General features: G+C 41.3%; 3 protein-coding genes and 1 long non-coding RNA gene across 8 annotated transcripts; 2 read left to right on the plus strand and 2 right to left on the minus strand.

Annotated features, from left to right (window-relative positions):
- Positions 1-2,589: 2,589 nt before the first annotated feature.
- LOC129784304 (gamma-aminobutyric acid receptor subunit gamma-3-like) lies at positions 2,590-21,572 on the minus strand. The gene is made up of 4 exons (XM_055802000.1): positions 20,909-21,572; positions 17,357-17,505; positions 2,776-2,843; positions 2,590-2,607 (listed from the first exon to the last, which is right to left on the minus strand). Exons 1-4 carry the CDS (start codon positions 20,959-20,961, stop codon positions 2,590-2,592), a joined length of 288 nt encoding a protein of 95 aa, XP_055657975.1. The 5' UTR covers positions 20,962-21,572.
- An 8,282-nt stretch (positions 21,573-29,854) lies between these two features.
- On the minus strand, positions 29,855-89,874 carry GABRA5 (gamma-aminobutyric acid type A receptor subunit alpha5). Of its 3 annotated transcripts, XM_055802680.1 has the most exons (12): positions 89,160-89,874; positions 88,478-88,532; positions 87,722-87,874; positions 79,627-79,748; positions 77,701-77,768; positions 77,367-77,587; positions 59,425-59,507; positions 39,721-39,864; positions 33,930-34,082; positions 32,312-32,523; positions 31,202-31,382; positions 29,855-30,131 (listed from the first exon to the last, which is right to left on the minus strand). In XM_055802680.1, the coding sequence occupies exons 3-12, from the start codon at positions 87,805-87,807 to the stop codon at positions 30,055-30,057; spliced, it is 1,347 nt and encodes a 448-aa protein (XP_055658655.1). In that variant the 5' UTR covers positions 87,808-87,874; positions 88,478-88,532; positions 89,160-89,874; the 3' UTR covers positions 29,855-30,054. The 3 variants fall into 3 exon arrangements, with proteins under 3 accessions (XP_055658655.1, XP_055658654.1, XP_055658653.1); XM_055802679.1 differs by having other exon boundaries at positions 29,855-31,382; positions 88,474-88,532; positions 89,160-89,872; XM_055802678.1 differs by having other exon boundaries at positions 29,855-31,382; positions 89,160-89,871.
- Positions 37,757-237,665, plus strand: GABRB3 (gamma-aminobutyric acid type A receptor subunit beta3). 3 transcript variants are annotated; one of them, XM_055802675.1, is made up of 10 exons: positions 37,757-38,324; positions 114,644-114,691; positions 122,204-122,295; positions 122,449-122,516; positions 202,941-203,161; positions 208,568-208,650; positions 209,748-209,885; positions 217,335-217,487; positions 221,847-222,091; positions 233,668-237,665. In XM_055802675.1, exons 1-10 carry the CDS (start codon positions 38,224-38,226, stop codon positions 234,016-234,018), a joined length of 1,500 nt encoding a protein of 499 aa, XP_055658650.1. In that variant the 5' UTR covers positions 37,757-38,223; the 3' UTR covers positions 234,019-237,665. The 3 variants fall into 3 exon arrangements, with proteins under 3 accessions (XP_055658650.1, XP_055658652.1, XP_055658651.1); XM_055802677.1 differs by lacking the exons at positions 37,757-38,324; positions 114,644-114,691 and adding an exon at positions 121,578-121,773; XM_055802676.1 differs by lacking the exons at positions 37,757-38,324; positions 114,644-114,691 and adding an exon at positions 121,844-122,037.
- A 30,487-nt stretch (positions 237,666-268,152) lies between these two features.
- On the plus strand, positions 268,153-283,650 carry LOC114012517 (uncharacterized). The gene is made up of 3 exons (XR_003555030.2): positions 268,153-268,292; positions 280,968-281,173; positions 282,107-283,650. It is a non-coding gene; the product is annotated as an uncharacterized LOC114012517 (long non-coding RNA).
- Positions 283,651-288,358: the final 4,708 nt, after the last annotated feature.

Raw genomic sequence — 288,358 nt, forward strand, 5'->3', positions numbered from 1 at the left:
CCTCAGAAGGGCTGCAGATTAAGAAAAAAGAGATAGTGCTAAGGGCTAAGTTTGGAAGTACACAGCAGGGAAGTCCTCCTGGTACATGTTGATGATCTCGCTCAAAATACAAGAGATGGAAATCAATGTAATCACCTTTCTTTTCACTCAATCAACTGCCATCTTGCAGAGCTGTCCTGACAGAATAGCTCAACTTTTAATTATAATTTAAGGAGAAAAGCTAAAAGTTCCTGTCCTGCTGAGAAATACAGCATATGTAGATTCTTGCAAGAATACTCCTTTTTTCTCCCAGAATACTATTCTAAATTCTGTACAGGATTTTTGCACACATTCCTCTCCCTTCGAGAGTTCAGTTGTATGACAGGAATCAGACTGAAGACAGTCCCTTCCTTCCTCTTCCACTGCCACAGGTAATTTCCAGCTACTGTTTCTGTTCAGCTGCTTGTGTACCCATGCTCCAGCAGTTCATAGGCTACATGAAAAACTGCTTACTTAAAAAATATATAAATTACTTTATACTTATTTTTAATTCCAAAAACTGTTTAATTTTTTCCCCAGTAGAGTATCACAGAGCTACTGCATACTATATCCAAACATCTGAAATATCACAGATTGGGGGGAAAGTAGCTCCTCAATCACTTCTGGCACTGGAGAGACAAGTTATCACACAGCACCATAGCTTATAGGTTTGTGAGGAGGGCTTTCCATTCTCACTGTAAATGTGAGACTGCAAGCTCATTTCTGCTCTCTCATGCAAGTTTGAACAAACTGTAAAGTAACAAAGCAAAAATGGAGCTTTTGGACAAAAGTTTGCTACATTTGAGTCCATAATGTTAATCTCCTATATTGATAATTAGGTTTGAGAACAGAAGTCAAATTCAAAAGTGTTCAGATTAAGTTTCAGTGGAATATACTGTCCACAAGCATATTTGAAACAAGGTCTGGTTTTATTCAAAATTGTAAATATAGCTTTAACCAGACTTGAGTTCTTACAACTTCAGGTACCTACATTTTATGTAGTTACGGTGTTAGATATGATTCTGCCCTTACAGATTATACATAGGGGGTTTTTTTAGCTGTAACCAAGAAATACCTCTATGCCATACAATCTTGAACTATCCTAATAAGACTGTCTACTATCAAAAAGATACAGCATGCATTTTTTAAATTGATATCTTGGTGCATCTTTCCACCTTGGTGCCATAAGTTATCCTGAACTCAAAGTTAAGCCATAAGTAAATCAGTCATGTTTTGACTGTGCCATAATAATCTTCCAAGAACCACTGGCTCCTTCTACTATTATTTTTTCCTTCCTGTTATATGAAGCAGTTCTGATAAAATGTTTTCTAATTATTATTCCACATACCTTTCCATCACCTCAAAATGCTATTTACAAGCTAATTCAGAGGGGCAAAGAGCAAAAAGACTTTGAAAAGCAAGCATCCTTACCATTGTCCCCATTGCTTTTGAACAGAGTACCCATTCCTAGAGTGTATATAAATGCAAGCCAGAGGACTAAGTAGAACAGATCCTCCAATAAATCATTCCCTGGACAAGTCATTTTGGTACGCAGTCAGGGAAGGGCAAGACAATTAACTATTTACTAGTTCAAGAATGGAGCAGGTACCCTCATTGCTTGACATTTCAGTGCTTCACACAACATATGACCAATACATTTCACACTCTGAATGTGCGGACAAGTTGTTCCCAGCACATAGTTTGTTCTATCTTTATTTGTCAGATTTCCCGTTGCCAGGGGGCATAGGAGTCTCTGACCACCCAGTATTTGACACGTTGCAATAATTCACATTCTCCCATGTACATAGGCAAAACCAATCAGGCTGAATGACCACCTTTCAAATTCAGGAGCTTTTGTTCCCCAAATACTAAACATACATGCAGTGTATTTATTAGATACTTGCATAATCATTGTACACAGCAGCCTTGGAATATCACTGTGAACAAGAGAAAGTTATTGCTTTGAAGAGGTTCGTATAAGAGCTTTAAGTAAATGAAGATATTACTAGGTCCTCCTTTTCCAAGTTGTATTAAAAAGAAATTCAGCCTAGTTTACAAAGAGGAATACCATGCTGAATTCAAATGTGAAGTTGCACAAGCAGCCACCCATACCTCCATAGCTGCATAAACATTCAGCTTGCTTTCTAATCTGAATGTGTTGCTGCAGAACCGAGAAATGTCCTGAAGATCACAACAACTGACCAACTGTTACGTTATGCTAGGTTCACTATTTTCACACTACCACCCAGACATTTAGTTTCTCCTGCCTTTGCACATGCAATACACTTCTGTGTAACTTCTTCAAAATTATACTTTAAGGCTAAAGATTGTTAATAACTCAGTGAAAGAAAAGTAACCACTGAAGAGATGATGAATTTCATATAAATACACTAATAGTATGGGATGAATCTCTGTATAAGATGAAGCTACATATATTCGACTCTCAAAACATTAATTCACAAATTTTCTTCACAATAGCTTTGCTTCATACTTATTTTTTCCCTGCGATGTCTATTTACCATTCAAGATCTACCAGCATTTTGTGGTAGACAACACAGAGCATAATATTGCTCATAGGTTTGTTCTTCTCTGAAAGAGACACAAAAGAGTCATATGAAAAACAGATCTATACCTGAAAGCAGAACCAAATTAGCAATCAAAGCAACTTATCCCAGTGGCATTTTTGCCTTTTTCTAAAGCCAGTACTGATGCCAAGACCAGCAGTCCAGATAAAAATCTTTGTTACAAGTCACTTACCATATTTATTGATGATACAGGACCAATGCTGTTGACATAAATGTCAACATCAATAACTGTTGGTTTTACTGTGGAGGAAAAAAAAATATGTTTAATATTATTTTGCAGAAACGATGAGTACTCACTTTAAATATTTTCTTCCCCAGTAACTGTAAGGTCTATTCTTCAGGTAGAACTACCAGGAACTATGAATTACATATTTTTCAGGAGGGCAAGGTTCTTTTCCTCCTACCCAAGAAAAATTGCTGTAAATTACAGCCTATACCACTTTATCATCATGATCGCCATTTATCTCAGTATTAAGAACAGTGGCTTACAGTCAAAACCTAAGATGACTGACAAGAAACTACAAATAATGCAGCATATCACTTTTTCCCATTGCCTCAACATGTAAGTCCTTCAGCATGTTTGTTTCACATCAAAAAATCTTTCCAGATTTTCTCATCTCATCATTCCTGAAACCATCCTAGCTTTGAGTAAAATCCCTATGAAATCCATTTAGTTAAACCTAAGCAACTCTTCTCCTTTCAGTTTAGACTCATTCTGTTCGGCCCATGTTGCCTTTGCACTGATTCATCCAAAGGTTTTTGAATTTGATTTGGTTTAGTCAATGCAACAATGCAAGTTTCTCATAAGATCTTCCATATTTTCAGACTTCCAGGACTGAATAGGCTGAATAGGCCAGGACAAGCTCTTACTAGTTTCTTTAGCTGAGGCCACTAGGATTTATCTTTCTTTTAGCGTCTTTGGTGTCAGTGTACTTGGTGAACATTATTCAGATAGCTCTTACTGGTGACGTAGCTTAGCTCTAAAATAATGCCACTCTTCCACTGAAAGGCATGTTGGTTACTTCAGTTATACTGCCCTCCTTTCAAACCCATAGCATATACATAAACCTCTAAACTGAGATCTAAACTGGTGTTTTACTTTCTCCGGTGTTAGCTGACCCAAAACTAGGTAAGTATAAATCCTGTTCTATCCTGCAGTCAAAACTGATGCAAATTTGGCCCTAGTAAGCCAACAGCTTCTGTTAAATATCTCCCTTTCTCATAGAGGCACCTTCCCCTCTCCACAATCTTCAAAGATCTCCAGAAAGCAATTCCAATCACTGAAGTCTGGGAACTATGCTGAACTTCGGATTTTTTTTTTTCACTAGTCCCCAAGTCCGCTAGAACAAATGGTAATAGGTATATCATCCACTCAAAGCTCTGAGAGCTTTTTTCGGGGAAGCTACTGAGCAGAGAAGCGATGAACAGTTAAATTCCATGGTTCTGTGGGAAGCTTATCTCAAGTGGATAACAGTTAATTTGTCTAAAGCTTAAGAAGCCATCCAGCACAAAGCTGTAGACAGAAATCTTCACATGTAAAGATGAATAATTTTTGCCCACATCCCCAAAATTTCAGACTAACAATGAGATGCCACTGAGTTTTAAAGTACCTGTAAATTTAGATGGTTCTGAAAAAAAAGGCAGGCTGCCTTGTCATGTAAGACTTTGGTATGCCATATCATTAGGAAGACTAGATCTAGTGTTGCAAAAGCAGACATTAAATTGGACACAAATAGTTGTTGAACATGAGAACCATTGTCTCTAATTCATTAAGTACCATACACTTCTTTGACTGCATATGATCAGAACATCCAGGATTATTTAAGGTCATGGTTTCAAATTGTCTGAAGTACTGGCTTATAAACTCAGATCTTCCCTTCAGCTAAAGAAAATCTGAACTCAGCTGAACAAGCACAACTGATGAATGCAACCCTAATTGTACCCAGCTAATAACTAAATAGGAGTCTAGCAGCTTCTGGTAATGAGACTTGCCTCAAAATGCAGTAATAAATGTCATTACATAGGAATTGGTAATAGCGGAGAACTACAGCTAGCTCTTTTACCGAGACAGTATACATGGAATAAAGGGCTCTGATCTTTTTAGGGCTAATGCACATATCTAGTTGGAGGTTCAACACTAAGGAGTTCTGGCGAACATTAATGGGACTAGAGTTAGTGATGCACATTGGCATACAATTGAATCTTGGTGGGATCAGGGACAAAGTTCAGGACCTGAACACAGTGCTTGGAATCCATTTTTGTTCAAACATTGCAGCTAAGTATATAAATAGATTATGAGATGATAATTTCTCCTTAATGTTCTGGGCCAAATTCTCTTCTGGTGCAAAAAAAATGAAGCATTTCTTGTTAATGCTAAAGAGAATTTGGTCTTACAATAAAGGTCTAATCTTGAAACAGAAGGAAACTTAGCAGCAGCCACTTCTTAAGTCAAATTAAATCAGAATCTAGCCTCAGATATTCCCAGTGAAATTAAAATTAAGAATAAATCAAGTAAAAAAATACAGGTAAACTATTATAGCACTGCAACAACAACAAAGACTTAAAGTTCCTTTGAAAGATATTTTATTTTCCTAGGCAGAAAATACAATTGTAATATGATTGTATGGCAAACGTGTTCAGGTTTTGAAAGAAAAGACAGAAGAATACAGTTCTTTTTACATGCGGATTCTCATGGATATAAACAGATACAAACTGGGAGAACCATCAGATATAAATTTTAAATTTTTCATCACAGAATTTTAATTCAAAATACCAACTAAAATGAGGCAAAGATTTTAAGATTACTTCATGCAGAATGCATTATGAAAGAGAAAATAACTGAGTCTTAAAGTTATTATGCCTTACTAGAAAAAACTCACCCTCTACCAGTCTTCAAAATAAACTGATTTTCATGGAAAGACATAAATTGTTACACCACCAATTCTTTCAAAGCCTGCTCAGTTTTTCTGTGTACTACATGCATTTGTGAGCACTCAGTTCATGGACTGATTTAAGCCATGCATGGAGTTGCTGGGCTGCGGATGGAGTCTTTTTTTCTTGCACTAAGTAAAAGCTCACAGTCTTGCGGATTGAACAACAAACGTGTTAATGCCTCACTAAAAGATGCCAATAAGATTACAAATAGATACTAAGTTCCAGTAGCTTTATTTATTTTGAATTTTAATTTCACTGGGAATGTCTGAGGCTAGATTCTGCTTCGACTTAAGAAGTGGCTATTTCTTCTGTTTCAAGATTTGACCTCTACTGTAAAACCAAATTCTCTTTAGTACCAGTATCGGCATCAGCCCAAAATCATTCCTAAAGAGCTGTCAGAAACTTAGAAAAATTACTGGCAGAACCATGCATATGGCACATGCACAAGAGCAACTAAAGGTTGTCAATAAATATATCAACCTTCTCAAAGTTATTTGAAATATGATTTATTACACGATAGTTAACTTTGCCTAAAAGACAATGTAAGCACATCCAAGTAACTGTGTGTTATGCTGCTACACAGTACTATCTAAGGTTAGCCAACTGCTTATCACAATCACTTCATTTTCAAACTTATTGGTTCTAATTGAGGCAGGGATTTATAAAGCCAATCAAAATATCTGCAAATAAAACTAAGGTCGCACCAATGTCTAGCTAATAGTTCCCATCTGATCCAAACTCCATGGCTTTTGAGACCGAGTGTTTATATTCCAGTCAGCCTTGTGACCATCAGATTGCAAAGACACATCCAAGTAAAATTTGTCTACAAACTTTAGACAATCCAAAAGATGCCTAGTCATCGGAGTCATGAGTTTAACGCTGCCTGCAGAGCTCACTTAAGAAGTCAGATGAACACTTAAGACATTGTAAAGTTAGGTCAGGTATGTCTGGACAGAAACAAAAGACAGAAACAGCTAGAATAATGTCCTGATTACAAATATCCATGCAGGCCAACTATAGGATTTGTGTAGTCCTGCTTTATAGATTTTCACTGTGGAAATAAATAGTACCTGAGCTTGAACGACTTTAAAATCTGTGAAGACTCTACTCTGGGACATATGCAAACTGATCACGTGTATAAACAACTCAACACATAAATCAGGAGAATTTTAAAAGACTTCTTTGGAAATGAACAAAGGCATTGTTATACAATTTCACAAGTCATGTAGGGAAAAAAATCTGCAATAAGTTCCTGACATTCTATTATGTTTCTTTACTATTTTAAATTATCCTGTCCTTTTAAAATGTCTCTTAATTTTTTATAGAACCCCACTATTCAGAATTGATGCCTATTTCATGAATGAAACTACTTTGTTTGCTTCCTACAGAAAGCTTCCTCCACATCTGAAGTCTGTCCAAATCACATTTATGTTCTTGCACAAATAATAAATATTTAGAATTATTTTTTAAAGCTTAATATTTAGAAATATTTTTATTGGAAGCTCATTTAAACTCATGAGTAGAACTAGCTGCTGAGCTCTCAGAAATTTTAAAATAGAAATAAAATTATTTTTTGTTGACAGTTAGCCTTTCTTACATTTTTCAAGCACAACTCCCAGGTCTAAATTATTCTGGTTTTACTCGAAACTGAGGTGGTAAAAATGTTATGGATCAATATACACGTTTATATAAGCAAAGCGATTAGCACTAGATTTTTAGAAAGCACGCAACCACATAACAAACACAATATGAAATCTGTTCCAGAAATACACAGTCACTTCCAACCCTGCCTAAGTTTCCACAAGACTTCCGAATGCAAAAGACTAACAAGATTGGTTCTACAGTAATGAGATATTTTTTGAAATTACTCTATAATGATATTTTACATTATCTCATTAGCACATAAATTGCTATTTTTAAATTGGGATAAATCTGTAATAAATCATTACACAGTTATCCGTAACCATAGTATTAGTGATCATACTGTTAATGTTTACTTTGTGTTAGTGATGATGAATATTAATATTTTCCTACATGACCCTATAGGCAACATCTAATTACTTGTTTGTTCCTGTAAAATAAACTGCTATGCTAACGATTCACTTCTCAGACATCATAGTGGTCAGCTAAAACTTTTAAATTTTACAACAAATTGGCACGTTTGAAGAAAGATATAGTAACAGGAAGTGGCTGAGTCACCATCCCTGGAGGTATTTTAAAGATGTGTAGATGTAGCACTTAGGGACATGGTTTAGTGGTGGACTTAGCAGTGTTAGGTTTACAGTTGGACTCAATTTTAAGTCTTTTCCAACCTAAATGATTCTATGATTCTATTCTATGATTCTGTGAAGGTATCAGTGAGGAAAATACAAAAAGACTCATTTCTCCTGCATAGAAGAGAATGGGCTTGAACAACAGATAAAAGGGCAAAGACATCCACTTGCTACAGGCAAAAAAACCCTGACAGAACTGCCATGCATATGTTTTAGGATCAAACTAGCCAAACAGGAATGAAAATGAAAATCAAAAGTATAATCAAAAATTGGGCACAAAATTGAAAGAAAGTTTGGATGACTGTAAAACCAGGATGTGAACACGGTCTTCTGAACAGGGTGTTTTACTCACATGCTAGGTTTTGTTGCTATTCTGTCCAGGAGTGTGAATGATAAAGTGTGCATAAACAGACTTCCTCAATTAACTACAAATCACTGTTATTCTTCATATCCCGCCATCATCATCAATCAACTTTTAGCACTTTTATCTTTGATTTACCTTTCCCTAATGCACAAGCTGTAATCTTTCCAGTATTACATTGTTTTGGAATGAAAACTGTAGATCTTAATGGCTAGGCTGGTCTTACAATCAATCCCTAAAGTTTCCATTTTTGTTTTAGTCATTCATAGGAGGGGGGAGTTCCTATGTGATATCATAAGACCGAACAATAATAGAATTTGTTCCTGTGAAGTCTAGCAAGCTAGCAACTAAGGTCTGGATAAATAATAGCAGTCACAAGAAAACCACACAATTGCAAAAAAGAGCAATGGTATTTTAAAATAATATGTGCCGAAGGTTTTCCTTGTTTAAGATGACAAAGTAATTTACTAGTTTGTGCCACAACCTCAAAATGGCAACTGCAGCACTTTACAAACACTCCCTTCAGAACCCTCTTTAATTTAAAAAAAAGGCTTCTAAATATAATTTTATACTTGGAGGACCCAGCATAGTCTAGGTAATTGCAGAAGGAAGGATAGAGAAGAAAAGGATTTTCTTGTGTAATTAATACCTCAGACTTTTCCTGACTCTCACCTAACTTTCAGTCAGTGGCCTCCTGAAAGTCTGTATGCTGTACTCCCAGTCTCCTCTCAGCTTTCTTGGATGAAGTTACAGAAAAGAGAAAATAAGAACTAGCAGCTGCTACATATAGTTTTGGGTCTGACAGTTTAGATGAAGAGTTTGGCAAACATTTACTGTCAACCTAACTTTCCTACCTACAATGCCATTCAAGAAAAATACTCAGTCTGAGTTTGTATCAAGCCATTTCAGCAAGTAATCACTGTCAGGAAATAAAACTCTGAAAGAAGAGTTGTCTCTGTAAATGAATTATTTATATTGAGAAAGAGAAGGTTGTAATGTAAGGGGCCTTGCTGTTACACTCAAGTAAAATGCCTCTCCAACACAAAACCATTACATCTTTGTCAGCTCAACAGACAACGTGCAAGACATAAGTATTGCAAAGATACAAGCAGCTCATTACAAATGACACAAAAGAGCAGTTTCATCTGCAAAGAACTGTAATACTTGGGTTAAATTATGAGATTAGTTTCAGAAAAACAAAGTGTTTGAGTACTGGAATATCTCTATATATTAAGGTACTATAAGCTTCGAATTAAAGCATTGCTTTCCAGAATTTGATTTAAATTAGTTGTTCTAAGAAAATTGAAACAAAAAAGAAAAAAGAAACCTTTTAAATAATCGAAAAAAATGGAACCACATTCTTTTTTTTTTTTTTATACAGAAAATATAAATTTGAGGGCTTCAGTGTTACTGTATTGGAATATTTTTTCTACATATTCTTTTAGTATGACACATTAAGAGTTTTACCTGAGAGAAGGATGAATAAAACTTAGGAGTTTCCCCTGATAGTTCAGAATCTGTGAACCGAACCAGGTCAGAAACCAAAGTCAGATATTCTCTTTTACTCAGCTCCATGGTTAAGCAATTAGAAAAGCAGAACATAGGCATGAAAAAACTCACTGCCAATAGCCTATCCTAATGAGAAATGTTCCCACGCTCGATTTTGAAAGAGCTTATGTTTGATTCACTACACCAGCACCAGATAAGGATTAGGTGCAACCAATTTATTTATGTCATGTTCTAAATCTCAGACATGGATCGCAGTTTTCAAAATCTAAAATGGGGACTTTGGAGTGGTGATAGAGTAGTTTACTCCTCACTTATGAGCCTTGCTATTAACATTCTAGAAATGTTCATGGCAAAGTCTGCAGAAGAAAGCATTGATGACTGAAGGTGCTAGAGAATTAGAACTCCTGCAGACAATCAAGAAATCCCTTCTGCCCTCCCACCTAGAACACAGATTGTTCTTATTTGCATTGAATAGCAACCCTTTCCTCAGGAATATTCCCTCCTCGCATAGGTATGTTAATACATAATGCATGGGAGATGACTGGCACTAAATTAGTCTTCATCTTTACTGTCTTACTCATGGAAATAGAGAGTGAGTGGATTTCCAGTCTGCTGGCTGAATCAGAACAAAAGTTTTCTGAAATAAAGACAATCTACTTTCCCCCAAAAAAAGAGAAAGGCAAGTATCAGTAAGAAATTAAAACATTTCCAATTTTTTTTCTTGGGAGCTTTTTCAGCTCATGAACTCTCACCATATCCAGCCCTGTTTCCTAGCTGAGTCTCAGCCACAGCACTCCACATCCTCACCAATGGGTTACTGAAGTTTCTTCTTTCATATTATTACCCCTAAATTAGACTAATCTCCACAATCTTCTGCAGCACCCAATACTACAGAAGGTGGATCCAGAGCTATGGCTTTCCTCTCCTGAGTGCTGCCATAATACGAACAGAATTTACTCCCTCTCCCCTTCCCGTTGTGTACTAACTTTACACACTGGTTAGCTCACCAGGTACAACTGTCCCTAATCAACCCCTAAGTGACAACCGCCTCTCTCACTACTTCCTGTTTAAGGTGCCTGACCCTGTCTCTTGTAGGCTAGCACAAAGAAAAGGCTTACAGCAGTAAGTAGTAATTTGACCTTGCATGACAGTTTACATCTTTCTCTGCACTATGATCTGGGAAATATTTTGATCTGTGAAGCAATAAGTAAATCTCTGTCACATATATGGGGAAACCTTGCTGGAGTAATTTAAAGAGTATCAGGTGTGGCAATCAGCAGCTAGCAAAAACAACCTGATGGTCACAGTGGTGATAGCCTGTGGTGCGTTTCAGGGTTAGTTTCTGTGTGGTGTGCTAGGAGGGCAGGTCAGACAGAAGAAAGGTTGTGATATGGCTTCAGAACACAAGGTTTTCATTAGGATTGTGCTTGAAAATGCACATCTTTAAAAAGCAACTGAAGAAAAGTTGTGCCCACTCACCCAACAGACCTGCTCCTTGCATACACTGAGAAACCATGTAAATGAGTTACGGAGAGAACTTTAAGCTGCTTAAAAAGAGAAATGCTGTTAAACGCTACCAAGCCAGCACAGTAAAGCATGTCAGATAGAACTTAGTCTTCTGTTTGCCAGCAGAAACAAGCCCACTTATTTCTACCAGCTATGCTTGCACAAACCTACTCAAGGTACTGAGAGCTACACAGCTGTTAGTGAGACTGCTCTCATATTCAGACATTTAGGTAATGGTTATAAAGGTACTTGGGGAGCAAGGAAAACCACCTTGACTCTTAAGACAGCTAGAACTGGTGGAGTCAGAAGATATACAGGCAGGCATCAAATGAGGGGGTGTATGTCTGTCTGTCTGTGCACATATATACACATATAAGCATATATACTTAAATATTTCAAAGAGAATTTATTTGGGCTTATAAAAACACAATAAATACAAGGGGCAACTAGAGACTGTAAGAATCAAATAAATTTAGAGGATCCAAGAGGAATCCAAGAGTTACTGCAGGATAATCAAACAAGGAGGGAAAAAGAAGGCATTAGTGGTAAAAGTGCAATTCAGAGCCTTCCTAATATAATGACACATTTGAGAAACAGAACATGCAAACTTGCAATACATATTATCTTACTACTCTTTTCTGTCCTTTCAGTGAATATCAGTAAAAACAGTATTATTCATGCTTGTTCAGTCTCTCCCATAATGCTCTTTCCTCAAGTCTGATTTGATGTCAGCTTGACTTTTTTTTAAATTAAGAATTAATTAATTAATTAAGATTTAATTAAGAAGGTAGGCAGCTTAGAAACTAGGTGCTAGAAAGTATAGGAAAAATAGATGACCACAATAAACTACCACATTAGTACAAAAATTCTATTATATTAAATATGGAATTTGGCCTTTTCCGTTCTGGCTGACAACTACAAGAACTGTCAGCTAAAAAACTTGCTGTCAGCTAAGTAAGTCTGAGCACAGCAAGTTGTACCTTGTAACTTTCTATTCCTTGATTTGGGTTTTTATCTTATTTTAGCTTTATTTCTAATATTTATGATCATACTCCACATTCAATTTCCCTAGGTAGTTTGAGTACACTAGTGTAGTTCCTTCTAGTTGGCTTTTAGCTCCAGCCTCTGAAATAGAAATTAACTGAAAGTATTAAACTGTCTGACAGATTATAAATAACTGCAAAGATCATTGGTACAGTCTGAAATGCAAGGAAAAAACTTTGGGGGTTTTTTTCTATGATTTTTAAGGCATTTTTTAAAATTGCTAAAACAGAAATTGATCGCTTTCCTAGCACCACTTTTTCACATTGGGAACACGATGGGGAAAGGTAGTGGACAGCAGTTGCCTGTTTGTACCCAGTAAGTGTGTGTAACTCCTTGTTCTAATCCTGCTGTGTTCTGGGAAAAGTATTTTAGCTGGAGAAAAGAGCATGTACTCACAAGAAGACTGGACAGCACCTGGTCAGACTGCAGGATGTGTATTTCAGAATGTCCTTTACAGTGAAATTAGAATGTTGAGATAACGGACTGATTGTTAGAGATGCTCAAGGAAGAGTTTTGTCCTCTAAAAATTACTGGTGAAATAAAATGTTTTCTTTCTCATTAGCAGGTTGAGATAAAGAGGAAAGCTTGGAGTCCAGCTTAGCTCATGAACTAATCTTGACATTACTATTGCCTTGTTGGCACTGAAATTTTGGCCCACATTAGTTATTGGTTCTTAATGTACAAGAGGAAAAAAAGATCTTTCTTTTGAGGTAAGCAAACCAGCTACATACCGAAAGGCAGCTCTTAAGATTTACTGCTTTTCATGCTCCAAATGAGTACTGCAGCTAAGCCTGGTCTAGGATGAGATTTTTTCCCTCCCACTACTAATGGCACGTTTCAGAAACCTCTCACATACTGACCTTTTTGATGGGTAAGGTGACTTTTACAATGAAAGAAAAAAGATTGCTTATTATCTTCCACATGTAAAGCTCACTCAGGGAATGTGTTTGGCAAAACTTTCACTTTGAAAGAAGACACTTACAAACTTTCATTTAAGGCAACCTACATTCCATATGAAAATAAGCACAAAACAATGTGGGGTTATAAAGGTAGGATTTATTTTCCAGGACTTCATTGTGGACTAAGCTGTCCATCAAGGAAGGTGAGAGGGAGGGTTTCATCAAAGTAAACTGCCTTTGAAGGAAATATGTTTTGTCATGTGTTGTAGTGGTTTGCTTCATTAATTTTATAGGTTTTGTTTAAAATTGGAACTTAAATTTTAAATCAATTAATCAAAAGCAAAGCAATGGCAAAAAAATGGGTTATTAACATAACCTAAATAAGACTGAGATTTTTCTAGCTGTAATTATCATCATTCTACACTGTTGATTTACCTATTATTTCTGTTCGCATTTTATTAATAAAGAGGAAGTAAAATTTCAGGGCCAGAACTTAGTCTTATGAAACATCAGGACTGAAACCAGTGTGACAAGGAGAGAAAAAAAAAAAAAAAAAAATCACTCTTGCAGGGTAGTAAATTTCACTGCACATAGAAAATGTTGCATATCCGTTGAACAGGTCTTTGCTTCAAAGGACTTTGAAACAAACTCCTGAGTACCTGTCTATGGAAGAGATTTTAAGACCTTCATAGTTCAGAAGAGGTTTACTAGTTCTCTGGGACTAGTTATTTATACCATGCAAAAAACCTAATTCTCAGCCCTATTATTGTAGCTGGCAAAAAATAGTTGGAAAAGATGCTTTCTCTCTGTAAAACACTTATTTTTGATCTAAATCAGTATACCCATATAAGCTGTTCAGTGTGAGGTGCTTTCTGTTCTTTCTTTCTTTCCTTTTTTTTGTCTCCCCCCGCCCCTCCCAATTCCACAAAGCATGTATGTTCTGTGGTATAATGGAAAACTGCCAGATGCCACTGTTAAAATGAAAACCCTCACAAGCTGTGATATTTATGGAGACAAGAACTCTGCCAACTGTGTGGCCACAGGGAATGCAGTCAGACATTCCCCTGCTGGTAGAACACTGCTTTCTTTCCAAAGACCAAAGGCCCCTTTTAGCTAGACAGGTCCTGTTAAGGTGTCACATTGCTGATAGCCTTCACAGAGTAACTATTTTGCCTAATACTTAGGTGGTTTGATCCACTCTTTGATAATCCTGGATTGGAACCTTGCAGGTGGTGCCTATACTGCTGAGTGTAGACTAAGCATGTGATTTAACAGACAGCCATTTACATGAAAGCCTAAGCAAAGTATAGGCCAGCATAAGGAAAAAAGAAAGGAAAGAGCAAATCCTGACCTTACATCTTAGCACTGACCTACATGCTTTTTGCAGTGGTTTAGGGTGAGATGGGCAGGGGAGGAGGGACTGTAGCTGAGTGTCTGTTCACAGGAGTTCATTCACTGATGGCTATACTTCTCACCCAGAGGCGATGTGATTACTGAAGAACTCAGTGCCCGTAGTATGGCAAGTGGACACTCAGAATATGCCTGTACAGTGCCAGGTAGTACCTGGACATACCCGAGCTAGGCAAAACGTCAACTGCCTGGGGAGGGATGAAAGACCACAGAAAAATCACAGCTGGAGCTAGCATGCACTTCCACACCTTCTATCTGCCACAGTCTTCTCCTCTACCCCATGGCCTCTGGCTTGCAAAAGTCTGTTCCCAAGTAATCTAAAAACTGCAATCCTAACCTTTGAGACTGCAAAGTAGTCAGTATTTTCCTAGGCTTTTCTGACTGCATGCAGAAAGACCATTTCTTCAGGAGCATTGCTTAAGTTATCCACTGTTAGAAATAGTGGCCTTGTAATAAAGCATTGGAAAACTGAGTGAAAAGTAATGTGGCATGAAACAGTGAGTATCCCCTGTCCTGTGGGACAGCCAATTTGCTTACAGGCAGCACTGCACAAATGTAAAGGACCTAATGAACATCTGACTGCATGTTAGTCCTGGATTAACCCTCATCATCTTTTATTGGCTGCACTTCTGCTTGATTCTGAGAGTTACTTCTCTCTTCCTCCACTGGTTCATTCCATGCGTTCTGTAAATTCCAAAACGTGCATTCTTTTACTGTATGCTCTATGTTACCTCATCCACTACTTTTTTCCCCTAGTCCTTTAACTGATATATATTACGCTTTAATTGATTTGTATTAATACTGAGACCTTCAGGGCAAAAACACAGTTCAGTTGCCAGGACAAGTCAGCCATCTAGTTTGGAGGATAACCTTCTCCCAGATGGAAAGGGAGATGTGCTTCTGTGCAACACAACAGCCAGCAGTTCAGAAAAATTAGATATAATGCCTGATTCTCTAACATTCCCTTCATGTTCTCCTTGACAAATGCAGCAGCTCCTCAGCTTCAAAAGGGCAATGTTATTTATCTGCATCAAAGGTAGGAGAGGAGGGAAGAGGGACCAGGGAAGGAAGCAGAGGTGAACTAACTTCTCTGGTGTCTGAACAACACTCAGCTCAAGTTCTGAAATAGCCAGATTCCTATCAAGGAGAAAAATGGCTTAGGACTGAGATGCTTGATAGAAATAGATAGACATAGTTGAGAACTGTAAAATCTCTGTTTGGTATGATATATGGAGGTGCTGTGTAATTTAACTCCTTTCTCTAAAACAGGATTTAGAAAAGTCTGTGGAGACACAAAAGGAATTATTTTGGTAACAATGATTTTCCACTGCTGTAATATATGTCTGACCTCTACTGAATTTATGGCAACTGACATGGGGGCTTTGAATGATTATTTTGCCCCTCATAGGCATAACATAATTTACTCTGCCTTAAGTCAGTGACCTGAGGACACAGTGTACAAAGTAAAATAAAAAATTTGTTTGAGAATGTTGATATGGGTGGAGAAGTGCTTTAATGCACTTCTCCACCAGATATTAAAGATCAGCTAAATATGATGTGACAAACTAAGAGACAGATAAATGTCACTCTGTGTTAAAAACAGACACATCTATCAAATACAATCTTTGTAAATACTATGGAAAATCAAAGTAATAGCTATGAAAAACATGAACATCCAAAACTTTCTTTCATACCACAGCATGGGTGCTGGTTTTTTTTCCTGGAACTGTTGTATTAATGTATAGCTGTGAGACACACTAATAATTGTAATGGTAAATGCATACAGATGGCTCTTACTTCCCTCTAAAATGACCCAAAGGGATCACGTAGGAAGTATATCAATACATGTGCCATCAGTAAACGCTAGTTTCACTTATAATCAGTAGTAGGAATTCTCCCTTTAATATCTGCAAAAATTTAGGAAAAGTAAATTATATTAGGTGGATGTTTTGAGCATTCCCCATTCCCAGTTCATTCTGAAGTATATGCAAGGTGCAGCAAATAAATGACAAATTGTGATTTCTGTCTTACAAAGGTGCTGTGAACAAACTGAACAGCTGTTGTGCTATAGCCACTCTGATCTAAGAATGCAAACAAGGTAAACAGGGCACAACCAGAGACAGTAAACACAACCTCATTACACAAATTCAAAAAAAAAGAAAGGAAAATAGCTCAAAATGGTTATATGCAGGTATCTACTGGGTCTTACCTAAATGTCATACCTATATGTAGTAGTATTTCCCACAAGACACTTCCATTCTATCAGATTTCTTTTGGACATAAGATGTCTGCTGGTTTGGGGAAGAAAATCTCTTAGAGTTGCCCTATACACAGGCAAATCCTACACAAGCAAACCCTAGTGCCTTCTTCTCAGCACCAAGGAACATAACTTTTGTGATCATATTTTGAAGGGAGTAGATGCACATTCTTCTCTTGCTGTGTCCTACTTTTGTTTTTAGTACGTTGGGTTTTTTTAATCGCTTCTCATAGTATGAGTTTTTCATATGCGTGGATTGGATGACAAAAGAGGTAAGTATGTTACTAACTATACCAAAAGCCTGGTGAATACTTCAGAGCTAGTCCTGCCATATGTCTACACAAACTCTGTACAAGCTAACCAATGTTTAGCACCTTAAATTACCACCTCATCTCCCCACAAGAATTAGCATTTTGTAAATATTGACTTGGAAATGAACTTGAGCCAAAAAAACTTAAGCTCCACTTTCCCAGACATTTGTGCACACTAACCAAAATATAACATGATGTCTTTCCTACCCATAGATGTTTCTCCTCACTTGTGCAGAAAGGAGTACTTACTTCCAATATCTGGCCGTAGCTTTTTGTCATATTCTCTCAACAGCTTGTTTAGTATGAGAGTCACATCTGTGTCTTGTGTTCTTGGAGCTAAAACCCATTTTTGGTTAGCTGTTCCATCTTCATATTCATCCTCTTCAACCTTTCTAGAACTGCAATAACAAATCAAACAAATAGATGTTACATTACATAACTAAAATCTGAATTTACATTCAGGGTAAATCTCAACACTCATCTGAAGAAGTTTTAGATATCTTTCTTGGCTTTGCATCTACCTAGCCTTAGGCTGTTTTTGCAACAGGATGTTCCCATTAACAGTTTTTGAGTATCTGTGGATGGGTCATGATTCAGAATTGTTTAGAAATTGTCTTCTACCAGTCTCTCAAAAAATTACACTCTGAGAGTTAATACAACCATCAGAGTAGTATTTTATAGCCCATATTTTAACCAACCTATCCTGACTAGTTAGTTTACAATATAGTTTTACAAAGAACGAACATCTGCAGTATTAATACACCAGACAACTGATTCGTCTCTTGCACAAAGGCTAATAAGAGTATTAAAAATTCAGACCTTTTAATACTTCCTGATCATTTTATCCTATTAATAAATTATTATATTCTCAGTGCCTGAATTTCTGAGTTTAATGTATTACAAGGCTTAGAATTAAGAACTTGCTCCTTGAATTTAAGATGGATTATCACAAGCACACAAATACACTGTGTGTGTAATCTGAATTTCCCTGCAGTTCTAATGGCGTTTTTGAAAAAAGCAGTACTACACCGAGTTGCAACTTCTTTCCTTCTTAGGTGGATTATTTTTATTTTTAAGAGCATGCTAATACAAATGTGGTGAAACTAAAGTTTGGCCAGAAATCACAGCTAGAGCTATTTTCACTCAAGCCTAATTTCATTTGTGCAGGTTTTTGTGCACAAACAGTAAAATGTTGATTTGAAGATATGTCTTTTGGTATCTTAGAAACCAAATCTGTTTGACGTCTCTCACTGGAGAAACTCTATGACAGTTAAACTGAGATGAAGTTATCAGGAGAAAAGATAACCTCAGTGGTAGACCCTACAGCAGCAACCATGTGTTGCTTCGACCTGCAGTTGCCCTTCTGCTACGATATAATTTTGCAACCTTTTTACACAAATGGTCAAGGTGCAAAGCAATGGAGAATCAGAGGCATGAGCCTTGCTTATTCATGGGAGTGCTACACACATCAGAGCAACCTCCTTTCTCTCTCTCCCTCTCCTTGTCTCCGTAATGACACTAGTGTCTTTTAAAATGTCTCAGATGTCCAGAAGACTTGATAGACACTCTATAGTAACAGGGGAAAAAAAATGAATACAAGCATAAAAATTTAATCACAGAGCATCATCAACCCTCATCATTGTTTATAGACCACCATTCAAGCATTTAATGAAACTTTTAATTGAAACTGCTGTACAGCCAATATGCCCCTAAGGATTAGCCGTGTATCACTTGACGTGACCTCATAAACTGTGCATGTTCTAGGTACATTTTCTATATAAAAATTATTTTGAAACCTAGCCCATGAGGATTTTCTACAGAGAGAGCTCATATAACCAAGTTACAAATGTAGAGAAAACATCAGGGGAAATTTTGAATAGACGACTATTCCTTCTCTGATAGTGAGTTGTATTTTTTAAAAACTTGAGCGTTAAAAAAATCCTAAGAGAACTTGGCAGGGGGGTGCAGGGTGTGGGTGGGGTAGTGTTCTCCCTCAGATTCATACAAGCCCTATGTTTCAATACAGCAATTACTAAACCATTCTCAAAGGAGGCACCCTCTCCAAACACACATGGTTGAGATTTCAGAGCTGAAATGCTGCAGCGGTGCCGAGCTGTCGACAGGAAAGGAGCACAAATCATACGTCTTTTTCTGCTGCACACACCATAACTTTACTGGAGGCATTTAGACTGCATGTGGAAATAAGAACTGCGTTCAGGTAGGATCATGATTCCCATTTCAGGGAGCTGCTTTTTTAAAACAGTCACTAACAAGACTCTAAGCACTGGCAGACCTTTTAAACCCCCTTACTCTAGCAGCTTGGTTCCTAGAAAGTACCTCCAAACCATGTAAATTCCTACCTCCCTTCCAGATCAAGGCTGGGGCTGGGAGAGGTTTCACAGTGGATCAGACTAATACCCTAGGCATTTTTCAAGGTGTTTTGTTTTCTTAAGGGTTTGTTATTTCATTTCCCTTGCTTGCCTCTGCACCATAAAACTCCTTGAAGGCACTTGAGGTTATGTTTTCACCTGTAGCCTTACTGGTGACTGCCAATGCCCAGCATATTCCTGCTATCCACAGAAACGTGCTCAGGGTGATGGCAGGCCGTTCTCAAATTGGGGAGGAAGAAAGGCTGCACACCTTCCCCAGATTCCTCAGGGGTCACTAGTTTTGATCCTGTGAGGCAGTGCACAAACTGCAAAGGAGGAAGGCTGGAAAACCCTGAGAGGATGTGGGGAAAGGGTTTATTTCATGCAACACGCGTCCGGGACTTGCCCTGAGGGCTGGCATGAAGCAGCCTCTAGTTCCCGCGGGGATCTGGGAAAGGGAGATGCCACTCGGGTGTGGGGCAGGCTGTCGAGAAGGAGAACATGGTCAATAAATTGGGAAGGGAAGGGCAGGGAAGGGAAGGGCCGGGCCTCTGAGCACTCCTGCACCCCAGTTTGTGGCAGATCCTACGGGGTGGGCTGAGGTGACCCCTTTGCCTGGGTTATGTATTGGGGGCCCTTCCTAGCACCCTGGACAAGGCGCGGAGCCGAAGGCGAGCCTAACACAAACGGTCACGGCTGCCGCTGCCCGCTGTCCCGCTCCGGCCCCTCACCGCCCGCCGTTGTCGGAGCCCCGCCGGGAGGACCCCTCCCGCCCCCGCGGCGGCGGCCGGCGGCCCACCGGCCCGGTCCGCCACACGCGGCCCTCCCGGCCCCCTCCGCGGCGCTTAACGTCTGCCGGGCCGAGGGCCAGGCGGTCAACGGTAGCCGCCACCGGCCCCCCGCCTCGGGCAGCGGGGCACCCCCGGCACCCCCCGCCGGTCCCGGCGGCTGCCCTCTCCCTACTTAGGCCGACCCCATCGGCGCAGCCCCCGGCGGTGGGGCGCGGAGGGAAGCCGGGGCTGCCGGCCGCTCCGCGCCACGTGTGAGGGGAGCCCGGGCAGCGCCAGCCGCCGTCCCGCCGGGTGCCGGGCTCTGGCGGCCGCGGAGCGGGAAAACTTTCTGCCAGGCCGGCTCGGGGCAGAGCCCTGGCGGGCCACCTCCGGCTTCACACGGGGCCGGCAGGGACAAGCAGCGGGGCCGCCGAGCCGGCAGCGGGGCTTCAGCTGTCCGAGGAGCCCGGCGGGTCCTGGCGACAGAGTCGGGGAAGCCGCGTTTGGGAATAAAGCCCCAGCACGGCGCAGGGGAGGCGGGGAAGAGCCCGCTGTTCTTCCCGGGCGCCGAGTGTCTCGCAAACTCCGGCGAGCGGGACTCCAGCCCGCAAGCCCTGGTGCGAGGAGAGAGGGTGGGGGGAGGCGAAGGGGTGCAGACTTACCAGGCGTGAAACACTGAGAGGAGGAAGAAAACCGGCAGGAGCTTAGCGGACATGATCTGGGCAGCGCTGGCCAGGTGAGAGGTGCGGCAGGATGAAGGAAATGTTGCAGGATGTTCACATGAAAGGGAGAATGAGGCAATGAGGTGAAGCTCTTAGCCTCTCTTCCTCTGTATTCTCAGCTTTATACCCTGAAGAAAATACCCCCTTTCACACCGCTCCAGGAAGGGAGGGGGCAGGAGAGAGGAGGGGAAAGAAAAAAAAAAAAAAGAAGTGGGACGCGGGGGAAATCCCCAGCAGAGAGGCTGCCAGGGCCAGGTATCAATCAGGCTCCACGGGCTGACAGGTGTTCGGCGGGCACCGAGCTGCGGCGCTTCCCCTGCCTGGCAATCAGTCGCCGGGAGCAGCGGCGCGGCCTCTCCCGCTCCCCCGGCTGGCGCTGGCCGTGCCCCCCGGGCTGTGCACAGCGCGGCGGAGCCTGGGCCCCGCCGGGCCGCGGGAGCCGCGGGGCGGGGTGGGCCGGGCCGGGCGGAGGGCGGGCTGGGGCGGGGGAGAAGGGGCGCACCTCGCCCCCGCCCGCGGAGCGCCTGGCCGGCGGCCAGCCCCGCAGCGCGGCTCCGGAGCGCTGCCGGGGGCCGCCCCGCACCGGGGAGCGGCTCGTCCCCGCTGCCTGCCCAACAGGTACCCGCCCCGCCGGCACGGGGGGAGCCGGGAAGCGAACCCTCCCCCCGCCCCGGCGGCCGCACACACACACACACACGCACACGCACGCACACGGGAGAGGGGGAGCCGCAAACTCGCCAGCCGCAGCCAGCCGGCAGCGGGGATTTCTCCCCGCCATCACTAGCCCGATGCCCCCGAGGAGGCGGCTCCGAGGGGCCTGCGGCGCCTGGCGGCAGCATCCCCCCGCTGTTTTTGCGTGGCCCCCACCCCCGAACCCCACACTCACTTGCCGAGCGGGCCCCCCAGGGCGCCGGAGGTGCTCCCTTCAGGCGGAGGGAGAGGGGTCGGCGCTGCTTTTGGTCTCGGAGTGGCGGGAACCACGAGCATCCCGATGTACATATAGACGCAGATCCATGCAATCGGTGCGGCTACAGAGAGGGACCTACAGAACTGTCTTCCACAGACAGACAAACATACACAACGCAGCGTGTTTGTATATGCCTCTTTATCTAGCTGGATCTATGTAGAAGCTTGCATGCGCTGTGCGAGAGCATGGATACACATAGATACGCTTAAGATACGTCTGTAAAATGTATATACACCGAGAAGAGAGATGCGGTAGACCGATGTACACGGATTTATGTGTATATTGGAAATTTTACAATAAACGAGGAATTTATGCCGTGAGAACTCAGAAATGTGACAGCAGCCAAGTGTATTCAGGGCAAAAGTAGTCTGGGTTTCGGTATCATGTGTCTTGCTACTCCACTGAGAACAGCATAGGTGTGATATTTACCGACTTCAATTCTTTCCAGGTGTGTGGAGCTTTGCATCAGGGTAATAAGAACGTTCTTCTTTGCTTTCGGAATGGGAAATGACAGAATTTCACTTACATGATGGTAATCTGGAAACGAAAAGCTCTGCTCGAGGTGCAACGAGTGATCAGAAATCTCGGAAGCATAAATCTTTGCTTCCTCCTGCCTTACACATAATTTCCAAGTTCTGGGGGAGTTGTTTTTAATTATGAGATTACATTGAAAAAGAATAAAGAAAAAAATGCTGCTGGAAGATGCAATCTTGCTTTCAGAATAATTCCTACATGATGCCTAGAAGAGCTAGCTGAAGAGAGTTCTGTTACAGAAGTTATTTATTGAAGGAAGGAGACAGCTTAGGGAAAATCCGTCGTGAGCCAGGCAATTAATTCCCAGTCATGCACTTTAGAATTTTTCTTTTTTTCAACCTAAACGTCTCTACTAGCTTCAACAGCAGTTCTTTCGTGTTGACTTTGGCTAATTGCAGTTACTGTGAATTGCTAATAATCACTTGCTACAAGACCGGTGCGTCTTTCCGTCGCCAGCAGAGAAGGGCAGGTGGACCCCAGACCGACCGCTGCTGCTTTGAGAAAACGGCAAAGGCGACGGAAGGGACGGCAGGAGCTCGGGGGCTGCCCGGTTAGGCAGCACGCCGAGCCGCTGATAACTTTGCGGAAACACGGCGCTGCGGGGCGGCCGCCGCCCCGCAGCAACGGGGGTTGGGCTCCCGCCGGTGCCGGTGGGTCCCGGCGGCGCTGGGCTCGGCGCTGCCGCCGGCACCGCTGCACGGCAGCTCGCTGCGGCCACCAGCGCTGTCAGGCACCCGAAGGTGTTCTGAAGGCTGGTGCTTATGGAAACATCACCCAGGGCTCCGCGGTCGCGGTACCCACGCCTCGGCTGGCAGTGCCTGCGCGTTTGGAACAGAGGGGGTTTCGCCGTCGCCGGCCACCCCCGCGCTGGCCACATAGAGACAAATGCATGTGTTCACACACACTCCATTGGAATAAATAAAAGCCTAGCCCGGCAGAGCAAACCGTTGGGGAGTGCTGCGGAGGTGGCTGCCGCCCCGGCCGGCTCGGCTCGGCTCTGCTCTGCCGGCAGCGGCTTGGGGCGGGGGGCGACCGGGGGACGGCAGGGGCTGCCTTCCCCTCTGCCACCGCCTGGGTACCGCGGCAGAAGTACCCGGAGGAGAGACGCACCAGCAGCGAGTTGCAAAGAGAGAGAGCGAGCCCGCGTCCTGCGCCGCCTGCCCGGCCGGGGAGCCGAGCTCTGGGCGACGCTGCGCCGCAGGGACCCCCAGCCCCCGCCTCTTGATCGGGGGCGGCTTCCCCGCAGGCGGCGGCTCCGCCTCTTTCCCCCGCCGCCGGCACCGCCTGCCGCGGCGGCGGGATCCTCTGGCGGCGGCTGCGGGAAGCGCGGCTGGCCGGGACCGGGACCGGGACCGGGACGGCTGCCCCCCAGCCCGCCTGCAGCCGGCGGCAGCGCGCTGGGTTAACCCCTGTTCGGTGACCGTGTGCTGTTACCGGCGCTGTGTGTGGTCACCGAGCTGCCCAGCCCTCCGGGAGAGCCCTCGGTATGAGACTGGCTCCCCTCTTCCCTTTGGTGTGACAGCAAGCCCAAGGCTCGAGTGGAGTTTCATGGGTCAGTAATTACTGCCTCCTCCTCAAGCTGTAAGGAAAAAGAAAAGGTGATGTTTAAGACTTTCTGTTGTCCTCGGTGGGCTATATGTTAATGCCAAAGGAATACTTTAGCACCGCTCTTTATTACACCTCATCCCTCGGTCATTTCTCCATCCCTGCTTTCTTCATATACCTATATGCTTTTCTCTTTTAATCACACTTTCCGACTTTGCGGAGCCTTTTCAAATTGTGTATTCAGGTAAGGGTTGTGATATACGATATATATATATGTATGATATATATCTTATATGTAATCTTTATCATACCCTGTATATATGATTTAATGACAGTAAAATGTTTATATTCTCTAGCACAATAAAATGGATCCATATTTTAACTTACTTCTCGCATTTTCGCGGAGGGTGACTATCTTTTCAACCTGAGGGATGCCGAAGTGAGACCTTTGTAGTATTTCTTGCACAAGGGGGGAAGTAAGAGCCTCCAAAAGCAGCTGTGCAGGGAGCTGGTTAGTCTAAGTAAGGGGGGAATACAGAAGGAGGGAATGGGGCTCACATATCAAGTGTCTCACTTGCTAGACCTGGGTGCCCCCTTTCTAGCACTGAACAGGTTCCTGAAATCAGGCACGTGAACTTTGCTGTGATTAAATGTTGAAGGAGAGCCCTCACTGGTGGCTTTCCTGGCATCCCAGTGGCTGAGGCTGCCACCTGCACCACGAGCAGCACAGGAGGGCACCGGGGCTGTTCTGAGACAAACAGGGAAGGGGCTGAAACCTGTCTCCTACAGCTCCTGGAGTCCTCCAGCTGGACGCTTGTTAGATATTTATCTGAGACTACAGACAGTTTATTCTGGCTGAAGGTCTCTGTCGCTGGAAGCATTTTGCTTTGTACAAATAATTAAATCTGCCTTTAGGTAGGAAGTTGAATTTCAGAGGTCCAGACACTTTCTGTGTGCCCTCAGCTCTGTCCTTCTGCACGGGGCTCACCACCCTCTTTGGCCCACGGGCAACATATGGAGAAGAGAATGCCTCCTGATATTGCTGTGCTGCAGCTCTTCAGAAGCTTTGCATGCACTTGCTGGCAGAAGCACGCCCATCAAGGGTGGGCAGGCCTGGACTCTGGGTCCAGATGACCCCTGAGGAGTTGTTTTGAGGATGTCAGTAACACCAGTCTGCAGTGAATGAAGAACTGAGCCCAGATCCACTGAGGCCAAGACTGCTGTGAGTGGCTGGTTCCAGTGGTTTTTTATCATATATGTGACAAGTTATGTGGTATTTTTTTGTTCTATGTGTAGCAGATCAAATTTTCCCACCTACAAATGCAACCTACCATTGTCGGTCCAGTGCACTGCAATCTATTGATATTTCTCAAAAACTCTCCAAATTCATCTGACTGAAATGAGTTGGTAACTTCAATCAACATTTCTGATTTCCATTTCACTTTGGTTTTAGCCAGGGCCAATATAAAGAGCAATTTTAAGACATGATGACTGTGAGGAGTGATAATTGCTTTTGAGGATGGCAATGAAAGGCAAATAATGCAGTACAGAATGGGACACTTACACTTGGATCTATATTAGTGGTAAACTTAGGAAGATCCTTCAGAAGTCCTTTGGGCTTCATAAAATCTAACTTCCATTCTTTCTGCCTTTCTCAAAATTGAACAAATGCCCATAACAAAATAATGGAAGATGTAAAAACTGGTAAGGTGAAGATGTCATCTGAGATTGTTACCATGTGATAGCCATATTTAAATGTTTGTAGTGACATAAAAACATACAGAAAGCCAGAAAGAATTTGAGCAGTTTGATCAATCACTCCTTTAGAACACTTCAGGTTCCTCTGAACATTTCAGTGTCAATTCCAATCTGAGGAGCAAGGGTGTTGGGGAAAATACATCCTTATTACAAAGAACATTATCTCCAGACTTAAAAAAAACATAGCCTTGCAAGTGCTACATTCATCTTATCTGCATAAACTGAATAGCAAAGCAGTTTAACTCAGTTCTCTTCAAAGTTTAATTTATACGTTGAGCAAGAATTTTTGAAAGACAAGATTATTTCATAAAATAATTTTTTCTCAGTTTTGTAGAAATATGTTTAGTTATTCCACAGAGGGCATATTCCATTTAGAAAAAAGCAGAACACAATTCAAGATAACAGAGGAGGGCTAAGTTTTAGAAAATACATTGTTGCCTAAATTCACCCTTGCAGTAAGCTGGCACAGCTCAAATATCAGAAATAAAAAACCTTTTCCATTGTATTTGACTTGTTCTTTCATTCTTAATGGGCGCAAGTGAGGAAATTTGGCAGTAGAACTGCAAACACTTACTCTCCGGTGCTGAATTGTAACTCACTTTTCAACCTTTTTTTGGTGAAAGCATACAGGAAAAACACAATGACAAGCAATTCCTATTTATTACTCTCTTTGGCCGTGACTAAGCTGTGAAGTAGATGAGTCCTGCAGGGTCCAAGCTCACCCACACCGGGGACAGTGACACAGTTCACCCCGCTCCTGAAGGCCCAAGCTTCTTCCAGGGCAGATCAGAGGAGGTTGATGTACATCCAGGTACAGCCCCAGCCTGCAGCAGGACAAGGCCAGGGTGTTTACTTTGAGCCAGAATCTGAGAAATACATCTCCCACAGTTCAGATGCCATCAGTAAGTAATGGTCTCCCCTCCAAAGAGTTATGCTGATGGCAGAGAGATTGAAATTGTTAGGTGTGGTGTAGTGCGAGGCAGTGGCATTTAAGTATTCCAGTCTGGAATCCATCAGTTTATTGAAGCATCTCCCAGATTATGAACCTACTGTTCAGGCAGGAGCACATGCTGCAAGGTGGCGGCTTCTCCTCTCATTTCCGTTCTCAGCAAGGATTAGGAATGCGTGGGATTCTCCAAGAAATGTAAGATAGATGGTTTCTTCAGGAAATTTCAATCTGGTTTAGCAAATCCACAGTAACAGAATGAGCTCTAATCATTGTTTTCTGCCTTTACCTTCAAACGCAGAAAGTGACAGTCAATATACCTTGAAGTGATTTATGTATAGAATGTCTGTGGTGCATATGCCTTTGGCAGGTAATTATCAGGTCCTCTACACGTCACATAAATTGTTTACCAAAATAAAGCAAAGAGCCTGATCCTGCGACCATGCAGCTCCGCTCTTTGCAGGTAGTTTGTATTCAGTGAAGACAAGGAAACTTTCCATGTAAGTAAAACAAGTCAGATTTAGAGGTCCTGGCACCGAGTCCTGCAGTGGTGACCAAAAAATGATGCTGAGCCATTCAGGGTGAGAGGCAAACTTGGGTGTAAGCAAATAATAAAAAGCACAGAGAACCCTTTGGGGCAGATAATGGCTCTGGAGAAGATGCTGTGAAGGTGGCTCCGAGTTTCCCATTCATGTAGCAAAAAAGCTCACCTTGGAGGCTTTTTGTGGGAGTCTGAGGAAAGTAAAAAGCAAATCCCTGTGATTCTGTTTTGGGGGATTCATGTGTATTCAGACATCTTTTTACAATGCTTGGTGTCTTCTGGAGGTTCACAGATAGTTCATAGGTTTTAACAGTGTAGTAGTAAATACAGCCTCCATATTACCCCAGAAGCACCCTGGTGCCACTTTCACAAATACTCTGTGGTCTGACTAGGCATTCCTGCGCTCCAGCCTTCTCTTGCAGAACATTTGCTGAGTAGCTGTATGGGGTCAGGACAAAGGTCTGGATAGTACAGTAACCTTCCTCTGAAAATGGCCAGAAGCAGAGTTCTTTTGGGAAGAATGAGAGGAACAGTGCACATATATATGATATTCCTCCCAAGTACTCCTTCAGCTTCTAGCAATCAGCGTGTCTCAGGATCCTGATATAGTTTCAATCTATTTAGAGAACTGTGCAAAAGTCCCATGCTCCAGATTGAACCTGAACCCACAGAACCTGGTTTCGGTCAAGGACTGTCCAATTAGTTCCTTAATTTTTGGAACATCATTGTTCAATAACTGGTTTTAGTTTAAAACCCTACAACTACCTAAACTTCCTGTGGGGGGGAAAAAAACCCCAACAAACCAAACCCACCATGTTTTTCATGTACCTTGAATGTTTGATATCTGAGAGGAAGAAGTGTTAATAATACAACTTTATCATTTACGTTGTCATAAATAATAATGTGTGATAAAAAAGCCTGAGCCTATGCCACCTGTAGGCTGCAAGAATGGTTGGGAAGAGAATTGAGCTTACAGTTATGTATCAGTATACATACCTGCCAACCACATGACAGCATGTCTACATATGGCATTAAAAAAAGAGGGCAAATCAAGTGGACTGTTTTCTGGTGGGTCCTCACCAGCCCACCCATCATCCTCAGACACCTGTTTGAGTAAGATCAATTTGGTGCATTATGCTATGTCACTGATGTTGCTAGAGTTACGTCTCATCTGTTATTCTGGAGAGACTAGAAATAGCAAGCTGTTGGTAAACTGGTTTCTATCGAGCAAGACGCCTTGTCCAGATGTGTTACCTGGCACATACCAACCTGTGATGAATGTCAATGGCAGGCCCTATCATCAACCCCAGGAAAAGACTCGAGGGCAGTGAGCAAACACTCATCCATAGGGCTGCAGGCAGTCTTCGTCAGTGATTAACAAGACCCTACCATGCCACTCATTTCATGGTCACTTTGCCTTGCCACAGGAGGAATGCACACCCATATGAAACATTTAGAACAGTTCCCCTGGTGTGCACATCCTGACTAAGAGGAATTGTTGTTTGCTAGCCCTGACAGCACGTTGGGCTCATCTCTCCCTGACTGGATATTCAGCCTCCAGGAGCTGGCATTTATTGTACATCTCCATGGCCACAGGAAGAGGCAGAAGATGCTTCAGCTGAGAGGGTCTGTCTTGTACATGCAGAAATATCTGCTCCCCTCTGCCAGTCACCGGGTGGTTTTAGCTGTTTCAGAGGTGCTCAGTGAGTGAATCACTGGGGACACCCAGTACATTGTGTCTGCAGTTCCCTTCACTGCATCCCTGTCGGGCTTGGCAAAGCTATGTGCTCTTCACCGAGAAAACAGGAGGTCTCGTTGGCTCCAATCTTTTTGTGGAAATAACCTGCATACAAGAAAAGAAATAGCCATGGGACTTCATACAGTTTCGCCTCCCAATGGGCTTTGCAATTTTTCACTATTTTCAATCCCCAAAGGGCCAGATTTATTGCATTCAGATACCATTATCTCACTTTTAAAACAAAAAAAATGATGAACATAGAGGTGTGTGGCTGTTCAAAGCCATATGGGAAGCCTACATGAAAACAGCTCCAAATCCTCATCTTGGCTCAGGATAGCACCGTAACTAATAGATGGGTATGCCCCTCCCTTGCTCCTCTTTAACAGCTTCCAGTCACCCACTCAGTCCCGTGGCTTCTCCGTGGGCACTGAGAATTTGCAAATTTCTAATTCCTCAGCATCAAACAAAAACCTGCAAAAAGGAATAGGAGTGTGAGTTTTTTTCTTGGCAATGTTTAGGAGTGAAGGGGGATGAAGAGAACACACACAAGAAGTCCAGACAGCTCCCCAGTCCCGGACTAGACCCTCACCTTAAAGTGAAGCACGAGCTCTGCTCTCTGTACCAAAGAGCACATGGGGTTGATGCTTCATAGCAAGATAGCACCTAATTCTGAAACATCTCGATTCACTGTCTTCCCTCAGTATATACCTTTCTGGGCAACAGTGAGGATGTGTCATGCTCACACATGTGACCGAGCGCATGATGTGTGCTTTTCATTTACTCCTTCCGGCTCTTGTGGTGATTTTTTGGTCTCTCTAAAAGGATAACCAGTATAAGAATGACATTTTGCAATCAAATGTTGAATGCATTTTTTATTTAAACATTAAGATTAAATTACAAAAGCTTCTGGAACAAGGAAAAGATGCCAAGGAGGAAAGAGCTGAAAACTCAGATTGCATTTTCTCATTCATTGTGAAAGCAAAACACATTGGCAGCAGCAAGGCGTTTTATAGAAAAGTTTCAGATGGACAGTACAAAGACCTTTCTGTCAACATTGTCACTGAAACACCTTGCTGTCATGAAGCACATCTTTTTCTCTGATCACACTTCTTAGTGTCAGCTGATTGGTTTTCACTGTGGGAAACAAGCAATAATTATTGCAGAATTACTATAATTCTTTACTGTTAATCTCTGATAATATAACACAATCTTCTTCCTGGGAAAATGTCCAAACACCATTTACTTTACCCTAATAAAAATGTCTACTGCTGTTGTTAAAAGTTTTATTTGCACAGGTATGTTCCTAATCTATGTTAATTTCATGCAGTATATCTCTAATTTTTGGAATAAATACTGAGAATCATTCAAGAAAATTCCTTGGAATGCAAAATCCAAACAAACTTACTGTCTTTTAAGGGCAAGATTCCAGCACCTTTATTTACACAAGTAGCATCCTGCTCCCTATGTTACTTCACTGCACGCTAGAAGCTCAAGCAGTGAAAATTAACATAGCCCCATTAGGATTCAGTGCATTGTATTATTTTCCAATGAAAATTGGGCTGAGCAGTTTTACTGTGGAGTAATGCACTACCTATAACCAGTAAAGGTGCTCAAACATAGACCTATACTTAATAATTTGGCACATTTACAACTGGCGTTACTCAGTAACTTATCAGATGACAATAGTGGAGCTCTTCTGTAAAATATAGGTTAAGCCTATATTTGTATGACTGTACATCTGAAGTATAAAAACCACGATATGTAGTACACTTGAACAGTTAAAAAATATAACTTATTTCATTTGTAAACTACCAATGCAAGATACTCAGCAGCAAAGAAGCCATGTTCAATGCCTTCTGATCTTTTATAAAGATCTGTTGCTGTAAGTAATATAATTGTCTCCGAAACATCTGAGGTTACATGTAGAAACAATCAAGGCAATATTATTTGTACATATTATTAAACATGCAAAAAACTTCCTGAAGAATATTGCCCAAATGTAGAAAGTTGTCTGGATCTCAAATTTTCCTTGGTAGCGCCTGCTTTGTAAGTATGGCTCATGTGGCTTTAGAGTCCTTCAGTTTATTTTGGAGAACTGGCACCTTTGATAACAGGCTCCCTATTCAAATATGTGGCCCAGTAAACTAAGTTAAAAGTTCCAAACAGCACTGGAAAAATTATCCGGGACATTTTGTCAATCTTACTGATGCTGTTGTAAGTCTTTTTGCTTTCAGCAGGCTTTTCTTCTGCAGGCTTCGCTGGAGCAGATGCAGTGTTTGAGATGACAGATGGGCCTGAGTCCTTTGGCATGTTTGGCGCGGGGGTCATCTTCCCAGTGCTGTAAGTATGAGTTGATTTATTTCCCAGCAATTGACGCTCTTTTTTCTGCAGTGTACAGAACAAAACATTAGACTGTGGGAACAGAAAGTGGAAACACATTCTCAAGACACTAACCCAAAAATCTAAGTACCATAATCAATCATGCCAACAGATGCCTGTTGCCTATGCGACTTTGACTACCAAACAGCTGTTCCTGTCTTGACTTTATATCCCTTACTCATGTTAAACTTTCCCCAATGCCAGAGAAAACTAAGTGACTGTCCTGACCTGGATCCTACCTGGTGTGTGCATTAGCAGCCTCTTTTGTCAAGGCGATGTGGTCCTGCACCTGCAGAGGTTGCTGCCCCACGGACAGCTGCCAAGATGTGAACCTCACTCTCCTGGCTGCAGCAACGAGTGTGGTTGGGCTCATTGCCCCTGCCAGCTTGCCCTCTCTGTATTGTTCCTTTGGGGTGCCTGCAGGTCTGAGCTCTCTCTAGGCCATCATTTGCTAAGAATCAGACTTATTCCAAAACTTTCATTTCAGCATGAAACTCAAAACTTCGTGTTTTCACAGAACCGCTCTTTTGTGTCTTTTTTTCTTGGGGATACTGTGATGGGACCCTGACTCATGGAGTTCAGTGTGAGCTTTGTCATTTATCTGAAAGAGTGCATAGGGAGTATTCTGCAGAGATATGTTTCATAGTTTATGTCTGCTGTTATCAGAAGTTTGGTCACTGAAATGCTGTGTGTACTCAATTCCCTCCATCCTTCTGGAAATAGCCCTCTTCATATAGATGGTGGAGACTGATACTCTATCTCTGTGAAGATAAGAAGGCATATCTCCTTGCAAATTTTCCTCTACAGGAAGGTGAAAGTATGTCATGAGGTAATTAAATACCTTTTCCCCAAAGAAGCTGAAAATTGTCCGTTCAGTTATTTGAACTATGTTGAGTCCCTGCTTTTTATGTGTTTAAAAAATGTGAGGTAAGCACCTTGATTTTAGCAGCTTCCAGGGCTTTTTTGCCATCCCATGCCCAACTCCTCTTGGTGAAATAGTTGACTGTTGCAAATTCAATCAATGCAGAAAATACAAAGGCATAGCAGACAGCTATAAACCAGTCCATGGCAGTAGCGTAGGCCACTTTTGGCAAAGAGTTACGGGCACTAATACTTAAGGTGGTCATGGTGAGGACTGTTGTCACTCCTATAAAGAAGGGGGGAAAAAGAGGAAGAGGTGAGTCTGGTAGCCCTTACAAGATCCCTAAGAAGCCATGAGCAGGCTGCAATTCAGCAGGATGCCTAAGGTGGCCACATGAAGTCAGTCTGTTTCCATATTACGGTCCAGGAGAGTAAGATACATTACTCTCCAAGAAAAAATGAAAGCCTCCACCCTCAGATGTTTAATTTTGTGGTGTTCTGGTTATGTTAAGTTATAGTGTATTTAAATAAGTGTTTTTAGGGTAACACAAACCCAGCTGTTACATAAACCAAGGCCTTACTGGCATTTTATCCCTGTATACTGATGCATAGTATGTATAGAGTGTCCCTTGTTAAATAGTACATTATAAAATCGGTGAGCAACCCATTTAGCAGTAACTGTCAGAATCAAGTGGGATTACTGGTTTTATTTTCTCACATGAAGACTGTATGTATGAAATTGTTGGCTGTTACTGACTGCCTTGCCTGTAGCTCCTCCTTTCCCATAGGCCAGTAAGTGACTGAGCTGCCACTACTTCCACCTGTGGAAGGATTCTTCCAATAGGACAAAACCCAACTCCCAGTTACAGCTTTGTAAACCTAGAATGGGTACCACCAATCAGCAAAGCGATGCTGGTACCTGTATTCTCCCCATACAGCTTGATGAACTGATTTTTGATCAAAGCTGCTGACTGACTTCAGAAGAATGACTCTTTTAACAACAGCTGAACAAAGTTTTACATAATAAACTGCTCCCACTCACCTCATTTTTCATCTACTGAAAATTCTGTATTTCATCAACCTTTACTTAAGGCTATGTTTATTTTCTGCAATCTTCTAGTGATAAATTGAGTAATTTAAGACACCCCAAAGGATTTTTCCATGACAACTTCTGTAGTAAATATGCTTTTTCTAAATGCAAAATCATATTGATTTGTTTGATGGTAATAGAGATAATTGTCACTAATTAACCTCTACATGGTTTTCCAAGATAAACATCTTAAAACAGAGATAAACAAAATGTCTCAAAGTGAAATCTGTTTCAAATGCTTAGCTTGAGTATACACTAAATACAATATTATGGATGTTTTCTTGTTGTAAGCCATCCAGTATTTCACCCAAGTGAAAAAAAACCAACCCAACCCAAACCACAAATCACACCAATCCAGTTCTTTTGTCTTCTGTCCTTAATATTAGTATAATTGATTCTTGACCAATTTCTATAATAACTACCAAAAAAGCCCAGACAGTGTCTTTAAATGAAGTTTGACTTTAAACTGGAAGAGAACAAGCGAACATCTAGAATACCTCAAGCAGAAAAAAGCATTAGTGCACTGTGGTTTTGTTACAGCAAATCACTTCCACAAGCCAGACCGATCCTTCCTGCATGCTGGGAGAAAGTGTGATACTCACCAAAGACAGTCCTAGCAGGGACAGATTCTCTGTTTAGCCAAAACGACACTTGCGATAAGATCACAGTCATAATGCAAGGAAGGTATGTCTGGATGACAAAATAACCAATTTTTCTTTTCAGATGAAAATGGGCTGTCATAATAGTATATTCACCTAGGAGGAGAAAAATGTGCATGTGGGTAAAATAAGGGAGGCTTACTGATTTAGGGACTTAAGCAGGCCAGCTCCACACACACAGAGACACACACACACACACACCCCCCCCCCAATTTGAAGATATCATTCAGCCGTTCTTAATTTCATTCATTAAAAATGTCTGGATTTCTCCGTTGTGGAAAACCAGAGCTTGAGAGAGAGGTGCTGCTAGATCCTGTTAGACTTCACATTCATTCCCCAAAAGCAAAAGGCAATGCAATGACTGACTACTCCTACTGCACTGAAAACCTTCACTCCTTTTATGCCACCTGGGTTGTCTTGACATTCACAGGCTTAAAAAACCTGGGTTGCCGTCACTGCCTCAGTCCTGCCCATTTTTTACTCAGTCCTACAAACAGTTAAGGCCACCTACTCTTAGAAACCTGATTTAGCAGCAGGACTTAACCTCATTAGGGCAACTGTTACTGTCAAGCCATCATTCTTCAACAATGAGAAGGGATCGAGACACTTCTGTACTGCACTTGAGGGACTGCCTGTCCCAGTGTCAGTGCTGCAAAACCTGCAACTTTGCACATGGATCCTGGGATGTCTTACTGATCTGAGCACCCAAACCCATCAGATTGCTCCTCCAGAAAAAAAAAAATAAAAATCCCTCTAGTACATGCAGTTTACCTAGAATTTGGTACACTTTAATCTGTTTCTGGATAGACATTGTGCCATGCCTTGTTCACTTGAGCAATGAATATCTGAATATCATACTGCCTGCATGGAGAATTCACTGAAAGCTGCCACAGCAGTGCTAAATTTCATGTCTTTTTTATATGCCAAATTCACAGCATTGCCTTAATCTGTCTTTTGTCAGGTTCTCCGAATTTCAATAAAAGCCTAAAAAAATGCACTCCAAAATCGACAGACCAGCTGTCACGTTCCCTAATGTTTCATAAAAAAATCAAAACTTAACTGGTTCTCTCAGGCTGTTCCTGGAAAACCATATAGTTGTTACTGAAGACTATTCATTGATGGTAACTGCTCCTCAAAGCCAAAATCTTGCTAGCTAAAACCAGGCTACTATTTGCCTAGGAAAAATAAGAGTAAAAACAAAATGTAAGAATAAAAAAACCCCAAACCCTTCAAGCCCTAACAGATCTCCACTCACATTGATACCAAATTAATTTAAATGCATCATTCGGCTGGGTACTGATGAATCAGAGTAATGCCTGTTCTGAAATATATATCGTCCTCCAAGAACAAAACAAATATAGCTATAATCTCTGTTGCAAGACTTGACTGTTAGTTTCTATAGACCAGCGACAAAAGGAAAATATATCACAGGCTGGTTCTGCCTTGAGTGAGTAGCCCGCGTTGAGCTGTGGCCAGCATTGCTAAGCTGTTAGATCTGGCAGATTATTTCTAAGTGACAATATGGCTAATTAGCGGAGAACAGGTCTAGAGTGAAAGGGCTTTTGCAGGTACAGCTGCACTGATATGCTATGCTAAAGAAGCTCTGTTATTCTGAATTAAGTTTTGCAGAGCTCGTTGTGCTGAGGATTTTAGTCAGAGACTGGAACAGCACAGAAATACCTTACCTGACAGCCTGCCTCAATCTTTATGACTTTCTCCTGGAGTCTGATTTTCTGGTGAAACAGTCCCCTGAGGAGGGATGTGGAGATGGACAGGGAATGCTGTGAAACTGGGGACAAAATCCCTGTGAAGCAACATCTAATTCCTTTCCATTTAGTGTAACTTTGAAGCAGGGATACTGAACATGCTGTGGTCTTGGAAGGAACCCCACTTGCTCTTTATTCAGGAGCATTTAGTTTGTGGATTGCTCATCAAATATGCCAGGAGCAGCAGGGTCTATGTGCCTGTAATCTGTTTCTGAGTTGCTACTGCACCGGGATGTGTTTGAGTCACAGTTTCCCTGCTTGCTAAGGAGTGACGGTATGCATTATTGATTTTGACATATGCTGTTGGAGCTGGAATAAAAAAAAAGTAAACAGCTTCAGCAGAGCAACAGGACCCCCTTATTTCCTTTTTAAAATGCAGAAAATGAATGCCTACATTTTGATGGCTCTCCACAGCTGACTTTTGCCTTATGAATTTCTTTAACCTATCAAAGCTCTCATCTGCACTGAAATAATGATATCACCTTGATTTTGTACTTGCTCTTCTTCCAACTGATACCTTCTCTGATTTCCCATGCTGTCCCTTTCAAAAATGCCTACACTAGGAATGCTTCCTCCAGCAGACCTAGGGCTTATGAAACCCCCACAGCTTTTTTAATGACCTAGGAGCACTGCTTAAAGTAAAGCAAACATCTGCCTGAGTTGGCCTTTTGTTTATACAGGCTCTACTGCAGCAGCAAACCTCCCTTTTACTTCTGTAAGGCCACTGTTTACCCTTAGACCACAAGCTTTCTTGAACAAGAGAATTTTTATCGTTGGTTTATGTAACAATTAAAAAAGAATCCTGTTCCTGATGGGGTCCACTCATCACTGCACGAAACAATTTTGATAACAAATTTAGCACTAATGAAAAGCCCCAGAGGAGGAATGGCTGCATTTCTTCATAGAGCTACGCTACCGTGCTGCTGCTGGTCTTAAGGTATTTTTATGCTTTAAAAGCTGCTACAGTATTTTTTTGGTATCTAGATGATGGAGTTCTGGAGATCATGCTTACAAATTTTCCAGGCTTTTACATGCATTCTTCCATTGCCATTATGCTGGGAGTCAATAGAGTATTTTAATGAGGCTGCACCAGTTCCCAAGCTTGTTTGTTTACTGGATATACCTGGACTCAGGTCTGTCAACCGCTGTTCTGGAGAGATCCTGACAGGTCTGTAATGCCACATCCCTGACCATGGCATCCAGAATATTTTGGCCCACAAGAAATGCCTGTATGAATTTTATAGTGATGCAGGGGAAAAATTAATCTCAAGGAAAAATCAGAATTATTTGGTGCAAAATGAAGGGTTGAATGCTTCTTTTATTATGTAGGCTTTGGATATTTCAAAGCTCAGGCTCCAGCTGGCAGAAAATAAAAGAGTGGGTTTTTGTTTGGTTTTGTGGCACTGTAGATCCTAAGTTAGCAGTGAGAGATTCTGGGTATGGGAAACAGAACTGGGCAATCATTTGCAGAAAGCAGCAAGATCCACTTGGACCCAAATCCCATATGTGATTGTTTTCACTTGCACCACCAGGGCATAACAGATGTTAGGCCTGTTGGAAGCAATGTGAGTAGTCAAACATCTTCTCTTTTGGGGGAGTGACATTAGGGGATGTTAGGACAAAAAAAACCACCAGCAAAACCCCAGGGGTCATATGTCAGAGCTATTTTATGTGGCATGGCTAAAATGTTCCCGATTTCAAGACTGGCTGGTGAATTGGGAGTGCCAGGATGGCTTTTTTCTGAGAAGACAGCCAATCTTAGTGACTTGCCTACAAAATCAGGAGAATCCCAAGGGATCCAGCAGGTCCAGCATTTCCATATTGAAAAAAAATGTCTGCTAGAAAGAAGAGCATAAATGTTGTATGGCATATGCAAACATTTTGCCCATGCAGCTGCAAGGGCTGTGTAGTTTGACTTGTGTGTCAAAAAAACCACAAAAGATCCAAGCATTTGGATATGTGCAACAGCTATTTGGTTTTTCTTTTTCATGTTCAACAATTCAATAGGAGGAAGAAATGCCTTAGCCGTTCATGAGTAACCCTGATTACTGGCCTCCTACGAGCTTGATGAAGTCCAGAAAATCCATTGCTGACTGATGCTTTCCCTGTGCAAAATCGGATTTTTGTATTTTGCTAATCCCTGGTTACAATCTGTGTCCTGCTCTTTGTGATCCAGCCTGCAATCAGAATCCAGCCAGCCCAGATGTAACCCGGGACATTAATATAAAATCTTGACATTGGAAAACAAGCATTTATTAGCCTAAATCTTAAGATACAGGAGGGAGGAGGTTACTGGGCAGAAACTTTGGGATTTGTCTGAAGAGTCCCCTGTTTCCTTGGGCTGAGGAGCACAAGGAGCTTTCACAGGCAAAGCTGCAAACTGGAAGTGGCCTGGAGTGGACACGCTGGAGCACTCACTGCCTGGGCTGGATGGTTTTCATGCTCTAAGGAGCAGGACGAGCTTGTAGGAGATGCTCCAGTACATCCTCTGGATCTTTTTCTTGGCAACACTGAAGGCAAGAGGCGAGCTGCCGTTCATTGCAGAAAACAACGCCGCTATGATGGTAAACTGGTAAGGAAAAAAGCGCCTTTGCTCTTTAATAGGAGGAGATAGCATACTCGTCCTTTTTCTTTGCAGTGGTGGCTGCTCTGTCTATACATTTCTCTAGACTTTAGGTATCTTTGCTTTAGCAACAGCTTTGTGTCTCCTGAAATGGGCAAGGGAGGGGGTGAAGCTCTGTAGGATGGAGGTGGTGGTCATGTTTAGTGGCTCTCCTGTTCCGCTCGAGGCAAGGCTTCCCTCACTTTGTGTCCTGTTTGGAGAGTATGTGGCAAGCTCAGCTGCCCCCTCTTTATTCGCCATGTTTGGACAGTTTAAGCAGAAAGCTTTATGCGCCTTCATGTTTTGGTCCGGCTAACTTTGTGTGCAAGTGTACGTATACCTGTTTTCACATCTCCTACATTTCCTGCGGACAGTAACAGGTTCCCAACTGAATCTATACCTTGTCCTCTACAGTCCTGCCTTCAGCTTGGAGCCCATCTTTTTTCACCAGGGACACAGCACATCACCAGAAGCCTCTGTCATGCTTTGCCAGCAGGAATCGCTCCCAGTTGTGCTGCCGCTGGCTGCCCCCTTTCCCCACCCCAAGCCCTGTACAACCAGTGCGGTGGAAATCCCCCTTCCCTTCACAGCAGGCTGGATGCCACTAATGCTCCCCAGACAAGTGCATTGTGTAACCTGGTTAAGCCCCCATCCTGCTGAGCCCACGTGATCCCTGTCCCAGCCTCGACCCCCCCAGGAGTCCCCCCGCCAATGCACGCCCAGGGCTGCCCTTGCGTGGGAGCCTTAAGAAGCAGGACGGCATGGCTCACGTGGGTGCCTGGCCTGGGATTAAAGCTTCTTTGCCTCCCTAATGCTGCCACATCTGGCGCCTATGCTTGCAGCCCGGGAGGAAATGGGAATCCTCGGGGTTTGCACCTCCTCTCCAGCCACGTGGTCCCCTGGACACGCTGCAAAGCCATGCCACAACCCCCACTTGCCCTCTGCTCCCTCCCCCGCTTGGTTTCATCAAGCAAATCACTTTAAAGCGATGATTGAAACGGATCAAATGTGTGGGTGGTGTTTGCCTCCCGGGATGGTTCCTCCCATAGGGAAATAAGCCAGCAACAGCTCTGGCAGCTTCAGCAAAGGTGGTCACCAAGAAGTTGTGTGCAGCTTCTCCAGTGCTCCCGTTAAATAGCAGGAGCTTGGATGCACCTTCACCCGTTGCAACGTGTGTAAGAACCAGCATATAAGCCTCTCAGTGTTTCAGCATGTCTGCTAAGTGGTCAGGAACCTGCACAGGATCTCTCAAGCACCCTGCATCCCACAGATGTTTCCCTAACCTCCTTACAAAATAACCGGAGCTTGTGGATCAACCCTCCTGCTCCAGCTATCGGCAACCACGGGATGGAAATATTATCCCTACCTGTACTGGTACTGATGTTTTCAGTTCCTACAGTTTGTCCCATCAGGTGGTACTGGTTAAGTCGTGAGCCATCTTCGGCCACCACCACAGAGGTTGTGGTGCTATTAGTCCACACATAGATGACTTCAGAATTAGGGTAAGCATCTGTCAACAAGGGGGGAAAAAAGACGGTGATGAGTAAAAAACACAGTGTAATATTTTAGTGGATCTTTAAATGATAAACAGTGGGGAGAGGGAAGAATGGAGGAGTGAGAGTGAATGGAGAAAAACAAATAAAGATGATATAATCATGTTCCCATATGCCCAGCTCAAAAAATATTAGGTTGAAGCTTTCTAATGTAACAGATGTGTGGGAAGGTTTGTCAAAGGCTGGAACAGTGGAGGTATAAATATAATCCATCACAACCACTCGATTTGAGAAAGAGCAGCTCAGACCTATATTCACCTTGCTGGCAGCTCCTAAACCCCAGCAAGCTGCAAAATGCGTTTTGCTGAAATCCCCCCTCAAAAGGACTTGGGCACCTTAAGTGCCCGGACAACGGAGACCCTCTATGTCTCATCCCATCTCCAGAATAAAATAGTAAGTGATGCCATGTGCAAGTGTGGGGTACGGTGCGCACGCGCTGACCTTGTGTTATGAACGTGCGGATGAAGGGATAGGTCTTGCATGCGGGCAGTGGCTGTAGGTAAAGGAAGCTGGGATGTGTCTGCCTGTGCCTGTGATGCTGAGGAGCAGAGGCAGGATTCAGGGGTGAGTGAGACTGCATGCAGGAGAGCAGGAGGGTGGGGGGCTCTGCATAGCAGAGCAAATCAGTGGTGGTGCAGAAACACCTCCACACCTGGAAATGCAAATGTTTTAAGATTTCTCTACGTTCATTTGGAAGTCCTAGGAAATAAAGGTGGTGACAGTACTGCCAACTCATTCCTTCCTCTATAACATCGCTGTTATTTTTAATGCCCTAACACCTGGAGTAATTATGCTGTTATAAGGGAATCTTAGTTTTCTTTTACTGAGATAGTCAATGCTGGTTTTATTTTTTGAGCTTACTTCGCAGATAGTCTCAGAAAATCCAGGAGCTTACTATAAATTTAAATATATTTTATTTAACTTAAGTAGCTCTTATGCTTTTTAGAACACCTCGATCACTGAAAGCTTTCAGGTGACATGACTGCAGGCATCTTACAGTAGGCTGGGGTCCATTGGACTGAAATCTCGGGAAAGCAGGCAAGGCTTACTCTCCAAATAGGAGGTGAAAAGCAGGTGGAGTTGGAAGCAAGAAATATGTTATGGTGGTCCCTGGACCCATACAACTAGGAATGTCAAGCAGAAAATGGAAAGTGGTCCCAGTTCAGGTTAAGAGCATATGTGTGTAGCACAATGAGCTGCAGAACACTTGGATGCTGGAGCAGGTAGCAGGGAAGAAAGCAGCACCTTGTTTTCCTGTTATTAACCTTCCTGTGGCATCTATGGGAAGTGCTGACAGAGGCAGGACACTAGGCTAGATACACCTTTTGTCTGACCATTTATGGCTGTTTGTACATTGTTGTCCACACCTCAGAAAAGCTATAGAAATAATGAAGAGAGAGAGGGGAGAGGGTTCAAAAGAGGAGCACAAGTATCTCCAAGGACTGGAAATCAAGCCATGATTTGAAGCTTAAGGAGCTCACAGACAAGAAGCTGAGACATGACTCAAGTGCTGAGTACAGATACTTGCATACAGAAATTACAACCACGGTGAATTTCTTGTACTACTGACTAAAGTAAAAGCAAAATTCAGTGCCTGAAAGATGGTTTCAGGCAGATTCAGATAAAGAACAGGACACAATTTCCCAACTGGGAGGCAGTAATCAAACAGTGGATAACCTTCTGAGAAAAAAAAATACGGACGACTATCACTAAAAAGATAATGATGGGAAGATATCTTTTTTGTCACATATCTGAGAGTTGCTGCTGTATTCAGGGCTGGAGTTGATCCAGGGTTTGGAAGTTGAGGATGTACAAATTCTCCATCCCTTGTTAACCATGCAGGACTGCCCACACGCCTTCCATGTGCTTATATTGGTAGCTATGCAGTAAAATTACTGTAATTACATCTCACGATCCACTTTGAAAGGCTAAGAAGGAATGTTTTCTGTATTTCAAAATATTTGCATAGCAAAAAAGTGAAAGATTTTCACCTTTCCTTTAGAGCTGAGGTACTTTCTCATCTCAGAGATGATTACAAGTTTACCAATAATTCCAAAGCCAGATCTGGAGAGGACAAGTAGGAGGAGATGGGTCCATTTAAAAAGGTGCTGCAGAAAGCCCTCCTTTTTCAATGCTTATCTGGTATATGTTGTTCATGTGTCAATACCCCCAGTGAATGTTGGATTTGTGTAGGCAGATTTGGGATTGTCAGAGAATCTGGGTTTTACCTATGTTACTTCCTACACCGGGGGGGGGGAAGAAAAAGCTTTGGACTTCTTGTTAGGATGATCCAAATGTATCCGACCTCAGCAGTTCCCTGTTACTGCAAGGATCCCAGGCAATGGGATAATTGGGTTTGTCCTGTTTCCTGCCAATGACACAATAAGCCAACCCGACTAGACTCCTGGTGAGAGCACTGTAATCAAATTCCACTGAAATTGCAACCACATGGGAACATAGACCTGTAAGGCTTAACAAGTATTTAGATTATTTGGTTCTCTGCTCTGCCTAGCCTCTGGCAGAGGTTCTAAAATAAATCCGTGCCTCGGCTTTGGATTGCCGCCTTTACTGGGTACTTAAACACATGCACCAGTACAGGGTCGGAGGCTCCTACTCTGGAGATGCCCAGCCCCTGCCCCTGTGAAAAAAATATCTGTAATTCAGGCAGAGGCCAGAAGGTGCCAAAAATCCACCCAGATCTTACAAGTATGCCCAAGCAATACTTTCTGAGGATGCTTTCTTTTGAAACCATGGCAGGGAAGGTCCCCCATCCCAGGTGAGAAGAGAGAGCCCTCAGGCAGGCAAGAGCAGAGCTTGAGGCCAGTCCCTGCCTGGAAGGAGGACTCCAGCCTGCAGGTCCTCTCTCACAGGAGAATGTCTGTTGCAAGGCTACAAGACAGAGAGGCATGCCACTGCTTGATCAGGAGCAGAGATTCTATAGGAGAAGGGAGAATAGCCTAGCTAGAAGAGGTTCTTGTGCAGGAGAAGGATGGTTTTAGCCAGGGCTTTAAGACACAGGAGGGTAAACAGATGTGTCCCTGCAGAGCCCAACTCTAACAGATGCAACCTGCAGTGATTTTTCCTCCCCTCAGAAGTCAGTCACATTAGGAATAGGATGAATTTACCCTGTTCTAGAGATATTCTATTGCGATAGATCATATATATGGTATGTTCCTCACCTATCTTCCATGTAAATGTAAGAAAACATGGTCTGTGTTTTAAAAAGCTTTTTAAAACATTTTTGGCTTAGTGCCTCATTTCCTCACTCTAGGCCAGGCTCTGTGTGTTTAAGCCTCCTTGGGAGAAAGAGGAGAATGGAGAAAATGTCAAAACATGAATGCAAATGTAAAAAGATACAGCCACCCCTCAGTCCATATGCACCCTTGAGAGAAACTTACAGCTCTGAGAGGAAGAAGCCACCTCATGCACCTTGGTGTGGCAGCTGAACCACTGGCCACCTCCTTTCTGGTCACCTAGATAAACCTCCAGGTAGATAAACCTGTGTATTTGCAGCAGGTCCTCCTGCTGCAAACTTTTTGCCACATCTTCCCAGGAGCCTCAAACTCCAGTTATCCCAAACTTGACTACCAAAAGCTCCAGCTCTGCTGCAGTATAATTAGGCACAGCCATACTGAAAGCTGAAAGTGTGAGAGTAGTCTAGAATAATGTCATTTTGCTATTGGGGTAGAGCAGGTGCTAATGAAGAGATGGTATTATGCACTGTCATACCAATTGTGTAAAAAACCCCTCTTCCACGTAAGCAAAGCTTCCAAGAGGTTGCCTACCAGCCGTGCTTGCTGAAGGACTGAGGAGCTTCAGCACCTGCTTTCTAAAGTTATGAGAAAGGTTTACTGCAGATAAGGGATGGTGGCCCTTATCTCCTCTACATGGCACACAGGGTGGGAACAAGGAGTCTCCCAAAGGGTGACAGAAAATTGTAGTAGAGGTTTTGGGTTAGCAAGCTGGGAGAATGCCTCTGGTGCTGCTGTAAAAGCGAACTTGGATTCAAAGCCACTGAAAATCCAAGTGAGACTGCTTAGTGTTTATTCTACTTTAAGCAAGTGGGCTTATTCTGTTTTTATGGATACAAATAATTTCTTTATATTCATTTTGCTGGCTTGCCAAAGAAAGGGGAAAGCCTCTTTAAATTATTCTCTCTCTCCTAAGCTCATTCTTTCAAAAAGAAAAAAAAACAATCAACCAAAAAAACACGGTAGCAGTTGAGATGAGCACCTAAAATTACAGAGAGGTATAATGTTATTAAAAGTGAAAAAATGACAACAGACATTTATTTCCAGTGGATGTTTGATAAATGGCTGCAGGCTTATCACCTACCAGAAGGATGAAATAAGTAATTTCTTCTCATATCTGTTTATTGATGAGCAGATCCATTTTCCTACATTCTAATATTCAACACACACACACAATATAAAAATGGCAAAGATCTCCCCTGCTCTTCTCCCACACCCTTCCTGCATTTGTATGTCTGGCAAGGAAAGCACGACATGGTTTTTCTTACGCTGGTGAACAGAGAGCAGGGGACGACCACAGCCAAAGGAAGGCAATACATTAAAACAAAGCCTGACAAAGCAGAGCAGCCAGTTAGTAAGACCTGGAGGATCTCTGCCATTTGCCTTGGCACTGAGGGGTGCCCTGGTTTTGTTTGCGAATGAAAAAGTGTGAGCAGTGCAGCATCCTCCCATACACTTGAAAAGCAGCCCACAAGCAGGGAGCCTTCTCCTGCCACTGCTCCCACCCACAGGGACCTGTGGCTACTGACAGACACTCTCCCTTCTCGGCTTTCTTTCGCCTCCATATTGGAATAAACTCTGGGGAAAAGAAAAAAGAAAAAAAAGGAGGAAAAAAGAAGTGTTTCTTGGCTCCTTAAGTAAAATAAACATAAATGTGGATGGCTCAGTCCCAATTTTGAGTCCACGGGACCCAGATGTATTTCTAGGACTGTTTTTTTGAAGCTACAACCCATGAAGAAAAATCACCACTGGTGCCAGTAAATTTTCATATTTGCATGACAGGGCATAAAACAATTTAGGAAAAAAAAACTCCCTTTCCAAAACATGCCCCCAAACCCTTTGACAGACCTGACGGGAGGCCATAGAAGCCCGAGTAATCAGGTGAAGGGAACCGTGAAATAGGGGATCTGTGAGTATGGGTGCCCACCCTGCGTGCTTGAGTTGCATTCCACAATTAAACTGTTGATCCACAAACCATGGCTAGAACTTTTCTTTCAGCATGATGCCAGTCGGAGGCTGAATTGAAGAGATACTTTAGAAAGATGACTTTTGGCTTATTTTCTATTTTATTCATGATAATTGTGCAGCTACATTCTTGGCCTTTATCGTCATGATATTTAGTACACGCCACAGGATCATCAGACTGCCTAAGCTTGGGAGTATTGTTAATCCCCATCAAAGCCTGTTGATTGTGAAAGATGTACATAAACTGTCAGTTCTTTTAGAAGCTCTAATCACAATCTGAATACACATACAAATATCTTTCTATCTTATCTATTCATTAATGTATTTGACTCACTTAGAGGCTGTTAGACAACTCAATAGAGAACCCCATCTACAACCTCTCAAAGACTTCTGCAGACAGTAAAACAGTGCTGCTACTAAGCCATCATGTACCACCTTGAATTCTAAGAGTCACGTTGGGTGTCTTGTGATTTTTCTGTGAATACTTTTTAACCCATTACAAAGCATCTGTCAGTGGTTGTGCCTATGCAGCTGAGGGCAGATTTGAGCTCTGTAATTGGAATTTCCCATTAAATTGAGTTGGTAAGAATGAATCCATGTACAAATGAAATCAGTCTGTAGGAAGACCTAGTGGAAAAAAGATCTAGTAAAAATGTATTTTAATATATAAAAATAACAAGACATGGTACTAAATATGCATGGACTGGGTCTAGGGGGAAGTAGTTTTTTATAACAGTAAGTCATTAAAGTAAACCAGCAATTTAAATATTAAGAGAAATATATTCACATATTCAATGATTAAGAGCCTAAAATGAAGACTTTGTCATATTGTGAGGAATTCTGCTGGTTTTGGGAGAATTTGAGGATCATGGAAATTACTTTAGAGACCTGAAATCATCAGAATCAAGACTGATCATTTTAACTGGCATGAGCTTACAGCATATGGATAAACAGGATGCATGATTTTAAATACATGCCATAGACAAGAAGTGTAACGTGTATAACTATATGGTGTTATGAATTCACATCACACAGAACGGCTGGGGCTGGAGGGCACCTCTGGAGATCGTCCAGTCCCACCCCCTGCTCAGGCAGGGACGCTGAAAGCAGGTTTTCCAGGATCGTGCCCAGCAGTTTTTGAATATTTCCACAGATGGAGACTTCACAGCCTCTCTAGCCAACCTGTTCAGTGCTTGGTCACCCTCACAGTAAAAACATGTTTTCTTGTGTTCAGATGAAATTTAATATTTGCTAACCTATGCCCACTGCCTCTTGTTCTGTCAGCGGGCACCACTGAGCAGAGCCTGGTTCACCCTTCTTCATTCCCTCCCATCAGTTATTTATACAGGTGGATTAGGTCTCTCTGAGCCTTCTCTTCTCCAGGCTGAACAGCCCCAGCTCTCCGTCTCTCCTCATAGCAGAGATGCTCCAGTCCTTAAATGATCTTTATGGCCCTGCAGTGGTCTTGCTCCACAAAATCCATGTATTTCTTGTACTGAGTTGCTCAGAATGGGCCACAGTGCTCCAGATGTGAGTAGAAAGGAAATGCTCAGAATGAAACTTTTTTGGAATGGCACAGTATCATCTAGATATGGCAATGGAGGACGTCCAGGGAGGGAATTATTCATGGACTTGGAACAATTCTTGTGTGAAAACCAATGACAAAATATAATAGGACACGACTGGCTGTGAAATGTGCAGTGGTAAGTTCAGTCTTACTGAAATGATTGTTTCTGTCCTTCCTCAATTTATAATGAAAATATAATTCAATAATGTAGACAGTATTTTATATGTTTTCCTGATACACAGTTTCATTCGATCTTATTGTCACATTCCACAGGGAATAGAATAGGATGTTCTGAAAATGTGCCAGAGAGGTCTCAAGTGACTTCATTACTAAGCAACACTAATATGCTATACTGATCATTACTAAAAAATATAAAGTCCTAAATTAGAACCAAATTACTCTGTTTCAGAATGTAATTTATGAGTCACCTCAGGAAAAGGTGGGAATAGAAATGTGATAGAAGTGTCTATGGCTTGGAAATGAAATGGAAGCACAGACTGTACCCACAAGGTGGTGAGACATAGAATTATAGAATCATTTAGGCTGGAAAGGACCTTTAAGATCATCAAGTCCAACCATAAACCTAGCACTGCTAAGGCCACCACTAAACCATGTCCCTAAGAGCCACATCTACACATCTTATCAAATACCTCCAGAGATGGTGACTCAACCATCTCTCTGGGCAGCCTTTTCCAATGCTTGACAAGCCTTTTAGTGAAGAAATTTGTATTAATATCCAATTTAAACCTCCCCTGGTACAACTGGAGGCCATTTCCTTCTGTCCTATTGCTTGTTTCCTAGAAGATGAGACTGACACCCACCTGCCTACAACCTCCTTTCAGGTAGTTGTGGAGTTTGACAAAGTCTCCTCTGAGCCTCCTTTTCTCCAGGCTAAACAACCCCAGTTCCCTCAGCTGCTCCTCATAAGATTTGTGCTCCAGACCCTTCACCAGCTTCATTGCCCTTCGTTGGACACGCTCCAGCCTGTAAAATTCATTTTGAGACACATAATCTTGTAAAAGCCATTTTCTTCAGCTTTCCAAAGCAAGAAACAGGTGGAAGGCCCTGCTTAATTTTAGAAGTTCCAATTCATAGGGGAAAACTCTAAACGTGACCCACCTTAGAGCTCGAAAATATAAAGCAAAGGGAAAAAAAACCCCACCCTTATGATTTTGCCTGAAAGCAACTTTGTGATTTTGGATGTGTGATTCATGATTAGCCTAGGCAAGGCTGCTGACTGCTTTAATACAATAAATTGACTATTTGCAAGCTGGTACACTAAATCACGGTCATATCAATGACGAATGTAACTTGAATACTAATGAACAGTTGTCCTGATAATTCAGTCACTCACAGGATGCTATTGCACCACTTATGAGCCCTGAGCTAGGAGCTGTGCAGAGTAATACAGAATGTCTCTCAAGGATGATTGTGGAGACAGCACAGCAATTTGAGCAATGACCCTTAAAGAGGTGTGCGTGTTTGCCACCATGTAAGCAGTACCACTGGTGACAGCATCAGCTCTTCCCTGCTCCATCCTGCTCGTCCATGTGGCCACAGGGGAGCAATCAGAGTAGCGCAGCTATTCCCCAAGCACTGGGGCTGCAACTAGGACTGAGTCCTTGCTATGAAATCTGACAATACAGGAGCCTAGATTAAAAACCAGGCATGGCACACCAAACTGAGCTGTGTGTTCTGGGGTGGCAGGTCCTCAGGCTCCACTCAGAAAAGGAGGAAAAAAAAACAGCAAAGAAAAAGTTTTCATTTTGGGGCAGCACCTCAAGTGGCAACAGACACACAGGTGTAGACAGCTAAACTGTGCCACCCGTCGTTGTGGGATGCCTGCCACGGGTTGACTGAAAGGGGTGACTAAACAGGGTCCTCTGCGGGTCTGTCACACATTCAGGTGCTCCAAGGTATGAGGGAGCACCAGGTCATCTTCCCAAAGTCCCTGCTTTCATCTGGGAGCTAACGTTAGGGAGCAGGTGATGCCTGCCTTCTTTTGCTTCTTCCCATTTCTTCCTCTTGTTGCAGTCAATATTTATAACACAACTTCTTGCTTTATTTTCAGATTTAGTGCTCACTGTCTTGATCTAGAACTAATCTGAAAATTGATATTACACCACATTTTAATGGTCGCTACACAATTGCTTTTCATATGGAACTGGTCAAAATCTGGTATTCCAGCCTCTGATGCTTTCTTTTTTCCTGTTACAGCCAATATAAATATCTGCTGCAAGAAGACTTAGAGCAACGGGGCAGTAGGATGTGCTGGGATGACATAAAAATTTGAAATATCGTGGGACCTTCCTGACCCTATGCTGGTCTTTGTAGGCCAGGTATATGGTAACTCCAAATCAGTGGACCAGTTTGAGCTATGTACTAGTATTTAATGAACTTTGAATTTGCAATCACAATATTAGGCAGCTATATTAACTGCTTCATTAGAAAAAACAGCATGGTCATGAGAAAGATGTTAGAGATTTAATTTACTTTTTGCAAGGCAAACAAAAGTATCCTCCAAAGTGTGACTGACACCATTACTCACTTTGCATAGTACCTTACTCTCTAAGCAATCTTGATTGCAGTGGTGCACTCATTTTGCAAGCTGCTGCATAATATCAGCAAAGCTAATGCGATCAGCTCTCCAGGAGTATCACTTTGAGGAGTTTCTTTTGAGAAATGCAGAGTGAATTTTAGAAAATACTCCATGTGATCTTGTTGTGGCGGATGCCTTCACAAATGTGGTATTTTTGGCCACATCTAACACCACAGAATGAAACCGTGACCTCCCGGTAATCAACAGATGTTCTTCCCACCAACTTGCGTGGCACCAGGAACCCACCCATCATAGTTAGCCTATCTGCTGAGCTTACCATTCAAAGCATCTTCACTGACCTGAAACCAGCCAAGAGTGATTGAGACTACTTGAAGAACTAAATACACACCTCTGTTTCTGAAACCAGTCCCTTAATGAAGACATTTACAAATTTCAGTAGTAATGCTGCATTAATAATACTGTGCGAACATGTAATCAATAGGTATGTAGAGACAGCAGGCTGAAATATTATTCCGACACTTTAATACTGCTCTGAGATTTCAATCACTAGAATTTATTCCCTACACCTGAGGTGCAGTCATCTAGAACTCAGAAGCTGAGTTATAAACTCCTACCAGGGAGTACCGCCCGGTGTTTAAGAACCTCCCGAGGCTGTTGGTTCAGCCTGCCCAGCCTCAGTGATGGGCACGAGGACCCTCTCTGAGGTGAGCAGCTGCTCACCAGGGCACTGCCATTTCGCCTCCTGTCTGCCACAGTATGTGGGCGTTTGTTCCCTCTTTGAGAACCGGCCCCTTCCAGTCACAGAGACCCAGGCCCAAAGGTGCTCACGGTCTTATTTTCCTTGTCCACCAGTAAAACATCTTATCTACAACCACCAGCTGACCTATTTTAGTCATCTGCTTTAGGAGGAGATTAACCTGAGTCTAAAAATATCTACTTTTCTCCCCTGACTATATAAGAGTGTGAGAGCGATCAGCTCAGCTGTATATATTTACTCTGCAGAAAGATAAATTTAGAAGGGAGGAATCCCAGCTTTGCTGACAGATTTATTGCTGGGATGCTTTCAGCGAAACAGCTAGCTGCTAGCACAGGCTGGCCATGAGGAGACTTTCAGTGGATATGATGGGGAATGGGGGAAAAAACAGAAGGCCTTCCAGGCTTTCCTTCTTCCCACTCCTCCTTCCCCCTCATTTCTTCATGGGGGACAACACGAAAAAAGTTTCCTTTGAAGAAGCTTGCTAAGCTGGGACTGCAGCAGCGCTAGATCACAGCCCGGGCTAACTTGGCTCTCTGTGTAGGGGAGGAGGCTGATGTGGGACCCAGCGGTGCTGGGGGAGGGCTCCCTGGCCCCACCACAGGCTGAGGTGTCATGAAGGAGCTGCCAGCCTGGAAACTGAAATCCAAATTGCAGCAGTGCCTTGCAGATTTGCCTCCCACCCAAATAAAAACCTGAGGCAAGTCGTTCTGTCATTAATGTACTGCAGCGGCAATGGGAGGCTCTAATTGAACCTGGAGACCCATAACGACAGAGGCAATAAAAGCAGGTAATGAACCGCTCTGTCTTTTCTCAGAAGAGACTTTAATTGCTCTTTGCCTCCTTTATCCCCACCTGCAACATGCTGGAGGAAGAGACCTACCAACCTCATATCAGCATCACGGGAATGATTTCAGAAACGTTTATGAAATGCTTACAAGCCATGAAAACAGCCACCTTAGGAAATAGCCATTAAAAACCTGGCTTGTAAAGCAGTGTAGTGGTATTTACCCCTTTGTCCCATTTACGAATAATATCCCATTTACCAGTGGCACAAACCCGTGATCCACGGCTGGCAACTGTAAACCCTCGCTGTGCCTTTTGGGGCATCACGGGCCCAGCAATGCCTTTTGCAGGTTTGCACCCAAGGGTCATTTGAAAGCTTAAGCACAGAGTCTCTGCATGTTGTCATCTACTGCTGACAACTCAAACTGAATCACTGTTTTCCTGCAGTCAGGCAGTTGCACAGCCTTTAAATTTAGGCTGAAATCTCCAGAGTGGGAAATGCATGCTGATGTTTGTACCATCAGCAAAGCACCTGGATCTCCACGCTGCTCCACCACAACTGTGCTTAGATCTCTTTCCGGTGAGAAAAAAACCACTTGCTGAGTATCTCCACACCAATTCCTTCCCCTGCTTGAACTTTTGGTTCCTTGAGCTTGAAAACACCACCGGTCGAGCTTTCCCCCCAACCCCAATGTACATGGGCCACCTCCCGACAAGGAGGCTGCTCCCCGGGCTGGCTGTATGCAACCTTCCAGCAGCGGCCACTCAAGGGGCTCTCTGCAGCACTTACGAAAGCTGCTACTGGTGGCCCTGGGAGGCGCCCCTTACCGGTACAAAAAAAGGGTTTCACTAAAGGTGATCCAGCCTGTGCAGTGGCTGCTCCAGGCTGGTAGGGAGCCAAGCCCTTGGCTGCTGCACGCCAGCAGAGTTTGCAGCCTTGGGTCAGCGCTGGTTGCGAGGCAGGTGGGAAAGACAACAGCTTTTTTGGATGACGTGTCAAATGCCCTGTGCGAGCTAGTGTTCTTTCTGATCTTCCTTTTTCACTCTGTTATGAACCTCAGGGGGAAAAACTCACTGGCTTCTGAACAGGGGGTGACCAGAAGTAGGCAATGACTGACTACAGGGATGGGCACTGTTTCACATGAAAGCAATCACACCCCCAGAGGGCTAGAAGGTAGCAAACACCGTGTTTTTAATGTATTTTAAAAATTACCTCTGTGCAACGAGTAACCATGTATATGTGACAAAGCCTTTGAAAAATTAATTAATGGCAGTGACTGCAAATGCTTGAAGAGGACACTATCAGTTTCTCCAGCCTTTTCTGGAAAGTTCTGAATGTGCATCATTGTAACGGGTGAAGAAAAAACTGACCAACCTGATAATTCTGGGGAGCTTTCAGAAAAGGACCCTTTTGCCTTTTGTCACACTAAAAGGTATCACTTCTATGAGAAACCTGCCAGACAAGTGAGAAGTTAGTCATATTAATTTGCAAGTTCTGATGCAGACTGGGGTCCCATAACAATAGCTGCTGCAGAAACCCACACCACACAGTCCAGGCCCAGAACCCTATGTTTTAATTTCTAAGTAGATTTGTGTTAAGAAAACTTCTTAGATCTCTGAAATAATTGAATATTACAGCATTTTCTTTTACACACCGTGCTTGCTGAATGTCCTGCCCTTTGGGAGCTCTAGGCTGCATTGCCCCACCCTGACTGTGGGACTCAATGCAAGGATGAAGCTGCCGGCAGCACTGGCTGCCCAAAATGCTGGATTAAAGAGGTGTCTATATTGCTATACATGCATATCTGAAATGAGCACAGGCTATGTTGCACCACCTGTGAGAAGGCTTAAGCACCTATTGGTATAACCCACTCCACTCAATGCAGGAAGAACAGCACAGCTCATACAAGCTGCTTGCAGAAATGGTGGAGTTGTCTCTGTACTGAAGAGCCCTAATGACCATTTTACTAAAGATCGTTTGAAAAGGATCCTTTGGGGCCAGGCTCTTTTCAGTGGTGCCCAGCAACAGGACAAGGGCAATGGGCACAAACTGAAACATAAGAAGTTCCTGCTGAATATGAGCAAGAACTTCTTTACCTTGAGGGTGAGACAGCACTGGAACAGGCTGCCTGGAGAGTTCGTGGAGCCTCCTCTGGAGACATTCAAAATACGCCTGATGCGATTCTGTGCAACCTGCTCTAGGAGAACCCTGCTTTAGCAGGGGGTTGGATAAGATGTTTTCCAGAGGTCCCTTCCAACCCTGACCATTCTGTGATTATGTGTAAAACAGGACTTCTAGCAGGAACTGCTAAAATAGCACCTAGGAGAGATACAAAAGCTCACCACCACCATATGTAACACCTAACTAATCTACAGCAGTGACTGTTTCTCTTGATCAATGTACAACAGACTTTTTTATTCCTGAGCTAGTGATGTAGAGAACAAGAGAACAAGGGACTTCTAAGTTACTCTGACCAAGTTACAATACACTTATGTACATCTGACAAGTATTGCAGAAAAGTAGGAACATCTAAAATATGATTCACCTTGTCCTTAGGCAGGTATCAAAAATAGTTCAAATGTACCTTACTACATAAGTACTTATTTCCTTTCAGTGGCCATAAAGAGAGTCTAGACAACTAACTGTGACATAGTTGTCTATCTAAAACTGTCGCAGATCCATCGTGTCCATTTTCCAAGGCTTTGCTGTCAGTGCAAGGCTTTTGATATGGGCCAAATCACCATGCTCATGCTGCAGCCGAGCATTTCCATGTCCCAGAACAGGCAAAAGCCCAGCAGATCTGGAGGAGTTTAGTGGAGCTTTGTGGCTCTAGTGAATCCCTATGATTTTGTGAGTGTTTCAGTCAGGAGTCTGTGTACTAGGGGCTTCTGAACTAAAAGATTCAATTTTTTAAACAATGAAGACCCATGAGTAGTCATGTGTCCACGATTTCTAGGAAGCTAGTGGCAAATACCAGCAATACCATTAGGTGGTCTCTACCTCCTCCACTCGGAGCGTTGGATGGAAAATTAGTTCAGGCTAGATGCCTATGCTTTACTAGCTAAACTTAATAAAATTACACCCCTGGTTCAAGCTAGTTGTCTAGACTGCCTGTCTGATGCTGCCACAGGCATCTTGCTCAGTGCGTCTGAGACCTGGCTTCCAAACAGCTGAAAATTAGGGGAGAAGAATTCCAACCAAAGTGGTGCGTTGATAACTGGTGATAACATGGGGCAGGAGGAGGGAGCAGAGAAATATATCAAATATTATATTAAATGCCTTAGCAATATTGAATTTTAGTATTCACCTAGCTTCATCTTATTTTAGTCATTCAATGTCCTTTGCGATGGAAGTGTCTAAGGAAGCAGTGATAAACCTTAGAAAAATGTATAAGGCGGCGTTACTTGAGGCAGCATGCCTCCCTTGACTTCAAGTAAAGCTTCTACATGCTGCATAAAGGCCAAACCTATCATTTCTGTATTAGCTGGCTTTTGCCTTAAATTGCAAAATCACAACTTAGTCTTGAACTCGGCCGCTCGGCATTTCACAGAGGACCTCCCTGGCCCCCTTCATGTGCCCTTCTGTAAAGAAGGCACTAACACGTCCTGGCAGAGTCAACAAGCTGTACTGCCTGTCTCAGCTCTCAGGAACCGACTCAGAAGCCCCTTATGGCCAGCTGTTAGGGAAGAGAAACAGAAAAGCTCTGCCTCTACACAGGGGACTACAGTTCCAGCTCTCCTTGGGAGCAACCCACGAAAACCTACCAAAGAACCATCTCCCTTTTCTGAAGTCTCCTAAAATTAACATTTGTCTTTATTTATCATCCATTTAATTATATTCTTATACAAGGCTTCTACCCACAGGTTTTGGGAGGCTGAATGCATTGTTTATCACCTTTTACTAAACCAGAATTAGAGTCTGTTTAGAACGACTCTGTTTTGAAATTCTTCCTGCACACCTGCAGTCCTTCTGCAGCTTCACAGGTGCTAATGAGGGGAAGCACAAAATCGAGAAACCTCCTGTAGGTGCCTTCACCTCAGTGCCTTCTCAGCATTACCAGGAAATACCACCCTTAGGGGAATTTTCTTAAAATACTTTTTTGGAGAAATTTCTCAGTGGCTGCAGGTCCAAAGATAGTTTGAAAACAGTGAGTGCCTTATTGTTAAGTGTTGCAATAATATCCTGGGATACTGGTGAAGTTACTGTCTCCTCATTACTCTGACCTTACCAGCCGCCTTGGAGGAAAAGAATTTGAGTGTGCCTCCTGCTACAGAAATAGCCTGTGCACTTTCCTGTATCAGAGACCACAGCAGACACCATGACTCAGTTTAAGCTGTTAAAAGGGAAGACGTACATACACTGTGTTAACTACTTTCTTTAGATGCTACAAATTGTACTGTTTTCTCACAGTCATCGAACTCCCTTTTTGACTGATGGGTTGATGCCTTTACCATCTTCATGACCAACTTAAATTCATCAGGAGTAAATACCAAGCCTGTTTTTCCTCTGCTTGTGAGCTAGGGGATCTCATTATTTTCAGAATATTCATTAGACTCTACTTACTCTAAAAATAGTACGGGTTTTTTTTTGCCAGCGAGTGACTAGTGGGCAGCAGCTTCATGCATTTATCCGTTCCACAATACAAGCTCTGATAACTGTATGTACTCACACATTGTGCCTTCAAGAAACAGTTGCCATAAATAGATTCCATTTTACAGTATTTGACATTGTCAAAGCAGTGGTAAACATTCAGTAATAGCAATTAACTAATTCATCTTCAGGGAAACCCTGTGAGCTAGGTAACACTGATATAATTAACGCATGAGTAAAATGAGATTTAGGAGTTAAGTCAGTTGCCTGGGCAGAGGCCTTCATGGTCTAGTGGATTAGACATCTGTCTCTCCACCAAAGAAGTTGAGTCTAATCCTTTTTCTGACATTGATTTGCCATGTGACCTTATGGAAAGTCAATTAACTTCTCTGCCTCAGCCACCCTAGAGATAACAATGCTTACTTACCCGGTGACACATGGGTGTTTGGAAACTGTACTAAATGATACTTCTGATGTACTCTTAAGGCCTATCAGTGGAAGAGGTGAAAAACTAAAGCTTCCTAGCTCTAATGTCCTTGCTACCTTACCTAATTCCTCCTCCTCATGCCAGAAATAGACTGGGGGTAAGGAGGAGTTTCTCAGACTATGATGCTGCTAGTGAAACTGCGGATGACATCAGGAAATTTCACCAGATCCTGTCTGACCAGCAAATTTATTTAGAGTGCAGGTCAGCGTTATAGTTGCAATGGAAAGTTTATTTTAAACTTGGCCATGGAAGAAGCCAGCATCCTTCCCATGCTGCCCTGAGCTAATGAACAGACTGCTCTGGCCATCCCCGCTGAGCACCCAGGCTTCAAAGGGAGCGGGGCCTCTTTGCAGGGACCCAAGAGCCTGTGCTTATGCACCATCCCCAGTTCTCTTGCACCTCTAATGAGATTTCTGCAGAATAATTTCTACAGGTGGCCTTATCACCAGCAGGGATGCAAGCCTGGAGGGAGAGTCCCCATGTATACACACCCCCTAGAGCAGACCCATCTTGCCCTCTCTGAGCACTGGGGACTTAAGAGGACTTACTTAAGAGGACAGCTAAAACCTGCTCTGTTCAGTTCATTAGAAGCCATCCTTGAACTTCTGTCCTCTCACCAGCACAGCTTTTCATGACGTGCCACAGAGCATTAAGAAATAATGCTTCTGTAGCTGGCGTTTGAACTGCCCAGCAAGTATTTAGGCTAGTGGTGTGCTCAGGTAACTTTATGTCTCTTTTCCCACATTCAACCTTGACTTTAATTATTTCTACAAAATATTTTGTTGCTACATATAATGCTGCCTAGGCCCACAAAATCTCCCACAATTCTAATATAGCAAGAAACCAGTCAAACGGGACATAAGAATTCAACATTTACCTTTATTTCTGTCAGCAAGATTAACATTCCTTCTTTAAAATTAAAGGAAATGTCAGGGCTTTTCCCCTTTTGCTTGCTGAATTGTAGCAAGTATGGTGAACGCTTATGCAGCCCGAAAAATAATAACCTACTTCTGCCTCTGATGTGGCACCAATTACTTCTTGGCATCTTTTCTGCTGCCGATCCACCCGTGCACTGGCTGCTTTGTTTCAGTGTCCTGATCTCTCCACCCTCTGAGCAGTTAGCATTCGTCTCTTCCACACCCTCCCAGCTCCATCAATAATGTCTTTAACACTTACTTTGATGCTATTCCTTGAGGTTTTTCAAAATCCATCTTGGAAAGAAGACCATTAAATAGAAACCCTTTGGGGAAAGACAGGGAGGAAAGCTAAAGCAGAGAGGGCATGTGTTTGTGTGTAATATACCCCTGTAGGCTTTCCTCCTCCAGGCTGCAAGCCTGGAGACGACTTAACGCAAACGCCTACTGCTGTAAATAGGGAACAAATATTGTATCCTCCTAAAATAGATCAGGTTAATTCAAACCCTGACTTATTGGCTGCTACTTGCGCAAACATCTGCATATTATATCCAAGTAAATTACTAATGGGCTGCCAGACCAGTAATACAGATATTCCCAAGGCTGAAAGACTGTCTATGGCTTGTCCCTATGCATTTACTTACTGCAGAGAGTACCGGTGTGGACTAGGAAAGGGCAAATGGCTCCGTGTCTACACACTGTGGAAGAACTTAAAGGTGACTTGCAGTAGATTACAAAATACACTCTAGGATTGTATACTGAGCATGGCAAGGAGCATGAACTAAAACCATATTCAGCCCTCAGATGCCTAAAATATGACTTTTCAGTACTGTTTATTTCCCAGGTTAAAATTACCTGTGTGCTAATAGGTGATTAATATGTAACCCATTTGCCACAAGCAGAATATATAATTGCACTCAGACAGACTGTTGAGGTTTTTTTCAAATGCTTTTGTTCAAGATTGCACTCCTTCTAAGTGTTTGTAGCTTATCTAGTAATGTTATCTCCTGCACTTCCATATTTAGGTTTTTTTCCTTTTGTCTTACTATATGGAGAGTTAGAACTTGTACCTCACTGAACCTAATCTACTAATACATTGAAGCATTCATTTAACTTTAAGGTTGAACTTCAGATCCCTGCTGCATCAGATTCTTTGTTTAAATATGTACATTTTAGTTTTATATTGCATATTTTGCAAGATTTCATAAAACTGTCCAACATCCCAGTTCTATAGTCTGCACTAGAGACTAACAGGTGTGACTTCAGCTTTATCTATGAATACAGTAAAGACTATGTAACACCAGGAAGGATAATTTATTTTTCTTTTTAATCTTAATTCCTTCCAGTAACTTTTGTTTAACTCTATATACAAACAATGACAGTTTCCTGTGAAATGTTTTCCAATTTTTAAGTTTGGAATGAAATGGATAGTTTGCATATATTTTTTAAAGTTGAATGTATGGGTGTATGGACCTTCAGAATTATATCAGTTTTGCTGTAAATTAATGTGGCTAAAGTAAATGGACACACCTGAACCTGCAGTGACCTTGTAAAATACTGGTGGCTATTAGATGAAACTGGATCTATCTGGATTGGAAGAGGGAAGGGAAATCAGTTCATCTTAAGTTTGGTAGTTTGGTAATCACTACTGTAAACAGTGTTTTTACTTCTTAGTATGATCACCAGAAGACAATGCATAGCCAGTATTAAACCAGGGCAGATAACAGACGATAAAGGCAAAGCTTAATCTTGCTAGGATTAGTGACTCTAAATTGATATGACTGAAAAAACAGTGAAAAATGCTGAAGTTAACCGGCTTCAGGGACTAGCAAAATGCCTTGCCTGGTAATTTTCAAAAGTCTTTAGAGACACTGATTGCACCTGGAACCTCTGATTTGATTAACAAAATAAAAAATGTCTACTGTAGTAGCCTCATCTGTGCTTTAATTAAGAGCTTTGTATTTAAATAGAACCATCTGATGCCCTGAGGTTATTTTTAAAGTAAGCTTCTGGCAAGGCAGGAGTGTGGTGGATTACAGGCTTGGAACTGAGGAAAAAACATCGTTCAGCATACAGTTTAGAATAATGTGTGCATATATACAAATACATCTGTATACATGTAACAAGATACAGGACTGGATTTATTAAAGCCAAATGGAAAGGTATTTCCTCTTTTAGTATTCTAGATCTCTTTTAATACATGCAATGTAGATATTGCACTGCTGTCTGATTCGTGTAAATACCACAATAGCACATCAATCTGACCTGTCCAATAAAAGCTCCGTTTCTCTACAAATGTAAAACCAAGTTATCAACTTAGTTGTCTGCATCTACTACTCCATTTAACAGTGGCTGTTATGCTTGATGTGGATATATAAGACATATCACCTTATCAGCTCACCATTTATCATGGAGCACGCGTGAGCTGAAAAGCAGCAGTGCCAGACAAAGCACACTGATGGAAAACGAGCGGCAGGGTAGCAGCAGGGGTGGCAGACTGGGGGTGCTAATAAGCACTGTTAAAAGGGGATGGGGCAGGGGGGGCAGGGGAGAAGAGTGAACAATTTAGACAAGACATAGCTGAACTTGAAAAGCCAGATAACAATGGATTTTTCTAGTTCTTATTTCAGAAGGGAACTTACAGCTTCCAAATTTTAATGGGCAAGCATGTGCATCCATGGGGAAATCTTCAAGCTGCATGGGACATTCAGCAGAGATGGTCAATCTGTGGGAGAGTAAAAAGAAAACACATCACTTTTTTTCAGCATTTTCCCTTTAGGGCTCTTACTGCGATCCAGGAGCGCTGGCACAAGCAAGCTTTCCTGAAGGCTCCTCACTCCTCCTGGAATCACAGCAACCCCCTGTTAAAATGAATGTGAGATAAACCAGGTGGGCCACTGTGCATGCATGATGTAAGCCTTATCTAGTAACTCTAGGACAAGTGAAATGATTTTATTTATGTAAGCTGTTCCAATAAGATCATTCTTTCTTATTACTGTGTGAAGGAACTCCTGTGCTGGAGCTTCTGCCACGCGCTTTATACTTATCTGCTCTCTGTAGATAGCTGCGACTGGACTAGGAATTTGGCTCCTGAGTGTAGCACTGTTATAGACATAAAGAAGCACTGACTTTATATATAGATGTAACTATTTAAATACATAAAGATAAATACTTGTGTTATATACTTAATACTTAAGTATATAATATATTGATAACTATATATAAAGTTACATATAAAGTCAATGACATATATATATGAATTTATGTAGCACTACAGTTAGCTTCTGTGGAAATCACATAGTATTGGGGCAGCCCATTTCATTTCAACATACTGTGAATTACCTGGGCACTTTGTCCGGAAAAAACAACAGGGTCATTTTCCCCAGCCTATTGCCTGGGGAAGCAATTCTATCCTGGACTGCCCTGCCACTATGTGGAAATTCAGGAGCTACAGTGAACGTAGGGGTTAGGGAAGGAAAAACACTTAGGAAAAAACAAACGTATCCCATGGATGTTCTGTATGATTGACAGATTAAGCTGAACGCAAAGAAAAGTCCAAGGTAAATTTCTGAGCAGTGCAATATCAGTTATATTGATATAAAATACATCAAATGTATCAAAAGAGCCAAAGCTTACTTTTCTAGGTGCATGCAACACATAGCACAGTGGGAATCTGTTTTGATTATGCCATTTTGATATTTGCATAATACATATGGTTTTCTCAGGACAGTGAGGTTGCAAATCTCATTTTATATTATGAATACCCTTATGGCTTTCTTGTTTTATGCTGCCGTTCTGCCTCAGAGGTAACAGACCAGAGACACCCAAAGCCTCACAGGCTTCCCGGTGCTGGGGTGATGCAGGGCTTTGCTGGAGGGCAGCCTGGTTCCTTACCAGACTGCTGCGTGGAGGGCAAAAATCTGCAGAGAAATCCACAACACCCTACTACCCGAATGCAGAAAGTACCCATTGCTATCACAACAGCTGCATGTATACATACTCCTCAGCTATATACACTCACTGCTTCATATTAGCACACCAAAGTGAGTATTCTTGCTACAAGAACTTCTATCCAAAGGGATCATAAAGGGTAACAATCTGTCCATGTACAGATGGCACAGCATTCAGTCAGTCCAATTCAATACAACACAATGATGCCTTGCCGGGGCACTCCAGCTACATGGACAATAAACTGGGGGAAAGAGCTCCACTCTCTGCCAAGGCACAGAAACCTGGAGCTTTACCAATAGCTGGAAATGGCAAAATAAGCACAGAGAAATGCAATAGTATCTATCATTGGCTAGAGATTATATCATGACGATAAGCTGGGAAACAGGGAGGGAAAAAGGCAAACTGCAAACAGTAATGGAAAATGTAAAGATAATACACCATATAAAGCAAAAGGAAAAAAATCCAGTTCAGAACAGAGATAATGTATTGCTTGGTAAGAACAGACAGGAAGTCTACAACATAGAAAAGAAATTACCGAAGCCTGAGATACCTGCCCTTAGGCAAAACTGTTCTTGGACTTCATTTTTGTAAAAGAAATTTCAAAATCACTAAAATAGAGAGTTGTGTGCAGTGGAGACTGCCCTTGGGCAACAAAGCCAGCAAAGCCACAGTCACTGAGAGTGCTATGTGGATGCATTATGAACAAGCTGGTTCTAGTAGCATCATGCCCAGAATTATTGAATCATAGAATCATAGAATGGTTTGGGTTGAAAGGGACCTTAAAGATGACCTAGTTGAAGCCCCCCTGCCATGGGCAGGGACACCTTCCACCAGACCAGGTTGCCCAGAGCCCCATCCAGCCTGGCCTTGAACACTGCCAGGGATGGGGCATCTACAACTTCTCTGGGCAGCCTGTTCCAGTGCCTCAGCACCTTCATAGTGATGAATTTCTTCCTAATATCTAATCTCAATCTACCCTCTTTCAGTTTAAAGCCATTACCCCTTGTCCTATCACTACATTCCTCCTTGTGCTATCACTACATGCCCTTGTAAAAAGTCACTCCTCAGAGCCTTTGCTTCTCCACGCTGAGCAACCCCAACTCTCTCAGCCTGTCTTCATAGTAGAGGTGCTCCAGGCCACTGACCATGTTTGTGGTCCTCCTCTGGACTCAGTCCAACAGGTCTATGTCCTTCTTGTGTTGGAGGCCCCAGAGCCAAATGCAATACTCCAGGTGGAGTCTCACAAAAGCAGAGTAGAGGGGGAGAATCACCTCCCTCTGTGTTGCTCACATTTCTTTTGATACAGCCAAGGATACGGTTGGCTTTCTGGGCTGCAAGCACACATTGCCAGGTCATCTTGAGCTTCTTGTTTACCAACATCCCTAACTCTTTCTCAGGGCTCTTCTCAATTCATTCTCTGCTCAGCCTGTGTTTGTGCTTGTGATTGCCCTGACCCACATGCAGGACCTTGCACTTGGCTTTGTTGAACTTCATGAGGCTCAGACAGGCCCACCTCTCAGCCTGTCAAGGTCCCTCTTGGATGGTGTCCCTTCCCTCCAGCGTGTTGACCACACCACACAGCTTGGTGTCATCATCAAACTTGCTGAGGGTGCATTCAACCCCTCTGTCCATGTCGCCAACAAAGATGTTAAACAGTGTTGGTCCCAGTGCCAGCCCCTGAGGAATGCCAGTCATCACTGGTCTCTACCTGGGACATCAAGCCATTGACTGCAACAATTCAAGTGTGACTATCCAGCCAATTCCTTATTTACTGAGTGGTCCATCCATCAGATCCATGCCTCTTCGGTTTAGAGACAAGGATGTTGTGCAGGACAGTGTCTAATGCTTTGCAGAAGCATTTAGCACAAGCACAACTTGCATCCTTTTCATAAAAGTCACTCCAGTGGGTACTTGAAAGCAAGGCTACTATCCCTCCAATATATCATTATATTTTCTGTATCAAGTATTGCAAATTTAGTTTTTTTATACATTTGGAAACCTTGCTCCCAGTGCCATAAGAACGCTGGCATGCTTTACTGCAGTCCATCTCCTGTCTCTTTGTCTACCACCAGTTCAAGTATGTTGTTTCAAAGGCTGCAGCTTGACAACATTTTAATAGACACACTTGTCATCTGCAAACAGTGAAGAAGTGGTTCCCTATATTCATCTTACCCAGACAGCAGCTGTGGAATCAGGAAGTGAAGGAAAGTTCGATGCAGAATTATGAATAAGACCTTTTGTTTCATCTGATCGTCTTATGAATTGTATCCTGCTGCCTGCATCTCTGGAAATAATCTTTGTGTGTAATGAGGAAAACCTTAGACATTTCTCAACTGTAAGTGTGGAAGTGAAGATGAGGTGCATGAAGACTGTGGCCTAGTGGAATTTAATTAAGTCCCTCCAGAAATTACTTTTGCCTGTCTTAAATGAAAGGGTAACACGTAAGGCTGGAGGGCACCTGGCTGCCACTTTCTCTCTCAGAATCTGCAAAGACCCTGGTGGCGCCAGGGCCATTCCTGTACCCCCTCTGAATTCCTCATCCAGCAAAAGGTGGCGTAACCCTTCAAATGATGGTGCATGGTTCAGTCTTCTGGGTTTAGCTCACGGGTAGGGAGAACAGAGTCTGGCAGCTGCAAATATGCTTCAGTACAGCCCTTCCTTTCATTAACATGAATTCTTTGGATGAAGAAGTTCCTTTTGTTTGTTATCAGCAATATCTGCATGCTCCTTTCCTTTTTCCATGCTTCCATTCTAGGGCCACTCCTAGTCTGGCCATCTTAAACAAATGAACTAGCGATAGTTCTTCTTACCAGTTATTCTTACAAGAGTATGGAGTTGAGCCTCCTAGGTAATTTTTAAAAGGCTCAGTGAACACTCCTAGCTACCTCTTAAAAAGTTTGCATTACTCAAGGTTTGTGAAGCATCTTGTAATAAGCAACACAATAGAAAACTGGACTGTAGGTTCCGACACACCACATAAACGTCACCACTTTGAACCTCTGCAGAGCACTCTGTGCTCAACAGGAGCTGTTCTTCATTACTGTGTGAGGACCTTAAAAACAATCACTGAACTGACTCCTGGTTCAAAGAGACTGGATGTTCTACTACAAATAGAAAAAATAAAGCAGCACAGCAGCCGTTTCTGACACTCTGGGGGCTGGAAGCATGGGTCACTGCATACAGATTTACTTCTAGGTGCAGGGTACAAACTCTATATTCAGATCATAGCTCCAGGAGTCACAAAGAAATTGGTACCTGGGCCTGCTCCTTCAAATACCACCTGTGGTGATATTTGCACACTTTGGCTTTTAACATTGTGTTAAAGCTTAGGTACCCTTTGCATATCCTAGTTTACACAGCTGATTATAACAAAATTACTCCCAGTTTGTATTTATTGAGAGAAGAGAAAGGAGGCCTTGGCATGCATACATGAAACAGCATTTGCTTAATTCTTTCAATATGGTCACTCCAGAACAATCTTGCTGTGCTCACTGCAGCACAGTTACCTAAGCTAGAGACAGTCTCCAAACCAGGACTTTTCTGTCACAGCACAAGCACTGCTCAAACTGCAGTTCTTCCCAACAGAAGCATTTAAAAGTTTCCCTCCTCCATCATCATTCTGTCTTAATAAAAGCCCCATGGGACTAGTTTCACTCAATCAGAGTTTTTGACAAGATTACAAGTGGCTGTTAAAGGTCATTTACAATGGGAGGATGAAACTCTGGTTTTATTGAAGTTAATGGTAAAATTCTCCCTGACTTCAGAGGGGCTGGTATTCACCCAAAATGTGTAACAAACTGTGGTTACAGCTGCTGATTTATTATTAACAACAAAACTTCACTTTCATAATGCTCCAAATACTTATACCACTATCCAAATATTAATCAACCAATAAAACACTACAGCATACCTTCACTATTTGAAAAAAAGAGTTAGGTCTACATATTATCTCATGTATCATCCACAGTTGCACATGAAAGATTCAAGAAACTTCATTACATATAGGCTTTAAGAACATAAAGTGATGTGATTACTTAAGTTCTATTTCAACAAAATATAGACCTGTAAGTGAATACCCACTGAAGAAAAGCATAACAATTCAAACAGCAAGATTTTTTGACTCATGAAAAGTCACCTTCAACCATTTCTACTGGAGAACTAAGCATGATGGCGCTTTCAAAATCCCATTGCTTTTTAATGAGAAGGCAGAGAAGGAGGTGTTAAAAGTCAAGAATGTGGCAAGGAAATAAATGCAGATGTTTGGGAGCCAGACATCCGCTGTGAGTGTGCTTCAAGGAGAGGTGGGAGTCCTTCGGCAGAAGTCCCGGAGGCACAAGGCACCCTGTCCCACAAAAGCCCATTTTAGGGTGCTGCAGAGGCCTCCCTGCTGTTCCTGTGATTTCCCCCAATGCAAGGAACATCTGCTCCTACTCATGGGAAAAGAGCTGAGAGACTGAGCAAAGCTGTCATCTCTCTGCTACCCTGGAAGTGCAGAAAACACTTTCTGGAGTATTATCTCCAGCTGCCAGGCAGGAGGTGAGGGCAGTCACCTGCCCGGGGAACCAACAGAGAGCGGCAGAAATTTGTTTTTTCTTATCAGTTACTAGCTTTAGTAGGCAAACAAATTAAAACATAGAGCTTTAGAAGGAGAGGGGAGCAGAAAGGCAGAGGCCCCTGGAGAAGTTCACTCAAGATACTTGTTGAATAACAACAGTAACTGGTGAAAGGGACACAACGAAAGCTTTATTGGCTCTGAGGTATGGAGCTGGAGAGATACAAAGCTCTTCTGCCTGTTTGCCCTAATCCCCAAAACCAGTTCCACCTTCTTAGTTGTTTATTTCTGTGTGCTGCCCTTGTCCCAGTGCTGGCAACCAGTTACCCACCGTGGGGCTCAGGCCAGAGTGGGAGCAAAAGAGCCAAAGTGCCCTTCCCAACACAAGCCCAGCCATCACCATTTTCCTTAAAAAAAAGACAAAACGTTTGCTTGAAACTCATCTTGAATCTATCTCAACATCTCCCCAACATGCCAAAAGATTGAGGTGGATCCAGCCTTACCCAAGCCATACGCTGCCCCAAGGGGCGGGCTGGCTCCCTGCAAAGGGAGACCTCAAGGTTGGGTCAGACCCTTCTCAGAAGCCAACTCCAGGAGAATCATCCCTGGGTACCTACTCCAACAGGTCATCAGTAGAACAATTTGAGCCTTTACGGCATCTCCACTATGCACTTTCACACCCTCACGTGGACAAGAGAATAATGGAGAGTTGCTGGTTTGGGTTATACTTTTTCAAACTGTGAACACATTGTTTTCAGTTAGCCTGGACTCAGGATGTAACTATTCACCCCTTCTCCCACTGTGATGTCTTGGGAAAACTTCTATAACCAAACGGTTACTCCTTTCAAAGTGTTTTACAGCAAGACTTGTTTCAGGTCCCAGCACCATACGTGTGTAATCCAGGGAACTGATGTCTCCCTGTGTACCTTAAGTGAATGTAACATGTTCTTATATGTTCTTATATGAGCGCGCGCATGCACACACACACACAGACAGACACAGACCCTTCTTGGTTCTGACACACAGTCGTAATGAACCCTGTTGATGGTGGTGATAGTGAGCTACCTAGCATAGCACAGAAGTGTTAGGATGTGGATACACGTTCAGTCACGCTACTGACAGCTGTGAAAGTCACCCTGAAGCCTGCCCCTGCCTGAGTGACTGTCCGCAACCTGGCTCAGGGGGAGAGAAGTGATTATTCTCAATAAATCAAACACTGCCTTGCTCATGAATCTCCACCACTGTGTTAGATAAGAGGCTAAAATATGGACTCAGGGCCTTGTTCTGCACCTCTACGTGGAATGTGGAGGCAGTTCACCACTGCTTCTTATTTATAACACCGGCTGTACTCTCATTTCCTTGGAATCCACGATACCAAGTGAACACAGGACAGAAATTAACGCTAGAATCTGGAGTGAAGTGGTCTGCACAAATTTCTGTGTTAGCCCATTTTTCCTTCATAACCACTCTACCAAGAATACTACCCTTTCACAACTTTCCTATGATGCTAAGATGTGTTATATTTATGTGACACCAAAATGTGCTTTGAAAATGCCACAGTGAAGGGACTATAGAACACTAAGAGCTCCAGTTACTGATGTTTTTGTGAGCAAATTCAGAGGCATGGTGTACTGGACAGCAAAACTCTCATTTTAAGCAAACCAAATCCTTAGCATAGCTTATGCTGAAGTGAGAAAACACGACTTTAATTGCCTAGATTAACTGTGCTGAAGACTAGATTATCCTGAGATGATCTGTGGTGGGCAGGATTGATCTCAAAAGCTGTGCCACTGTAGGAATGACCTCCCTGCATGTGGAGTACCCTGGCATACCCAGAGCACACTCTTAGGTGGGGGCAGGGGGGATGTTCAGCCTCTAGGCACAGAAAGAATGGAGAAAGGCAATGAAATAACCAATAGGACATTTAAATTATCTGATCTTTGATAGGAATTTGGGGGCTTATAGAAAGAATCACATTTCCAGCTCCTGGTAAAAGCTTATAACTGATAATGCCTTTCATTCTACAGTATTTCTTTAATACGCATAAAACCAGTGGACGGAGCATTGAGCTTACGCTTATCTATCTAATGCAAGGTGTCTAATGAAGTCCATAAGCAAGGCAAAACTTGCTGGAAGAAGCTCTGTTTTTTATCAGACTAACTGGTGCAGTCAAAACCCCAACCATTTTGCCAGTCAACTCCTTTATATTCTCAGCTTACAGACCTTACTTTCCTAAAGAAACTTTCGACCAATATGGCTATGCAGCTACAAATGCTACAGCACAGTATCACACCCATCTACTTAACAGTTTCACTTAAAAACCTCACCGAGCTTTCTCTCCTTGCTGGTCCCTAATCCATGATGAACTCTCCTTGACACCCCATGAGGAAGGCCTTCAGATCTCTCCTCTGCAGTAGCTTCTATTTTTACTGAATTCTTGAATCAAACCCCCAAACTCTAACTAGTACTAACAACACTGAGAAGCTGATGCAGTGGTTGATGCAGGTAAAATGGGAAACATCTCATCCAGCCCACCCTTCACTATGCTACGCCACATATTTCCACAAGCCTGCACATGCTACACGTTTTGACTACGATCTCCTCAGCGTGACCCTTTTGGTGGCACGTTCAGCTATGTGCTGACTGCAGTAAATACATTTATTCTTGAGGTGCTATGTAAGACTGAACTGTGAACTCCTCTCTGGCTCTCAAAAGAGGCCAGTCCCAGATGCTGGCAGAACCAGCCAGCGATGGCAATGCCTGGTGCCACCCGACTCACAGGGGGTCACCCAACCCCTGCTTTCAGTGGGAGAAAACCCAAGTACATGAGGAAGAAGCTCTCGCAGGCACCCTAGGCAATGCAGGCTGAGGAGTGATGGACATGCCACAGTGCATCTGTCCTCCAAACACCACCTGTTAGACGACTTGGTAATTGGTGCAGGTTTTCTGACAGGTCAAAGGGGCTTTTGTTCCTCCATTTCTGCCTGTCAGCACAGCACACGCTCCCCCCTGGGTGAGGGTTACTTGGCTGCACAGCCATCCTATTCCTTCCTCCCAGTTCACACAACCTTTATATTTGTATGGATAGGCACAATCTGCATGTAGTATTTTCTACAGAGAAAAATAAGCTGGATTTAGGAAGTATTAAGGGGTGGGGGCACACACCAGATGGGCAGTACCAGTCCATTTGGGCTCTCTTACATCTAGACTGGGGTGCACAGACACAGGAGGATAGGTAGAAGGGATTACTACCTGGCGACCCTAAATACAGAGCTGAAATCTTTGGTTATTTTCCACAGTTCAGACAAACAAACTAGAGCTCCAAAACATCTCACCACAGTTTCCTTTCAGCCACTGACATTTAATCCCAGCCTCTTCTTATTCACCTCACATTTCTATGTCCACCTCTCAGGTCACCCCTCATCAAGATCTGCCCTTTGTGTAACTTCAATGCTTCTCCACACCTCTGTGTGAAAGGGCCATGCATCACGCAATTTGATATGTTCTTCTGCAGGGAAACATGTGCATATGGCATATGCCTATTCGTATGTAGCCCTGCCCGTACACAGAGGACATTGTTTAACCATCCAAGCAGGACACTATTAGCTGGATTTTTTTGCCTTACTGCTGAAATGCTACACACTCCTCATCAACACAGCCATGAAGTGTCAGGTAAAGGGGCAGGCTGTGGGTGCTCGCTGCTCCAGGGAAAGAGCCTTCTGACCCCTCTGCTGTTTCACACCTTAAATAGTCATTGAACAGGCCTCAGCTTACCATCTCTTTGCTATTTATACCACCACCAGCACCAGCATCTGCTACACTGTAAGCACCCATTTGCTGCAGTGCCATCTGAGGGAAGGAAGGGCTGAATCTCCCAGCAACATTTGACTGTCCACATGCTAAACCATGTTCAACAATGTACTTGGCTCCTTCTTTCCATCCAGATTTCCCCAGGAAGAAGATGCGGTTATGCAGCTGGATGGGGGCTCCCTGTTTCTATCAAGATCAGTGGGGTACTATCTCCCTCAGGGCATGCACCCCTGTGCCTCTGCATGCAAACAGGGACCGTGGACAGGTCAGCTCGGTGACACCTTCAGAAGAGACAGAAAAGCAAAAGCATATAGCATGGGTGAGATACATATTCTACCACTGGACTGAGCAAACCTAGAGATAGTGGCTTGAGTGTAAATTACGTTGAAATCAATTTGTGTAACTGATGCTTTTAAGATGCACATTTAATGGCAAGAACATACTAGGTATTTATTATTTTGACTAAGGAGGTTTTGCTAATTTTCCTTTTCTTTTAGCTCAATCTCCAAGTCAAAACAATATTTTATATACATGGACAGGACACATGCATGCATTAGCCACTGAAGAGATGACTGTGGAGCAATGAGACAACCTTATGAAGTCTGACCGAGCCATGAAAATAATTCAGGGTTGGTCATCCCTTCTGGTCCCGAAGTTTCCTGGCCCAAATTCCTGAGAGGAGTATGCAAAGGGAAGGCCAGCCTCTCTTGCAGAAATTCTTCCCAAATTTTTTATACTGGCTATAGTGCATATAACGGACACAACCTCAGGATTTTAGCTAAAGCCTGGTAAAAAAGACTTGCTTCATCATTTAGAGCAATCAAATAGAAAAAACAGTTTGGAATTTTTTGAGTGATATAACCATGACTGTAAGGTACAAGTTTATGTATGTGGTTTCAGGAAATTTTAATTTAACAGTAGAAAATGGAATAAGTCAGGCTGAACATCAATATAAGATAAGCTAACATAGTAAGATCTTTTAGAAAGTAACTGAGGTCTCCAAAGGCAATGTCTTAAGACTTTTACAGAACAGAGTAGACAGAAGACTAGAAACAGGCACTGCCAGTGGACTGCTCATTAAATGACAAGCCACGCGCATTTTTTCATCTGCGCCATCACACCAAGACACTTTCCTGCAGAAAGGTTGAAGAAGCTAATGGGACAATGAAGACTACTTCTACCCATGCCCATTGCACAACTTTACTCAGCTATATATATTGGTATTTTGATTTGATGAAGTCTTCCAAGAAGGTTAAATTACCAAGAATTTCCTACAGGGTAACTCTGGTGTAACATGATCCAGAATTAATTTCTCACTCCACCCTAATATGTTCATCTGATCAGATGTTTCTGAAGCATCGTAGAGCAAGCCCTTCCTGTCTTCTTTTCTGAAGTAGCTTGGAGCCATTCTCCAGCCTCCCTAAGCCCTTTATTCCTTACACATACGCTTTTACTTTCTGACTACTTCAGATATCTATAACCTAATCTGCACTACTTTCTCGTTATTCCTGAGTGACCATTATCAGTACCAAGTATCCTGCTCCCCCAAACCTTTCTACCCTAATTTCTTGCAACACCTTATCTCACCTAAGCCCTCAAATGCATCTTCCTGATCCTGCACTCTCAACCTAGCCACAGGTACCCAGCACCCACCAGCAGTTCACTGACCTCCGGCATCCCTCACCAGATACCTCTTTCTTCACCAGCATTCTATGGATTCTTCCCTTCATCTAAACAAGCAAAGGCAGAATCGAAAGTTATTGGGGTTTCTTGAGCTTCTAGGTGCACTATATTCCCCCCCTACACCCACCTAGACAAAGGTGGAGGACTGAACCCAATTTGAGTGCGCTCATGTGTGCTATGCTTGCACAGCCTTGGGCTTTATGTTGCATGGAGAGGAAACTCTGCAGCTCCTCTACAACACAGCTACAGGACCAGCTGCTGACTAGAACATCCCATAGTTTTAGGTGGCTGGCACACCACCTGTCTCCAAACTACATGAGTATGGGGATGGGAAACACCAGTGGAAATAAGTAGGATGGGACTCATGTCACCAAACACAGACATGGATAGTAACAGCAGGTACTATGCTCATTTTTTCTGCCACTGTGAAAAAAACAGGAACCTTCCTAGTGGAGTGAGTGGAGAGAAGTAAGCATCTTTCATACTAAAGCAGACATCTGAAATAATGCAGACACCTAACTCCTTAAGAAAGTCTCTCCCCTGCACTGGGAGCAATTCTGAGCCAAGAGGCTCAGCTGCAGCCGTCAACATTACAGATAAGTAAAATAGCTGAGGTGAATCCCACCCATCCTGCCTGGTGCACTCCATCACAGCGTATTTTAGACTACTCACTGGCAGTCTGATGTTTCAGCACAAACATAAATGTACTTCAGGGAATGGTATTTCCGATTAGGCAGATGAAGATTCCAGTTTCAGTCTAAGTGAAACGACTAGGGAGTTCATTGTAATGTCATCCTCCCCTGGTAATAAAAAAAGATAGCATAGCTGTAACAATTCTTCAGCATCTACCAGGTACTTTCAAAGCCCCCAGCTGCAGAAGGTAGGACCTGTTTGCAGATTTGGGAAAAATCAAGTCACCGACGCAGCTGTGCTTTCCTGGGTGTGCCTGGGGGGTACTGTCAGGGCACTGCTTCCCTCCGGTTTCTGCTCAGTCACCCCATCCTCGCCATGCACAGGTCAGGTTGGCCCTCCTGGTTTGTCCTTATAAAGTGGGGGGAACACAAGGCAACCTGGCAGAAATTGTACCAGATAACCCCAAGGGAAAGTTGGGTCTGCCTCTGTGCTAAGCGCAGACCTGGAACTAAAGTTGGACCTTTTGTAACTCCTCAAAGTTCAGGCAAACATCCCTCATCCAAGGATGGGCTGGATCTGGTTTGGGTTTTGTCTTTTAATCAATTCTGCCCTTGCTGTGCAAGTTCCCATCTCTGTGATGGAGATCTCTGCAGGGCTCTGCCCACTTTTATTGCCAGCAGAATAGGCTTTTGTCACGCACTCTACATAGGGACTATATTTGGGCAGGTTGTAATTGCCCATTTTGAATGTATTATACCACAGTCTCCTCTGATGTTTTCCTCTCACTGGGTAAATCCAGCCCTGGATTTTTCAAAACAACAAATCTTCGTTCCTTGAAGGACAGCTTTTGAGAAATGGGGCAATGTGCAATCAAAGCGGAGAGATGGGAACCAACAGGCTTGGTGTTGAAACACGAATCCTGCTGCTGTCCTCAGGGAAGGGCCCTTCACTTCATATATGCCTATTTTCTCTTGCTCTGTCAAAATCTGAATTGATGAAAAGCAGCTGAAAGTCCTTGCCACTGCAGTGGTTTTTCAACACTTGCGAGATTCAGCCCAATGTGAAGAAATTATTTTTTTTTTTCCAGCTTCAGGCAGTTTGAAGCTTGAATATGAAAGAAAAGGCAGCAAGTGTAACGCTGGGGGAGGAAATGCGTATTTATATGGCTTGATAGCTCCTAATTAGTTTTGTAATATTTATACAATGCCCAAAAGCATTGACAGATCCCTTTCTGTAAATATAAATGGATGCATAAATGAAATCTTCCCTTTGAAATAAGAACAACGTATTCAAATTGAACATAAATGTTCCCGTCCAGACGGCTGGCTGACTGAAAACCAAGGGTTCATTTTAAAGCACAGTTTTGCTGGTCACTCCTTGCTCAGGGCCATGCAAGTAGACCCGCATCTGGGAAGGGCTCCCTTCTGGCAAAGTCGGCGCTTGAGAACCTACACATTTTTCATAGAAAAAATTCCCCTTAAAAACCCCAAGCGAACAAAACCTGGCTTTCCTGGTGGGAGCTTGAAAGCAGCACCCTTATCTTCCAGCCAACTGGTTTTATAATCCACAGCTCTACGGCCTTGAGTGGTTAGCTTGCTAATCCAGTGCTTCATAGAAGAGCAGACATCGTGCTCACACGCATCCAGGACGTGCGTGCACTTGCACACACCGCTGTAACCCTCGGTGCTAATGTAAGGAACAGTTATTTTCAGCCCAGAGCAGCCCGTGTACCACCAAGCAGCGTGGTCGTGCTGCCATCAAGTGGGTGCATTCCTGAATTGTGACTATCTTCCAGGAGCGGTAAAAAGAACGATTGCAGGGCTGTACTAAAAATTTTCTAGTTTCTTAACACCGTACTGACAAATATCTGCAATCTCCAGCTGATAAATTACGCATATGCAGATTAATGGGACAGATGTAACTGTAACCACTCTCAGGATCTCTGGCAACCTTCAGTTGCCATAATAATATGGGGAAAATCTGTTTATACAGTATCTCTTCAGATAAGTGACCATGTCACATGTGAAGTCTCACATTCTATCAGGTGCCTGGCAGTCCTAGTGGCAGCAAAAGGGTTTTGGGGTTCTTTCAAAATTACAGCGAGAATGGGGGCTCTAAGGAGCCTACCCCTTGTGATGACACAGAAAGATTCTTCAATATCTACAAGCTAATAGAAAATCATTAAGAAAAAGCCTATGAGCTGCTGGTGAAAATTTAATTTATAGTCCAAAAACTTAGCTCGAGTGAGCATTTTCTGCTTCATACAACTTCTGGCTTCTTTGCAGCTTTTTTTCTAGCATCCTACAGCAAAGTTTATCAAAGCTTCTGTCTTTACTGCCAGTTCCCACTGAGTGAAAAAAAAATGCAGCTCACTGAGACATGTTGGTTCTCTTCTTAGCCTGAAAATGTTGCTTAAATTACTGTCCCCATTTTTCAGAATAGTTTCATGGAATAAATGAATTTTATGCTTTTTACAACACCTATTTCTCAGATATGATAAACTAAATATCTATTAAGTTTTTAAAGAGAAAGAATCAAATGTTTGCCTCCATTCACCAAGCTATTTTCTATACAGATTAGTGAAATATGAAGCATATTTGCTAGTGCTTTTTTACCACAGCGCTCTTACTAAAAAAGAAATATTTAAAAGCGGGGATACGGACAATACTCCCCTCTAGGGGCAGAAACAGAATTTGCAACATTCAGTTCAGCAGCATACCATTTGTAATCCACATTAGCAAAATAAAATAAATAGGGCCTACGAAATCAAAGACAACCAGAATTATTAAGTTATTCCCTGCAGAGAATACTTCTGCCTATGACATCTGTCCAAAGAGCACGTTGTGTTCCTATATCCATGCAGAAGGGTTTTAATACTGCATGTATATAGAAGCCCATTTATCAGATTTCCCTAGCAACATATACCCCATTAACTTCTGACCCAGACAACGTATCATCAAATGCAAAATGCAAAGAATACATTTTTCTTCATAAGTAAACACATGCATCATGAAAACATATATACTGACAAGTGCTAAAGCTGGAAGTTTGCTCAGCTGATCGTACTGGGTGTATTTAGAAGTCAAGGAAGACGGAAGGTCAGCATCAGCTCGGCTGCTTTCCTCCTCTTCATTCAGGCAGCCAGATGCAAGGTTGAAAAAGCAATTCAGGCATCTCAGTCAATGACAGAGGGTCCAATCCTCCCCGCACAGAGTACTCCTACGTACAGTCTGGGAAGTTCGCAATTCCTCCTTGGAAACGAGGGGAATGCAGAGCTAACAGAGGGTTGTCTCCACATCCCCAGATCCTGAGAACCAAGTAAGCCTGATGGGAGCCACAGGAGATGGGGCTCAAGCCCTGGCTAAGTCCCAGTACCTTCAACCAGCGCATCACAGCTGAGACAAGCAGCTCTCCCGTCAAAGAGCCCAATGCAGCCTACCTTCTTACAGAAAGCCATCCTAGGTAGCACTGCTGAGCTGTTACCTTCACTGGGACATGCAAAGGCAGCTGGAAGGGCTGGCTGCATGACATAGCCATGGGATGGGATCCTCAAGCCACCTCATGGCAGAGTATCACTCACACTGCTGAAACGCCCATCACAAGAAACTGCTATCCCTAAAGTAGCACAGCTCCATGCATGCTACAAAAGTGGTCTCCTGACTTGTGTTTAAACTGAATAGCATAGACAGTCTTTTATTTTTAAAGTTATTACTTGCAATAGTGGAAGGCAAGCTATTTAAAAAGCTTTGCACTCCATTTCTTATCACATACACCATGGTTAGTGGGAATTTATTTCCACATACATGCACACCCACACACAATACTCTACCAAAAAAAAAAAATTATGTTGCATGTTTTTTAGGTTACACAAGCATTCTGTGTCTTTCTGTAGCCTACAAAAACCATCAATCCCAAAAAGCTTTCCCCCTGTCAAAACCAGGGGAAAAGAGACTGAGTGGGATGATGAGGAAGTCTGTGTCAAACCCAAATTTTTCTTCAGCTGTATATGCTGAGCAGAGCACTGTCTTTTCCTCAACACACCTATAGCCTGTGGCACCTAATGAGACAATACTCTGCCATGGTCACAGGGTAGGCACCTCCACAGTGCAAACTCAGATTCAGCAGTGAGCTCACCTTGGTCTTGCTCACCCAGGTCTCACTCTGCTACCTCAGATGGCTCAGCTCATTGCCTCATGAGTCAGTCCTTCGCTGCATTTATTTAACACTGCAAAACCCAATGCCTGCACAGAAATAGCATGCCAGCTGCGAATCTACCACATAACATAATGTTTTGCTTCAGGCTGTGAGCCTGATCTGGACTTACACAAGTAATTTATACAGATAATCAAGAATCGCTCCTGCAGCAGTCTTTGGAGTGGTACTAGTGTAGTCCTAGCAGCAGTGAGACTGGTTTCGAGGCTGGCATTGCAAATATTTTTGTGAAAATAAGTTTCTTTGACAGTTATTCTGACTTCTATTCATTTAAGTATGTATGTGTAACCTCACATTTTTTCAGTTTATTACTGCAGCGATCACTAACTTGGGGCTAGTATGAACAGCAATACAAATAGTAGAAGAGAAAATGAAGGGGGACGGGGTGTCCGTCTTTTAAACATGTTTTCTATAGCATCTAAGACTTTTTAGCATCTAGTGCAGTTACAACTGTGATGGTCTAAAGCTGTAAGTCCTTACATAAGGATATCTTACTTCTCCTCAATCTTTTTCCCTTTCAGAAGAAGGGATTTAAGGCTAGGGCCAAAAGAAATAAATAAGCAAACGAACAAACAAACAAACCCAGGTCAAAACCACCTGAAATAAAATTTGAGAGGGTCCAGGTGCTTGTGTATAAGCCCCAACAAGTCGTGATGACTGGGCCTTCAGAAGTGAACTTGGGGTTCATCCTCCTCAACGCACAGCTGCAGGTGGCGGTGGGCTCTGCCCCGCAGGGCCAGCCCTGCAGCAGGATAGGTGCTGGTGGGAGCGCAGCTCCCCCCTCCCTTAGTTGGGGGCTGCCTGCTGAAAACATGGGCAATCTCAGCTTCACCTGACTTCAGGCTCCCAAGCACTTTGCTGGGTCTTGGGCACCACTCTGGGCTCATACATGAAAAGCTCAGAATAACACTTTGTTGCTTGGTAGGTTTTTCCTTTCATGTCTTTTTCAAGTGTTGTCCATATGACTACACTTTTGGAGAAAACCCTGTTGCAGATAGATGACAGTCTCAATTACTACAGGCTAATTACCTTTCATGAGAAAATTGCCATAAACCGATGTGGGATTTGGCCTGAGAAGATTTTCAGACAATCTTCTAACATCACTGATATATCTTATAACTAAGTTATGCAATGATGAAGCTTGACAGTATCCTCTAATCAGATGAGAAGCATGACCCTGAAGATCTGAGACACCAATTTGCTTCTCTGCCAATATAATGTGCCAGCTTTGTTTTCAGAGAAGTACTTGCTAAAGCAGCTTCACAGTGCTCCTAGATTATTTTACTTATCCCTATGATTTGCCTTTTAGCACTATTACTGAAATTGAAAAAAAAAAAAAATAACAACAGCTCCAACGGTTCAAGATGTACTGCCCCAGAACAAGATCTCAGTTTCTGGTCTTGGAGACAGTTCTCCTGCAATCAGCACTGCAGCTGCAAATACAAACAGTAAGAGAGAACAGATCTTCATATAAAAAAGCTGGACTGAATCATCAAATCTGTTGAGAATATGCCTTCCATTTAATCAAAGGAAATATTTAGGCACTAGCAGTATTCAGAAGCTACAGATTAATTGGTACTTGTAGTCAGCGATTATGTTTTCCATTTTTCTTGATATTCAAATCAATATGTGTGAAAGATTGTTTGCCCAGCTCTACTAGGAGTGGGGGAAGTGATGCTCCCCACAAGTGTTTGCAGAGCTAGTTGGGAATCAGCATCAAAAGAAATCGATTCCAGTTATTACCTCATGGTGTACAGCAGAGTGCCATCGTCCTCCAGGCGCAGAAGTTTGTTTGGGGTTGTCATGTTGTGAGCGATAGACTTCTTGCCATTGTGGAAAAAAGTGTCCGGGGTCCAAATCTTGCTGGCGAGCAGGTTGTTAAGAGGGAGGCGTTGCATAGGTCCTTTGAAGCGCAGCCTTTCATCTTTCCAGCTTTGTCGGAAAAAAACATCAATGGTATATTCCTGGCACAAAGAAACAGTCAAGGTATTGTAGGATCTGAATAGAAGCAATGGTTCCAAATATGACTTTAGCAAAGTAAATACAATGGAGTTGAAAGCCACATGCTTGAACTTACCATTTCTGTGTCTGACACAGGACCAAAACTGGTAACATAGATGTCTGTTTTCACCTGAGTTATTCTCTCTGTAATAAACATAGGCTCTGCATTAGTAATTGCTTTAAGATGCAAATACATGCTTGTGATGCATTCCTTTATTAACAATATCTGAATCACTCAAAAATCTCCAAAAGCCTGAAATTGAGAAGATGTTTGAGGAGGAATTTCATCCCTTATCAAATGCAGTTGTTGACCTTTGGGAACCCAGGCTCTCTTCTCATAATCAGTGGGAAATTACAGGCCCTTCAAGGGTGCAAGTCCTCTGACCAACAGGTTTTGATCATAAATCACAGAATGGTTGGTGTTGGAAGAGACCTTGAAGATCTAGTTCAAGCCCCCCTGCCATGGGCAGGGACACCTTCCACTAGACCAGGTTGCTCAAAGCCCCATCCAGCCTGGCCTTGGACACCTCCAGGGATGGGGCATCCACAGCTTCTCCGGGAAACCTGTTCCAGTGCCTCACCACCCTCACAGTGAAGAATTTCTTCCTAATATCTCATCAAAATGTACCCCCTTTCAGTTTAAAACCATTACATCTTATCACTGCACTCCCTGATAAAGAGTCCCTCCTCATCTTTCCTTGTAGCCCCCCTTTGGGTACTGGAAGGCTGCTATAGGGTCTCCCCAGAGCCTTCTCTTCTCCAAGCTGAACAACCCCAACTCTGTCAGCCTGTCTTCATAGGAGAGGTGCTCCAGCCCGTTGATCACCCTCGTGGCCCTCCTCCGGACCCGCTCGAGCAGGTCCATGTCTTTCATATGCTGGGGGCCCCAGAGCTGAACACAGTACTAATAAAAGAAGAGTACAGGGGGAGAATCACCTCCCTCGACCTGCTGGCCACACTGCTTTTGATGCAGTCCAGGATACGGCTGGCTTTCTGGGCTGCGAGCACACACTGACAGCACGTATTCGATACCTACTACAGGATGAGATAAAGTGTATCTTGGAAGGACCTATTCTCCTCCGCTGACTTGGGTGACCTGCCTGATTTCAGACATCTATGTTATAGATTTCCAGAGTCAGGTTGGGTGACCTGCCTGATTTCAGACATCTATGTTATAGATTTCCAGAGTCAGGTGAAATTAATTCTACCCTCAAGACTCCAAGTCGTTCTGGCATCTTTTTAAATCCAGTACTAATTTAATTTAAGGGCAGAAATTTCAGAAGTTTGTTACATAAGATACAAGCATCGAGCCCTATTTTCAAGCATATCTGTGTAAAGTGAGAGGAGAAGGAGAGAAAGGGATGAAAGCAATGTGTTGGTCTCACAAGAGGAAAGGGTGGGGGTAGCCAGATTAAAAAAGGGCCAGAAAGAAACATAACAGATGGTTTACACATGGGTAGAAGATGAGAGAAATCTGGGGGATAGAGAGCTGAAGGAGGGCTCAACAAGGTTAGGATGGCAAGCAACTATTCACATGTTACAGTTTTAAAATAGCTGCTGTAGAGGTTATCAAAATGACATATCAATACAGATTTGCTGTAGCTGTCTAAAAATGGATGGTTTGGAGATCTGTATTTAACACAGTTTTTTGTCATCGGCGTAATTTTATACATGCTGACCAGTGAGGGAATCTTGCAGCAACCTGCTAGCACCCTGTCTCGCTCACCTTAGGGAGTACCAGAAAGAAAAGAAACCCAAACTGCATTCAATTACAGAAAAAATGCATCACATGTGCTCTCCTAACCCAACCTCAGAGGACCTCGATGACTGAAAGAAGACTTTCAGTGACTTTTGTATTGTGCTCCGTTTACCAGGAGACAAATCTACTTCCTGAGCTTCATTTAGCTAACGAAACGCAACTCTGTTTTCAAGGCCCATGCAAAGGGCAGGTACCCATTTGGGAGGGCATAGCAGAATGGCCACAGCAAATGCGTTATCCTACCTCCCAGTCCTGGGCGCAGTCTGTTGTCGTAGCCGTCCAGCAGACCATCCAAAATCCTGGTGAATATAGTGATGTTATCATTGGCATCCTCCTTTCCTGATGCTGTTGGCATTTGCGAGAAGCTATTTTATGTAAACGGAAAGAAACACGTCAAAATTCATACCAGCCTCAAGGGGCTTCATTCTCAAGGGAACTTTGTGACAGAGCCTCCAAGCCTCTGCCCTCTCCTGCTGCTCCAGCTGAATGGCATAAGGAGCTGTGTTGATTTATTACTGCTATAAGCCATCATAAGCAGCTCTCCCCGGAGGAGAAGGACCTATGCCATGGAGGTACAGCCCTGGGGGTGCTGGTTGGGGGACACCTGAGCCCACTGACCCTCCTACCATATTGCACAGGGAGATCCCAGTTCCCTGTGCTGCCCTGGCCTGCGTCAGCCCCACTGCTATCCAAAGCTGGCATGTCTCTGCACCCTGCAGGGAGCAAGGTCAGCTCACAGGGCCAACAAAAGCTGTCCCTGGTTTTTCCCCTGGTTAGCTCTCCGGCCTGTGCGAACTGCGTCAGCTGGCAGGGGAGCTGCACGAGCAGCATGGGTTTGCCTGGGGACACTCTTTCAAGTCTGCCTGAAGGTACTCTTTAATCCTTACACGCCAAACAGCTTCTAATTTCCACAGTTTATGTAATTTATTGCCAGAACAAAGGCTAAGCAAATTCCCGTTGCATTCAAAAATCCCACCCCAGATCACTGGGGTATCTGAAAAAACATACTGCAGGATAGAAAACACTGTTCTTCATTCCTCGTCTTTATTTTGCATAATTAGTCCTCCCTTGTAGTATGCAAATAACAGCAAGGTGTAGTGAGCCCAATTTTGTATGTTTTGGGCCAGATTTGTTTTTATACTCAACTCTTTTTTTATTTCACCATTTTATCTGTGGCTCAGACCTAGGAAGCTGCTCACAGCTCATAGCACAACTATAACTTGCATTTTTAAGTCCATTTGATTTTCATTTAAAGATGCTTAGGAGAATCCCCTGCCTGCTAATGCCTTTGCTTACCTAAAGAACAGGCACATAAGTTTATCCATAAGCATGCTTCACCTGCAGCAAGCAATGAGCATCTCTTAAGACAGCAAGTTTGCTCACACTCAGTGCTTATTCAAGTTTCAGTCTCTGCTAAAATCACCAACAAATGCTCCAGCTGTGACAGGGCACATCACCCCGCTGGGAGCTGTACCTTGCCTCATGCACCCTTGCCAGCAGTCTGGAATCACTTACAGTCCAACAACCTGAACCTGATGTGAGCCAGTCACCCAGAGATAAAAAAATAACACACACATACACCCATGTTTATTTACTACCAGTCCCCAGGGAAATAAATCAGTAAATAAATAGAGAAACTCAAAGCATCCCTCTGAACAGCTTGCCTTGCAGAATGCTTGTAACATTTGCATTAGGCTTACCTAATGGAACAGGATTTACACAAAGACAGGCAAGGCACCTCAACCTGGTTTCACCTGCACAAGGTTTACACTAACAGAACCTCACTGACACCTGTGTAATGGCTCTGGAAGTTGCAGTGACCTGGCATAGGATGAGCTGCTGATGGCCCCATACCACCACCCAGACATGGGAACTCCCAGTCCCATGCCTGTTCCCTTTAGAGCTTGTGTGCTTTAGCTGGAAAAGGAAAGGACTGTAAAGCCTCTTAGGGAAGAGGAGCAAGGCTGGCAGTGGGAGCATGTGTCTGATTTCCAGAAACACCAAAGCACTTGCAAATGCCTGGCTAGGGGTGCTCCCTGGGGCCTGAGTGCCTCTGGCACTGCTGAGACCCCATGCTGGAAAGCCCAGGGCTGCCAAGGAGCTCCCCTTCACTGCAGGCAGAGGCATAGCCACAAATTTCACCCATTTTTCAGGCCATCCCATCTCTCTGTGGTCAAAAGACCAACTTAATTCCATTTTCTGTGCTGTAACCACAGCCTCTAGTGAGTAACTGAGGCAGACAACGTTGCAGGTTCTTTTGACTACAAGGAAAGACAGTTAATACAGCAGGTGCAAAATTATTACAGAAACACTAGACTTCCTTGCACCCTAGACCGCTCAAGACGAAAGACTGTACACTTTTTTGTCAGTTGTAATCAAAGGAATTCACCACATAAAGGTGAATATTTGCAAGCAGCAGCCTAACGAATACAAACAGGAGACAGAAGTTACAAGGGTTCTTCATATGCAGCAACCAAAACTAATACTTTGGTAAAACCCTAGAATACTATTTTAAACTTTTCTCATTTATTTTAGCTTCTTTTTTTTTATAAGGAAATGATACTTATCATGCTGTCTGCCTGCTTCACCGTATCAATGTAGGAACCTGTTTTCATTTTCCAATGCATCTGACAAAGAAGCAGAGAGATCAAACTTCATTTCATTCCTACAAGTTTCATGAGAAGCAGTGACTAGACAAGGGGAGAGTGCTCTAAATTAGTGCCTCATTAAGTAAAAATGTGAGGTCAGCAGTCATCTATTCCCTCTGGCTCACTGACTAGGCCAGTCAGCACACATGTAGCTCAGAAACAGCCTCAGCAAAACCAGCCCACCTCTTCTCTGCTAATTAAGAGATACGGAGGAGACTTGCAGGGTGATTAGAAAAGATCCTAGGAGAACAGGACTGCAGAGGTAAGATGTAGGTGTTGCAATCGGAGATGGGAGCAAGGGATGCCAAATGCAGAGCCAGGATTATTGCAAAGGTACTGTGCAAGGGGCACAGGATACAAAGCTTCACTAGTTTCTCTGCTCTTGAAAATGCTTGTTATTTTTAGTGCTTATGGCTGAATTCAAAGCCAACCGAGCTCAGAGGGAAGATTTCTATTGATCTGTTTTTGTGAGGATGGGACAAAATATCCTTAGCTCTCGTCACTGCTCCTCTGAATCTAACAAGTGTAATGGATGCCACTCCCTTCTATCTCAGCTATGTACACCTTTCACAAGAGTAGTACACACACCACAAATACTGAAATACTTTTATATCTCCACAAGAAAAGCTGATTAATAGATGAAAAAGATGTAGAAACAACTAGGATGAAGACTCCTAAAAAGTCTGCTCTTCATCTGCAAAATTGCGATCCAATTTAGATTTGGCAGACTGTTTCACCCGAAAAAGAAGGCATCTGATGCTGAATTTCGGCAAAATGTCAGTATTATGTAAAGTTGCATTTGTAGATGGATTACTGTTTGCCGTTAGTGCAAATGTTACTTTTGCTTTCACAGAAGAGCGAGTGTTTAATTTCTATTTTTGAGATTGCTGGTGACATTCGTGTTCTGGGGTAAGTGCTGAGTTTGTCTTTTATGACATAAGACCTTTAAACTATACTTGCAAAGTTAAGTGCATTAGATACTATAGCTCTATGAATATAGAGAAAACGGGTGATACCCTAAATTAATTACTTCCACACAGCTAAAGTTTTTTTGTTTTCTTTTATCAACATTTTAGTAGGTTAGCACATTATTGCCTACCTGCAACCAAAAATGTTTTTATAGCAAACCTTTTCAGTTATTGATAAAAATAAACCTAGAAAAGAACCTTAGGAAAATGCTAAGAAAATTCTATGATAATTACATTTAAAACTCAATACTGAACATAAACTAAACCAACCAGGAATACTTCTCATCATATTTATTTAATATTGCAATTCCAGGGTGACTGAAAAAATCAGAAGCCACAGAAGGGGCCCATCAGTGTAAAATGCAATAACTTTCTAAAGATGCTCAGCTACCTCTTCTGATGAGTTAATCATTTATCATTTTAAACGTCACCGTCTTTTTTTGCCATCTAGTCAAAATCATGACAGGTACTATTGTAGCTTAGTTGTAATGAGAGGAAAACATGGTAGATATTTCATGATTTTCCCAAATCCTTAAAAAAAAATTTTAAAAAAATGGTGAGAGAGACTGGAAAAATAACTGAGGAGTAATTATTTTGCTGTTGAAAGTTGTGGGGTTTTTTTCTTTCTCTCTCTCAAGAGTAGAGTTTCCAGTAACTTGCTATAGTAGGATTGGAATTATACCAGAACTTAAAAGACAAATCAACAGTTTGTGCAAAAGACAGTGGTGAATACACTTGCACACTTTTGGATACTGCCAGCTGGCCAGACGTCAAAGGAAATAGATTTCCTTTTCTAAGTCAATTTCTTGCCATCCCTTTCTTAGAGAACCTTGAGATCTAAAAATGCTGGTATTTTGTGAATTTGTGCAATGAAGACGCAATTCTTTCACATCAGATTAGAACAGAGGAGAGAACTGACTAAAACAATGAAACTTTAATGGTCTTTCCAGATCCTTAAAGAATAATTTAATTCTTTTAGTTAGCAAAAGCAGTATTTTACTGCCTTCTGGGAATGAGTAATTTGTGAGCAGTGCATTAAGTCTTTTTTTCATAGGACATCTTACCATCCTCACCCCCTTGCACCTTAATGCCCCTTTCAGTATCCTGAACTTCTCCTACAGTCATTAAATACCTCCCAGTAATCTCAGCTCCCCAGGTCACCGGCCTGCAGCTTCATGAGGCAACGTATGCCAGGGCTGGTCCTGCACCAGGCACGTGCTGGATGGCCTGCAGGTCCATGCCTGCTATTTGGCCAGCTGGCAGGCCAAGCGAAACAGAATTGCTGAAGCTGTAGCTTTCTGGTCAGCAGAGGGATTAACTGACGTCTGTCTGCCTCCTCCAAGCGGTCCTAGGTACCCACTTAGTTTTCCAATTATTAAAATCATCTAATGGCTTCAAAAAGCTATCTGGAGACATGGAGAAGGAAAGGAAAACAGGATAAAAAAATAAATAGACAAGCATGATTGCAGAAGAATATAGCAATTCTTACAAAATTAGAATAAAAAATATGAGGAAGAACTCCCTACCATTTACTTGGAAAGAGATAACCCAGCAAAACTAACTGCTTAGGGTTGCAGAGACTAGCTTGAAATAACAGCCTGAAGGAAAGGTATGTTTAGCCTAAATAGCAGGATTATGGTCTTAGTGATAAGGGCTGCGAGCTAGCGGAAAAGTATGTGAGACTACAGACATGCCACGGGCTGAATTCTTACAATGTACAGTCGGCCTGCGTTGGCTACATTTAATTGGGATCTTCTGTTTTCCGTGTTGCTACTATTACAAGTATTATTACCAGATGGCAGCTAAACTGTGGGTACACCAACAACACGCATCCCTGTTGGTTTTGGCTCTTGCATAGATTTCTGAAATCGCATGTTCAAAACACAAACGCACAGGGACTGTGTGTCACCAGTGTGTCCCCAGACACGTGCCTATGGACAGCCTGGGGCTTGCAAAGAGTCAGAATGCAGTAAGGCTGGCCACCATGGGGCCTACCACATGCTACCTCATCTCAAGGAGGTCTCAGTGCAGGCAGTCACCCACGGTGCCACCCTCGCAGGGCTGCCACTAAGCGGACTCCCTGAGAGGGCCCACAAGGAATCGCTCTTGTCCGGTCTGAAAATACTCTTCACAGTTCTATTTGACTTTCTGAATTATTCTCTAGCTCTATTATTAATGTTTACTTTCAAGACAATTGTGAACTACCTTGAAACGTTTCAGTAAAATACCTTAACTTGTTAGAGCATTATACAACTCAAGGCTGATTTCAAGCAAGCTTGAAAAAGCCTTGACTTGTGCTGGACCGTTTCTGCAGAAGTAGACTCATAGAACTGTCACATCAACAATGGTAGGGGACTTCACACCCTCTTCTTGTTTCATCTGTATCTTTCAATTTAATTAAATGATTTTTAACTACCAACTATGCCCACAATCCCTCTCTACTGCCTGTTGATGTGCATAACTCTTGATAGTCATTCCACATTTATGTTAAACATTAATCACAGACTTTTGCTGATATATCTGATGTATCCTAGGAGACTGAGATACATAATTCCTGTTTATTTTACCAGGCATTGTGCATCAAAATTCCCCAAGGTGGCTTTGGCTATGTCAGCAAAAACTGTATTTATGAATTAATATCAATATGGAATGACTATGGAGAATCATAGACAAATCTCTGCCTTCATCTGTAATGTCGTGCTGTATTTTGCTTTTGAATTTGAGCTCATTTGACCAATCACTTTTATATAGCACATCACAAAACACACTGCAACGTAACGGTGCAGTCCAAACATGGATGAAGCTAATAAAGAAGAACCTGGTAGCAACAGCAAGTATTACCAGTACTAGATTCTTGCAGTTAACAAGCCAGCCTACATGTAAATTGTACCGTTCTGTCCTGAAGAGTCAGTCCCAAAGCACTTAGCAAATTACACTCTGAAACTGCTTCTGCCTCTGAAACAGAAGCAGTGGAGCATCCTCTGTCTTTTGAGCAGGGTCAAAATTCAGCCCTAAGGCAGTGTATGAATGGTGCAGCGAATTGGAGCTGCCTATCTCTGCAGGGCTGGACTAAAATTACTAAATCAGAAATGGGGGGTGGAGAGGTGTGTGTGTTATGTGATGATCTCATTTTAGTGCACAGAAGCTTTTTGAGTTACTCACAGAAAACAAGTGTCCTACTTTTCCTAAATGTCCTGTTCTGATTATCTGCTAGGTTACAGGTCACACTGATTCCTACCTGGGACTTAGATTCAGTATTTGCTTTGGCAGTGAAAGGGAGAGTTAAACCCTCTTTCTCTCTCTCTCTTTTTTTTTTTTTTAAACCTCATCTATCTATTCTTCTGTTAGAGGAGTAACACGACTAGAAGACCCCACACCAAACAGGTCATACTCAACTATTGCAATGTGTTGCCTTCTGCAGGAATGATGGACAATCAGGAAGGACTTAAGGTTATAGTCCTCAAGATTTGTTCAATGTGGTAATACTTCGTCAAATTACAACTATGTCAAGACAAGTTTAAAACCAGTCCCACACTATCTATGCCCTCTTTATTTCTGTCACAAAGTTGAGGAAGAGTTTTGCCTTAGACCACAGTGAAAGCAGGACCAAGATTTTCCAAGGTGAATAAATCAGTGCGCAGCTCTTTGCATCCTTTGTAGTGTGCAGTCCTACAACCGTTCATATAAGCCACTGTGGTCACAGCCTGCCTACACAGGACACATGCTGAGGATAAGGCTAAGTTTTGCTTACAGCATAGACAGTCATCACTCAAAAGTTTGGTCTTTTTCCTAGTTCTAATCTGGAAAAAATCACTCTTCTTGAAATCAGAAACTGATTTGCATCTCCATTTTGTATCTTATAGCAAGGAATTGATGGGTGTGCTTGTGAATCAGCACGTTGGGAGGATTCAATTTTTTCTGTTGAAATCATAAATAATTGTTCTCCTCCACAAAGAAGAAGCAACCTACGTTTCCTGAGCATTTGTGAAATGCTTTTTCTAGACTCCATTGCACAGCCCAATTTTGGAAAGTTCTTAAGATATCTGGGTTTAGGAAAAAACATATAAACAGAGGTTTTCTGATTGTTTTTCTTCTTCCTAAGAGCTATACTAGGAGTATTTTTCTGATACAGTTTTCAGAATATCACTGTCAGGAAAGCATCCAAAACAAAAATATGGAGACAGCATTCCTTGGTGTATGCTTCAGGGAAACACAATTTCTAATTATTCTAGCAAGTTTCAAACTCAGCCATCCTTCTGAGCAGTTATGATCTTAGCTTACTTGCTAGGAAAACCTGTACCAGCTAGCAGCATGCAGCGAGTCCTGCAGTTGCAGCCTTGCACTACTGCCTATAGCCTGCACCTGCCAGGCAAGAGGGAAGGTGCGAGACACCCCCCCCCCCCGTCGCAGACATGGAGGCAGGGAGCACTGCAGCCCCCCGCTTTGCTACGCCCAGGCAGAGCACTCAGCAGCTGTAGGGCCTGGTCTGAGCCCCCCATGCCCTGCAAGCCTTCCCGCCACAGTGTTGCGGGCATAAAGAACCAATAGGAGACAGTAAATTGAAGCAGGAAAGCAAATCGCTCCCTTCTCCCTGACACCAGCACATTAAGACAGAATGCAAAGCCCACTGTTTTGTCAGGCTGCTCCGCACCGCACGGAGCCAAGGTTTTTCATTTCCTTAAAAAATACCCAGCAAAAATTCAAACACAATTGGCAACTCACCCAAAGTGGCTGGCTAAACTCATGGAAACACAGAAGAGGAAGAAGTTTTTGATCATGATAAAGTCAGAGACCATCCCATTGTCCATTCCAGATGAGAGGAGGAACGCAGGTGGTTGCTTTGGTAAAGGTGCAGCTGCTCACTTTGTTCTTACGCTGCAACAATACAAAAAAAAGATAAATTATTACACAGATAAACAGCAGGACAGCCGAGTTCAGCTAACACCGCATCTTCTGCTATCTGTGTTTTTCACAAACTTATCTAGGCTTATGTAAACATCAGCTGTTTATGTAAAATTGTATATCTTCAAAGCCACGTTTTACCTTCTGCCGACAGCAGACTGCAAAACGGGAAAAATTCTTAGTGGCCCATTTTCCCCTTATATTCGTCCCCGATGTAAGTAACTAAAGAAATAGTCACCATTTTCCAAATGCCAGTTTCGACCCTTTACCTATTTCAACAACTTCCACCCGCCTGCAAACCCTGGGCTGTGTGCAGCCTCCGCATCCTTTCCTTCCATCGCAATTTTTTCCCATTAAATACCCAACTTCCTTTTCCAAAATCCCAGCTGAAATGCCAAGAAACACCTACTGCTTCTTGGAATTCACGCTGCTGCTGCACGGCTCAGCAAAAAGGGGGTGGGATGGGGTGGGGGGGTAAAAAGTGACCTTCCTCGCAAAGGCACATAAACCTCACGCTAGCACGAAGAATGACTGTAACACAGCTGCTCCAGCGACTGCCGCTTTTTGGATACCTGCCTCAGCGACCAGATCACCAATCTCAGCATCGTGCACTAACGTTTTCCTCTGCACCCTATTAAAAAAAAAACAAACAACAAAAAAAACCCCAAAAAACACAGAAGCACACACCCCCCGAAATCAAAAGCAACAACAACAAAAAAAAGCACCCCAAAACAAGCCCCAGAGATACGCCCAGCGGGGAGCTGCCTGGGCTCTCCGCCCGCACCCCGCGCTGCACCGCTCGGAGCCAGCCGCCGCCGCAGGGCGAACGGCCCGAACCGAACGCCGCCTCCCGGGCTCCCCCCGCCCGGCCCGCACCGCCCCGCGCCGGGTCCCGCTCCGCGCCGGGCACTGCGGGGCCGCCGCTGCCCTCCGCTGCCCTCCGCCCGCGCGCAGCCCCGGCCCGCCCGCACCCGCCCGCTCCGCTCCGCTCCGCCGCCCGCGCGCCGCGCTCCGGGCCGCGGGGGGGGTGGGGGGGTGGGGGGGCACCTGCCCGCCTGCGCCCGCTCCGCCGCCCCTTCCCTTCTCCCCTCGCGTCCCCGCGGCGCCCTCGGGCTCGCCCCCGCCCCGCCCGGCCGCCAAAGTTTCCCTCGGCCATGTGCGCGGCGCCGGGCGCAGCGGCGGCCGCTTCGGGGGGCTGCGGCCGGGGCTCCCCGCCGCCCCCCGCCGGCCCGGCCTGGCGCGGGAGCCCGGCGCTTACCAGCCGCCGGCGGGGGGACGAAGGCGAGGGGGCGGCGTTTGCCCGAAAGTTGCGGAGCGGCAGCGGGAGCGGAGCGGGAGCGGCGGCGCTGCCTCCCCGCCGCTGGCAGGCGCGGCCCCGCCGCAGCGCCGCCCCCGCTCGGAGCCCGCGGCCGGGAGCGCGGGGCGCGCCCGCTCCTCGGGGACCCCGGCGGGCACCCCCGGGGAGGGGCCGCGGCTCCGGGGCTCCCCGCACCAGCCTCCCGGGAGCAGCCCACCGTCCCCCCCGGGGCAGGGTCCCAGGCTCGGCCGTCCGGCACCGACCGTCCGCGGGGAGAGCCCCCGCCGCAGCCCGGCCGTGCAGGTGCCGTGTGACCGCGGGGCAGGGCCGTCCCCAGCGGCGGGAGAGGCTGGCCGGTGTGTGGACTGCTTGCACGGGCTCACGTATGCAGGCGTGCCCACACCCGCACTGCCACACATCCCTACATCCATACATCCGTACATCCGTACATCTGGGTCTGCGTTCCTTCTGTGTAGCCGAGGGATCCGACCTGAACCACTGTAACTCCTCAGGGCTGAAGCAGGGGTTTGTACCCTCCGCGTTAACCCTCTTCGTGCATCCTCACTATTAAACACCCACGGTTTCTAGCGGTACTCAACATTTCAGGAGACCTGCAAGAACTCGGAGGTTTTCTGGTGACTGTATGTAGTGGTATTCCAGAAAAATGGATGCACTGCTTCACAGCCTCAGTATCAGGAGCGTTACACTTGCTGTGTGTCCCAGTTGCACCTACTACATGCTGCTTGCGGGTCAGGAAGGATCGGTGCATTTTGACCTATCCAAAAGGTGACATGAGTGCTGCACAGTTCCAGTTCCCGGGGGCTCCTTGAGGTGCACGCAGGGTTTTGTAGCATGTGCATATCGCGTGTGATAAATACAATTTCAATATATACTGCTCCGACCGTCCTTCGAAATAATACTCCAAACTCGGTTATTAAATTATCAGATCTAACGAGGCAATGCCCGTCTTTCAGGCAACATTATGGATCAATGAAGCATTTGGTTTTTTCTATATCCATAGAAAAGCTCTATGAAATTAATCTCCCCACCGAAATCACTATCGGTTCTGTGGCCCGTTGCCACAGAGGGTGCTGCCGCGTGTGCCCCGGTCACGGTCTGCACGGTTTGAATTTTAAACCGGGTCCTTATGAGTGCAAACTTCCATATGGTTTTTTGCTATATGCGTTTTTTCAGCAAGGATTTATGATCTCAAACGCGGAGCCGATGTCATACATTGCTCCTCATCGCTCCTGAGTGACTTCGATGGGGACGGAGCCGCGTGTGGACGCCGCTGTGGGAGCGGCCCTGCTGGCGCCCCGGAGCAGCGGAGCATGGAGCCCGGAGCGCCGGCAGCTCCGCACCGCGGCTGCCTCGCCTGGGAGTGTTTAAATCGGGGTTTTTACCAGTGGCTTTGGTTCCCGGCATGAACTATTCATACCTCCGTGCAGGTGACGGTGTAAAATACGTGATCCTTACATTCTTTTACCCATGCGAGCGGCGGGGGCGCCGGCCCGGCGCTGCGGTGCGCGGTGCGCGGTCCGTGCCGCTGCTGGCCCCGGTGGCCGCTCCGGGCCCGCGAAGGGACAGGGCAGGAAAACGGAAAAGAAAAGCTTAAAGCACAGGAGCGGCCCAAGGGGGAGCGCCGCGCTCAGCCCAACTGGCGGTGCCCGGGCCGGACGAAAGGCCGCGCTCGCCCTGGAAGCCGCGGCCCTGCGCCCCCGCCGCGCTGCCCCCCGCGCTCCTGTCACCCGGGTGGGCGACCTCGCCGGGGGGGCCGCAGCGTGTGGCCGCCGCCGCCAGGGGGCAGCGCAGCTCCACGCAAGGCCGGCGGCGGGCGGCGGGCGGCGCGGGCAGGGCGCCCCGGAGCGGGCGGTGGCGCCCGCGGGCCGCGGCAGGCCCCGGGCCGGGCTGTGGGCCGGCGGGCTGTGGGGGACCGGGCAGGGCCCCGGGGGGAGCAGCGTGTACCGAAGGGGGCGCCCGGTGGGGCGGCGGGGGAGCCACCGCGTGCCGTGCGGTGCCTTCGGTGCGAGGAGGCCGAGGCGGGTGCTGGCAGCGCCCCTCGGGCGCGGCCAGTCGCTCCCCGCAGCAGCGCCGGGGCCGGTGCGCAGCCCGGCCGGTGAGCGGCAGCGGGTGCCGCCGAACCGGCGCAGTCTGCCGGCTGGGCACAGCTCATGGCACAGCGCGTGTGGAACACGCTGTTTGTAATGCAAAGGTATTGAGTCCCGGGCAAAGGTGCGCTCCCGAGAGCTGTCAGGCATTAGCTGGGTAGCATTCGGGGCCGGATCCCTGCAGGACGCAGCCTTGACCCGTGGGAGCGGAGTTACTACAAGCCACAGGGAAATCTTTGCTGTGGAGGCGGCAGCGTGGCGGTGTCCTCCGCTGTGCGTTTCCTCGGGCGCTGCCTTGCTCTGCGCGCTGACCCTGCCCGTGCGCCCGGCTGCCTCGCTCGGTCGGAAGGAGCCGGCCTACCCAGGGTCTGAGGCGGCCACATTTTATTGCAATCAAGGAAATATGTTGGTCGGTTGTTCTCTGTGCTGGTGTTTAGCAAAAGCCAACATAGCCGCTCCATACCGTGATTTCCTTTAATATTTGGGAGAAGCTTTGTGTGGTCCCTCTCTGACACCACTTCTCCCTGCTTCATTAAATACTGTTGCTTATTTGCAGAGATAAATTCAGTTAAGCCAGATCATCCTCTACATGGGACTGAAACAACAGGGCAGGCAAATCAGGCTGTGGTTTTTACCATGCACGCATGGGCACTTACACACTCAGCGCTCATTGGGAAACGCACACCAAGTCCTAACACCGTGACACTGGAAGATGGCCTGTTTCTACAGCAGCCAAAGGCAGTCTGTCACTGATCAAGCCATTCCTTCTTCTGCCAGAAAAGCTACAGAAAGCTCATGAGGTTGGGTGAAGGTGTGACGTGCTGTGGATATTGACCCAAGCGGTAGGCTCTTCAGAGGCATTCTCTTCTGCCAAAACATTTAACTTCTGACATCCAGGTGGAGAGGATTGCCTGTTTACTTGAAATCTCCTTTGGCCTCCTAGCTAAGACTCCACAAAAGGCAGAGCGTGGGATTTTGGTGATATAAATTCTTTTTCAACAGAGAGCAGCCTGAATTCATCAGTCACTGCAGGAATCCCTAATCGTCAGCTGACACCGACTCAGCCACTCTCAACACAGAGACTGGATCCAAACAAAGGGGGTAAAAGTCTCATTTCCACTCTCAGTATGTGTAGAGACCACAGTCAAGAGGCATCTACTCAGGCCTGGTGAGACACACGTGAAGTGCTGGGTCTGGCTCCAGGCTCCCCACTATGAGAGAGACATGAACACAGTGGAGAAAGTCCAGCAAAGGACTAAGAAGATTATTAAAGGATTGGAGAATCTCTCCTATGAGGAGAGGCTGAGAGAGCTGGGACTGTTCAGCCTGGAGAAGAGAAGGCTTAGGACAAGGGACAGTGGGTGAAAATTGGAAAACATGACATTCCATCTGAACACAAGAAAACATGTTTTTACTTTGAGGGTGGTCAAACACAGGGAACAGGTTTCCCAGAGAGGCTTTGAAATCCCCATCTGTGGAGATACTCAATATCTGAAAGGGAATGATCCTGGGAAACCCATTGCAGGTGACCCTGCTTGAGTGGGAAGTGGCTGATGTCCAGAGGTGCCCTGCAGCCTCAGCCATCCTGTAAGCCTGTAAGCTATGAAAACAGTGTCATCCTGTGACACCCTCTGTTACTTTCCCCAAACTATTTCACAACTGTACCTGGTAGTGAAATGATACAAACAACCTTGCTGATGTGAGAGGTATTAGAATCCAATAGACTTTGAAGCATTCGGTGTATTTCTCAATGATAAGGAGGGATATTAAAAGCCTCTTTTTTCCCCCTCATGCATGCCCATTCTACAATGCCATGGACACCCATAAAACATGACCAGTGCCCTGCATTTCACTTATCTGGCAGGCCATGCTGCAGACAGAGCTGCACTTAGGAGCTGGTGTTTTGGGGGGTTGTTTTGCACACTCCAGTGACAAGAGAGAGCTACTTAATGAAGCTTTGTGAAAGGCAGCTGGGGGCAGAGTAACATTGGGAAGGATCGATCAGAGACAGAGTTGGTCCCTTTTTGTGTGACACATGAGACATCAGTGGTGCCTCTGGGAGAGAGAGGCAGGTGACCACTTGCTCTGCCCCAGCAGAATTCCAGCTGGCTGTGAAAATGTTTTTAGCAAGTGAAACTGAGGCTTCTGCATGCTGTTTCTTACGATTTCCAAATCTGCAGGTTCAAAGGTCCAAAAACTTCATCTGAAGTTAATCCTGAGCAGGTTGCTTTCTGCACACGTTCAGTTTAGAAACGAATGGAAGGCTGCATTTTCTGTTTGGCAGCTCATCCTATCTGTTATGGGCAACCTACATTTCAGTCCTATTCCACACATTAGACTAGCAGTTGAGTGAACATTGAGGGTATGCCTGAACACTACTGTCATGGATTTATAGCATGCCCTAAGCTTCAGTGTTTATTCATTCTAGGCACCTTACAGAGGTCCCTACTCTACAATGAGAGCCTTGGGTGCTGGCAGCCCTGTTTTCCCAAAGTGGCTGGCATGAAATTTAAATTATTTTGGACCTGTATTAGACACATTGCCCCATTAGACCAAAGTAATTATATCTAGAGATACCTCTCCCACCCAAAGGAATGGAGAACATTTCTGACATTTTTCAAGCCATCGTAAATTTATAAATCCTTGGATTAGAGTATTAAAGCAAAGTTTGTCTGTTACGTATAACGACGTCCCTGTCTTTCTGCACCCACGTAAGGGGCTCCATCTTTTTTCCCTAAAGCCACATTGTCTGTCTCGTACTTACAATTCCCTTCTCTCCTATAGATCCTATCCTCCCTACAGGTTAACCCAGCTGGTCCAGATTTACACAGTTTAAATCCCACCTATGTGGCTGAGTGGAACTGTTGAAAGCCTAGCACTGGTTGGTGAGGAGCACAGGGCAGGGTCAGTGGTGAGGTTCAGGCCTGGCACTGTCCTTGCAGTGCCTTTGCAGGGAAATGTTACGCACAGTTGGGTTTTGACAGTTCACTCACATCTGTTCAGCTTTTCCTGTGACCTGGAAAAGAGAGAATTTCTTTTACAGCTGTGGATAGCAATGCGAAGTCAGAGCGTGGGGTCAAACCTGTTCACAGGTGTTTTTCCCAGGAAGAACTGAGGTTTTATTCACATCCTTGCCAGGTTCAGATGTGCAATCTCCCTGTTCCTGCAGAGTCTACCAAAGTCTCCCCTTGAGATACAAACCATGAAAGCTAAAGGGATTTACTATGTGTCCTGAACTGCTAGTTCAGGGTCTTAGATTCAGGAGGTGGAAGGAGCTACCTAGCAGCAGTCCCTCCTGCATCACACAGTCCACACATTTCCATAGCACTACAAACTGTGACTCTCTGGTTTGCTTTTCTCTTGCTTTGTGAGAATACAGGCTGGTTTTTCTGGGTATCGACAAACGCTACAACAGGTCACCTCCTCCGTGACTGTTATATCCCATAAACAAGTGCCTGCTGTTAATTCACCTTGAATCTGCCCCTGGTTTCTTCTCTTGTTGGCACGGTGTTCTTGGGAGAGATAAGGTTATGGACTAGTGAGATTGGCATTGTGGGCAGAAGGAGATTTGAAATAAAGGTGTCACCCCATCAAAGTTTATAACCTGAAGATCTCTTAGATTTAACATCCTGGGCAAAATTAACAAATTGATTTAACGTACTTATATGGACATAGCGGATACAGATGTGAAATTCACATTTTGCCCACATCTGAGCTGGACCAATTACAGGTTCGCTGCTTTGCAACCACAGACATTATGCTAATAGTATGGGAATGGCAGTGCAAAGAGAGGTATTTGAGGTTTTTCTTAGCAGGCCTAGTGAGAAGCAGATGTATTCAGAAGACAGTCAGTAAACAGAAGAACACTTTGTCTTCCCAGTCTGTGTGCTGACTCAGTGGTGGCAGTCATTGTGTCCTGACGTTCCCAGGTGATTGCCTGTGGATCTTCCAGTTCTCCAGAATTTAACTTAGAAACAGGAAAAATATATAAACTATACTTTTGCACAAAAAGAAATTATAATGGAAAATATGAATAAATGTTCTCTAAATATGTAAGATACTTGTAACTAATGTGTTCAAGTAGATGTCACTAAATACTGGTGATAGATGCTTACATTTTCTGTGTGAACTTAGGGTTTTTTTGCTGCATACACTTGAGCATCAACTCAGAAAATGTCTGAAATGGCATTTTATGATCCTATCTTATGAAATACCTTAATTTCTTCAAAATGGATGAATTTACTGGTTAGTATTTTAGCTAGCTAGAGTAGCAGTTATATCTTTATTTGAAAAATAATGGGTCATTTAGGTAGCATTCTATATGACCTTTAAGGACTTAGTCCTCCTGTTTAGTGATTCAGCTGCATCTTTTCTGTAAGTAGCTGTGACACTGCACAGTGCACTCCATGTGAGGACTGGGAACACCTTTTATGATACAGTTGAGCAAAAAACCAACTTACTCTGTATTCTGAAGCATCTAAGTAAGAAAACATTTTGTGGAGAAAAACCATAATGATCCAGTTTCATACACATGATTCATGAAGATTAATCAGGCTTAAACTAGAGCATATGAGTTCTGCATCAGTATTCAAGGGTTTATGCATATGCTACTGTACATGTAATTCCTTCATAACAGGAAGGAGAGAAAAACCTTGGAAGGAACAACATTGAACTAAGATGGAAGGATCAATGCTGATAAATTCTTTTTTAAGTATATATTCAAATGTTCATAATGTGTGGAAGGTGAGTGTACTCATGGACAATACAGGAATATAGTAACCTAATGTACTTAGTGATGCTAAGAACAGAGTATTTGAAGTAGAGAAATCAGTTAAATACACAAAAGATGTACCAAAATCTATTTGGTAGTACATCTCTGAATTTTATTGTACATACATATGTATGTATCTCTCTCTCTCATATTTAGGTTATAAGCTATAAATCTTTATGGCTATTGATACATGTCTGTACATATCAAATCTACCTGTCAACTGGGTTTTGGCTGTATAATTGCTAAGATAAGATTGGATTAGCATGTTTTAAGCTGTTGTCATGAACTCTGGTCTTTTTTGGCTGCTATAGTTTCCGTATTTACTGCATTTCTCTGTGGTGTTTATGTGTGCACTGGGCATACTGACAGAACTCATTATTTCTGTTCCTGATCAACACAGGTAACTGTCAAAGATACCAACAGATACTAGCTTTCATTTTCATGGAATTCCATATAAGTTTTGAAGTCACCCAGTAATGATTCATTATAATAATTAGCTGCTGCTACAAAAAAATACATTAATGCATACCATTTGGAAAGCTGTAGACACAACTTACATTTATTTTAGGATTCGCAATATACTGATTTTCAGGCTGAATTTATTGGCAAGGGTTAGGTGGGAATAAATGTTCTTGGTAGTTCCAAATCCCATTAAATGTGACTTCTGTTATATAGATTCAAGTACTATAATTAATAAAATTTCAAGAAAAGATTTTTTAAATTGTTTGATCTATAATTAACACTTACAGAAATTGGACAGGGCTATTAAAAAAAAAAGAAAAAAACCATCTAAATGCCTTGTTTTGGAAAAGATATTGATGGAGATTTCACAATGATGTATATATAATACTATGGGATGCTAAATATTAACGATTGAAATATAGAAGTATATATATACCACACCAGTGCAGGTGATGCCAGTCCTACAGCTTTGTGTGAACTTTGTCAGTATCAGTGCAGTAGAATTCAGAAAGATAAAAATAATAACATATATTATGTATAACAGTCAACAAGCCAGATCTTCATGTAGTATAAATTGACTAAGTGAAGAGCAGTGGAACTACACACATACCTCAGCTGAGGTTATGCCTCCAGTGTGACCCAGTAATTATGGTTCAGTCAAGGAGTGTTTGAATCTGAAGAATGAGATTTAGCACAAATATTAAGTAGGGGCATTTTTTTTTCTTTTTGGTAAATAATCTATTAAATGAAAAATGCAGGCGGCTTGCTCACAAAACAACTGCAAAGTAGGCTAAAATGTGCCCATTTGTATTAGTCAATGGAAAAAAAGTAAAGTAAAAAAACAGAAATACTGAGCACCTTGGCTTCAATATTTCTAAAAAAGTCAATAGGATGGAAGAGGAGGATATCATTGCAGAAACAGTTAAGAACAGCTGTGAGGAATCATCATACAACCTGTGCTTTGGATATTCCCTTTGGCTGCGAGAAACGCAGATTAACTCTTTGCTATGGGCAGCCATTATCTTTTTGGAAACAGGGAATTTTATGGATTCTCTTTGTTCTCTCCTCATAAACTGTTCCATTTTTACAGAACTGAGTGTTCAGTAGGCCAGCTGTCAGTGGAGATGAATACCTGTGTGCCAGCCCTTGCCAAGGAAAGCTTTGCCTGGAGGGAAGGAAAGCACCCTACTTCCAAGCTGCATATTTAGGGTGTAGCAGATTCAAGTTCAGTCCCAGGTGCAGAGTGTTTTCCTTGACTACTTGTTCTGTAGTTTTTGAAGGAAGCAAATGAACTGGAGGGATAGCAAGGCACCCTCTTTCCAGGTCCCCAGGCTGCACACTTCCTGTGTCCTTCTTTAAAGCCCACAACTCCATTGGCTGCACATTTTGGAGAAACAGGAGTGCTTGCATAAATGAGCTAAGCTGGATTTATCACTACGCCTTTCACCTTCAGCAACTGAAAACCAGTGGATTAGTTTCAAATCTAGGGCTGTGTGCTTGAAGGGATCTGGATTGTGTACAAGAAACTTTACCTGCTTGTCTAAACACATCACTTGTGGATGCAGAGAGCGAATACCCATGTTAAATTTTAGCAGCCAAGGAGTGGGAACGGTCAATGAACATAGCATCTCAGGTGCACAGAAGAGGATCAAAAGAATAGCTTCAAAGAGAAAAAATGTGACTTAAATAAAATATGACTGCTGGAATGGTTGCAGTTTGATCTACTGGTGTTTTCCCAGCTTACTAAAAAGAACAAAACAAGAGCCATCAAATGTTAATCAGATGTTATTTGTGTGGAGAGCTCTGGGGCAGAATCCTGGGTATGCTCAAGACAGCAGGGGGGAATGGGTTTCAAGTGAATAATACAAAAAAAGAGAACTTAAGCATGTCAGTTAGTTTTCCACTCTAAATGTGTTCCATCATTAAGTGCTATTTCATTGAAATCAGATTTATAGTGCTTTTATCGCATCTTTTTGAGTTCCAGCATCTACACCACAGAAGAGTAAATTACCCGTCCTGGAACTACCAACACCCCAGTAGCTAAGGCTTTCACCCAGATAGGTGAACCAGGTTCAAGACCTTTCTGTAAACACTGGACTCAAGTATTAGTCTCTTAATGTAATGATAAACCCAATATTCTGGCAGCTGACTATTAACTGTGTGTCTTATTTTAGGGATGACCAACTTGGGGTGCCCAAGGCTTATAGAGCACTTGCAGTGGCAGACCAAGTCGGTGAGAGCTGTGGTTTCTCAGCACCTCTGACTGCAAGGCAGTGCAGTCTCAAGTAATGTGCACAGGATTTCAAGCCATGAATTTTAATCCTTGCTCTGCCACTAATTCACTGTGTAGCTCTAGGCAAGTCCCTATCTCTTCAGCTGTAAAATGGGAATAATAATAATAATCGTTTCCTATCTTTCGGCAGCGATAAATTCATCTGTGTTCTTGAGGCATGCAAATACTACAGTGATGAGTGGCCCAGAAAATGCCATGAAAAATGAATAATTCCATATTTACTTCAGGCTTTGGGTGTGCAGTAAATAAGGCACTTCTAACTGGCTGGTGAAGGTTACTATTCTAAGTAGCTGCTTATTCAGTAGGTGCTGTGTAATCGGTACCTCCTTACCCAGTGTAATGAATGAAAAAGGGTTCTTGGGGAAAAAACAGGGAGGCAAAGACGTTTCTAGAAAAATCTTAATACCGGTTTACAGGAAAGCAGAGTTAGGATTTCATTGTCCATTTAGTTTCTAGCATTCTTCAACACTAAAGCACTTGATTTTGGCAGCTATCATAATGTCCTTCTAAGACAGTTGTCCTCTATGCAGGTTCATGATTAGGTCTGTAACCTGCACCCTTCCTGCCATAAGAGGTTTACTCAAAAACAGTATTTTGACTGTGTATGTGTATCCATTCTTCATGTGCAATTATTTCTGTCTGAAATCCAGGAAAACCAAATCTGTCCTCTTTTTATTATTTTTTTTTAAAGTCTGTTCTGATCACACTGTCACATTCCCATTCTCGTATTGCATTTTTCTGGGTTCTCAGATTAGTTGCGGGGCAGATGATCTGTTCCATTTGTTATAGACTCTCTGTTTACAAATAAAATTTCCCCAAAAGGCTCCTCTTCTAACAAATAAGACTTTTGCTATTGAAAATAGCAAGGAAAAACATGTACATAGTGGTATGCTAACACTTCAATTCAAACTTTATAAGAGTAGTAGGAGCATGTTTATCCTGCAATTTAACTGCTTATTAGACCATTGCTATCACATCTGTTAAAAGCATGTGCAATCCACAAAACAAGCTGCCAAATGTCCCTTTACAATTACATTGTTCAGAGATCTGTATTGTCATTCTCTATTTTGTATTTGTGTATACGATGTGTCAGTGCAGCAGTCCCCTGACAGGACTCATTTGAGTATAGTTGGAGTCATGTTTACTTTTCTGCACACAAGGAGATCTAAGCTCTGCTGAGACAGATTATGCACAGATTTGTTGATCTAATCTCCACCCCATTTGGTGATGCTAGTTTTAAAATTAGGACATATCAAATTAGAATTGTGATATTTGAAGTAGTCTTGACATAAAAGGGAATCATCCACTGCATAGTACTCACAGCCTTTCAATGTGTCTAATAAAGAAGCATGTTTTATTGTCATCTAACATGACACATTTCTAGACATTTACTTGATATTCTTATCTGTGCTGAGATCTGTTTGAGATAATAAGAATCTGTTGCATAAAACAAAGCACAGAATATTATAAAACTATAGCATTTTTTTGTGCTACTTACATTGAGAACCTTTATGAGCAAGTATTTTGGAGCAAATTATTTCCAGATATGTCTCTTTATAGGCCCTGACCTTATGAACTGCACACATGATTCATTCTGGGCATGTGAATTCGTTGCAACTGAACCCATATGCAAAGTTATCACAGTGATTAACTCAGTATAAAAATGTTTGCAACACTCTGTCTTTTAGGGTTTTACTTTTCACTTACAAATGGTGCTACCAGCTATGAGCAGGATACAAACAATAGGCACAGAATTATTGTCAGGGATGGCTGTTACCTCTAGTCACTTATGAATTAAACATCTGCTGTCTCACACCAAAACCATTATAAAAATAGTTTGCATATGAAAAGAATTACTGTAAAAGAGATTTCAGTGAAGAAATCTTCAGCTTGTTGTGAACACAGCAGCCTTGCTGCTCAGTAGAAGTTTGCCAGAAGTACATCACCCTTTGGATTGTTGTCTGACAGAATCTGATGGCCTAAATTTCATCTAGTATCTTTTGCTTAATGTTTCTCATTGGCTAGTTTTACATCCTCAGAGGCACCTAGATATTAGAAAACATAGGAAAGTAAGTAGAACGTGGATTATCCAAATGTGAGTTTTCATGTAGGCTGCCCCATAGAAGAGAAGCTGATCAAAAATGTCTGTCCCTTTTTCTTTAACCACTGATGAGGTCACTGGAAAAAAGTCTCCTACCATGATCTTCCACAAAAACTGTGGTCACTAAAATAACGCTGCTATTGAGAGGTAGGAGATTAACAGAATTGCAACAAGCAGAATTTCTGCAGGGACCACGCTAAGTATAAAGAATTCAGTGCTAGAATATATTGAAATGATTGTAACCTGGTTGTACTTGGAGTGAAATGTAAAACTCTCATCTTCCTGGAATAGCACCCTGATGCTTGTAATCAAAACCAATTTGAAACAGTGATGTCTGTTTCTTGGTGTCAGGGAAAGAGATTAAGGGGAAGGAGAGATCACTGTCATCTTTCATATCACAGAATGTACTTTGAAAAGCTCAAATGGAGGAAGAATGTACCATCTACCCCCACTCCAGGACCAGTTGTAATGTAGAGATGTGAGCCAGCACCACAAGCAAAGTTATAATAAGAATGATGCCTAAATTCAACAAAATCTGTGGCGGCAAGCAGCAACTATGCAATTGTGGCTTATGTAACCCAGCTCTGACTGCACGCAGGTTTACATTTTAAAGACGATAATTTGCTGTGGAAAGGAGCTGATGCTGTAAGTTTTGCTGTGGAAATGTTTTTGTTGAGATTCATGGAGAGAGCTGAGCATGTTTGGGAGGCCAGACTCAGGTGACAGCATGGAAACCTGAGCAATGCTCCATATAATATAAAACATCTGAATCTTTCAGAAGATTTCCTATCTTTTATTAGAAAAAAAATAACAAAGCCTTCCCTGCCATTCTCTCTATTGTATGTAGGCACTCCATGATATTGGTAAATTTGCTAATGCGGGTAATTTCATTTCAGTCTTATTTTTAATTATTATTTTCATCCCAAACTTTCCTTGTGTCTATTTCCCCAGTGGCTAAAAGATTAATGATTAACCTTCCATTAGGGAGAAGCAGGAGGAACAGGAAGATGGCTTCAGCATTATTTATTTATTATTCTTTTTCTTAGCCGGAAATTGAATTATCTACTCCCCGTTAAAGACACTTCTAATGAAAATGTCAGTTACCATGAACTAACAGTTCTTTAATAGTAGCAGTACACAACAGCTGGCTAGTAGAGCAGAATAGGAGAGGTAAAAAAGAAAAGCCAGATGTAGAACTGTGCACATTCACACATGGAAATAGATAAGCACCTTACAAGAACACATGAAGTAATCCTCAGTGCACCCTGCAATGTAGTCAAATATTTCTCAGTGACATGCCTGAGGGACAGGACACCATCTGGAAGGACCTGGACAAACTTGAGAAGTAGGCTCATGTGAACCTCATGAGGCTTAACAAGGCCAAGTGCAAGGTCCTCCACATGGGTCAGGGCAGTCCCCAGTATCAGTACTGGCTGGGGGATTAAGGAATTGAGAGAAAAGGACTTGGGGTTACTGGTGGATGAAAAGCCGGGCATGAGCAGGCAATGTGTGCTCACAGCCCAGAAAGCCAACCGCATCCTGGGGTGGCCAGCAGGTCGAGGGAGGTGATTCTGCCCCTCTGCTCTGCTCTGGTGAGACCCCACCTGCAGTGCTGCATCCAGCTCTGCGGCCCCCAGCGCAGGAAAAGCACGGACCTCTTGGAGCAGGACCAGAGAAGGGCCACAAAAGTGATCAGAGAGCTGGAAGACCTCTTCTGTGAGGAAAGGCTGAGAGAGTTGGGGCTGTTTAGCCTGGAGAAGAGAAGGCTCCAGGGTGACCTGATTGCGGCCTTTCAGTATTGAAAGGGGTCTTATAAGAAAGATGGGGACAAACTTCTTAGCAGCACCTGTTGTGATAGAACAAGCGGTAATGGTTTTACTAAATGAGGGTAGGTTCAGACTAGCTATAATGAAGAGATTTTTTACAATGAGGGTAGTGAAACACTGGCACAGGTTGCCCAGGATGTGGCAGATGCTCCATGCCTGGAAGCATTCAAGGTCAGGTTGGATGGGGCTTTGAGCAACCTGGTCTAGTTGAAGATGCCCCTGCTCATCACAGGAGGGTTGGACTAGATGACCTTTAAAGGTCCCTTCCAATTCATTGTATGATTCTGTGAGTCTATAGGAAGGAAATATTAACAAGGATAGCTGTGCCATTTGATAGGGCACAAAATTTAAATTGTCTGTCCTAGTAGTTAGATAAATGCTTTTCTTGGTAAAATCTTCTGAATATACTAGTGAATATATGACATAAAACCTCTAGAATATCCCATGTTGCTCATGTTATAAAGTTTTCCTATTACCTAATTTTAAGGAAAATTACCTAGATCCCATATCAGATGGTACATCAGAGTCTTCAAAGATCATTGGGGTTCTCCGCAGTTCGGGCTAACCAACTTATTATGGTAGTTGGTAGATGCTGCTATCCAGCACCACAGTATGGTGGGGTTCTTTCAAAAGGAGGAACAAAGTAAATTTGTCCATCCATTGAATTCATTAGCAAAATGGCTCTCGTACCCATGCTAAGCCATCATTCAGTCTCTTCTGTGTTGGCTTTCAAGAAGTCTGGACTTACGCAGATTTTTTTGGTCTCTCCTAACTCTCTAAGCTGCACAGATGAAATAGACTTGCACGCAATTCTCTTTCAGTTGGGATATCACCAGCTCCCTGTGCTCTCTTATCCCAGCTCCCTGCGCAGGAGCCACCGGAGTGCTCAAGCAGTTCCCTTTCTTCTCGCCTGAGTTTTCTGTATCTTCATACCTCAGCACCCTTCTAATCACTGAAGCTTTAGGCAGCAGCTCAGGTCTGAGTTACAGCTCAGAGGTGGGGTGCAGCAGAGGAGTTGTGCCCTGGCATTCAATACTTTTTAGAGAACGAGAAGAGAAGATTTAGGGCCCCCAGATTCAGCAATGCACCCCATAGCGTTACACAGGCTCACAGCTTTCTGGGCTTAGGGGACAGTATTAGGACACCTGTCAGTATGCTCCGGGGTATTCTTTGACTATCAACAGATGAAGTCACATCAAATTTAAAAATGGTGCCACCCTCATGTGGATAAAGTCCTAAATACTCTGGGTTTATCATAGTCGATATCACAGTTTATCACAGTTTTAGCACAGCTGATGGGAATCTCAAATGCTTTTATTCATCTGCAAGCATCCATAGGAGATACTTCCTAAGGGAAATTTTTTCCTAAAGCTAGCCAGCCCTTGGCATAAGAAGGATGACTACAACACGTGAGGGGTGTTTGTGTGTGGGGGGGCACACACATCCCTGTGTCATGCATTTTATTGCAGGCTGCGACTGCATTGCACTCCCATTCCTGGTCTATCAACCATCCTCCAAGGTGGGAAAATCAAAACTATTCATCTTCCACCCTGGCCAAACCCCCAGAAGAGGGCACGCTGTATGCCTGAGAAGGTGCAGCATCTGGCACGTCTGCTGTGCCTGATGGAGCTCCTGAGCTCCCAGCGGGCGGTGCAGCTTGCCATAACCTCCAGAGTAGGCATGTTTGTATGAGACACAATCTGGCTCACAGTTTCATATAATCCCCTTAATTTAGCAGAAAAATAAAGAGTAAGTTGTTTCTTAGAACAATGTTTTCTTTTCCTAATGATTATTGCTTTTTAATTATTGTTCTAAGTGAATTGTATGCATAAGTGTCAATGAAAACAGATTAGAAAGAAATATGACTAAAAAAATTGATTTATGTTACAAGAGCTAGATTAATCTTTCCAGGAGGGAAACTGGAAAAGGCACCAGATCATATCACACTGAAATGCAGAAGCTGTCAGCTCCATCAGTTCCTCTTTCAGTCTAACATCAATTATAGTGGACTTGTAGCAATTTCATTTAATACTGAAAGGATTCTGTTAAGGAGGGAATGAAGGTTGACAAAGTATGTGTTTTATTCAATTTGCTACCATTTTAAAGAATGAGGTTTTAAGCTTTCTGAAAGTTATTAGATTGTATGCATTGAATGAAAAGCAAGAAAATTTGTAAAGCATAACATGGCATTGATTTCTAAAGCGAGAAGGAAATTCGGTCTAAAGTTCAGTGAACTACGGCTTATTTTCATTATAGACATCTACTGAGAGATTCTGTGAAGGTTTAAAACTGCTGGTAAACGTACAGACACCTAGTGAAAAGGCAGATCTGTACAGTTACAAGCGCAGGAACGGGAACACTTTATCAGCCCAAAACATACTATTCAGTGATTCCCCATCGAAATTTAGAGAAGGTGAGTAAGAACAGGGCAAGTACTTACAAGGCCACCACAAGTGAGGGCAGGTCCCTTGTGCCTAGCAGCAAGGAAGGTCTGGGAAGGCTGCAGGAGGGTCTGGCCTCACAGTCCCTCCCACTGTGGAACCAGTCCCTTCTGGGTCTCCATCACATTCCCACTCTGCCTGAGTCCACAGGCTGAAATTTTAAGGGGCTTGGAAGGGTGAAAGGAAAAAAAAAAATTGGCAGGTGGTTTGGGAGTACTGAGAAACTTTCTGGTGGTAGAGGAATTAGTGTCTCTTTTGCTCAAGGGCCAAAATTGCATTCCCTGGCACCCGGCACCTGGCTCAGTGGGAAGTTAACTCCTCCGTAACTCCCAGGTTCCAGGAATCTGCACTGTAGAGTTAAAAGTTAATCTATATTTAATCATACATACTAAATCTATAATCAAGAGTTATGCATTCCAAAATGAAGGATATTACTATGTCTGAAATACTGTAAATGGATGTCTAATTGACTTATTTTGTCTAAAGCACTGTTGAACGTGGAGATGCTTTCGATAGGGGAAAATACCACTTATGTTTCCTAGAAGTTAAAACAAATTACTGGGTGTTAGGAGACTAACATTCTTTTCCCTATCTGCCAGGGAAACTTTATAACAAGGATTCATATCATGACATTGATAAATGATTTAATTCCATAGAGTTTGCCCCATATTCCTCAAGTGGGATTTTTAAATGGAGATGATTAACCTCTCCTCTCTGAGGTTTCAGATGCCCAAATTTTACATTGTCTAATATATGTCTATGTCTAATATATGTCTAAAATATGTCTAATATATACACAACACTTCAGAACTTTGAAAGAAAAACAACAAATATAGCTAAAAATTATATTAGAGCTTTTTAGCCAGTTTGCATACATAGTACAACTTATAAAGATGATGATGAACAAAGCCAGGCAATTTGGAGGTTCTAGTGGATGAATACACACCGAATGAATATGAATAAATAAGGGGGCATGAATGGACATTTTCTGTTGTTGTTTACTGGTGATAGAAAAGAATTCCAGTCTTACCCAAATCTTTATAAAATTCTTGATAAGCTGAGGTGTTGAAACATGTGCTTTGGATTTCAGCAGTCTTTTTTTCAGTCTTAAGTATGTCACAATATTTTAAAATAAACATGGAGGGAATTTTGAAACATGCCACGAATAAAATACCTAAACCATTTCATTCTTAAAAAGTCAATGTTTTCTTTTTTAGCAAAGTCAAAAGGAGAGCTGAGAGTATTCCAGTGTCACTGGATGTTCATTTTGCATTTAAAAAAAATAATGTTTTAGGCACTAAAGTTCCACCCAGTCCTGTTAAAAGAACTGAATTAGAATAAAGCACAACTGCAACAGATGGCGGATGTTCCAGTATATTCAAGACAGTTTAAGTGTACATATTCACATCTCAAAAACCTGTAAAATAAAAATGGTGTTAGTTCTTCTGATTCATTTTTAAAGCAAAGAACATTTCCATGTTTTCCAATTCATAGCACACTTCCAATTTTTCATAGACTGCCATGACTATTTAACTACACTTTACAGTTCTCTCACACTCATGCTTGACGTGAAGTAAGGAAAATTCAGAGATGCATACACTCTGTTACCAGCTTGTTTCTCTTTTAAATCAAAACTTCTGATGTTTAAAGAAGAGCTGTGGATAAGAGAAAGTACATTTTGAGGCTATGATATAATGCACTTAAAGGTCCCAAAGGCAATATTCTTAACATCTACAACCAACTCTGAAATATAACCTAGGAATGTAAATGTTAGGGCTGGGCTCTTAAATTCAAGTTTCTTAATGCACTGTGGGCTGACAGCCTTTGAATTTATAAAGACTTCCTATCTAAACAACCAAAAGAGCTAAATATCACTTAGAATAATTATTTTGATCCGTACTTACAAAGCAGTAGCAACCTATGAGAAAGTATTACCATGCATGTATCCAGGTATCCAGGTGATTGTTTCCTCTGATCGTACATGCTTTCATCATCTTAAAATTGATCTTCCATGCACAAGCTGGAGACTAGTTCTGTGTGTACAAGTGTGTGTCAGGGGGATTCCTAACCCTATTTTGTACTTGCATATAACAATATACACACTCACGAGGCTTAGAATGGATCAAGAAATTGTTCTTCCTCATGATATTTTTTCAGATAACTGAAATACTTGTGTATTTCATGGAAAGACCTCCTCTCCATTTTTTTTAGAAAATTATATTTAAAACAAAATTAAATGAAGTATTTGTTTTCTGTGGATGCCTACAAAATCAGATAAATGATCCTTGGAAACCCTAACTCCTTTGAAGACCAAGGGCACCTTAAATTTTGGCAGTGAAAGTACCTGAGGAGTACCTAATGGGCCCTGTCAAATAGATGTGCTCATGGCATGGCTGTTCCACAGCAGCACCGAGCCCACCAGAGAGCATGTTCGTGACACCTACTGTCATTCAAAACTGTCATCATGTTGGGTCAGGGTGACCTCTGCATTTTGTAGTACAGGTCACTGAGTGACACACACAGTGCCCACCAGGATGCCAGGATGAAAACACAAGGCTCCCTTCTGCCTCCATGTAACTTTGCATGGAACACATAAATCCTTCTGTGGAGAGTTGGCCTCCTTAGTCATGAGCCTTTCAGAAGTGGCATCAACTACTCTTCATGATTTTTTTTTTCACCCAAACTATTAACTTTCATTTTGAAAATACTTAAAAGAATAAGAAGAAATTGAAGAGGCTGAGAGGGCAGGCTTCGTTTTAAGTCCTCATTTCTCCTTCCACTGAAGCTGAAATGCACTCCAGTATACATCGAAGCTGCACAATCCTTGTATTGAGAGCTAAATCTCATGTCTTTTATAATATGGATACACTTGTCGAACACATATTGTGGTCCATAAAAGTGTGAAGATGTAAAGAGGTTTATTTCTACAGGATTTTATGACCGCTAACCACACCTGAAATTTTTTCTTCCTGAAAAAAGGCACATATTTTACAACAGCCCTCTAATAGCTCAAGAGGGTTAGAAGGGACACTGGCAAACTTCGTATCACCCTGGTGTACATGCAAGTGCTTTAGGGGATCAAAGAACGGAAATTAAAAATATGCTACTGAATGAATTTCTGAAGGAAGAGAAGCAAAATCAGTGATTTATTTGTGGAGAGTGCAGTAATGAAAACCATAGGACAGTTTAAGGTCTGAAAATTATTTCACTGCTGGGTCACAGTAGACCAGAAGCATGTATTTCTGATCACACTGAGCATATACATTCCCATACTGAATCAAGCCAAAGCTGCATCTAGGTTGCCTTCCTGCCTCTAATGATGGGCAGTAGCACAACTTTGGGAGGAGCATATGAAACAGGACAGACAGAAAGCAATTCTTCCCCAGATATAACGTTTCTGTTTCAAGCAGTCTGAGGTTTATGGACTTCCTTAGCCAGAGGGTGCATTCACAACATTGATTTTAATAGCCATTGATAGAGCTCCTTTTCATGCATTTGTCTAATGGATTTTTGAGCCCATTTATAACTTTGACCTCCACAGCTTCCTCTGGCAATGAGCTTCACAATTTAATTATGCATTGTGTGAAAAAGGACTTCATATTGCTTGCTTTAAACCAACCACCTGATCATCTGAGTGCTCCTTTGTTTTTTATAGTGTGAGCGATAACAAATAATCAGTTAGCCAGTCTATGACTTCATACACATCTATCATCTCTCTCCTCCCTCAACTGCTTTGCAGACATAAGACTTTCAGCCTAAGTAGCTTTCTTCTTACCAATGCTATTTTGTACTTCTAATCATCCCTGTAGCTCTTTCCTATACCTTTATCTAGCTCTCAAGCTCTTTGAGATGGAAGACAACAGCACAAAATTTGCAGGATGTGGGTAGGCTGCAGATTTCTGCAATACTGTACTGATCCTGCTTTGTTCTGGGCACTTGCTTACCTTTGCGACATCTGCTGAGCATGGAGCTTGGACCTTCACTGAAATATCTGCAGTGACTCTGAGATCTTTACTCAAAGGATAATGACAAATTTATGCACTGCTGTTGTGTGTGTTTTGATAGCTTTCCCGATGTCTATTATTTTTTATATTTGGAAACCGAATGCATTAAAAAGAAAAAAAAAAGAAATTATGTGGACTGAAATAAATACAACCTACTGGATCTGAATAGAACGAGACACCTTGAAGAATATAAGTTATTTAAAATGTGAGTAAACAGGAGTCAACATCTTGACATATTCTCAATTCAACCTTCCTACCTCGCTTTTTTAATGCCAACAATCGGGTTTGTGGACTTGCTAATTCACTGGCATGTGTCTGAGCAATGCTAAACTTCCCAGATCTGGCTGATGTCAAAAGGAGTCAAGACTGGCTGGCTCTCATGGAATTGGAAACTACAAAAAAGTATTGTTCTGGTAACTGTTTATACTACGTGACATTGTCACTTCCATACTATTTGTGGAGCTTGATGCTGGGAAAAAATGAATTTCTAGAGAGGTTATGAAAGATCAAGGATGCTATAATGTCATCAGAATTACATGTAACTTGGGCATCAGCATTACATAAAAGCATATTGAATGCTTACTTAACATAACATTTGAATAAATCATGTTTAAAATCATGTTCACTGAAACATTTATTTCAGCTAGAGCCAAATAGTTTAAGCTTCTCATACATAAACATTTTTGGCATTATTTATGAAAACTTGGATTGCATCCACTTAATTTATACTTTAAAAAATAAGAGATAGCTGTGTGAATCTTGTATTTATAGCAGAAACCTCCATCGTCTGCTGCTTACTGAGGTTTCAGCAGATCTACAATGGTAATTCAATAACCGTGTCTATAATATCCTGGGAGCTTTAAACACAGCTTCCCATTTTTGCATTTGGCATTTCAGTCTGTACTTTCTTACTTTTCTTGATAGGCTTCTAGGTACTAAAAATAATTCGCTAGTGCCTATCATGCTGTGTGACAATGATGCCCTTGAACACCTAACCTGGCTGGCATGGGCTGAACCTCCTAGGAAAAGGGAAAGGGAATTTTATTGACTCATTCGTGCGGGTTCCTCACTGCTTCTGAAGTTTCTGGAGGGAGGGCTTGCAAGATGGATTGAGCAATCTTGAGGTAAAAGCCCAGAAGCAGCTTCCAGGGAGGGAGACTTACACTGAGGTTTTGCATCTAGCTGTTAACTGCCAATAGTTATTGCACCTAAGCCATGGTGTATGGGCTTAATTTGGTCTCTATTGTGTATGCTGGGTCAACCAACAAAAGTATTTTCTTCACTTCAAAATGAAAAAGGCTCAGACATAATGAGGTGTGCATTCTCCAAGCCTGTGGAGAAAGAGTTTAGCATCATGGTTTTTTTTCCTTCTGTTTGCAAACGGTTTGTGTGAGGTGTAAGGAGTTCTTTCCAGAATGGAAAAAGAAAGTATTTTTTCTCAATAGTGTCATTCCATGTTCAGATGCTTTCAGAATCTGAAATATCTCACTTTCTTATTGTTAGCATTATCTTCCAAGCCATAAATATTAGCCTTTGTATCTATATTTTCATGCTGAATCATTTTTTAGATGCATAACATCGAGAGTACTTGTTAAACATTCTGTGATTCACTAGCATTGCTTTGTGTTCTGGCCTTAATCCAGAAACGGCAATTGCATTTCACTTTCCTTAAGACTATATTCAAATGAGTATGATATTTAACTTAATTTTTGCTTTTACATGATCTTGTAGGATTTAAAGGTGTGACAGAAAGTGATGATTGTTGCTTATAATTTAACATACATTTATTTAAAAGATTCCAGCAATTCCAGAAATATAGTATCAACCCAGCAGCTTTCCTGTTTCTTTGCTGTCCACTTACCATTAGCAGGGATATCCTTCATGGAGCTCCAACCTAAAGACGTATAGGACATCTTGGTCTGATAAGCTTTTGGAGGCAATATACTTAATGTACTGAAACAGATCTAGCCTTCCTTGCCATTAAAGCCCCATGGATGGGATTTATTTTATGCAATATTACATACCCAGAAGTTAGATGTCTAGCTAGATATAGGCTATGTTCATAGTTAGGTACTTCTAGAGGGTGATTCATCTGCGCTATTTTGCCTTTTTCAGCCTTTGGAGTTCCTTTCAGTCTTTGGACTTGGTTCCCCACCCCCCTCACTGATTACTAAAGTAGCCCATGATAACTGGGTCAGACATACACATTTAATCCTTGATGCTTGCATCAGCAAGGAGAAATCCCAACCTGAGACATTCTGAGCTGTGATATCATCCAGAAATTTGTGGGCTTTAAAAAAACTCACAAAGTTCTTATTTTGCAATTCGGGAAAGTCCTAACATTCTAATATGGGTTGTTCATGGTATGGTTTTCTGTATTATATTGAGTGAGACTTCAAGAAAGTTGGGGGGAAGAAAAGGGGAAAAGATGAGTTACTATTTTTGTTACTTTAATAAACCTAAATGCAAAACATTAGCTCTTTCTAGCAACAAAAACTCCACCAGCAGCAATACTGAAACCATATGCCCTCCATTTGATTTACCATCAACGACTGCCTGGCTGCACACAGAGCCTCTCTGCTTAATAGTGGCTCTAGGCAAGAGCATGTATAATATTCAAAGCAGTTTTGTTCTTTTATTAAAGTTGTGATAAGGATGCAAAGCATTTTAATGGGAATAATCAATTATATAATAGTATTCATATACAACAAAGTGCTTTTAATATAAGTACTTTTAATGTGGTGCTTTTGTGATGGGGGAATTACTTTTGTAATACTTTCAGAAGCGTGTCTTCTGTTGGTGCCAGGCAGACAGCAGCAGTAGGAGACTTCTGTAAGAGATGAACTCCATTTACTCCCCATTCAGAAGAAGGCATTTTTCAATGCAGAGACCAAAGGATTTTACCACTCTGCTGAATAAGAGAATTTCAACATCAAGATGTGTCTACATTTTTGTAAGAGAAGAAAAAAATGGAGTGCATTATCAGTCTGAATAAAAGCTCATTGTAGATACTTCAACATTTAAAAGATTAAGTTTGATTATTTCCTGTTACACTTGCCTAATTGTTTTCCTCATCTCCCCTTGCTGTTATCATCTCTTTTAAAAAAAAAAAAAAAAAGCTAAGTTATTTCTATCCTACCATTGGCATTTTTGCTGATAGACGTCAAAAGTTATAAACACAACATGGCCATAAAAGATGTTTTTGCACTGTTTTGAAAATTGTTATAAAAATCTTAACAGAAACTGTTAGTAAGTGCAAGTTTCTTTTTATTTTATGGGTGTGGATATATTTAGGTAAGGGGATTGAAACCAGACACTTTTTCAATCTATATTGTACATGTTCATTTAGAAGTGGTGCCCTCTTCCACCCATAGCTAATTTGTTATCAATCCATGCCAGTTGTCATGGTTACAGGGTGAGCTGCATCTGTCTGTCAGGTGTCGTTGGCTACCTTTGGCAGCACAGCCCTAAAGGGAGATGAAGGCTGAGGACGCTCCCTGACTCTCTAGCCAGCCTCTGCAAACGTAGAGCGCTGGCTCCAGCACCTTGCAGCAAGTGGCCATGGACACTTCAGAAAAGAGCCCAGCCATCTGGTCATCTCAATATTGCCCACGTGACTCTACCGTTATGAGATATGTGACTATCATCAGAGGATATATTTGGGTCAGTGTTGAGGCTTCAGATGCCCCTTCTGTGCTCTTTCTCCTCTCCTCTTTCCCTTGCTGAGCTCAAGAAAGTATCCCAGGCCTACACTGAGTCACAGCGGGCCAGACAACTGAGAAGTGTGGACACTAGACAAAAATGTGCTTGAGAATGTTCAATGAAGCCACAAAATAGCATGCTCAGGTGTGGTTGAAGGCATGTAATGCTATCAGCTCTAGATCCAGAAAAATATGGCTTGTGAATCCTGATGCCTAGAACTATTGAAAGAACATAAGATATTGTGAAGTTTGGAGTAAGATTCATATGAAGATTGGATGTAGGTGTTTACATGAGAACTGGTTGCTCCCATTATGTCAACAGAGATCTAGTCAACTCGGTTAATGGAGCCTATGTATAGAAAGCTGGGGATCCTTCTCTTGGATGGAATCTGACCCAAGAGGCTCAGCCCAGTTCCCATATGCAAGCATCCCAAGCCACTGGGATGCTCCAAGGGATCCCCCTCAGACTCCAGTTACCCCTCCATTAGAGCGTGGGTATCACGTCGGTCCTGTGTTGTAACTGACAGCTCTGTGTAGTGTCTCAAGTAACTCAGGGCATCTTGAATGGACTAGATGGTGGCATCTAACTCAAGCCCTAACAGTTCTGTTTTAGGTGGCTGGCTATTTCAAGGGAATCTGAGACTTAAGAGGTCCCACATCTCCCTAGCCAGTGCACTGGGGACTCGGGCACTCACAACACTCAGTGGTTAACATCCTTTAGCCAGTGCATATTTAATGTACAACCACTCCAGGAACAGGGACCAAACCCAGGATCTACCTTTCCCGTGTAAGTGGAGCTTAATGCATTCAAACTCAGGATCATTTACCCCATGCTTTTAGTTGCTTCTCTTTAACTTCTCTAAGCAGACAGGTAAAGTAATGCACAGAGACATAAATCAGATTTTAGGATACAAATCAATACTTACTATGGAGTGTCCTTTACATTCATCACGCCTTCTCAGAAACAACTTCGCTAAAACTTGTATGTTATTGCTGATTACAACAAAGCCAACACATTTCAGACAACATCTCCTCTTGCTCTCCCTTGAATTAGTAGCACTATTTTAGAAGAGTCCTTTGTTCCCACATGTTCTGAAACAGTCCAAAAAAAATCCAGGAAAAAAATCTCTCTTTTTTCTAGTTAAAAATGCAAAAGGTATTGTGCAAATTCACGTGGATTTCAATTGAAAAAGCTCAAAAATATAGACTTAAGCTTCATTTTGATTTTCAAAATGTCTTTTTCATATGAACCTCAATGTTTAAACACAAATAAAAGTATTCAAAAATCCAGAGAGAAAGTATTTCATTTTACATTGAATACACTGCATTAGACATCAATGCATTGTTTTAGTTTGGATTATAAAAAAATAATAAAATACCTGAATTGGATAATGTTCATCTGGATCAATTAGAAACCTTTTTTGAAAATTATTCACAAGCTTATCAAAATAATGTTGTTGCATTGTGTTTTTCACAAAAGGAGTGATTACTTTTTTCTTTTTTCATTTCTTGGCAACAGAGCCACGGATCTATAATTAAAAACCCACTTCGAAAATTTCCAAAAGACTATTACAATCTTGTCATATCAGGGGTTGAATAAATCAATTTATAGAATTTTTTTCCCCCATTCCTAGATTCTACAATGATGGCCTGAAAATCTCCAAGGTTGCAAACTATGGTTTATTTTGTCAATGGACACTGGGTGTGCAAATGATATTCTTTCTTTCTCTCTTTTTAGGAATGCAGTTGAAGAAAACAAAAAACTATATGCAATTTATGACACAAGGTGAGTAACAAAAAGTACTTAAAAAACATTATTATCTGTAAATGGAATGTTAACCCTTTACCATGTTAGAAATTATTATTAAGTTTTAATTGAAAATATTGATTTTCCTGAGCCACAAAGTAATCTTTAAACTAAGGCACAATGACAAGTATTTTAGATCATCATACACAAAATTCTGTAACTACCTAATAATGATTCCCCTTTATTTATAGTAATTTCCCTTCATATACAGTGCATGTGACAAAGAAATATAGTTACACGACCAGCTTAATTTACATGTTATTCCATAGATGCAGTATGACCCATGATCCTGATCCATATATTAGGAGCTTAAGCGTGGCTGCTTTGATGCCAGTGTTTGGGGAATGAGAGCAAAGGGTTAGATGGCACAGCCTCGAGAAAAGAGTATGCATTTAAAAAGAGGCACTTCCACCAGCAGAGTGCCGTGCCTTGGCAGTGCAGGGCTGTGGATACAGCCTCTGTATAAACACACTTCCACATTATGAAGCCTTTCCTTTCCCCTCATCCTTTATGGACTGTTTCCTCTTAAGGGCACTCCTTAGCGTAAGTAAAAAACCCACTCAAAGGATAAGAGCAAGACATACATCAGACTTTCACTTTATTCTACCCATAGCTTTTTCTTTGTTACCCTGGATTATTACTTCCAGAATTCTTCCTAATCTTAGCAGATCAAAAGTGATGAGAAATCATTTCACTGCACTTTCTTTTCATTGCTTATCCTGTTTTATATGGGAGTGTTTGCATATATAAATGGCTTTCTTCCCTCCCAGTGTTTATCTTTCTACTTTTCCACTGATAAAATTCAAAGGGACATTCGGATGAAAATGTCAGGAACCAGCATCTCTCGGTGTTTTAGCTAGTCCTTATACAGATGCATCAGTTAGGATCCTGACTTAATCTTTCTTTAAATATATCTAATACTAAACATAAACAATTCAAACAACTCGTGCTTGTCTTCTTCACTCTGTATAATCTCCTGCACAATGAGGCTTGGGTCTTGATGTGGAATTCTGGCTGCTGTAGTGAAAAATTGCATAAACAATAATTATCACAAATGCAATTCATGACGTTGATAAATTCAAAACCACAAATAAATGGGCTATATCCTTCTATTTTCATCTAACCTTAAAAGAAAAAGGTAACTGCTGCATACTGGTTTGTAAGGAATAATGTGCTCCTGACAAAGGGATTTAGATTAAAACACTCAAGCAGAAACTCTCAGAAAAGAAGTCCTGTGCAAAATAGCTCTTCCTCAACTGCAGTTACAGTAAACAAAAAAAATAATCTTAACTGTTACTTGTCTTGTGGGTGTCAGAGTCTTCTCCCAAGTAACAAGTGATGGGACAAGAGGAAACAGCCTCAAGTTGCATCAGGGGAGGTTTAGATTGGATATTAGGAAAAATTTCTTCACCAAAAGGGCTGTCAAGCATTGGAACAGGCTGCCCAGGGAAGTGGCTGAGTCACCATCCCTGGAGGTATTTAAAAGACATGTAGATGTGGTGCTTAGGGACATGGTTTAGTGGTGGACTTGGTAGTGCTGGGTTAACAAATGGTTGTACTCAATGGTTTTAAAGGTCTTTTCCAACCTAAACGATTCTATGAATCATCAGGACAGAGACTTAAAAAATAGTACTTCTAAAGCACCACAGGCTTCTCTAATGTATTTGTGTTATTCCAGTGCATAATCATTAATTTTTATGATGAAAAAATGTGAGTTATAAAGAGCCTTGATTATTTCTTCCTCTGCCAAAGTGTCAATGGATTTTTATTTTGATGTGTCTGACTCATTGTGTGCATAATCCAGAGGTTTTGCTGCATGGGGAATGGAATATTGCAGGAAGACTCTTTTAAATTCATTCAGATAATGCAAATTTTTGTTCTATTTTCTTGAATATTAAGAAAAATAACCAGATGAAAATCAAACAGCAGTTCAGAACAATTTGGGTCAGGCCTCTTATTAAAGGCAAATTTGTCCCCATTACTGGTATTGATTAATACCTTATTCTTTGCGTGGCCTACTGAAACATTCAGATCTCCACATCAGAACTGCTGACATAACAACATTAATATTTCTGTATAATTAAATGAAAACCATAAAATTATGCAACCAGAGCAAACAGGTTCATGCAACACTGTTTGCAATCTGCCTGACAGAAATGGGGACAACGAGTACAAACTCATTGTCAGTTATAAGCTCAGCATAAACTGTTGAGTATTACTCAACATCAGCATATAGTACATGCACTTTCTGATAAATATACATAGTAGATAAATATAATATTTTTTTCCTCACATATGTCCAACAACCACTGCTCATTATCTAAACAGGCAAAACACAACGTATGAAACTGCCAACGTGCAGAGTATTCCCTAAGCCCCGATGCCACGTATCTACTCCCCAGCATCCTCCTGTCACTCTAAAACTCTGCTTTAGCCGAGACACTGTAGGGCAGAAAGTAAGAAAATTGAGCCTTCTGAAGAAAACATTAATATTTCTGTTGAACGATATTTTGGCAAAAATGGTCCTGAACTCCGATTTCATATAGTAAAAAAGAAGTCAGGCTTGGGGGGAAAAAGGGAAAGAAAAAAAAAAAAAAGAGTTGAAAATTTCTTGTGGATTTTTTCCCAGCCAGTTTTATTAATTACACCTTCTCAGCAGGTTAAACCAGCAGGCTATTAAAATTGCTGGAAGGCAGAATAGGTAAGCAGCAGCATGGGTCTCAGCCTAGTAAGATTAATGCCCTGCGTTCCTCAGAAGACGCCACTTCAGCTGTAGCAGAAATTCTTCCCACTTTGTTTTAGTTTCTGTCTCTCTCTCTTTTCTATGTCTGAACCCCCTGTGATTGAGTTTGCTTCAGCATAAGACTGGTTCTTTGTCAAAATCAGTTAAATGACGGACAAGCCAGAGAGGAAAATGAAAAAGACAATGTTCTGATAAGTGATTCTGACCTCAGCATCTAAGTCGGGTTATGTTCATTTTGTCAGGTAAACCCTCAGTACCACTCCCCAGTGCAAGAGCTCAGTGATGTATTGCATGGTGTGATAAAATACTTCTTCCCTGATTCTCAAGCCAGTCTTTCTACTACAGTCTGGTGACTGATAGTGGCAGTACTGCAAACGCATCAGTTAGGAGCAGACCTCTCCTCTTCTCCTGTCACTGCCTCCTCTTCTATATCTCCATTAGCACTGACAATGATGAAGAAAACTGGATTTTGTTGCAAAATTTTGAGTGGCTCCTCATTTCACTCCCACTGTCTTCAACAACTTCTGTCCTTTAGCAAAGACTGAGTGTGCTTTGTTCCAGCTCCTTCTGAAAGGAGATGATGGGTGCATCTACATAGCATTTTAGCACAGATCGGGACTGTGTTTGTGAAGTGAATCATTTGAGCATTCCCACTGACTGTGCTTTGGTTCGCATCTCAGAGCAGTCTCAGAGTACGTGAACTCAATTCCTTCCACACAAAACTATGGTGGAAGATACACCCCAGTGGCATATGAATGTGGTCCAACCGCTAATGAGCATCTAGTCTCTATGGGACCAGATTAGAACATTTCCTAAGGGGGAAAAAAACACCAAAATGCATATGGAGTGGATATCAGGTCCTCAGCAACTGCAGTTTTGCTCTACAGACCAGCCTCAGTGCTTGCTAACTCAGACATAGCCAATGAACCCCCGCTCACTGCAAGGGCTTCTTTCATGTGTAGGCTTGGCAGGTGTATTCTTCCACATGTATTTTCATCGATCCAAGGGCAGTCCTTTTGCTTCTTCACACATAATGCTTGCCTTTGCAGTTCAGACTTTCCCATTTTTGAGGTGGCCTTTAAAATCATTTATTGGCAATGCTAAGGAAGAAAAGAATATCACCGTGCTTATATTATTGAACAAAATTTGATCAGCAGCATCCGTCTTAACTGTCCAGTGGCCCAGAAGCTAGAACATTCACCAAAGTAGTAGAAACAGTCATGAAATTTAGTCCCTGAACTAAAACATTCAAAGCCTCATCTTTTACAGGGATAATTTTACTGGGACAGAAAGACTGCTGGAAAAAGAGCAAGAGTGAGAATGAGCAATGACAAAGCCACCTAAAGAGAGCAGAGAATCGGATTCTGTCCCTTACACCATTGAACATTGATTTATTTTATCCAGTAATTAATTCATGAATTACTGGGTTATTTATGAAATAACAGTACTTCAAAGATAAAAGCCAAACACTAGGCCACAGAGTCATGTTAACTCTTTCCCTCTCTCCATGACTTAACTATTTGCTGAAAAATGGAACATTTCAAACAATAGAGAAGAAAACCTTACCCTGATGTCCTGTAGTCTGGGCTGATCTCCGGGGATACATCCCTGGGATTTTGCTGGGTGGAGAATCTGCAGGTTCTGACTGGGTGCTTTGCTTTAGCGAAGTGCCCAGACTCCTTCCTGCCATTCCTTGAAATAATCTGTTTGCTTTTTGAATTGAATGTTTAGGAGCCTAATTCCAGGGGAAAAGTCATAGTGGCTAATTTTGGAGCAGAACAAGGAGTCTGTTTCTGTGCCCATTTTTTTTCCTATTGGCCACATTAAATGGCTCCCCAAAAGTCTTTGCTTCCATTATTTTCATAAGCACTCTTCACTGGGCAGGACTTTTCTGTGTCTTACCTCCAGACTGTTGTCACAACAGCTTTGTTCTGAGTCTTTCCTGTGGACAAAAACCGAAGTGCCATTTTCACTGCAAATGCCACATCACTGAGAAGTCAAGATATTTTTCTCTTTCATGAAATGCATTGATCATTTATAATTTTTAACATCTTTCAGTTGCTGCTAAGCCTAATTAAATCCAGAGTCCCAAGGAATAAATGCTCCATAACCCCCTAACTACTTTCTTGTCCCATCAGCTCCAACCTTGATTATCTTTAAACCACCCACAAATAAATGGAAATGATTGCTCTGAAAGATCAAGAAGACAAATACTTAAATGAAGTGATAAAATTTGACAGACTTTACAGCACTGTTGATTCATTCCTACCTCAGATGTGTTTCCAAAGTACCAGCATAGCGCATTAATCAGAAGTAGTGTTCTCTAAAATATTTTATTTCTGTTATAAAACCAACAAGCTATTTAAGAAAACTTATTAGTGCTTAAATGCACTTTTAAACCACGTTAAATTCTTCATAAGAAATATTATCTTCAGTGTTAAAACCACGTTAAATTCTTCATAAGAAATATTATCTTCAGTGTTAATACTTTCTTTCAGCACTTTGGGGGAGAGAACTGAGTTGGTACCCTTCCCCAAGTTCACTTTCTCTGAAATCTTTGAAAGAAGTCTTCAATACTGCCATCCATAGCACTGAAAAAAATCAGGATCCAGACCCCTAAAATAACTTTTAAATATATCTATAGCTACATAGATGTATGTATTTATTTGACTTTTCATTTTTGAGCCCTTGAGTCACATATGCTTCATGTCACAATTCTCAAGCTTTCATCATAAGCCTTATTAGTTTTTAAAGGAAAGCTAAGATTTTCACTTACTTTATAACCATAGTAAATATGGCACTACTAAAAAATCCAAATATTGGAAGACTTGAAATTACAAGACTTGGCAACACTCAGTTTTTCTACATTTTTCCTCATTACTTACAGGGATTTACATTGGTTTTAAAACTGAGCCTGATCCTTATTTTATTTGAAGCTTCATTATTAACTGCAACAGCAACAAGGTCAGGACGTTTGCCAAGGATTGTGCTCGTCTTTCTTTTCAATACTTTGTTGAGGAGAGGTGAAAGGCCATCCGTGCTTTCTCACCTGTAAACCACACCACAGCATTCCCCAAGCATCCAACCTTTTGCCAGTAGTTTCTCTAAGGGAAGAGGATATATAGAAGGAGAAACAGGTGGTAAGACAACAAATGTGTAAAAAGACACTGCTTTTCTCCGTTGGCTGGTGAAACGTTGTGCTCTGTGACGGCACAGCGGCCAGTGATAGCAATGTAACCAGAACCAGGAGGTGGCTAAGGGTGTGTTGGGTAGAGCATGGTGAAGAGCTCTGGCATTGAGAGGGAGCTGGCTCTGGAACCAAAGGCAACATAGCCAAGCCAGCATGCTTGTTTCCATGCCAATTAGTCCTGCTGAAAGGACTAATTAACCTGGAAGGAGGTTAACAATAGTAACAACCGTGCTGTCTCTACCCCAGCCAATGTTTCACACTAAGTTAAGGGCACCCAGAAGCTCAGGGCCAACACAACAGAGAGCCGAGACCGCTCCCGGAGCAGGAGCACCCCTTGGGCACCAGTGCAGTGTCCCGTCCCCACCGGCCCAGGTAACACGCCTCGCTAGCCACGCTTCGAAGCCCGGGCAGGTTTCGCCTGGCACAACACGGCCACTAGGTCTGTGCTGATGGCGTCCCCACAGGCACGGCTGAAGGGAGCCGCGGGCACCTGCACACCCACCCCGCCGCACCGGCCCCCGGGCCCTGCGGGGGTCAGGGCGAGGCCCCGGCCCGGCTCCCGCACCCTGGGCACCGCTCCCGGGACGCCCAAGGGGCAGGCGGCCCCGCACGCCGCAGGCCGAGGGGCCGGGCAGGGCGTCCCGCACCGGGTCCGAGGCCAGGCCCGCGCCCCCTCACCCGGCCCGGCCCCGGGCAGGCCCCTCCCACCCGGCTCCAGGGGCGTCCCGGCGGCCGGCGCCGACCCCGCAGCCCCCGCGCCCACGCCGGGGATCCCTCGGTGCTCCCGAAGAAAAGGAGCCGGCTGCCAGGGGGCACCCCCGCCTCAGGGCGGATGCCGCGGGGCCGGTGCGGTGGCCGGCGGGGCGGGCGTGCCCCGAGGCGGTGCCCGGGGAGCCACCGCCCCCTGCCGCCGGCCCCGGCCAGCCCCGCTCCGCTCGGTGCCCCTCCTCGGGCTCTCCGCCGGAGGGACGGCGGCCCCCTCCATTCCCCTCCCCTCCCCTCCCGCTCCCGGGAAGGCGGCAGGGCGTGCGGGGACGGCGGGCGCGGGGGAAGCCGGCGGCCGGGCTCCGGCGGAGGGCGGCTTCCTCCTGGGCTCGGCGGCGTCGGGCCGCGGGGTGGGCGCAGCGGGTGCGCGGACGGCTCCCGCGGGCCGGGCAGCGGTGTTTGGGATATTCTGGGGGGGGAGGGCGAGGGAGGGGGGGGAGGACGGGGACTGCCGCCCCCGCCTCTTCAGCGGCAGCCGGGGCAGCCGGATCGCGGCGGCGGCGGCGGTGGCGGCTGCTGCTGCGCGGCGGGAGCGCGGAGCGGAGGGATGTGGGGCTTTGGGGGAGGCAGGATCTTCGGGATCTTCTCCGCTCCCGTCCTGGTGGCCGTGGTCTGCTGCGCCCAGAGGTAGGAGCCAGCGTGCCCCGGCGGCGGCGGCGCGGGATGCGTTTGGCCAGGGGAGCAGGCTGATGCGCTCCCCCCCGCCCCCCCGCTCCCGCCGTCGCCCCCGGCCCCCCGCACCCCGTCCTCTGCCTCCCCCGCCCGACACCCCCCGTCTCTCTCGCTCCCACAGTGTGAACGATCCCGGCAACATGTCCTTCGTGAAAGAAACTGTGGATAAATTGTTGAAGGGCTACGACATCCGCCTCCGGCCGGATTTCGGAGGTGAGTCGCCCTGCCCGGGCTCCCCCCCTGCTCTCCCCGGGGCTGCCGGCGTTCCCGCACGGCGCAGCCGGCTCCCGGCGCCCCCGCTGCCGCGGTCCCTCTCGCCGCCAGGTCTCGGAGCGGAGGCGGGTAACGGGTCTCGTCTGCCCGCAGGTCCGCCCGTCTGCGTGGGGATGAACATCGACATCGCCAGCATCGACATGGTTTCCGAAGTCAACATGGTGAGTAGCGGGGGGGCCCGGCCGGGGCTGGGGCTGCCGCCAGGCGGGTCACAGCCGCCCGTTCCCCGTCCCTCCCCTCGCATCAAGCCGCCGCTACCTCGGCGGGCGGCGGCCGAGCAACGCGGGGCGCCGAGCGCTGCCCTTTCCGCCTGAAAACTTTTATTTCCCCGGGGACGCGCTCCCCCCCGCCGCTTCCCCCTCTGGCTGCCGGCGGCCGCCTCCGCGGGTGTGCGCGGCCCGGCCGAGCCCGGGGGTGCCGGGCCGCCTGACTCCCCCGCCGCCCTCTCCTCCCGTCACCTCCCGGGCGCCGCCGGCCGGAGCTCGCTGGGGCTCGGCCGGGCCGCCGGCACCCGGCGCGGCCTCGCAGGCGGCGGGGCGCGGAGCGGAGCGGGCCGGCGGCGGCGGGGTTCCCGGGGCCGGCGGCGGGGCCGAAGGGCCGCGGCTGTCGGCATCTCCCCGCTTCGTGCGCCGTTCGGGGGGAAAAGCCCCGAACAAGCCAGCCCCGCTTGTCGGTGGATGAACTCTGAGATGTGCGAGTGTGTTCATTTCTGTGGAACACCCAGCGCGGGCGCGATTGTGTGTGGACTTGGGAGGAATTGTAATGTCGCTCGGCAGAGTGACACTGTTGGGGGCTGCCGGGCTCACGGAGGAGAGGGGACGTGTGCAGGGTGCTTCGGTGGTTTGGTCCCCTCGTCTGTATAGTTTGGTGGTTTGGGGTTAGAAGCTGAAATTGCTGTTTCTTGCCCTGATCCTAAATGTGAGGTGGGTTTTTCATGTTCCTCAGCAAATTAGTCCTTCCCTCTGTATCGCAGATTTTTCCTTCTGCAAACCTGAGGTAAAAAGACCAGCCTACTCTGCAGTGCTGTAGTTACAATTATGGTGTTAAAAATAATAATCTGCACGTTTGGAAGCTGAGCTCTCTTTTAGTAGGTATGACATGACACCCTACTACCCTTCCTTCAATGCACTGCTGTGGTGTTACAAGCTGGCATAGCTTGCCCTTATAGATGATCTGTGTATTTTTATTAATCCTGCCCCTTCTTTCACCTGCTTGACACAGAATTCCGGAGACAGAAACTTTTGCCCTGCTTCCGATCTTTTGAAAAGGGGTTTTAACAGAGATACAGTTACCTGGTTGCAGTTAAATGTGCCACCAACGTCTGCCTTGCTACTCATTCAGGATGGACAAATGAGAGAGTTTGTTCTTACAAGAGTTTATTTTAAGCTTCCTGCAACTTCAGGCAGCTGCAGAGACACCTCCTGTATTCCACATACCTTTCTGTACCTGTAGGATTGAGTCTCAAAAAAAATGGAAGCTGAGTCTTTGAAGAGTAATTGAAAAGTCTGACTTCACTATCCCCACCGCCACCTTCCCCACCTTTGGCTATGCTCCAGGCTTCAGGAAGCACTACATTGTGCATTGAATTAATATATGAAACTTTGTGTATGTGAAGTGCCACACAGGCAATAAATATCAGAGAAAGGTAGACTGAGACTGGAAAAAAAATGAGGGGATGTGTGCTGGGTTTTGCAAGCCATTGTGTCCTGTCCCCCCCTCCCCAGCTGTGGGAAAGCCTGTTAGGTTTAAATAACAACTTGCCCAACCCACTGGCAGGGGTATAAGGAAAAGAAAGTAATTACACTGTTCTTTATGCTGCTAGACTGAGTAATTAGATCTTGAATGGTACAGGAGCAACTGAAGAGGATGGGTGCCATCCCTGTCTTCTGGACAGTGAGCCGGCATACTAATGACTTAAGTTTCTAGTAGCCCCTGTTTGTTGCCAGAGCTGTAAAGAAGCGTTTTTTCCCCATGCCCTCTCCTGGGGCAATGCAAAGTCTGAAAAATACCAATACAGATCTTGCAACAGAAACAAGTGTGTGTTTCTGAAGGGGGCTGGTGAAGTACTGTTGTTACAAAAGCTGTATTAATTTACTTCAGGAAAAATGAGCAGAAAGGGCTTCTGGTTGGTGAACAACTTACTACAACTGGAGTTTCATCTGTGCTGGTCTCTCCTCCCTCTGAAAAAAAAAAGTCATCTTTGACTAAGCACAGCTATATTCAAGAACTGCTTGAGTTGATTACGTCCACTTATTTTAGGTAACTTTGAACTTATCTGCAAAGATTCTTGAGTAAATATCAAGAAACGGTGAATAAGGATGAACAGAAGGCGCTTTTCAAGATTACTGAAGTATATACCTCCTAAGATAGTAATTTGGAGAGGAAAAAAAGGCACAGTTAGTTTGAAGACATGAGGCATTGCTGTTGAACCTCATGCTGGTTACCACCTAAACTTTTAATCTTTGACATATTCTTTCATTTAATCCCAAGCAGATATGAGCACTGACCTTTAGCCTCATCAACTATTGAAATGTCTTACGACAGTTTCTCTCTATGAACTGTGGTAGTATGGACATTAATTCCTTTGATTTAAATCTAGGCGTTAGTGTAACCTTTTATAAATTAGCTTGTTAAAATTCATCTCTATATTAAAAATAAAATAACCAGAGAATTAACATTCTTCAATTTTATGAATATAAATAAAAAGTTATTACAGCAAGTTTTATTATACTGCCTTCTAGGCAGCCTGTAATGTAGCTTTCAGTGATATGATGACAATTCTTTGTAACAAGAATTACAGCTTGTGTCATACTCTTTTCTATTCTTAATCAAACTGTAGGCTTATGTATAATATATTCCTGTATGAATCTTCAGTTACTAGTTAGTCATTTGGCTTTACAGAATTTTAAAAATTTATTTGTGTATTTTTAGTCTTTCTGTTGAAAATTAATAATAATCCTTTCCCTTCCATACATACAGGCTATTTTTTAGGATAGACTTATTGAATAGTAACATGCATATTTCTCAGATTACTTGGAACCATTAACATTTTTCTTTACTTTTGATGCTGAAATAGTAAGCTGGATCAGGAGGACTGATGCAAGTATCAGGACTGCACAGCATCAAATTGTTTTACTGAAGAGTTTTAAAAAAGCAGTTTCTATTTGATCTCATAACATCTTGCATATATTGAGTAGCATTATTGAAATTGTTACTGTGCTACACTATTTACATTATACTGAAAATACTGAACATTTATGAAGTAAAAAGAATATGCTTTGATATTTATGCTTTGAGTTAACATATTTGGTAGCAAGAACGAGTTAATGAAGTTGCATGTGAGAAGTGCATGGTTCAAGGAAGGGCTGCAGTCTGTTAATGACTTGCACCCCCCCCCCCCCATATATATATATATATGCATATATATATATATATTTCCATAGTCCTTTACATCTCTGCTTTGCCTGTGCATGCTTTCCCATTATTATTTGCCTATTTCACAAATTATACCTGTAATTGGGTACTTAACCACCTACCTATTCTTGTGCATACCTCCAATAATTGCATTTTAAACTGCTGTAAATGCCTGTAAAATGTACAGTAATGTACGTTTCCAAACAAAGTACTAATCAATAATAACAGATGTAATACTGAGAAAATACTGTAAGTCATCTTACAAATAAAGAGTATCAAAGATTACTGTTGTCAGATTTCAATAATTTAGCTTTATAATTTATCGTTTTACATGATATGGGTTGATTGTGTTCTGTACTTTCTGTGTTTTAGAGGTATGTTTTGCTTAGATGATGTGAATTAACAAAGATACACTTCTCGTGCTTTTTACTAGTCTGTCAGCCTATTTCCAATCAGGCAGGATCCACATTTTGTGATTTTTTTTTTTATAGTCTCATTCTTGTTCAGCATTTGGTCTGTGAATCAAATACGTTAGTTCCAGGCAGATAATTTTCAAGCACCCAAATACTCCCGTAGCTTTTTATCCTTAGGAAGTTAAATAATCAATACATTGAATCTCCCAAATAACCCCCTCTTTAAACCTATCATTATAGCTGAAAGACTGAGGTGCTGTGCATTCATTTTACCATCATTTTAGAATGTGTTTTATAGTTTATGGGAGGTAAAGCTATAAAGCAGATAGAGAAAACAAGTGGATCGGTGCAAAAATGAACCTTTCCTTAGAGATAATGTTTTGTAGAGAATAGTATGGTCTCCTGTAAGTAAGGAAACTTGCACTACTGCTCTCTGAAGTGCTCTCTGCGTTCTCTTTGTGTATGGAGGAGACTTCAGAGCTGTTCATCCAGGGCTTTTCAAAGGCTCTAATTTCAATAAAATTAAACCAGCAAAACCCAGGAGGCATCATTGTCTATATAGTCATCCTGCTGTTCTGAGAATACTGTACTCAGAAAATTAGTTTAACATAAAGTCAGGCCATAAAACTTAGGAGTTGTTGTTTCTGAAAAAAGATGTAATCTGTTCTATGGTAACGCTGTAATTTTTTATTTTTACATATGTTCCATTATAAAAATGCAAGTATGCATATGGACTTCATTGGGTGCCTGCTGATTTTCAAAGCAGTTTTGACATCTTTCTGACAAACCGTGTTTTAGTTGCTGCGCTAAGGTCAACTAAAGTTCTTACTCACTGAGAGCAAGTATTGTTTACTTTCCTTACATAGTGATGCATAAATAATTATTTTTAGGTCAATTAATTCATACTTCACCTGAAGTACTGAAAGTGCAGAACCTTCATACTTCGGTTGATGAGATTTGTCACATCTCACTTTAGATGTCTAAAAAACAGAGGTGGGATTCAGTTTATGTAAATTGAGATGTATACAATTAGATGTCTAAATAAGAGCTGGATTTCTAAGTTCTACAACCACAGTTAACGGAGGTCTGAAACAGAATGTGGCTGCTTAGGCAAAGGCGTTTACTGTCATTTTGGTCTCATGGTATCATACTTGCTCTCTTATTTCCAGTCCAGATTGGTACAAATTGCAGCCATGTCTGTGTGCTCTGTGCACGTGTGTTAGACATAGCATCAGCTCCTGAAGTTTAAACAACTGGGTCTTATTGTCAATAGAGGTGATGGGAATACAGAGAGCTATTTATCTTAAAATAGAGAAGACACTTTAATAGTGCTTCTTAGGTATTTTGGGCACCTCAGGGTAGCCCTTTTGGACTCCAGCTGTCTCTCCAGAAGGGTAGGGGACTTCCATAGATCCTGTTATATGTTCCTGTAGACCCAGCCCTGTGCTGGGGTCCTGCATAATCCAGGGCATCCAAAATAGCACCAGACGCCATTGCTTAGGGAAGTGAATTGTTCCCTAGGTGTCCAGCCAAAGCTCATCCTCCAGGCTGCCTCTGGAATCAGGAGGAGGAGACAGGCACTATTTTGTGAGGTGTACCTTAGATATCTGCGTGGGGTTTTTTTAAGATGGACGGATTTGGCTTTTGGGAGGTGTCCGTCTTTCCTGAATAGCTATGGAGAGAGCCAAGGCAACTTGGTTAGTCTTTGAGTAGCGACAGCGAGGTGCAATGAAATGTAACCTATGGTTCCCATCATAAATGTAGCTTATACTGCCTGCTGTAAACAGCTGCTTTCTAAACACTTTGCAAATAGAATCTGGAAGTTACCTCATGCAGGAAATCATAACTGAGTTGTGACATATTTTGCTTTGAAGATTCAGATGGAGGAATTAAATGAGTTGTACTAATAGAGTGATTACATAATCATTTTTATTGCAAACACAAGTTTTCTAGCTAGAAGAAGATTCATGTGTGCAGTGCTTATAACTTGATTGCAAATCACAAGAGTATAAAATAGAATATATAACTTTATATATTGATTTTTGCTTTTATGTATTTTACAATTTAATGTGCATGGGGAGACTAGTAGATCATACTAAATAGATATGGCAGATAGACCTTATACATAATTTTGTGTATGTGTGTGTATATATATATGTATGTATTTCATAGATAACATAAGGGAAGAAAAAGGAGGAAGAGGAAAGAAATACTGCCCAAGGAGGGAAGCATCTCCTGAGGCCAGCATAGCCCTGCAAACAGTGCTGTCACTGTGCCGGTGAGGAGCCAGCAGCCATCTACTAGGAGACAGCAGCAACGGGTGCTGCTCCTGGAGGACAGTCTATCTGAGCAGGTTACCTGTTCTCTAGTTGCCGGCTGGCAACAAGGGCAGCTTTACTTCTAATCCTCTGTCTTGGACCCATCCATTTTTCTTCCTCAGGACAGTACCCATGAGCTCCCCCAGCCTGCCTCACTCTCTCGCTCCACTCGGTCGTGTTTTGTAGTTCCCGTTGACAGAGAGAGAGGAGTGCTTGTAGCAGACAGCGTGACAGGAGAATGACTCCTCTTTGGTCAAGGGAATTGATGACAGGCTTCTGCTTATCTGCAGTGGAAAGTGGCTGCTGTGAAGGGGAAGAAATACCTGCTTATGCAGAGACAAGGAGATAGTTAATGTCGCTGGGAGGTGGCAGTAGGCTTTTTAAGAGCCAGCTCCAGCTGCCAGCATTGAATCATCCAGACCTGGATGATGAAATAGATACGATCTGTGATGACATCAAACTGGAGTAATTGCAAACATTTCAGGGGACAAAAAGGAAACTGGAAATGATGTTTACAGATTGGAGGAATGGCCCTAAATGAAGAAGGGGCAAGCACAAAGTGCTACATTTTGTAAGGAAGGAAGAATCCAGTATTTACAATGATGAAGAATTGGCTAAGCAGCAGTGCAGGAAAAAAGGATGTGGAAGTTTTGCTGGATCAGAGTCTAAAGCAAGTGAAAAAGGTAATCCAAGTCACAGCTGAAATACAATTGAAAAAGGACACTTACTCTCGAGTACGTAGATAGAAGTGTCATTCACAAGACACGGGTTTCTCTGTCCGCCATTAGTGAAGCCTGAGCAAGAACGCTGTGTCCAGTGTTTTTGCACTGGCTTTCAGGGAGATGGAAGCAAACAGGAGTAGTAGAGAAAGGAAACAAATGTTTCTAATTAAAATAATGACAAAACAGGGTGTATGCAGCAGTGTTCAAGTAAATGGGTTTGTTTGGCACTGAAAAATAGGATGGAGAGAGGACATAAATTTCACAGTATGTAGGAAGCTGATGGTGAGGGGATGATGATCAGCAGTTCTTCAGAAACATTTGAAGTAAGACCTGAAGAAATTAATTAATTGATTTCAGATCAGTTTTCAGCTAGCTACATGTATTGTAGCATCTTGTTTGTTGCAGGTTTTCAAGAAGAGACCAAAAAAATACCTCTCCTGGTGGTGTTGCTCTTGCCTCTGGAGAGGCTGGGCTAACTGATGGTTTGAGATCTTTTCCAGCACTGTGTTTCTGTGAATCTGTGCTATGATTTGATTATTATTTCTGTCAGGGCTCCCCTGAGTTGTACACACAAGTGTGTCTTGGTGTGGTTTCAGATGCACCTGTTGGTCTCTGCAGAATCTCTGCAGGTCTCTGCAGCATCTCTGATGCTGCAGAAGATCAAGTTTCCCATAGGACATTTGTAGTATATGCCAGTGTCAGAAGGACATGCCATGCCATCTGACATCTGACATGTCATTAGTTACCAACATCATGTTCTTGGTATCTTTGCATTGATGGTAACAGCTGGTGCATGTATGTCCTTCCAAATATACTGGTCATAAAGAAAGAGTTATAAAGTACAAGGTCAGGAGTCTGTGCATATAACCATTAAGTAAATATTTACTTCTATGGACAGCATTTCATCATGCCTAAGTAATAGAAGTACACTAATTTAAGTGGTGTAGGAGTGGAAAATTCACAAAAACTTTATGGATTTATACCTACTCTGTGACTAGGAGTTTTTTCCATTCCTTTGAAGACAGAAGAAAGAGAGAAGGGGAAGAGTGATGTTTATATGAAGATTTCTGTTCATGCATTGGGTGCTTCTTCAGATAATTTAATGTCTGTAGTCATACAAAAAGCTTAGAAATTTGATAAAAGCACAGCAGACAATCTCATACTTGGCAGAATACAACATATAAATGTACAAGAACACCCATGACACATCTGACTAAAGGTTCACCCAGCCAAGTGTCCAGGCTCTGATACTGGTCAGTAGTGGATGCTTAGGGAAGAATAAGTTAATACTTGTTTAATGTACTCTTGCCACCTCCCATGATTTGTGACTTCAGACTTTCTGAGTCTCAGGACTCTCAGAGAGAGTACTTTTAGTTTAGGTGTCACCAGAGCATTGGGATCATTTAATAATGATACTCTTTTCCTCGCAATTTTTATTTTAATAAAGATTTGATTATATAAAGGACTTAAACTCAGGTAGTATCAAGTGCAATCCATCAATACTGAAGGATAATAAAAACTTTCAGAGGAAGAGGTTGAGTAATATTTAGCTACCATTAGGGGGGTTTTAGCTTATGCAGGACAAACTTTCTTTTTTCTCCCCTATGACACAAAGTCATAAAAAATAGCTGGAAGAAGAATCATTTCAAAAGGAGAGTTCATTTAATATTTGTAATTGAATTTCACAGTTCCTTATAACTACAGATATTGCAAGGAAAAAATCCCAAGTCTAGGCATGTCTAATTCATTATTCACTATTATGGATTTGAACCAATAATTTTGGCAAAATAATTTGTTCTCTCAGCAGTTAGAAACCAGTTACAGGTTGCTGTGATAATGTAACCTGCAATATGAATGTAATAATGCATACAGCAGAGAGGGAAGGTAAAACAGCTGTGCTGGGAGGTCTGCAGTTACACTGGATAATTGGCAGTTCAATAGCAGTTAATGACTTTTTTCTTTATACTAATATGAATGTTGAATTTTCATTAGTTCATGGGAATGTCTCCATGGCACAATACAGCACACTGCAGAGATGCCAGAGGTACCTCTGGTGCAGCTAGTACCATTTCTGGAAGCTGTGAAGTTGGGTCAATACAGAGCTCTGTACAGGATGGTTGTGTCAGTGGAGGTTAGGTCCTTGAATATGGCTTTTTTGACAAGCTTTGAATAGGTTATCCAGTGTATGATCAGTGTCCAGCCAGAGCTCATCACCAGCCCTCCCTTTAACAGAGAGAAGTGCTTCCATAAGACATTATCTTTTGTTCTAAGACAGGCATTTAAGGCAGTAAGGATGCCTGGCTCTCTAGAAGTGCCTGCCTAGAAGTGCTAACAGGGTAATGAGGTGGAGAAGACAATGGGAAGAGCTGACTGTCCTAGGATGGATGCTAAGTGTTTAGTTAATGTTGGGGTGAATTCCACCGACTGTTGCCCCTTAACCTGCCTTTTCGAAGGTAAGTAGAAGACTGTGCTGAACTGGTACACAGTTGATCTTTAGCAGCACTAAGTAATACTACCCAGCAGGTTAATGCATGTAAAATTCTGTGTACAGTTTGAACTATGGACGGGTTTTCAAGTGGACTTTGTGTTGAGTCCTGAAGTGAAATACACGTAGGACCGAGAAGATAACCCTTAAAAGCAAGCTCAGATCCACGTGATTAAAAATCCTCATCCCTTGCTCTTTTGAGTTGTGAGATAGCCCCACTATCATACTCTGCTGGCCTGTTAACCCTAAAGTTACCTGAAAGGAAGAGCTTCATTCCCTTGAGTCACATATGGCTATTTCCTCATCACATGAGGGACATTTTAACATCTCCCATTCAGGTGGCTACTTAGCCATCATAAGCTTAGCACATGAGCTCATTGCTTAGTTACAATATCAAATGTAGAGCTGTAATCCAACTCAGGGGCCACGTAAGCTCAGCTGGGCAGGGCCCTCCACCCTTTGGCGCTGGGCTGGTACAGAATCAATGAGCCAACGGCTTCCCCTTCCAGGACCTGGGCTTGGCTATGCAGGGAACCTGAGCCCCTCTCACATTTTTCAGTGGGGATGCAAGTCTGAAAGAGCAAAAAATGGAATGCTAAAATATAAACTAGTGGAAATGGTTTTTCTACTTGATCAAACATTTTGTAAGCAGATAGCTATTTTTCTTGGTGCTTTCTGATGCCACTGTGCTTTTAAAATGTACTGAAATTTTGAAGTTAAAAATAATAGACAATACAAAAATGCATTTAAATTCTGAATTTTAAAGTACACGAACTCAAAGTGGGAGTACTGAGTAATGCAGTAAGTCTTGTTATTCATTAAAGATACAAAAGATGAACTTAGGCCTTTTTTTGTAATATTACACAATGACATGCCTGCGTTTCTCTGCACCAGCAGTGTTTTTTCTTTAGCTTCTGACCTCCTGGGCTATTCAGATAACAATACTTGGCTTTCTAAGCATTTTCTAATCATGTAAAATAGGCTTTGTATTTGAAAAACAAAAACATCTCCACAGACAACAGGAACTTTTGATAAATGTCTGCAGGTCTTACAGAACAGATACAACTCTCAATTTTGTTTTTGAAAGGACCCCATAAGCTATAGATCTGCTAGATTTAAGAGTTGTGATGCTCCTGATAATCCGTAGACTGTCAAGATTTCTGTGCTTGAGCGCAGCCCCTGAGCTCAGGCATGCACCCATCATATCTTAATCATTAGCAGGGATTTAGCCCAGCATTTTCCCAGGTGATGCTTGGGTATTCCCTGGAGGTTAGCACATGCCAGGTCCATTCCCAGTAGGCAGCTTGGATGCAGCTGCTTTTGCTGTGAAATAAGTTAATCTAGATAGAACAAGCTGTGTCATGCCACGCTATGCCACACCGCTTGTCCTTCAGACCAGAAAATTCCCTGGCTCACTTTATTTGCTAGGCTGGATATATCCAAAAAGTGCAGTGCGTTTGCGTCCATGTGAAGTTGTGTAGTCACCCTTCCTGGTGGGAGAGCTGTGACTCTCCAGAGGGCCATACACCCTATCTGACTGGCAATACCTGTGTTAGAAGGTAAGTCATTGGGGAGAGCTGGTTACTTTCCATTCTCTGCACAAGGAGCACGGCATGGGCCAAATGCCCATCTGTTACCCTTCTGGCAGGAGGTAAAGTGAATGCCACCTGCATGTCCTCTTGACTGCCCTGCTCACAGAGCTCTTGGTTTCTCTGTGGGAATGTGTTTTCTAGAGAACGTAGGTGGGCAGACGTTCTCTGCACGTTGGGAAACTGCTGTTGCAGACTTGGCTTTCAGAGATGAGTTCTGTCTTTTGGTCTTGCTTGGATTCAAACCCATTGACAGTGACTTCCCACACAGTTTGAAAGCTGCACGTTGAGCTGCATCATAGAGCAGAAAGCTCTGGTAGGTGAGTGACAGCTACCTACAAAGAGAAGGAGCTTGAGGTGGCATCCAAGCCATCCAAGCCAGCTACACTGGGCAGTTGACATGCACTTTAATTCAGATGGACGATGTTGTTCACCTCGGTTTAGGTAGATAATGGTATTTCAGTGGAGGATTTTCAGAGTACTTGCCTCTCTTCATGAAAACAAACTAAAGAAAGTACCAGCGTCCCTTCAGTAGCCTTTGTTAGGCACCTAGAATGTAGCTGGAAGTTAATTGGCTAGATGCGGTAGACTGTACTTCACCTTTACCTTGTGCAACAGAGAAAACAGGTTGTCCTTGAGCAGTAACGGGTTATGGAATGTGGAGGGAAGTAGTTAGCGGTACCCATGTGTGTGTGATGAACGAGAGGTGATTAAGAGAAATCAATTTTAAGGAGGAAATATTTCATTTCCTTTTAATCAAAAAACGGTGTCTCCTTTGGCATTTCTTCCATTTTTTTTTTTTTTCTGAGAAAAGTAGTTGAGCTAGCTTGGGGATAAATTAGCTATTTTAAAAATGTTGATCATCTGTCTACAAGTCTTTTTATAAACCCTCACCCTTAAATGGACAGAAAAAAAGGCAGAAGAAAAAGATGGACAGTGAATTAGAAAATGCATTTAAGATAGTTGATCAGCTTATCTTTCCAGTAGATCCACTTTAGTTGCAAGCTCATATATTATTAACCTGACTGTAAAGTACTGCATCAATGTTGATACTGTATGTCTTTCCCGGCATACCCATTTATGTGGTGTTAGGTGCTGTTTGAATCGGATGCTGATGCTGTAATTTGGAAAGGGAAGCCAGAAGTTTGCATAAAGTAATCTTGTTATCCATTAGTGAAGTATTTCTTTGTCTTTACATTGAAAAAAAATATAATTTCAACCTCTGAAGAAGATCCCTTTTGCTTAGCCTTCCTAAAGAAATAATGTAACCCTTACACTCATGGTGTTATCCCTTTCCCTCATTAGTCACACCTAAAAGGATCTGATTTATAATCTTGCCTTATATTCCTCTAATTTACCCACAAACTCACATGTATAATGACATGTAGTAGCCTGATGGCACAAAGGTTTCTATATGTGCAAAGTGGTTTAACTGAAGAAACAAATTATTCCACTCAGGTAGAATTATTCCTATTAATTCACTGCTGGTGCTCACTGAACAGCTGTCGTTAAGACAGAAGTCGTAGTCATTTGTTACTACTTTTCCTTAAAAGTCCCTGAATGATTTTTTCTTTTAATAACTCCAGAAAGTGACCAAATCTCATGAGACTCCTGTATCAATCTTCTGCAGTTTTTCTTTCTCTTCCCTCCTGACTCAATTATTTTCATTTATTGTGTTCTAAAGCAAGAGGCTGCATTTTCCTTGTCATTATTTTTCTGGTCCTTTTCCTAAGGTGTGTAGTATAACAACAACAACAACAACAACAAAAAAATCTGTTGTGGGAAAACCAGATCCCTCCCTCTCCCTGAAAAGACTGCTGAATTAAGCTAAATACAAACATAGCTTGCTATTTTCTGGCACACAGTTGGCTCCTTCCGAGCTTCACTGTAGCTGATGCTTGCTACTGCATGGCATGGTAATAAATGAGATCTAAAATTCTTTGCAACACTATATGCTCTTTGATTATAACACAGAGCAATATTGACTGTCATGTGCACCCTACTATGTGTGGCATTGTTGAAACCTGTGCCTCTTTATACATTGGTAACTTATTGTGGCCTTCTTTGTGATAATAAACCCAAAGCAAACCTGAAATAAGATGTTATGATGAATCTATACTTAATGGCAAATCGCTTGTGAGGAATTTGATTAAAACACAGCAATAATGCAGTAACAATGCTGAAGAATCAGAAGATGGATTTAGTTAATTGCTTCTAGAGGATACAAAATGAAATATGCCTTTCAAAGATGAGTGATAAATCTTCAGATATCTGGAAATAATGGGTGTGAAGAATTGACTATATGTAATGTTGATGAAGGCAATCAAAGGATGAAAGTGTCAGGGTTAGTTTTCAATTTGTCATTGAATTGTGGTCATCTATCAATGCAACTAGATTTTGTCCTAGCCTCTACCAAGATAATAGTGTATTTCCATCTTTTTATCGCTGTTGTCCCTTGCTGAATCTTCATGTCTATTACTCTCAGGTCATCTTTTTGTCATAAGTTGGTATTTTTTCATCGGTTCTTGCAGCACAATCAACCCACTGCCAGTTAGGCTTTTTCATATTCTTCAAGAGACCCTTGCCTACAGCTGGCTGCCCTGCTGCATCACTCAACACTCAGCTTCAAATCCTTCTCTGGGTCTTCTTTTCTACTAGCCTGGCTGTCTCTGCAGGCATGTTAATTTCTTTGAAAGCAGAAACTGCTTATTTTTAATGACACTATTATGCAGTTTCTTATTCGTTTATTTATTTTGGCTTGAATAGCAGACATTTGTGCCCTATGACTAAACATAAGGAGGATTAAGTCTTCAAAAGACTTGAGGGACCAGACTTTTGCAAAAGAATCCTCCAGTTTACTCCTACCTGTGCTTCCGCTGTAGTGAGCCATGCTATAAACTGTGACTGTTCCTAATGTCATTAGAGAACACCAGGAAGGCAGGCTGGGTGGAAATTGTTCAAATTTTAGATTACTATAAGGTCGTAGAGGAAGTGAAAGTTTGATTTTATTTGGTTATCATTGCTCAGCAGGGGCAGGGTATGTTTATTGTTTTTCACAAAACCCATTGGTAAATAGACAGTTACTCAGAAGGAGCTGTGGTCTCCACGTGATCAAAAACACATATTCAATATTCCTCCAAGACACATTTTACTAATTGACTGAAAAAAACTCCAGAGGAGACTATCTTAGCATATTATGTCATATCAGATTTCTGAGGACCACATTCTCTTTCCTAGGGAAAATACAGTGTTAGATTTGGCTATTACATGCAGTGGTGCAGTTTCAGTGGCGTCAAAGGGAAGAGGTTTCAGCCCATTTTCTGTCGGCTGTCACACAGAGTGGCAGAGGCAAAGTAATCCAGCACTAATGCCGATATCCTGACCATCAGCTTGTCCTGTTGTGTCATCGTAGGATGGCACAAAAGCTACAAGCATGCAGATCTTCACACCAAGACTGGAATTTTTAAGCAATTAGGTATCATAGCCTTAATTTTTAGATACTCCGAAGGGGGAGAAGTGATCATGCCTTCCATCCTGTGTATATTCCCTGAAAAACTGGGACCACAGCATTGTATTGGAGAATGTGTTAAAAGCAGCAGCAGCATTGTTTGTAATTACAAGACTAAATTCCAAAAATACTTGTAATCTTCATTTCTTTGAAAAAAACTTTTCTCAGGCATTACCTCTGTTGATCGTCCCATGAACTGTACAAATTTTAGGTCTCATTCTGCCCTCTCCTTGTTTCTAAGAGCAGCAAAACACATAAAAGAACTGCGGCTGGTGTTCAGTTCAGCATCTTCGTACAGATGTGTACAGTATTACTCCTGAGCTTTGCAAGAATATTGGCTGGAGTTCTCAAATGCTGGTGTGTTTCTAAAACTTGTCCTTTTGCATTAATCGCTCTCTGGCTTACCTTTGTTGTTTATCAAGTGTTCTCTTTAGTGGCCACCAACTGTAGTGCCAGTCATGATTCCTGCTGTTACATTGTCTAGCGTACTGTAAGCTTTATGCATGAAAAGGAGCTTTTTTGATCCAGAGATCTAGGAAATAGCCAGATCCTTTTCTGGCGTCTAGCTGTTGGTTATTGTCTCAGTGCAAGAGAGTAAATAAGAAGCTGAGGATTCCCTTTGGGCACCCTGTTGGAAATACCTCCCTGGAGATAATACCTCCTTTCCGTCTAGGTGGGATATGGAGAGAAGCTTGTTGGGGTGAACAGAGAACAGAATTTGTGTTCAGCAGGGTCTGTTTGATACTTGGATGATGTGGCAGTGCCGTATTTCTGTAGTCCTTGCTCTGCTGCAGTTCATGCTGGGAGCTGGCCCAGTCTGGCCAGTTTGGGATCAGTGGAATAAGAAGGTGATTTAAGACAACAACTTTTCCCATTTTTCCCTTCAGCTATTCTGACTGTAAGCTCTACCTGATGAAGATCCGATCCCTACATTTTCAAAACAATGTTTTCTTAATTCTTTTCAAGCAAAACTCCCAGTGAAAAATACGGAAACTGAATAAAAAGTTTTGTTTGACTGGGTGTCTATTATCTACCAGCAGGTCCAACACTATTGTTTTCTTATTTTCCCTTCATGGGAATAAACAAACTAGAGCATTAGATGTTGATAAAAGGGGAGAAAAAAAATATTTTATTAATTATTCAATAATCTCCAGAGGCTCAGTGTCATTTGGAGTTAGTGTACATCCCAAAGAAATTATTAAAGACTTTCAAGTTCAACAGTTACTGTTGGACCACAAGGAAATATCCTCAGGAACAAAATTTTACATGACCTGCATTCATGTGCGTGTCTGTGTTTCTTCTACTGTCCCATCACGACTCTCTCTCGTCTTAGAACATGAGAGTTCCTTCTCTCGACTTAGTTACATGAAAAAGGCAGGGGGAGACACAGATAGAGACACTGCTGCCAACAGGCTACTTCATGACAGTTTTGGAAAATGTTCCTGAGTACTGGAAGTCCAACCAAACCTACCAATAAACTCTTGTAGCTGTTTATGGGGTGGCTTTGGCCCCTGCCAGCTGGTGCTCCCTCAGAGGCTTCCTAGGCGCTGCTCAGAAGTCTGCACATGCCAGAGATGCTTCTGATACCCAGCTAGCACAGAACCTTCCCTTTTGGAAAGGTGAGAAAGTCCAACAGTAAGGATTCGAGTTGTTTTTGCCAGGTGGCCTCAGTGCCAGAGTATATGTTTAATATTCTTGTCATGTTTAATTCACTAGTAGAGACATAGCCATAAGAATCTATTTGAGAAATTTTGTAATACACTTTTTTATTTATATACTTTTATTTTTGTACCAGATGTACAGGCTGCACTGCACTGAGCTTTATTAAACATCCTCACCAAGCCATACCTGTTGAACTTTTAAACAAAGGTGAATTCTCAGTAGGAATTCAGAGCTGGTGAAAATTCCCCACAGTTTTCTGTGACAAAAGACTTCAGTGATGTTTGCAGTTCAGCTTTTCCCAAATAATTTTTTTCTGAAGGAAATGCATGGCTCCAAACTCAACATGCCCCAGACCTAAGCTGATGCTGCACTGGCAGGTTGTTGCTCTTGGGTGTGATGGCCAGCTGCCGGCACACCATCACCCTACGCTTTTTGTCCTTGGCACCATTAGAGCCTCTCTGTGATGCAAGCTTTCCTTCCACTTTCCCTTGTAGCACTCCAAAGAAATATTTGATGTTCAGTGTGCATGAGAGATGAGGGAAAAAATGTCAATGAAGTTCACACAGCTAAAAATTTGTTTGATGTATGCTGAACAAATCAGGTAATTTTTTTTTAATGCTATGTAGATTTATGTTAACAAAAGTGGGAAACTGTTTATTTTGGAAACACGTCAGTGGAGAACGAAGCCCACTGACTTCTCCATTTATAGCAGCAATCTGGAAGATTTCTGTTAACAAATGCTTTCTCCATACTGAGCTGATCAGACCTACCTGGATTCTCTGCAGACTGACCTTGGAGCCGCTCATGGGGTCCAGAAGGTCTGGTCCTGCCCAAATGCATCTCTTCTCTAGTGAAGAGCCTGACAAGTGAGATGTGGGTGAGGGATAGATAGTTTACAAAACCAAAGTACAATACTCTGTGTCTGTAAGGGAACCGATTACCAAAATGTCATGTTAACCATGTATTTGAAATAACTTTGGAAATTGCTTTTCATTGATAGGTCTCAAAAGTTCCATCTAAAGGAGTTAAATAGTCTTATGGTGTGGGGCCACAGACAAGAGAGGAAGCATGTCCTACATCCTTCAGCAGACCAGTGACAGACCCTGCTTTCCTGAGATCTGGTCCAGTTTTTGGTGCAAACGCTGGTACCGTGCAACCCAGTAGGTGCAGATCTGCAGAATGCAGCTGAGTGGCCAATGTCCACATGAGTCAAAGGCTTCTGCTGGAGGTTTGCTTTGTAGAAGTAGTTCTGTTTTGGTTCAGTGGGCTGCATAACAATTGATAGTTGGAGCTCCGGGTGTGTTTATGGAGAGCACCTCTGGTTTGGGCCCATCCAAAAGGGGTAAAGTTGACATGGTCCCGAACAGCTTTGCAGTGTGAACCAAGGTACGGTAAGGGAGAGCAGTTGGCAGATTCACTTCAAAAGCTCATTCCCAATTTGGACTACAGTGCTAATATAGATAACTCAAAGCCATACTGACTCCCATTTTTAGAATGAATTGTCATTTCATTTTGGGCCACTGAAGCACATCTCCATCTGATGTGTTATTTATTCATCACTTAATTAGCAGCTAGTTGTGAAGTGATATCCTCATCTTTATTCTTCTTTCTGCTGTTTAAGAGCAGCAGTAGTAAATGTAAACAGGTGTAAGAATTGCTATATCAGCTCGTACGAAATGTCTCTTGGCCCGGTATCATATCTCTGACTGGGGCTAGTATCAGGTGTTTAATGAACAGCACAAAAAGTGATACTTCTTGGAAAAATCTCCCAGCCTCCATCATTTTCAGTTCAGGAATATCTGTGTTTGCAGTTTGTTTCTTAATGCTTAAGCTAAGGGATATTAAAATAAATTATTGTGCTTATTTAGCTAATGTGCATCTTGATAAAGGGTCTCTCTATATATGGGTTTTGGCCGCATTTTTCCTTGTAGATCATACTTTCTACAGCATATTGTTATAACGCGCATCATCATCGTTGTTAGTTGCTCTCGTTAAATCTCCAAAGCTCTCCAGTGTCAATCACTGACATTGCAGTGAAATCTGCCTCCTTGCACTCATTCAGATTTCTGGAAGTTGCTTTCACCAACTGTTTTGTCTGAACACCAGGAATCTTCAAGGTAGAAAAGTATAAAGCAGTGTGTGTCTGTCTGTGCCTGTAAAGGGGAAAAAATGTCAACTGTCCACAAAATTTCTGGACTTTTCCAGTCCAGAAGTCTCAAAGCAGCAGCTTTTTTGCTTTTAATTGCACTAGTACTCAAAAATCTTTCTGAAGTAATGTTTGAATTATGCTATTGGGAATTCAAGAGGAGAAAATCCGAATGTCTTTGGGTGTTCAGTCATGGATTAATTTATGTCTGAGACTACTTTTCCTCAAGCTCCTTTTGCCTACAAAACTGAGTTCTGCAGTATAAGGTATAGGAGTGTGTAATCCCTGAGATGAGAGTTTCTGATGACTTCAATGAACTTTAAAAAAAGAAACTGTAATACATTTTGACAGCTGTTAAAATCTGTATTTTTTAATGCAGAATAGGAATTGAGAGCAGATGCAGTATTCTTCCAAGAACTCATGATTACTCCCTTTCTGAAAACATGAAGCTTCAGAAATAAGTAACTGTGAAATCTAGGGCAGAAAATTGAATAGAGATTAGGATTAAGTATTGTAGCTCTTGAAATGGACAATATAATATTTATTTGCATCATAAAAAGGTGGAAAACAGGATATTTTTTCCTGGGGGCAGGGCATGCTTGGGGTATGGCACCTGGAGACACACACCCTTATTCAGGAGCTGGTGATGAATTTGCATGTGTCTCAGATTAGACGTAATCTGTGGTTCCCACTGCGCACACCCAGACCTTTCACCGACACACAGTCTTAATTTCTCAGTATGTACTTCCTCACATTCTTCACCTTAGCGTCTTCTTCACCGTTTTCTACTCCAGAACTGATACAGAGTTCTCCAGGTAAGGCAATCATTGCAGCCTCAGGTATGATGAAGAGCAAGAAGAGAATGGGGAATGGGCAGACAGAGGGAGAAGCTAATCCCCACAATAGTTTTCTCAGTCTGTTACGATGCTGCAGAGCACTCAGATTTTTCTCTAGTGGGTTATTTCCAGGACTTTCAAGAGTATTTTGGCAGAGTGACCTGATGGTGCAAGAGGAGTCATGAGTGCCTGTAGGTTTTGCACCCCTCCTTAAGCACAGCCGTGAGTTGTCTGGCTCCAGCATGGATTCCTGCTACAATCACATAGGCAGACAACAGGCTCAAGGTGCCTTTTGAGGAATCAGAGCTCTTGTTCTTGCAGGGTGTGAAGAACCTCTGTAGAAGCCGTCCAAAAGATGTCTGGAGTGTAGAGGAGGAGGACATCAAGTAGTAGACTTAGGGTGATATGAAGTCTTCTCTTGAGGCCATTTCCAGATGCAAACCATTAATTGAGCTGTGTGAGAACCAGACTGTCCACTTAATGGCAATTTTATTATTTACACATTTGTTTTGGCCTATAATCATAAAAAATTAATACTCAAGTGGAACATATTTAAAAAAATATTTCTTGGGAGCCATCACAATTTTTTTTATCATAACACTGATTTCTTTTTCAATGTAGTGCTAATTTAATGTGAAAGTGTACTGAAATATTTACTGAAATGTTGCAACAAAACATATATTTTCTTCAAACAGTTTTTTTTTCTAAATGATTTTGTCAAAATCAGTGTACTCTGGCAAACAAACTATAATTTTGATGCTGCATTACTTTTTAGAAAAGTGGAAACAACTATAGTGCTATTGGAATCTACACATTATGGTGCTAAGCGCTCCTAGCAAAGTAAAAGTGCCTGTGTAACAAAACTGGTGTCTGTATGCCTGCTGAATCTGTTTAGTACAAGCGGGAAAATAAAGACTTAAAATAGCCTTTATTTACTTACTACCATGTGGGAGCAATGGCAGAGTTAACTCTGGGAATACAGAAGTGTATTGAAGCCTGAGCTTTCAAGTTCTTGTTTTCACCATTATTTTAGACAGCGCAGGTAACACCAGTGTTTCAGCACAAGATGATCACATCTTTGCTTTGTAACTACATTCTGTGTCACACTCTAGCAAATCTCTGCTTGGAATCAATTTCTTACATAGATATGCTTGGTCATTTATTTATTTATTTGTTCATTTATTTATTTGTTAACGTTTTTTCCAAAGAGGCTTCCCTGAAACAGTTTAGACCTTCTCAGTGGGACCCCGTTGCATCAGATACTTTCAGAGGAATAAACATTACATACCTATTAACTATTTCTCTGAGGATTTATTGTTACAGTAAATTCTAACTGTCTAATCTCAAAAGATAGGGTATGAATATACCCTATCAGGCAGACCTTTATGATCCTCTGTAAAGTTATATGGACTCAGCAAAGGACCACTGATTTTAGAGTATTATTCGCTCTATTAAGTTAGCTGAATGAGTATATGAAGACTGCCTGGGTCAATATTGGGTCCTTCTTGCTCTGGGTAAGGGGCAGGTGCAAAGGGATGTTGGTATCTTTTGATTGTTGGTATCTGAAGAAGTCTATGATGAGCGGTGTAGCATTAGGATTGGTTATACTGGCTGGCGGAGTGTGTATAGCTATAACAGTGTGTCCTTAAACATGCATTAAGCTGGTTGAACTGAAACGAAGCCTCACTAAGTGTGTTTTTCTACACTGGGATTGTAAAAGTCATTAACTGATGCATGCTTAGATTGGGCTATTAATTCCCAGGTAAGACCACGGGTATCACAGAAATCACAGAAAGCCCCGGACTGTCAGGACAGACTTATTACTGGGGCCATACTGGGATAATTTCATACTCCTCAAGATCCTGCTGTCATGCTTACACTCCAAGCTCAGGAAAGTAGCTCCACGTGCACGCAGTGATGTGGCATTTGTAAAGACTGTGACATTGCGTTAGAGGGATTGCTACTGGAGCAGCAAGTCAGCTTTAGAAATTACTCTGACACAGAGACTTAATCTCCTGTTTGATGCGTAATTTGCCCATTTATTTTTGCGATGGATTTATTTAGTAGTTGTTGGGGGTTTTTTTTACACTTTAACCATCACCGAAAGTATATATTGCATATCCTCAGTAACATATGTAGCTACATACATTAGTGAACTGTAGTGAGGAGGAAAGTAAATACTCCAGTTGAAACTGAAAGCCTTTCTTGAAGTTGCAGCATTTTCAGTGCTGTTTTCAAGTGAGACATCTTGTAGCAAGCAATGAGCTGCCTTCTTGCCAGACTCTCTTGAACTGCTGCAGAAAGGTTTTTTTCCACTTTTTGGTGCCAACATACGACATGCGTTTCAGACGCTGGCCTGCTTCCTCTGTCATGCACCTGACACAGGTGAGAAACTCATTTCTTTGCTGACATCTTGCCATGACCCAACATGTGTGCCTCTTGTTTGCAACACCTCACTTCTGAGATCAGTGATACGGTGACATTTTGTATCAATTTGGAATTAGGGTTTTAAGATGCTGTATATCATCTCCTGTATGAAAATAAGATGGTATTTACTATGCAACATCTCAACTAGTTCAGTTTAGATTCGATGCAGTAGAACAAAGTTGCGAATCTAATTAATTATCCCTCTGCAGAACACCCGAGTATTGTTCAGGTTATTTATTTTGGTACGTGTTGCATTTTCTTCCTTTGCATGTGAAATAATTTAGTGTCAGGGTGACATCTCTTAAGCTTTTCTAGTTATATACACAGGGAAAATAATCTGTTTAAATTGGCTGGAATGACTACTGCAAAACACATCTTAGGATGAATATTTTAGAAGCATCTTAAGTTTGGAATCATTTCACAGAGGAATACAATAAAATAGGCAGACAAAAAAATCCCAACTTTAAAAATGTCCCTGTAGTGACTACTAAAAATACATTAACATGAAAAAAGATATTTCTTATAATTTTGACTGTATCTTAACTGATGCTTTAAACTTCCAGTACTGTGTGCATGTTAGGATAAAAATAAATGTAAAAATTATTCATGTAATAGTGCATAGACAAGCTTGTAATTATTAGCAAGTTGTTGATTGCTTAATAGAACATTAGTCATCTGAGTTTTCATTTTATTTTCCTTTATGTCATAATTTCAGAAATCAACAAAGGCAGACTGAAAATTTTGCATAAATATGTCCTGGCCTGTTGTCATTTGATTTTTCAAAATGACATTTTTCTTTTTGTACAGATTGTGTTTCTACTTGAACAGTTTATATGAATTTTGTAGTGTCTGAACTGCTTCTCCTTGCAAGGTAGGCATTTGCCTCCAAGGAACAGTCCTGAGTTGCAGTCCGTTTTCTGCAAATCCAGTTAACATCTTAGAAGAGTAAAATCATGGATAATTCTGTGTTCTGTGTTCTCAAAGAAGAGTAAGATAAGCCAACACTAAATGTTGTATTGTTTCACTCAACGCTTTTTTTGTTCTTGTGCCCTAAAAAATACTGTTCTAAAGAGTATTCTTCTTTCAGACCTGTGGTGCTAGTAAAACTGAGTCCTGTTTCCATTCCCACTGTGAGCATTTTTTTCCCCAAGTACTTACTTGGATAAGATTATGGGATTAAAAAAATATTTGAGATGTATTTCCTTTTACCAGAGTTTTTGAGTATTTTTAAATAATGAATTAGATGACTGCAAGCAAAATGTAGAGAAGTAGCAGTGAAAAAAATTGCTTCTGCTTTTCTTTCATGCATTTTCACTATTATATTTAGAGTTTTCAAAACCAGTTGTAGGCTTTTACTTATTAGTATGTTGCAGCTAAAACTCCAAGGTATACTTTTTAATTGGTTTTGCTGCAGAGTCTGGTAAAAGTAATAGCAATTCTAACCTTCTTCCTTCTGTCAGTTATTTTAAATGGGCTTTTATACTTGGAGAGCTCATCATAAATTTCTAATGCTAGCGTTAGTGAAGTTTGTTGCAAGTTCTTGTACTGCAGTGACACGTAGGGCGTATCATAACACAGCAGAGCGGCCACTGGGAGAAAAACTCTCTAAATAAGCTTTGAGTGACTTCCAGACTCCCAGAGCAACCCAGTGAGTCTCTGGTAGGTTTTCTGTCTGTTAATTGAAAATAATTTCTTTAATGTAGAGAACCTCCCTCAATTATATTAATAACTTCCTAGTCCTTTTGTTGTCATCTGTTAGAAGTGTGGATGATTTCTGACTGGAATTCTTCATTTTGGCTTACATGTTTTTATCAGGTTCTCAAGTAAAAGTGTGAGCAAAAGCAGCTTCACCTTTTGGGAATAGAAGCTATTTTAAAAGATAAAAGTTGTCTCGCTATCTTTGTTACTTTCTGTATCATGAAGAAGCAGAGAAATGAAGACTCAGGGAAAAAAAATATAATTATTCTTCCTTCAATCCTAAATCTACTGCTTGCACCAGAAATAAGATAGAGGTTGAAATTCTGTACCCTCTGAGACAATAGATTAAATCAAATTGAGGTTACTTAACTCTCCCAGTTCCCAGTTAATGCGTTTGAGAACTGGCAGAAGGAGCTGGAGGGGGGCGGCACAGGCAGGCGATGGAGGGCTGCTCCCTCCTGAGGGACCGGTGCCGCTCACCACAGGCTGTGGGACATTGCAGCAGCTGTGGTCTTGAAACCCCTTTTCCCCCTTGCTGACAGCACTGGCTCCTGTACCCGCTTCAAAGAGGGATCACCAACTGCAAAAGGAAGGAAGAAATGAAAGGGACACGGTGTATGCTGTGGGTCAGTGTTGTCGGTGTTCTCTGCTCTGCCGGGACACACTTAGCCCTCTGAAGGAGTGCATCCCGAAGGCCGACAATTTGTAATCTGGCAGCAGGGGTTGCCTTTTGGTCCATCTGTTGAAGAGCATCTTGGAAACGGCAGCATCCTGGCTATTCCAGCCATGCTTTTGCAGGAGTCCCTTCTGCTTGGGTTGTAGCGGTGTCGTGGCAGAGCAACGCGGAACGGACGGGGAGCGAGGGGCGAGCCTCGCCAGGGTGGTTCGATCCGGCAGTGATGTTTTAAGGCCTAGGTTCAGCATCGCGGGGAGGCACGCTCTGGTCAGCAGAGTTAAAAGCACTCCTGATGTTAAACAATTTGCTAAATAAAAGCAGATAAACATGCTTTTCTGACTTGGTGTTGTAATTGGGGAGGAAATGCTTTTAAAAGGATTTACTTGTGGAACAGCTTATTAGATGCAGTTTCAAGATTCATGGTCCATTTAAAAACAATTTGATAAATGACCTTATACTTTAAGATATAAAGTAAAATATGAGTAAAGCCTTATTTTTCCCTTCACATTGTCCTCATACTTGGATAGTTCAAGCGCAACATAATTCTTATGTACAGTACTAACTGGCATTTTGTTTTATGCCACATAATCTTTTTTACATTTTAAATTTTAAAGCCAGAATGAACATTCTATAGGAAGATCAAGAAAGACAAAATAGTTGCTGATAATTTATTAGAAATTTTTTACTTCTCAATGAAGGAATGGCAAATTGATGTAAGGTTTAGGTGACATCAGATCAGGCACAAGAATAGTTTCTCTGACCACCTGATACACTCTGAATTAACACCGTAATCCTGAGATAATCTCTGCTTGTAGTTTAGAGGTACTGGAAAGATAAGGAGCAATTCAGAGTCATTAGAGGGGACATAATAAACTGTATGGCGGTAGTTTGAGCAAATGTGAAGGAGAAGTGGTCAGTGGGGTATGTCAGGCTGTGGAGGAGATTTACAGTTAACTGGTGGAAATCTCCATTTGTAAACTGCATGCCAACAACTTTAGGAAGAAGCAATTTCAAATCATTGAGTGACAAGGTTGGTGGGATCAGTCAGTATCTTCTGCTATCTCCAAGATATGCATATAAACAACAAAATAATCTCCATTCAGCAGGATTTTTCATATTTATTTTTTTGCTCTTTCAGCCCCTATCAGATCCTCTTTTCCTGCACACTTCCATTTGGTTTTAACCAATTTGTGTGTGCGGGTTGCAGGTGAAGCGGAGTGTGGCCTGCACTTCTGGATGGCTTTGGATTCAAGGTTGAGGCGTCATTAAATTTAATCCATTTATTAAAATTGGGAGTGAAATCAAATGAACAGCAGCAGACACCATAAAAAAGCAAAAAACAAACAAACAAAAAAACAAACAGAAAAACTTCAGGAGGGATCTGAAGCCTTAGGGTGTCAGTTCAGGTCTGTGTCTGAATGTCAAGACCGGAGACCCCAGGTGAGCAGAAGCTCTGAGAGAGATTATTTGCATAATGCTTTTATAGGTGCTTGTTGGTATCAATGTATGGGGAAACTGGGTAGCATTCAGATCTTTTAGTTTTCTAAACTCACCTTTAAAGTCTGAACAATGTAATTTTGGGTGTAAATACCTCATTTGAGTAAAAGGTATTTCTGTAACACCATTGTGATCCTTAGCACTGCCAAATGGCTGAGAATGAAGAAGTGTTAGACCTCTAATGTTTGCCTTTGAGGAACTGATCCAACACTTGCTGTCTTCAATAAATTTTTGAATCAGGGTCTAAATCATATTGGTGACATGATCGTAACCTCCAAGAATTAGTGTGGAACTGGGGCAATGAGAAATCTATATTCACTGCTAAGTGGGAGAGGCAGTGCTGGAATGGAGTGTTAAGCTGGGCAGGGATCATCTGGCAGAAGGCTCAGTGCTCTGTTTTATGGCCATATGCCAGATGCAAAGTCTAATGATGGCCATCGCATCTTGAAACTGATTACAAAGCTGAATTGTGTTAGTGTTTGTCAGATATAAACCCGATCTGTAAGGTGTTCCACTGTTTGTGGGTTTTGAGCAGTGAGAATTAACTTTTTAAAGTGTTTTGTTTTGGGTTTTTTTTTTTTTTCCTGCAACTGTAAGGGCTAGAAACTTCTAAAGAACCTGGAGTTCTTCTGTAATTTATGTGATTCCAATAGCATTGTTTGTTTCCTGCGCCTTTCTTTTTTATGCTGAGCTCCTGTATAACAGATACGTTCCACTGAACAGAACTTCTCTAGTCCAGAAGACTGTATGCCCATAAGCATATAGATGGGGTAAGAAATCAGAGGGAGGTGGTCAGGACTGTGAAGCAGAGTTGCAGGGATGAACTTGGAACAGTCCATCATACATAAAGAAAGAAAGGAAAAGAATGTGTTTTCTAAAAATCACAGGAGTTTTGTAAGATTTATTTTTCCTTGAATTTTTAGTGAAGCAGATATCTTTTTTTATTCTTCTCTTACGAAGTTGGTCCTTTAAAAAGCATTTATGCAGGGCTCTACAAAGTCCTTATTGGCGTGAATTTGGAATAACGTTAAGTCATAAGTGACTGAAAGAAGCACGTTATACAGGCTCTGTAAAGTAAGCAGTAGCTAAGTTTCTTCAGTCTACCATCAGGCCTTTGTATATAATGCAAAGTTCATTTTTCACTTCTGGTAGGGGTTGGAAAGATTTGGTTATAGAAGTGGATAGTACTTAATATTGTAGCTCTTATACTTACCAGCTACGTGCCTGGAGCTCTCAGAGGTATTTCTAGTTGTATTTCTCCAATAAGCATATCTGAAAATGTTGGAGAAGGAAGGAGCCCAAATTATCTGAAAAATACCATGATTCATTATTGCTCCTCCTAGTGAGACCTCCCTGGCCAGACAGCTCTGAAGCTCAGCCATTTTATTTAAATTTTCAGACACTTCATAGAGAACGGCAACAAGAAGGTTGCATTGAAATCCCTTCACACATATATTATAGAGAAAACAAAATAAATAATTCTCCCGCTGTTCAGTATTTTTATAGACAGTTGTAATGTCTGCATGGTATTTTATCAATGGTATAGACAAGGTAGTTTAGTTTCATTACCTGAAACCTGGCTACAATGTGGCATACTTTGGTTTGAAAACATCTTTTGTTATAATTGAGAGTTTTATTTGCATATGTGCAGTAGGCTTTACAGACAATGAAACCAGATTAAGAACTGATAAGTGCCTGTGTCATGCGTATTTATCCTTCAGTAGGCTCTTCCGTGTTTGTCCTCTCAGTGAACTGCTAGTCCTTTAGCTAACTAAATGTGTATTCATTGAACAGATTTGAAACAATACAATAAACAACAAAACTGGGTTGGAAGCTGCAGTCCTACTATATTTGTTAATCACAAAAATTACTCATTTTAGGTTATTTGTATAACAGCTAAAACATGATTAAATTGAATCAAGGTTGCAAGACACGTTTAGGAAAAACTTTGCTGTATAGTGAAAAGTTTAAGGGAACGGAGAACAAATGTGACCTGGGTTGTCTGAGCTTTAGTATAATTTTACTAGGACTACTTCAAACCATTTATTTGATGTCCGTGCCCATTTCTTTGAAAAATAAGGGATGGAATGATAGCTGCTGGAAAGTTGGAAAAGATTGTGCTTGGTGTTTGCAGAGGTTTCAGTCTATGTGGAAAGCTGCTGCCAAACCACTTCACAGCCTGATGAATTCTAGTGTATTTAATTAAGGTAACTGATTGTATTTGGGACAAATTCTTTGATTTGGAGAATGTAGAAAAAATATTCTAAACCTTGTGAGGTTCTACATACTAAGCTGATCAAACTGCTGAAGTTTCTCTCAGCGATCAGAGTACAGGACTAAGGCTGCTTTTGCAGTTTAGAGAAGAGAACTTGAACATAGTTCTTAATTACTGATGCTCCAGTTTTAAAGTAAAATGAACCCTCTTTACTTTTCCTGATCCTATCAATCAGTGCTACTGTGTGCTTTCAAGGGATGAATCACAAATCCCTCTCCAGATTTTCACATGCCGAGGTGAACAAACCCACTTTAGCAAACACTGACCTGAATTACTCTTGCTCACAGCTATGAAACACTGATGTTCTGTAGCACCACTATCTTGAGGAGAAGCTCCTGGTAAACAAACACATGTAAGTCAATATTTGGTACAGAAATATAGGGGAAATGCAAAGTAAATTGTTTACTTTGGTGGTAGTGAATATTGAAGTTAAAGGAACAGAAAGATTATACTGCATACGAAGTTCAAGAACTGTTAATACTGATAAAAATACTATTTTTATTGTCCTGGTTTCCCTAATGGTAATACCTGTCACAAGTTATAATTTTACTAATTTTGTAGTTGGATTAAATGTGGCAAATTTTTCACCTGGGTCTTAAGTACAGGACTCATTCTTCTGCCCCGTGTTATTCTACTGAGATGTATAGTAGGCTTTTATTGAATGACTCTGGAAAGAATGATCTGAGTTACCCTGCTTAGGCCAGGCTGGAATTTTGATCAGTTCAGGTGAAAAAGTCTTCTTTGCCTACTTTGCTTTTGTAGAACAGTGTGTAAAATAATGATTGAGTGCTTTGAGTTGTACAGATGATTCAATAATGTTTGTACTCCTTTTAGTAATGTTGGAATATGGTGCCATCATTTGTATCCTCATCAAATGTAATCAGGTAATTATGTTCAGCCTGAGATGCCTTTTTTCAAGAAGTCTGCCAATGGACCATGAAGTGGAACGTGCTCAGTTCTCCTGCTGCATCACATCCCACAATATTTTTGTTTATGTTTATTATCACTTGAAATGTTCAATAATATTTTAAAGTTTAGTTAACAGGTCTTTGCTGCATACAGCAGGTGAGAGGCATCAAACCACTTACCTATGTTCTTAAAAGTATATTTAAGTGCCTCACTATCTGGTTTAGGAAGATGTTGGCTGAAGTGCTATGCTTGCTGAAATGGAGTGAATGATGAAAAAATTGTGATAAAACTTTTAAGTTCTTGGCTGTCAATACTATCTGCAAGCCACTATCTTACAGGACTAGATATCTCAAAACCTTTTTTAAACTCTATATGATTATGAAAAGGTCCAGTAATTTCCTCCACAGCTGAGATATGGCTGCCCAGCTCCATAGGATACAGTTTCCTGTTTTGCACTTGTAATAGCTTTTGGCTTAGGGGACACTCCAAATGAATGGTGCAGTAGTAGTATAGATATGGAAGGTAAGTTTCAAGAGAAATTTCCTCTATTTCTGCTGCGATGAACATAAACTAGGTTAAAAAATGATCCTAGGGCCTCTTGCCCTTTTTCTTCATCTTGGTCTTCATCTTCTTTGCATCCGCCTTCTTGTATCATCCACTTCCGTTCAGCAGAATACTTCTCTGATATTTCTGAAGTGCAGGTTTTTCTAGTTTTTCTGCTTTTTTGTTTCTTCTGTTTCCTCTGTATTTGTGAATGCCAGAATGTTTTCCTACTAGAAGTTTTCTGACTTCACTGTTCTGAACAAGACAACGATGGGACAGTGTTAATGTCCCTTTCCTGCAAATACCCCACATTCAAAAACAAAACTGGGAGGCAAATAGCTTGTGCTCTGTTTGCAGCCATCTACTTCAATATGGTGAACTTCAAGTCATTCAGACCAAAACTGGTTAGAGCAGGCTGTATTACTGTGTGAAGTTTAATCTCAGTGGGCTGGTGCTTCCAAGGTCATATCAGAATATGCAATGGCTGAACTTGTTGAAGTGATGGTATCACTTTCCTGATAGAGCTGTTGTGTTTTGAGGACTCGGCTAGTACTGCTATGCCGTGATGCAGTCCTGCTGTGGGACCTTTTAATTCTCTGTTCTTATTTGTGTGGTGTATTTGCTGCATTTACTGAATCCTCCTGTCTGTCACCTACCATGCAGGAAAACCTGCCATGTCTAAACAACTTCTCCCTTGCAGTCCATCAGATTACTTTTTGAGGCAGACCTACTCCAACATCGCTGATAACTTCAATACACAGGAATGCAGCACTGTCTTACATATAGACACTAAAGTGACCTCATCTGGCAGGTCTTCTTGTGTCAGATTTTAGCTGTCAGCTGTCACTGACTGTCCACCTGGATGTTAAAGACATGCCCCTGGCACACAATCAGAGGATGAATCTGGGGTCATTTTAGTCCTGAAGCTGATCAGGAGGCACCTACCCAAAATATGTCAAACAGTTTGCATTGTATGGGAGATTCTGGAAATAATGGTGGTTTTTTGTCCATTGGCATTCCCATATCAGATGCATTTTAACTGGTATCTAAAATAACTCTCAAAGGCTGCTGATTCCACCCCATGGTAAAAAAAAAAAAAATCTGAAGTGAGATTCCTTCTTTAAATTTTGGAGAAGGCACTCTTTACTGCACCTGAGCAGCCATTGCTTATATTTATACTACTGCTGAATGTGCCTTCTACAAGCACTGAAGCAATTTAAGTTTTGCCGATAGAAATGCTCTGGGCATAAGAACATTAGGTTTGCAAACTGGAAGTGCTACCTTTTTCATGATGATTAGTATTACAGTAGGAAAGACAATGTCTCTACCAGTATTTGGCTGATGAACCTTAATTTAAGAGGCTACTTCTGCCTTTCTAATGCCACTGGTTAGTAAATTACTCTTACTTCTCATCGGGGATGGAATGGTGATTCCATCTAATCCTGCCATCGCAAAGGGTGACATTCAGTAATTTTAATGGTACTTTCCCATTCTCTGTTCCTACGCCCATAAAGCTGTAGTGGATTTATTTAAATGCAGCCAGTATTTCACCTGTTTACAGAGAAGAGGACTCCACCATGCCCTGTGTGAAACATGATTAAAATTAGGAGGATGTGGTCAGCAAGGAGTTAAAGAATAATGTTAACCATCAGGGCTAGGTTAGGCTGCACAGAATGGCGTTCAGGCTGAAATTATATGACTATTTGCTAATCTTGCTTCGTTGCTGTGTCTTGTGGAAAGTGTTACCTTTCCCCATGAGACTCGGAACTTCAAAATGCTGAAAATACCTTCACAGCAAAATGTCAGCAGGTTAAATTAGCCTAGACAGAGAGTCTTATAACTGCAGCTATAGCCTTGAAGTAATCTTCAAATAACCAGGCTAGGCTTTCTTTAGAGATTGTTTGTTGTTTATCCTCACCCATTATATTGTGCCACAGAGGGAAACCCCAGGTTTTTTTCGAAGCATTCTTCTGATACAAGTCATCATTTTCCATTCCAGGAACAATTCTCCTAAGCTTGTTTGTCTTACCAGGCTAAGCTGTACAACTTGGGAAACAAATCTTTAGTAGCAAAAGCTTCCATTTGTTGTTCTCAGCCAATCTACAGATGGAAAAACACTGGGTGAACTGTAAGCCATTATGTTTGTTTAATGACTGCTTGCCGCCGTTGCAAGTGCCCATGTGGCAATAAATGAGTCAAACTGATGAGACGGACAGATACCTGTACAGGTTTGTGTGTAATAAACAGTTCTTGCAGAACATTTTGTGGCACGTGAGCCAATGTGTGCTCCTGCATCCTTCACCTTGCACACCGTTCTCGCTCAGGAGCATGCTTGTAGCTGGGGAACTTCTCTGGTAACTCAGCAAAGAGGTAAAGTCTGTAAGTCATGCTCTTCTGCAGTTTAGGCATCCCATTCCAGCTGGAGTGGTGAGGTTAATGCTAGCTCAGCAGTTACACAAATGAAGACAGATTTTCAAATTAAAAACATCAGTTTAGACAAGGCTGCGTTCCTTTTGTGGGTGTTGGAATTTGTGTTGGGAATTTTGCTGACTAGCACTTGTGATGTTGATGGATCACTCTAACCCATCTTTTTGCTGTTTCCATTACCTTAGCGTTACCACTTTGTGATTTTGATATTTATGGTGGTTCAAGTTGTAGAGGACCTTCTAATGTATGCGTCACGTAACAAAACTGTTGTATCAGAGATTTTGCTTCTCTCAAACTTTGTTGTGCTGTGAAAATCCCAGTTCTTTGTGATACCCAGTGCATGTTTTAAGTAGTCAGGAGCATGATTAGACACATCCCTTGCCATCACCTTCTCTCTGTATTGACTGGAGTCTTTATTACAACTTTTTCGCCTTTCCTTATTTCGCTTTCCCTGACTTTGCTTACCATGGTTAAAATGGTCTTCTTTCTGTTCCGATATCAACAGCTACTGTTCTTTATTCACAGCTTAACACTCGACTTCTTAGGGATCCATAAATCAGGCCAGCAGTGAGTGAATTCTTGTACAGTACTTCTCTCTACGACCTCACTAGGACATTTCACAAACATTTACACAAAAAGTAATTTGCCCAAAAGAAAAAATTGAAGGGAATTGTTAGTTAACACATAAATAATTGCAAATAGCTTGGGGCTGTGGTTTAAAAGAAAATTTTTTGGGGGGGATTTTCTTAAATTATGTTTCAGTTTTTGTTCAAGTCAGATCTGTGCTTTAGTAAAGAACACCATGAAATTTCACTTTGGAAAGAGAGAGAGTAGGATCATGTTCTGATATTTCTACCCTTACTGATCAGTCCTTTTACATTTGGGGTTTTAGTGGCTTGTGATAGGCTTACTGTAGAAGAATGAATATACTGAAATCTAGCTTTCCCTACAATTCTATTATGTAACTTTAGTCAGTTTGTGCAATATAAAATAATCCTTATGTGATACAATTTGCATTAAAAGATTCCCCCATCCATTCCCACTCCCACACATACGTTTGCATGCTTTCCTGTTCAGAATGTAAAGAGTGGCCTGGCTGTTTCTCTCTGTGAAGAGGTTTTCCAAATCCCATTAGGAAACTTGTGTTTTGTTTAAAAAAAAAAAAAAAGTACTGAGATAATTTTTGCCCAGATAGTTTCATTCCTGCTGAAGAAGACTTCTTTGTGGTTTTGGATATTTGCTTAAAACCAGTGTTGGATAGTAAACACTGAAGTGCTGCTTTCTTTATATTCAGCATCTAATGATCCAGAAAGTATCAGTCACTCAGTTATTAAAATTCTTAGTATATGTAATTTAAGAGACCCAGACTGTCCAGAGGGCAGTAGGCATAGATTGCTTTTAAAAATGCAAGACACATAAACTAATTTTTGCCAGCAGTTAATCGATAGCATAAAAATTAGAAAACTTCCGGCACAGTAATAAGTTTAATTATTGTTCTGTTCATTCTGGTAGATAAAAGTTCCTCTAAATCTGTGTTGAAAGCAACAGAGTTTCATATGTTGCTTATGGAATTTCCTGGGCCTGTCAGATCATGGGTGATCAGATTTTTCTTTTTTGGTTTCGGGCTCTTCCCCCCCCCCCCCCCCTTTCAGACAACCTTTTGGTTGTTTAACATATAGCATAGTAAGTATTATACACTTTAAGAAGCATCCGGTGATATAATGGAATTTGTTGCTACTGCTTTTAACATTCATTGCTTATTTTGTTAATACAAGCATGTGTAATAATCCTTTTCATCTTTTTTAGTTTTAAAGGGTAGATTGGGATTGGCTACCTGTGTGGACAAGGGAATTAAGTGGATTGTAAGAATATCCTTTCAGCCTTGGCTATGCTACCTGCCTGTCTGGTTGTTGAGTCGTAGGTTGCAGACGAAGCCAGTAGATTTCCAATTAAATTGTGCCAGAAAGCAGAATGCTGCTTACAAAGTGCTTGCACCTTTAAAAATGGGAGTCAAGGAGGCAACTTTGACCCTAGAAGATTGGTTGTGGGCAAAAATGGCTCCTGTCATGATTATAGGGGTGTGGGACTCTGTATGTGTGCTTTAACTTTGCTCAGTGTTCACCAGAAAGAAGAAGTAGTCCAGCTCAGTAGTTGCAGAGAGACTAATTTGCTCCAACACTGAAACTGGGAACTCAAAACAGCAGAATAGCAACAGGCAAGGTTTTCCCATCACAACAGAATGATAATGTCTTAGAACATAAGTCTTCAATACCAGGCTGGGAAACAAACACAAAACCCCACAGTGTGCCTTCATAGTTTACTAAGAACAAAATATCAGAAAATCCTGCATGATAATCTTGCTATGAAAGCTAAAGAAGATTGGTGCTTCAAGGAGAACCTCAGGTAATTGCAGTTTCTGCTGCATACAGATTCTTTGCTTATTTTGTGCTGCTTCAGCACTTTTTCAAAATAAAGTCGTTGTCACTTAAGTGAACATATGTAGTACAACAGATTTTGTTGATGAATTGATCCAAAGTCTTCCTCGTGTATATTCACTGGAATTGCACCACAGGTGAAATTGGTGCTTCTTTTTTTTTTTTTTTTTCTTTTTCTTTGCTCTATCATTGAATTATATTCTGAGTTACTATTTTGCATCAAAAGGCAAATGCTGATAATAGCAATCAGCTTGCTTGGTCCAACATCGTAAGTGTCTTAGTGGCATAATGATTTCAGCTATTGTGCTTTATCAGCAATATACTTGGGGACTGTGCCAGCTGAAGAGTATATAGTATAAAGTAACACCACTGACATACTAACATTGAGAATTTTTAGTATTCCTAATATATACAATGTTTTAAAAACTATTAAATGTAAGATTGTTCTCATTCCGTCCCTGACTTAATTTATTAACACTAACTATAAGATTTGCTTGAAGAAATTGCCAGTAGAAAGATTTGCTTTCTCACTGCTGCATTAATCTAAGATTCTACACATGGCTTAAATTATACGTGATGAAAAAGAGAAAAGAGTAGAGAAATTTAATTAAATTAAATGACCAAGTTGTCTCAGTCCAAACACATTTGGTCAAAAACTGTGCCAACAATTGCTGTAGCAGTGTTCAGGCTGAGCCCAGCTGAAACACAGCTAAAATGTACTATTTGAATTTTAAAAAATAGAATTAAACCAAACAGAAACCCCTTAAGTAAAGACCTGCTGAATAATACTAGCAATCAAAAAAGAATTTACAGCTACCGACTGAAGTTTCGTTTGTGTATAGCATAAGGGGACACACTTCTTAATGGAGTGTCTTGCTATGAATTCTGCAAAAGACTTGCAGGGAAAGGTCCACAAAGATGCATCATATTTTTCTAGGTTCCCAGGCAGCCAGCACATTACTCATTTACTAGTTCCCCTACTACACATTCAGGGGTGTTAGAGCACCAAAAGGTTTTTCCTGAATGCCCTGTTACTCATAAAAACAGATTTCCCCATACACACAGAGTGGTTATTTGGAGTTTTCTGGCTCTTGCTGTCTCAGGTGACAGTCAAGCTATTCTGTATGCAGAGCTATGTATCCTTTGTCAAGCTCATCCTTCATCCCAGACTGATGCCTAAAAATAAGGCTCTGGAGGCAGTACTTTTTAGATGAGATAATGCACGTATTCTACATATTTCATCTATATCTTACATAGTCTTCTAAATACTGTTCTGTAAAATGAAAAAAAAAAAAAAAAAAGAAACCTCAGCCCCCAAAGCCTTAGGCTTTACTCTTTTCTCCTCTACTTTTTCATTAATAGACTTGTATTTTTGTTCATTTTGATGTTTACTTTTTCTTCAAGGTTTATCTATCTTGGATGTTTTATTATGTTGCTATTACGAGTGTGGTGCCTTGGTAGGAATTTTTATTATGAAACACACATGAAACAACATAAAGGATGATAAAAAAAATCTTCCATTGTGTGTTTGATATCAAAACCATTGAAAATAATAATTTATCTTAGTAATCCATTCAACTGAAGCCAAGGCCTGATTGCTTAACATATACTGACCTTAATGAATTTAGTGTTAGTGAAGCAACACTAAAATTGACAACAGATTAAAAATTAAGGACAATGCATTGACATCTTGTTTCAGGGAAAAGTGGACTTACTGCTGTGAGAACTGAGGATGCTGTATTGTCAGTATTTTCTCCACTTGCAAAGATGGCTTCACTGCTTTCTCCTTCTTGTGGCCTCAAGTACTTCTGTTGCCTTCGCCACAGCAGTGGAAGTCTGATGGTTGTGGCAGTGCAGTGCTTTGTCAATTATTTTTTCAACTAATGTGCTTCAGGAAGAAGCTCTGTATCCATTGCATTAGCACAACCCAGGGAGAGCATGCAATGATAGAGAAATATAGGTACAGAAAATTGACACAAGCTTTTATGGGTGTATGGGAGTATGATTTCAATTTTTTTTTTTCTTTTTTTTTTTTTTTGTGAGAGACTGAGAGAGCATGCGAGAAGAATCCACTGACTTTGCAAAAGCTTCTGAAAGTTTCCCAGAACTGGGATTCACCACCTTTAGGAGTTCTGTTTTCTGGCTTTCCCTTCTAGAAGTAGTCACTGTTTGGGTTTAAGTTTCCCCTCGGATTTCCCCTTAAAGGTATTTACATTTTTAAATTACAGTGTTATGAGGGCAATAGATCTCAGTTCCTTGTTCATTACTGTGGTGGTGTCCTTGTTTGAGGGAGTTTTCCTGTGTCACATAAAGATGCTTTGGGAATATGTCAGCTGGCTAACCAGCATTATTTTTCAGTTTGGGCTGTAAACAAAGTGTTTACACTAAATAACTGTTCTTTTTCTCAAGAAAAAGAGTTGCTAGTGCTGAATTGAATTATTACCTTTGAATGTGTATAAACTAAGTCCATGATTTTCCTAACATACACATGCAGAACTGGTCAGAAAGGAAAACCATTAATCTGAACAATCACGGTGGCCATCACTAGGTCTTTTAAAGGCAAGACACAAGTGTACACAGACAAACCTGGGTGATTGTGCCCTCAGCTCAAATAACCAACTGCTCTTGCTGAGGACATAGAGCTGCTCTCAGTAGATGAGAAGCTGGATGGTAGCTCATCGTGAAGGGATTTTACTCACAATCCTGCATTCCTGTTTGTGAAGTAAACTTTATTAGTTATAGCCACTTGCCTGGTGTCCGAGGTGGTTTTACTTCACTGGTGGCTTGGGTTGAGGGTGATTGGTGTTGAGTTGCTGAGTTACAACTGGAATTGCAGGGCTTTAGTTCCTGTCATCATCTGTCCATCCACTAACTGTCTGCCTAAGCCAGGGGTCCTCAAACTACAGCCCGCGGCCGGATACGGCCCCCCAGGGTCCTTAGTCTGGCCCCCGGTATTTACAGACACCACCACCCCCCACACCCCCCCGCCGCCGGGGGTTGGGGGGAGAAACCAAGCAGCCACAGATGACTGCCTGCCACTGCATCCGCGCGCCAGCCCCCTGGTTAAAAAGTTTGAGGACCCCTGATCTAAGCCAATTGCTTTTAATATGTTATTCTTTTCTACCATCTTCTCTCCTGTTGTGCTCCCTCTCCCCTGCCATTTTTGCATTCCCACTTCTTTTGTCATCCTGCCTTATGTGTCTATATATAAAAAGCAAGGCACTCTCTCTCTGTGACAGCAATATGACTTCCGTCACTGTCGTGCTCTCCTCTCTGCTTGTTCTTTTTGTTTAAGTTTTCTTGGTGTAGTAAGTACTTTTTGCTTAGGGACTATCTCAGAAACTTCTGGTGTGGGGTCCTGTTTTAAATTAATCCTGTAGTGCAGTCTTAATACAGAACAGTATCATAATTAATGGCGTCTTCTGAATTCTGTAGTTTTTGAGCTGTGTGTGTAAGTGCCATGCATTCAGCATAGCGAAAGAATTTTAAATGGGCAAAGAGAGGTTGTTGAAGGATAAGCTGGGAAAAAAACCCAAGCTTTATTATGCTAGAGTACCATCGTGAGAAATTGGTTTACAAGGAAATTACACTGGTGTCTTAAAAAATTACAATTAGTATCACAAACATCACTGGCTTCTGTTCACAGCACACAACAATGCAGTTGTTTTCAAGGAAAACCTTGTGTTTATTCATTTTAATACATAGAACCTACTGGAATAAAATATCCTACTATCAAGGACAAATGATATGTATTTTAATAGATTTTAGCATTTAAGAAATGTATCAGGTAAAATATCTATGCGAAACATGTAAACAGATGAAACACATTATACTTTTGACTGATGAGAAGTAATTTTTGAGTATAGTGAAAGTGATGCTTTCATCTGAAGAAGTAATTTTGCATGAAAACTAAAAATAGCTTCTTATTCAGATAGATTATCTGGCTATGTTGCGTGGAAACCATTTTTCTCTATTACTGTACTTATGTAACACTGGCTTCAGGCTGAAAAGCGCAATTATATTTTTGTTAAATTAACAATTTAATGTGAGCCTCTTTCTCCTTCTGCTGCTTTGTAGATACGTGTAAGTCTTATTTCACGTAACCGCTGTGCCTTTGTGTGACATACTGAACTTCTGTAACATAATGGAAAGGTTCACAGTAAAACATTATGGAACATGGACTTCCATCTTCTGCTCTTGTTCAAGCTGAGTTAAATTACAGCTTCTGTTGTGAGCTCTGTGTGGATCCCAGAGGATGATACTGGGCAACAAAGCTGGTGAAGGGTCTGGAGCACAAGTCTGATGAGGAGCAGCTGAGGGAACTGGGGGTGTTTAGCCTGGAGCAAAGGAGGCTCAGGGGGGACCTTACTGCTCCCTACAGCTGCCTGAGAGGAGGCTGTGGGCAGGTGGGGGTCGGTCTCTTCTCCCAGGTAACAAGTGATAGGACAAGAAGAAATGGCCTCAAGTTGCACCAGGGGAAGTTTAGATTGGATGTTTGGAAAAATTCCTTCACTGAAAGAGTGGTCAAGCATTGGAACAGGCTGCCCAGGGAGGTGGTTGAGTCACCGTCCCTGGAGGTATTTAAGAGACATGTAGATGTGGTGCTTAGGGACATGGTTTAGTGGTGGACTTAGCAGTGCTAGGTTTATGGTTGGACTTGATGATCTTAAAGGTCCTTTCCAACCTAAATGATTCTATAATTCTATGATTAAACAAAGATTTAAAAGTGAATGTAAATAATTTCGTTTTGCTGTATCACTGATGAAAATGAACCCATTTTGTTCCGAGGAAAAGTGATATCTTTGAGTTACTGAACTTGGTTTTATTTTGGTGTTGGTTTTTGTGTTGTTCCACGTGAATAGCTTTTGGACAGACCCAGAGCTGTGTGGATAACAAGCTTTTCAGTGCTTTTGATTCTTTGAGTTTATAACATTAACATAAAATAAATAAGTATTTAACACTTAATTTCCTCCTTCTCTAATGATTATTTCACTGTGAGTGAAATACTTTTGTATTACCTTTAGTTATTGAAGTAAGTTCTGAACTATGATTTTAGTTTAATAAAAACTTTCTCCTCTAGGAATTTCTTTTCTGTATATTTTCTCTGCAAGACAACAGGACAAAACTTTTGAAGAAGAGCTTTTATTGGTCTGTGGATTCTTTATACTTCTTCATGATTTTCCATTTCCCCTGCCTCTCCCCCAGCCTTTGGATTGCTGCGTATGTCCCCCTTGGCAGTTACTCGGTGTTCCCACCGTCTGCATGTATTGATTTCTGCTTTCCCTCCTTGCAGCCCTTCAGAGATAGAAAGCTGTAACAAACAAGGCTGTGGTCCTCGGTGTTTATTAACTCAACATCCCTATTTGTAACTGCTGTGATACACCTTTATTATAGATGAAGAGATACTTCAGACTCAGGGTCTGACTGGGTAGGAGCGTCTGCTCTCTGAAGAAAAGAAAAATGAAATCTTTGTGATAGTGATTTGGAAGTGAACCGTTTGACTAAGATGGAGTGTCACAGGAAATGGTGCTTCTCTCCATGAAGCTCACCTTGGCTGGAATGTAAGAACAGGGTGGTTGTATAAAGAAAAGGCTGCACAGAGACTCTCAAAGAGAGCCTAGGTTTGTTCAGAGATTGTAAATGGGTTCTGCTGCTTTGTTTGAAGAGGGAACTCTAATGAGCGAACCTTGAGAGTATGTATTTGTGGTAGCTGTGGTTTGAAATCCTTTTTTACCCTCTTTTTAAATATCCAGTTCCAGCATCCCTATAGACACATTGGGAAGCCTTCTGCTACTGATCATAGTTTTCCAAATAGGAGAAATGTGCACAGGTGCTGCAAGTTCAGATCGATGTGCCTGTTATAAGCCATTTTTTCGCGTGTACAACTGACCCTTATCACAGCCTGTGAGCAGAAGCACTGCAATACCTCATTCTCAGAGAAAAGACTCTGAGATGTGCCTTGAATGCTGGTCCCCAGTGTCCTGTTCAGAGGCCTGGATGGTAAACACTGATTATTTTCTGGCCTGGCCTTTGTAGTATCAAATGGAAGAGCTTTCGAGTCCTCTCTGCAGATGTAAGACACAAAGGGCCAGATGTACAGCAGAGGGCACAAGCCTTGACACGCTAGATCTCTTCCAGTTCAGTGGGATTACATTTTTCCACTGCAAACCTGAAGGAAGCTTCTCTGATTCAGGCACTAGTGTCATCCTGACAGTGACATCTTACGACACTGCTGGCTGTAAAACCTCCTTGCCAGTTACCTTGAAAAATGTGTGTCTCTCAGTGGGGTGGAAGAGAGCTCAGTTTCACTATTTTAACAATCTTGTTACTCCCTTGTTTCCTCCAAAGGTGTATTTGCCTGTAGGTAAGCATAAGGATTAGAACTCCAAATCTTTAGCCATTTTGCATCCTTTAAAAATCTTACAAAGCTCGTAAGATTCTTCTTACTTTCCTAATTACCCACAAATAATATCCCAGGATACCTTCCTGCTTCTTCTAATGGTCCTTTTCAGCTACATCTCACTTCACGTGAGGTTTATTTGAAATTTCCAGAACAGACAATTTTTGGAGATGCAACATGGCAAAAAATGCTGAGAGACTCTTCAAAACATAATTAACACCTGTTTATCCTGAGTTTTGTATCTTACAAGTGGCTTTACCAAGCACTCTCAGGTTTGGGCCAAAGAAAGGTCTGCTAATGAGAATGACTGCAATATCTGAAAAAGAAATGAGCATTTTGTTGTATTAGGAATTTCTCTTGGTTTTGTATTTTGTTGTGGGGTTTTTGTGAGTATGTGCTTGGGGTTTTTGGTTTTTAGGGTTTTTTGAGGATCTAAAGACTAGAGGTGGAGTTGAAAGGAAAGCAAAGAGCCAAATGGTGAGTGATTACATCTTCCTCTCATTCCTCTCTTCTGTAGCAGAATATGCTCTAAGAAATTGAAAATCACCCTGTTTCTACTTCTTGGAAGGAATAAGGTGTAGGATCGGAGGAACATATCTCACTGAAATGTTTTCCCTTATTAGAAGAAAATCTCAAATGCATAGCTTTTCTCCCGTAAAAAAAAAGAGATTAAAAATACCAAATCAGAAAATCATATTAATTGTGCAATTTCCTTCAGCTACAGAGCTTTTAGTCCCCCAGCATTTTCCATTCACCTATAGAGAGGCAGCCTGACAGGACTGCTGTGCACAGCTATTAGGTTTAATTGCCGTGGCTTTACTTTGCTTTTCTTTAACCAGAACATGTTTGTGGCTAAAAATAGAGCTGTTCTTTTCTGATGTAGATATAACATCTCTAGGAGCTTAACAGGTTACATACTGTTTGCCAGCAGAATAGTGATTTATAAAATATTTCCAAGGGAGCAACTCTATTTGTAGGGAAGCTTAGAGTTCTCAGCTAGGAAATTGTTTTAGATGGTTCAAGCCATATTTGTGTGCTTTTTTTCTTTTTTTTTTTTTTTTTTTTTTTACTGTGTAGTCCTTGTCTCTTCAGCCCTCATTTCCTGTTTCTTTTTTTTCATTGAAGAATTTTTTTTTTTTTTTTTTTTTTTTTGGCAAATGATACATTTCAATGTACAGGAAGGAACAACGTGGACCTCATTAAACATAAATGCTCAGATAAAATTAGATTATTACTGTTTAGCGTTTGATATGCCCTGTGTCTAGAAGACAACCCGCAGAGTACAGGCAAAGACAAATATGAGCAGTGGTGCCCCGTCTCGTGCCCTCAAATGGAAGGCAGACAAGCCTTGCCGACTCACTGCTTTGAAAGTGAGTACTCTAGGCCAGCTGGCTATAGCCAGCTACATCTATTGCAGTTGACAGGCTGTTTCTCCACTGATTTTGGCAAAGTGAACTCAAGGTTACTATGCAGTGAACATGCTCTTACTGAAAGTAAACTAAAATTTGCTAGCAGCAACACTAAGTCCATCACCACCTGCCAAATGCTTTTTCTTTCTATTTGTTATGGTAAATTAATTATCATATCAAACATCTAGACTTTTTTTTCCCTCTGGATTCTTGTTCACACAATGTGCTTGATCTCCTCTTGCAAGCTGGAGTATGCCAGAAAAAGAATGATTTTTGTTTTCTATTATAATATAAACCCAGTAATACAATGTGCAGAAAATAATGTGTAAAATTCCTCAGAGTAGCTCTGTACCCTGGTTCTCAAAGATAATAGAAATATTAATATTGTCATCTTAGATATCAAAGATGCGGGCTGACCTATGGACTCCTTATCAGTAGCATAAAAAGTCATCTTTTCTTTGGATAGCATAGCAAGATCCTCCTCCTGGAAGCCAAGCCCACCATCCCTGCGGCAGGGGAAGGGTATGACCCGCTGGTGCCATCTCAGCCCCAGCAGCACGAGAGTGGTTCTGCCCCACACATCCACGGATGGACCATGCTCTCCTGGGAATCAGCAGCTTCTCAAGCTGGGAGCCAAACTGAAGCTAGTCATGTCTGAGGAAATGCTTTGGTTTATTCTTTTGCTGCTGCTAATGTGATAGAACACTGTTAGCTGAAAAGACCTTATGGCCAAAACCCATTTATTTGAAGAAGACCTCCATTAGTTTGTTGATCACTATATAATTTCAGTAAGTTTATCACAAGAAACAGCTGGACTGAGAAACAGTAGTGAGTGGCACTGCCATCTCAAGGTACAATTCAGTCATTTCTGCCTGAGAATTGTATCCTTAACTCAGATACTTAGCTGAATGGTACATACTTTCCAAAGATCTTGCTAGCAGAGGTTATCCTGCTCTTCAGAGAGAGTTTTTATCCTCCTACATTACTGCAATTCCAGCAAACAGCCCTTCAAATCCAGATTGAAATTCAAATTCAGCATTTTGTCTGTGGATTTTCAAGTTTTAATTTAATTTAAGACTGCGATGTTACCATCCTGAAAAGCAGCATAATTACACAGGAGGTGGAAGGCCAAGCTGAGATCTGCTCAGGTCATTTCAGAAGCCCAAGTCTCCTGGACTGCCAGCAGAGTTGTTGGAGGAGGTCGCTGTATTATCATTCTCCCTAGGTTGGATAGAAAATCACACCTGTCTTGTCACAAATGCAAAATTCATCCCAGTTCCTGCTGATAGAATTCTGTTTGTGTCTGAGGAAGGCATGTGTGAGGGTGAAAGGGTAATGTGTTCTCTGTGGCTTTGGCTTCCCCACTCAGCTCCCTCACAAGGGTGTAATTTAGGTCTTATGCAGCAGCTCACTTAGGTGTGTCTTCAACCAGGAGCATGTATGTCGTCCCCTTTGCTTCCGTGTGACCTCTGCCCAGGCATAAAGTTAGGAATGTACTGAAATGTACTGAAATATTGGACAGGGTGAATTCATTTAGCAAAGCTTTAAAAAAAAGTTCTTAATCATCTGTCAGCATTGTTGTCTTAACTATGTTTGTGATGTGCTCTATAAGCTTCATGAATGAGAATGAGATACTTCATATTAGCTGTGAATCACACTTCTGTGGGACTGACTGTCTAGGTCTTGTAACCTGCACTGGATTTAGACAAATGACTTGCAGTGCAAAGGATCTTAGCTGTCTGTGTTTTCATGCTCTTTCTGAAACTAAACACATTTAAAAGTCTCTAGAAGGGAGTTCTTCAGCCAGTTAGCACATTGTATCAATAAGAATGCTAATTGTTATTGGTTACTCCATGTTTTCTAGAGTGTTTCTACAGAATTTAATTTTGCAGCTATTGTAATTACACTAATTATACACATAAATACACACTGCACTTGTAGACAGATTTCTTTTTGTTTGAAGAATGTACATACTAATGGAATCTTTTCAGTACAAATTAAGCCAGCTTGAACTATTTAAGTTAATTTATATAATAGATCTTGCCTATGAAGCTTAGCATTTTGGTCTTGATTATAAACAAGGATATCTGGGAGTATAGTCATTAGTCCTGTGAGGCCTCCCTACTGTGAAGAGGGAGCAAAGTTTTGTTTAGGTTTTTTTGAAGTTTACAGTTACATTTAAGCCAATACGAAATATCTGTAGACATACTTGGGTAGAAATGCTATTCAGATCACCTTTTCCCCCCTCCCAGACATTAGTGCCAGTGAGCAGAAAACATTCCAAAAGTTTGTTGCACTGGTACCCATATCTACAAACAGGTAAGAAAAACAGGCACAAGATACCAGTCCAAGTTGTTCCCTCCCTCTCCTCTTCCTTCCAGAAATAGGGACACGTACTGCAAGTTGCAAACAGAGAAGTCCTGTTAGAAGCCTTAAAACTGTCTGCTGAGCTTATAATGGGGAGAAGGAGGGACTTGAAAATAGTTTCCTCTTGCTTCCTTTCATGCTTGGCCTTCAAAATGTCCACCTCTCTGCTGAGGAACGGAGGAGAGGAACAGCAAAAAGAGTGTGCAAAGATCACGGAGATGGAATAGATCAAGGCTGCAAAGAAGCTGTAATTCCAGTGGTTGATCATCTGAAACAGACTAGCATTTCTGTCCCACAGAGCCCTGCACTGAAGAAGAATTAATAATTATGTCAGACACAGCAGTTTAAAAACACAAACCACAAACAAACACACCCCCCCCACCACCTTCTAATTGTGCTGAATGTGATTGGAAAGATTTCTTCAGCATTGGCTATTATTAAGAAAAGCTACCATGCTTGAATGTCTCTCTTTCCGTAATTATTACTAAAGAATTCCCTTTGTATGTATATGATGGTTAAACACTCTCATGCGTTCTCTAGCCTAGGTCTGAACCAGCACTAGCTATTGTCAGTGTATTTTTATTTGATCTTTGGTGTCATTTAGATCCAAAGGGTTTGGTTTCCTTGGTGAAGATTCAACAATACTTAGATAAATGCATAAAAGCCCCAAGCTTGCCTTTCCATTCATATTCCATGTTTGTTTAAGGTTACAACTAATTTTATTTCTTCTCTTTCTGCTTATAATTGCTAATGCATCTCTACAGTAAGTTTCTAAAACATGTCCTTGTGTGATCCAGGCTTACTTCAGTGCCCTTTAATGACATTTCCCTTCCTTTTCTGCTTTTCCTCACTTTTTTCCTCATCTTTCCTTCTTAAAGTACAGACATGTAAGCAATTTTTTTTGCTGGTAAGTTTGGATTCAGAGCTCTTGCACTGGGAATCCCTCCACTGCCCCATCTTCTTCCATTGCATTTGCTTTGCGCTTTTCATCTTCTGGAAACATCTGTACTTCTTGTGGCTGTTTTGTTTTTGTATTTTATCAGATTGCTCTCTGCCCCTCCACAAGGGGAGCTATCCTCAACTTCCTCACCCTTCTGCTACTCAAACACAAATGCCCACCCCATTTTTATGCATTTTGCCATCATTAGTAAGGTTTCAGGCTGCTCGTGGCCCATTTATGCTCAAATACCAGTGAAAGACCTCTTAAGTTTTAGTGCTTTTGAGTGCATTGAGGTAGTGATGGCATACGAACAATTGACTGTTATTTTAATAAGAGGTCAGTATATAAGTAGAATTGATTGCATTTGTATTTCTTCCCAAACATCCTTTTACAACTCAGTATGTCTTTTAGAGCATAAACTGGTCAGAACGAAGAATTCATTCGTGTCTTTTCTGTACTGTAGCTACCAAATACAACCTAATCTAAGCCAGTACATTCAGGTGCTGCTTTAATGTTGCTACTTAATAACAAAACAAGACTTTCTGTAGAGCTAAATACTATTTAAATTCACCATTACTGCTTGCTGCTGTTTTGCCTCTCTGGCTTTTTTCCCCACCTATTGCCATTTAAAACCAGGAACATACTGACTGTGGGGATGGACCTTAACATCCAAATTCAAAGAGAAAGTCACTTGCTCTGTTTAACATTATGAACTGATGCTTTAAAAAATTATCTGCTTCAGTGCTAATTTTACCTTGTGATGCCAGTTAGGCTTTAAATATGTAAAACACAGCGAGAGGGCAACAGCCACTATCAATAGCCTGGAAAAGTTGTGGTGTTGGCCTCAGAATAATTGCATGATCTGCCTCTCAAAGCCAGGTGTGTTTAATTACCAAACTACCTAGAAACACAGGAGCATGCTGCAGAAACCAGCCAGTGGTTTAGCTGAGGAGGAGCTGCAGGAACTCCTGAAGCTTGGAGGGACCTGGAAGGAAAGGTAGTGTCCTTTTGGTTCACAAACTTTTTTACCTAGGAACCCAGAAACTATGGTTCTAAGATACTGCTGAAAGAAAACAACTGAGTCCAAAAGACTCAGAAAGCAAAATTGCTATCTTGTGAATAGTGTGTGGCATAATAGGGAACAGTCTGTGGAGGGCTTTACAAGGTATATGCTAACGGTGGTAACATCTTTCATGCCCTCCAACATGTATTAATCAATACTTGTTCTATATTGATTAATAAGAGAAAGGCAACTCCTAAATTCTGCAGAGGAAGGGCAGCTGAGTATTGAGGAGAACCAAACAGCTCCCTCCTTCTCCCCCTCCAGTAGTATTTATGCATAATGGATTTCTTTAAACAGTCTAAATTTCATGGTTCAGAGAATGAAGCCTCCATGGACTGTGCCACTACTACGAGGAAGAGACACTTCAGTATCTTTTCAGATACAGCTGTGGACTTTAGCAAAAAGGCCCTTATCTAAGTAAAAAATAGCAATTATAGCCCATGCTAATTACATTATGCACACTCCAACAACTGATAGCCATTGACCTGTATGGAACATTTCCATTTACAAACTGATTAAAATGGCTTCAGGCAATCGTTCTGTTTTATGAGGAAGCGCTGATGCCTGCTGTAATGACCTCACCAATGCTAAGCGAATGCAAAGCCCTCTAAGCAGAGTGGTACAAATATAGACAGCCAAAAGGCCATGCACTGTATGCTTATCAGCTGTGCATGCTGAGAGCAGGTTTCACAGCCATGAATAATGCTCGACTGGCTAGTCATCCTCGGCACATTCCTGTGTAGCTGAATGTACAGCAGCTAATTTATTTCTGGCCTGAAATGGTTACATTTTAAAAAATATCTTAGTTCCCTGGGTAGTAGTGCAAGAAGTTACTTTTATGTCTTATTTGAATTAGGTAAGTGGGTGAAAAGCATCAGTGGAAAGACATTGCTCTGTTTATGGCAGCTAAAACGCTTCATCTCTTCCTCCAGCTCTTTGCTAGTCCTGGGTTAAAAAGAGCTGAAAGACTGGTGACCACACTTTCTGGTGTACGTTTACGTATACAAAAGGTGTATACGCTTCCCTGCCAGTAGTCCTTAAGGAGTTTTATGTAAAATATAGTATTTACATAATTAGGATACACATTTAAGGGCCACTGAACACAAAAAATCTAACTATGTTTGACATACCGTAGAGCCCTGAAGGCTTTAGAAACTTAGATTTGCTGTATCTGAATAATGCAGTTGTCATAAGTTGATGTTACCCTTCCTACATCTACACTTGACAGCATAAACCAAAGATAGCCATATGCTGCATGCCACGCACCAAGACGTGAACATTTATCCATGTTGCTTTGGTTCTTTATAAGCCAGTCTTCTATACTACATCAAGGTGATGTGTGACTTTCCACGCACCACTGCTGCCATGAATGGGTGGAATGAATGCATTTCTAAGTTATCTTTTTAATTGTCTCTATTATTTTCAAGATGATGAAGCTATTAAAATGCAGATTTTTGATACTTCTTTCCCTGTGGTGCATTGCAAAATAACTTCCCCCCCCCCCCCCAATTTTCTTACCAAATTAGACCAAAGTAGAACAAATTAGTAACAAACGTAGATGATTTAAATATTAAAAATAGGTCTATAATGAGGACTTACTGCTTGTCAGTGTTTTATATTATGTTAAAAAGAAAAACATTTGCTTGACATTTCCAAACACTTACTATTCTTCTTGGGAAACAGAAATTTGTTACTGATGGTCAGGTTTTGGTAAGTGTTTCAAAATCCAGCAAATCTAAGTCGGAGGGAGGCAGAGGAGCATAACAGTAAACAATGATGAAGAGTCTGACATTGTTTGCAGTTCAGTAGTTTCTATGCTTCCAAGCTCAGTATAAGTCAAATCAGCTCCCTTAGCTCACTAATCCTTTCACACCTCTTACATTATAGGTCACTGCTGTTGTTGGTCACAAAAGCAGTAAAGCAAGGTGAAGGCATGAATAGCAGGAAAGGAAAAGTTAAGGAATTTCAGACCTGTTGGGAAACAGTCAGGACAAAGTTACTATCCCTCTATGCTTTCTGTAATATCCTAATCTGTTTTGCTCTACTTGTCTGGACCAGCTAGGATTTTATTTAGGTTAAGGAGGATGTACACATTTGGTTGTGGAGTCTAATGGATGATAAAAGTCTCAAGCTAAACAAACAGAAATTCATGCCTGTACAGAGGTAGAGGTATTGGAATGGGGCAGCATCTGTTCAATCCAAACAGATGCACAGTGACCCACATGTCATGTAAATTCTGTTGGGGGGGGGTTGTGTGTTTTTTTTTTCTTTTCTCCCCAAGAGGGTTCTGGCCTGTTGCTATAACAATTCCCTAGCATTGTCAGAGTACCAAACACAAACAGCTAACCCAGACCATGGAGCTTCAGTTCACCCCCTTTCACTGTGCCCTGTGCATCCTTTCAACAATAGTTTTACATAACGTGCACCAAATATTCATGCGGGCCTCCATGCAAATCACTTTCCACCGGACAGCACTCAGTGTAACTGTACATCTTTTACATCTTCCCTGTGCTGCTGGTTGATGGCTATGAGAGAGAAAAGGTTAGTGTTTGGCATGTGATTTTAAACAAATGAAACAGCATACATCTGCACTGTGAAATTTAATTACATTATTGGATTATTTTTTCCTTCTGTATCTTAAGTTATCCTGGCAATAGCTTATCCAGCTATAATTAAATCTACAAACAAGGGAGAATGAGCTGCAGGATTATGCAAGACTCATGCTTGGGATTTACTATGACTGTGTCATTGGAAAACAACCAGTGAAGTAGCATTTTCATGGCTGGCATGAAATTGGTACATCTTTTTCCTTGGAGAATCTATTTCAGATTCCAGAAGTACTCTATTTTACTGCAACAGCTGGGAGATGGCAAGGACTTAGCTTTTCAGAATTACAGAAAATGATGTAACAGTCACTAAGTAAGACAGTTGGCCTGTTATTTTCCTTTCCACAAAGGGTCCCAGTTTGTCTGGGCAAAAATTGCCTTCCCTCCCCCGACACCAGGGATAAACAAGTACAGACCACAAATTAGTACTAGCTCACATGTGGAAATATATGGGTAAACTCACAGGACCTTCCTCTGAAGAAGGATGAGGAAGATGCCACAGTGAGCCTTTATCAGCCATTTCCCTTCTTCAGAGTCATTGTTTTCCCATAGATGTGGAACTTGCTCTTTATGGAATTTGAAACAAAGGCCATTGAAGATCATGGCCTTTCTCTTTGACTTGTAAATGAGTTGATGTCGCAGCACTCTCCAAACTGTCAAGCTGCAACAAGGTCTTTTACCACCACATACCAACACACTCTTCACACCAGTCCCTCTGGTGCCTTCTTGTCTCTTCTCACCCAGGGCATGCTCTCTCTCTTCTCTCTGCTTCTTCCTCTGCTCTCTCTTCATTAGCTGCCCAACTGCACCTTGTCTACATCAGCCAACCTACCGCCCCTGAAGCCAGCCCACAGCTGTATATTATCAATGCTAATTAACCCAGCTTCATTCTTCTACAAGTTGGAGTAGTTTTCTTTCTAATTTTCTGTTTGGACTTTGTGGGTTTCTTTTGGACTGATGATTTTTTCCTTCTCTATGTATATTGAAATGAGAGTCAGATTGATTCAGAAGGCACTCGTTAGTTTCCAAAGGAAAAAAAAATAATACTAAGAATAATTAAATAGAAGAGGTTTCATTTTACTTTATAGGCCTTAAGTGGTACTCTTATGCATGGACATCTGAGGACCAATTCCTTTCTTCATTGAAGTCCAATTCCTTTCTTCATTGAAGTGGGATTTGACTCATTTACCATTTGGATGACATAACCACGAGCAACACTCGCATGTGGGGTCCTGCAAGTCACTGCTATTTGACAGTGTTGTACTTGGTGTGTAAGACTTCAGTGTTCACTGGAGCAAGAGAAGAATCTCATTGTACAGTTCAATGTCCTAGCCATCTGGTGACAGATTTAACTTCATGTTCACTTCTTAATGGCTCCTTGAGTATTTGAGTATTTTAAACCTAGTGGAAGAACAAGAAGCCTTAAAGATAGGAGTGGCTTAAAGGCATTTCAAAATGACCTACGGAATACCCCTGTCAGGGACACTTGTCTGAGTGTTCTGAATTCAGATCTCCACAACTAAAACCAGCTATCATCCCTGTTAGATGTCCTGGATAAAAAAAAGTAACAGCTCCCTTTTTGCTTTCCTTCTTTCTTGTACTGGGAATAGTTAAAAGTCTAGCTTTCTGCTTCTCTTACTTTGATTGTGTTTAAAGTATTTGAAATGGCTGGTTATATTAATTACTGTCTTAGCATCCTTTCTGATGGTTTATAGTTGATTTGCTTAATCCTGGTTTGAGATTCAAGAGATGTAACTTGTTGGCATAGATGGGCAGTCTCGCATATATTTTGGTACTGGAACAGAGGAAGAGACAGAGCAAGTGTGTGGCTCTCAGTTTCCCACCCAAGTTTTGGTGGGGAAGAGGATGTGGGTGGAAGTTCAGTTCCAGCCTCCCCAGGCATCTGGTTCACGGAGGACAGGAGGAGAAGCAAAAAGCAGATGTCTGCAGCAGAGCACTTGCTGCTGAGACTCACTGTTCTCCTCACTTGGAAGTGGTACATAGGGATGTTTTCAGAGGCATTTTCAGAGTGTTGGCATTTCTTGATTCTCTTGCTGAATTCTTAATAAAAATATTTAATTCTGTTGTCTTTTTTGCACAAGTAACCTATGTTTTCTCACATTTTTCTGAATTAAGAAGTACTGTGTTAAGTTCTGAGTTTTTAAGAAAGAGGAAGTAGGGAGGAAGGACAAAACTACTGCCCATTTAACATGGCTAATCTGAGTAGAAAAATGTTCACTTAGAATTTTACATACAGTTTTCTGATCATGTCTATAAATCATGCCTGTGTAAAGAAATTTATGGTTTTACTTAAAAGCAGATTGTTTCTGATCGTATCCTGTGCACACATATCAAAATTGTTCTAAGACCTGCTTATCTGTATTAATTTTTCCTTATGTCCCTGCTGGGGTAGCTGACCACAAAGAAATTACAGCAATACACTTCACAGTTAGTGCCTAAAACATAGCAAGTTCTGCCTCCAGTTTTGTTTGCATCTGCTTATTTGGTTGGTTTGGTTTTCTCTGGTACTGTTTATGAGTGGGTGATGGACACTGCCATGTATTTGTCTCCAGTTTGCCTGAATCCTTCAGTTTGATCTACAGATGCTTGAAAAAGCCCATCTGGCATCAGTACAACAAGCCTTCTGATGTTAACCTGTTTTCCCAGGGAGGCAAAATTGCGTCCTTGCTGTGAATGTCATCTACTGGTATTTAGGCTGGTTTTAGTTTTCCCTGTGTGTTTGAAAACAAAAGTAGAATTCAGAATCAGTCTTTCTGATTGATGTTCCAGTCCATAGGTGCTCTGATGCAACCCATGCACCTGCCTATTTTACAATAACGTTCCAGATTTGCAGTTGTCTGCCAGCCCACTCTGTGCACTGCTGCCAGCCTGGGAACCCTGTGCAGGGGGGACAGAAGGACAGGAGCAAGTCAGGGTGATGTATGGCTTATCCCTGCGGGCTCTTCTAGGACCGTGCTGTACTCTGAAGTATAGATCCCGTGCATAGTCATCCACAGTTTGTTTTCAGATGGAGCAACTTCCTTTAAACCCTTCTCTCCAGAGAACCAGTGAAAACTCCCCTTACCTGTGGCAAGATAGGTAGTGTTGTACAGCAGTGGGTAATACTGCAGCTGTAGTGTGAGACAGCACCAAACCAGGCAGCGTTATTTCATCTTGTCACCCAAACCAGTCAGCATCCACAGGAGCTGGATTACTTATGGTCTTCTAAGCTCTCCCGCTGTAATACTCTTTTATGTGGAGCTTCTGATTTCCTTGGCTACAATGGCCTGAATCTTACTGAAGTTCCTGCCTGCCTTCCCTCCCTCCCTCTCCCTCTCTCTCAGTCCCTTAGCAGTCACCAGCAGAAGTCAACTCAGTGCTGAACCTGTTGCAAGCCAGAATCTTTTGCAAGGTCTGTACTGCAGCTTTGCCTATTGAGAGCTGTTTTCGTGCTTGTCTTCAGTAACACAGAGATATCCTCCCAGCACATTTATCCTGAGCAAATCCCCCCAGCTAACATGCTCAGGAATGGCTGGAATGTCTTCTCAGTTTTTCAAGGTCGCTCCCATTGGATGGGCTTCTTTTTATTTCTTCTCACTATATTTCTTCATGAGGATGCACACAGCTGATACAGTATTGGTCACACTTTGCTGCAGAACTAAATCATATTGCCTTTGTTAAGTCCCAAAATTTCATTCAACAGCTCTTCAATAATTATTGTCAAAAATTAATAGTGTGTATAATAGCCTTAGTTGGACAACAATTTGCATAGAGTATGATTTAGCCCTTCTGTTTAAAAGCTTGTATCATGCAGCTCTTGTGATATCCATCCAATATTTCTTACATCAAGTTTTAATGACTCTGTAAAATGAGTGATGTCTGACAGATACATTTCTGCTATTGATTTGCTTAATTAATTCGATGTGGATTTAATGAGAATGACTGAATCTTTTCCTGCTGTTCTTCTTGGCTCTGCTTTGAGTTTTCAAAGATTACTTCTGTACACAAGAGATGGAATAGGATATAAACCCTCCTGTGTTTTCCAGATATACATATGCCTGAATACTTAAACATGTACCTTTTATATGTTTTAGGCCATAAAATAGGTAGCAACTGTAATATCAGTATAATTAAGTTATATTTAGATTCCCTTTTGAACTTGGAAAAAGCAGGAGTGCTTGAACCAGCCAACCACGGTTGCACAAACACAGATGCCAGGGATGTAATTCTAAAAGGTAAATTCTACACCAGCAAGATTAATTCTTCTTGAAGGTACTATTTCTAGCTGGTCATTTGCTGTACATACATAGACACTAGGAACTGATATGATTCAAGGTAGAATCCTGCCCTGCTTGAAGACTTTGGCAATGAGCCATTCAGGAGCGTGCGTGTTTACGATATCAGCGCACAGATTGTCATTGTTTATCTGGAGGTGTTTACAGCTTTGGGAGTTGAAATTCCCATTCTGGTAACTTATTCTGAGGGTGTCTGGGTGGAAAAGTTGGACATGAACATCACAGATGTGGGCTGAAAAGAAGTGGAATCAGTTCTAAGTATTTTTGGTCATCTTTTATCTCATTTCTCTTTTGACTCATTTATAAAGCAAAAATGCAACCCTGATAGAGAAACAGCAGGGGCTTCTATGACTAAGTTAGAAAAATAGAACAGAAAGTGGGAGAAGTTATAGAGGAGGCATGAAATTTGACGTCAGAATTTGTGGCCTGTGCTTTTCCCTGCTACTTATGACTCGGTCAGCTATTTCAGTCTAATGTCTGCAACTTTTGCTCATTTTTTTTTTTCCCTGTGTTAGGGGAAAAGAGTCCTTTGCTTGATTACAGGTATCTAGTGTCCTTTTGGGTGCAGTTATTCCATCTGGCCTCCAGTCCCAGGAAGGGAGCAGGTGGTCATCTGATGGTCATGTGTCCTATCTGCAGTCTTGTGCAGAAATCATAAGATATCCAAGAGGAGCAGGTTTGTGTGTCTAGGTAACTGAACCCTGCCCACAACTACCAAAGGGACATATGAATCAGCTTCCAGGCCAGCCGAAGGCATTAATACGAGGTGTTGTGAACACAGGACTAGATAACATCAAGATCTGCCAGAGCCACCAGAGTGCAGAAATGCACTAGGCTCCAGAAGAATGAATTCTAGAGATCAATTTACCTCTACATATTTACACCTATTGTAACGAATTTCTTACCATGCAGGTTTTTCCCCCACATTTTGCTTCTAATATGGAAATACTTGCTTGACTTTATGACTAATAAATCCTCGAGACTGAGAGTTAATTTCTCCCTGGAAATAAAAAGAAACCTAGGTTGCGCTTAGGGTCTGATTGTGAGTGGAAATTTGTTTTGTAATGTAAATTATTTTATCATTGTTTGTTCACTTACCCTCTTTTTCCCTGCAGTAAATAAAAAAAAGGGTGTCTAAAATATGAAATTACGGCTTTAGATAGTCTAACAAAATTAAGCTAATGATTTGTATTTATTTACCACCTTGGGATGAAAATGTAGAGTGTATTTCTAAGATGACAGCTACATACCAATGCTTGTCCAGTAGTCTCTAAGTCTGTCTGACAAGTGTAACTGCCAGAACCAATTCTAGCTGGAGTAGGTGTGTTATTTCTTGCTTTATTTCTACAAGCAAATGTGTCATGAATTTTTTATAGAAGCATATGGTGTACTAGAAGAGGTTAGTTATCTGTTTACTATCTTGAGTGGTAAGTAGACAGTCCTTCCTATTTACAGAACATTTGGAGGTAGCAGGAAAGTGAAATAGAAACCTTATTCTAAACCTATTGTAAACAAATATCAGTTCTTCAGCTCTGGAAATATAATGGGGGGCTGAAATGGACAAGAGTTGCTTGCAATTATGTGATGAAAATTGGAATAGTAAGACGAAAACTGCATTTGCAATAGGCATTTGATTCAGGTTCTGAGGTGTTTATTTTGGAGGTGCCTTTGTTTCAACCCTAATTAGTCCAGGTTTAATAACTATGAAAACTGAATTGGGGTTCATGTGAGGTACCTAAATTATGAGTGCATTTATCCTAGGTTGCATATCCAGTCAATGGAAGAAGTGCACCTCCAGAGGTTTCAGCTTGCCTAAGATCGAAAAGGCACTCTAGAGGAGCTTGTCTTTCTCCACTGGCCTGGGGCACTTACACATCTCACTCATGTAAGTGCTTAAAATTCCGTGGGATGAGCCTAGGCCTCAGGACTTATGCTCTCTGAAGAAGTAACAGATGTTTTGTTTTTCTTTTTCCTGTCATTTATGAAAAAGAAAATGTGGTCGTCATATAGCCTGTATCTAGAATAACTGTCCATACAACAAAACAGGAGCCTGAAAGGTTGGCTTTGTTTCAGATGTTTATTATAGCGTGTAGTTTTTCTTTCCTTGGAAGCTTTTTTCTCTTTGATGTCCAGCAATATTTGGTATTGCTGGCTGTGAAGGAGTTTTTCTATGATCACAAGTGTTCAGAATATGGAAGCTGTAACAAATATGCAACTACATCTTTCTGCTGAGAAATGATTGCATGTCCGTGCTTGGGAAGGGTCCAGGGTTGTAGAATGAAGAATGTGATACGCTAGCGCTAAATTACAGCAGGAGTATCCTGGGTGAGCTTCTCATGGAGTACTATTTCTCTTGTCATCCAACATGCACTTGAGTTTCTTTTCATTGCCTTCACTGCATAATGACTCAAATGATGAACTTTGTTATTTTTGGTAAGAAAAGAAAAAAGAGGGAGTGGGAGAGGTGGAGTGAGGCAAGGGGGTATTGGGGAAGAAGAGGGGAGAGGAAAAATGCAAGTGTAAAGGAAGAAGAAGCTATGGTTTAGAGTGGGAAATTTGCATTATTAAGTAGCCAGCAAGCTACTAGAAGGTTCAGAAAATGGTGTTTTAATCTGGTTGCCTGAAGTTGCCAAGCATTCAGTTCATGAGTCATCTTGTGTCAAGTGTCCAGTAGAGTGAAAATGTTCATTTTCTTGAAAGTTGTGAGATGGGTTGCTGTATTGCAAGTGCACAAGCTGGTGTTTGGGTGCCAGATTCTGAGAGCTCTGAAAAAACAAAACCTTGAGCACTAAATGAGCTATAAGTAACAAACTGAAAGACACTATACTGTGGTCTAGAATTATTTTGTAAAGAGACATTGAAAAAAAATCTTTAGAGATCCCTGTAAAATAAGTACTGTTTATTTTGTTAGTGCAAGAAAAACCCCCGAATTTATCCACTTTCTAAGTTAATCTCATAATCAATATTTACATTGCTAGATTTGAACAGGCTTTCTCATATTTGTAATATTTGTATTTCAGAACAAATGTGCTTCCGTGACTATTTTATAGATTACAGAAAAAACTATTTTGTTTTTATGTATATATTCTTTCAAGTGATGTGTATACACAAACATCAAAGCAACAATGCAAGGATTGTAGATCTAGCTGAACTTATGTTAATTTTTTACAGACTATAAGTAAACAGTGTCTTCTCAATAGAATAATCTTTTTATTTTCATTTGTGATTTGTTGTGCTGTCTCTTCATTAAGAGTCAAAAAGGAAATAAAATCTCCTACTAATCATTGCTACTGATTTTCCAACCTGTTTATACATATTGTAATTTGTTTTATGAAAGACAAAGGGAGAACTTGTACTGGCATCAGTAGTAAGTGATTTACATAATTAACTAGTAGTTTCACTATTCATATCTGTTGTCAGATCAGCTTTGTGTACTGGTGAAATGTATCCTGGTTTCACTATAGTGTTTACTGGTGACCCCAATTCACCAAAAATTATTTGACATTTGGGTGTTCTTTTTATCCTTGTCCTCTTTCTGATGAGCTCTTGGGCTTTATGTACTGTCAGTGGGAGCAACATCAGCACACCAACTGCTGAGGACAGTGTGATTATTAAAATGTTTGCTAAGACAATAAAAATGTTCTGAAATAGGTTTTCTGCATCTAAAATAGTTTATTTTCTGCAAACTTTCTGAGTGTATTATAAGGCCCAGCACCACAGGCTATCAAAGATGGATGCAAATATGTGTGTGAGTACAGAGGGGAAAATATGAAGCATCTTTTTCATAGGGAGAACTATTTGGCAGGAACCACTCTTTGAATTAGTGCCAGCTAGATTATATTGGTAGACAGAGATCACATAATAGTCCAAAGCTACCAAAAGAGGACAGATGCAAGAAAGAAATGTGTTTATCTTATGTTTATGGGGATGCAAATGATGTGCACTTTTTTACGTCACATATCCTCAGAAGCATGAGAGTGCCTGCCCATGGAGTGTTGGGTTGCTTCTAGCATCATGGAAATTTGGCAGACATTCTAGTGTGATTAATGTAATTATTTTTTTGATCTAAGTAGAGTTACTTTTTAATCAAGTTTGCTTTACTATTTTCATTGAGCTGATTTAATTTGTTCAATGAAATGTATCTGTGGACAAATGGATACTGGTTAACAAAATCATTACAACCTGTTGCATACCTTTATTCTGCAGCTGCTAATACTGCAAATTTATGTCAGTGACAAAGTAAAAGTGCTGATAGGAAGCTGAACACCAACAAATGCAAAAATACTGTATCTGTAGTGCACAACATAAACTGTGTTACTGTTTTGTTTTTTTCTTTTTACAAGAAATACAATAAAATCTGCATAGCAGGCTGACAGCTCTACTGCCCTCAGCTATCACATACATCTCCCTAGCTTTAGCCAAGTTGTGTCATTGCTTTTGTACAGATATTCATTGTGTCAGCTGACATTTTACTGCTTTCTATTTTTTTCCAGCCTGAAATGGCAGTCACTGATTCTGAAAGAAAGAGGTGTTTTCACCTGCTACCCCCAGCAAATGCATTAAGCTGAAGAGGCTTGCTATTTCTAAGCAGAAAATTCTGTTTTAAATTAATTTCTTTTCTAAAGATATTAATAATAAAATCCAGTATGAGCAAGAAATAAGCAAATCTTGGATTTTAACCACACACTCTAGTTAGTTACAGGCTTATGTTTTCCTTAACTGGAAACACTGAAAGGGTAGCACAGCTCTAGGAATGAGGTGGTTCAGCCCTTGAGTTCAGTACACAGGCAATTGAAAGCTCATTTGCTTACCCTTTTTTTTATAATGTAAGAATAAAGTAACACTGTCTTTCTTTGTTCTGTATCCACAGGATGTCAGTTACTTGTACTTCAACAGTGGCTTAAATCTCAAAAAATGAAGTGAAAAATTAAAGTTGTACTAAAAAATGTCAGGCATATTAAAATACATTAATATCTAAACAGCATTTGAACATGTTTGTTCTTCCATTCTTCTAGTGCTTCATAATATGTATTCCAGACAGAATCAATTTGGTAATTATGAAATAATAACATTGGTTTTATGAATACTAATTATTATTAATAATAATTAATCATTAAACCTGTAACAGCGTGTGTGGATATTATTGTGCTGAGATTTACACATGTTGATAACATACAGGTCTTGTTAGTTTTGGTGAGAAAGGGAAATGAATGAATTGGGTGTTTTTCAGTCCAGTCCTGCTGTTTATTTACAAAGGAAACACACAAAGGCAAAGATATATACAAATTCCTGTTTTGCTGGTCACACTGTGCATAAACAAGAGGAATCTCCCTTGTGTTCAGAAATAAGTTGGTCACTGCTGCAAGCACTCTACCCCAGATCCTGCCTGTGGGTCTTGGCTTTCTACCAGGGCTGCACACTCAGGGTTCTCTTTGATAGTGCAAGTGTTAGCGCAGACCTGGACTTGTGACTTTGATGGATGGACCACTTGTTGGGTAAGGAATTGGCTGGATGGTCACACTCAAAGAGTTGTGGTCAACAGCTCGATGTCCCAAGTGGAGACCAGTGACAAGTGGCATTCCTCAGGGGTCAGCACTGGGACTGGCACTGTTTAACATCTTTGTCAGTGACACGAGCACTGGGATCGAGTGCACCCTCAGCAAGTTTTTCCGTGACACCAAGTAGTGTGGTGCGGTTGACATGCTGGAAGGAGGGGATGCCATCCAGAGGGACCTTGACAAGCTTGAGAGGTGGGCCTGTGCAAACCTCATGAAGTTCAACAAGGCCAAGTGCAAAGCCCTGTGCCCGGGTCAGAGCAATCCCAAACATGGATACAGCCTGGGTGACAAGTGGATTGAGAGCAGCCCTGAGGAGAAGGACTTCGGGGTACTGCTGGATGAGAAGCTCAAGATGACCCGGCAATGTGCGTGCACTCGCAGCCCAGAAAGCCAACCTCATCCTGGGCTGCATCCAAAAAAGCATGACCAGCACATTGATGGAGGTGATTCAGCTCTCCTCTGCTCTGGTGAGACCCCACCTGGAGTACCATGTTCAGCTCTGGGGCCCCCAACAGAAGAAGGACATGGACCTACTCAAAAGTGGGTCCAGAGGAGGGCCACAAAGATGGTCACGTGGCTGGAGCACCTCTCCCATGAAGACAGGTTGAGAGAGTTGTGATTGTTCAGCTTGGAGAAGAGAAGGCTCTGGGGAGACCTTATAGCAGCCTTCCAGTATCCACAGGGGGGCTACGAGGATAGACAGGGAGGGACTCTTTATCAGCAAGTGTAGTGCTGGGACAAGGGGGAATGGATTTAAACGGAAAGAGGGTAGATTTAGATATTAGGAAGAAATTTTTTACTGTGCGGGTGGTGAGGCACTGGAACAGGTTGCCCAGAGCAGCTGTGGATGCCCCATCTCTGCAAGTGTTCAAGGCCAGGCTGTACGGGGCTTTGAGCAACCTGGTCTAGTTGGAACTAGATGATCCTTAAGGTCCCATCCTACCCAAACCATTCTATGATTTTTACTCTGATTCTTTCTTCCTTTCACATACATCTTTGTAATGAAATTAAATCTCCAACATCTGCATTTTCAAGTTGTCCTTAGGCACTGGTATGATACGTACCTTTTCTTGCTGAGCTCAATCCTGTGTGAGGTGCTGTCCTCCTAGTGTTTCAGCTATTTCCATTCTTTCATTGGAAGTCAGGGTTCTCTGATAAAAGCATGCCTGCACAAATATTGTATCTCCCCACTTGACTGAAGTACTTGCCAGGCTTCTTAAGGAAAGAGCAGTAGGGTCTGTTTTTTTTTTTTTTTCCTCCGGCTTCAGTGAAGGCATATGACAGATAAATATTTTTAGTGTCAATCTGTATTGCATATGGATGTCATTCTCTGTTCCTTTTTAAAGTGGTTTAAAATGTATCAGCTAGTGACACTGTATCATGTGATGGTAACAGATAATCAAAATACTTACTTTGATTCCCCCCCCCCCCCCCCCCGCAAACGAGGGACAGCACAACCCCTCAAGCCAGTCTGTCTGACTTCATTTAAACAGAGCATTTGTATTTCCAAATCTTTTCCATGTGTATTGCATGGATTATTTGCATGCTGTAACTAAACAGTACACATACAAAAGGGTAAAACTCAGTTGTGATGTTTTGTGCAAAACTGTTTCTTCTTGTGGAGTGATCGCTACACAAAATGAATGGGGTTTCATCCTTGTGGCTGGAGGCCCTAGTAGCAACTGCACTGCATGTTTAAACAAACATTAGGGCGGAAGTTTTATGGTTTTGTGATTGTTCCAGTTCGCTTCTGAGACAGAAAACAGCAAAGAACTTTGGAAGTTACTTAGTAGTTTAAAAACCTACAGAATAAGGACAATATTGCTGGATTAAGATTGTTGAGGATTTTCTGATGAAAATTTTCTGGCAACAGCTTCACAGTTAAAGTGATCAGTGAAGGGAAAGTGTGTGCACTCCAGAATACTTTTTTAAGTATTGTGTTTAAAGAGTATGCTTTGAGTAAAGGGTATCAACTTTTTTTTTCTGCACACGAAGAGTAAAAAATAAAACGTTCAGTAAAGATTCAGTATTCAAGAATAGAAATTTCTATAAATTATTTTTAGAAGGGAGTTTTTAAAATTGCTTGGAAATACTTGGCTAATCCATCTGAAGGAAGTTTGAGCATCCTGGGAAGGTTGTGTTATGTGTTGTTTATGAGGGAAACAAATGAGGAAATAAAACTGCATCAGATTGGTTTAGTTGCAATCTACTGTGATTCACTCCTTGCTAATGAATATTTTAATTACTTTCAGCAGTCATTGCGAGTTCCTTTTGAGGAACTGATGTGAAATCTATATAATTCAAGGAAAAAATCTTGATAAGTAAGTGTCATTTCCTTAATGCTGTATTTATAACTGTCCAGGTAGACCCGAATGAACTGTCTCTGAACTGTCTCTTCTGTGAGTACCTTTCATTCTGTAATACAACATTAAAACACACAGCAATATCAACCTATGGAAGCTCCCAGGAAGAGAGGGATCAGTAACCAAGTAACCTTTTCTTTACCTGCATGTAAATCTGTGAATAAAATGCAGAATGCTTTTGGCTGAACTTCGGAAGTCTTTCAGCTTTCCTCTTCCATCTCTCTGTTGAGTTTATGGGCCTGGTAAAGTTGAGCCTGGGTGCTTCGATCATGTGTAAAAACCTAAGCATATTGGTAAAACCGTTAGTTTTTAGGTGGCTTCTGTGATCTGTATTTTTTCCAAGGGAAGGAGTTATATTTGCTGCCTGTGAGGTCTGTAGAGGTTTAGATTACTGAGGCTTAAACTGGTTGCATCTAACTGAATAAACACAGTTGATGCACAGAAGTATGGCAAGAGCCAACACACAACAACCAGCAAAGTTCCCAAGACCAGCCCTGCAGAATTGCATGACTACTTGCTATTCACAGCACTTTTATAAGGAAGAGAAATCCTTATTAAAACACGTTCACATAAATACAAGTGCTGGCTTGTGGGAAAAGATTGATTGCAACACCTTAAAATGTTCTATTTCAGTTTGTGCAGTTACATCTGTGTGAATTCAGACTAAATCCACAGCAGAGAAATAAGGAGGGATCTATTGCTCTGCTCTGATAATAATGCAACAACAAGTGTAATCTAAAAAGGACATAGTGACAGAAACAAGTATGGGGGAATACATTTAGAGGAAGAAATATGATTTCCGTGGAAGGAGGAATGCATTTAAAAGCACAGACCGAATCAGATATACTCAGAAACAAAAATACAGCAAAGATAAAGCTGCAGTGGCATAGAGCATATAATGGATGACTGTAGGTGGAATACTAAAAAAAAAAATCAATAAATGAAGAATTCACCTGAGCACAAACGCAGTTTACAGAAGGAGAAAAACATCTAGCAGGCAGAAACCAACAGAAAAAGCCAGTGTTTGCCCTGAAAGCAGGGAAGCATACATGTTTAATTCTGGTTGTATTTAGTCTTGCATCATAGCATTCTACATGAATCATTATTTTATTGTTTACTGGGAGAAATGTACATCTCCTTTACAGGAGTACAACCCCTTCAGAACCTGTAGAGTTTTAACGGCATCACAGGAGCTGAATCTGGCCCATTACTAGTAAACTGTCTGAGCTCAGTCCAGAATCTGAATCGCACAACAGTATTTTAAAATGTGTAGCCTTTCTGCTATAACTCTGTTCTTGAAAATGCTTATTCAGGCAAGGACATGCCATAGGTCTGGTGCAGTAAAGCTATGAATATGCTCTCATGCTGTCTAAATACAATAGTAACTGTAGCTACATGTAAACTACACACTGTCACTGTTGTTGCGGGTTTTCATCAATATCTTATCCTTTTAATGCTTCCTTTCAGTAAAAATTGAACATAATCTTTGAATGCAAGAATAAGCATATTTAAAATAAAGTCATGGTAATGCTAACATGTTGTAGAAACTGTCTGAAAGCAGCAGCTGCTTATACCTGGGCTGTAACTTACGCCCTAGTTTTGCCAAGTGTCAGGGTGTCAAAGCAAAACTTTACCCCTGCTTTGTGTCCTCTCTCTTCATCAGCCTGTCTCATGAGCTCTTCCCTGTGCGTCAGTCACACTTGGGTCCTGACATTGGGGCATCAGACTGCCCCTGGGAAACTCCAAATTCCAGATCACAAAAGCATAGAGGTTTCCCAACTCCTATTTACGATCCTGTCATGCTACTCAAACTACACCCTTGAAGTGGGCTCTTTTCTCACTTTCCCATACTTCTGGGCCTTTACACCACTTTTTGGTGGAACAGTCCATCAGCAGATGGCATCAGGCATCTCCACATGCCACAGAAGTGCAGTTTGTCACTGTCATTGCACCAGTATCAGCAGACCCCATGCACATGTTTTCACATGGTCTTGAGGTCCATGTTTCGGTTTCCAAACACACACTGATGTCTGTGTGCAGTGTGACATGCACAACTGAATAGGATTGAGATATATAAATAGCTCTGTGGCTTTAGCCCTGAGCGTGCTTGGGCAAGTCCCACAGCTTCAGGTTTAGTTCAAATTTTCTGGTTTTAACACTATAAATCTTCTAAAATAAACACCTTGAATCTTTCATTAGTGACAATCAATGACAGCAACTAACAAATCAGATCAACATTAAGTAGGCAAATGATGCTTCTAAATATAATTAATACTTTTTTCTAATAAATTAGAAATATTCTGATTAATCTATTCCGATTAATTCCCATTAAAATTTGAACAATTTATTTGATGAGAGCTTTGTTAAGGAGTTCAATATCATAAGTAATTTAGGAGCCTACATCCTAACCACACCTAGGCACATTTGAAAAAAAAAAAAAAAAAAGACCTGATGACTATCTTTTTGAGTTGGAGTTTATTTTAGGACTTTCTATGAAATGTTAATGCTAAATGATGGAGAAATGTGGCTGTGGCTCAAGACAATCAGTTGCAAACTGTCTTAGATTGCATCTGAACATGGAGCGTTTCCTTCCCTAGGATCAAGGTAAACAATGTGGAAGCATCGTGATGGCATGTTCTGCTATGATGTAGGTGCACACATTCCTTCCATCTCCTGTTACTCAGTTTGAAAGATATCAGTGTATGTGGTGCAGGGAGAGAGTCATAATACACTCCATTTTTCATGTCACTGAGCTAAACAAGCCAGTGTTTTATTCAGAAGGTTGTCTCTTCCCTTAGACTTTCATTAGCCCTTCACAACATCTTTTCCAGTTTAAGTTTTTGAGGAAAGGTGCCCAGAACTTTACAGCATATTTTAGGTGAAATTTTAACTGATACCTTGTGCAGTGGCACTGCTACTTCCATCATCCGCTGCATGCTAGGATTACAATATCATCTTCCACATATGCATCTTACTGATAACTCGGTACAACTACCCAAAATACACAGCTTCATCTTCTGTGATTCCTAACAACTGACCAGCTAATTTTAACATTCTTAGTTCCTAGGCACAAGACTTTCCACTTCTATGTTCCCCAATTTTAAACCATATCATCCTCTTTGACTGAAAGGAGACCTGAACTAAGTAGGAGTAACTGGAGTATGTCCCAAACATATGACGGTTGAAGAAATTCCAGCCTTACAAAAGGCAGGGGCTAATTTCCTAGAATTTCAATATAATTTGCATTTGTCATTGCTGGAAACACCCATATGACGTTACGTTTTGTAGTCATTTGAAGACTATTCCCGCAAAGGAAGGTCAATCAAATTTGAAAACACAAATTATATGGAATAAATTCTTGTACTCCAAAAAAGGAATAGTAGCTACTGATATTCTTAAAATCAATTTTAATTAAATTAGCCTTCTAGACTTCATAGCCTCAGGTAAAGGTTTTGAAGCAATAGCTCCAAGCAGTGACTGTTTATATATTTCACATGGATTCTGTATGATCAGCATATTACTTTTTGAAATGGTAATGTTAACCATAAACCAGTAGCTTTTTAAAGCCCTGGTAGGGGGGCTGTGTTACTGAAAATACGAGTTAGTGTGATATGAAGACACTGGATGTTTCTGTCATGTACAGTAGCATGGAACCTGCATGCCTGTACATACAAATGCATGTATAATCTGTGTATCGGGTAGAAAAGACAAATCCTTTATATTTGTATTTAGTTACTATATTATCAGCAATCCATTTACGGACCCATTTGGAGTATTTCTACCATGTCATTTTATTGTAATAATAACACATACATCAATAATTCTAGCGAAGGCCTTTTCTAAGCATAAAATAAAACACTCCACTGGGGAAACAGAGTCTGAATTCCAAGAAAGGCAATGCTTTTATTAGTGTAAATGCATTTGTTACAGTTCGTTGTAAAAGATAACCAATCAACCACGTTTTTCAAATGCATCCATTCCCCTCATTACGACCAGATTTCTAAGAGCTTTTCTCCCAGTTTAGCATCAGATGTTTTAATGTGCTCAGCATCCAGCAGCTTCTACTCTGAAGGCAAGCTGCTGGATTTGGGACCATGTAGAAAAGCTGACCGTATAGGAATGGATTCTTCGTGATATGAACCTGGATAAACGTGAAAGAGATAATGTAAAACCACATTATATACTGAAGTACAAATTGCGCATATGTTTAGTTTCTGAGTTTGAGACACCATTTGCTTTTTGTTGTTTTATATAATTAATGATTTAGTAATTCAGTTTCCACTAGTAGCTGGTAATAGTAATTCTAATTAGAAAAAGATACAAACTTACCGTCATCACAAAAATAGAAAATCGTGTAGAAGAAGCACCTGTTTGCACAAATACGAACAGAATCAAAATTCACTATAGCACACTAAAATAGATGAATAATTATTTTTAGCTTGTCCACTGCTCTATGTTGGCATGCAATGTGGTTTTAGATACCTCTTTCTCATCTAGCAGAATTTGAACTATTTACAGGTTTTATACCATGCAGAAAATCTATTATTTGGTTATGAGCAGAGCCATTTTGTCTACATACTGTGAATAAAATCAGGTAATTCAATAGTAAACCAAACATGCTTAAAATTTAAACTGCTAAAAGAATTTATCTGGGGGTTGAATAGATATTTTAAAGCCAAGTATTTCCTCTTTACTGGTGATCATTGCTCTGTGTGTGAGGTGATAGCCTAACCAACTTTGCATTTGGTGTGAATAGTGCAACTTCTTGATTTGTTTGAGATTATGTTGCTTGTGCAACAATTATCAAGAGTTCAGCTTTTCCTGATCAAATCACCCTAGAAACCTATCACTCCCTCTTTCTGCAATGCATTTTGTAGCTCCAGAGAGTCCAGAGACTCTCCAGCATGCTGCCATGCAGAGCAGCAGCCTCAGCAGGGACAGGGCAGACAGAGGTCTGCCAGAAATACGGATGTAAAACTGGCAGCTACTCCCTTGCACAGCAGCAAGACCCTGCGTGTCAGGCAAATGGCGCTGCCTGCCTGCAGGCTTGCATTGTGGTAGCCAGCTGGGTGGCCGCAATTTGTCCCTGGGCACGGCAGCAAGTCCAAGAGGTGCCCTGTCAACAACTAATCCAAATTCCAGGGCTACATATGTAGGTGAGAGTGGTGGGGAGGCTGCATGAGGGTCTATGGGATTGGAGGTCCCATTGTGAGGAGACAGGCATAACTGAGCTGAGAAGATCATTCTGCAGGGGATTTATAGTTAAAGTTCTGTCTTCTAACGTAGACCAGAAATCTATGTAATCGTTGTGTTGTGTTGTCTTAAAAACGGTAAATGCACTGCTTTAATTGGGGTTTTAACCAATTTAAAAATCTTTCAACATGTAAAAAACATTCAAATAAAATGTTGCAGTTGGAAAGTAAGGTCAACAATATTACCCTTATCAATCAACATAAATTAGAAAGAACACAGTTCTGACTTTGAGCTCCAAAGTAATTTAAATTTCTCATAGGCTAAATATATCTATCATCTGCAACCAATATTTTCACTTGGAATAATCTATCACTTGTGTTTATTTGCTAACTTTACAACTACAAAATAGATATTTTAGCTATCTGATTCATTGCAGTGTCGTTTGCTTCAAAGGCATTTTACCTCTATTTTACAAAAATCTAATTTTTTCATGTTCTTATTCATGCTATGCATATACAAGTATCGAAAGGTAATAATTAGATGCATCTGCTTACATTTGCCAGGAGCAGATGTTAGACAAATTAAAGTGAACATAACTATCACTCAACATCATTAAAGAAGTGACTCTATAATAATTTCTGAACTTTGACAGGCAGTTAAATATTCTGCATTGGCATATTTGTGCTATTTGCAAAAATCTCATGTACAAAATCATCTTCACATGCAGTTGAATCAAAAATGATTTTGTAAGTGTTTCAGGTCACAACTTCAACTTCCTTTCCCCCTGGAACGATCAGTTGTCAGCCCCGACAGCAATGCTTATTAACACCACAGGACAACCACATCAGCTCGTGAACAGCACTGCAGATTCCTAAATGACTTAATAGCGAACTCCAAGAAGATAAGGACATGAGAATGGCATTATGAAGTTAGACCAGAAGTCTGTCTTTCTCAGTATCCAGTTTCCAGCTGTGGGCAATGGTGAAGGCTTAAGAAGACTATAAAAGTTGGATGAGACTGAATTGTGGTATTTCTTTGATATTCTCCCAGCATCAAACTATGAAACTGCTCAGGGGCTTCCTGGGACCTCTGTGTAATTTTTTGTGTCAAACAGTGGGTAAGAACTGCCCAGTTTAAACATGCACATCCATACATGTATGCATGAAAGTAGAGTATCCTTTAGTTTGTTTTGAGACCGACATCTGGTAGTTTCTTTTGCTGCTGTCTGTCTTATAAGTGAGAAGCTGTGAAGAGCTGTCGGCCTCCTCCACAACATCATTACAGATATCTGCAATATATCTGTTGCTTCTTTTCCCAGCAGAAAAGTGCTTGCATGTTTAGTCTGTCTTTATATGGGAGATGTGCTGTGCTTCCCATTCCCCTTGCTGCAGTTCCTGGTACCTTGTTATGCTCTTTCCTGTTAGGGACAGGGACGAGAACTGCTTGGCAGTATTTAATATGTAAGTAGGCTGAAATGATGCAGCGCAATGATTTTTCCTTTTTTTTCTATTTCTTTTCCACACAGTCTTAATGTGCTGTTTGCTTATTTTGACTTTACAGAATATTGAACCGATCTCTTCATAAAACTGCTGATTCTTCCTGAGTGGCCATGGTTAGCTCAGAACCTACCATTTAGTGCATAGTTGGGACTGGGTTTTCCCCATCTGCATTACTTCACATCAGTATTGAATTTTACTTATCACTCAGGCATTCAGAATGCTGCTGTCCTTCTGCACCTCCTCACACTCACAACTTTCATTTTTATTATTTGGAGAAATGTAGCAAATCTAAACATCATAATGTGCATCCCCTGTCTATGGCATTTATAAGGAAGGAGGATGAGCAAAATGGAGTCCTGTACAGATCTCCATTCAGGTCTACAAGTGACCTCCCACTGTGGTGAAAACGGACTGCTAGGCTCTGTTGTTTGTTTCTTGTCTTTTACATGGTCATTAATCCATGGCAAGAACTGCTTTCTTGTTCTACAAGGCTTTCTTTAAGACCATTTGATGATTTATAAGAACTGTTTATGCCTTTAGCAGATTATTGCCTATGTGATTTTGCCTTGCTTTTCTATGTTTATCTTCTTACCTATTTTTTCTCCTTTGGCTGTGACTTCTTCATCTTTTTAGTTCTAATAACATTATTTACCTGAAATTTTAAACATTCTGGGTTTTGTTTGTTTATTATTCAACAGTTATTTTTGATACGCAGAAGTTCCTATTACGATGACTATGAACAATATTTTCTCCAACTTGGAAATGAGCAGCCTCATTTTTATGCATTTTGCTTTTTGAAATTAAATACTATTTTTATGTCATTTTAGACTTTTCACATTTTTTAAAAGTGATTTCCAAATTCCATCGGGGTTATGGAGCAGCTGTTCTGTCACAGCATTTTGACCCGTGACTTGCACACTGCAAGAGTGTCTTGCCTTGTTTCAGCTTTCACTGAAAGCTCCTCCATGAATCAGTCATTTATGGTGTCATTTAATCTCTGCATCACACCCCAACCTGACATTTACCCAGTCTATGTGGGGGTGATTGAAGTTTCTGATTACTAATTTGTTTTTTTCTTTTTTCTATCTTTTAAATCTCTCTTGGCACCTCACTGACACCATTGTCATCCTGATTAGGCAGTGACAACTTATTTCTAATACTTATGTAGGCCGTGTGTCTTAATCCATAGAGATAATGTGTAACATTCAGAACAGTTAACTATCTGATGCAAAGCTTTCTTTAACATACACAAGATCTTTCTTTTGCTTGCCTGCGTAGTTTGTTTTACATTACAGGTTTCCAATGACTGCTTTCCTTCCATCAATATTCTCACTTAAAACTGAGTATCCTAGTTTCTTCATCTTATTTTAAAAATTCTGGCATTTCAATAGTAGCATGTATGCATTTGATCTGGTTGCTTATTTTTCTGTGCTGTCTTTACTTGGGTTTTTTGGGTGCAGAATGAGCTTAACTTGTGTCCTAGATGGGTTTTACCAGCTTCTGTCTTATTTTTCCCCCAAGGATATAAAGCTTTTGTAATTTCACTCCTCTATAGTTCATTCCCCAAGCCAGATTTTCTTCTGCACCTGTCGGCTTTTCTGTAGTCTTCAATTCAATCTCCTTCTCTGGTGACCTTTCTGGGTTTTAGTTACAGCAGCTTCAACTGAATCATATTTTTGCTATACAGAATTTGTGCAAAGTTTGTCCGGTTCTTCATGAATCTCGACCCTTTGTTCCTACACTGTAGTCTGGAGGACTGATTCTCCAGCCAGCATGGAAAAGCACTGCTGGAGCAAGAGCAGAGGTAGATGATCAAGGGTTTAATTTTTGTATTTGAGGAGGCCATCTGATTATCATAACTGAGATGCTCTGCAGAATACTAATCTCTGGATGAAAGCCATGGTATCTAATGTACCTTACTCACATTCCTTTACTGAGCCACGTTTTGTTCGCCCAAAGGTCTCATGGGGAAAGGTATTTCTTGCCTGTTAAATGCACTTTTCTGCTTCTGAGGTATTTGACAATAGTAGATCAATTAGGTAAATAATTGAGCAGTGGTTATAGGCTGTACCTGTGGTGGGGAAGACTCTGGTTCTTTAAATAACTGGTCTGCGTCTTTACTTTTGAATTTGAGGAGCGCCTTTGAAATCAGTGCGTCCAGCTAGCACAGATTTATGTGAGTAATTTTGCTGCAGGAGAAGCATTACTTACAGCAGAGTAACTGTCTAGTGAGAGAAAAACACTTTCTGTAAGGGAGGTATAGAAACTGAGTTTTACATTCTTAATGTTTTCACCACTTTTCCAAGGAAATAAAAATATTTGCCTTCTGTTCTTCCAGTTGATACCACACTAGGAGGAATGTTGCAATACACAAGTAGCCCGTCCTACATTCAAATACTTGAAGTGAACACATGGCAGAATGTATTTGCAGTTTTTCATCTTTGCAGGTATCTTGTACTGCACATATGTGTTGAAGCTGAAAAATAGCCTTGAGGAAAGTATTGTCACTGTATGTAGATAATAGAATCATAGAATCACAAAATGGTTTGGGTTGGAAAGTATTTTAAAGATCATCTTTAAAAGTTTAATACAAGTTTTAAAGTTCCACCCTCCCTGTCATGGGCAGGGACATCTTCCACTAGACCAGGTTGCTCAAAGCCCCGTACAGCCTGGCCTTGAACACTTGCAGAGATGGGGCATCCACAGCTTCTCTGGGCAACCTGTTCCAGTGCCTCACCACCCGCACAGTAAAAAATTTCTTCCTAATATCTAAATCTACCCTCTTTCCGTTTAAATCCATTCCCCCTTGTCCCAGCACTACACTTGCTGATAAAGAGTCCCTCCCTGTCTATCCTCGTAGCCCCCCTGTGGATACTGGAAGGCTGCTATAAGGTCTCCCCAGAGCCTTCTCTTCTCCAAGCTGAACAATCACAACTCTCTCAACCTGTCTTCATGGGAGAGGTGCTCCAGCCACGTGACCATCTTTGTGGCCCTCCTCTGGACCCACTTTTGAGTAGGTCCATGTCCTTCTTCTGTTGGGGGCCTCAGAGCTGAACATGGTACTCCAGGTGGGGTCTCACCAGAGCAGAGGAGAGCTGAATCACCTCCATCAGTGTGCTGGTCATGCTTTTTTGGATGCAGCCCAGGATGAGGTTGGCTTTCTGGGCTGTGAGTGCACGCACATTGCCGGGTCATCTTGAGCTTCTCATCCAGCAGTACCCTGAAGTCCTTCTCCTCAGGGCTGCTCTCAATCCACTTGTCACCCAGGCTGTATCCATGTTTGGGATTGCTCTGACCTGGGCACAGGGCTTTGCACTTGGCCTTGTTGAACTTCATGAGGTTCACACCTCATGGTGTTCATGGAGGGAAAGCAACCAACACATTATCCACTAGAGCATCACTTTTTCTCTAAGTATCCTAAATAGATAAAAACCCTGCGGAGTGCCCACTGTCATCAGAGAACTCTGCTTTTAAAAATTCAGCTATTAAAACTGGAAGTTTAAGATTTGTGACTAAATATTGTTTCATGTTGGTGGTTTAGACTGTCTTCTTTGCAGCTTCAGGAGTTAGGCAGTGTTGCGGTTTGGAACTCTCCTAATTTTTCTTGATGCAGTGTCACATTTTGATTCCCTGATTCCAAAAGCTATTAGCAGATTTGTGCAGGGTGTTCAGATCATGTGCAGGAGGGGAGATGCTCCCTCAGCAAGACATTTCCCTTTAAAATCGCTCACAACTTATTTTTTTCAAAGGTCACTGGCAGGGCACATGCTCTTTCCCCCTTCTTTCACAAGTCTCTGTACAGAAAGAGGTTTGGGGAGCGGAGGGTTGCCTTTCATGTATGCTTGTAATATTTCCTCTTGGATGCAGCGTTTGGCTTCTTTTACCCATTTATTTATTTTGCGCTTTATCAAGTTTTATGAACATAGCCATGTCACGAGATGGGTTTATCCTACCCGCAGTAATGAGTTTTTAGTAAATTCATTGTTTTCCTTTTGGCTTAGCTTGCATCCCAGTTTTGTTCCTGCAGGATGTAAAGTTGGATATAGCATTACTGATGGTGTGAAAGGGCAAACCAAGGGAAGCTAGCAGCGTAAGAAGTGTGTCTGGAGGGAGCAGGCTGTGCAGGGCAGTGCACTGGTCACCTTTCTGACCATTGGCCATTGTGGAGAAATCTCTTCTGGTTTATTTCCTTATTCAAAAATGAACACATAATATCTTGGTCCAAAATAACTTGATGTTTACATATGAAGAGCCACGGTTGCTGCGGACACAGTGGAGGCTCCCCATGGAGGGCAGCAGGGCAGGGCCTGGTGGGCAGGGCCTGTCCCACCCCCAGCCCAGGGCAGCTGGGGCACTGGGGCAGCCCCAGCCCCGGGCATCGGGCACCTTCCCCGGGGACAGGGATGGAATGGGACATGGGCCTGTGGGTGGGCTTGGCATGGTGGGGCCCACGACCAGGCAGGGCAGGGAGGTGGGGAGCTGGAGGCTGGCCCTGCTGTGGTGGTGCCAGGGCTGATGGCCCCGGGTGCTGGCATGGGGTGCCGGGCCTGGGCAGGGTGGGGGGGAGCCCTGGGGTCTGGCAGGGCCAGCAAGGTCTGGGGGTGCCCTCCAGGCCTGGCACACCTACATGGTGCGTGCTGTGATACTGAAAAATACACAGATCGTGTTTAAGGTTCTGCATTTTAAAAGCATTGGATGGCCAATGTGTTCTCACTCTCTTTCTCAAAGGGCGTTTTGTTCATGGTGTCTGCCTTGAATGGGATTTCCAGTAAGAATATCTGGTGGTTCAGGTAATCACAGACAGCGAGTAGAAATCTGGGTGTCAGCCTTGCTGCTCTAGTGCCAGCGACATTGGCTGGCTCCCAGAGTCAGCAAATTAATAGGTCTGGAGGTGAGAAAATTTTAAAAGTTCTCCCCACAGTGAAGTAAAAATTTCTTTTTCTAACCAAAAAGTGTAGATGTGAACAGATTTCTGTTTTCACCCAAGTGCATGTTTCCCTTAGTTCTCTCTTCCTAAATATAGCTTTATTTTATTTGTTGACTCTGGAGTTATTAAAAAAATATCATACAAGTTCTGGAGTGCCTTTAGGAAGGTCTTCTTACCATTCTATGATGACAAAAAGACTGCAGACTTTCCAGTCTGAAATAGAGGTTTGCCAAAAATTGTTTTGGATTGTTTTCATGTTCAGTCATAGTAAATAAGAGAGGGATGGACCTATATATTTATGGTCACAGTATTTAGAGCATATCTCTGTATGCTCAGCTATGGAGTCTCTGTCTCCGTAACTGCTGCCCTGGAACACCTTGCAGATACTAAAAGAATTATGTATGAGATAGTCTTAAGAAATAGGAAGACCTGAACAAACATGACAAATAATAACAACTTACAGGGATTTCTCTTAAGTTTTGTTTTTCCTTCCAGATATTTACTGATAACTCAACTAATGCCAAAGAGAGATACAAGTTGATACGTTTATGGAAAGATCAAAGTAGAAGTCTGAGAAGTCTTTCATTCTCTACAATGGGTACCTGGTAGATCCCAAATTTTTGGCCTCTGTTCATATCTCACCACTAAAAAAACCAACCCATAAAGTTTCTAGGACAGTAGACTGTTCCTCCAGCTCATTGGTGGTACATCCTGCTACTGTGTAGGAGGCACAATCCATTAGTTGTCAGTTCCCATCTCTCTAAGGTCCGCTGCCTAAACCGTGGGAACCAGCTGACAGCTGATAAAGGTCATTTTTTTTCTTCCCTGTAGGTTGCTTTCAGGATTTCAATTAGTGCAATTAAATGTACCTGTTTTCTTGAGGTCCTGTCAGCTCTAAAATAAATAAATTTGTGCTTCATGAAGCAAGTTCAATGCCTCACTGAGCCTAGCATTATTTTTCTTTCTTATAAGTCTTTTTTTGTTTTTTTGGTTTTTTGGTTGTTTTTTTTAGGATATTTGGTGGGTTTTTTTCTGACTTTATCTCTTTTAGAGTTTCCAGGTATATAATCTAAACATTTGATATTTCTATTCCTCTTTTTTAGGAGGGCTCCATCAACCACTGAATTTTGTGTTCTCTCTGTCCATCTTCAAGTGGATTTTGATTGCAATTTGCTGCAATCTTTGGACAGTTCTTCAGGGGTGTAGTGAAAGACTGTATTTCTTTTAGCTAGCTTTCTGCCACCTGATTAGAGAGTGTGATAACCCTCGATTTGTAAAGGTGTACATTAGTTTTTCTTTGATTAGTCTTTTGGGAATAGACACTCCTGATTACTGAGAAGCCTATGGTGTTGTAATACCTGTGATAGTCTGAATCCGAGAAGGAATTTTTAAGTATTCCCCCCCTACTCCCTTCTATCAGGGATTAAATGGCACAGACTGACTTCTTATTCTTCTGACTTATGTCCCTAACCTGAAATATTTGCAGGAGCTTTGTTCCTTCTTTCTCTGTGTTCATGAGACACCAAAGCTCAGCCCAAGCACTTGCTTCCTTGTCAGCTGGTGTCCTCTGATGTTCAGATGAGATAACACCCCAGGAGCAGGAAGGCATCCCTGTCAGTTTGTTGTGGGTGGAGGAACACAGAGAGAGAAAAGCCAATATTCAGCTTTTGAAGAGCAAGCTCCCGTGGCCATGGCAGGAAGGTGCCACGGGGCAGTGCCCACCAAGGGTGCCCAGCTGTTCCCTTCATTCCTGTTGAGAAGCTTCTCTTCTGTTGCAGTGACCACTGCCTGTCTCCGAAAAGCTGGGGAGAAGCTGCTTTGGCTGGTTGCTATGTCAACCATGCTCACTTTGCCTGCAGAAAACTGAACACTGGTTGGTATGGCAACCCTCCTCAGAGCACCCACAGATGCTCAGTGGGGGACAGGCTCTTTGGACAAGGCACTGTGGTTGCAGTGGAGATGGGGAAACTTGTGCCAAAGGGTATGAGAGGACAGGAAAGACCCATGCAATCATACATTTATTTGGAAAACTGTTTTGTAGCATCAAGTGGGTTCTTGGAGGCTGAATATTTCCTTAGAACTATTTATAACACCATCCTTGTGTGTTTCATGGAAGAGGAAAAAATCATGGTAATTTGGTACAAAGAATACTGAGACAACATGGATCTATGGAGGGTCACACTGAAACCAGTGTAATTGAGCTGCTTTAGCACTGCATTTTCTTAACAGAAGAATATTTTAGCCACATGCTTGGGAAAATATGTGCCATGTTCTCAAACTGTCACAGTTGTAGGGGTTTTGAATAGTGTCGGAGAGAAGCCTGAGTCAGGATCTTATAGGTGGGATGAATCTTTACTATAACATCAGGTAGATCAAGAAAGGTTAGAGAAAGGTGCTAGAGTGGATGTGTTGTGTCTGTGTGCATGTGCACGTCTCCTTCACTAAGGCTGCTCATGAACTACATCTAACACCAGAGAGGTTTTGGTCAGGCCGTTTTCTTGTGAAAGACTTTGCAGGACAATAGGCTTTGGTGATTTTCTCCATTTGCTGACAATTAAATAAGTAATAGTATGGTTTAGACATTGGGCAAATCAAAAATTCAACAGGTAAAATATAATGTACATTTTTTCTTTCATATGAAAGTCACTGAAGTTTTTGAAAATTTTGAATAAAAAATGTTTAAGTGATCATCTTGCACAACTGAACAGTATTGCTAGTAAATTCTGTCTTCCTAAGGTGAGCCTTTCTGAATACATCTATTAAATTAGCTATGTGAATTAATGAGTGCATTAATCTGTTTCTCGGGTCTTTTCTGTGTATGGTAGGGGGACAAATTTACAGTTTTTCTGTCAAAGCATAGGATTCTTGAGTTTGGCCTTGCAACTCACTTTGGGCTTATTGGGAAGAATGTAACTCAATCATCATGCTTCAGAAATAGCCCCTTATACTATAGCCATATCTAATTTTTGAAATTGTGTGGAAGGTGAGGGAAAGGACCGTGAAGATATACAGTCAAAGGCATGTATCTTCAGTACGTCTTTTTACCCACTGAATGAGTATTTACTTTATTAACTCATCAGAAATAAATAATCCAAAAGCTGGTGGTAATAATCACATTTGTCTGTTGGTTGAGAAAACAAGAATGTAAATTTACATCCAAATGCAAATCTAAAACAGAAGTCTGTGTTTCAAGTAGATGCAAGACTGTCTTCCCAAGCAGTGGAATAGTTCTTTTTGCATATTTTTTCCAATATTTCCAGCAATTTTCAATGTATTTATTTATTTGACTTTTTTTTTTTTGCTTAACTGCCATATTAACAGTATTCCATCATAATTATTAATTGTCATGTTCTATCTAGCAGTCATTTTGAAGAATCAAAACATCTTTACAGATAATGGAAAACTTTAACATCCTTGATATATAACACAGTAAGACTGTAAACAATGATAGTTACTTTTACAGCATTATTGCTCCTGTAATATTGTTTATTTTGATAGTCAAACTGTATTTTTAAATTTTTCTTTCCCTTTTATTGAGTGCAGGAGAGAAAAGCTAAAGATAACATAAATAAAGCTATAGAAAACAAATTATTGTTTGCTTTTAGTATTACAGGATATAATATTTATTGTTCATTAGTCCTATGGTCAGTGTATCAGGTACTGTACAGTAGCATACTATAGTACATTCTTCCTGTCTGGAGTGGATTTGTGGTTACATCATAGTTGTACTTCCTACATGGTATGTTCAGTCTGTGGAGAGACAAATATCTTAGCTTTAATTAGCTTAAAAATGTCATTGTTAGCATATACAGTATTTGTGAGTCTCTATAATTCTTGCTTAAGATGTTTTGAAATCACAGATAATACATAGGAAGAACACAGATGCACTATATTCTATAGAAGTTGTGGTGTGAGGCTCTTTACCACTGTATCTAAATTCCTTCCCAAGTATTATATATTATTTGAGGTTGGGTTTTGGGGGTTTCTCCCTCCTTCTCCCAGGGCAAACTATGTTGAAAAAGTACCAGCACACCTTTCTGTGTGCCTTTCCTATACATTAATGGCGTTGTTCAGTGCTAGAAAGTCAAGGATGCTTGTCACCGTTCTTTATCCTTGTAAGATGTTCCATGGTCTTTGAATACACAAAAGAAAGCTTATGTTGCCTGCACAGCCCAGCTATTCCCATTTTGAGGACATTTCTCTTGTACTTCAGAAGCACCATGTTTGTCCTGTCGGGGCTTTGAGTGCTTTTTGTTACTGAGCTTGACCTGAAGTGTCTATTACTGTGAGGAACTGGGGAGGGAAAGGAGGACCTTCAATGTGGCATGGTATTGTAAAGGAATAAAAAAATGTGATTATGGAGGTCTTTGCTGCTGAGAAAATTGTCTGCTGCTCTGTGCAGTTGTTAGAATTTCTAAAAGCTGGCAGATCTGTGTCATCTTTGACACAGAATAGCACCCTAATACAGTAGTTGTAGTGGGATTAATTTCTTCTGGATTTAGACATATACCCTCTTAACCTCTATATCACAGCTAGTCATCATAAGCTCCCTTGGAGCAGGGTAGCCTTTAATAAACTTTGTCGACCGCTTACCTAGGGGTAAAAGTCCATTTTCTCATTTTACCTGACAAAAAATACCTAATACATTTTTTCCAGTCCACACTCAAACCATTTTTGCATTTTTCTCTGGAGTATAGAAAAAGGGAAAACTTCCTTTATGGGTACAAAGCCTAGCAAATTATGTAATCAAAGCGTGAGAGCTGACATCCTTATGGGTTTTAATAAGCTTAACTTCTTCTGGTGGTGACTCTGGTAGAGCCACTGTAAGGAGCTGGCCTTTCCTGCTCTTTTTATCACTCCTTGCACAACCAAGCAGTTTCAGTGTGGTTCTAATATGAGTTTGTTGCTGCTGGTTACTTTGAGGTGATTGGGAAAAAAGTGATGGCGAACAAGCGTGGTTTATATTAATTCTTTCTATCCCATCATCTTCAGTGCAGGTGAGACTGGCAAAGCACAAATGTACAGTGATCCTTCAGGGTGTGTGGTAGCACACACGCTTTCTTGGGCACTCCGTTTCTGCCCTTTCTGTTGTTCAAAGTGCAGAGTGGGGTTGGGCATACGTGTTAGTGCAGCTGGGTAGTATATTGCCATTGCAGATGCTGCTGCTTGTGCATTTTCCTTAGTAGATACCAAGCGAAGAACTGAGAATGAGCTGATATTTTGCATAAAATAATGTACTTTTTAAAAAAAAACAACAACTTTTTGTGGTATCATTGGTTTCAATACATGCAAATATAGACATATACATTAGCAGACATATAGATGTGTGTGGGGGGGTATTTAAAGTTAAGAGGAAATAAGAAGGTTAATTGGGAAAGCACTAATGACATTGTACCTTAGAGGATGTATTTTTGAAGTTTATCTTTCAGTCAAGACACTGAAAGTTCTTGATAATTTGCTGGATGTTTCTGTGTGTAATTTGTAAACTTTTTTTCACTGTTGTTCCCTGCCATAGTAAATTTTATTATTTAAAAGTAAAATGACAATTACTGCTTGTATTGTTACATATGTTTTATTTAGCTAGTTAATTACTCCATTTATTAGCTGTTAACGTGTTTTATCTAAAACCAAAGGAAGAAGGAGGCTAGCCTAAAGCTCTCTTCTGTTCAAATATACTGCTTCTCTTATATTTTGGTGCTAGCTGGTTCACTTCTTTCAATGCTGTGCAGTGTCACCCCATTTCTTTATTTCTTTTTTTTTGGTTTTTTTTTTTCATTTTTTTGTGTATATACTGCATATTTATACATAGTGAGCTTTTGGTTTACTGCTCTTGTGTCCACAGCTTTTATAATCCCTAGTTTCTTGACATGGATCTGCAAACTATTATAGAAGCCAAGCACAAATTTTGAACATTAATAGAAACAAGCTTTGATTAAGATGAAACAGAGCCAGTAGAGGCTATTTGTTCTAATGCATCAGTGTTAGAAAATTGCGGAGAACATGACAAGAGATGTGGTCTTCCTGATGTGCTAATGGGAGTGAGGCAAGTGCAACCTGTGTAGTATGTACCTCGTTCACTGATGAGCAGGGACCGTTAGTCCCACCAAAGGAAGCCACTGACAAAAAGGTCAGAGCACATTCTCCTGAGCAGTCATGTTGGATTTGAGTTTTGAGGACTGAGTTTCCTTCCAGGCAGTTCCACATGGGCTCCTTTTTCCTATCACTGGGACCTTTTGTTTTCAGAGGTCTCCTATTAGTTTCCTAAAATGAGAACAGCTTGTCCTTGATATCTCTAATAATTTATTTTTCTAAGCAATTAAACTTGATTTCTTAAAGCTATAGCAGCTTCCTCATTAAAGAGAATGAATCACTGCATAAAAAATGCAAAGGCCTTGAATGTGAAAGGTTTGCTCAAGTTTCATTTGATTTCAAGTAAAGGCTGTAGGGCTTGAGGAAAGCAGGGCAGGATCAGTGCCTGAAATTGCGTTGTCTCCACATGAAACCTATTACAAGAATAGACCATTCCCAACAGCCATACTTAGAGAGCCTGAGCATCCTTTTCCCAAACAAGCAGCCAGCCTGAGGGGTTTTGCATCACCAGCTTGTAGAACCAGATGCAAATGCAGGTATCCTGTGGCTTGTACACCTGCTGCTAAATATTTAAATGTGTATGGAGATCACATAAATTTCTTAGTGTTTTGTGAAGATTTTCATGAGAAGTTTTATCATTTAGAGCACTTCTGTAATTTGAAAATCAGAGTTTTCATGGCCTGTACTTACCGTCCCATTTTTTTCATTGTTAAATACAGCAGTATTATCATACCAAAAAATAATGTTTTCCTTAATTGTAAATGTTCATTTCCATATATAAGAAAGTTTTATTTTCAGATGTTCACCTTTTTTATTTCATACATAAAAATAGGCTTTCTAAAAACAAAAATGTCCTTCCCAACCTTGAAAGTTATGAGGGAAAGAAAAGACAAAGGTTTTTCTTTTCTAACTGGAAATCTTGCATTTCATGTGTTGGGGTTTTTTTTGTTTGTTTGTTAAATTTTGCCGACATTTAACTTTAAAATGTTCCCAGACATTTTTTGTTTGTTTTTTAAAACATCATGAAGCTAAAGAATGAGGTCTATTGTGAAAGACTTTGAAAGTGTTTCAATATAGTGTTATTACAACATGATGAAGTCATGTTAGCAAATTCTGAGATTAAAGAATTTTAAAATGGATGTTTTAGGCTTCTGTATCTACTTTTAGGCTTTTATGTTAGTGATCACAGCTCATAGCAGTCATCATGAATCTTAATTGACAAAATCATGGAAACCAAACATTGACTTTAGTGGGACTTTACTACCGTTTACAGTTCTAAGTACCAATGTAGCCGGTTGGTGAGAAAACCTTTATGTCACTGAAAGATACAGTCTCACCCAAAGGCACATGTATAAACACTATCTTTGCAGCTTATTTTTGAGACAGAAATTTGCATACCGCTTCAAAATAGTTTTAATGTTTTTCCATTATCTATAATTTTTAAAAATAGGGAAGATGGCAGTATTTCCCTATTATCTCATTTATAATCCCACAAAAGTTATAATTTCAAGTAGTTTTCAGGGGAACTACATGAAAGAAAAGGAGGAGCAGGACAAAAGATACCAATACTAGCTGAATTTCTTAAGAATTTAGATGTTCCCTTACACTGGAGTGATATGTGAATTATTAAGTAAAAATGTCTAGGTGAACCTGCTTCTGCATGGGGTTGAACTAGATGGCTTCCAGAGGTCCCTCCCAACCCTGTCCATTCTGTGATTAGAATTATTTAATAGGTGATAGGAATATTTAATGTTTTTATTAAGCATTTATTTTCAGAAACATATATACAGTTAAATCAAACCAACAGCAAAATAAGCCAGGAACAGGGGAAAAAAAATTGTTCTAGTTAAACCAAATATGATTGACTGTTGTGCTTCTCTTTCTTTCCTTGCCAGGATTACACTTTGACTATGTATTTTCAACAGTACTGGAGAGATAAGAGGCTGGCTTATGCTGGCATACCTCTCAACCTCACGCTTGACAACCGAGTGGCAGATCAACTCTGGGTGCCTGACACTTACTTCTTAAATGACAAGAAATCATTTGTGCATGGCGTTACCGTGAAGAATCGAATGATTCGCCTTCACCCGGATGGAACGGTGCTTTACGGCCTCAGGTCTGTACTGCCATGATGAAGATTTCATCACTGTTGTTATGTATGGTTGATATTAGCTTCCTGGTACAAGGTTATTACAAACATTGGGTAGCGTATTATGTAACCTTCCCTGTAACTCTGAAAGATGCCTGTAGAAAACAAATGACACACTGGATGTTTCTTAATTTTGCCAGAAGCGCCTTCAGTCAGGTTTTATCTGTTTCTGGAGAGTCACCATATCTGGAAAGCCCACTGGCTACAGGAAGCAGAAAGGCAGCATTAACTGTAAACCTGAAAATTTTGTCCAGAATACAGGCGGTAAGATTGAATGTGGATGCTTATGTTGTCTCTTGATGTGTCTGTAGTTAATAAAGGAAAAGCTGCAAGCAGCCCTGGTTGAATGGAGTCAGCCACAGTTAAGACCACGACTGTGGGTACCTTCAGTGATTTCTACAAGCATGAATCAGCACTGCAATGTGTTGTATTTCAAACCAGAGGTACAAAGTGATCTTACATTATCCTACTTTCTACCTATTTTAGGCTTGACCTGTGTTTTCTGTGCTTTCTGTCATAGCTTTTATGGTTATGAATGCTGAAAAATCCTTCCCTTAAACTTAACTACACCAGCAAAACTCTTAATGGAAGACTGTAGTATCAAAAAGTTGCTTCCTTTGGATGGGTTACTCCATTTGCTCCAGTGGTTTAAACTGTACCAGTAAAACAAGTCTTTGTCAGTGGAAGCTCCATTTCAAAAAATACAACTTTCTTGTATTTTTAAGCATAGATGGTGCTCAAAGCTGCTGCACGTAGGTGGTGCAGGGTAAAGAGTCCCCAGTATAAAAATGGATGAGATCTGAAAGGCGATGCAGGTGGATTATGTGTCTAGTATTATTATTTTACCTGCTCTTATTTTTTATCAACAGTTAACTTTTTGCTTGATTTGGGTCTTGTCCCCTCACCTCTTTAACTCCTATTACATATCATATATGGGCTATAATTGGATGAACCCTTCTAGACAAAATAAAAATAGACTCAGCCTAATATGAAACTTTACAGGAGTTTAGGGCGTTCAGGAAATATTGTCTCATAATTAACTGTTTTTAGCAAAAAGAGGCTTTCACCTCGCATGTTGTTGACGGAGTATGGAACACTTCAGGTTTACCGTTCTTTCCACAATTACTTAAATTTCAAAATATGATGCATAATATTTTTGTTTCCTTTATCTCAAGAACCATCCCCACCACCAATGTAATAAAAAAAATGATGGAGGTTAGAACTCTTGTGATCGTAATAATGTATAAAAGTCTTTCTGTTACTCTCAAAACATTTTGAGTCATTCAGGTGAGGAATATCTGTCATAAAATAGTGTATCTGAGTAAGTTAGCTTCCTCTTCTGCAAAATGTAGATGTCCACAAGCAGATTACATTTCACTTGATAATATTTGCTTAGCAGTGGCTCATGTGTGCCATACTTCTTTCCATTCCCTTTCCTCTAAAAGTATGCAGTATCCAGGGTCATATATCCATGCCATGAAGCAGCTGAGTTACTTAATGAAAAATGACTGCCTGAAATTAAATCTTGGCGAGATATAGGACATTGTGATTGGAAGGAAGAAAATATCTGAGCCTTAGCCCCATTGATTTTAGACTTGTGCTTTTTGCAAAGCAGTTCCGCAAAAAATAAATAGCAAAAGTGATCCCGAGGCTGCGCTGGCTCTATATTGTCTTCGGAACAATGTAGAATTTATCAGTTTTGAAAGACTTGACCTTCAGTTATCCAAGATTTCTCTCTACTTCAGAGAAAGCTGTTTGCTACTACAAGCAAAAATCTATGAGTTGGGGAATGGAACAGTAGCTTTTTGAAGTTCAACCCATTTCTGAGGAATTTTTTTCTTTGGGCACGACAGTGACTTTGTTCCACCTTGTTCAGAACAATATGCGATACATATTATGATACATTTTTTTTTCTTAAAATACAAAAAAGGAAATAACGTCATTATAGACTGCAGATCAAAAATAGTCTTTCCAACTGCTTGTGTGTTTGCCATATATAGACCTCTTGTTCTCAGGCAGTACAATGCTAAATGTTATAAATAAATAGAGTGAAGGAATATATGTACTTCATGTGAAAGGAATCATGTAGTTATCACCCATATATAAAACGTGATGGATGTTTGCAAGGTAAAAAGGTTAGTGTCTGCGATCATTCAGACAAGGCAACTGCACTTAATGGTGTTCTTTTCTTGTTGGATGTATTTTTGTATCAAGATGAAAAGAGGATCAGATTAGCCATCAGGACTGTGGTGTAGTCACATAAGAAGTATTTGTATTGCTTAGACTGATTTATATTGTAAACGTTATATCCTTTTGTTTGTGCAGCATCTTCCAGTGCATCACAGGTGGGGTTCTATATGATATAGCAATACAATCAAAGGCAGTCAGCCCAGTAATAAAGAAGCAGAGAAGGATAAGAGAATCTATAACCAGAGGAAAGATAACTGGAGTAGGGAATTTTAATCAATTAAAAATATTTCCTTTGTGTATTGCTTTCACCCAAAATGTATCCATATCTGTGTACTACTTTATCTGTGTCTGGCTCATAATTGTTTCTCTGTCACTGCTGTGATGATGAGTTCTTGAAACCTTGTTGTCCTGCTGTGCCAGCCAGCATCCCTTCCCATAAAAAATAAACCTGCTCTTCTTGGGAGTGTGCACAAGCCTGAGCAATGAACATTTGCTTTGGTGAGCATTTGTGCAAGTTAAATTTAATTGCTTGAACATTCATCCAGGAAGGACCCCTGAGCACTCAGCTTACTTCGGTTGAATGGGGTGAATATATTTCTATCTATAGCTATCTGTATCTTGTTTTCTAGTGGATAGTTATGAAATTAAAAACATACATTTTGCTGTAGTGTAAAAAGTTGCTTGAGCAAGAATGTGCAGTTTCTGGTACTGGAATTTGTGACAGAAGTGCTATGGTATATGAACAGGCCAAAATAAAAATACATTCCTTAAAAAGTTGTAAGGCAATTAATATGTTGAATGCAAGTTTGCCAGCTGCGTAATTTTTAATAATTCTGTCAAATTAATAATTTATAAGTGCATGTGTTCTCTATGGCTGGCATTTAAAGCTAGTTATACAACAGAATAGTTAAGATTCTGGTACCACACTCCCTCTTGTATCAGCTTAGCTCATGTGGATTCTGCTGCAGGATATTAAATGAGACCTGGATCAGTACAGAGGAATGTCCTAAAGCATGGGATAGAAACCTCACAGCAGCAATGCTGAAGTGTGCCTGCTTGTTTTACTTCGAGCACAGTTATCAGTTGATTCAGGAGCAAGATCATTTGATTGCACAATCAGTATGGCTTTGTAAAGCTGATCACTGCTAGGACCTTCATCAATGATCACAGATTTAAGACTGTGTTTTCCTGGAAGACCCTGTGCTAGTCCTAGTTTTATATACTTAGCTAGAGCTGCTAGTGGTTGTCATACTGAGGAAACGTTCATCTCCATAATTAATAGCCCTGTGTCTAGCAGCTTGCCTTGAGGGCCCAGAAGGGCATTTGTAAATGTTGATTGCAGAGATATCCCCCTAAACTGCAGTGCAGCTGAGGAGTTGCTGTTTCTAAACTATCCCAGCCCACTGGGACATGTGTTAACAGAGGAACCAGACCATCTCCCAGCAGGTAGCTGGAGGAAAGTTGACCTAAGTATCCTCCTGTGTTATGATACTTGGTACCTGAAAGCCTGTGGACTAACGTAAGGATATTCAGAGGACACTCAGAGTGAAGAGCAGTGGCTCTTCATGCCGTAGATAAGGCTGGGAAGGACAAAGATCAGCTGTGTGCCTTTCTCACTGGCTACTGGTAGGAACACAAGTGAGAAGATAATGCCAAGTAGCAGATCCTTGAGCTTTTTCCTCTCCTAGCTCACACATTGCCTTTGTGCTTATACAACCATCTCTCCCTGTGCAAAGAAATTATAATGTTTTCTTGCAAAAGCACCTTCTCAGTCAGAGAAGGATGACCTCTGAGATACTTGTAATACTCTTAATCCCTTCCTTTGGATATTAGGTGGTTATCCATCTGAAATAACCTGTATGGTAAGGATAAGCATTCTTTCTTTCCTTTTCTGGGAGATTGGATAGGGCATTCATAATAACAGTATCGGCAGGGTGGGGGGGTGGGGGGGTGGGGTGTAGTGTGGAAGAGGTGAAAAATGCACCTAACTACTTTTCTCCTTTTTATATGTTGTCCCTGAATTTTAAAGTAGTTTAGCAGATGAGAAGACTGTAATTTCAGAAAGTTAAGGGATTAAGGAGGAAGCTTTAAAACAGAGGAAACACATAAACAAAACCCTAACACTGAGAGTTCCAGCTTTTAGAGGTACATTTAAGGCATTTTCCCTCTTGTATTGTTAGCATAAATTATCAGCAGAATGTTATTTGTTCAGGAAATAACTGTGTACAAGATCCATTTCATGTTCGTATCAGAAAAGGATCTGTAAGGAATGGACCTAGTCAGGCCCAGAAGATAATTTACATGTGAAATTTATATGAAGCCATTATAAAGAAAATGATGCATAATACTGTAGATACTCTTGATGAAGGCTGTGATTCAGCAAAACACTGGAATATACTGAAGTTTAATCGTGAGCATATGGTTGTATCTGTCTAAAAGTTACTACAAAAATATAAATCCATTAATTTAAAAATAAAGAGCCAATGCTCTGTGAAGCTGTTAATACAATTGTTTTGGTTGTGCATGTGTATTGTTGATGCTCCTGATATACAAGAGCTTGATGAAAAATGCAGATTCATCAATAGTGAAACGTTCTGCAAATTCATCCTTAGTGTGCTAAATTGTCTTCATTGGCAACAGGGAAGCAAAAATATATTGTTATTTGGGTAGAAAATTTAAAATTCAGTATGGCACTTCTTTGCAAAATCCTCTTTAAATTTGAAAACTAGAGAAGTATACTCAGCTTTGAAACAAAGGGTCTTGCTGGACTTGAAACAATTTTTCAACATTTCAGTTTTTTTCTGGAGCTGCCACAAAACGAAGGAATCAGTTATCCACACAGCTGTAGCCATTTTGACATTTGTAGCAGACTTTTTTGCTTCATATTTTCTGATATGAAGTCATATTTTTTAATCTCAGCAAATGTTTGTGTAATATTTGCCTACGCAGATAGGTCCATTGAACCCCAAAGGGACTGGTTGCATAAGGGTAAGTCACAGTGAGTTGTTCCATTGCAGTCAGCGTAACTGCTGTTGTATTAAGCTGCTGCTCAATGTAAAACTATGGACCAGATTCTCAACTATTGGAAGCTATTCTGCAGAGAGTCCTCACTTTGAAAAATAAACAACAACAAAACCTGGATTATTGACTGTACAGTAATTCTATTTGATGTTTGTATTTCAGAATCACAACCACTGCAGCTTGTATGATGGACTTGAGAAGATATCCATTAGATGAACAAAACTGTACTCTGGAAATAGAAAGCTGTATGTACATAAGAAAATGCATGTAAAACCTAGTTCAGATGCGAGGCGGTTTTCTTTTTATAGAACTGTGTAATATTTACACTGGTGTGTATAAACACTATGTGAATCATGTAATTATTACCCTTTGGATTTTTTGTTTGTTTATTTGACTTTTTAAAAAAACATGAGAGGCCATCCATTTCTAGATGGATGGATACATCCTAGAAAAACAGGTTTAGGCAGAATGAAGTGATTTATTGCTCCAGCCTGACTTGGCAGAGGCAGTGACTGGATGCTTATCTGCAACACAAGAGAATGAATGCTCATATTTTAATCAGATTAATTTTCAAGAGAGCAAACAGTGTGATATCATTTTCTTTCAGTATGCTTTATTATGCATGGATGATCTTGCCGCAAGAATCCCCCTGGGCTTTCAGATTGGCCCCATTTATGATTTGCAATGTGTTCCAAACGGAACCAGATTCTCTCTTCCACCTAGTCATGTCCTAGGGTTGCCATATTCAGATACATGTTTGCGGTTCAAGAGTTCCTGCTCCATATCAGCTACTGGCTAGAGATTGTGGGCCATATACAGAAAATACTAGTATACCCGTGTAATATATACCCCTGTGTATATTTAACTGTAGTCTTCCACTGCAGAAGCTAGTGGAAATGGTACAACTCATGCTTTTTAGCTTGAGTGGAAAAGATCTGCCCTAATTATGCTTGTCTATATTAATTGAATAATCTACTTTCTTCTAGTGATTATCAGCATAAATATACACTTGGTTTCAGTGCTAAATGTGTATGATGTCTTAAATCATGCTAATCTGCAATTTTTCAGATTATTGGGTAACATTTTCTGTCCCATTGAGGTCATTAATTCCTATGATAGAAAAAAAAATCAAACAAAAAAGAAACAGTATTTTACCTCAAATTCCTAGGCAGACTGTAATGGCATAGCTCTTCAGGAGACCTTCCCACAGGCATACAGAACAAAATACCATACTCCACGCTAGCTGTTCTGATTCTTTTCATTGTTTCAAATGACAAACAGCAGGTACTGTGTTTGAAGCTACATTTGAGGCTGCTGTTATTTCTGACTTACCCTCCTGCAGATGGCTACACAACAGACGACATAGAGTTCTACTGGAGAGGTGGAGATAATGCAGTCACTGGTGTGGAGAGGATTGAGCTTCCTCAGTTCTCCATTGTGGAATACAGACTGGTGTCAAAGAATGTTGTCTTTGCCACAGGCAAGTATTTTCATTTGCCCATTTAGTCTTTGATTTCCTTATGTATGACAATTCTGTTTTATTAACCATAATTAGTCATTATTAATCATTATAATATATAGTCTGTGTTGTGTGTTTGGCTAAAGAAATTACTTACTTGATAAAGCCTGGAGGTAGGAGCTCATTAAATACCATTTCTTGTTTATTTTTCTTTTTCTTGTGTGTGTGTGTGTGTGTGAGAGATACTTCACTAGACACCTAAATATCTGTGATCTAAATAAATATGAAGTCATTCACCTCTGAATCATGAGTTTAAATGTAGCCTAAAGGGTTACTGATCATACATACGTGTGTTTTGGCATACTAGGTCAAAAAGTTTTATGAACACCTGCCTGCAACTTTGCAGTGTGTGTTTTGTTGTAGTATAGTGAATGTAATGTCTTTTGTATCTTGATTTACACTGACGGGTGTATAGTACTGTACACATAGCCAGTGCTTTTGTCATCATTGTTAAGATGGTAAAATTAAATCCCTGGGTTTCCTCCTCGTTTCCTTAAAGATGTAATAGAAGTTACTGGTAACTCACAGCGATGGATGTCTTCAGGTGATAAAGCACAATGTTGGTTTACACATTTAATGTCAGACACCAGCATAGGAAAACATTGTTACATGTGACAAGGCCAAAGCAACACAGAAGTCCATCAGTAACTGTGGGGCCACTATTTGGTACCTCCAGATTTTCAGTGCTCTTCAGACTGCAGGAGTGTGCTGTTCCATCTGTCCCAGCACACTAGAACAAATGAAGCACAGCTCTATTATGTTTGTAACCATCACTTCACCCACTCTTTGGACGCAGCATCTGTTTCAAAGTACACAGAAACACAAGTTGTATTTCAGAACAAAATGTAAATATTGCTGGGATTGAAATTAATATGAGGGGGTTTGCCAACTGCTGCTGTTCTTGTTTATCATTGTGAATGGAAGGTTTTTTTCTATAGAGAAACAGATACTCTAATCCTATATCCTTCCATTCTGCAGCTGGTGTCACCTTTGGCAGCCAGGGCTTACCTGCCCCTCCAGAGGACTGGATATGCTTTTGTAGGATGGCTCTTTTGGACAATGATGAGAATACAGAAAACTTATTTGGGAAACTTTCATGACGGTCCAAAGCTACCTTTAGTTCAGTATGAAATATTTCAGTACAGACATGATTAAGTAATTTAGACATGACAGAGATTTATTAAATTCAGGAAAAAAAATAAATCCAGAGATCTGTGAGACAAATATGAGGGAGAATGAAAACTAGGAGTAGACATTTATGTGACTGACCAAATTTTCAGAATCATAACAGTTCTTTCCAAAATAACTTGTAGGAGTAAAAAAGTCTCATGCTTCAGGGTTTAAGACAGCTTGACATTAGCAAGTAGGATGACACAGTCACAGATTACTCCATATTTCTTGTACCAGTTTCTGAAGCAAATAATTTTTGTCACTGATGAAGTCACAATACTGAATTTACTATTATTTTAGTACAAGACATTTTGAAAATGCCTCATTAATTATGAAATTTTGTGACCCAAGTATTTCCATGCAGGCAAAACATCACATTTGTTTTTCTAAACCACACATCCTAAATCTGAAACATGCTAGTGGATCTGATGGATAAAGTCAGCACACTCTTTTCAGATTTCTTACGGTCCTAGTAATTAGGGCCAGTTTCTACATTTTTGTGGAAAATAAGTCAGGCATGGTTGTTTGGCTTTGAGGTTATTGAAGTCTTGAGGGGAGATATTAGTACTTTGAGCGCAGTATCTCAAAGAACATTTCAGAGATTTCAGCACTAGTGTGTTTTGGTTGTATAAGAATAAAAGAAGACTTCAGAGTCATGCCATAAACAGCTTTTGGAGTAGTTATTTCTCCTATCCTTCATGAGGAACAGTGCTGTATCATCTCGTGTAATTTATGCAAATGGAAAAATCTATTCCCATAGTTACTACTAAGAAGCAATGGTAAGCATGGGAAAAAACCCATAGATAATGACAGAAAGCTGTGTGGGGCTGCAAGAATACTGGAGGAACTGCATGAATGTTGAAGTATAGCACTGGAGTTCAAAAATTATCTTGCCAAATTAGAAAAAATTAGTCTGAAAAAAAGTTTAAAAGTGGACAAGTGCAAAATAAACATTTATACAACTAATTATTCCTATCCAAATTCAGGATAGGGAATACCAGGTTAGGTCTGGGTTCTGTGTGTAGAAATCTAGGGGTTGCTGTTGACCTCAAACTGAATATAAGCCAGTAACAACTTTTTTTTGAAAAAAAAAATCAAAACAGATCCTGTAAGGAGTCAGACTTGCATTGCAGAGTCCTAAGCTGAGTATTTGTGGCCATGAGTAGTGATTTTCGAGAGAGTTGTGGAACAAAAGAAGATGATCTAAGGAAGATTAGCATGTATTAGTGGAAGACTAGAAAATGGAATACCTGAAATTACTGGAGAAACAGGATGTGTAGTTTGAAAAAAGAGAACACTTGGGAATTAAGTCTTCTAGAAGGTATCTGCAAAGACATAAGCAGCAGCCTGTTCTCTTTATTAATGATGTAAATAAGAGAAAGTAAAATTTAAATTGCTATGAAGAAGAAAAATCTGGTTTGACTATCCATCTAACACCAACTGAAGACAATACAGGCTACCATAAGGCATCAAAATGGCCCTGGATGCCTATGTGTCGGTAACAGAATTAAGCCCATAGTGAAATGATATCAAATCAGTGCTGTCAATGGAGCCTAAATTCAGCTCTTAAACACCTCTATTCTGTCAAGTGAATAGCTGTTAGGACACTATTCGGTTGCTTAAATGTAAGTATCTGGTGCCTCTTGAGATGCTGTATAGCATCCTGCTTAGCAGTTAGGCTGCTGTTCCAGAGTCTTACAGTCTTGTGTCCTGTGTGACAACCTATTGCTTCAGTATTAATTACTTAACTAGTATTAAATTATACTCTTCAGTAGCCTAATGCATCTCAAATGGCATTAGGCAGCTCTGTATAGGCAGTTAAATCACACCCTTAGAATCAGCTGGATATAAGTCTAGATCTCCGTGGTTTACTTTGAGAGCTTATGTGCCATCTATGTGTAAATATCTGCATGGAAACAGCTGAAATTTAGTGCCTAGACCTGTGAGCTGAATCCACCTCCTAAATGTTTGTTATCCAGAAATGGTAAGAAACGGAAAAAGAATGGGCATATGCAAAACACCAGTAAAAATCTTCAAGATGCATAGCATTCAGAGCCAATTAGCAACCTGTTGGTAACAGAGGGGTAGTCTTAAAAGATTTGAAAATTAATTATTTGCTGTATTCTAAAAGATGAATCTGTAAAGTACATTTCTAATTAGCTGAAGAACCTTCCCAGAAGAACAGATTAAAATAAGAATTCTGTAACTGACCAACTCTGTTATCTTGGTTCATATTTGGATAAAACAGCAAGAGACTAATTTAGCCTTGGAGCTAGATATTTCAGCTTGCTAGATGTTAATGAAATTGAAACAGAAACAAGTAATTGCTTTTTACCAAGTGCCCAAATATATGAAAGAGAAGTATTTGAGGCTTAGTTATTGATTATTTATTTTCATGCCTGCATTCTCAATACTGTTGTTATATTTAAATACTTCAGGCCAGATTCTGTTATTCCTGTACTATTTAAATTATCCCATAGACATCAACATGTTATATGAGATGGGAGGAAGGGTAAGAAATCTGGTCCCTGAACAGTAGCACTGTTCTTTAGGCAAAAAACAAATTTTGATGGAAAGTTAACAACTAGAAATTCCTGGTAATTAATCTCTAAATGTACTGAGACTTAATTGACAAATCATTATCCAAGCATAATCAGGCAAGTAACAATGTAATTGTTGAGCTCACCAAGAAATCCATTTTTATTAAATAAGTTACACAAGATGGTTCCTTCTTAGATAAATAAAGATCTGAGCTTACAGTCCTTGTTCCATGCAGGTTAGGACACACCCTTTTCACTAAGCTTTAGCCATCCAGACAAAGAGGGGGAAATAAGTAGGGGAAATAAGGAATAGTCCTTCTTTTAATTCTCCTTTTTTCCACAGATTCCTGTGGTCTGTTTGCTGGAGGTGAGATATAGCAGGGTTGGCAGGCTGGAGACAGGGCCAATAGGCCATCTGTGAAGATGTAAAAGCAGTACAGGTGGAAGTACTACAAACTTTTGTAGTTTCAGGGAGAGCTACCACAGGAGAACTCTGGCTGCATAGTATGAAAAAACAAGGGTACCAGTTTGTGTTTCAGTTTCAACCTAAACTATACAAACACCAAATTATTCTGAAATTGCCTGAGATCCAGACCTCCCAATAAAGTTTGAGCTTGGAAAATCACTAAACAGGATGACATTTCATTTACCTCTATGAAACTGAGCAATGTGTCAACTCCGTTAAGCAGCTGTAATGCCAGCAAGCCTTTTGGTTATGTTGCCCAGGAGCTACAGACCCTCAAAACCTACCCTGCGACTTGCAGGGCTAGGATTCATCTTGCTCTGATTTAAGGTGAATATAATTTCAGTGAACTAGGTGTCTTAGTTGACGGGAAATCTAGTCAATATAGTTGGAGTCTGGAGAAAAAGTCAGCCCACCCATACGAGTCTATTTTAGGAGGAAATGGATAATTCTTTAGGTTTCATTTACTAGATTGACTAGATGAACTGACTGTCCTGTAGATGTAATCAGAATTTAGACACCTAGCTCAAGTGTATGTAGTTTAAGTGAGTTGCTTAATCAGCTTTTATTTGAGATTAGCCTTCTTAGTCTTCAGCTGCTGGTCAAAAAGATGTAGGGGCTGTATCATGTCTATTAGTTGCATGCTGGTGTCTGAGATGTCATAGGGTATCTCAAAAGGAACAGTGCACCTTCAGATTCACAACTGAATCTCTCTTACAGTCAAGCTCCAACTCTAGAGCAAGAAGACAAACAGCACTGACAGCCCTGGCCCTAGGTACGGTTCTTAGGGTTCTGTCTTCTAGCTTCAAGGCAAAAAAACTGGTGCTTGAAACAACTTTATGTTGAATATCTCTGGCCTTGCAACAACCTGTCTGGAGACTCCACCTTTAGGCCAGATCTCACTAGTTTCAGTAATTACCTTATCTCATTAGACAGAGATGGTGATGAGGTGATGAATGATTGTCACGGGTGAAGCATGCAAGATAAATGTCTGAATTTCACTCTGTTACATTGATTCTCAGTTCAGAATTTTACTACTGAACATTACTGACACACATGACACATTACTGATCTCCACTGCTGACACATGCCTCCTTCATCCACACCATTTTCCCTGCTTTATCGATAGCAAAGTGCTATCTTATCTTTCTCTAAGTTTCCCCAGTGCATCCAGGGTCCTTGGCACTGGAACAGCCCACGAACAGGCATTAATTCAGTGGTTCAGTTCCACTGAACCTTCTTGAATGAATCTTTTAGACCATTTATCAAAGAATCAGTATTTTATGGGAGATTTTCCAGTCATCACCTCTATCAATGATATTCCACAGACCCCAGACCTGGACAGCACTTTTGGAAAGGAAGAGATTTATAGAGAATCCTTTGTGTGGGTAGTGTGTTATATGAAATAATTTTCCTCAACAGAGCTGTATAAAGATTTCCGTCTATCTGATGCACTACTCTTAGCAGGTGATCAGTTCTGCTACATGTTTTATGTATTTCATGATGGCAGTGTATGCTTCTGTTTCATTTACATAGTCTGCAGACACATGGCCATGGAAACAGTTTCATAAGAAGCTCAATGAAAATGTTAAGCTTTCTTACCAAAAAAGCAGGCATGGTTTCAAAGAGAGAATTTGTCTTTTGAAAGGAAACGTTGTTCATTGGAAAATTAAGATGTTAAGCAAGCTAAAGTCTAAATGATTCTTTGCTGAAAATTATGTTGACTGCTTTAGATAGCAGAAAACCTGAATCTGATTTTCATGATGAAATAAATTCTTCTGACTCCATCAATATTCTTCTATTGATAAAACTAGAAGGCATTTCATCCTGGAAAAAATTACAACTGATTGAAGTAATCACAGCAGCCAAATACATCTATCAGATATTTCTCTTTCCAGTGATACTTCTTCTGAGATTGTTTGATAAATCAGTTGAGGAAGTTGCATAAAGTTTGATACTGCCTGGATGCTTCTGCTGCCTGGAAATGGTGTAGCATTTTTTCTGTCATATGACTCAAAGTGTACCGAACTGTCAGGAATGTGATGAAGAGAAATAATAGTTTCTATTCGTTCTTTTGCTTTCTCTCTCAGGAAATCATCATTATTTTGTATATAGGCAAATGTAATTTCTTATGCTCATATGCAAACACATGAACATAATTTAAAGGGTACTTAGCAATTTCTAAATTTGTTTCTGGATGTAGTCTTTCATATCTTGCACATATTTGCATTAGAATGGATGGGATGTGATCTCATATCTAGTTGGACCCTTGATATGTTCAGAAATTTTTTTAGTATGTTGACTATTACTAAAGCTTTTAGATGAGCTGTTAGAAGTATCACGTCTAAGACTAGTAATGCAAAGAAAATTGTGGAGCTAATGTGTGAATGACTACCTTTTTCTTGTACAGCTGTACTCAGTTTTAATCCTCTGTGTTTGGTGAAAGCAGTCACAATTTTTTAAACTATTTGAGATTTCTAAATATATAAAATATGTTCAGTAATATTAAAACCAATTTTGAAATACACCAGTTTGAAGTTAAGTAATAAAATATGTTGTTTGAAACATTGACATGAAGATTATTCACTTTTTTCATTATTTATTTGCTCCAATTTTGCCAGTTCATGAATCCTATATACACACTGTGTGTATATACACATATATATAAAATAATATTTTTTTTACCTTAAGATATTTTTGGGAAAAAATTCTGTCTGGCTGTAATTGATATTAGAGGATCTGACCTGAAGGCTTTTCCTCACTGGGATTCATTACAATTTATTTTTAACTCCACAAGTAGCATGTTTCTCATAGTTCAGATGTAATTAAGAAGTGCCATCCCATGAACAACTCTTCCATGTAAATAAAACCTATGCACATTACTAATCCTTTCAATATAAATGCTATACATAAGACTGTGTATTTGGATAAGCATTTTACTGGGAGACCTAAGAATCTGGTTTTTTTAGAATGAACCAGTGCTCACCCATTCATCTGTTCAATAACCTAGAATAACTTTATTTTCTTTCCAAATACAAATTGCTTGGATATATTCACTGCAAAGTTTCTTTTAATACCAACCAGTAATACAGTGAAGGTGTTTTCCCTACTGTTCTGCAGATGTCATACTACCACATAAAATGTGCATGCTTTAGTTTCTGTGCAAACTTAAGACTACTCTCTGCGAGTGTGTTTTCTTCCATATAAATAACTCTACTTTCCCCTGAATTTCCTCAGGTGCCTATCCAAGACTCTCACTGAGCTTCAGGTTGAAGAGAAATATTGGATACTTTATTCTTCAAACCTACATGCCCTCCATACTGATTACCATTTTATCATGGGTGTCATTCTGGATCAATTACGATGCATCAGCAGCAAGAGTTGCCCTTGGTAGGTGCTAAGAGTGAGTGAGACATTAAAATGTCAGACTGACTGTAGCCTTCAGAGGTTGTTAAAACTGCAACGTGATGTCAGTGTTTTGATATTCCAAAATAATTTACGTCAAAGTCATGTCATCCAGTACTGCCTCAAGAGTGCTAAGTTCTCCCCTGCATGCAAGAATGTAGCTACCACTAAATTTCTGACGTGAGCTGCTCGTACAGGTCCCAGCCTTGTTCTGATCAAAGTTAATGTTGTTGTCAGTAGCGTCAGTGAGGAGACCAGCTCCAGAATTATGCTCCAAGGGCTGCAGCGTGGGTTTTTATTCCAGCTCCATGTGGCAAGACGAGTGTGGCTCCAAGCCTTCTCCTGAGGTCATGGGTGCTTTAACTGACAATGGCAGGAACAGACCTCAAGAACCATGTGCTAGTTCAGAGCGCAGGGGCACGTCAGCTATGGACCATGACATCCCACCTAACCCTCAGAATGCGTGGTATGCTAAGTGCATTTTTATGACAGATTAGAGTGCCATTAAGTACCTTATGGCAGAAAAACATGGATTTGGCACAGGCTGGTGATCCCTGTCCAAAACCTTTTCAGATCAAAGTATCCTTTAGATAAGGGAAGGCAGCTTCAAAGTATCTTACAGGAAGTATTTCATCTACTACAGAAGCATATTCAGGGATAGCTATAGACAAGGAAGAGTAAATGGATCCATAAATCCTTAGGACTACTGCTACCTCTCATCTCATCCCAAATCCCAGCTTCAACCCTGTGCTTCTCAATAGCACACACATTCCCACCCAAAACATGACACTAAGCCTATGCTGTATAACTTCTTGTTATACTCTCTTTTCTTAAAACACGAACATATTCCCTAGTTCCATTATTTTTCTGATATGTACCACAGTAAACCAGGACTCCAACCCCTGTATATGTGATTCCCCATTTCTGTACCCTGTACCACCCAAGGTCCCACATGCCAAAGCAGGATGAGCAGCCACAGCTATACCTTTGTGCAATATCATATTATGTCCTAGCATCTGAACTTGGGCAACCAAAGATATTGTAGATTAACTGCAGTTACTGTACAATAATTCTGCAGATACTGTGGATGAGCTGGTGCATATGGGCATGACAAAATCTGGCATTTCCACTCAGAGTTAGTGCATGTTCAGTAGGATGCAGATAAGTAGTAGCTTAATGGGAGGTAGGACATGGAGTCCAAACAGCTCTCATGCATTCATAAATGAACTACTGGATACCAAAGGTCCACCTTGGAGACACTATGACTGAGTGAGGGGAGCACTTCAAATATGTCAGTCAGTATCTAGGTTTTACAGACTGGCCAGGACTGCAGAGAACAGATGATTAGACAGAAGTTAGCAAACCCAGTGCTACTCCACACCCTTCTATAATGGGTTCGCATTTTTTCCTTACTTAAGGAACAGGCCTGTCTCATGTGGCCTATTTCAGTGTAGCCCAAGTTCATCAAGTACTGTACTGTAATAACACAAATATTAGAATAAAAGTCGGTGAGTACATTCAAGGCAAGCTCAGGAGCCTAGATGTTCTATTTCTGATTCATATAAAGTCCTTTTGAAAGGACAAAAATCTATCTAACAGGTTCTTCTGAGAAAACAATTAGTGCCTTCATGATTATGCCTGTGATGTTTGTATAAAAAAGTTCAGTACCATGGGCCTCATCCTATATTCCTTTGTATAGCCCCTCTTATGAGTCTGAAGCTGATATGAAATGTTATCAAAGTTTAAAGGCAATATAGCACCTTTGGACATATATAACTGGCTCTGGAAAGTGCAGTACAGAGTAGGGTAAGGCCTGCTGGACTAGGTATTTGTTAGAGGAAGGATTCCCACTGCGATTCTTAGGGACACGGAGGCAAGGTTTTACTCAACCCCTGCAGGAAGACTGTGTTCTCTGCAAGAACCTGATTCTAGTTCCTTCACTTTTGCGTATTGCTCCTGTCCCTGGTTCCTTGCTGCACATGCTGTCTGTGCTCCAGCCTGCTCTAGACCAAGTGGTTGCCTTAACAGAGAAACCCAGACATGGAGCAAAGGCCAGCTCACTCCAGAGACTATGTACTATGGAGACTGGTACAGGGCTGATCTCAAGAGAAATAGTCAAAACCATCAGTTCTGCTCAAAAATGAGTTTTTATTAGTTAGCCCTAGAGGTTCCTAAATTCAGTCCTTTCAACGAAGAGAAAAATAATCTCTAGAGTTCTCACTCTTGGGAAGGTCTGTAATCACAACATTATCCTATATATATATATGTATATATATATAAGTGAGTGTCAGCTGCTTCTCCTCCAGCTGTGTTTTAAAAGAATTTATTGATCTTCAGAGGGGCATTTGCCTGCAGGGTGTCAGGATCGCCTAGGGGATGTATTTCCTTGTGGTGAGTGATAGCCACCTTTCTATTCAATATGCTTAATCTTCTGGATCACCAAGAGAGCCACCAAACTCTCCCTCTGTGGTGTATAAGGACTTGTCTCAGGGATCTAAATACAGCCTTGGGAACAGGCACCAAAATGTGGCATCATATCCACCACTGGGCAGGCTTCTAAGTCCCTTATTGACCTAGGCCTTGGTAAACATCTGTGGGATGCTAGTGAGATGCCTAGGGAATGTGAAAATATATCTGTGGAATTTCTGTTACAAAAGTGAGTTTGATCTTAGGTAATTTTTGGAATCCCTTATGGGAAGCAGCAGCAGGTAATCCTACAAGGAGAGAAATTAACTCAGGCTAGAGAAATCCCTTGGGTGCAAATGTATGATAGTGTTTGCTGCAGTCCTCCAGCCTTCTCACCCTGGTTCCTTGTGCTGGTGTGGAGGTTTTCTAGAGACTTTGTCAAAAGTTTCTTTAGGTAAAAATAATGTGTCAGCTATACTCATTTTATTGCAGAGCTGCGTGAGTTATATGCAGTATAGTTTTCAAATAAGCTTGTGCTGAGTTTGTCTCCACTGTATTTCAAGCCATGAAACATCTGACATCAAAACACACTTGTTTCACAGTTTAGAGGAAAAGTACTGAAAAACGCATGGTGCTGAACCTAGTAAATGCACAAAATATCTGTTACAGAACCTCATGAGCTACTGCTACAGTTCCTTGGGGGGACACTGTTTACACCAACAGCTTGATTTTGAGATCTATTGCCTTTATTTCTGTCTCTTCAGGTAAAAGGAGCTGTGCTTTATAATATGGCAGCAATTTTCTTTCATCCTTTATTTTTGTTCTGCCTTCATTTTAGTGACTACTTACAAACTGATTGTATAATTATGGAATCGGAGAAAATAGTGATGGAGGGGACCTATCAGAATGACTTGCCTCTTTTACCGATGTAGTCTTTTTATTTCACAAATCTGTGTTTTCAACCACCTGTGATTTGTGATTCCCATAAAATTGCCAGCAGAGGTACAGACCCTGCAGTTTATTGTGAATTCAAGCAGACTGACAGTAATTTTTCTTTTCTTACCAGCTTTTCAAAACGGTGGTCTGTAATATATTTTCAGGTGCTATGTCTGTCTATCCTTAGGTAAATAAATGAGGGTTTGACGTACCTTATAGTTTTTTCTAGGTACTTTACTAGAGTCCAGTCAATCACTGCAAAAATGCTGCTCTCCTTCCTTGGCTTTTCTATCCACAAAACCTGTCTGCCTCTCACTGCTCATCTCACTTCTACGTACAAACTAGACTACTGCTCTAAACTAGTTGTCTCAGATCCCTCTTCTATATTGTCTTTTATCGAAATAGGTGTCTAAAATGGATGGGATGAACTGCTCCAGAAAGGTGCCTGTCTCTCCATCTTCTACAGGGGAGCCCTACAGGGCTAACTTCAACCAACTGCTTAACTCTTAGAAATTTAAAACTGCATGGGAGAAATCTTTCACCATCTATACAAATACTCTACCTTAGTATGCGCACATGGTTTTATCTCTCTAGACCTTTTAAAATCTTTTTGTTGTGTTGAGCAGCGCTGTGCTGGAAGAGCACACCTTTTAATGCTTGGCAGACTATTTGCCTTCCTGTTGCAGATCAGTTTGATCTTTCTGGAAGAGATCCTCAGTACAGCTACATCGGCTTCTGTCAAGCTACTTTAACTCACGGCAGTGATGCAAGGCCCCCTTGTTAGCTGTTCCTCCCTGATCATATGAAGGAAATATTGTAACAGAATAATAATGCATCAAGCTTAATTTTGCTTTCATTTGCAGGGATATCACCTGTGAGATATCTTTCACAAATTTTTAAGCTTCATCACACTGACAAGGCAAATCTGCCAAAAATGAAAATAAAATTGAAGCATGGTATGCTTGGAGTTGTAAGATATGTGCTGTATTTTTCTTTGTTTAGGAATTACAACTGTGCTGACTATGACAACAATCAACACTCATCTGCGAGAGACTTTGCCTAAAATTCCATATGTTAAAGCCATTGACATGTATCTCATGGGCTGCTTTGTATTTGTGTTCTTGGCCTTACTTGAATATGCCTTTGTCAACTACATTTTCTTTGGAAAAGGCCCTCAAAGGCAGAAGAAACTGGCAGAAAAAACAGCAAAGGCAAACAACGATCGCTCAAAGTTTGAAGCCAATCGGGTAGGATTCTTTAATCTATATATAGTGTCTCTTTTATTACAAAAACTAGCTTAATGAAATAAATAAATAAATAAATAGAAAGCTTTCATAAAAACATTACCAACCACATCTTATTTTTGTGGATATACTTTGGCATTTTTATATTCAAGAACCTACATAGAAGAATATATTTAGGCATACGGAAATTGGAGTATGATCTGTATGACAAGTAACTGTAAGAAGAAAACAAAGGGAGTGCAGCTAGCTTGAAAATAAAGGCTCAGATCTACAAAGGCATTTGCTTGTCTAAATCAAATATGATTTAACTGTGATTTTGTTTAAGCACCTATGGAAGGGAACCCAGGATCTAAGCATACTTATTCTCACTTCAGTTAAAGCAGACACATTTAGAATGGGAGAGAACAGATAAAGGCTTAGTTCTGCCATGCTAATTAATTGGCCAGCATAGCTGAATCACTATGTGCATCATTGTCATCTGCTGCTGTTTAGGACCAGGAGAAAATTGTGATTCCTACATAAACTTTCAGATGGATTTCTGAAGCACAGTACTGGCATGGTCTGTGCTGATTACGCTCCAGCCTATTTCCTTGCCTGCAGTAATACTTCACCTAATGAATACCTTTTTTTTTCCCCCTCTGGAATCAAAATTCAAGGTATTCAACACTATATGATGTTAGCAAGTCATGTCAGTTTGAATACAATATCTTTTTTGGCCAAGATGCTCCCAGTGAGGCTTTTTCATTCAGTTCTGTTGAGTAAGACTGTTTTTTCTGTCAGCTTTACATTAGAAGAGTTCACAGTGACAAAACTACTACCTGTTTATTAAATACCAGTATCATAAAAGTAATTTCAAGCTGTAATTTTTGATCCTAATGATTCTGTCTGCTATAGTAAATGTAATGCAGAACTACACCTAATTATCAACACTCATCTGTGAAATAATTTTTGAACCAATAAACTCATTTTTGTCCACTATATTATGAAACCAAATTATCATCACAGTTGGCAGCACTGCTTAGGACTAAGGTAACAGGAAGAATGAATTCCCTTTCCTGGAAAAATAAATAGTCATAATAATAAAAAAAGCAGATGGGATAAAAACAAGTATCAGAAATGTAAGCAGTGGAGAAGATTTTAGCTGCAAGCAGATAATGCAGATGTATGCACTAAGGTTCAGTTCTCCCAATGGAAACCATCTGGTGAATCTCATCCATTTAAATGATTTACATAATTAAGTACAAGTCTTGTTAACAGGCCCAGTAGCACCCCATGCCTGACTGTTCTTCTATCTTGAGATCAATACCGTCAAAAGAAGTGTAAGTACCTTAAGTAATGAAAATGAGGGGGTTTCGTACCCAGATCATGCCATTTTTATGTCCCAGATCTGATCATACAATATATCAAGCTTTTTATTATCACTTTTTACTTACAACCTCTTCTTTGGTTTCTGGGCCATCCTAAGCAAATATCATGGACTGGTCTGACTTTTCAGCTGATTTAATATCAACCATGCATGGAAGAAATTAGGATAGAAATTCAGCACACTAGAAATGAAAGAAAAGTGTGTTACTTTGTCCCTTGGAGTCCCAGCTGTGGAAGGGAACTCTGTATGCTTTGTGGAAATGTATATACTCTTACTGGCTCTGAATATTTGCTGTTCAAATGACATAGGATATATAATGAGGTATGGTCCCATTTTGTGTAGAAAACTTTTTGTCTCCAGGCTTCAACTGGTGAAGTCAACAGAGCTTCATTGCAGTTAGCGGGTTCTGTACCTTCAAAGAAGCAGTGCCAGCACACAACAAGCAAAGACAGAAACATTAGGTAAAGCGGATCAGAAATCTTCCTTTGAAACAAAGCATAGACAGAAAATGCAGATTCAGTGGATGCAGGATGTCAAATCTGAATTTCTCGTTTGAGAAACACTGGCAAATGCAAAGCAGAAGGAATTAGAGCAGGTAAGATGTCCCATTGCTTTCAGGATGAGCAGCTCAGGGGAAGTACATGTAGCAGATCTACTTTAGACAAAGCTTACCAGGGCTCCCAGACACCACAGCCCTGAAGCTGGAAAATGGTTTCCATGGTTCTGGATCATGCCCACCGTATACCATGCTGTACAGACATCCATGGATATAGCTGGACAGGTGGTCATGTTAGAGTTTTCAACATACTTGCCATGAAAGACAGCACCTGAAAGCTTTGTAACCTTGGCTCAGACCTCTTCATGAGCAGTAAAGAGGCACTAACTACCGACCTCTCTTTTGGTGGCTCTTGAAGATCACTGAATCTGATGGAAATAGTGGCTGATTGGCAGTTGCTTTCCTCTTGCTTTATAGTTGAGACTCAGGGGATGGATGTCCTGGGAGAGGCTCACAAACTGGAGGGTATACTGCACAGTAAGCGAGGCTCAGAGCCATAGATGAAGACTACTTTCCAATGAGATTATTGTTTTTCTGATTTCCTTGAGGCTTCAGGCTTCTGTGGAGTGTATTTCCATTCAGAAAGGGAAGGTTTCTAATCCTGGGAAATATTTCAAATCTCATGTGGTTTGGGGCTAAGCAGCATATTTAAAGAAAGGGAGAGTGCCTAAAACCAGGCAGCCCCTTTTGCAGCTATCACTGTCAAAATGTATGCTGTGCTGGAAAGATTGAAAAGGGTTCAAATATAAATCCAGAAGGCGGCATAATTTTTAGTAAGACTACCATTTTGAGTTGATTTGTGTTGCTGATTGGTTTAGTAATTTAATTTGCTTGTATACGAACAATGTGCGTGAGCTCCCTGTCATTGATTTAGAGTGCTAGCTCAGACCACTAGAAAAAAAAAACCACCAAACCAAAACCAAATAAATAAATAAACATTAATTAATTTATTGTCCACATCAGATGCTGTAGCTTGTGGGTGTAGTGACAGAACAACTCTGTGCTATATCAGGTCCAGCTTGAGAAAGGAGGGGCTGCGACACTGTGGCAATCACTTGTTTGTGTTGAGAGGCAGCACAACATATTGCCTGGCGGTCAGGCCCTGAGTTTGAGTGTTAGTCTGAGGTAATGTCTCTCTCAGGCAAAGGGAACAAGAGAAGGTGAGAGAAAATGCCACATTATTTTCACTCAGGAGCACTTTAACCCATGGAAACCAGTAGAGCCAGCATGGACACGGGTATTGTAGTTCATTTTATATACATCAAAGGACTGAAGTCAGGATTACAAGCTTGCAGGCTTGGTTATAAACACTCCTCTTACAGTAGAAAAAGGGTATTTTATGCTTTCCTAGTCTTATTTGATTGTAGAGCAGGAGAGTTTTAATAAAAAAAAGTTCTAGGCCACAAAATCCACAGATGTATGTTTGTGTTTTATTTGATAATTACTTCGCAAGGCAGCCACTGTTCATGCCCAGTAACTCTGCTTCCTAATGCATGCATTTGCACTGCTCTGCATTGGAGGTGATGGGTCCAAAAGGCCCAAACTGGCACAGCCATCTCACGTTGATGCTACTGCTATAGTCATGTGTCTCCAGTGCCAAGCTTTTAGACACTGAGTTATTCCTGATATGCTGCCACTGAGGCTTGCTGTGTTGAGGAGGGCTTCACCAGCTGCTGCCGCTGAGCTGCCTGCTGGCTTCACTGCTCCCGTCATGGCTTTCTGTCTGGCTCTGCCCATTTGTTAAAGCCAACGAGCCCAATAGCTTCAGACCTAAGGGAAAGAAGAGCCCTGCAGCATGGAAATGGCATAGCCAGTATCCTCATGTTGCTGAGGTGACAAAGAAAAACAGTGGGGAGAGGAAAACTCTGCCCTGTATTCTTCCATGTAGCACTGCCAAAGGTGGCATGGTGACTGAGGTATGTCTGACTAAACTGAATCTCTGGCAATGGTTTCAGAAGATTCAGAACTGGTGATGAGATGAAACCTGAGCGAGCCTTTATGAATGACTCATTTGTGGATCAGCAGCTGACTACAAAGAAAAGTTCACGCTTAGCCATCTCTTCTTTTGACTGCTTTTGCATCACATTTTCAGATAATGCACTGTAAATAGTATTCCTCACTGAACTTTGCCAGCCTATCCCAGTAAACCATAGTTACTGGAGACAAACATAGGATACTCCTTTTTTGGTATCTAGTTTTCATACACGTGTCAGTTTTGGATTGAAAGCTCTCTTTTGAAAACCTTGATACACTGCTTCATATATGTGGACAAGCTCTAGGATAAAGGAAGAACTGAATCTTGATTTTTCATAAAGTATTTCTTCTGCCTATGGTATTGGTGCCTAAATTAGTCCTCTGTTTGTGGAAAAATGGTCAGAAAAGAATAGGTGGCCCATAAAAATGTTTTTCCTTGAAAATTGATCACCGTTGTTATGGATCAGTTCTGTTTCTCCTGTTTGCACTAGCAGATTCAGGCTTCGTTTGTATCTCTCTGTGCACTTTCAGTTTTGCTACATAGATTGTTTCTTTTAAATAAGGCTCAGATACAGCCTAATTTACAACTAAATCAGCATGAGAGCGCTCTAAGGCAATCCTGTTCTCACTTGTTGTTCACTCTTGTGATAGAGGCTACTGGCATAATCAGCTGGTGAGTGTGTGTTTTGGACATTGCTCCTTCTGGGCCAATCCACAGAGGTTATGATTTGTCGCAGTCCCTTGCTAAAAATATTGCTTCGTACTTCAAGCTGTGGCAATTTACGTTTCCAGTTTGGTGGGACCAAAAGTTTAGCCCCAGGGTATCAATCAGGAGGGTAACTATCACAAAAACTCATTCAAGCTTCAACCCCCTGTGGCTGTCAGACATGTGGGAAGAGCTTCCTTTGAACAAAAATAATGCATAACCCTTTATAAAAAGGCCCTTCTCATCAGGCACTCCCTGCATGTTTTTTTATCTCTGAAGATTCCTGGCTCAAACCCCCACTGTCAGTCAAGACAGCAGCTTCCCACCAGGCATTGCTGAGAATAGGGGCTCAGGCCACTTACATCTACTTAGCGCTTTTAAAGAATTTTTATTTGTCGCAGTCCTTCTCACAAGTGGGATTTTATTCTGAGAATGAATATCTTGGCTGCTGTGGCAGAATTATCACTCAGTTTAAATCAGGAAATACGAGAATAGCAAAGCCGGCAGTATTCTCCTGTGCATCTTCATCTTTCCTAGATACTTTTTTCAGTGCTGTTTTGAACAGTGGGATATTTCTGAAACATGAGTGTGATGAGTAGGTGCCAAGTTTTGAAAAATGTCTGTCAAGGGTGATGAGCACAGTTCTTGTGGGAAGAGCTCTTGCCCCATAGAGCTTATGATGGGGACATTCAGTGTGCACTGGGAGATGCATACATGTACTAGTTTTGTTCTGCAGCCGCTTTGCACTAGTGTGAATGGTGCAAATCCAGAGACAGTAAGAAGGATTGTAAGTGCCATCCATAGTAGAGCCCAGAGATTGTAAGAATCCAGACAATGTGAAATACAGGGCAAGTGAGGACCATGCATTTATTTCCTTTTCTTCTTCTATTCAAATACATCAAGGTTAATTTTCAAACTCCATTCTTTTGGAAAGTAATATTAATATGAAAGTTCCTAATAATTTTTCTTCATACTTTCCTTGTTTTTCAAGACCTTTCCATCTTCCTAATTCTGCTGGTTACCCTGGGATCATCTACTAGCCTGATAAAATTATCTCTTTCATTTTTGTGTGCTTATTTATTAATATAAACATATTAAAATGGTAGTGAGAGAAGTATCAACATTTAGACTCAGGAAGAACACTCAACACTATCATTTATGTTGTGCTTGTAGTTTTAAATTATTTTTTAAATATCCAAGGCATAATGTGGTCAATAAATTTTGCTTTAAGCATGGAAAACACTTAGGGCCTAATCACTAACCATTCTACATGTTGGAAAGCCATTTATATCTAAGTAAAGAAAATGAAAAATGCTGCCAGGCAGTTTACCCCTTGCAAAACCATAGACTCTTGCATCTAGAGCAGATCAGGTGACAATCAGGTGGCTGGAGCCTGGATTACAATTTCAACCAAAAATAATTTTCATTTTATTATAATTTTAAAGTGAGATTTATTTTGTACTTGAATAGTAATTTTGATGTAAAATAATGCAAGACTAACTACAGACACAGCTTTTCATGCTGTTATTTAAGCCTGCTATTTGCATTTATATTGCTTCATATGATGGAAAGTGTTTACATGGTATTTAAAAATTTGGGATTGATGAACTACTAAACATACCTGTGGGGTTTGAGCAAAATGTTTCCTCTTTCTGTGTAGTAGAGTGAAAGACTTATGAGGAAAAAAAGATTTCATTGTAAAGTACTTCTTAAAATTTATGGAATATTAAACAAAGAACTAAATGAACCTAAAATAATTCAGACACTACCTAATAGTGAATCAAGACTTATGGTAGCTTCCTAACCCTAGTAAAGTGTTTTAAAATTGACATTAAAGCTGAAGTTTTCCAAGAACCTTGACTGGAGAAAGGTAGTCAATAGCAGCTCTTGTCTTTCATTTCTTTAAAAACCTAATACGTAACATCTAAATGAGCCAGTTATCTTGGTTAGAATTAAAAAGGGGATTCAGGATTTCCCAGGTGTAAAAGGGCATTGAAGTTTCATACCTGCAACATACAATCCAAGCTGAGCCCATTGGTGATGTGGTGTTCCTCCAAGAGCAAGGACCAGAGGCTCTTTGTGAGCCTTATCTTAATTCTCCTCCCTCCGGCTTCAGTTAGGTAAGTTATGGTCATTTTTGTGTAATGACATTAGGCTACTTGAGTATTTGGATTTTTTATTTGTACTATAATATGTGCAGTTCAGAAATGGTGAACCTTCAAAAGTGAATCTGTTTTTCCATGTATAAAACATCTCAGCATGTCAAGCTTCTCAGCCTCCAAATGGGGTTATGTGAGATCCAATCACTTCACCTTGGTGCAGGAGCTGTAGTTTTTCAGAGGTGGGAGTAATGGCGTTTGATTAAAATCGATTCTGAAAGAAGAGCATCGGTTTTGTATTGTAGGATCCATGATGATTCAGCAGGGAATTAAATAATGATTTGGTACTCAGCTGTTTCCATCTGTTTTGATGAGCTCACTGGGAAACACTCCATGGAAACAACCAGCCCTGGCTTGTGCTGGGGTGGAGGTGGGAGCATGGGAGCACGGGCAGTGGAGACCACAGCGGGGAAACAGGAATGAATGATTTCAGGTGGAGCCATGGTGGGCAGAAAGGATACCACAAGAAGCATGGAGGTGCAGGGCTGGCTGAGAAGGCAAGAAAGAGAAATATTTAGGTTAAAGAAGGATGGTAAGGAGTGAGGTGAAATTGGCTGAATCCACAATGTCATCTCTCTAGTTTATAACAAGGTTTGAGAGCAAAGCCTGGTGTTAACTTTTTGGGGAGGATTACCAGTGCAGAGACAGTGACATTTTTGAGTCAGGTAATAGAATTATATTCTAAGGGTCACAAGGAGTTAAACAAAATTTTTATTGAAGACATTGGCCTTGTTGGTCATGTGTAGCCATGACTGTGTGTAATCCATTCAGCTACTTAGAATCCTAATTTAGGTTGGAAAAAGCTTTTAAAATCATCAAGTCCAACCGTTAACCCAGGACTGTCAAGTCCATCACTAAATCATGTCCCTAAGCACCGCATCTACGTGTTTTTTAAATACCTCCAGGGATGGTGACTCAACCACCTCCCTGGGCAGCCTGTTCCAATGCTTGACCACCCTCTCAGTGGAGAAATTTTTCCTAATATCCGATCTAAGCCTCCCCTGGTGCAACTTGAAGCTGTTTCCTCTTGTCCTGTTACTAGTTACCTGGGAGATGAGACCCCACCTTGCTACAGCCTCTTCTCAGGCAGCTGTAGGGAGTGATAAGGTCTCCTCGAGCCTCCTTTTCTCCAGGCTAAACACCCCCAGTTCCCTCAGCTGCTCCTCATAAGCCTTTTGCTCCAGACCCTTCACCGGCTTCGTTGCCCTTCTCTGGACACGCTCCAGCACCTCCATGTCTGTTTTGCAGTGAGGGGCCCAACACTGAAACCAGTGTTTGAGACATGGCCTCACCAGTGCCCAGTACAGGGGGACGATCACTCCCCTAGTTCTGCTGGCCACACTATATTTCAGGTACAAGTCAGGATGCTATTGGCCGCCTTGGCCACCTGGGCACATGGCTGGCTCGTGTTCAGCCGGCTGTCAGCCAACGCCCCCAGGTCCTTTTCCAGCTTTCAATCCACTCTTTCCCAAGCCCATAGCATTGCATGGGGTTGTTGTGACCCAAGTGCAGGACCTCAAACTTCTCCTTGTTGAACTTCATACAATTAGCCTTGGCCATTCAGTCCAGCCTGTCCAGATTAGTTTTCTTAATCTATACTTGTAACTGGGATAACATTTTCCCTGGAGTCACCAAGCAACACTGATGTTCACTCATGGAGGATTTTGCTTTTACCTGTATATTCAGGCAAACATGAGTCAACTTGCATAGGATACCCTGCCATTATTGGTTTGCTTCTTTATTCATTGAATGAGCTTGTGTATGTTTGTCAAAGTAATTTAAAACATTGCTTAAATCATTCAGAAGTCATGCTTTTGTGCAAATACTTTTTAACATGTTGCATGCATTAAATATTCATACTTCACAACGTCACCATAAGATTGTCACAAAGCATTAGCATATATTGCTTTAATGTCGTTGACAGTTTAGGTGGTTTATCCAAAACCTCTGAAGGATTCAACTAAATTTTCAGGAATAGATCTCAAGAGTATCTGTGGATCAGAAGCCTGATTTCAGTTTCTGCAGACCCCTTTTTCTCTCCATCTGCTCCTTCCTTGTATTTGATGTGCAAGTCTGTTGCTCTATTAAGAGATGCATTTCAAAAGTATGTTTCCAAATACGTTTCATTTGACATTTTGAGAAAATATATGCTATCATGCAACCTCATGGGACATAATGGTATCTTCCGACAAAGCTTTTACACAAATGTTGCAACTTTCTCGGCCACCTTTCTAGTTTGATTTATTGATGCAGTGACGAGCAGTGAAAAGTGGCAGCATCATTGGCAGGGCAGGTGTAGAAGCCACATTTGGGTGGCATGCAGCTTTGGCAGATATGGTGAAGGCGGCTATGCAGTATGATGAAATAAGTGGAATAAAATTTAATTCCTTGGGCAGGAGAAGCCTGAATACATAGACGTAACTTCCAGAATACAAGCCATCAGCTGACACCTCACTTCAGAAATCCAGGTTTGGTGTAGAAGGACAAAGTACCCCTGGATGGGTTGATGTCTGTATATATCTAGGTGACAAACAGAATCAGGAGAGATCAGGAAGCCCTGAGGGAAAGAGCAGCTGACATCTGTGGTGGTGGAAGGAAAGGGAGTAGAGACCTGCAAGGGGCAGGTAGTGATGTCAGGGTGGAGTCCAGCAAAATGGTCTCGGCTGGGGCATTTTTAGTAAGCTGAAGGACATTTCTCAGAGCTTGGGAAGAGATGGGGAAGGAGATGACATGTGGTGCTGTGGGGACCTGTGTGAGAGATTTAGTTTTAAGCATCATAAGGAAAATGCAGTTTGTGGAGGTACTTCATACAATGCTGTTACAAATCCTGATAATAATTTGTACTTTGTGTGAAAAAAAAAACCAGAGAAAACTGAATCAGTTCTTTTCAGAGACCACCATAAGTAGTAAGATATCCATGGCTGTATTTTACAGCTGTGTGTATTCCCTGGTTACAGATACTGCTCAACAGCATGAATTTGTTTCTACAAACCTCAGGCTCGTACTTTTGTACCCCATGGGTTTCTGCCATGGTGAAAATAAATTCTTCTTAATCACCACTGAGGCTTCTCCACCCCATTATTTTGGTTCACATTGTTTATTTTTATTTATAGGTACTCATCAGCATAATGTGCTGTTGCCTACAACAGCAGGATTTGTTGGATACTGTAGGATATGTTTTTTCTACTTGCCTGTATGTCATTCATAGCATTTTATATTCTTTTTCCATTTCCAAGATGCTTGGCAAAGCATTAATGGTATACTATCATAATTGTTTTCACTGAGAAAAGATAAGCTATAGCATCAATAATTGATGAAAGAAATACCCATTTTACAAAATTTTAGCAAGATTGAACAGAGCTAACTCCATATAGACAGACACATAGCTATGTATACTTTTATCACACAAAGCTTGCAAAAGACATGGTGTCAGATGACTGTACACACTTCAAAAGGCCGTGGCAATAGTGTGTTTTCTCAGCCACTTTTAAACAGACGCTTCTAGAATGAGATGTTCAACTGCTGCACAGATAACACAGCTAGATCATGTGGCAGGTTAGAAAAATGTATTAATTTCAGGATGAATTGTGGATGAATAAATTGTATACATAAACCTGGAGATTATCCTGATGCCATGATCCTCTGTCTCTTTCTGACATGGGGAACTGAGTTCACTTTGAACAGAATCACACATGCATTAACTGGCTGAAAATACGCAGCACAGAGCATTTATTTTACCTTCATCCATCATTTTCCTTTCCCAAAAACTGGCAGGAAAGTTGGAGCTGATCCCTGCATCAGTTGTGTTCTCTGCCCATCCTCCAGCATGCAGGGCATGGGGCACAAGGGGATGCCACCATGAAAGCTACTAATTACTGACTAAGACAGCATAATTTGGGACTTCTCGTCAGTGCTGCTTATGGGAAGTGGAAGTTTTTCTGGATTGAAGAAGCCGTACAGAGCTCTGTGCTGCTCCTCCTCTATCTCTGCTAAAGGGGACTGGAGAATCTGGCCCAGAATTTGTTAAAGACTCTAAATGATCAGAACCTTCCTCTTAATTACTGCAAATTGCATTGCATTGCTCACGTGTACTCAGCACTGGGCTCACTACCTCTTGGATATGAGGGTAGAAGGGAGGAGTGCCACCTGTTTCCTCAGTTCATCAGCTTTCTTCCATGTCTAAGTTCATTGCTCTTTAAGATCACTTACCCAGGTGGAAAAGCCCCGCAGTTAAGCACTTCCATGATTGGAAAACTGTGGAAATTATTTTGGAAGGCAAAGTTTAAGAGAAAAGTTGTAAATAAGCTCTGTGATTGTAAAATGCAAGGAGTTCAGCAGCTCAGAACCATTCTTGTGATTTTAGCAAACTTCAAAGGCATGTTTGTGGGGTTTTTTTACCTGGTTTTAAATCCCAGATAAAAAAAAATATAGTCCAGTTTAATTTATTTTCCAGCTGTAGCAGAGAGAGAATCCATCCCTTACCCTCACCCCATTGCCAGCAATGTGGAGATTTCACTGAACTATGCCATCCTTTAAAATGCGGTTGGTTTAGAGGGCGAGGGAAATGACTGGTTTTGCCAAATACATTTTTATACTGGATGTTGGTAGTATGATGATAACCCTGTTTGTAAAAGTATTTAAGTACTTGCCTTATTTTAAGCAGCTGAGTATTGCCATGTTTTTCTAAGTTTATCACGTGCTTAAAATGAATACATGCTTTCTTAAAATATGTGTGGGTTTGGAGATTTAAATATGCCCACATTCTGCTGATAGATATTAAGCCTTCTGAAAATTTGTATTTCTATTTTTGTCCCCTAGGTGGACACCCATGGAAACATTCTGCTAACATCCCTTGAAATTCACAATGAGGTGGCAAGCAACGAGGTCACCACCAGCGTTACGGATGCCCGAAATTCAACGATATCCTTTGACAACTCAGGAATCCAGTACAGAAAGCAAAGCTCACATCGGGAAAGCCTTGGAAGGCGTTCATCAGAAAGAACAGGCTCCCACAGCAAGAGGGGCCATTTACGAAGAAGGTCTTCACAACTGAAAATAAAAATCCCTGATCTAACAGATGTGAATGCCATCGACAGATGGTCAAGAATGGTGTTTCCATTCACATTTTCTCTTTTCAACTTAATTTACTGGCTATACTATGTTAACTGAGTGACTGAACTTTTTTAAAGGACTTCAATTATAACAAGTGAAGTACTACTTGCCTGCAGTTTATATATATATTTATATATAAAAATATATATATATATGAACTTTTACTATGTAGACCATACTCATGTATGTGTGAATACATGTAGCAAATAATTGTATGTACTTAAAAGCACATACTGCAAAGCAAAAGTATATGTATGCACACACACATGTACACATTCATTCTGAGGTTACGGACACTTTAACATAGAATGCACTTCAGAAAAACTTTTTAAATTGAAAGGCAGGTGTCATCAAAACAACAAGCCTTGAGAAAGTAAGTGTTGTATATTATCACTACAAAACTTTGATTGTCATATACATTTTCGAAGAGCTGTAATCATGTATAAAGTCAGTATTTAGTAACATTCTTTGTAAATGCTGCCATACATACTAATAATAAAGCAGTAGAGTTACACTGGTAAGTTTGAAATAAGTCATTTATATTGCAGATCCATCAACTATGATTTCATCAAGCCAAATTTATTTTTCTTTGCTAAAATTTCTTGGGTTTATATATGTCATAATACATTTTTTCCCAGTACTCAAGAGGCATCATTTTTAATGATCCCTTGCTTTCTCTTCTGCAGTAAGCAAGCTGATCATGGGAGTGTTACTCTAGGTCTTTGGAGACATACATGTTCATAGTATTTCAAGGAAGCATTTTAAGTGTCCATCAACAGTGAAATGAATCTTTTGTAAGTACTGTAAATGTACAGCTCATTTTCCTTCCCTTGGACTGGTTCCAGCTGCCATGTCATTTTGAAAGAGAACAGCACATTTTTAGTGTAATTTAGCTGAGAATTCAACTACTGTCAATGTGTTCTACATCTGCTGTAGATTTAAAGATTGTTATTCCAGTGAAAGCATAGAAGATGTCTCAGGTTATTTGCTACTTGGACATGAAACCACCTAGCTGTAGCCTTTTTTAAACATGCATTCACATTATTTAACATTCTTATAACATTGTATGTTAATGTGAAATATATTTGCATAATATGCATATAAGTATATTTTCTCAATATTTTTCTTCCCTGTGCTTACTATTGTGACCGCATGCTATGTCATATTTTTGTTTCTGTGATGTTACAACTTCTTCCTCTCTAGAATTGAGCAACTAGAGCACTTCCAATACTTTGATTCTGTAATGGAGCATTTTCATATTTTATTTATATACTGAGAGTATATACATGTACACTTACCAAGCTAGTGTGCTGCTATCACAGATCACAAGAAATAGCATACAGTATGTTTTGTTTCAGCATTAACTATGTTCTAACATATCATTCATGCAAATGTAACCACTTTGGTTTTCATCCCAATTCATTCCCTTTACCGTGATTCCAACTTTTTTCAGTCTAGTAGATTGTAGTCATCAAGGTATGCCAATTTCAGCTCTGTAAACTTAGTTATTTATCAGAACCAAACCTTTCTAAAAAAAAGGAGATATATTTTTTGTAAACAGTGTTTCTATCATGTACATTCTCAAATAACAACAAATACAGTAGCATAAATAGATCTAAAAAAAATAAATATAATATTTGGGCTTAGTCCTGCCAGTTCTCTGCATGTAGAATTCCTCTGGGCCTCGGTGGGAGTTTTTGGCAGCTAGAGAGCTTTGTGTGCTAGTTAAAGATGTCTATGGGAGAAAAATGTGTGGAGATGCATCTACCAAAAACAACAAAAAGGGGTGAAACTGAAAAGGCTGCCTTGGCTGTGTAATGACCCATGTTCTGACTAGTACTTGGTTTAACTGTGAGTAGAGCAATGATACTTGTGTTGCTGCCGTGTACAGTCTGTTACTGTTCCCACCCCTGACTATTTGCAGCTGAACTGTGAAATTTTGCTCTGGGCTGAAATTCAGCATAGATGAACCTGGGTTGCAAAGTCTGCGTTGCAATCCCATCCTCTGGGCTGCTACTTGAACAGGAATGGGCTCTGCAACCTGCAGTTGCCCTGCAGCATAGCTGCAATGCGATCTCCAGCTGGTAGCGTTCACCATAACCCTGGCTGCTGGCATGTGCAGGATCAGCACCGCAGTCCTGCTGCATCCTTGGCAGGGGTGCAAAGTGGCTGTAACTGCAGTTTTTTAGCACTGTATCTGCAGACAGCTATACAGTATGAAGAGCCTCAAAGGAACCCGTATAGGTGGAGCAGAAAAAACTTGGTTTTTAGAAGCTCCTCAGTATTAGCTCCCATTGGTAAATTGCAATGTATTATGAGCTGTCTAGTATCTCTTCAAACTGTGAAGGGATTATAGAGCACATTGTCATCATTATAATCGAAGTAGTTAAACAATTAACACCCTCCCAAATTATGTATTTGGTAGAAATTTTGAAAAGCCCTCCCAAGCTTTTATCCTAATAACAGAATATAATTAAAACAAAAAAAAAATATTCTGATTTTAATAAAACTTAAAAATGGGAGTCTTTGCTTTAGAAAAATTACCCTAATGAAATGATCTTCGAGCAAGTCTTTCAGTAACTGCCCTAAAGAACCACCCTGAAAAATGGGATTCAGGAAAAGAGTCATCCCATCCACATGATTTAATCACAGTTCTCTCTTCTCTTCAAGCCCCAGCTTCTAGAAATCATGTGGTCAGGCAGATATCTTCAAGAAGAAGAGGATAATTTTTAGTGGTGATAGAAATGTGTGCTCCCAATCCCATTGAAATTAATTCTTCTGTGGCTTTGGCCAGGATTTCCAAGCAAATGTATAATTACTGTCTGGCCAGAGCAAAGAAGCAGCGATCATTTTTAGACCCCTGCAATGGGCAAGAGAACTGAGTCTCTGAGGACTCCCCCTCTCTCACCCTTTGCACAACTGGAGGGCAGTGAGTTATTGCAGCCCCTTTCATGAAACTACTCCCCACCTGCAGAAAGTGGGCAGTTGCAAATTTCAGCTTTTTCACAAGATTTCATATTCAGTGGTCTACTTGAGCTCCACAGGGCACAAACAGTTTGAACCTTGAACAGATCCAAGTCTTGGTTTGACTTGGAAAAAGCCAGGAAAATATCACTTAAGGTCAACACTTCATCTTTAACACACATTTTTGTGCCTTTTTTTGCCAATTCCCTTCTTCCAGTCCCAGCACCACTTCTTACACACACATACACACACAACCATGTGTTAAGAACAGTGTTTGCCTTGACCTCCCATTTTCTGGCTCTTGTCCCTGTGTGCTAGCTGCAGTATATGATTTTAACCATAGATGTCTTTAAGACTAAAAATGGTAATTTCAACTAAATTGTACCGATGTATTTCATAGCTAATTAACTCCTTTCTAACTCAACACTACTATAAATAACATTTACACATAATTTGTTTGTAAATGACATTAAAAAAAAGAAAACTGGAACTATCTTGTGTTACAACCCGAAGGGTCAATAAACAATAGAAATATTGTGGCGATTTAACTCTTTAAGTTGATTACATCCCATTGTAAAGATAAATGAAAACCCAGTCTTTTTTGCTTAAGGCACATCTATGTATTTTTGGTATTCTTCAGCAGTGAAAAAAAAAGAATAGAAAAATGGAATGATGAAGAGATGCTTTATGAAAATATTGATGAATGAATATTCATTTATTAAAAAGGATTTAAAGATTAATTGCTTGCTTTTTTTTTCTGGGGATGGAGGGAGTGTGATGACTCTGTGTTTGGTTAAATTTTAATGTTTAATTACATGTTACTTGTTAGTCTTAATTAATTTTTAAGAAGAAAACCCATGAAAGTGTTTTCTTATCAACACAGAAGTAGCAAAAGGGAGTCCTAATCATTAAGCTACTTTATTTCCTAGTGTTTAAGGGAGAGGGTAAAACTACATCCACTGACTATAGCAAGATTCTTAACGTCAAACCAACCTCTCTTCAAGCTGGGGCACTGTGGTTAAGAGCACAAAGTTTGTCCTCTGCTTTATATGAAAGCTCTGTCTGCCCAGGAGTCAAAAGAGCTTTTGATACCAAAACAGGACAGCGTGTCCTGTTTGCTTCATTAATCAAGTCATGAATATTTCAAAACCAAACCAAAAGATCTTTCTCCTGGTTATGTTAATTGTATCAGGAATCCTAATTGTGTTCATTACACTTTTTATTGCTAAATATTAGTAATTTATTTTAGAGGAGTCAGGATGTGGACAGATTCCAAGAGGGGTTTTTAAAGTCCTCTTGAGAGTAGTTCACCAACCCCTTCCCCCCAAACCAAAAAATACCTTGAAGATTTGGAAAGCAGACCATCCTTAAACCCAGTTGCTGTGCCCTGCATGGGAACAAGCTGCCACATGCTTGCTTAAATCTCATCATAGCTAATGATACAACTTTTAGGAGCAGATAAAATACTCGGCACCACAGATGTGATTGTAAGGCCTTTGAAGTCAGCAGAAAGGCTCCCTCTGAGGTCAGCACATTTCTGCTCACTTTTAGCAATGCTTCCCAGATCATAAGTAACAGCTATTATCTCTATATTCCAGTTCAGCCTGGATGTACCAACCTTAGTTTTGTGATTGGGAATATCTTTTAAGAGATGTATTTATTTCTGTATTTTGGAGCTGATGTATGGATAAACGTTATCATTAATTACTTAAGTACTACTCACTATATTAAAGAAGTTCAGGTTCTAGTAGAAATGATTGTTTTCCCCAAATAAATAAATCTCCCCAAATTCCCCAAATATTAGTATCAAGACTATTTCCACAGATGTTGGTTTTATAATCACAGCTGTCACAACAGCAAACTCTACCTGCTAATAGAAGTACGTCAGACAGCTGAAAACCAAGCTAAATGCAGTAGGAATCCCAAAGCTTCTCTGGACTGTTTTTGAACAGTCTCTCATAAGTGCCTTCAAACTCCCCCAAACAGAAGGTCTGAGTTTTTCTAAAATTATTTCACATTTTGGGTGTTTAATTTATGTCGTTCTTGCAGCTTGTGAGGGACTGACTTGTTGACTCAAAACTTCTGAAAATCAAACCCTCTGGCAGCTTACCCAACACACAGCATTACTGATCATACTTGAAGACTAAAGCCATATGCATGAGATATGTATTAGTACAAAAAGAAAAACTACTGCCCCTAAAATCAGCAAGAGTTTAAATTATTGCCTAATTAACTGAACTTTAGGTAATGCCTAAGCAAGCACAATACTTGTTTGGATGATGTCCCTTACCTTTGCAATGTGCTATGCTGGATGCCTTTGTCCCAGCATTGCAGCCTAGTTTAGATTACCAGGTTGCAGGTTTTGTTCTCCCCCGGGAAAAAGGTAGAACCCAGAGAGTAGCTGCTCAGGCCAGTTGCCCCTGCACTGGCATATCCCCAGCAAGGTGTAGGGAGGGCACCTCCCTGGGTTTTCCCTAGGCAGAGCTCCGCAAAGCTGCTCAGGTCCCTGCTCTGAAGCCCTCCATGGAGGAACCGATCCCTCTCCTTTGACTCCGGAGCAAGCCTTAGGCTAAACTCTGAATTATCCCCCAGTTTGCCACCAGCAGTTGGCTGCTTTCCGATGTTATTGCTCCTGCTGCAAAAAAACTGGGGATAAAATAGCTATTGTCCTAGCTGGCAGAAGGCACACTGGCAAACAACATGTGCACTCGGGGCTATGATACAGCATTGTAACCAATAGATTATTCATTCTAACATTGTATTTAAATGTATCTCAGTTTATGTTCTAGCCTTCAAGAGGTTAGCATACTTGTCTCCAGGTGCTGATGCCTTTTTATGAGTGTTCTTGGAAGTCTGGGACAGAGCATGGGGAGTTTTCTAAAGACTTTATATCTGTTCAGCAGTACTCCTTTGGGCATTCCCTCCATCCTTCATCCATATCACAGGTGGTCAGAGTTTACATAACCCCTGCACTAGGTTAACCACCTGTCTACAGATTACCAAGAGCTCAAGCCTCCAGACATGTTCTGCCAAGTGCTGACGTACTCGGCTGTACCATTACATCTTCTGCTTGTTAGAAAGTGTCTCGCAGATCAGACGCCGTGTTAGTTTTACAGCTAACTCTGCTTCACACTTCCGCCATTTAAAATGCCAGCGCTGCCACTAGAGAACCCATTTTCCCACCCTTTGAAAATTACTAGAAAAAGGGGAATTTGCAGGCTGTCAGGCAATTAAGAACCTCTCTCTGTACACCCAGGCTCAAATTTTGCTTCAGGTTATACATTTAATCCACAGGGACAGAAGTAATTTGGTACAAAATTCTTCCTGCCTAGGGCTACTTTTAAGAGTTTGTAGTCTAAAATGTCAGTAATGTAGGTAGATGCAAAAGTATTTAAAATTACTTAGCAATGAAGCCTTTCCACCTTTTTTCTTCTAGCAATATTTAATGTGAAAGGCACAAACAATTGCGGGAGCAGGAATCAGCACACAGTAAATCTCCCAGTGCAGGCAGCCCAAGAGCTAGGCTGGAGTCAGGCTCTCATGCTCCTCTTGCTTTCACAAGTCTGTCTTCTTGGCTGAGTAGCTGGAGAGTTTTGATGGAAATTCCAGCTCAGCTGAGAATGGTCCTGGCACGCGACCTAGAGCACCCTTTGGGCAAGTACTATAGGCACTTGCCTCTGATGTAAAAAGCTGACAAAAGCACTGCATCTAACTGCATCCTAGATGGAGGGGACCCTTCTGTCATGAAAATGCTTTGGGTGCCAAGCAGATATCAGTGAGTGCCTTCAAGGCACGGATTCTCCCTGAGCCCTGTATTTCTTGCTGCTGCTTCTGGACAGTTGCACACTGGATGTGCTGCTTTGCCTTTGAGAGCTGTCTAATTCCCCTGCTGCTGCAGATGACACACGGGCTGAATTCATTCCATCTCACATGGCACATTTATCTGAAGCACACAGTTAGTCCCCCAGTCATTGCAGGCCCTATTTATAACCAACAGAAATACATACAATCATCCCAAGGGCTATCTAAAAGCTCACATCTGGAGTTCCAAGACAACATTTTTAGGTTTAATTCTTTGACTAGCTGCAAAACCAACCTCCAGAGAAACTTGTGAGCAGTGACAGAGGGAACTGTGTGTGCAGCAGTGCTGCTGCATGGTGCACTGCTGTTGGAGTTGCTGTGCTTGAAGTTTGCACGTGGCAGAGACTGCAAGAGAGAAATAATGCCAGATAAATTGAAATAATTCCTACACTTGCCTAGGTTTATAATGTTTTGGACTAAACTCTTTCAGTTGCAGGTGACAGAAGACATCCTGCAATGCAAGTGATCCCATATCACAATCAGCACTGTCCCACTTGCCTCCCCATCAGTATCAGTCAGAGCCAAGTGTGGGCTTACAACTTTGGCTGGAAACTCATGGCCACATTGGCTGTTGGGAAATAACTTCTGATTGCTTATTGGGATTGGAAGACTGTGACATGAGTTCATTTGCAAACGGGAACAATTTTAAGACACATTTTCCCATGAAATTAGCAGTCCTGACTTTGCATTATTCTAAGCTGGAAGCTACAGCTTCATTAACTCATTTTCAAATTACCATCTCATTTTCCATTATTTAATGTGAAGCATGGTGGTTTTTTGTTGGTTTCACTAAAAATACAATACCCATTTGCAACAGGAAAGTAATTAACCTGTGTAATAAACTCATATACAACTTGCACATAGTGCAACGTATTAATAGTGAAACAATCTAAAGAATATCCATAACCTGCTGCTACTGTTTGGGCATTATTTAAAATACTGTTGACAATTACATTTGCAAAGTATACTTATGACACTGATTAGATATTCTATATGGGCAGTTAATATAGCATACTTCCATGTATCTCATTTGCTTTAACAAGGCAGTTTGTGGTGAAGCCAATGCTGGAACAATTTCCTAATGACCTCACTGATGTTAAATTTCTCTTGATCATCATTTCTTGCAGATCTGTAACATCCTGAAAGCAGATGACAGTTTTGACATTCACAAAGATGTAGGTTTAATTATCATCTTGATTACTTGAGCTGGAAAGCCAGATGCCTAAATATCATGAAAGGTCGAGTAGAACAAATCCTGATAGTTGGTATCTTTTAGTGTTAGAAACGTTGCTTGGATTGAAAGGTGACTTAAAGAATAACAAGTAATTGGAAAATCAAGGGCTTTTTTCTTTGCATAGTTCTCTTCCTGCTCGAAGAGTTGTTTAAACAGTGTTCAAACAAGAATCTCATCCTAAAAGATGCAGGAATTTGAGCCTGCGTACCAAAGAGATGTAAATTACCTCAAATAAAAGAGAACAGAAATAAGAGATACCCAAGACACCAAGATATATAAAGATCTGATAGTTTTTCCCAGTGTCCCATAATAGGTAACACTTTATTGTTGAGAGACTCGCATAAAGCACAGCAAGCCTCCTCTTTTATAGCAGAGAATTCGTCAATATCCTTTACTTTTATATGCATGATTTATAAATCTATTTTCTAAAGCAATTTGAGGGTTGTAAAATCATACCATTATTTAGTACACAGCTCCTCATGGATTCTTTTTTATCAACTGTTAGGTAAAGAGTGGAAAAAACATCTGCTAATCACTTATTAAACTAGAATAGATTCAAGCAAATGACTGCTATTAACAGTCCTGATCCAAAGCCCGTTGACAGAAAAGATCTCGGAAGTTTCGAGAGGCTTTGCAGAGCACCTGAAGTTAGTGTTAGCCAGATTGATGGAAAATTTACATCTTAATTGATTATATAAAATTCAAGGCACAAATAAATGGCAGAACTTAAGACATCTGTACAAAATACAGTAGAGGACTGAAACCTGAAATTGCAATAGCTACAAGGGATAGAAATTTGTGTGAACTTAATCTAAAAGAATGTACATTGCTGCTGTGACAAACAGCTATGTCCACAAAACCCAGGCTTGCCCCTTAGCAGCAAAATGCCAAACCAAATAAAAAAACTCCAAACCACACCAAAATAATGGAAGTAGAGCACCTCTGGCAGGACAGCTTTCCCCACCTCTGGAGGCAAGCTGACAACCTACTGCAACAGATAGGTATTTCAATTATTTTTTATTAATACATCAATATAATAATTTTAATATTATTATTGTTATTTAATAATAATACAGACTTATTACATGCTTTGTTGAAAAAGAAACCTTATCTAAGAGCTGACTGTCTTGAAGCAGGTTACTGTAGCCCAAGCTATGGGACAGTTCTGGTTTAGGAATTGAAGAATTTTTGGCCAGAAACTGCGTTATGATATACAAAAGTAAAACCAGGGCCTGATTCTCATGCTGCTTCCTGCCCACTGACGCCAACCCAGAAGTCTGAGGGACTTTAATTTTTTTTTTAAAAAAAAGTTTTAACATTTAAAACTAGAGGTTTGAAAGAGGATGGAGAAATCACAGTTGAACAAGGTGAGAATCTCGAAGGCGAGAAGCCAAGGGGGGCTACACTTATGCTGCTGATAATGTAGCAATTTTGGAAGAATTTCTGTTTAATATTTAGATGGCTCTTTTGGAGTTCAATGCTGGCTGGAATGTCAAATGATCTGGAAAATCATGTTTAGTAGCTTCAGCTGTAATAAGAAAAACTGTTGATAACCGCTGAAGCACTGTCTTCATAGATATACACCTTTTTCCGTTGTAAAGTGATTGTAAAACATGAAGGTAAGAGCTTCAGGGGACTGGCTGGATGAGGATCTGATAGCTAGCTGTGGAAATTTTCAGTGCACTCAGTCCTATCAATAGCTGCTAGCTAGCAGAAAGCCTGTCAGCAAATCCTCCACTCATTTCCATTTTCATGGGCTTTTTCAAGAGCAAGGACTGAACATCAGGAGCATCCTGCCTCGCCAAAGCCAGGTAGCCCTGTCACTCACTCTTTTTCATGCAGTGATCAGGGTCTACCTTTAAGTCCCAGAGATGGCCCCTGTGGCTCCAGACAAGAGGACGCTACAGACTCCCGCTGCTCGGATGGTTAGAAAGCTCTCCCAGCTGAATGTATTTATGGCTGATTTTCCCCCCCTTTTTGTTCTTTTGCCAAAACTTGCCCTTTAGCTCAAATAGCCCTCCTCCATCTGGCATTTGCTCTTTTGATATATTTCTAGAAAGAAATCACATCTTTCTCTACCTTCCCTTTGCTGAGCTAAAACAAGTTCAGCTATTTTTAGTCACATCGTGCTCTTTTCTCCCAACCAACACTTCAGTCTTTCTCTCACCTGTTGCAGAAAAAAAGTAGCAAACCCCCTCTTTCTGGATCATAAATGATCAAAATATTATGTACTGTGCCTGCTGTCTTTATTCCTCCTGAAGATGTCCTCACTTGTGTTGTTTGGACACACTCTCCCAACAAGCTTTTTTGGTCTCTTCCCCTGCTCAACCCTTAGTTCATGGTTTATTTTCAGTCTTCTTTTGTGTCTCTAATTCTCTTTTCCCTGTTATGTCCACTTGCCTTCTGATGTAAGGAAAGGAGTTCATGTTAACACCTATTAATAGGAAGGAGAAAACCTGTATTAAAGGTGAAGGGAAAGCTTGCATTTCATCTCTCTGACGAATAACAGACACCAAGTCTTCTGTATCTTCTATGCAGCTCCAACGACAAGGCAAGAACAAGTTTTGAAGCACAGAGAAAACCAGACATCAACAGGTGGTGAATAGTTTCCAAAGTGCCAGATTTCCTCTGTGGAGTCTTGGGGCTCAGACATAATACACCTCTGTTACAACGTGAGCATTGATGCTGGCAGGAAAAGAAACACTGAATTATCTTGGGGTTTGCAACTGAAGCCATCCTCCCCACGTGAAGCAAGGTGCTCAGCACAGGGCTGGGCAGACCGCAGCACCTACTCCTGCCAGCTCAGCTCAGCATAAAAACCACTCACAAATGTGCTTAATAATCACTGAGGGAAAACCTGCAGTAGTGGCAACAACCAAGCACAGACCAGAGCAGTGTGCTGTGCTGATAACATATGGCTGGTGTCTCTGGCTGCCCAGTGTGGGCTGTGTCCTGTGGGTGCAGCCAGCAGCCGGCTGGAGCAGGGCTGTTTCAGAAGCCAAAGGAGCTCTGCTGATGCAGAGATGTGTTTTAAACCCCACTACTGAATAAAAGCTGACATTTTCTAAAATGACTAAAACTGCCTGTCCTTTTTCTTTTTGGTACTCCACTTGCAGGGCTGCATGGACACCTGATTTCCAAAATGCCCCTGCCAAAAGTAAGATGCCATGAAGCCCCAAGCAAATAGCGATCCCACAGCCAGTTGTGACCTGCTGGTTCTGGAGCAAAGTGGGGAGATGCGTTGTTTGACAGGACAGAAAGAACCTGAAGACAAAACTTAGGACAAAGGTCATGTAATACAGAGACCTGATCCATGATCAGCTGTTGAACAATTACATTCTTAGCATCAGTCCTCTCTACGCTGAATATGTTACTCCCCAAAGTAGTCATGGACTGACTGCTATGCCTGGGTTTGGGTGCACCAATGCTCAGGATGAGCTGGAGGCACCTCTGCAAGGAAGGTGCTGGTTTTGGTACTGAGGGTGGAGGATGCTGGGGAAAGAGGTGGTATTTATTTGCAGTCACATTCTTCTGAATGTCTTTGTGCCAAAGCCTCAAAGTCTCCGTCTTTGTCAACAAGACACATGGGGAAGATGGTTAAGAAGCATATGGACTCGTCTCCCCTTCCTAAGGAGGTCATGTGCCTCTAGCTCCAGGGAAACTGATAGATGTCCATCCCCAGAGACCTTCATCTCCCCTTCATCTGAAGGCTGATGGAACCTAATAGGATTCCATCCTACCCTGTGTGTCAGGAAAAGCCTCTCTGTGGTTCTGATCCTAATGGCACCTGAAAAAACGTTCTGTAAAGGGTCAAGTGCAATACCAAGAACAATTTGTAGTACTAAATACTAATCTTGTTTGGACTGTAATTCTTTTAGGGTTTCCAGTTATACTGTATCAAAGATGAAAACAATGGTGAAGAAGCAAAAGTTGAGTGCTATGCTAAAATTCATTCTCATCAGAGTTGTTACTGGAGGACAAGAGGATTATTTATGTTTTATCACATAACAGAGTACTTGTCACAGCTGCAGTTGTGGGCTTTTTTAATCTAATTGCTGACTTGAAATGCAAATGACTAAAATTTCACAGACACAATTTAAAAATGCAAATTGCATGTGATGGCAAAGAAATTTTCACATAGTATTTTTTGTTGCCTATGAGTAGCATTTTTCGTTTGTCTGGAGATATTTTTTTTGAAACTTCCCAGGCAGTTAAAACATCCAGCTTGCTTAAACTCTGGAGGTACATCCATGTATTGACAAATAAAAATGCATATAATACTAGGGACACACTTTGTACATATTGGAGAACAAGTACATTACAGATAAGCATGCTTTCTGCAATCTGAATTCCCATTGCTGTAGATTAACTAATGCAGGTCCTTATCTGCATGATTTTTCCTGCAGTATCTACATACCAGTGTGGGCCAAAGTTTTAAAAACTATCCACCTAAAAAGTCTAAATATTTGAAGCTGGTGGGGATGCTCGGATGCTAAAAAACTTCAGTCAGAAGTCAGAAAATGTAAATTTGCTCTCAGGAGCAAGGCTCTGTGATGGTAGGGTCAGGTGTGGGTGTACAGTTTGGACTAGGCAGCTACTCTATAGCTGCCTGCAGCTGTTGAGCTGGATGCAGTGATGCTGGTGGTCCCTCCCTTTCTATTTTTAAAGACCTTGGCCTTTAATGTTTGTGCTAGAGTGTAGCTGTGTACTCGCTAGAAAAGTGGGACGAATCCCAGTTGTTGGAACAAATTGCTCTCGCTGAGTACAAAACCAATCAGTTATTAACATAACGTGCCAGTAGGAGGCTTGCCAAAGTTGACTTTGGCCTCCAGGCGATAATGCTGTGCAAATAGCATTAGATTGCAACTAAAAGTCTGACACTGAGCAACAGGAGAATTGCAGAGCAGATGTGTAGCAAGCAGAAATCTGAAAGAAGAGGAAGACGTAAGAAAGATCAGTAGCAATGTAGGAAGTTTGCAGCTTCTCTGCAAAAATACTATGAAAAATGAGCTGGCATGTGGCACTGCTACAATTTTTGTATGCACGTCCACTATACCCAAGAGGAACTAACTTGTTTTCAGAGATAGCTGCTCTGCAGTTTTGCCAAAAATCAGATTACTGGTGTTGTCTCAGGTTGGGATATCCAATAACAGGCCTCTCAAATTGCTTACTACCTTAGCTGAGATCATAAAACTAAAACCAGAAATCATTTGCAGACAAATGTAAACCCGAGGTGGATCAAACTACAGCCTTGTCACTGGCAGCTTACAGAGTTTTGCACCTCAAAATTTCTGTTCCTCCAGTTTGATGGGAGCTGATTTTCAAAGAAACTTTATTTCTGGATTTTGTTCAGTGGTTTCTTTAAAAGACAGCAGTGCTTAGTCAGTGGATTTAGGATATTCTAAAGATATTTTTAGGAGGCTTAAAGAAGGATTTAGCTTCTGGTTGCTGAAATCTGATATGTGATATATATGTACACACGTACAGGCAGGAACACTCAAAGGGAGTTCCTGAGAAATACCTGCATGGAGCTGCCTGTGATTTTTCACCAACTGGAGACAGCATGAGCTTAACTGAAAGCAGAAAAACCACGACTCCACAGCTCTTCATTGAGTCTAACAAATCCTTCTGAGAGGCAGAGCTTATAGGCTTGGTGTGGCCTCATTGTGGCTCTGAGACAGAGACCCAATGAGTAAGTATCTCTAGCGCTGTAAAGCTCTGTGCTGTGCCAGCACACAGCTTGGGTCACCGCTGGTTTGGGCATATCTACAACACGCTCCATTGCATCATGTAAACATAACCTTCGTGTCCCTTCTGTTACTCTCTGAATGGTGCAAATGTACAGTATAATCAGTTGCGTAAAGGCAGAGGTATAAATAACAACAACTGATTAGGAGAACATTGCAATTAATCACAAGAATGCAGGCTCAATGAACTCCGTTGTCATTTTTAATGAACCATGCATTATAATTAGAGACACCTAAGGGGAATTGTAAGTGCTTGCCAGTGCAGAGATGTTGAGTACAAGAATACTGCATCAAAGGCTTGTTCTCACGCCATTTGTTAGGATGTTTGAGATTTCTCCATAAACCGTGAGCTGTGTCTCAGTGATGGCTGGAAAACTGAGCATGGAAGAAAAAAAGTGAAAAAAGAAAGGAAGAAAAATAGGTCCAAGCTATTCCTTTATATTTCTGTAGAGCTGCATGTGGTTCCATAGAGTGTGCAAGAACCGTGAAAGTAATGCAGAAGAAATGCCTCTGTGACATCTAAATTACAGACACATCTCAAGGGTGGGATCCCAAACCAAACACCAGCAATAGAAGTGTATTTCCTTTTAATATTACAAAACTAATACTGACATACCTAGGTTTACAGTGGGGGATATCAGAATGAACAATTCTGCACACCCAGCTCTGAAGAAAAACCGTGTCTGCACAATTGTGTGTGAGGAAGTGCGATACACACAACCTAAAATATTAGTTATGGTCAACTTTGATGGTTCTTCATGTGACTAACTTCTGTGATCCACATACAAGGTTAATTGTTTTCCCCTAGAAGGTTCCTATTTTCTTCAATTTGGTAACATATCCGTTCTGTGTAGCGTACACCAACATATACTTTTTCAGACAGCCTATTCTTCTGTGGATCATTTTTCCCCAGATAATCTGCTTGGCCGTGGAATACCCATCAAACCATGTTTTACTTCAGGTGTAGATTAACAATATTTTAAGACATAGTGACTTCCTGCTATTTTTCTAAATGTGAGTCAGAATAGATTTAACCTGTTCTTGGTCACACAAAGATTCTTTCTTTAGGGTTCCCAGATTTCTCAGGCTCCTAGAAATTAGCTTTACAAAGCAATACAAAATCAGGCACAGTCAACATGGGTTCACAAAGGAAAAGTCTTTTGTGATATCTTTCCATGATAAGGTCACCCACCTCGTGGATGAAGGGAAAGCGATGGATGTAGTTTTTCTGGATTTTAATAAGGCTTTTGATACTGTCTCTTATAGCATCCTTCTGGACAAGTTGTCCAACTGTAGGATGAGCAGGTTCACTGTGCGCTGGGTGAAGAACCGTCTGAAGGGCAGAGCCCAAGGGGTTGTGGTGAATGGTGCTACCTCTGGCTGACAACCATTCACCAGAGGTGTTCCCCAGGGTTCAGCTCTAGGGCCAGTCCTGTTTATGTATTTATCAATGATCTGGATGAGTTGAGTGCACCATTTTCAAGTTTGCTGATGACAGCAGAGTGGGAAGTGCTGCTGAGTCTCTCAAGGGACAAGAGGCTTGAAGAAGTTTCTAGACAGATTGGAGTATTGGGCATGATCACGCCCAGTGATTACACCATCAATGGCATTTAACAAGAACAAATGCCAGATTCTGCATCTGGGACAGAATAATGCCAGGCACAAGAATAAACTGGGAGAGGAGTGGCTGGAGAGCAGCCCTGCCGAAAGGGATCTGGGGGTGCTGGTCGGCAGCAGGCTCAATGCAGGTCAGCAGTGGCCCTGGCAGCCACCAGGGCAACCCGCACCCTGGGGTGCCCCGAACACGGCACAACCAGCCGGCCAGAAGAGGTGATGGTACCGCTGTGTTCAGCCTTGGTGCGGCCTCACCTGGAGCGCTGTGGGCGGTTCTGGGCCCCACGAGTTAAGAAGGACGTGAAGGTCCTTGAATGTGTCCAGAGGAGGGAAACAAAGCTGGTGAAAGGACTGGAAGGCATGTCCTGTGAGGAGTGGCTAGGGACTCTGGGCTGGTCTAGTCTGGAGAGAAGGCGGCTGAGGCTTTTTGCTCTCTACAGCTTCCTGAGGAGGGGACATGGAGAGGGAGGTGCTGAGCTCTTCTCCCTGGGATCCAGTGACAGGACATGTGGGAATGGCTCAAAGCTGTGCCAGGGGAGGTTCAGACTTGACAGCAGGGAGCATTTCTTTACCAAGAGGGTGGTCGAACACTGGAACAGGCTTCCTGGAGAGGTGGTCGATGCCCCAAGCCTGTCAGTGTTTAAGAGGCATTTGGACAATGCCCTTAACGACGTGCTTAACTTTTGGTCAGCCCTGAAATGGTCAGGCAGTTGGACTAGGTGATCATTGTAGGTCCCTTCCAACTGAAATAGTCTATTGTAACAATGTATACGATATTACGTTACATTGCTATACTATTTATATACATATTTTTATATACACAATATAAAAATGTATGTGTGTATTTATTATTTCACAAATTTATATATATATACCTTTATAACATGTTATTATTAATATCTATCTAATTAGGTCAAAGTTATCAAACTTGTTTACCTACATCCATGTGATTGTTTTCAAGTTACTACACCTTGGATGGCATTTCTAGCAGAGTTTTGATCATATTTAAAAGACATTCCAACATTTTGAAGAGTAGAGGAGTACAGCTACCTGAGGAATTCCCATGAGATAGCTGGTGGTTTGATTTGTTTAGTCAGACAATATCTATAAGTCTCATACATATACACCAGTGTTCAGAGGAAGCAGAATGTTGAGAGCCTGAAGTAAGAGCCTGACAGCATGGTTAAGTGCTTTTTTCCCTTTGGAGATTACAACTTGCATGAAATGTGACACAGAGCTAGGAGGGAAATTCAAGAAGGCTGGATAATAGAAAAACAACATTTTCAAGAGCTTTCCTGAATATTTATCATGTTTGGGTTATATCTGAGATCATCCTTAGGGTCAAAGACTCCTGTGCATCTAATTCAAAAAGTTAAACATGGTTAAGTGCTTTTTTCCCTCAGAGATTCCCTTTCTTCAATTATGTATCTGAGAAGAGCCATCACAGCATTGCCCAGAGATATTTTTTTGTAAGCAGATGTTGGGAATAGGAGCAGCACAGCGGTAAGCTTTTGTTTGTGATTGAAAGGCAAATAAAGATCATAGGTGCACACAGCATTACTTGAGAAGCACGATACAAAAGACCACCTACCATTATTGTCCCTCTCTGAATTTTAAGAACTTTAGGCACATTCATTTTCTATCTGATGGACAGCCCAAACTGAATTTAAGCAGAAGGGTCTCATACCTTTACCTTTTGCCATCCACAGGTACTCCAGATTGTAATTAGGGAGAAATCAAATCTAAAAGAGGGAAAGGAGGAAGATGGGATATGCCATAAAGAGAAAGGTGATACAGGTAGGCCTCTTGGTCACAGTACGTCATCATGCCTATCCACACAGTGTAAGGAGATACTGCCTGGCTGTACTGACTTCTATAAAGACAGAAACTTGTCTTCATAGCAGAGGTGGTCCAGCCAACTGATCATCTTCATGGCCCTCCTCTGGACTTGCTCCACCAAGTCCGTGTCTTTCCTATGTTTGGGGTCCCAGAGCTGAATGCAGTACCTCAGGTGGGGTCTCACCAGAGCAGAGCAGAGGGACCGAATCACCTCCCTCGACCTGATGGCCACAATTCTTTAGATACAGCCCAGGATGAAGTTGACTTTCTGGGCTGCAAGCACACATCGCTGGGTCATGTTGAGTTTCTTGCCCACCAGCATCCCCAAGTCTTTCTCCTCAAGGCTGCTCCCAATCCATTCTCTTCCCAGCTTGTATTTGTGTTTGGGATTGCCCTGACCCAGGTGCAGGCCCTTGCACTTGGCCTTGTTGAACTTCATGAGGCTCACACTGGCCCACCTCTCAAGCCTATTGGATGGCATCCCTTCCCTCCAGTGTGTCAACCACACCAAAACAGCTTGGTGTCATCAGCAAACTTGCTGAGGGTGCAAATGCATACTCAGTCCCAGTGTCCATGTCACTGGAAAAGATGTTAAACAGTGCAGAACCCAGTAACAGCCCCTGAGGAACACTGGTCTCCACTTGGACATCGAGTCATTGACTACAACTCTTTGAGTGCAACGATCCAGCCAATTCCTTATCCACCAGGTGGTCCATCCATCCAGTCCGTGTCTCTCCAGTTTAGAGACAAGGATGTCATGTGGAACAATGTCAAATGCTTTGCACAAGTCCAAGTAGATGACATCAGTTGCTCTTCCCTTATCCACCAGTGCTGTAACCTCATTATAGAAGACCACCAGATTTGTCAGTCAGAATTTTCTCTTAGTGAAACCATGTTGGCTGTCACCAATTACCTCCTTATTTTCCATGTGTCTGAACATAGTTTCCAAAAGGATCTGCTCCATGATCTTGCAGGGCACAGAGATGAGAGAAACCAACTGGTCTGTACGTCTGTACTTTCCCGGGTCTTCTTTTTTTTCCCTTTTTAAAAATGGGGGGTATGTTTCCCCTTTTCCAGTCAGCAGGAACTTCACTGGGCTGCCACAGCTTCTCAAGTGTGATGGATAGTGGCTTATCAACCTCATCCACCAGTTCCCTCAGGACCGATGGATGCATCTCATCAGGTCTCATGGGCTTGTACATGTTCAGGTTCCTTAGATGGTCTCAAACCTGATCTTCTCCTACAGCAGGGAGTTCCTCATTCTCCCATTTCCTGCCTTTGCCTTCTGTGATTTGGGTGGTGTGACTGGAGCACTTGCTAGTGAAGACTGAGGCAAAAAGGCCATTGAGTACCTCAGCCTTCTCCATATCCTGAATAACCAGCTCTCCTGTTACCTGGCCAGATGTAATTGTCAGGGCTTTGGTTTTCTTAACCTGATTCCTGGCTGCTCAGATGATTTCCCTGTATTCCTACCAGGCTACCCATCGCTTCCACCCTCTGTAGTCTTCCTTTTTATTTCCTTTCATTTTGTCCAGGAGCTCCTTGTTCATCCATGCAGGCCTCCTGGCATTTTCGCCTGACTTCCTCTTTTTTGGAGATGTGTTGCTCCTGATTGTGGACAAGGTGACCCTTGAATATTAACTAGCTTTTCAGGGCCCCTTTTCCCTCCAGAGCTTTATTCCATGAGAGTCAACCAAGCAGATCCCTGAAGTGGCCAAAGTCTGCTCTTCTGAACACCAGGGTAACGAGCTTGCTGCACAGCTGCATTGCTGCCTAAGGATGTTGAACATCAGCATTTCATGGTCACTGCAGCCAAGGCTGCCCTCGAGCTTCACATTCCCTACCAGTCCCTCCTTTTTTTGTGAGAATAATGTCTAGCATAGGGCCTCTCCTTGTTGGCAATTATGACATTACCATTGATGCATTCCAGGAACCTCCTGGATTGCTTATGCCCTTCTGTGTTTGTCCCTCCAACAGGTATCAGGGTGGCTGATGTCCCCCATGAGGATCGGGGCTGGTGAATGTGATGCTGCTCCTATCTGTCTATAGAGGGTCTCATCCACTTGGTCTTTCTGGTCAGGTGGCCTGTAGCAGACCCCCACTATAATGTCACCTGTCCCTGCCCTCCCTTTAATACCACAGGGTGACACTCCCTCCTTGTGTCCCCTGCCTGTCCTCCCTAAAGGGCCTGTATCCTTCCATTCTAACACTCCAGACATAAGAACATCCCATCATGTGTCTGTGATGCCAATAAGATCAATGTCCTGCAGGTGTGCGTGTCTCTAACTTCTCTTTTTTATTGCCCATACTATGTGCTTTTGCATAGAGACATTTAATTTGGGCCCCCAATGAAGTTAACTTTCTGGATGGAGCGGCTGGAATGTCTCTGTGCTGCTTTTCAGGTGCTCTCCTGCTGACTTGCAATCCCTCTCCAGGCTCTAGGCATCTATTGCTGGCACTGGCATCAAACTGGTAGGAGTGGGATGGATTAAGGTTCCTCTTCCCCTGCAACTTTATTTTAAAGCCTTCTTCACCAGGTAATTTTCCAAACGCATTTCCAGTTAATATATTTTTTACAAAGGCACTGCACATAATTTTCCCTCTCTGCATGTTTGTTTCCTTTTTGCACGCAATCTTTTCTTATATAACTTGAAAATTATAAATATCCCAACAAGTGGAAGATCCCAACAGTACCATGGGAATGGTATGAATCTGCTCCCACCCAGCTGAAGTGCGTGTTGCTACTGCTATTGTCGTCTTCTGTCCCCAAAGTACTCTTCATCTGTGGTGGCCCTGGAGAGGAAGAATGCAAATATATATGGACCCTTAGGACTGAGAGACAAATGACCATATGGCTACATTTTGTAACTAGATATTAAAACTACTGGCTCAGAAAATCACTAGCTTCCACAGCTCACGCACAGTTACAGAAGAGTGTGTGACAGCATCAGTAAGTCGTGTCTAAAGACTTCTCCACTGAGAAAATGCTGTCTCCATGTCAGCACAGCACCACTGACTTCATTGTGCTTGCTGTTGATTTATACCCCTATAAAGAAAGAAAAATTAGACCTAGTGGGGCAAGAATATAGTAATAAAAAATAAAAACAGCAAACAAAACCCAATGAAAAATCACAGAGGAGAAAAAAATGTTCATCACCTATATAAAAGAAACAGCTGTTCAGGTTATCCTTAAACTACAGATGGCCTGAGCTTCCTTTTCATCTAGATTTGGAAAACTATAGAAAAAAATGATTCCACTGCAAAAACAGCAGTGTGAATTCCTCGTGTCCTTTTCCAACATTTTAAAAATTGCCCAACTGTGTTATGCCTTTGTTACACTACTGCAAAAGAAAGAAATTATTCTTCCTTATCAGAAAGACTGATCGAGCAGTCAGAGTTAACGTTTGATGCCTTCATCCAAGGATACTCTAGACACTGGTTAGGGCTGAAGTTGGTTGGGCCATACACAATGCAAGTCGCAATGCAGAACACCTGTGCTTTCAGTCATTTGTCCTTCTGGAGTAAATAACTTTATTCCACAGCAAAATCAGTGCCCAAAGGAGAGGCTGTACAAGACTTCTCTAATGAGGGTCCTCTGCTTTCTGTGGAGCAGGGCTTTGTAATGGTGACTTCAATTTCTCCTTGCTCAGTTAGGGGACCAGTGATCTCCATCCTTTATTTTCTTGCTAGTGTTGTAATTGACACACGCACGCACGCATGCACACACATACACACACACCTCCACACCCCCAAACCCCCACACCCCCACACACCCCCCACCCCCACCACCCAATAGTCTGGAGAATGGCTACTTGACCACAACTGGTCACCCAAGATTTGAAAAACATGATGTGTCCCTCTCAGTTTCGGTTCACATGTGCTGTCTCTCACCAAAACATCTCTCTGCCTGAGGTGGGAGTAAGGAATCACTTCTCTGCCTTTACTGACTCACATAGCAGCTTAGGTAAATAGCTCATAGCAGATCATTAACTTCTATCTGGAAAGGCGACCACCTTACCTTCCTCACATTGCCCCAGTGCTTGGCACAGAGTGGGGAAACGGCCAGTAAACAGCCTGGCTTTGCCTTGTCTTCAGGCACAAGAGCTTTCCTGTAGATACATTTCCAACAGTCTACTAAAAAATGGATTTCTAGTTATATCACATAATCAGCAGGTAATATACTGCCTCTGAGATGAAGACAGAAGGTGGAGCATGTGCTTGGATGCTCCTAAGCTACCTCAGCTGGGAGGAGGTGCACAGGACCCCTTTGGGGCTTAAGATATTTTATAACCAAAGTACTTGCCAAGATAGTCTCTCCTCTGAGTCCCTCTGTGGAGAAGAGGGAAGAGGGCAGGGTTCAACTGGTATTTGTTGAGACTCTAACGTTATTTAGGTGCTCACACTGTTTTCCTAGGCACCGTACCTAACCTGCAGAGGTAGACATCCTCTCAAAGAACAATTTGAAGCATATTAGTAACTTTCTTCCTCTTACCTTCCCTCTGGACATTCCTTACTACCCTGTTTTCCTCATAGGAAGGTAGGCTTCATAGTCAGACACCTGATGGCAGCTATTTATATCTCTGAAGGTCACTTCAGGAACCAACTGATTAAAGATGATCTATCAGTTTCATAAACACACTCCAGTCCCATCTGTATCTATAGTATATCTGTGCCTTCAGTGATAGATGGAAATTCAGTAATTATTTATCTAATAAGTTGTGAGGCCATAAAGGCTAGAATGTATCTTATTGCAGAGGAGACATAAGATTTTACTGAATAAAAGCAATTGCAAGATTTGACTGTGTGCAATATTAAAAATGTAAGGAAGCCATCTGTCTTTTCTTCATGGAGACCAATTTTGTGTGCTATGCAGTCATTAATGATGCATACTGGAAGAGTTTGCTATATTTGTTCTAAGTGAAGCTAGCACTGTGCCTAATGGAACACCAATTAGTGTTCCTAGAAGTCAAAATGCTGTGAAAATAGATAAATGAGTTACCTAGTTACAAAAAAATGTTACCACAGTCATCCATTCTCTGTATAGAGCAGCACAAGCAGGAGAATGTGAAAGCAGTATTTTTTTACAAAATCTTCTATATCCTCTGTCTTCATACGCATGTTTTTAGCATAGGTATACATATGTCATTAAAAATATATCCTAAACAAACCAGTAAGTAGCATTCCATTTATTGTTCACTTGACGAAGCTGATGGAACAATGTTTTATTATACATATCTATATAGGCTTACATACACACACACACAAACTGTGTATGTAGACCTTGTAGAGGTTAAATTCAAACATATGAAAGACTGAGCAATAAACACCCAGTTTAAGCAAAATCTATAACCTGTTTAAAGGGCATTAATGCTCCAAACTCTTACAGTAATAATAGATGTCATTATACAGCTCAGTGTATACTGCCTCTCATTAACTTCAGCAAAAGCTTACATGGAACTCGTGAAGCTAAAATAACACTACTATCATTGCCAAAAAAAGCACTCATGAGCTGGGAAAAGTCAAATTTTGGTTGTGTAATTTGTATGTAACACCTTTCCTCTACTGTGTATGCATCATGAGAGAGTCTTTACATATTCAGACACCACTTTTCCAAAATGACACTGGCAACATTTAATATACATGTCATCAAAGACTGATTTGTACCTGCTTCTGTCACTGCTTATCTTTGAAATCATTAAATCTGAAACCTACATTCTTTCAATATTTTTTGTAGTAGCTTTGCATGAAGCCTTTGTAGCTTTTTAAAAAACACAAATAGAAGGGATACCCAAGGCTTCTGTAGGTACCATCCTTTTGACATGGGGTTGGGCAATCCACAGTGCTGTCACTTTTAGCTGTTTTGCCTGGGGCTGGTGGAGGCCACCACAGCAGCAAGGATGCCACATCCCCACCTGCAGAGACCTCCACCAGACCTAGTAAGGCACACCTTCTGTTGTTGCATTTCACAGCTGTATGTTGACAGCTGGAGAAGACTGAAGTTCAGGGTTTGGGGACATAATTCTCCATCTCCTTCCATATGTCAGCCCCAAACCTAAAACTATCAACATGCTTTTACCTTGAGTCTGCTCTATATCACTGACCTCTTCCCCTCTACCTCCTCTTCCCCATCCCTACAGCAGCCACAGCCCATGCAGCAGCCACATTGCTGAATTGATCTCCGTTTCTGTGAGCTCCCCATCCCTCTCCCCACTTCCTCACCCTAAGACACTTTGACTCCTGCTTTGGGCTGTCAGCCTGCTCTTCCCCAGACCCTTTCCCAACTCTGGGGGTTACTACTAGGGTTCAGACCCCAACTGCCTCATAAGTCTTAATAACCCTGACTCAATATCCTTTGAGTTTATATATGCACCCAGAGGGCTCCAAGGCTTGTGCTTTCTGAAAGAGAAAGGGTAAAAAAACAGGGTATATAATCTTTTCTCAGAAAAACTCACAAATAATGTGATAAACTCATGAGTTGGCAGTGTTGAACACTATACATTTCTGAAAGCCTCTGAAAGTCACTAATACTCAGTCAAATACTGCATGTTATGCTGCAGTAGAACAGACCACACTGAAGCTTTGTGTGAGCTGGCAAATACACTCCCCCTCCACCAGAGGAAATAACTCCCTTTGCAGACAGGACAGCAGGACCTTCCCCCACACCTCACTCACCCCTTGGCCTGAGTTTTGGAGACCATCTAACCAGCCATCTGAGATAAAGAAAAAGAAAGGATATGGTATGAGAAGACAAGAGCTACAGTAACTCTAGAGGATTAAGTATGATGTGAGGAAGGGCTTACATTTGATTTCTTTTTTCTGGTGGTGTTTGCAAAGCTTCAGAGGAGTCTGTTGTGCCTCCAGCAGCTATTTGTCCCAGTAATGCAGTGCTGGGATCTCGTTCCTTTGAAGCACATGAAGTCTTTACAATAACTGCTTATTCTGTTGCTTGTTTCTCCATTACTTTCTGAAGAAGATATAGGTTCCAGTTTAATTTATGATTGGGGTAAATAAAGAAAAAATTAGGAGGACAACAATAAGAAATGGTGTCACAGCATTTCAGAAAGAGCTGTGGACTGAACAAAAAAGTTTTTTAAATTCCCTTCTTTTCTTTAAAAATATGTTCTGGTGCCCTGCTGATGTATACCTGTTGAAGTACTGCTCTATCATTGTTGGTAGTTGAGAAAGGCTCAAAGGAAAACAGGAATTTGAAGTAGGAGAAGGCAAAGAAGTGCATAAATAAGGCTGACACCAGCAGGGGCTCAGAGTAGGGCTGAGCAGTAGAATCATGATTCTTGGTGCTAACCGATGAGCCAGGAAGAACTAGCAGCCTGGGAAAGGGTTTAGCTTCCTATGCTTGCCTCAAAAACTTGGAAACATGCAAGAAACTCTCTTTCAGACATAAGGAGAGACAGATTTTGAATTTCAGGACAGACAGAGTATGTGTTCAGGACTAATCTAGTTACAATCGACCTCCATGGATAAGACAAGAGTCCTGAGGCTGAACAGAGAGAGGCAGCAAAGGAGATGGCATCTGCTCGGGTTTTTAACCTCTTCTTTAAACTGTATACTCCCTTAGATTGTTCCAGGAAAAACATAATCTTCTCCTTAACCAGGAGAAATAAACCTTGACTGGCATGTATCCATTTCCAATGATTTTGCCTAAAGGCTGTCTCTTGGGAATGGTGCAACACTGACTTTTATGCTTACCTGAGCTCACCAATGTGGCTGTGTCCCGCTGTCCAGTGCTATGACTTATTTGAGAGTACCCAGCTATGCTGCACCTCTTATTACACAAAATATCAGAGTAAGAATGGTTTGGAGGTCATGTTAAAACTCATCAAATATGCTGTGGGCTGCCATCTCCTGCTAGGACTGATTGGCCCAAGGAGAAGTCATTCCATGGTAGTGTGGTAAAGGCTGGACTGTTTGGAGAACCTGAGTTTGGAGAACCTGAGGGGAAGACACAGAGGAGCAACATGCGCTCCTGAGTGCGTCTCTGTGGCTGGGATGTGCAATGGCTGGGAATTATTTTTGTCTTTTTCTCAAATATTTGCCTTCTGTTCAAACATGACAGATCTTTAGATCTTCCTTTTTTTTTTTTTTTTTTTTTTTTTTTTTTTTTTTGAGTCAATCTTCTCTTTCCTGCTTTTTTTTCTGCTCTTTTCTCATGTCATTGAGACCATGGTACCAATTTCAGCTTCAAGTCACAAGAAACATAGTCTTCAACTTCTGTCATTTTGATGTATGGCTTTTCAGGGAGATTAAATTTAAGATTTTCTAAGGACTTTGAAGAAATTCTACAGATTCAGCAGAAACCTAATGCAACTCCATATTGCAGCCTCCCTGCTGGTAATTTACGGCCATTGGAAGAGTTTGTTTCAAGACTTTCCTCTTCCATGCTACACCATTCAGTGTGCTTCTACTTTAGCCCAAAATGCTTTCTGTTAATATGAAATACAGCTAATCTTTTACAGCATGTGATATACCTCATTTGGTGATACCTTATCAGCATTACTGTAGAGGATGGGTTTCCACTGAATGCCCAGAAATAGACAATCAACCTACAGTATCAGACTCAGTCCCCAGCAGAAAACATGTGGCAATCCTGGGACCCAGACCAATATAATGTGGTCTCATCTGAAATCTGATTAATAAGCTTGATGTCCCTATGAGCTGGAGGCTTCCACTTAACAATGACTGGGGAAGGCAGCTAGAAGTGAAGGGAAGCACAGTCTGACCCTGAAGGGCACTATTAAGTATTTTGTTTTGCTTCCATGAACATCAGAGTAACAGAATGAAACGTTTTAATTAACCTAGCTTTTGGCTTTGCAATCTTCATCCAAACTTTTTCTCTCTTTTAGAAGCAAGCTTGCTCTATATCCATACCATTCCACCAGATGTCTCTCCCCTGGCCTTTCCCAGGCTAAAGTAACTTTAGAAAAGGTAGAAAAATCTACCTTGGCAGACAATTTGCACTACTAAAAATAATCTCCCCTATGCACTGAGCAGACAGGGCAGAGACTATTCAGAATGTGTACATATTGATCCTATCATTCACATGCCAGAAGTAATTGCTCCCTCTGAGCGTGTTTATAGAACTATATTAACTCCTGTTTTCCTTTCAGCATGTCAGGAATGAGCAAAAACTTTCATAAATCTGCGTGGTTTCTGGAGCACGTAGAGAGCCACAGAACTTTCTGTGGCAGGTCTGGCAGAAGCCAGCTGCCTGGGACAGACTCTTCTGATGGCCAGTGCTACCACAAAGCTTCACAAAGAGCTGGAGGGGCAGCAGTGACCCTGTCAATGTGCCTCTCTGAGGTCTCACAGGACCACTGACATGCTAACCATAGCAGCTTGCTCTGCAGAGCTTGTTTGAAGCAAGTTTTTGCCCCCTGTGTTTTTTTTCTTCAGGGATCTGTAATCCTAACCTCTCTTACCTCAGTTATGCTCCAGGTTCAACCATGGTTTCCTGTGATGTTTAGAAATAGTTGGAAATCTGGAAATAGATTTCTTTTTTTCAAAATTTGTGGAGACTTTACAATTAATTGGACTTTATTCTCATCCTGGTTGACTTCTGTGAAAGTCCCCTGGTCTCTCCATTCCCCACATCGGACTGAAACAGTTTTCTAACATTTCTTATTGCAGTTGGCAAGATCAGTCCATGACCTATTTCAATTCACTAGCAGCGTTATAATACACAAAAGGCCAGCTGCTCTCAGAAGTGCAATGTGAAGTGTTGTTTCTCAGCTTTTTTACCTCTACAACTTCTTCCATTCCTTTCTCACTGACTCCACAAGCTTGAACCCCCCAAGCCTGTTACTGGCAGAAATGTGGAACAATTAAGCCTCAAAGCCCAGCTCACTCTGACTATGTATGCAGAGCTAGATGAAAGCACAGTGCCATAGCCAAATGGAAGATTTATTAGTACCCTTACTGAAAACTTATCTTGAAGACAGCCAGCCTGAGAAGGTCAAAACAGGGTTAGGGAACAAGCTAATAGTTAAATAAAAAGCTTCAGAAAATATTAATTTGACTCCCTCCTCCCTGTATGCATGTTTGCATGGTCATGTACCTGTGACCAAAAGAATCAGGTGTTGTTTTGGCATTAAGATAAGAAGTTTTCCTACCCTTACTCTTCTCTTCCTTTGGAAAAAACACCTAGTTCTCTTAGGTATTTCAAGACTCTTATCCCCTTTCCCGCAAAATGCCTAAACTCACCGTAACAAAACCTTTTGTGAACTAACTGAAAACATATCCCTTGGTGTGTTTGTTCTAACTCACTGAATCAACATTTCTCAATAGGGAACACAGGGCATAGTACCTGGCATGTTGATGTGACAGGTGGCAATTAGGCAACACTAGGATAACTGCTGAAAACGTGGCCCACAACCATGTGACCACTGAGGATACGTACTCTTTAATCGGTAATGACAAAGCAGGAGTACCTTGAACACTTCATATCTTCATAAATATCTCCTGCCTGCCAGAAATATTTATATGCCATGATCTAACTTCAAGTAAGCTCCTGAGAGAGTTTTTGCTGCAGCTTGTAAGGTAGGATTGAGAGTAAAGAATTTACTCCCTAAATGCTTGTAATGGTTTTTAAAATAAAAAACATTAATTGTTGAATTCATAGCTGCCATGGCTTCCTGGGGGCACTGACAAGTGGGGAACCACAAGAGGCAAGGAGATGACAGATGACACTTAGGTTTGGTTGCAGCCAGTGCACTTTCTGCCATTGTTTTTAACATGTTGTCTGTAGGAAAGCCAAGGAGCCAGAAAGGCACAAAATAAATATCAAGAGGCAGCAAGAGAGTGAGGTTTAGGGGCAGATAACCCAAGCAATTACCTCTGGCCAGGTCTGTTGGGGAACTAATTAACCTCAAACAATTCTAGTCACTGAGTGTGGGAGGAAGAAGGGGTTTGCACTTTATGCTTGAAGCTCTGTAAGCATAGCATAAAGGTAAGTGAAGGGTTATTAAGAAGTATTAACTGAGAAATTAGATGAGAGAGGCTTAGAGGGGTTTCCACCATTGCTGTTTCCAGACCCAAAGTGATTCTGGCACTTGTCCAAAAAGAAAGACCTGATGACCCCAAGCCCAGCAGACTTTCCTCTTACCAAAAAGATCAGTGATAAATAATTCATTCCTCAAGAAATGCAGCCTTGGTGTTATGAGTTAGTATCAAAATACCTGTTAAGCATCTTGTAGTAAGGTTTTGCTAAATTTTTTTATGAAGAATTATATCAAATTATTTATTGCCAACCATTCAGGAATAGTAGAAGGGCAAAATAATGTCATGCTTCTATGTCTTACCTTAAATTACCTTTCTCTGTTTTCCTGTTTAGACAATTGCGGCATGCTAATGGTGTGATAAGGGTGAATGTGGGTCTATTCACAGAAGCCAGGGACAGACACATGGAGAAAAGGAGGAAAAATGCAGAAAGAGGCTGAAGTAGTTCAGGTAAACATGTCATCTCTGAAGATGCTCAGATATCCCACAGTTTCAGTCACGGTGTCACTACAAGCCAGAACAGCCCCTCGTATGGCAAGGACGTTCATGTGAAATACATGGTCAGGAGACAAACCGGTGAGTGTATGTGTGCCAAGTACATAACTGCACTTGGAAGCTGCTTAGTAAGGAGTTAAAGCAGTGGGGCAGTGTATGCATTTTATGCAAAGGATACAGGGTTGGGAGACCTGGAAGCCTAGCAGCTGCCCACTTAGGTTGTAACAGTAATTGCTTGGGCAACCATCTGTCAAATGTGGTGCTGTCTTGCTGCTCACTACATTGCCCAAACAGAGCAAAAGTGAGTGACAGTTCTGGTGGTGTGTTTGTGCTAGGGGAACTTAGGCAGACACTGAAGGGCAGGACAAAGTTTTGGCCTAGAAAACCACTGAATTGGAGTGCAGAATGAGACCTACACACAGCAACATGTGATGTCCTGAGAAGGAGATAACATGGGGAATGGAAATGGTTTGCTCACAAACATCAAGAAAGACACAGCGTAAATATAGAAGGATTAGGAGCCATCATGGCTCATACTGAAGTCCAGCAAGCCCAGAATGTTTACTCCACAGGTAGTCAAGAGCAGAAGAACAACACATGCAAATGAGTATCTCCCCAGAAAAGTCTCCCAGCTCCAGCAGCCTGAGACGTGGGGGCATCCTGAGGAAGATGTGCTGCATGTATGTGTTACAGACTTTAAGGACTTTTCTCTCATTAATTTTTCCAGCTGCTTCTGGGCTCAAACTAATTTATCATAGAATCATAAAATAGCTTGAGTTCGAAGGGACCTTTAAAGGTCATCTAGTCCAACCCCCTTGCAATGAGCAGGGACACCTTCAACTAGATCAGGTTGATCAAATCCCTGTCCAGTCTGACCTTGAATGTTTCCAGGGATGGGGCATCTACCACCTCTCTGGGCAATCTGTGCCAGTGTTGACCACCCTCATTGTAAATAATTTCTTCCTGATATCTAGTCTGAATCTACCTGCTTTTTTTTTTTTTTTAAAAAAAATCATTACCCTTTGTTCTATTGCAACAGACCCTGCTAAAACATCTGAAATCATCTTTTTTATAAGCCCCTTTCAAGTACTGAAAGGCCACAATCAGGTCTCCCCAGAGCCTCCTCTTCAGGCTGAACAACACCAACTCTTTCAGTCTTTCCTCATAGGAGAGGTGTTCCAGCGCTCTGATCATCTTTGTGGTCTTCCTCTGGACCTGCACCAAGATGTCCATGTCTTTCCTGTGCTGAGAACTCCAGAGCTGGATGCAGCACTGCAGGTGAGGTCTCACCAGAGCAGAGTAGAGGGACAGAATCACCTCCATCAATGTGTTGGACACATTTCTCTTGGTGCAGCCCAGGATGCGGTTGGCTTTCTGGGCTGTGAGTGCACATTGCCAGCTCATGTCCAGATTTTCATCCACCAGTATACTCAAGTTGTTCTCTGCAGGGCTACTCTGAATCTCTTCATCCCCCCAGGCTGTATTGATACTAAGGGTTGCCCTGACCCAGGTGCAGGACTTTGCACTTGTATTGAGTGTTAAGTCTTCCCAGTAGTATTTTTTTTCCAGGATGGTCATGCTTAACCTGCTTGCAGCACAAGACAGAGCTAACTGATACAATGGTGTACCGTACTGCCTTTGTGACTATGTCAGACCATGTAAAAACATTTGAAGAGGTTGAACTTCGAGATCAGAACATCCTGAAACACTGCACATTCAGATTTATTTTTAACTTGTGCATATTGGTAGTATGATAAATGTGGGACTACATGAAAGAGCTGAGGTAAGCAGAGGTATTTTCTGTATCTGTCTCCCAAAGAAAGCCTTGTATACCTCTTTGTACATGATTAATTGTTGTTGCCTAACTCTCATAGAAGACCTATAGCTGAAGAACTGTGAGGTTATTATATATCCATTTAATGCTACTTCAAAGCCTACACTTCCATTTAAAGTACCACACAACTTATCTGAAGGTCCACAAGTCTGGATTTCCTGTGGCTTTACTTACTCACTGGTGAGTATAAATTTGAAACTTTAACAAAAAAGTGTTTGAGCTTTTTGGGAGAACAAAGAAACAAGGTAAATAAAGCATGGTATTTATGGCTTTACAGAGCACAGAAAGAGTCACTTTATTTTATGGTGCAAATGGGAACTTGTTCTGCCTCAGTTGTGCTGAGGACCAGATCGCTAATTTGTGAATCAAATGTGTCTTCGTTATACTGAGGAGTGCTATCTTCCCAGGCCAGCACAATGCACCCCATTGTCACATTATTTGCTGCTACAAAAGTAACTGCAAGTACTTTTAACAAGCCTCCTGGCCACAGGATAATGTGTAATATTTATGGTCACAACAGAAGCCTGGTAGTTTTCTGATGCCTGCTCCCCTCTGGTCTCACTGGTCAGATCAACTCAGCTTGTAAGTCTCAGGGACCTACTTGTGTTATTGTTGATACATAGCTGACAGAGCTGATTCCAGGCATTTCCCCTTTCCTACTGCCCTTTCTCAGTCTGTTATCAGGAACTAGAATCTCGGTTTTCCTGACTTTGCAATGATCTGCTCCAAGGTTTTCTCAGACAGAAAGCAGTATCTTAAACTTGACAGCCAGGCACAGAGGTGCTGTGGAAGCAGGCACCATGGAAATATACCCAAGCCAGCATGGAGCCTCTCCTTTGCTGATAACTCTGCTCCCACACAACACCAGAACAGGACCCTTCCTATGCACAGTGTGAAGACCCCACACATGGATCCCCCCGCTAAGAAAATTGGTTACTGGGTTATGAAATGTGCTTTTAGTTAGTTTTCATCATGTGACGGCATTTCAAGTCAACTACAAGACGGCAGGAATTTACTTACTAATTTACATACAGGTATTCATCTTTTCCATGTCTGTTACCCAGGAGGAAAACTGGAATACTGTGTTGATAGAACAGCCCCGGGTATTCTCTGTTTCTCAATAAAATTTGTCAATTTTTACATGTCCCTTCTGGTTTGATGGGGAGAAGAAAAGAAGGGGATCCTTCCAGCTGGTTGTGACTGCTTTATTTTTAATTGCCATGGATTTAAGAGTGAAATGAGTGCTGTAATATGCTATATTGATTGTTTAGATTGTAGGCTTGAACTAAATACGTAAAAGGAACTGCCTGTGTGAGGAAGGGACACAAATTTAATAACTGGTTTTCTGAGAAAGCTTATGCTGTTCCGTACTCTACACTGATCTGGTCCTGCAAGGGTTATTTCTGGAATTCAATGCCACTTGAAATGGTAATTTATTTCATAAATCAGTCTTCTAGGGTTTGTTTGGGGTTTTGTGGGGTGTTTTGTTTGGGGTTTGTGGGGTGTTTTGGTTTTTGTTTTGTTTTGTTTTGTTTTGTTTTGTTTTGTTTTGTTTTGTTTTGTTTTGTTTTGTTTTGTTTTGTTTCGTTTCCTTTCGTTTTGTTTTGTTTTGTTTTGTTTTGTTTTGTTTTGTTTTGTTTTGTTTTGTTTTTAAAGCAGGCTCTCTTCCAGAAAGCATACAATCCTCAAATGCCCAAAACAGGGAACACTTAGAGTGGGACCTTCTGTGACTAACCTTCTAAAGAACCCTGGATTCCTGCTATAATGCAGCTCAAATCTCATTCTGCCAGGCCTGGAGGCTCCTGACGTTTATGCTTAGGAAAGCTAGTTCAAGTCATTGGTGGAGATCTTTATGTAAGGTTGTGCTTATAACTGACACATTTTCCTTCAGAAGTGAAAGGCTGGAGAAAGTTTTTGTCATTTTGAGGACAGCTCAAAGTTACCTGAAACCTGCAGTTCCAATGAAGATGCAGCATTACATTTATATGACAGTAAGTGGTAAATTTCTTTATAATCATACTTGATTAATTTTGCTGTTCTTACTGAATGATATAATTAAATACAGTATCTGATGCTGTTGAGATAACTTGTTTTGCCCATGGATGAAGTAGTTTTGTGATCTGCACACAGGACAACTTTCAAAATATGTTTACTAACCAGCTTTTCTGGGTTGTGGCTTGAAGATATACATGCTTTACAATAAACTGAGGGTAATTTAAAGAGAATGCAAAAGCAGATGTAATCACCCTCTTCTTCTGGGAAATTAAGAATAGATGTTTTATCTTCTTTTAAAATATTTCAGGTAGAATCCAATCATACCACATAATAATAAACTGCATACTCAATGTTGGTTGGCTTAAAAGAATAGCATTTGTTAAAATGTCATGATTTTATTAGGAAAAATATTTTTGGATGAGTTGCTGATTTGTTAAGATATTGTGTAAGAATGTACATGTCCTGAAGGTCAGACTGCATTATATATGTTCTAAATAGGCTGAATCCACCCTGACAATAATACAATCAGGAGACTTCACTGAATTAAGTTTGAGAGTTCACTGAATTAAACTTGCAGATACTGCTAGATTCTAAATTTAAGTTAGGAAAAGTTACTACAGAAACACAAAACAAACTTTTTGGGATTAAAGCCACTTGTGAAACAGTCTAAGAGGGCCAGCTAAAAGTCACTGTGATAAATAGAATGTGTAGTCCTTACAAAATCCAAATTGTCCTTATTATCCCTAAATAATTAACATATGAGATTTTCATTCCCATAGGCTATTTCCTAAGAATTGTGAGCTCTCACTTTCAGATCAGTGAAGCTGACTTCATTCAGTGAAATACCATCACACTCATACTTGGGATAAATTCTGCTCAGGTAATGAACAAAATGTATTAGGCTGCTGCTGTACTGATTCCCCAGAGAACGCTCACAGCTAAACCAGTGTCTAATTCACCACTCTAAACTTGCAGCAGCTTGTAGCTTTTACTAGTCAGAAAAAAAGGCACAATTAAATTGATATTTTTAACTTTAATTTTTGAGTCTTTTGGGATTCAGATGCTGCCCCCCACATTATTCATGTAAGAGATGATTTGAGTCTTTTGGGATTCAGATGCTGTCCCCCAAATTATGCATGTAAGAGATGATTCAAACAGGGACGTGACATTGTTATCCTGGCTTCTGGTACCATCGTGCCAGCATCACTGTGCCCCTTGACACAGTCTTACAAGGATGATTCAGCCATTTGCATGCAGACGCCAATCCATTTAGGGTGATGGATGCAACTAGGCAGGAGTGGGGTGGGAGAAGGGATTTAGCGTCACATACATTTGAATTTCTGTTCTTGCTAAAACTTACGGAAGGATCTTTATTTGTCCCCAAAGTCCACTCAGCAGTCAGAGATTATTATAGAAATACAGTATTACAGGGACAAATGTAGTAATGTCCTACATAACCAGGGGAACACTGTAAGCTTGGCTTGATACCATGTGATTGACATGACCTCAGAAAGTCTGCTTAACCCACTGTCCTGGTTTCAAGTGGGGTGGAGTTAATTATCTTCTTAGGAGCTAGTGTGGAGCTGTGTTTTAGCTTTGATGTGAGACTTCTCAACTCCTCAGGCCCTGTTAGTGAGAGGGCTGGAGGGGCACAAGGAACTGGGAGGGGACACAGCCAGGGCAGCTGACCCGAACTAGCCAAAGAGGTGTTCCATACCATGGGATGCCATACCTGGTATGTATACCTGGGAGGCTGGCTGGGGCAGGCAGATTGTTTCTGGGGGACTGGCTGGGCACCGGTAAGCAGGTGGTTGCATTGTGCACCATGTGTTTCTTTCTTCTTTTGCCTCTGGATTTTATTCTTTCTCTTCCCCTTTTCATTATAATTGTAATTGTTATTATTGTTCTTTCATTTTTATTCTATTTCAATTATTAAACTTTTCTTATTTCAACTCTTGCGTTTTACATTCCGTTCCAACTCTCCTTCCCATCCCTTGTGGTGAGGTGGGAGTGAGTGAGCGGCTGCGTGGTACTTAATTACTGGCCAGAGTTAAACCATGACACCCACGTGGGCAGTAAATTCCTGGCACTAAAGGCAGCCTAAGTGATCAACCACTCTGCTGGCTTGGTGAGCTGCAAGACTTGTCCACATGCTCTTTTCTCAGTTTTTTTACAGACACTCCAGTTAAAGGGTGGAGAAGACTTGAGCCAGCATTTTATTTCATTCATCTCTTACTCCTTTTGGATAGCTGCAAACAGACTTTAATCCCCCTCATGTGTTGGGCTCACCAGTGAAGCCAGAACCGTGCTCAATCTAGTTATTAGTAGCTGCAAAGGCAGGGCTGAAGTAATATGGCTAATGTCTGCGTATCCCTGTCCTATTCAGCAGAACTTCAAGCTCACAAAATACGGTGCAGCAGTTTCTGGGATATCCAATTCCATTGGAAGGGCTTTGGACAGTGTTGGAGGAGATGAATGGGGGTCACAACATCAAATAGGGATGCAACTGTGGTGACAAAACCATATCTGTGTGTCCTTGGGCTGGGGCTGGTACAAAATGCAGGTTTTTTTTAACACAAGCAGCAACCTGTGCTGTTGTATCCTATATGTCACTGTATTGAAAATGCAATATTTCACAGCCCTACAAATATTGTTTCAGAAGGACAGAGGCAGTTTGTGACTCACCAAACTTTATTTGCAAGCTGATCACGATTTTCATGTAAATGGCATTCTCTTAGCATTTGCCAGTTTGGTTAAAGCTGAGAGAAAATTGTCTTGCCAAGATTTCTCAGCATGCCGTCTCCCCACTTACCTCACTTGTCTGCCTTCTGCTCCCCTTTACCACAGCACCTGATTCACTGTGCAAACTGGATGGAAATGACAAGGCCTCAGCCACAGCCATAAGCTTGCTTGGTTGAAGTGACATTTCTTGTGAATGACTGTAATGCAAGAGGCATTTGCATGACAGCATTTGAAAAAAAAATTTGAAAACACAACTATGTAGTGCTGTCAAACAACCTTTTTTCCCTCATTAAAGAAGGGTGAACAGTTGCCATACACTATCTGACTATGAAAATACTTCTATTTAGAGTCAAAAATCAGCTGCCTTTATATTGCTTGATTTTGCAATCTGCTTAGCCCTACTTGATTAAGTGCTTGTCAGAAGCTGATGTTGAAGGTAATGTGTTTTTTTATCACATCATCCCCCCTCTCAGATTCAGAGACATGATTTTCCTGTTTTCTAGTAGGAAGAGGGAATGAAGTATGGTGATCTGATCTGGGTTCAAGATTGAACCCAACCTAAATGTATAGGAGCACTTGTACTCATAGACCACAGTCAAGAATAAACTGAGATGGCTTCTCTGGCTCAGACCACAGACCAAGCAAATAGTGTCTGCCTGTGCTTGTCCATATAGAGGGGAGGCTACAAATAATGAGCCAGGAGAAATCCTAAACACTTTCATGGAGTTGTGCTTTTGTCCTGGGTTCACTGCAAGCGTGACTTGGCCTGCATCAGTCCTTGTGCCCAACTTCTTGTCAATTTTCCATGGAAAGGAAATCCAAATACTTACTCAGGCTGGAAAAAATAAAAATAAAAATGCCATGCTCCAAACATATGTTGTTCTAAAGGTTTGGGATCCAGGACCAGTCTACCTCAGGGCATAAGCATATGGGGGAAAAATGGTATTCTAGTATCAGACTAAACTCTGGATCCACCTCTGTAGGCTTAATTCTTTCTCCAGTGATTTAGCCAAGTTTCATAGCAAACATGCCACTATTAGAACTGGAATATTTAGAGGGCTTGGAGCTGCTGTAAATGGAATTATAATCCAGTCATTTTTCAACATTACACTGTCAGAGGTAACCCCTGCAGAAGGTTTTATCAATCATTTCCTATGACAGTCTCTAATTCTCAGCTTCCTTAACCACTGCCCTATATCATTTCTTGTCATGTAGCTAATTAGGACATGACAAGAGAAAGGCGGAGGCCTTTAACTTGAACATAGCGGAGCAGAGGATTTGCTCAATTAGGGCCTTAGCTTCTTGATTACTTTATATCATTTAGGAGTGTTACCCCAACTATATTTCTATGGAGGGATGTGTGGTAGGACTTCTCCCTATGAAAAGAAAGACTTACAAGTTCAGCTTTATCTGAGCTCTTCCTAAATCTTATTGCTGCATCAATTCTGCTCCCTGGACTGACATATGGTGAAAGGATTTATTTTCAGATATATCAAGTCTTCACTCTTTACTACTAGGGCATTTAGAAGAGATCAAAGTGTTACACCTCCTACTGCTAACATGCTATTTACAACTCTTAATCCAGTTCTTCAAACAGATCTGACTGATTGGGTTATCCCATTTCATTAAACTTAAGGGATGTGCATATGATCAAGCAGACTTTGTTCCTGGCAGTCTAAACCTACTGGAAGTGTGAGAAAACATGCCTTAGGATTTTACTGTCATAGCAAAGAAGCTGTGAGCACCTGCAGTGTTGCCTTAAGGAATTGGTGTTGGATATGCTTTTTTAGAAAAAAATCCAGTGGGAGAGAGAATTGATGAAGAACAATTAGAAGCCTCAATAATAATTAAAACATAAAAGAAGGCAAAGTCATATCTCTAAAGATTCACTTTCTTTGCAACAAATATCATTCTCTGAGGACATCAATCCATGCATGTGCTGGGGAACGGGGGAGCAAGATTTCATAGACATGACAACTGATGAAGACTGGTCACTGAGGGTCATCTTGTCCCCCTGAAAAACATTCTTAGTCTTGCCAGCTAATTTGACATCCGTGTTGCCTGTATAATCTCTTATACTAAATATCTACATATATATTTTCTAGCCCTCATTGTCATTATATTGATGCATCCCATAGCAGTATATTCCCATCTCCACCCTTACAGTGTCTGACGGTGAAATGAGTCAGACCTACAGGTTTCCCAGATAAGGATGTTTTGCAGCTTTGACTATTTAACTATCATAAAAGCTTCAATTTCATCTTTCCCAAGCACTTATGCCAGCATTGCTTATACCGTTCTAGGAAGTATATCAATATAGTTGTATTCTCATTCAGGCTTATGTGAGCATATCTATATGTTGCTTTAGAAAAGTCCCACAGCCATCTGGCAGTAAGCCAGAGTGGTTAGGAAGTCCAGTCATGGAAGAGGACTAAGTCTACCAAGACTGGAAAATAGAAGCACAGAACAAAAGATCTAATCCTTTCTCCAGACAGTTTGCACGCTACATACAGGAAAAACAGCTAACACATCAGGTAAATGAAATCCCTGTACTGCAAAGGCACTGGAGGTATAGGCTCCAGCCCATCAGCAGGCTAGATGTTGTTGAGGTCTTTGCTATCTTCATCGAGAAAGAGATTGTGAAGGAGGGACTGAAGGACACTCCTGATTGTAACTTTGCAAAGGTTTACAGACGCCTGTGGAAAATGTGGGTGATGCCACAGCCTGAAAAGAGTGGCCAGAATCATTTTATATAGTGAACAGAGCTGAAATTAAAAGGCAAAGATACTAAGATCCTTGAAAGAGATGACAAGTAGCCTGCATCTGATAAATTGGAAAAGAAAAAAAGACAGTGAAAAGCTTCCAAGACAAGAGTAATATGATCAAAATTAATGACTCATAGAACAGCACTTTGCAGCAGCAGTCTGAATGGATATGCAAAGAGAGGGATTTGCCAAAGCAGATGAAAACAATTTTGTACTAATAAAATGAAAGCCTTGGTGAGAGTCATACTGTGTAAAGGAACTTTTGCAGAAGGAAAAAATGATATCAAGCCATGTCCAGAATGTGAAAAGCTAGAAAACAGAACCACTACAACTGAATGACAAGCTAGTGAGATAGTAAGGGTGGTCACAATGAGACAGACAAACATTGTCAGGGAGGAAAGAGTGTGGAACAGCAGCTTGGGTCTAGCCCTAATAAACTTACCCTAATGGCTGGAGCTTCCAGATACAAGCCTTAGTCTTCAAACAACATGCTAGCTACATGCGGTCATGCGGCACCTTCCGCAGAGGAAGAGGCCGGCTGTTGGCTAGCGGATAAGCTGTAAAGGCATTTATTTCAGGTACTGTGGAAAAGACAACAGCACAAGAAACATCAGGTTCTGTTAAAATTTATGCATATTCTTTATACTGTGTTTGTGCCTGGAATATTATCAGGATGTCGACATAGTCTATTAGACCTTATTCACAAAGAAGCAGGCTGTGACATCTAATTATCTTAATGCGTGACGAAGGGTAAATTTGTACTTCCCTGTGCAGAAATACTGCAAACAGGCCAGCCACAGAAATGAAAGGAAAAATGAAAGCAGGGTAATTGCCTCAGAGTTCATACTAGCACTGCTGCAGTAGTATGGAGGGAGGGAGGTAGAAGAAGTGTAGTTAGCAGAGCAAGAAGTAATTCAGCATAGGGTGGAGTCACTGCAGAGTACCAGTCTCAGCTGAGCCCATATTGCTCACCCAAGGGAATTCTGCTGCGGGGAGCAAACTGTCTGGCTGGTGCTGGACTGGGAAATTTGTTAGTAAGTAGGAATGGAGAGAGAGCAAAGTGAGTGCAACAGACATCAAGGGGAAGAGAACGAGGGAGCTTGGGCATGCAAATATCAGAATAGCAGACAGCCGTAACAATCAAAATATGACCTAAGGAGCAGCCTGAAATACATGGCTGGGAAATCCGCCAGCCCATGAACAGGAGCAAAAAGCTGTGACAAAGCCTCTTTCTCTGACAGTGTTATTGGTGGTTACTGATACAATTACCACTAACAGCAAATTGATCAGTTGTAAAACCCCCTCTTCTGGTTGCTGAGAATCAAAGGCCTTTTGACCAAGTCTTCTCAACACTTATGATTGAGGTGCCAAGGGTAGAAGGGTTATATTTGCCGTCTTTTCTCCTTTCCCCTCCTCACCAAGTTTGAAGACTGGACACACATCATGCTCACCAGATATGTTAGTGGAAGGAAGGTCTGCAAAGTTATGTAATCTTGTTTCTTGGGGTTGAGCCTAAATGTCCTGATCTTCCTTAGTACGTAAACAGTGACTCAATTATTGAGACATGCGCAATCCACATGCTGTACAAGGCTTGTGCACAGGGTTGGACTTTACCTCGGATTACACTCTACAGGCACTGTTGACTTAAATTCACATTGAGTTATGGCTAACAGAGACCATACAGGTAGGGACAGAGTGCCCTGCTTGCTCCTGGAAGGAGGCTGTGCTAGAGTAAAAGCTCTCCTATTAAATGGCAGTGATATAACTGAAGAGATCATGGGGTCACCAGGGGAGTCTCTGCACCAATAAGGCCTTAGGACATGTAGCTCTTCAGCCTTGAAGCTTTCCTAACTCACCTGAGAAGGTAAGCAGTAGGCGGAGAGAAAAACAAATATTCTCGTTTACAGATTACATATGTAGATGGGAAAAAGAACTGCTATGCTCAGATGAATCCACATTTATGAGATTATCTGTTCTGCTCTCACCCTGAAGAAGTGAAAATAGCTATTTTCTTCTATTTTATTTTTCTTTTGATAGAACAACATTTTAAATAGATTGCATTGAACCTCCAAAATCTTTTCTGAAGAATGATGGTGAACTCAGTGGCCGGGCTTTTCCTCCCTGTCTAGCTTTCAAGTATTCCCATAAAGAAGCAAGGAAAAGAGAGAAGAAAAAAAAAGCTCATAGTATTTGCTAAACACTGATGGGAATCAAAGCACTTGAATTTTAATTTAATCAGATTGTAGACTGTAGTTTAGGGAAATAACTCAGTTTTATTTTCTTGATAGACTTTGCAAGTAAAACCTGTAATTTAGCAAATATTAAACAAATTTATTTAAAATATCAATTATACTAATCCCAAACTTATACACACAAACCCATAATTAACACAATTAGCGTTGCGGAAACTGTAAACATTACCATTTAACATCATATTCCTAACAATCAAGAGATGGAAACATAAAAATTAGCTGCCAAGTTGTTCACTCACAGAGCTACCTTTAATTCAGTCTTTTCTAGACACCTTAAATCGTATTTCAGTATTGATTGTAAAATACATAAAACCTTATTGAGACAGCCTTCTAAGCGTTCCTTCCTAATGTGTATATAAACTGCTTCCAGCCTAAGCCATCTTTTGATACCCATAAGAGCAGTTCTAGGGTACTCTTGCAGGTGTAGTTTAAATAAATCGAAGATCTGTTTGATACCATGCCATCTCCAAGCTGCAGAAAGTCACTATAAAACAGCCACTTCTCCATAGCTTCTCCTACATTCTTTCCTCTTTAGTGGAGTACCTGTCTTACACCAGGAGACACAGAGACTCAGCTTTTGTCCACCCTTGCAGTGTTTGCTCCCTCTGCATGGTCTCTGAAGGCAGCAAACATTGCGGAGAGGATTTGGCCCCTTCTGCACAGCTGTGGTGAGTCCTCAGAGCAGCGCAACCTTCTGCAAAGGGAATCCAGATATGGAGATCCTGAAATGTGGGTACCTTCTCTTCAACTCCACCCTGCCTCTTCAGTCCCACAGAGATCTCCTTCCAGTGGGTACATAGCTGGGCTAAAGGCTGAATATAACCTGATATGTGAATCTGAAAATGCTTGCTCTGAAAACCCCTGGTTGTCTAGGTACAACATATGGATTTACTATTAAATTAATGTTTCATAGGATCAGACTCTCTGCTGAGTCTCTGTAATTTGGCATGGGATTCTTACTGAACCAGACTGTCACTTCAGTGACGGTATTTGTTTTTACATCATTTGAAAGGAATAATAACCTGTGGAATTGTGCCAAAATCATATGATGTTTTTCTCCTAATATGCTTCATTGATTTAGACATTTCACTGAAAAAGTTACAGCTTCCTTCTTATTTACAATAAATCGTATTTGTTTTTGTAAACAAAGCAGATTCTGGGAATGTGAATACCTCATACAGACAAAACCAATATAGATCATAACTGAGAAACGTAAAAAAGATGCTTACGCAAACTTGGCTTTCCACATAGTTGTCTCTGCCCTGCCATACTTCCCTGATCTATAGCTTTTCGGGTGGAGTCAGGTCACCACTGCTTTTGCAGTTTTTCTGCTGAAAAACTAAACCGGCAAATCAACCTTCTGTACCTTGTGGGAACTGGAAGGTAAGCAACACTGTTTTTGAGAATGATCCAAGGCATGAGTATCTTCTGTCTGGCCTGTTTAAAGGTTGGAACACCAGAGCTAAATCCCCAGAGTTAAAAAAGCTCAAGAGCTACTTTTTCTTCAGGACTCCAAAGCAAGAAGCTGAGGATCAATACTGCCCTGTGGATGAAGTGTATGTGCTGTCTGGGAATAAGACACAACCCAAACTGAAGTCTCGGCAGTGATTACCTCTCCTTTCACAATGCTGTAAATCTGAAGCGTTAAGGATATGTCTGTGTGAGACACCTAAAGATCTGAGGAAGAAAAAAGAAACGTGGAAATTAATGACATTTCACTGAAACTCTGCTTTCAAAACAGAAATACCTCCAACAAAAAAACCAAACACCTGTAAGCCTGTGGTATTGTTCAGAATTCTGACAACCAGGATGAGGGATCCAAACCTGGCATTTCTTTTTCCTTGGCAACTTGATTTCTCCAGAATTGCCTCTTTGATGTTCATTGACACCATTAGAGGCCACAAAGTCAGTGAGGGCAAACACATCTCATCTATCCCAGAGGTGTCAAAGTTGGATGGTTAAGCTTGGGCCAGTCACAGCAGGCTTCTTTTACAGTTATTAGAGAAAAACGGGTACCTCCAGTGATAGTTTGCTTGATGTGTCTTGGACAAGTATTTTAAGACAAGATGAGTCATTTCTGGAGGCACTTTTTTCTTTGAACCAACTTCAAAGGTATTGCAGGTGTCCAGCTCAGATCTTTAGCTGCCAAAGCTGAGGTAGACTAACTTTTTCAGTAATTCAGCCAATTGACATGATTGAGTATTTGACCCACTTAAACCAAATTTCCTAGTATGAAATAGGGATATTATATCAGGGTAAGGATGGTGCGTTGTAACCAGGAGCAATTCCCTCTTAAGCTAAGGTGTTGGGAACACCAGTGAACCAGAACCCTTACTTTAAAGTGTGGAAAGGGAATGGAAGGGCCCTTTGGAGCTACAATCCTTTCAGTAATACTGAATAGGTTTTACCTCTTCCCCAGAGTAATTTGCATACCAAATGAAATTATATTGCTGTTTCTAACACCATAAGGCCCTTACTGTATCTTAGGTCTTACATTATTTTGACTTTTTGTCTTATGCTATTTCAAACCAGAGTAAACCCACTGTCTTCCCTTTAACCTTGCTAGGAAGTTTCTTCCCAAACTCAGCAAGTGTAAGCATTGACTTCAGGGAAAGCTGAATAAATCTCTGAACTCCACTGCCTGTGTTGAATTGGCTTGGTGCTGTCATCTAACCATAAAGGAATCAAGTGACAATTGGGAAAGAAATCCTTATGGGCTGTCAGATATGACATAATGCTTTCCTAGGTTATCTGCCCTAGAAGAGGTTCATGGCACTCTGGAGTGGCAGCCAGATAACTTTGAACATTTCAATAGCCCCTGGACACCTATTTTTAGGGAACCATACTCCACCCCTGTACTCTGTCACTGCCGTCTCTTTTGTTTCCACATACTAAGCAGTTTTCAGATGCCATTTCCTTGTTTCTGAGAAAAATGTGTGAAGCAGCCAGGAGAAACCCAGCAGAGAATGACATGTGGAAGGACGTTGAAGCACAAAAAGGGAACAAGGGGAGCAAGACCTTACTTCAGGCGATCCTGAAGTTTTCCCTGCTCGTAAAGAGGTGTTGTATCTTGGCACAGGAGCACAGCAACATACACTTTTCTACCTGTCCTAGTACATGACAGACCGCATTGATGGTCATAAGACACAGCTTACATTTGTTCTGGTGCAGATATTGATCCTGAATGTATAGCTCAATGATTATTATTTAAATACATGCCATAAATTAAATAGCTTCAATACAATTCAATTTACACCAAGATGAGTGGTTTTTTTCCCATTACCAGGAGGCTCTGTCATGTTCTCTTCACCTTTGTATTCACATTGTCAAGGAAATCTTATGAAACAAATTATATTTGTCTGAGAGGAAGGCTCAGTACTGTATTCAGCCTTTCTTGGTACTTCTTTTCCTATACACATCTTTAATATATGAAATGCCTGCCTTATGCTTTCTCTTTATATGCTCTATTATGCCTTCATGTTGACAGATTTTTCATTCCTTCTCTGCTTTCATGAAGCTTCTTGGAGCAGGAGATTGGCCTCAAGGAAGAGTCCCCACTTCTTTTCAGACTCTTTTCCTGTTAATCCCCTTTCCCACATGTATTCATCAGACACAGCATCTTCTGTGAACAGAGCAAGGCAATACTGAGCACAGCCCCCCTCAGTTAGCTGGTGGGGTGTATTTTCCACTGAGGCTGCAGGTCTAAAAGAGTTAGGAAATCCCTTCAGATTTGGTAACAAAGAGGAAGACTGCCAAATTCTGTTTCCATGACATTGCTAATTCTTAAGCTCAGGGGCACAAGACCAGTGAAGCTGACAAGAGGATAAAGCCAAGAGAGTCCTATTTCTTGATGGTTTTATCCATAATTTAAGCTGAATGGCCGAGGTTTTCTGAAGGCAGATTTTGAATCAAGAGATGCCCTTAGAACATCTTTTGATTTTTTTGATTATGGGAATACAAGTTATAAGATTAGATGCTTCTAATCAGGCACACGCATACTAATCAGGCACATGGCACAAAGAATCAATTAAAATATATTTGAAAATAAATGTGGCATTTTGAGGGTAAGACAAGGGTTCTAATATCCCTAGGTGTTTTTTTCTTTGTCTTTTAAATACCTGTTATCTATGAATGCAATAGAAAATTACTATGTTGGCAAGTAGCAACTTCAGCTGTTTTCTTAACAGGATTTTTCTGTCTTTCAGAATATATTTCCTTTTTGTATCTCATTCACCAGCATATCCTCAGATTGTATAAATCAATAGAGCTTGAATTACATTCCTGGAGCTATGCTGACTTCTATCTCTTGGGGATATGGTCTACAGCCTCTAAAACTTTAAATGCATAGAGTACAGGGACTTCTGAAGAAGTATTTCTGGAAGAAATACAAATTCAAAACAAGAGGCAGAAACCAGAATTTAAAAAACTCATGACTTTCTGAAATGATTCATAACTCAAAGAACATGATCCGTTTTCTTCAGCTTTTTCTGAATATAGCTGGCTGAATATGAGCACAACAAAGATACTCATTTCATTTTTTAATGGAGACATCTAGCACTCTAAATGTGTTGAGTCCAAATGTCATTTTGACATAGTTATTCTGGTATGTTGTAATTCAGCACCCAACAGGGTAGGGATCAATAGCTGCCCTTATTTGCTGTTTGTCTGACAACACAGAACACATCCCTTAGGGGCGTACACTTAAAGTGAGTGATGTTGCTAAGAAACCCATTAAAATATGTTGTTAATTGAGGATGAATAGCCTCCTAGTTATTTGGAACATTTCTTACCAGCTCGTTTCATGTGGTGTGCAAATGAGACAACATGTACTGGTAGCTGCTGATGTCAATGCCACTGGTTATTTCAGAAGCACACACAGCAGGGAATGAGAAAGGTCACAATTATCAGATAAGGAAATTGCCTTTGTTTGCTTTGATATTGGTAACCTTATTTGGGTGACATCACAGAGCTCTGCCTGACTGAAAGGAAGCGAGAGAGAAAACAGAAAGTGCAGTGAGATGGCCTGACTTCTCACGGTGAACATTTGTTTCCTTGTCACAGTCTCAGGAGCAGAAGCTGTTCTCTCCCCAGTTGCTATTTATTCTTGGAGCAAGGTTCTGAACATAACTGAACACTCTGGCTAATGTTAATTTTTAAAAAATATTTTCAGCCGTATCACCGATGTAAAATGCACTCAGAACAGATTTAAGTAGGCTGTGCTGCCATGATTGTCCTCTTCTTGATAGAAATACATAATGAAATGTACTCCATTAGAAATAAATAAAACATAATGGTTGGTGCTCTCCTGCTCATTTGAATGGGTATCCCAAGGCTTTTCCATGTGTTACTTTTAGAATCATGGTCAAAGGTGTCCTCCATGCTCTTCAATAGGATGCAAGCACTGAGAAAAGATGAGGGTTGATCAGCAAAACAAAGAGCAGCATACAGAAGAATGAAAGTATTGAATGTTGCTTTACTTAACAGTGTTTCTAAGAAATGCTGGAAAAGAAAGGGCTTTATGGAAAATGTATTGCATCTAAAAAGGGAGCAGCAGTGTATTTCATCCTTTTTCTGAACGTTTTCTTTGCTGAAATGCTATGAGCTGTAGAAGAGCTTTCATAAAGACTAACAGATTGTACCTTGGGAGCTCTTGCAACATGTCCCCTCCCTAAACTGTTTCTTGCTGAAAGCTGGGCATAAGTAACAGGAAAAGAACATTTAATTTCAATTTTAAGCATTTTACACCAACCAAAGCCGAGACAGGACAACAGGTAGACAGACATTTACTCTGCTTTGCTGTGGTGCAGATTCTTATGCTGGCCAAACATCCCCTTCAATACTGTTTCTAAAAAGAACAAAAAAGCTGCAAGAGGTGTTCCCTTGAAAGACCAGCTGATGTGGGGATAAGTGTGTGACCACAGGTGCTCCAGCAGAAAACACTGTTGTACTCAGGCCTTTGCCTGACAGTAATGGGCAAATCTGGAAGGAAAACAGCTGCCATCAACAGGGGGTTCTGAGCCATGTGAATGAGACCACGTAAAGCATCTGTATTTGCACACTTATTTTCCCTCTTCCTGAGTTCTGCTTTTCACAAGCTCCCTCCTACAGTTCAGTTTTCTTTCAAGAGTTGATCATATACATTTAAATATGAACTGAATCATGACATAAATCTTATAGACACCTGTACCAAAGTTTTCTACATAGAATATTCTGACAACTCTAAGAATACCATGTGTCTGTCTCAGGATGTGTGGGCCAATTATTTGTAAAAAAAATGAGACAAGTTTTAAGAAATTATCAGAAACTCATTTTATCTTTTCTGCATATCTTTATGCCTAGTTTTAATTTACATGAATTGTTTATTGCAATCTCATCTGTAGGCAAGTGCATTGAAAAGGTTTAATGATATAACATTTCATGTGAATCTCTTCAGAAAGCAAATATTGTGTTGAGGAACACAGGAGAACAGAGCTGTAAAGTAAAATAAGAAAGTTTATTTCTGAAATAAAAAGAAAGAAAGGACAATGATGCAACTTATTACAATCTTTTTGGAAAGAACTTAATTTTTTTAGATGTTTCTTTAAGTTTACAAAGATTGATAAATTTATTAATCTAATCTTAATAAAATACTTTTAATCATTCTTCTTTCAGAAATTATGGGAATTTTTGAGATTTGTGAAAAGCCTTGATAGATCTTTCCTATGACAGATCTACTGGATGAATGTGTCTGACAAGCCAACACTGCCCGTCTATCCAAACTGAAGGTTTCTGCATTCAGTGACTCCTTCCAAAACAGCAGAGGAAAGAGTCACCTAGATGTCTGCACTCAATCACTTCAGTTAACAAGAACGTTCAGGGTAAGCTCTGGGGTAACTGCTGCTACTGAGTTTGTACACGATGCCCTGCTTAGTACTTCAGATGTATAGGGATTTTTTTGTATATATAGAGAAGTAAAATGATCCTAGTTACTAATGTGTTTTTTTATCATCCAAAGGACATTTTTCAGATTTAGAACACATCAAAAATTTGTGTCCAGTGGCTATTGCTTTTGTTTCTGTTTCAGACATAGCAGAATTCAAATCACTTTCAAACTTAGCACCTGGAAATCTCAAAATAGAAACTGCACATAGAAGACAATGGTCTTGTAATTTCATGAAGTTCCTTACACTAGGTTGTATTAGCTCCAGAAAACTACTAAAATCTATTTGTGAGGACTAATTGCAATTTACTTCTTTCATGAAGTAGTTTATTGATTAAACATGGCCCTGGAGCTAACATTCAGTTTAGATCAAGAGCCTGTGGAAACCACTTACCACGATGAGAAATTTGTTTCACTGTGAACACACAAGGAAAACCTTTGTAACTGAAAGATATTCCATTCTTCCCCATGGCCTCTTCCCTTGAAACAGGTCTTATAATGTGTGTTTCAATCCAAGTAAGTCATTGCCGTGTTTAATCAAAGATTAAAAGAAAAACTAATTTCATCATCTATCTCCTCTCAAAGATATCTCTGGGTCAACAGTGTAGGAAACTAAAGTTATTAACTAGATGATGAAGGAATTCTGTCAAGAACTGTACATGACTGCTCCCACAAGATCTCTAAACACCACTAATACTTTCTTCAGTAAAATTAATCCCTGTTCATTAATGCAAAACACTGGGCAAAATCTGCATGCTTTAACCTGGCAGCACAGCCAGTTCTGGACACACAACCTTTACTGCATGCCAGACTGAGAAATTTGGCTGTTAGGAAACTCTGGTTCTTATGAAGGTTTTTGCATTCCTTCCAGTTACCGCCTCCTGGTTCCTGATCATGAAAAAAAGCCTCATTTTCTAGGAGCTATAGAGGTATGGACAATTGCATACAGACAGGGCCTGTCTGGAGAGACGGGTGCAGTGGTTGTATGTTTGATGAGAAGCTGTGAAGAAGGCCTTCTTCATCAGGAGACAAAAGTGTTCAATGGTTGTGGCTGGCCAGCAAGATGCAGTGTGAAAAGCTCAGACTGCCAGCCCAGGTTTCTGGATTTCCTTCACTCCTTCTGAGGACCTCTCGCCAACTATGAATTTTTGCTGTTCTTTTCTTTTCTAAATGGAAATTAAAGGGCACCTGAAGCCCATTAAAATTAGCTCTGACACTTCAAGTGGAAATGCACCTAAGATGACACAGTGAAGTGATGTTGTTCTAAAGACATTTCTTTGCAATGAAAACTTTAATTTTTCTCTGGGCCTGGCAATATCAGCTTGCCTATAAAAAGTCAGTGAGGAGACCTTAACTGCCTGAGTTCATATTCAACGTTCAGGTATAGCTGTGAGAAGCTGATGAACAGAAAAAGATCCAAAGAGTGCCATTGCAGTGTAAAAATAATAAAATTATACTTGTTTAACAGCTGCTGCAAGTAAGATTTCTGTTACTTTTCTTCTTAGGGAAGTATAAAGTAAAATAGTACAAGGGAGACAGTATAAAACAAGAATCCAGTGAATGCTTCTGGTTTAATTTTTGACCTGCGTTGGTTTTGCAACTTCTGTTGACTTTAATAGAGACATTTGATGGTAACATTTTCAAGGGCATCTAAACAACTTAGACTTCTAAGTTCTCGGTTTAAAACTGTCTACAATCCATTAGGATCAGAAGTTCCTTTGTAAGTCAATCACACTTAAACCCCTAAGGTCTGACCCTAAAAAAGGGATTTACGTGCCACAGTAAGAGCTGTAATATCATTATGTACTTGGGTACATGGCCCTTGAGACTATACATGAACAATGTGTTCAGAGAAGCGGCTCCTCCACCTGGCATAGCTAATCCTGGGGACAGCTCAGCAATGTGTCTGTACGGCACCTTATCCAGGCTACCAGGCTGTGGTTTGGATTTGGTGTGAGGAAAATGTTGTTAACACACAGATGTTTGTAGTTGTTGCTGGGTAATGTTTATACTAAGTCATGGGCTTTTCAGTTTCTCAGGCCCTGCTGGTAAGACGGCTGGAGGGGCACAAGAAATTGTGAGGGGACACAGCCAGGACAGCTGACCTGAACTTAGCCAAAGGAATATCCCATACCATGGGATGTCATGCTTAGTATATAAGCTGGGGGTGGTTGGCCAGGGCCTGCCAATTGCTGCTCGGGGACTAGTGGGACATTGGTCAGCGGGCGGTGAGCAGCTGTGTTGTGCATCACTTGTTTTCTTTCCTCCCTTCCCTTTGGATTTCAGTCCTCTCCCCTTCTCCCTCCTTTTCTTTATATTTTTTACAATTGGAATTATTATTATTGTTTTTATTTTATTTCAATGATTAAATTGTTCTTATCTGAGCCCTTGAGTTTTACATTCCTTCCCAGTTCTCCTCCCCATACCTCCGTGCCGGTGGGAGGTGAGTGAGCAGCTGTGTGGTACTTAGTTACCAGGTGGGGGTAAATCATGACAGCATGGAACAACTTCTGATACCTTACTTAGACACTGAAACACTTCTAGGAAGGGGGAGATGTTAGCAAAGCATGATCTTGCATGCACATGTCCAGTGAATGAGCACTTATATGACCTCTATGGAAAACTGCTCATACACCATGACAAAAAAGTCAAAACTTGTAGCAAATAAAATGTGTGGGCCACTGGCTATTGGCCTTGCTTCCCCACACGATACCTTGTCTAAGGCAGCCAAAGCACTGCAATGGGAGCCATACGGAAAAGTTGGCGGGCTGATACTGAGAAGCTGGCTGTTTGCTTTGTATCCCTCAGTTTCTCTTTTTTATTCTTTTTTCTTTTGTTAGTAGCAGAGCTTTCATGCCACTTGCAATTTTTCTTGCATTTTCTCCACAGCTGCTATAGAAAAGCCTATAGAGTTGAGAACTTCCTATGAGCAAGCTAGCAAGCCACGCACCAACATTTCCACTTCCATCATCCCTTCTAATGGCCTGTGCTTCACCGTCTGACACATTGCAGCTCTTACTTTCCATCTGTACCTCAACAGAGACACTGAAAAGTCAAAGCACGTAACTTACATGGCTATGACACTGCATCGGTCAAGTACACACAGATCCCTTGCAGGCTTGTGACTTGAATGAAAGGGTAATACTTGTTCTTAAATCAGCTATTCCATTCATATTTTAGGGAAGGGGTCCATACTTGAAAATGCAGTGACCTACTTCTTCCACAGCTAGGGTTTAACTGTTGACAGTATGCAGTTATGTTCTGCTCCATTCAGCAAAGTTTACACGTGCGGGGGAATGATGAATTTAAAACAATTCCTTTTAACTATTTCCTTTTTTATTTTATAAATATTTCCTTTCAGAATATCATCTACCCTTGACTACCGCAGTTCAATAAAATCCTTGCTTGTCCTGCCACCTGCTACCATTTGGCTTACCACATCTGTAGAACTGTACCTTAAATATCATCCAATAAATATTCTTCTATGCTACTTCAAATTCCACCACCCTGCTAATAAATCTTACCTTCCAGGTTATAAGCTCATTCTAGCAGTAATTCTCATTTTCTAAGTGTAGCAGCTAACACCAAAAGCCATACCTGACTTTACTGATGCTCACTTCAATGCTCTGCTGATTCCACAACCCAGGAACCTCCTGGAGCATCCCATTGCATTTGCTCAGCCCCAGTGCTAGGCTTTTCTCCTTGTAAGAACCAACATCATGAGGCAAGTGGGTGTACATGTGCCTGATTTTGTCCTGTCACCTAGCTGGATGACCCTAACCTGGAGCAGAAAACAGTAATGATAATAATAATACCATGGATGTAATCCAAGGAATGTTATCCATGCAGATTCACTAGACACTGCTAATGACAAGTCATTAATTTCCAGTGTAGAATCCTTCACCCTTATTTACTTTTCCCTTCTGTTTAGAGAATTTCTCGTCTCAGAAAATGGACATTTCGGGGGGTAATGATGTTAAAATAAGTATGTGTAAAAAGGATATATAAACAATCTTTTTCCAGCCCCCAGATAAGTTTGGGGTTTTTTTTTCCTACATAATGTTTGCAATGGGCATCACTGCATCTAATGATAACTTCAATAGCTACTTCAAGGCAAAATTGGCTGGATAAATGTAACTATTGTTGGATAAGCATTTTAACATTATTCTATTATTTCTCTTTTCTTAATCATGAGGAGAAAAACAGAGCTGAAATTAAGTGCAAAAAGCTATCAGCTTTTGAATCTGGTAGTGGTGTAAGATAGGAGTCGGGCCCCACTGTTAGTTACACCGAAGCAAAGCAATGTATTTTTCATTAGCCTACAAGGTGAAATAATTCACCAGGAGGAAAAGCAACCATGAGAACAACTTCAGCTCAGCCAAAAATTTCCAACTTTCCCTGCACTAATCTTCCTTTCTCCTGAACTCACACCCCATGTAAACAGCTTTATGCTCAGACAGCTTGGTGTATAGGATGGAGTGCGCTCTTCACTTCTGCTGAAGCCTTTCAGCTATGCACAAAATGTGTAACTCTTCAGGGGCACTGAGACTGAAACCCAGGTGGTCTGTGTCCCTGATGCTGCCCTAAGCAGCCAGCTGGAGGGCTGCCATGGTGCAAGCAGATGGTCCTGGGTGTATCAAGTGCTTTGAACAGAGTGGAAAGGCTGCAAGCAGAGGATGAGAGGAAGGTGTTGTGGAAAACTGCACCATGGTGTTGAGCCTGCTTTCCTGGGAGGTCAGCGAGCAGGATCTGAGACATCCAGCGGGGATCTGCAGGCCTCTGAGGACATTTGAAAAGCAACCTCAAATCAAATGGTGAAACCCGGATTATACAGTTCAGCAAATGCAGCACCAGCCTGGCATTAGAACAGTAAAAGCACACATTTTGGCAAAAACCCCTACATGTTAAGAAAAAGAAAAATGCTTTCACTGTAAATCTGTGGGGAAGTATCTTGGTAATATCTTGCCTCTATTTAAGTCAGCACTGGAATACCTCTCAGGCCATTGGGTATGGAATAAGGAAAATTAGCACAGACTTCAATTATGCAAGACTTGTAGACACTCAGACCCCATTATAAGAAACTTGCAAATGTGTCTCAAGGGGAAACCTTCTGCAAGCATTTGTTGGACAGCCACTGTGATAATCGAGGCAGTGCTGTGACTCCTTTCATGTGTACCAGGCATTACACACTTTCTCCCACTCCAGATACAGCTATTTTACCTTACAGACTTAGAAAGGGTTATTGATTTAGAACCTTTACTAGGGCTCACAAGTGGTTAATATGATTAACCTCATTCGAGAGAATGTTGTCATAAACACTTATTAAAATTCCTGCTTTTTGTGCATGCATTTGTCGACCGGAAATTGGCAAAAATATAAAAGGTGATGATGAAAATTAATTTCCCTGAAGGAATCATTAAATCTTCCTCCTCCCTTTTCTCCCTGCATGTGCACCTTCCTCTTACTTCATGGGCTTCAACACTGGAAATTTTAATTGTCTATATTGTCAGTTTTTGACATCTTAATCTCCCCTGATGAGCCTGGCATCTTAGAAGTACAGCATCTGAATACTAAACATTGCACCTCTTGTATAGCTGTTATGCACAAAGCAGCTGCAGCTGGGCCCCAGTTTGCATCAGTGCTCCAGTTTACATGTCCTAGCCCCTCTCCTGCTCTCCATAGTGTAGATACGTACCTCCACCAGCTTCCCCAAAGTCATTCTCTTCACTATGATTTGAAAGTCAGGGTTTCATCATCTGCAAAATTCACCTGCAACAGAAAACCCAGGCAGCCACATCAGCAAATATTGCTACAGATTGTGCACTGGTATTAATATATTTCTGGTCAGATCAGTTTGCACCACTGGTGTCAACAGAGTTTGCTGGTTTTCACCAGAACAGAGACTAGTGTGCTGTGCTTGTACAGACTATGTACTGCCCAGACCTGGCAGGCTCCTTTTCCCACTTGGAGTCAAAGCCATAAATTTCTACTGTGGATGACACCAATCAAATCTAGGTAACACAGGTGCCATTGCATTATAATGAAAGCTAGACGGGTTGAAATGAACCTGGGAATCTGCAGGACCAGGGAGGCCGGAAACAGCATAGCTATATGTACGAAAGGAAGCAGGCAGCCTTGGTCTTGCAACTGCTTCCATGAAAATACTTATGGGAGAAGAATGAAGAAAAATCCTCAGAACAGAGAAGCAAGCAACTGCCTATATTTGGTTGACTAAATGTAGGGCTCACTTACTAATTACCCTGCTTGTTTGACAGGTAATGTGTATGCAGGGACTGTGCACCAGCTGCACCACTATAAAAGTTTGCACTTGGAGAAGAGGGCCCTTGTGTGAGGCCATTGCACTGGCTGACTCAAGGAGAGTCTGTTTAAACAGTTTCTGCACAGTCTTGGAGGTTAGATCTACCACAATAGTGCCAGTCAAGACACAAGGCTTTCCCTCTACAAGTTACAGAATTACAAAGGACTGAGTTGCTTCTTTGCTATAATTTTCCTGTATTTCCACAGATACTTCCTTTTTCATTAGTGATAGCATAACTGTTTCCTGGAAAAGGCTGTTACTTGTTAATGTAGCTGTGAGGTGCTAGACTAGCTGTGCACTTACGTCCATTATAAAGACACCTGGAGGGCAAGGTGAGTCCTGCTGACATTATGGTTTTTTTCTTTCAAAATCAATTACAGTCACAAAAGTAATGAAGAAATGAAAGAATGTAAAAAAATGTTAAAGCAATGGCTGTTAATGGTGCTTTACTAAAGTGAGAGAGATTCTGCTTGTAATTGAATCAGTCCCAGAGGGTGCTGCAGCTGTACAGGGGCACCAGAAATGCTCCATGCCTAGGTCTTCCCTACCCCAAATACGCGTGCCTCCTCCTAACCAGGCTTTCCTGCTGTCAGCCCCTTTCGGTTGCTTATATAGAACATTTCATGACAAAGTCACATTCTGGGCAGCCGTAAGGACCCTGTGGTAGCAGTCCAGGTTTGGTGGCAGGAGTCATTCAAAGTGATGCCAAGTGTGTCTGGCTAGGGACAAATACCCTTGGGAATCTGGGCAATGCTGGGTTGTACCAGCCGCTCCCTAGCAAATCAACAGAGAAGCACAAAGCAG

This window comes from Falco peregrinus, chromosome 4 (genome assembly GCF_023634155.1).
Source record: "Falco peregrinus isolate bFalPer1 chromosome 4, bFalPer1.pri, whole genome shotgun sequence".
Taxonomy (NCBI): Eukaryota; Metazoa; Chordata; class Aves; order Falconiformes; family Falconidae; genus Falco; species Falco peregrinus.

Excerpts from the sequence above, each read along its gene's own strand:
- GABRA5 (XM_055802679.1), bottom strand. The coding sequence starts at position 87,807 with ATGGACAATGGGATGGTCTCTGACTTTATCATGATCAAAAACTTCTTC. Across the intron at positions 77,769-79,626 it reads ACTGCGCCCAGGACTGGGAG|AGAGAATAACTCAGGTGAAA; the intron begins GTAGGATAACGC and ends TGTTTATTACAG. Across the intron at positions 34,083-39,720 it reads AAACATCAGTACCAGTACAG|GTGAATATACTATTATGACA; the intron begins GTAGGGATAATA and ends TTCTCCTCCTAG.
- LOC129784304 (XM_055802000.1), bottom strand. The coding sequence starts at position 20,961 with ATGTCCGCTAAGCTCCTGCCGGTTTTCTTCCTCCTCTCAGTGTTTCAC. Across the intron at positions 17,506-20,908 it reads CTCTCAGTGTTTCACGCCTG|TTCTAGAAAGGTTGAAGAGG; the intron begins GTAAGTCTGCAC and ends TTGTTATTGCAG. Across the intron at positions 2,844-17,356 it reads GCTACGGCCAGATATTGGAA|TAAAACCAACAGTTATTGAT; the intron begins GTAAGTACTCCT and ends TTTCCTCCACAG.
- GABRB3 (XM_055802675.1), top strand. The coding sequence starts at position 38,224 with ATGCTCCAGTACATCCTCTGGATCTTTTTCTTGGCAACACTGAAGGCA. Across the intron at positions 38,325-114,643 it reads GCCGCTATGATGGTAAACTG|GAATGCAGTTGAAGAAAACA; the intron begins GTAAGGAAAAAA and ends CTCTCTTTTTAG. Across the intron at positions 217,488-221,846 it reads AGCAGCAAGAGTTGCCCTTG|GAATTACAACTGTGCTGACT; the intron begins GTAGGTGCTAAG and ends TTCTTTGTTTAG.